Below are 277,559 nucleotides of genomic sequence, written 5' to 3'. Positions count from 1 at the left end.
CAAAGACTGGTGTATCTCCGACAATTGCGCAAAATTATTATAATTTATAAGGAAATTGCTGTATCTTATTTATTATTTAAATAAATATCGACGTGATATTTAGAATTAATTGTAATGATATTAAAACTTAACTTATTTTTTTTCATTTTATTGCCAAATATTGACTCTTATCATACGCTCTCCTGTATAAGAAATCAAGTGAAGAAAGATCAGGCGTAATCAAGACGACCTCCTTGGAAAAAGCCATTATTCATTTCAAAATTTGTTCAAAATCATTCCCATGCAAATGTGTTAGAAACTACTAACAAATTAATCGGTTCGTAAGAAATAGGAATACCTAACCGTTACAATTATTGTGCATTAAAGGGTAAAGTTGTTTTTTTAACCACAATCTGTTCATCACTGCTCAACCCACCATTATTTTCTTAAAATGTCCTTTACCAAGTTAGGAAAATGGTCATTGATATATTATAGTTCGTTTCTGTGTGTGTTACATTTTAATGTTGTGTTTCTGTTGTGTCGTAGTTCTCCTCTTATATTTGATGCGTTTCCCTCAGTTTTAGTTTGTAACCCGAATTTGTTTTTTTCTCAATCGATTTATGAATTTCGAACAGCGGTATACTACTGTTGCCTTTATTTATTTACATAATGTTAACGTATGACTAATGATATGAAACTTGATAAAATTTTGTGCGTCCGAAGCGCTTTTCTGGAATAACCTACATTAGGAACGCTCAAATATAAAATTGAGAATGGAAATGGGGAAACCAAGGATTTAAGATATGTAGGTTCGTTAGGAGCTATATGAAAAAAAAGGGATCTCAAACGAATAGCCAAATTCTAAAGTCAACTTTGCTTGAAGTCGTTCGAACCGTATTTTTTTCAGAATTTTATAAAAGACTGTTAAATCATGTTAGTACTCCGACTACAGTTAAGAAACGAATATAATATACAATGTAAATATTTATCTGTATTTAGCAAAATCTTTCGGAATTTTTGGTCCTCAATGCTTTTCAACTTCGTTCTTTATTTGACAATTTAACTTGTTTTATTCGAGCGTCAATTATGAGTCTTTTGTAGATGAAAAGCAAGCATGGCTTACAAAATTATAAGCTTGGTATCTTTTATGAGTTTATTTATAATTTCATTTATGTTTGTACTTCAAAGCAAAAATTAATACTTAGAGTATTACGTGATATTGCAATAATGCTGTATAACATTATTGTGTTTCCGTTTTTTTTTGCACCAGCTTGTTTTTACATATACCACTATTTATATTTCATGTCTATTTATATTTCATCTGTCAGTCAAATCATGAGTTCTGTAAAGTGTTTTTGAACTGGTTGATGTGATGTTTAGATATCTTTCACAAAGGTTTACATGTAGAACATGTCTGTGATTTAGGTACTTCTGTTTGCATGTACTTCGATATTATCTTCAAATTGAGGATAATGCAGCCATCGTTATCGTTGTGTTATTAGACAGTTTAAATGACAATGATTGCTACAAGCGGAGGAGATTCTGCTTTCTTTTCCTGGTATTGGTAAGTGCATGATGCTCAATCATTGTTATCAAGGTAAATGTTAGTGGTTTCAGCTAATCATTAATTAATCGTTGGCAGTAGAACCTTCTAAATGAATAACCGGAGAGACAGAGACTGTGACTAAAATTGGTGAGGTTCATATACCACTGGTATCAACTCATTTATCAACTTCTGCAATTATTTACAATGCAAGTGAATTGAAACCAGTGATATTTAAAAGAGTTTTTCTTCATATGTATACTAGCTGTAGAAAAAGAAACTGCATTTCTTTATATATTGTAAATATTCCAATCATTAACTTAATATCTTTGCAATTAAGACAATTTAGTTCATGTCTTAGAATGTTGGATGGTGTGCGAATCATCTTTTGAAATATTGGCATGGTCCATGAACACACGCTAGCGTACGCGTGCCGTGTTACGCCAAAATGCAACCGAAAGAACAGTTCAGGAGCATTTTATTCTCCAACAATTGTTTTGCTTTATAGAAAAGATTTATTGAATTTATGCGATATTGTTTTTGGTCGGACTTATCACCGGAAGAACATGATTTTACCTTCGGATGATAGTTTGGTGTCTGGATAATGTCTAAAGTACGCCATAACAATGAATCGATATTTGATGTAATAAACGTTAAAGAACACTTTATCACAAAGACACACTATTGTTTGGTTCTGCTTAGTTCATCAGCAAATTTCTGCGCACCACTTTATCATAAATCTTTTTGGCAAAGAGATGATTTTAGATAGTTTTGTATAATGTATAGTTTCTTTCCTCGCCCGCTAGTATAAATTTTATATTTACAACTTATGAACATCGATAAATCAATGTTTGATGTCTTCAACATACATGAATTGTTTTACATTTGTCATTTCGGGGCCTTTTATAGTGGACTTTGCGGTATAGATTGTACTCATTGTTGAATCCTGTGCGGTGACCTAAAATTGTTAACTTCTACGTCATTTAGTCTCTAGTGGAGAGTTGACTCATAGGCAATCATACAACATCTTGATATGTTTATAATGTATGCCTACAAACAAAATACAATATGTGTCGTTGTGGCAAGTGACATTTAATTAGTCAGTATTTAACCACGTAAATACTTCTCCAACAAATTTAAGAATACATCATAACAATCCATGCATTGCTAATTGTTTCATTTGGACTTTTTGTACTTTAGATTTACGTTTTAGTATGTCTTAAAATAAAATATAGGAATTTTAATTTTAAGTTTTTAGGTGATTTTGACATCTAATGCCCCTTTGGTACAATACATTGTTTAATGTTTTGTTTCCACTGAAGAATGAATGCAATCCAAGCATTAAAAATGCCTGTACCAAGTCAGGAATATGGCAGTTGTTTTTCACTTGTTTAGTATGTCTTAAAATAAAATATGGGAATTTTAATTTTAAGTTTTTATGTGATTTTGACAGCTAATGCCCCTTTGGTACAATACATTGTTTAATGTTTTGTTTCCACTGAAGAATGAATGCAATCCAAGCATTAAAAATGCCTGTACCAAGTCAGGAATATGGCAGTTGTTTTTCACTTGTTCCGTTTATTGATAGTGTTTGATTTTGTCAGTTTTTATGGATTTCTCCTTTTCAATTTTCCTTAGAGTTCGGTATTTTTGTTAAACTTTTTTGATTATTATTCCTGTTCAAGTAGTACAATAAATCATAAAATAATCATTCTTCCCCTTTAAAACTATCATTTATAAACCCATTCTGATTGTTACTATATATAGAATATGATAAATGGCAATATTGGTTCAAGTTTGTGATCTCTCAAGAAAAAATCAAAAATAAATCGACAGCGATACCATTTCAATCAAGACTCTTACCATTTATCATATTTGTCAGTGTGACAACCCATTCGTCGAATGTTGAATAACCCTCACTCAGATCAATTTGTTCCTGTTAATTTAAAATTATGGTTAAAAAGTTCTGTTAGTCAAGAAGCATCTTGAATTGTTAAAAAATATTTTAGTTGGTCATCAATTAATTCTTCTGTTATCTTCTTACTTAAAAAATGTCTTTGATTTAATCTTTTTGCTCCTTTTTAAATCCTCTGTTTAACCCATGCAACAAAGTTGAGGAGAATATAATATTTTTGAACTGTCCATTAGTCCCTACGTCATTACTAAGTTGTCACCAACTAAAACACCTCATTTTTGCTTTGATGAATCCTTTAATGTTGCATGAGCAGAATTTTTTCCCACATTTTTCATTTAAACAATGTATCTAACCTTTACCAAACTTAAGCTGGTAAAGCTCATACAATGACAAACACCCTTTTTAGTTTTGAAATGTTATCTTTTGAACCATTTATCCAACTTTCGTTAAACTTAGCGGAAGACTTCCAATTGGAAAGAAAAAGACCATATTTTTTAGCCACTATAAATAAACTGAAACTTTTGTTTTGGGACAATATATTTGAGCCAACGATCAGATATTTCTTTATCTTTTTTGGATAATGCAAATGGGGTGTAAAGGACCGTTTTTGATTTTTACGTCAAAAAAGTTATACCTTCTATTAGTTGACTAAATATCGGGCACTTCTTTTCCCGGCCATTTGATATAAGTTGTCACCAGTCTCTACAGTCTACATTGTACTCGACACACAATTCTGCTTCTTCTATGAATTAATAAAGATCGCAACCTGGCTTATACACCCATGATGGATAGTTTCATAAGGGAAACTATGTTTTCAGTCAGTAATAAAGAGTCAAGCCGAATCTGTTTAATAGGAACGGGTTGACGACAAGGACATCTTTTGTAAATGGGCGTTGAGTGAGATTGTAAAAAAAACCTTTAAAATTTCTATCAAGGTAAAGACGCCAATTAGAGACTATTAATATGGTGTTGAGCAGTTCAAATTGTTGGATTAAACTAGGATTTACTTCACAAAATTCCACGACAGCCACTTAATGTCATTTGACTATAAAATTCAGTTTAATTATCACTCATCTTTAAAAAAAACCCAATCAAAACTCTAGAAACTTCAAGAAAGAAAGAGAAGTTAATATGACACCCACTGTTTGACTATGTTTTATGTCACCTGGCCCGATGGGATCAAGTGAGCTATTCTATTGGCGTGCCGTCGTCTGTTAACTTTTAAAGAATCTTCTTTGAAACTACTTTGCCAATCTTATTAACCAAACTTGGCCATATTCATCTTTGGGTATTTAATTAAAAAAAAATGTGGCCGAAGATCCCGCCTTCCAACAAACATAACCGACAATGCTTAAAATAGAATATAAGGGTAAAATGCAAGTTTTTTCTTTTATCTTGAAAACCACTATAGTTCTGACAGGGGAAAACACGTTGAGATCACCAACGTTCTGTCTTTATACACCAAAACTGTAAGACGACTCCTTATAGGAAATATTGCTCCTAAATGACGATTTTAACCATAATCTTTTTATTTTGCCTATTGACTAAAGAAAGAATGAAACTTTGAATGGCAAAAAAAAAAAAAAATAAGCAAAGCAAAATCTGCAAATAAGTCAACATTGCCGATCAATTCATTAAAGGAGTTATAGCCCTTAAATAACGATTTTCATCGTTTTTTTATTTGACGTTTTGCGTTTTGGCTTCTTATTGTGATAACTATAAGAGAAAAAAAATGGAACTTTAAATTTGAAAAATGATCAACAGAACACGATCTCAAATTTGTTCTAATGACAGAAATCGTTCGTTATCTCATTATAGGAGTTATTGCTCCTAAATGATGATTTGTACAGTTTTGGCTTTTTTGGCAAAAAACATCGATAAAGAAAAACTGTTAACAGCAAAATTGATGAGCGGGATAGGATCTACAAATATGGCAACATGGCTGAAATCGTCGGTTATTGCTCCTAAAAGACGATTTTAACTAAGTTTGGCATTTTTAGACAAAAATATATTAAAGATAAAAAAAAAAACCTGTATATATATTCTCGATAAGCTTATGGTTCTTGAATCTATAGTGTAAAAACACATCCAAGATAGTGAAAACCGTTTCTATAAATTTGTTTAATATATGTTATAGAAAAAAAGGTACAATCCCACACTGTAGTTGTACTGTCTACAGAGCTATCTGAGGCACCGGATATAGTTTTTCTCAACTTATGTCACTGACGTTATACAACAAAATGAATATTCAAAACGATACTAAGCACATAATGCTCCTTGGACCAAATCATAGGCTTCCTTTGAGTAACATGGAAGTATTCATCTATTTCCTTTAAAACAAAATCTGTACCAATTTTTATATTTAACAATTCTAGAAAGAAATTAAAAATCATATAAAAACCTAGAATTCATTTATAATGGAGGGTACAATTTTTCCTCCTTTCGTAAAAACAATTTGTTAACTGTATTTTATTATACCGCTGCTTGTGGATTATCAGTCTCGAGGGTATCATCATCCCAGTAGTCAGTGCCTCAGTACTGACATGAATTATAACAAACCTTCCTAAAAGTGACTGTTTTATAAATTTAGAAATGAAAAAAAACTAAGGTTTCCACTCCCTAAGGCAAAGTTGATCATAGATGGATTTGGCTATTTTATGTCCTTTTTGGTCATATTACTCTTCATCTGTTATTGTTATTATGCATCCTTGGCTTTTAAATATTCGGCATGGTGCTTTCGTGACGAACATTGATTCAGAAAAGCGCTTGCGACTCATGAAATTTATAAAGTGTTGTTTTAATTTTTAAGTGAGCACTGGTTTATCTTAAATAATGTAAACAGTATATTTAAATAATGATGTTTTCTATAATTCCTATTTTGTTTCGACTGCGAGGACATGCACCGAATGTAAATCATAGGGATGCTAATCCAGCGTTAAACTCTTTTTTGTATAGCTATATATTTTAGAAGATTGAAGATCTTTGTAAACAGTTACCTTATCTTCTAAGTTTCCGTTTGTCATATGTCCATTATCCGTGATCTCATTTTCAAGGTGATTTGACTGCTTAAAAAACCTTTATATTTTATCACGTGAATTTCTCACTTATTATGAGTTATATGATTATTATATTTGGCATGAAAGGTCCTTGCAAGATCTACATGTCCTACATTGACATTATTAATTTAATCTTATTTAATGGATCAGTAATCAATGTTAAGTTTTCGTGGTCAAGTTCTCATCATGGATTTTATTATTATTATTCATATTTAGGTTAATTACATTTGTATCTTTAATCCAGTAATTCAAGCCGTATGATGGTGTTGTTCTCAGATACTGTTAAAAAAAATGTCAATCTAGTGTAAACAATGTTTTGTTAGGTGTACAAATCCGTCTTGCAGGGTTCATCTGACTTGATTACATTTTTGTGAGACATAAAACAACGTTAAGTTTTCGTGGTGAGGTTTGTATCTCAGATACCAAAAGGAATTAAGTTTACTATATTTGGTGTATGGAATGATTGTAAAATGCTCATGTCCTGCTGTCAGAGTTCAACTGACCTTACTAACTAATCTACACGGATCATTGTTTATGTGTCACTTGTAGTTAAAACCTTTATCTTACAGATTTATAACATAAATCTAATCATGACTAGCAAAGCAGTCGAGACATTTCAGCATGTGCGCACTTGAATCTACGTTTCTTTTATCTTTAGTTTTTTGTTTTTGTTTTTGTTTTTGTTTTTGTTTTTTGGGAGCGGGGGTTATTTCCCTTAAGATACACGGAGAACTAATTCTTAACATTCATATACCAGTCATTTTATACTGGAATTAGGCCAATAACTTTTTCTAAATCGTACAATTTGTTAAGACACCATAAGAACGTTCACCTTTTCGCTTTTAACGTCTTTAAATGATTTGAAAACCCGTTGACTATCCCCATCACGTGAGTGAACATTTTGATAATTAGTTCATAACCTCCTTTATATCTCAGTATTGACACCTAAAATAAACCTCTGTGAACTACTTCTTATTATTCTTTATTTCATGTTACACTGCTAAACAAGCTATTCTACAGTTTAAATAAAAATTACAGTTTTGTTTTACCTCTAAATTATAATATATTAAATACAGTTCATAAAAGCCAAGTATACACGCCTTTTTTTTAAACTTGGTTTTTATATTTAAACAAATAAAATACCTGATTCATTAGAATGTTATTATCTTTAATCTCTTTTGATTGAGAATTATAAAACCTTATTACTAAACTATTTTTCTGCATAAAGTTTTTTTCAGGTAATTAAAGACTCTAAGGTGTTTGATTTGCAAGCTAGACGCACGTTTCGGCTAAAAAAAGACTCTTCAAGTGCGTCGAAATAACACAGTAGGAATACCGAATCAATAACGAAGTTGAAGAGCATTGAAACCTGTACATTTCAGAAAGTTGTGCCAGATTATAACAGTTGATGAAAAGTAAACAAAGAAAATCAATATAGTTCATGTCATCATAGAAGTGCCAACTGACTGGGTTGATGATATCGCCGGGAACGAGTACATTCTGCATTAGTATTATCGACCAAGTTGTGCTTAAAAGTAACCAAAGAGACCAGGTTACTTATTTAGTATACCAGACGTCTATTTTGACTACAAGCTATAATGGAAAAAAAAGATAATTAAGAATATTGATTTATTTAACTGTCATTTCAAACATATTATAAATTTTCTCCCTCTGTTGACAATAATTTATAAACATTATCAATAATGAATATTAGTTTTACATATATGTGTATGTATAGATCACTCCAAACTTGCTCATTGTACAAAATATAATTTCTGAAAAGGTTTTATGACATGAAAAAGTTCCATAATAACGCGGCTTTATTTTTTCAAGACCATGGATTTTTGCTTCTATAATCACAAACAGAGACAATTGGAATTTGGTTTTCATCTGCATGAAGAACAGACAATTTGTCTGCTCTCCAAAACAAGGACTCAGCACCTCTATATGTATAACTGTAATATTGATTTTCCTTTGTTCTTTTTTCAATAGCTCCTAGATTTATCCTATATCGAAAGAAATGACGATGTCGATAACCCCGTTTTAAAGGAATCGGCTGACAAGCAATTCCATATTCATTAACAGCAGTGATGAAAACTCTAGTCGCCCTTTGTTCCGGATTTCTGATGCCGAGATATGAAATTTCCGTTGACACTGTGCGTCTGTTGTCCAAAAAGATTGTCTTCGTGTATACCATAGTAATTTAATCCATAAGAGGATATCTTAACTTGAGACAAACCAGATTTATCGTAGCTGCATGGCTTATGTTTGGAACGTGCTTTGGATTGTAAATTAGATGCAAAGGATAATTGCTGTCCAACAGAAAACACATCGGTATTATTCAGTTTACGTTCTTCTGAATTAACTTGATATGACGAATAAATTATATCACTATGTCGTAGATTGACAACTTCACTGGAACAAATACCCACAAATCTGTTCCTACTTTACAATCCAATCTAAAAGAGTTCTGTATTGGATTACCACCACATGCTTTCTGATGTTTTGGTATTTTCGATCCGTCAATAGAAGGCATTCTACGATGAAGCTGTTGAGTATTAAGGATAGAGTTAGACCCAAGTCTTCCAGGTATTCCTTTACGGCCATTTTGTCCATGTTGTCCTTTCATACTTCATCTGGTTCGAAGCCTAGGCGTGTCTGGTTAACGTCGGCTACATATTTTAAAGTTAATTAGCTTGCGATCAACAACCACTGAATGAAATTTTATTTGTCGATAAAACGTTATAGATCAGATGTGAAATAAATATGAAAAACGTGCATGCAAAACTTAGTTTAGTATATATGCATGCATTGGTTCAATAACTTTGATAACATTAAAATTTCAAGAAACTTGCTTCATATGACTTTCAGGTCAAAAATTTAAAAACAAAATTAGACAGTTTTGTATATAGTATAAATTCAATATTTACAACTTTTGGACATCGACAAAGAAATGTTGGTGGTCTTCAACATACATAATTTGTTTACATTTTTCATTTCGGGACTTTTGTAGCCTACTAAACTATATTATAAAATTTACGACAAAACAGTCGATTTTTCGTTCCCTATCGTTAATTTTCCTTTTTTGAACGATGATGTTCTTTTTGGCCCCTTCTTACGTCGTGTACATTTCATAACGTGTTCGCTATGTCCGTGTTTGCAGTCGTGTTTTAGATTTAATACTAATTAATTATATATCTTACTAAATTCTTTCATAGATACAAATATTTTGTAATGAAGTTTGGCTGTAAACATTCTTATTCAAAACGGGATATCACAGCCACAATTTTACGATGATGTTGTTTCTAGAGTCTGTCAATTTAGATACGATCCAAGCAAACTAATTGATCCTTACTTTTTAATGAAGGTTATCAATTTAACAGATCGTAGTAAAATCATTAAATATTGTTTTGACCGGTATTAACATTGATTTTGTTTTTGAAACATAACTATATATATATATATACAAGTCTAAATTGAAAACATATATATATATATATGTTTTCAATTTAGACTTGTATATATTGCCATATATGTACAGTTTTAAGCACTCATAAACCGACATCTTGTCAATGCTGTTTATTTAAATTTTAGCATTTTTGCATACGGTCATTCATTTTTGCAAACAAGTCAGAAGATAATAGTATCGAAGGTGTGCAGACGAACAAGAGCCTGTTAAATCTATTGCCTCACTTTGTATAATATATGAAACTATTTATCCATCGTCATTTTATTAATCTCAGGATGTCAATAATGACGTTGTTTATCATTTTATACTCATTTAGAAATATCCCATTGCTGACCCCGGGTACTTGGGTACCCCAAAATGCTTCTACTTGAATATAAAAAAAAATGTCTTTGTTTGAACATGACTCCAAACAATCAATTACAGGAATCTTTGAAAAGAAAAGATATTAGTTTCAAATCTCTTAATCAATGGGTCTAAGGTTTACCGAGAACTTATATTATTATTTCTTTTTTTGTAATTTCTACTCTTACTAAAATTGTAATTCTAGACTTGCAACTATGGAAATGGCATGATAGACATGTTAAATTGCAATTTTGTAGAAATTTTCATGCGAATCAAGTCACCAACTAAAGTTGACACACATTTAGCTAACTGTACCTCTAGACAAAACATCCAACTTTCTTACCAACTTTAATGCAACTATATCCAATAGTGCTACATCGAGTATTTCATGTTCACCAGAAATACCTTAGGTGAAAAGTATAAAAGTTTTAAACTATGAGTACAACTTTTCCAATTGATCTATTAGGGACTAGGATCACTTTGATTTTCATAATTATTAACTTAAATAAAAAGAAACCATGTTCTGTGTTTGATAATGATTTGAAATGGTTAAGTTCCCCGGCCTTTCCTTGATTGAAATCACTGTTCCATTTCCTAAACACAAAATTGAAAGACATAGATTTTAATAATAATAATATTTAAAGATCTAACTTATGCTTCGATGCATTTTTCTAGATAAAATGATTTGTTTTAAAATTGAAAATAAAAAAAATATTATCTATGTCATCGAACTCAACTCTTAATTGACTATCATTGTTAGTCATTTCCGAAGTCGGTTGTTCTTTCTGGACAATCCAGGCATCCTCCCCCAATAAAACTGGCCACAATGAAATAGCCAACAGTGTTGAAAGTGGAATCAAATACCAAATAATTATAAATCAATCTCATCGATGCAAAAAAAGTTCATTGTTCGAAAACATATACGGTTAAAAATGATTGTCTCGAAACTGCATAACGGTAAGCTGCGATTATTTCTTAACAAATGAAAATAAGAATATGTAGATTGGCAATGAGATAACTATCCACCAACGTTTAAATGAAGTGAATGTAAGCAATTATAGGCAGTCGTACGGCCTTCAACAATGAGAAAAACCCATACCGTATTGTCGGTTATAAAAGGCCCCGACATGAAAAATAATTCAAATGAGAAAAAAAAATGGGCTAATTTTTAACAAAAAAATTTACGAAAAACAATTATGATAATTATGAACCAACGACAACCACTGAACTACAGGCTCCAAACTTGGGATAGACATATAGAACGTAGCGAGGTTAATAGAAATAAGATTATGTGGTATGAGTGCCAATGAGACAACTTTCCATCCAAGTCACAATGGGTAAAAAGTAAACAATTATAGGTCAAAATACGGCCTTCAACACGGAGCCTTGGCTCACACCGAACAGCAAGCTATAAAAGGCCCATAATTGTTTGAAGGCGACAGCCCTCTTCCTAATCTGGGATAATGGTGTAACAGTACAACATAGGAAAAAACTATAAAAAACAGTTGAAAAAGGGCTGAACTCATCAGATCGATACAGTGCAGAAAAACGTCTAGCAAAAACACAGACCGGGCATGGGAGGATGCTCCGGAAGGGTACGCATTTCTGCTTTACATGTCTACCCTTCGTGTTGTTCATTTAAATATACATTTGTTGATAAGTTTAAATTAGTATGTCACAAATTAAGAGATTAATTCTTGTTAGTATGCATATCCTCAGTAAAAATGATAGAAAATTGTGTGCTTTTATATAATTGTTTACTTTTTTGTCTTGAAAAATTCCATTTTTTTTTGGCACTTTTGTCGGGTTGTTGTCTCTTTGACACATTCCCCGTTTCCATTCTCAATTTTATATACTTGTTTACTATAATAAAAAATAAAGAAACATTAAAACGCATAAGTCTAAATAGACTGACAAAGCCATGGAAAACAAAAGAAAAAGACCAAAAGACAAACAAGAGTATACAGAATGTAACATAGAAAACTAAGGACTGAGCAACACGAGCCTACCAAAAACGGGGGATGATCTCAGGTTCTCCGGATAATGAATAAAACTTGTGTAGTTTCAATGTTTGATGACAATCCAAATTTAAAATTTTATATTCATAAATCTTTGACTTTGAAAAAGGTTATTGAACGGTCTGGATCTGTAATTGCTCTGGTATATATTCTCGCTCAGCTAATATTACTCGAATTTAAAGTGTAAAAACTCATCTAAGATTGTGTAAATCGTTTACCATACCACACTGATAAATTTAATGTCTACAGAGCTTTCTGGGGCACCTGATAATTTTATTCGTAACTTATGGCACTGAAATTATACTATATTATATTTCTAATTTCTATATAGTGATACTTATGCTTATGGGACCAAATCTACAGCTTCCTTTGAGTAACATGGAAGTAATTTTTCCTTCCGTAATGACATGATTTATAACAAACCTTTCTAAAGTTTCCAGAGTACTCATAGTGACTGACAGCTAGTTCAAAACCAATAACAACTACTATAAAAATCATGTATCTCAGACTAAAATATCAATCAGTACACATCCAATGTATTTAGTGTAAATACGTCATTGGCAGTCAGAGAAAACATGACCTTGTGCAGTGCCTACATATAGTTATTGACAGACTTTAGAACAGTGAAAGGCATATGTGTATAACAGGTTTTAACTTGCCGATAACAAAATCAATATCAATTCCAATTAAAACAAAATTCAAAGATTTAATTACAGTGTTGAATTGGTACCTTTTAAGAATAAGTTTATTTGATGGATCGATAGGTTTATTCGGAAAGTATCTAAATTTCCGGTCTCGGTAGAATCATTACCGTAAAAATTATGATGTGTTATCCCGTTTGAAATAGGTTGAGTCAAACTTCCAAACCAAATATTGGTATCTATGGTGAAATTTAGTAAAGGGTTTAAGTTAACCTTTATCTTAAATACTTTTAACATAAATTCAATGATGACAAGCAAAGCAAGTGAGACATTTCATCATGTGCACAACTTTCAAACAATTATAATACTTAATGAATAGTAAACACAGATAATGACAACAGTTTATATATTTCATGTCATCACAAAGGTGCTGACTACTGAACATTAAACATAAATATGAGTTATGCATAGAACATCCCAAAACGTGCTCACTGTACAAAATATAATTTCTGAAAAAGTTTTAAACGAACGACATGAAAAAGTTCCATATCAACACGACTATATTTGTTTCAAGACCATGGAATTTTACTTCTATAATCACAAACAAATACAATCGGAATCTGGTTTTCATCTGGTTGAGGAACAGAAAATGTGTCTGCTTTCCAAACCAAGGACTCAGCACCTCTATATGTGTTACTGTGATACTTATGGCCCTTTGTTGTTATTTCAATAGCTCCTTGGTTTTTCCTATATCGCAAATGACGAGTTCGATAACCCCGCATCAAAATCATCGGTTGACAAGCAATTCCACATTCATCAACAGCAGTGATGAAAACCCTCGTCGCCCTTTGCTCTGGATTTCTGATGCCAAGATATGAAATTTCAGTGGAAACTGTGCGTCTGTTGTCCAAAAAGACTGTATCTTCGTAAATACCATAATAATTTAAGCCATAAGAGGATATTTTAACTTTAAACAAACCAGATTTGTCGTAGCTGCATGGCTTATGTTTGGAACGTGCTTTGGATTGTAAATTAGATGCAAATGATAATTGCTGGCCAACAGAAAACACATCGGTATTATTCAGTCTACGACCTTCTGAATTAACTGGATATGACGAATAAACTATATCACCATGTCGTAGATTTACAACTTTGATTGGAACAAATACCCATAAATCTGTTCCTTTTTTGCAATCCATTCTAAAAGAGTTCTGTATTGGATGTCCACAACATGGTTTCCTAAATTTTGGTATTTTCAATCCGTCAATAGACAGTTTTCTATGTTGAAGCTGTTGAGTAATAAGGATAGAGGGAGGACCAAGTCTTCCAGGTATTCCTGTACGGCCGTTTTGTCCAGTTCGCCCTGTCATCATACTACGTCTGATTCGAGGACTTGTTTTTGGAACAGTGAGAGGTAGCTTCTTCAATGATTTTAGTGTAGAGAAAAATTCATCAGCTGTAATCTTTCTACTTTTGCTTTTTGGCTGACTTGATAATTGACCAAACTGTGTGGCTGGCGGAGTTGTAGTAAATCGTTGAATAGTTGGAGATGTTTGATCTCGTGCGTTCTTTACTCTGAAAACATCTGAAGGGGTAACGCGGGGTAAGGCAGCTTCTGAGCCTTTAGAAACACATCTTTCTGTAAATATGTCACATTCAAGCCACTTTGATCCACATGCTGGTTTCTGGACCGTACACGATGGTTGAGGTGCACAAGAATAATAAGTTTCTGTCCAAAAGTTTTTATATCCATCAGCATTCGTAAGATTAACATTATTGAAAGGAGGTAGATTCACCATTAAGCTAGAGGATTGATGCGCTAGATTGTCCGATTTTGCACTTGGGTAGATTTCCGGGTTTTGGCCCCTTTGTTTCTCAAGAACTCTATAACGCTCCCATATACAATCAATAAATGCATGATGCATGTAAAAAATAGGATCAAAAGGAGCTTGATCTACATCTACCATAGTACCACCTATCCATACATGTGGGCCGTTATGATGCATTTCTAAAGTACTCATGAATTCTCGTTGGTCCTTACTCTTATTGATTAACAGACTCAATTCATTTTTCGTGATTAGCAACGATGTATCCTTGTGAAGGGATCGTTGTATTTTTCGTTCCCAATCTCCAAATGGTCCTGATGTAACATTTCCATACGCATTTCCTAGAAACTTATCCGTAAAAATTACAGTATCAGTCGGAGTGTCCATCGAACTATCTAAGGTGGAATCCCAGTATGGTAGCATGACGTTTGGGTTCTTTTCTTGCAAAGCAAGTTCATACCTAAATTTGATATAGAAACAGAATTTTTTTATAATTGAATTCAAATATATGACGATGTCTTTGCAGGAGCTCTAGTCTTTGCTGGAGCTTTATTCGAATAACAATACACAATTTAATAATAATAAAAAAAAAGATATCTTGTCTGATCCTTATGCAGATGATAAAACACTGATTTGATAGCGATACGTATACAGAAATAAGTAAAATAACAAAACATAACACCGAACTCCAAGGACAATTCATAACAGAAAGTCCCTTATCAAACTATTGATATGATTATGCGTTCAAGATTATTAATAGTTCATGTAGTATACTAAAGTATTTAATTGAACAAAGCCAAAGACTACTTCGAAACCAAAGTTTGCCGTAGAGGTCACATCCCATGATATTTGTCTGATTACTTTTCTTGAATATAGCTTTAACCTTTAAACTTCCTTAAATATCAACAAATTTCGGATAAAGGCATTTGTGCAAGATAGTTATGGTAGTAGGCTCGACTCGAGTACGGGATGTCGTTTGGTTTCGATCATCAGTAAGGTCAAACCAAAGACTTGAAAGTTAGTATGTGCTGCTTCTCCGCTAAGCATGCGCCATTCAAAAGAAGAGCAAAGACTGGTCGACGTCTTGGAGTCAGAATAGGGTGACATTTCTAGCACGTTAAAACATCCGGTTCAGTGTGTCGATCTTGAACAAAGTTGGGTCTATATTCATATCACATTACCAATTTTTCGTCCAGTTTATGCATTTGATTCGCCATTGGACACCCATCAATCCATATCTTAACAAAAACTGCTTTGTTGTTTAATACTTTTAGTGACTCAGATTTTATGAACATTTCATTATATACGATAATTTCAGTCCTTTACCTCTTTCCAGGAATTTTAAAATGTCTGAAAAAAAAAGTCAATATATGAAATGCCTGAATCTTTCAGCCGTTTTAATAAATGTATATTTTTTTCAGGCATTTAAAGTATGCCGTAATTTAAAGTTACATATGTAACATATTCAAATATAAGGGACGGCTTTGTTTTTAAGTAAATATATGTTCGGTATATAAAAAAAATATTTACAGAAATAGGTAATATCTGTGCCAACCGCCAAAAGCTACTCCACCATGAGCCGTCTCTGATGTTTTTTGGTGATGTTCAGCGAGAGCATCATATTTATTTGGCGATACACTCTGAAAAATTATATAGATCATCTGTTCATATCTGTTAAATAGATATCAGATTGACTTGAAGATTGAGTAAATATAAAAAATGCTGAAAAACTTATTTGATGCTTATATGTTATATTATATTTCTAATTCAATGTTATTCTAAATGAAAATTAAACCCTCTATAAAAAAAAACAGGTCAAACAAGAATGTTTCTAAGATGTATGTGTACCAGCAACAAAAATGTAACATATAGATTATAGATTGAAAATAAATAAAAAAACAGAGAAAGAACTAATTAAAACCACAACGACGAAAAGCATTAATTTACATTTCTGTTATTCTGTAATTGTCAAATGTTTGTGATTCGTTATTGCCATAATTATATCTTCGATGTAGGCTATCACTTCAGCCATATTGTTTGTTAGCATTTATGATGCTTCACAATTTTCCTTGTCAACAGCAGCTATTTAAAACCGCATTCAAAAAAGAAGGGTTTCAACTGGGATCTTAACCTATAATAAACGAAAGACCTCTTCTCATACAACAGGAAATGGTACATTTTAAAAGTTTTCTAGAGTTTTATGTAATTAGAGACACATATATATTTTGGATAAGTAAATGAACCGTCAGAAACTACTCTTTGATCAACCAGGCTATGCTATGTGATTTACATAAAAAAAAACAATAAGCGCTTAGGCGTTGTTAGCAAAATGGGTACCTATGTAGGATGTCCGTGAAAGTGACTAACAAATGAAAGATTTTCTATGTAATGGTTCTTGAATAAATTTATACCATTATTTGTAGTCGATATCAAGGGGAACGACAACAAACTTCTTATTCGGGGTTTTGTTTAAGATTATTTCTAATTTCTGTATCTCTAAATAAATTTTTTTTCTATGCTATATAAATCTGTACATATTTAGGTCCTTTAAATAGCTGCAAAGTGACTAGAAAATTAAAGGATCTACATAACTTTTGGTTCCTTTTTAGAGCAAAATAAATATTTTCGAATAAGTACTAAGATAATTTCTGACGGAATGTTATATGACGATCCAAAGGCTATAAAAGACATTGTAATAAATAACAATGAAATCGACAATAGTAAATACCTGTAGACTATTATTGACTTTATCAAGTGAATAGAGGATCTCATATTTAAGACTTCAAACTTAGAAATTCTGACTTGCAATTACACTGTTAGGAGTAACAAGACGTATGAGTGGAGCAGACAATGTTCGCCCACTAGTAGGTTTTTGTTGGGTTCGTGTTACTCAATCTTTAGTTTTCTAAATTCTGTGAACTGTCGTTTGTCTGTTCTTCTTTTTATTTTTAATTTAGCCATGCAAATTTTATATACAACCACTGAATCGATGCCACTGCTGATGAAAGTTTCCTACCCGGGGGTATCACCAGCCCAGTACACAGACCTTCTATGTTGACATGAATTATCATTGATATAATCATAATTATTAATTTACTCATTACAAAACATTCAGTTTTTCGAAATACTGATAATTTTTTACTCCATGGTATATTACCTTAGCTGTATTTGGCAAAACCTTACGGAATTTTGGTCCTCAATGCTCTTCAACTTCGAATCTTATATAATCTTTTAAATGTTTTGATTCGAGTGTCATTGGTGAGTCTTTTGTAGACGTAACACGTGTCTGGCGTTAAACTTTTGATGCCTTGTATATCTAATGGGCATATTTGCATTGTCTATCTTCCGTCAACTTGGTTTTTTTTGGTCTCCTTATTTTATAGTCGTTATTTTTGACGCATTTACAATTTTGGGTATTTAGCTGAATTTGTCGTGAATGAACCTAGATCTTCAAAGTTAACATACACATAAAAAATAATAACAAAACTGCATATGATTGCAGGCAATCAGAATGGATTATAACGTCATTGGGGGTCTCGGTGTACCTGAAATAAGTACTTCGTAAAGATTTGCAGAACTTTTATATGACTTTATGTGGAATTGGCTATTTGCTATAGGCTATTTTGCTCCCCAAATAATGTTTTATACGTTCTTGGCATTCAATTGTTTGGGTTTAGCGAGGGCAAATCCATAAAAAAAATTCCATACCCAGCATGAAGTGTCGCTTGGGATGTGGTGTAATACATTTACGAGAAATTAACTCTACCTATTTATATTGATTTTTATGTAATGCTTTAAATATGACTTTATCACAAAAATAGTTAAATTGTAGATTCTCCACTTATTTTGTATTTGTTGATTGACACTTACGAATTGTTTTTAAGCATTTTTTATATCTTACCTAGCATTGATGTACTGCGTTTTGCTCGCGTTATTCTATAACAAAGACAATGATTATAAAAATGAAGACATGGAGATATACAAAGAAAAGTCTTTGTTTTTTAAAATTTAAATTTGATGATAATTGAGAAGTCCGATTTGAGGTCTAATTTGCCCTACAAGGAAACATATCTCAAAAAAATTTCTCTGATTTTCAGAGTCTAACGTTGAAAATTGTATATATTTAAATACAATATTGCAGTTTTGGTTAAAAAGCATTTTCATTGGTTGTACAGCAAAACAATGACAGTCAATTAAGTAAAATGGCAAAATTACGCAATGTTTTTACTATTTGACTTGAACATGCTTAGAAATAATACAGTATTTACCCAACGGGTATAACAATGGACATAGACATATAAGAGCAGTATAAAAACAAACTAGCTGGTAAAAAGACAGAACATGAATGTGGTGTAGTTTAAGTTTAGTATGAAGTCCATTATCACTGAACTAGTATACATATTTGTTTAGGGGCCAGCTGAAGGACGTCTCCGGGTGCGGGGGTTTCTCGCTGCATTGAAGACCCATTGGTGGCCTTCGGCTGTTGTCTGCTCTATGGTCGGGTTGTAGTTTCTTTGACACATTCCCCATTTCCATTCTCAATTTTAATACAGATGTGCAATAATTGACTTTGCACATAAAAAAATTATCAAAGTAAAAGAATAAGGAATACTTCTATTTACTATCAATCTTGAATTTGATACTTACAGTGTCTCGCTTTAAGTCGTTAATGGCCTTATGATAATCATCCCTTTCCTGGTCAGTAAGCATTCTGTACTCTTTGCGCTGTCTTAATTGCGATCTTGTCGTTTGTGGTTGTGACGTTGTTGTTGACAATTGTGGTTGAGAGATTTTGGTTGATAAATGTGGTAGAGAGGTGGTCGTTGAAGTTTGTCGTTTTTTCATGTGTCTTTTGGTAGATGTTGTCGTTAAAGTTTCTTTAAGTGGCGTAGGTGTTGAAGTATTTGGTAGTGACATTATTGTCGTTTGTGGTTCAGATCTTGTAATTGAATGAACACTTGCATGTAAAGGTGTCAAGCTTACTCGCTGCTGTGATTTTTCAACAAGTGACGCAAGCCAATCAAATGTTAGTTTAGACACCTTGTCACATATTTGTCGATTCAACCACAGAAATTCTAACAAGCAAGTAGTGCTTATTTGTTCATCGGTCATAGGAAAGTATCGATCTCTTGTGTGTAAACATCGTCTTAGACTTGTTGGAATCGAAGCTCGTTTAACATCACAAATTACACAAACCAATAGTGAGATCAGAATGAAATATGTCTGAGAAAAGAAAAAAAAAAAAAGGAAAGAAAATATAACATAACATTACATATTTTAGATAACAATGCATACCATAAATCAATATTTAACTAATGGGTGTTTCTAGCGGAGCAAGAACCGCCAAATTTTCCTGCGGACTTTAGTTAATTCTCCTGTTTTATAGGATTCGTATGTATCTCGCACAATATTAAGCAGTCTTTGGAGTGATTTGTAAAGTTTTTATTTTTTTCTTTATTTTTTTTATTTTCGACTATTTTCATTTTTACCATATGCATGGTGTTATCTTTCAGCGATTAATGGTTTTTTATTAACCGTTTAGTATCGTCTTACTGTTGTTATAAATGTATGCTTACCAGCACTTGCAGCGTCGATTTTCATCGATATGATTTACAATTCCAAGGAGTTTAACCCCCATTAAGATAATAATGCCCAAGAATGGTCCATATTATTTCATTTCCAAGGGCCATAACTAAAACATTATCAATACAGATTTCAAATTCTTTTTGAGATTTTTCGGATTTAAAATTTTGACTTTAAAAAAAAAAAAGGATGAGAAAACCAGGTATGAGAGTGTTAATCACTGTTGCACTATAGTTCCATTTTCCTCCAGTCCAAAAAGAGTCCTGAAAACGAAAAAAACCAAACAAACAAAAATTAAAAAAAAAACTAAAACAAAAAAAGAGAAAAAAGATAACAAAGAAAACAAAACGATACGAAAGAACTCGCCCCTTCTTAAAAAAAGACACACAAAACAAACAATTACATAGGTGTTTTTTAGTAAAGGTTCAATTCTAATTTATTGGCATTATTTTGGAAAATAAATCGCCCTTTTTATCTCCTTGAAACTATGATGATTAAGTATAAATTGTCTATTTTTTCTTTTTTTAAGATACTAGTACTATCCATATGTATGGTTATGTAATATCGCAATATATTCAATATTTAAAGTTTTTATAAAGACTGCTGTGATATTAACCACATTGTTAGAAGAAACTGAGATGTATAGCCCCTTTTTACTTTATTTGATTGAATACAAAAATCTGAAAATTTCTGAATTTTAGTGGCATGAACTGAATATACATAATGATACAGTATCAAAGAATGTTCACAGTTACTTGAAGCAAGTTCGTAGTACTCAATCAGCAAATATGCCGAACTATAATTTTATATCAATGATTTTACTTCATAAAAGATTGCATGTGTCAACGTTATCAATAGTTCAGAAAGACACGATAATGGGTAATGCAAAAAAAAAAAAAATATTTCAATATAGAAAATCAAACATCATTTCAGTATACCTATACGGAAGCGAATTCAGCACCACCTACCCCCAACCTCTGAAAAAGTCGTAGGGGTTGAAAATTTACAATTTAGTTATAACTTTTTTTTAATAAGTCTATTAAAATAAAGCAACAAATAATTTAAAGGACGATCTTCTTGTAAGCTTTATATTTAATGTAATTGTAAACAGAAACGTGTTGAAAAACACATTTTTTTAAAATGCATGCAGGTGGAATCCAACGTTCAAAATAAATCTCTATATTTGTTATGAAATTCAGTTAAAGTTTTGACCAAATCTATGATATCTGTATTAAGTTTTGTGACAGCTTTCCATGGAAGACATGTTATTTTAACCATTGTGTAAGTCTTCGTTGTTTGTGCAACTTATTTTATTTCATATTTGAGGGTATTTCATTTTATATTTAAAGGCTAATTAAAAATAACGAACGACGACTTCGAAGACACAAGAAGGGTAGTGATTTCTATGAGTCTACATTGCTATGAAGGCAAACAATATTACATTACCTATAAAATTGAGAATGGAAATGGGGAATATGGCAAAGAGACAACAACCCGACCAAAGAGCAGACAACAGCCGAATACCACCAATGGGTCTTCAACGCAGCGAGAAAATCCCGCACCTGGAGGTGATCCTCAGGTGGCCCCTTAATAAAATTGTGTACTAGTTCAGTGAAAGTGGACGTCACACTAAACTCCAAAAGATATAAATGAATTTAAAATTTAAAAAACATACAAGACTAACAAAGGCCAGAGGCTCTTGACTTGGGACAGGCTCAAAAATGCGGCGGGGTTTGTGTATGTCACATAATGTTTTAAATATTAAAAGGAAAAGAAAAGCATAATAGTGTTGCCTTTAAAATCATAGCAAATTCCCCGAAGTAATGGAAAGAAATAAGATGAAATTTACATGTCTATCTTAATGAGGTAAGTATTACACTTTGAATTGATTTCTTTGCACCCAAAAAGGCTAAATGGACGCATATTTTACCATGTATGTATTGGTTTATAGTATCTTTTTATGTATGCAAAGTCGCTTGGAAAATGTTGTTAATATTAAGTATTATGTAAAAAAAAGGACTGGTTATATAACAACCGTCGCCGTACAGGGTTTCTGCACGATTAGTCAGGCGATAGCCAAGGACATTGACCTGACATCGAGTCTAGAAAAAACTATACGACGGGTTGTTACTAGCCGTTTCGTTTGTTACTGTTGTATTACATCTGACTTGTATGAGTTTTTTAATTAGAAAGTAGTATATTTTCCATTTTTTAAGACAATTTTATAATAACAAAGATTAGACACACAACAAAATGTCCATACTGGTTAATGTACAACAATGTTTGGGGATATTTAGTTTTTATTAGATGAGGGATTCTGTTCTTAAAGTTGTGTCCGTGACACCGAGTGAAACTATTGCTGATCTCTTAGTTACAAATCAGTGACGTCGGAGTAAACTGAAAATTGTGCGTGTGGGGGAGGAGGGGTTCGTATAGATACCAGCCTAACATAAAAGATGTGTGTTGCCTGTTGTTGTTATTTATTCATTTTCTGACGTAAAGGTAGGTGATATTGTATAGCTCAATGAATGTTAAATAAAAGAAACAACAGAGTTCAAGGTTTTGAAAGAGATATTTTATACACGTCATCATAACACCTACAAGTTGGTATTTTTTGGATGTATATGGATTATTCTTCGGAAAGAGATGTATCATCCACATTTAACCGTTGTGCAACTCTTTGTTTGTGCAAGTTTCTATATTTTATATTGAAGGGTGTTGATTTCTTTGTGTCGCCGTTGATACGAAGGCAAACAATATTACATCACCTATCCATACACAAATGTATGTCACAAAATGTTTTAAATATTGAAAGAAAAAGAAAAGCATAATTCTGTTACCTTTAAATTCATGGCTGACTCCCCCGAAGTAAAGGAAAGAAATAAGATGCAAATCACATTTATATCTTAATAAGGTAAGTATTATTCTCTCAACTAAACTTTTTGTATCATAAGTGTAAATGAATGCATATTTACCATTTATGTATTGATATATTGCATCTTTTTTATTTGATAAGGATGTTATGTATGCAAAGTCGCTTGGAAAATGATGTAAATATTAAGTATAAGATACAGAAAAAAGGTAACAAAAGAAAAGGCTGGTAACAACCGTTGCCGTATAGTTTTTCTGCACGAGTAGTCAGGTTAAGGTACGATGCGATAGCCGAGGACATTAACCTGACTACGAGTGCAGAAAAATAATACGGCAGGTTGTTACCAGTCCGTTTCGTTTGTTACTTTTTTTATATCCGACTTGTACGACGTTTTTAATTAGAAAGTAGTATATATTTTTTTTAAAGACAATTGCATTATTACCAAGATTAGAGACAAAAAAATGTCCATACTGGTTTATGTTCTACGATGTTTGGAGATAATTAGTTTTTAATGAATTAGGGATTTTGCGTTAACACTAGCGCTTCCCTGTTCTTTAAGCTGTATCCGAGTAAAATTATGGCTGATTACTTTGTTACATATAAATGACGTAGCAGTAGACTTTAAACTGTGTGTGTGCGTGGAAGAGGGGTCGTTTAGATGCCAGCCTATCGTGAAAAATGTGCGTTGCGTGCTGCTGTTATTTGTTCATTTTCTGAATTAAAGGTGGGTGATGTGTTATAGCCCAGTGAATTCTAAATAAAAGAGACAACAGAGGTCAAGGTTTGAAAAGAAATAAGTTATACACGTCGTCATAAAACCTGCAAGTTGGAAATCATTGGATGCCTTAGAATGATTCTTCGGAGAGAGATGTATCACCCAACATTAACTGTTAAGCAACTTTTTTTGCATGTGTAAGTGTCTTTATTTTATATTTACGGGTAGTTTATTTATATTTAAGGACTAATTAGAAATAATGGATGACCCCTCTAAAGACAGAAGAATGAAAGTGATTCCTATAAGTAGACATTGCCATGAAGCAAACAATATAACATTACCTATCCATACATGTGTATGGCACATAGTCTTTTTAAATATTAAAAGAAAAAGAAAAGCATAATATTGTTACCTTTATATTCATAGTTGATTCCCCGAAGTAATAGAAAGTAATAAGACGAAAGTTCAATTTATATCTAGATGGGGTAATTATTTTACTTAGAACTGAACTTTTGTATCAAAAGGCTAAATGAATGCATACTTTAATATTTATGTATCTTTTTTATATTGTAAGGATGTTATGTATGCAAAGTAGCGTGGAAAATGTAGTAAATATTAAAAGAACATGTGCAAATGTATATAGTTTATAATATTCAGTTAATACGTCCATAAGTCTTAATAAAATATCCTGTTAGTTTCTGAATTATTTATGATAGACAATGCAGTGTCTGGTTTTCTTTACACAAGGTACACAAGGTACATTGTACATTTTGAGATTTCTTTTATTTTGTGAATTTTACTTATTGCTGCTGATACTGAGGTCTGTAAATATATTGTCTTAGAAAATGCATAATGATGTAAACCTTAAAGGTTGCGTCATACATCTACTCGAAATGTACCTGCATTTATATAAAGTCAACGCCAATATACAATTTTTTGGTTTAACACTAACCGTTCTGTAATAACTCAAAAAGAAAATCGTCCAGTAGAAATGTTCATCGGTAAAGTTGTTTTGTAAATTGTGTATTTTTGTATACACGATAGAAACTTGTAATTTTTTGGCAAATATAAACTTCATTTACATTCGCTTCGACACAACTGTTCTGAACGATGTTACAAACCTACATGATGACTTAATTGACTAAGCTACAGTATTGTTATAATACTAATTCACTGGTATTTGTATATCACTATGTGTCTTTCAAATTAATGTTTTTTTCTGAAAAAACAAAATACATTGGGACGAAACTAAACGACTTCCTATTTCACTTAGGGTTATCCATAGTTTACATGGGTGTATGTCTTTTTGATTTTAGGCACAAGGGAGATAATGCTTAACACAAGAAGGTTTGAAAGTGACTGTGTAAATTGGTAAGGTTTATTGTCTTATGGATTTTTAAAAAAAACATTAAGCTTATCCTTGACACTTAGTAACATCGACATTGTTTTAATCTCTATTCCTATGTTAGTCATGACGTGTTTAGGTTTTCCTACGCCATGCACTCTATCAATTGGACGAATGCATAACGAATATTATACGCATTTACCTTTTTTTTTTGTTGTACATTCTCTCTGCAAGCAGAGAAATGTCAACAAAATACGTTTCATACAGAAACAAAGCTTACTTGAGAATCGGACTTATCAAACATACACAAAATGATTTGTTCAAGATGACGTGACTTGTATTACATTTAAGTTATTTGTTGGCTAAGATTTTTCTGTTTCATGAAAGATAACTCAAATGCCTAAACACATATGAAATGATTTAGTGCACAAAATACGGGTTTCTGGAGTAACCGTTGCTAGAGCCCAACAATTTTGAAAAGCCAAAAGATAAAAAAAAAAAAAAACGTTGGAAAGCAAAAACATCAAATGCGCTCAATAGAACATTGAAGACAGTCTACGGTTACCTTTGCCTGAGGGATTTGCATCAATTACACAATTTTTGGAACCGAAAAAATTTACATATAAAATATATGATTTGAATCGAAACATTTAAGCAAGATACTGTAGCTCGGAATTTGTATTATTAACAATGCCTAAATAGTTTTAAAATATTTTAATATCCTTACATAAATTCTAAGATGACGCATATGATATGAGATATTTATCAAAATAGTAGACAGAGCAATCAGTGATCAAAATCAAAGAATATTCATTTTTTAGAAAATTTTACAAACATGAATAAACACACTCCCGGAATCTTAACAAGCATTTTATATACCTGATCATCGACAACTAGGCTGATGACCACCTTGCATCGCTTTTATAATAACTTCCTGTTCTCAACTCATTAATAAAAAAATTATCCAAATTTCTAGACGTTTTAAATGGTTTAAATACGTATAAGCCCTTATCAGTGTTATCAAATTCTAAAGCATATTTTACTTAAATATATGCAATATAAACAATATTACGATAATAAAGATTATTACAGAGTAACAGATGTAGTAAACATGCACTTTGCCTCTCTTTATTCGTAGCAAAGACTGTTGAATCATCGATAATTGTGTAAAATTGGAATAATTCATAAGAGAAGTACAATATCTAATTCATTATGTAACTTAATATCAACATGGCATTTAGATGTGGTAAGATTGTCAGCAAGACAACTATCCAACAGAGTCGTAAGCAACTACAGGTCACTAAATAAACATAATTCATGTTCAATTATAAGGACAAGATTAATACTTTAGAGTAGTACATTCTAGAGATTGAAGTACTATGATATTTATTAAAATATACTTTTTCACTTTTTGGTCTTTTGGAAATATTGTTTGTGCAGTATTCAGACCCCTCTACTAAGAAATTTGTTTTGCATGCACACGTTTAAAAATTGCGGTTTTTATCCAACGCAATCATAGGTTTTAACGTTGTTTTCAATTTAGACTTGTTTATGATATAATTATACACACTTTGTGTATCCTCTTATCCACTGAGAAGGTGCTACCGACAACGATTGATTACACATTATTTGAAACCATATCAATCAATCGTACTAAAATAGATTGAGCTATATAAATCTTCCAATATCCGGGGTCGAACTCAGCCTGATCATCATCTACCCCGCCTTCCATATTAAATTTCCGGAAGAGAAAGCATATCCTGTCCCAATGGATTTAATATGTGCAAATGTACCTGAATGAACTTAGAATTAATGACATATATATATGTTTTCCGTGCATTTTTTTGTGAAGAAGTATTAACGGAAATACCGAACACCAAGGTAAATTCAAAAAAAGGAAGTTCATATTAACTGACAAAATCAAACATTAGACTTTATCAACCAAGGGAACGAGTGGGAGGAATGGACATATATCTGAACATTAAGCAAGTTCAATAACACTTTAAAGCACTTCTTTATGACAGCTGAGATATAAATGCAGATGAAATATAAATGGTGCTTTATGCAAACAGACCAGCTTGTGTATAAATAACGGAAACACAATAATGTTATATAGTAGAAAGGTCGATTGTAGGAAAACATTAATTTTGATGTTAAATATTTACCGAATTGTACTTATCACCGGGTTTGTACTTACATGAACAATACGACGGGTGTCACATGTGGAGCAGGATCTGCTTACCCTTCTGGAGCGCCTGAGATCACCCCTGGTTTTGGTGGGGTTCGTGTTGCTCAGTCTTTAGTTTTCTACGTTGTGCCAGTTTTGTATACTGTTGTTTGTCTTTTGATCTTTTTTTTTGCCATGGAGATGTCAGTTTATTTTTGACCAATGAGTTTGGATGTGCCTTCGGTATCTTTCGCCTCTCTTTTAAAGGAATAAACGACAGTATTATCAAGGACGTATATACTAGCGAAAGCAAGTATATATATTTGATTAGAATGTAAAATATACGTCCTTGGTATTATATTTACCCGTAATTTGAACCACCACCATGGCGTTAATAGAAATAAGAAGATGTGGTATGAGTGCCAATGAGACAACTCTCCATCCAAGTCACAATGTGTAAAAAGTAAACAATTATAGGTCAAAGTACGGCCTTCAGCACGGAGCCTTGGCTCACACCGAACAGTAAGCTATAGAGTTAAGTCTTTTTCTTCTTAATGTATAAAGTATTAGGGTAGCAAAGAAGTTTCAGTGCGAAGACGAATACAATTACACAGACAAAAATATATTCAGAGGAGAAATTTAACACTTAAAAAGTTTAGGAATAGCAAAAAGAATATTGCATTTTTATCCTCCCTCCGGATATTTTATTAAACAATGCATTGCGTCATATCCACACATTAAATATTTGGATAGTGCATCCATCAAATTTGCATTTTTAGAGACGATTACAAAAATCTATTGATAAAAGGACAGGTTAAATCATGTTACTTTCATGGAGTTTTTCCTCAGGGATCATTAGTTTACCAAACATGAGGAAATATTTTGTACTTTAAGATATATTGTACACAATATCTGAAAATGACCCAATTAAGGAATAATCAAGGTCAAGTATGCATTTGTTTCCCCATCATCATTTAATTTCAACATTCGTAGCCAGTATCATTAAAAATTTCAAGGAAATTAAGATGTTTTCTTTCGTTACGTTACTTTCATGTATAACAACTAATTCGGTTGTGTAATGTTAAAAATGAAACCCTAATTTGGTTGTACGGTAGGCATAAATGGTTAATAAACATGGAGTAACATACAGAGGTTGTACACTTTATTTGACTCCATTTGAAGCTCTGTTATTCCAATTCAAATCTATAGATATAAGGGAAGGTTCAATCATTTTACTATCATGGATGTTTTCCTCAGGCATCATTGATTTACCAAACACGTGCTTTAAGATCTATTATACATTATTTCCTGTATAACAGCTAATTATCATCTCCTCGGGTCCTTTTGTAGCCGACCATACGGTATGGGTTTTTTCTCATTGTTGATGGCCATACGGTTGCCTATAATTTCTTACATCCACTCCATTTTGAACTTTAGTGGATAGTTGTCTCACTGGCAATCATACCACATCTCCTTATTTTTATATTATAAGTTGAACGATGCACAGTCTTCGGACTGAATTCTTTTTTACTACCTGATTGGAAGATATTACTGACTCTTTCATAGTAAAAGTCTATTGATTGGTTGGGACAATTCGAAACCTAGTAAATGTCCTTTAACCCCGCATAGTGTCGGGTTTGAACTCTCTATTTTAGATATTAAAGTTGCATCGTGATCAATCATGCATATCGGTAAACCGGAACATTATACATTATTCTACATATAGCCGAAACTCCTGTAATTAGATATAAGAAGATGTGGTATGAATGCAAATGAGACAACTCTCCATCCAAGTTACAATTTGTAAAAGTAAACCATTATAGGTCAAAGTACGGCCTTCAACACGGAGCCTTGGCTCACACCGAACAGCAAGTTATAAAGGGCCCCAAAAATGACTAGTGTAAAACAATTCAAACAGGAAAACCAACGGTCTAATCTATATAAAAAACGAGAAACACTTATGAACCACGTCAACAAACGACAACCAATGAACATCAGGTTCCTGTATAAAAACGCACACGTGATCTTTCCACATTTCATCCAGTCGCTCTTTGTTATAGAGACATTATTATAGTTGAAACTTATATGATAACCTAGTGACACACCGCGCATGTATTTTTCCTCGGTTATACATATTGATTTTTAGTAAGATTATCCGAAGATAACAATTAAATTGAAAAACGGATGTAAACAAATCAATCATTTTCGATTAATATCAATATTGATACGGGAATAATTTAGAGGAGGGTTTGCGCTTGGCTAGACGATGCCTAGCTATCTTACCGTGGCAAGATAGCAGAATGTGAAGAACATAAGACGAGGGTATACTAATAAGAAGAAATCTAAGTACTAACGTGCTGTTTACTCGGATGAACCCAAGATCTGATGGCTTGCTAATAAATAAAAAAAAATGTTCTATCTCTATGTAGACTACTAGCAGTTGCCTTTTCAAGTCAAATATCAAGCATTTCATCCACATTTAAGAGGTTAACATACTAGTATTTAACATTAAAAATACTTGTCTAGGTTTTGTGGGGATAAAGGGTCGAAAGGGATAACAAAAAAAGTTAAATATGTTTTACACTGTCTGCAGACTGGATAATACATTTAATGGATGCATTTCGATTAGACGTGGTTGTGTTTAAAAACACACCCTACCCTAATACTGGAGAAGTTTAAGTGACTATATTTCTACACTCATGCGACTCTTGCTTGTGTAATCGGTTCGCTTTGGTTGCCCTTTTCCTTAAAACTTCACAGCGTAGACCTGTTTTGTTCTTAAATTGTTTTAGATATTTCTAATTAACTCAATTTTTCTAAATCATGCCATTACCCCAACAATGCATAACATATTGATGTAACCATGTTTATGATAGCTATTGGTTTATTTGTCTTGGTGAATTGTTCAAACAGAATATGTAAATCACAGAAGCATAATTATGTTGGTTCGCTTAGTTTAATCAGTAGTGGATCAAGAAACTATTAAAAATGGGGAGTGGTTACGTGTTCATAAGGGGAGGGGGTAGGAGCCAAACCTTCTATAATACTAAATACTTATATTTAATACTTGTATATGAATAAGGAGATAATTAGTTAAAAGTCAACGGGTCAGCAAGCAATCTTACATAAAGGATTAACATGCATAGACATCTATTGACTATTTACGATATTCAAAATTCAGTCTATTGGAATTTATCTTGGTTTATCTTAAGTCAGAAATTGAAATTAAGTGCCTGTTAAACATTAAGGGCGTTGGTTCAAGGGACAAAACTGACTTACTTCTATAATATTTTGACTATAGAAAAGTTTTTGTTTGCTTTCCACTTTTAGAATCACCCTCAACACAAACACACACACGCATACAAAACACATTTTCAGTCTATTCCGTATATTGAAATAGAAAACAGTTACATGTACCTATAACAGCGATCCCTACCACATATTATATAGAAAATGCCCCCTCCCCAGAGTATAGGCCTAGCATGTCAATGCTCGAAAACCTAAAACTGTTTTTGATGTTGAGAAGAGTGGGCTTTCTCTCTGTCAAAATACAAAAGAAACATTGCCCATGCAAGGTCAGCAAATGAAAGCATTAAGAAATGCATCTTTTTTACCACCCAAATGCATCATTGTCATTCTTAAATTGTATGCATGATAGTGACCATTCCTGAATGTGAGCGTTAAAATAGTTAGATCATGTTCCTGAAATGTTTTTACGTGCAACAATATGTGAGAAATTACTTAATGGATTAGCACTGATGAACGTGTATTATATATTTATACGATGATATGATAGTTTACACTTTTCGGGCATCATAATAATGTGATATGATCAGAATATAAACACTGCTTTGTACTGAACCGCCACACTAAACCTGCGGCTCTTTTCACAAAAAATCTTACGATTAAAATTGATCGTAAGTTATACTGAAATGTGTATGACTTACGAGTATTTTTACTCTTAAGATTTTTTGTGAAAAGAGCCGCTGATTCTTTACACGCACGGTTTTTTCCACAGGTAGACATGTCAGCCTACGCGGAGACATTATTCCGACTCTGAGTCGACCTGCATGTCTATGCTCTTACTCCTAAATGTCGCGTACCTATAGCGGAGAAGCAGCAAAGGCGTATTACCAAGTCTTTGGGTCGACCCGGCCGGGGTTTGAACCCTCAACTTCCCGCACTCGAGAGCACGCTACAAAAAAACCACGAGGCGGTCAATAAAGTTTTTAAAGCATGTGTTACCATTTGTTTTGTAACTATTTATAACGAACTTAATATCAACTAAAATATTTGAAATATTTTGAAAGTTCGTTTTGGTGACACACCCTGAAAAATTTCTTGATCCGTCCCTGCTGATCCTTACAAGCATGTGACAAACACATAATAAGTAAGAGGAAAGTGCTTTACTTCTGTTTTCTTCACATTTACTTGAAATAATTTTATTTATGTTATCAAACATTAGTTCTATAAAATGATATCATAAGCAAGCTATGTATTGGGCTCTGTGTATTGTGTATATCATATACTAATGAATAGATAATAATTATTTACAATCATGATTGAGATGAGAGTATATATTGTCTTCGTAGTTTTATCATTAAGAGTAACCCGAATACTGTCAGTCGTTAAATTCCGCCGATCTCCTACTGATTTCCGATTGCTATATTAACCTGGATATGCTGTAGGCTGCTAGAGGGCGCAGAATTATTTGAGTCTAACTAAGAGTAATTTCAGTGATAAATAAATTTCATTGAAACAAGTCGTGACATACTACAACTCTTGGAAACTGGATTTAAATTTAAAAACATATATAGGCTGATAATGATTACTTAAATATACGGACGCACACATAATAATGTCTTTGAAACAATTATTCTATAAGAACTATTGTACAAAATAAATGCATTCACTTTCATGTATTAATCCCATGTTAACCGTAATAGTTTGGCGTTAACAGTTACATGTAAGCTGATAAGAAGTGAAACCTGACCGGTCGATGCTATAACAGAACTAGTGATATAATTCAAAAGGCAGATAACTCTAAATTATTACGTCCGTCACATTGTTATACAAGGAACATGCATATGCATATAAATCTTAAAATTCATCCGCTTGCATTGTTGGTACTAAGATGACCCATGTTATCTAGGTACATGTTCGTTATTATGATAGTCATGATTTTTAATTGATATATATAAATTCTCAAGACTAAACATGTTGATTACAAATAAATGCATATTTTCATAAATTTTCATTGATAATATTAATAGATATACGAAGCGATAAAGAATTCCATTTTGCACTCGATAACGTCAGCGTATTTATCATGTTTAAACGCAGTAAAGCGTGGTTAAAAGCACACTCAGAAACTGCTATAGTATTACTTCGGATGACCTTGAGGAGGCCATCCGAGTAAAAACGACTCTCAGACTATTAAAGCAACTATTTGTGCATGTTACCATATTTTAATTTCTAAATATGATTTAAAGGAGATGTGAAGTATACATAAATAATTAAGACAGCAACCCAATTAATCGACACAAAAAAACTGCTTACTTCTAAAGTTCGAACAGCGCATGCCTCTTGCAAGTTATAAATTCTTCTACAATGGACATATTATGTCATTACAAAATGTTTTAGCCTTTAACCCTCCCAAGTCTAGCTTATATAGAATAATTGTGAAAAATGTTAAAAGAAATTATGGCAAAAAATGATGTATATATATATAACTGATAACAATGAACAGAGTCAAAAACAAACGTCTTGTACATGTTTTGGAGAATTATTGAATATTTATACTAAACATGCAAGACGAATACAAGAAAGAAAATTGATGTACATCTATAAAAGACAAAAATACTGTTGGCATTGGATTATTTGAAAATGGATGTTTTCCAGAGGCATTTAAAATCATGTATACAAACACTATGATAATAAAACAGATAGACATCTACATGTCAACATATAAACGCTCTTCCACAAAATTATAAGTTAATTCAGCATTTTTGACTTTGAACGGTGACTACGATAAAGGCCTTATTTTTCTCTCAATATCAAATCCATCATGCGAAAAAGTGAAATAGAAAGAATTTTGTTGAACGCTTCGAAAGTAACGTAGGAATGTATACCCAAAAAAGGCCTCAAAACAGACTTTGGTAAAATTTTCCTAATCTTATGGATTTCAACGAAATTTAGGCTTTGATGGTATAAAGCGCAGTATTCGACAAACTAACTTTTTTAGTCAGATATTTTATTTATTATAACATGTATTGTAAGCATAATGTTGCAAGATCTTTTTGTTGACCTGTACGCTAGCGCTGTTTCCAGTTCTGAAAACGAATGGAAATTCGCCTGCTCTCTTTGTGTTTGTTGGGAAATTGAAATTGATGCTAACTGTGTCGTCAAAGAATGATATCTAATCTAGTTACCGTTTAAAATAAATTTCATTGTTATAACAGCCATCAATCAAAATTTGAAATTAAAGCTCGATATACTAGTAATATTTTGGCCTAACTTGTCCAACTTACTCTTTTTCCTATAGCCTTAGAACGTTGATGAGTTGATTTATCGGGACTATCGTGACCAGGGACCAGTAAATTTACTTTATTAAGTCAATGCTTAAGCTAAGTTTTTCTAGATCTCAACACTTCTCGTTTTAATTAGTTTTGAATGACAAAAGGCAGATAAAAGATAGTTCAATATAAGTTTTACGGGTCATTTTGAAAAGATGTGAGAAATCTTTTGAAAGATGTTTTTGTGTTCTCTAATGTTTAAATTTTACTACGTTTCACACTCTATACACTTTTCGAGACCTACTATGAATGCAACAGATACAGGCAAAAGTGGCCATTGTTTTCTAACACAAAGAAATAAACAACTGATATAGGAAAAAGTTAATGAATAACGTATCTTTTTGAAAAAAAAAATCGATAAAAAGATACAAACGCAGACGATTGAGTAATTATCCCCCTTTTTTCGGTGTTTATACATTTTCCCACAGGCATTTATCTCAGAACAAAATGTCATATATACCTTAATGTTATATTGAGGTATATATGGAAAAAATCAGAGACAAATGCGTGTGAATCCTCCACCCCCCCCCCCCCCCCCAAAAAAAAGAAGAAATTGCAAAATCTCAAAATTAGTATTTGCCGTTTATTTTTTGTTATTCACTATAAAATGCTTTTCTGCATTGAAAAACATTTTAAATTTCATCGGCTAGCTTTTTAGAAAAGCTTTTACTTGTTAGGTTGTCAATATTGAAAATCAAATACTGATTTCGTTGTACGGTAGGCATTAGTAAATGTGGAGTAACATACAGATGTCGTACGCTTTATTTGACTCCATTTGAAGCTTTAATTCCAATTCAGATTATATTACATTATTATTATAGTTATATTCAATTATTAATCTGTGAAAACATCTTAAAATTATGCTTTACAAAACAAAGATATCCGCTTGATCAAATCATTAATCTGTATTTACAAATTAATATTCTGTTTTAGTAAGAACCTCTGTAATTTGCTCAGTAAACAATACTATTATGAACCTTCTTTTTTATTTATCGATTTTGTTTTTAAATCAGAATCTGTTTTTTTAATACGCTGTCATTAGTCTGTTGCTGTCTTAAACACAGTATCGAGTTCTTCGATTCAATTTTAAAATGTTTAACTTAGTGCATAATCAAGCATTTTAATTTTTGTTATGGAAGTGTTCGTTTTGATTTTTTAAAATGATTGTGTGTGTTTTGTTTTGTTGTCGTTGTTGTAGTTGTCATTTTTGACAATTAATACCTTGAACACTTTACTAAAAAGAAACTTCTGAAAAAAATCACAAATAATTTATATGTCAGGGGAAGCAACCTTAGCTAGTTTTTCAAGGCACATCATGATAAATAAAGAAAAATCTGTGCCCTATTATCAGGTGTCATATTTAAAATCGTCTTGATATATATGTTGAACATAAGTTTAAACCATTAGTTTTATCAATTACTCATCTTTTTATTGAAACCATGGTTTTTCGTTTCCATGAGTACAGTAAAATACAATTGGAATATGGTTTTCGTTTTGATAAGGTATTTTCTTGTTGTTCCAAACCAAGGCTTCTGCGCCGCGGTAGGTATTGCTGTGATACACTGGCCTTTTTAACGTAACCATGACAGCACCTGTAAACTTTCGATATAAAGGATACCTATGTTTATGTTGTTTTGCAATAATCATAGGCTGGCAAACTTTTCCACATTCATCTGACGCTATAATAAAAGTGTTTATTGGCTTGTAGCTTGGTCTTTTGACTGCTATATAAGTAACTGCTTTCGATACTGATGGTCTGTTATCAAGAAATACATGGTCTTCATACATTCCGTTATAAGTAATCCCAAAAGCTGCAATTTTTACTTTGGTTAGTCCTGATTTATCTTGATAGCACGGTTTTTCTGTTGAATTATACTTAGTTTGTAAACCTGGTGTAAAAGGAAGTTTTTTACCATAAGAAAATATGTCTTCATCATCAACTATATTTCCTTGTGCATTAACAGGATGAGAATCATAAATTATGTCCCCTTGTCGCAAATGAACAACCTGTACTGGTATGAATACCCATGATTCTGTATTTGCTCTACAGCCGCATAAAAATGTATTTTGTGTTGGTAATCCCGCGCATGGTTTCTGCTCTTCAGGTATGTAAAAATCATCCATGGTCATATTGGCCACCGATACTGGCTTTGTTTCAATAATTTCAAATGAGGCTTGCTTTACAGGGTGTCGCTTTTGTGAGGGTGTAAATTTGCTTGGACTGTTATTAATAAGTGCGCTCCGGGACGGAACACTGCTATCTGATAGCGATATCCTCTCAAGTACACGATAAAATGATTCCTTTGATACACTTTTAGCCCATTCCGTTACATCTTCAGATGATTCGGTTAGGTTTGTAGTTCCAACGGGTTCGGGTGATTTAGACGATACTGAAGCATCATGGGATAATCTTACAGTGCGACGTAAGTCTATTCTAGGTGCTGAAGATTGTGATGGTTCTGGTGCTACAATTTCTGCTACTCGAAAAAATCTCTCTGGTGTTATTTGTGGTTCTATAGCAACCGATCCTTTCGATACACATGTTTTCGACAAGAGATCACATCGTAGCCATTTCGACCCACAGTCAGGTTTTATATTACCACACCATGGAAGTGGGGCATAAGTGTAGTATTCATCTGTCCAGAAGTTTAAATATCCATCTCCATTCGTTAGAGACTGATTCCTAAGGAGTGGTAATTGCATAACTGTTTCCCTGTTGTGATAAGGTCTTTCAAACGCTCTAACTAAAGGGTATTCTTCCGGATCCTGAAAGCTTTTGCCTTGTCGACGTCGTTTATTCTGCAAATTTCGATATTGTTCCCATACACAATCAATGAAAGCATGATGCATGTAAAACATTGGATCACTTGGGGACCGTTCTATGCTCCTCATATTCCCGCCAACCCAGGAATGAACCCAGTTATGGGCTTGTTCAAGTTGTAAAACGAAATACCTGTAGCTTCTTCTGGTTCTTATAAGTCTATTCGTCGATCGTCTAACCATCAATCTTCCGGCACCTACTGATCGCGTTAGTGGACTATTATTGTACTCCCACCCAGCAAAAGGCCCAGTAACAACATTGCCTCTCCCATTGCCTGCAAATTCCCGTGTCCACAAAACTGAATCGGTTGAATCTGACATTGCTGAATCTAATGTTGAATCCCAATACGGTAACATTACATTTGGATTTTTTTCTTGCAAGGCCAACTCGTAACTGAAAAGGCCAAATAACATGTTACAGACAACCATTAAGTATAATTCTGAAAATTTATATTTTTTTCATTTAAAAAAAAATGACATCCTGATAATGATCATGATTTTCGATATCGCTACAAAATCGTTAGCAGTTTTATATATCCAATCAAAAAAACCCTATCGAGTGTGAGTAAAGAAATGTTCTACTTACTACAACTTAAAAACGCTTTGTTTGTTGAATTATTATTTGTAATTATACACTATTAAAAGTGAAGTTAGTTCTGTAATGGCATTAATTATTTGTTCTCCCATATGTCTTTTTTTTATTGCACGGATATATTTTCCATCTAATTTTTATTCGCTCACTTTGGAATTTTTTACATTGTTGTTTCTTGAAGCACATTATATATTTTTTTATAAAACTACTCAAAATTATCGGAAGTAACAAAATTTAAGCACAGATGGAAATAATACTTGACACTTTTTGAATTGAAGAAAAGTTACTTAAAACGGTTTTGTATCAAATGTTTAACGTGTTCACCAGCAGTAAAATTGTTAAACCGTGATTTTTAAAAGATGCTGATATAAATCATATTTAGTTTTTGTCACTTTTTATCTCGTAAATAAAGTAATTTGATTAATATTTACACTCTGAACGGAGTTATATGAATACACAACATTATATCATTTACAATATAAAAATAAGAAGATGTGGCATGATTGCCAATGAGACCAAATGACGTTAACAGCTCACCGTACGGCCTTCAATAATGAGCAAAACCCATACCACATAGTAAGCTATAAAAGGCCCGTATAGATACAAGACTCACAGAACCAAAAAGTAACGATGCCATGCCAGGAAAGCTGGTCCACCATGAGCTCCTATACTTGCGTTCTGGTGATATGTTACTAAGGCATCATATTTATTTGGAGTCAAAGACTGAAACGAAAATAGATTATACTACAACTGCTGACGTTTCTGTACTAACCAACAAAACATATTATCTCAATAGATATATTTCCTTATATGATACGAGGCAACTTCCCCTTAATGGATTTTCATGCTGTTCCTTTTGTCTGAAATTATTGATAGCTAAATGAATGTTAGCACCCATGACCTAAATATTTAACAAAAAAACTTCATTTTCAACAATAGTGTTTATAACGTCTTATACAAATTCAGTACGCACAATTCATGTTCGAACTAACAATGATCAGCTCATCCAGAAACCATAATTGGCGCATCAAAACCAAAATGTGCCGAGAGAAATTTTAATATCAAGATTTATGGTCTTTTAAAATACAATCTAAACATTCAAATCTAATTATGTCATACCTTGAATTTAGTTTGACCCTTGAAAATAGAGAGGTCTTAAGTAGCTATTGCATATGACCTCAAAGATAGAATGAAATATGCTATGATTTTTTTCCTCTGACGAAGATTCAAATTACATCTTGGACCCCAAAAAACTCTATTTGGATTACTTTGATATTTTAAATCAAACATGTGAACAATGGTTAGCCCAGAGCTTGGCATCCGATGTGAGGACTTGTCTACCGATGAAGACTTAGAGAATTTATGAAGTTTCACTACTGTTTCATTGAAGTTTACCTCACATCTCGATTTATTCATTTAAATACGAAATTGAAAGGAATCTTGAATGGCAGATCGAGGAGTACATTCTAGTTGTAAGTAGTAAAAAGCTGAGCCACACACACATTCCTTATACGTTCTCTAATTATCAAAATGAATGGAATTTACATAACATTTTCCTTCAAAGCAGAAGATTTAAGTTTATTTAAAAAATAACTATCTTGAAAGGTTTGACATAGTAATCAAAATCAATTGATATGCATAAAAAATATGGACGACGTCATTGAGACAGCAACCCAACGACACAGAAAACCACAAGAGATATTGTCAGCATACAGTGTCTATACAATACGTCATGATTTTAATCTCTTCGAGTCTAAAAAAAAAAAGTTGTCAAATAGATTAATCAGGTACTATTAAAGATCTTTCCTCAACATCAGATTTTCTGGCGATGTTAACATTTTGTTTCTTCATAATTTCAACCATCACGTGCACACTTTTATTCGCGTTTTTAAGGAAAATTCGCAAATTAACTGTAGGTCTCGATCGTTTCTTTTACAGCATTAAAACCAAAAGTTTCCAAATAGAAATGGACACGCTATGAATTCGAAACAAAAATTTGCGGGTTAAACCGACTTTCAGTCAACGGATATTTACCCTGTCATTCTTGAGTTGATTTATAGCATCGTGATATTCCTGTCGTTCGTTGTCACTTAACATCCTATATTCTTTTCTTTTTCTAGGAGTTCCACCAGTAGTTTGTCTCTTGTGTCTAGTAGAGTCCTTTCTTATTGAGCTCGAAGCGAACTTTCTAACCAAAGATGAAAGCCACACTACTGTTCCTGGTGAAACTACCTCACAATTTTCCTTTTGTAACCACATGAACTCTAACATACAGGATGTGCTTATGTCTTCTTCTCTTGCTGAAGGATCTTCAGCAAATCTGTCTTTTAGACATAATTTCAGTTGTTTTGGCAGTGGTCGTGGTTTAATATCACACTCTATTGTCGTGAGAAATAACAGGACAATCAGAAATAATATCTGTGAAAATAAAACAAAAATGCCAATTAATGGCATTTATAAAAATGTCCATACAGGATAGAAAATAACTAAATGCCAAGAACGTTAAAGATATAAAACCAAAATAACTGGAAAAAAAGACAATACAATTGGATAAAAGAAATGAAAATTTAAATCGATTTCCTAAACCTGTCAACGCTCCCGGTCTTTCCCAGGTTCGAGTTCATGCAACTCCCTGAGTCCCCCATCCCTCTTGGTCGGTACAATCCAAATAGAATTAAGAATTCAAACATCGTTAGAACACTGTAAACTGTTATTGGTACAAACACTTTCCAAGTGGTGTATTAAACCAGCTTTCTGTGCACGTTAAACATCATATGAATTTAATTTTCAAGTTAAATTATCTATTCCTTTCAGGCGAAACTAAAAACACTTACTTTTACACAATTTTGAAAACTTATCTTCATTCAAAATTATGTACAATATAAAAATAAGGAGATGTGGTATTTTTGCTAATGAGACAACTATTCACCAAAGTTCAAATGAAGTGGATGTAAGCAATTATAGGCAACTGTACGGCCTTCAACAATTAGAAAACCCCATAATGTATAGTCAGCTATAAAAGGCCTCGACATGAAAAATATGAAAAAATTCAACTAAGATAACTAACTGCCTAATATATAACAAAACAATTAACGAAAAACAAATATGACAGAGATGAATCAACGACAAGTACAGAACTACAGGCTAATAGTTTGGGACAGGCACATAAAGAATGTGGCGGGGTTAGACATGTTTACTGGCGCAAAACCATCCTCTAATTTGGGAAACAACATTAGAACAAACTTTAAAAATCAGTTGAAAAGGGCTGAACTCAACAAAACTCTTTGGGAAAAAGTTTCAAGTTTCTAAAATGATATTTCCAATTGAAAGTGTCTTATTTTAAGATAAATCCTTAAATTAGTCGTAAAGTTGGGACATCAAAATATATGTCTTAAAATTATCTCAGCTGGTTGGTCAATAATGTTCTTCTTTTAAAATTGTATCGATAACATATTTATTTTGCAACTCTCAGCCTTTTCATGCTTTAAAGGTGTTATTTTACTATAGTTATTCCTAAAATCTGTCATAAAACATCATGTCTTAGGAAATGTCTTACGATACTTTCGAAAACAAGTATTTAAGTATTGACATAGTCTTCCCGGAATTATAGGTTTCACAAAGAGTGAGAATTGGATATCGCTTGATATCAACTCGATTTAGTATATCCTCTTATAACAAAAATATATATTTACTCAATCACCGCGAGCGAGAGTGTTTTATTTGAAAACTTATTTTGTTCGGAATTGACACGAAACACATATCAAGTAATAGCTTTTCTAAAAAGCTTGCCGTTTTATAGCTTATTATATTGAAAATTGTTCTTTTTTAATTTGTAGTTTCATTCATTCAGAATATTCCTCTTCATATATATTGTATTGGGGTAAAAGAAGTAGAACATTTGAAAGGTCTATATAGTATTTTAAGGGTTACCATTTTCTTTTTGTGCGTGGCGATTTTTATCCTCTGGAAAGAGCTTAATTTTTTAAATCACTTGCGTTTTTTCCTATACTTATTTTGGTAAAAAATTTTTATGAATGAATTTTTCAGGCGACATGTCATTTATTTACTCTCTGTTTGATTGTTTGTGTTTGAGAAAAGTGTGATCAATATCTTTCATCAATTGTTCCGATGAACCAACTCACAAAAGTTATAGATCCCACTGAATCTTTATTATACCGGAACTAATTGCTCCTATATCTTACTTGAGCCGATTCCAGAACTGTATATGGCATGTTATGAAGTAAATTGAATACATGTGTGACTCATTAAGTCTGATGAGTCAACTCCTTTTCAACTGGTTTTTACAATTAGTTCTTACATAATAGAAAAGAAAGGATATGGGGTATCCATCCATGACAAAAAAAAATCAGTTCATGCACAGCAAAAACACAAAAAGCAAAGGAATAATGCTTTTATTGATGTATGTTGCGCTTTAACACCACTGCGCCAGGTTAGGGGTGGGTTGGGCGCCCGCAAACATGGTTAATCCCGCCAAGTTCGATGTGTGGCTGTACCAAAATCATGAGCCTGAATTTCATTGGTTGTCGTTTGTTGTTGTGTATTATATTTCCTTTTCGTTTATGATTGTTTTGTACATAAATCAATGACATGCCGTTGGTTTTGTCGTTTGAAATTGTTTATATTTAAATTTGTCATGTCGGATCCTTTTATAGCTTGCAATGTAATATGATTTTTTCTCATTGTTAAATGCCGTAGGTTGACGTTAATTTGCAATATCTACGTCATTTTGTCTGTGGTGGAAATTTACCTCATTGGTAATCATACCACATCTACTTATTTTCATGTTATAAAATATATTACTGGCTAATTTTCTGGACCATGGCATACATATTTACTAAAACTATGGTTTTGAACATTAGCCAGCACTATTCACATGCATTGATCAAAGTTCAACTATATACCATTTGTTGTCATAACATTATAATACAAACATGTACATGAAGCTGTGATTAGACTATTGTTTTCTCAGATGTTAGCAAACGGAGTTCGTTCCTGTTCATTGCCTTAAGGTCTCCTAAATTTGTGTATTTTAATTTTGCTATTTAAAGGATTTTGTGTTGATTGCATATTTTGGAAGTCTTTGTAAAATTATCCACAATTATCTATTTTTTTTAAATTTAGAGCTTGAAATATTGTAAAGACTTGTATCCATTGAAGAAAAGAGAGCTTTGACCTTGTTTAGCGTTGGCGTTAATTTGGTTGCGGTCTTATTTATAAAACCTTACATCTCCTTTTATTTACACAAATAAATCTGGCAACGCTTTAAATTATTTAAAAGGAAAATATGTTGGAATCTGAACCGCAATGGTACTCCGAACCGCGATGGTCACGCTGAAATGCGATGTTTTCACGCTGAAGTGCGATGGTAGAATTGTGACACTATCTTGTTGTTTGCTACGCCGAAGTACGATGGTGGTAACGCTGGGGTGCAATGGACTACATAATCTATATTTTTCATGTTTATATGCCAATGTAGATTTCAATTTGTTTGTCAAAAGTAGTTTTTCAATTTTTCTTTAAGGAAAACATAAAGGGTATCCCTGTTTAATTTAAAACAGTCATGGTAAATAGTCATTGCATTTCCAGTCCTAACTGTAACGTTGTAGTGAACTTAGTAAATAGATTAGACAAAAACAAAAACAGTCGTTCATACAATCATTCAGAAATTGACCACAATAGAAACTACATGAGGTTTTTTCCTTTACAATTAACCAGTACTAATTGCAATGACTGAAAAACGTGGAAGTTGTTTTAAGTACAAATACTTCTTGATTAGTAAGAACGAAACAAAATAAGCGAAACATCTATACGGCTGTTGTGAATGAGCATAAGAAATTAGATAGATCACTCGGTAGATGGTTTTTTTCTGCAACTGGAGAAAATATTGAATTTGTTATATTTATATATACTAACTATAAAAAAAAATTCAAACTCTCATAATAATTGGACATCTGTAGATCTTAAACTAGTAATCTCAGGTCTAATAGACCATCGCACATCAGCGAAAGGACCATCGCACTTCGGCGCAGACCATCGCAATTCAGTGTGACCATTGCAATTCAGCGTCCTACATATATGTCAGCAGCGTTTAAGAACATCAGTTGTTCGACCTGCTAGTCAAATGCGTTTTGTTAAAATATACTTTTTCACTCATTTGGTCTTTTGGAAAATGTTGTTTGTGCTGTATTTAGACACCTCTACCAAGAAATTTGTTTTGCATGCACAGTATAAAAATTGCGGTTTTTATCCAACGCAATCATAGGTTTGAACGTTGTTTTCAATTCAGACTTGTTTATATTTTTTCGTTTGGGCTTGTATTATATTTGCCTTCGGGTTTATATGATCCGTTCATGCTATTTTGACTCTTTCAAAATTTAAGAGTCTATCCTAAATTGAGGTAAATTATATGGCCTTCCAAATACCGTTTCGATTCCTAACATCACTGAGGAGACATTAATTGTCGAAATCCAACGCAATCATAGGTTTGAACGTTGTTTTCAATTCAGACTTGTTTATATTTTTTCGTTTGGGCTTGTATTATATTTGCCTTCGGGTTTATATGATCCGTTCATCCTATTTTGACTCTTTCAATATTTAAGAGTCTATCCTAAATTGAGGTAAATTATATGGCCTTCCAAATACCGTTTCGATTCCTAAAATCACTGAGGAGACATTAATTGTCGAAATCCAGATATTGTGTACAAATTTTTGCACCTCATGTTTGCGGTATACCATCTTTTCCGCAAGTTTATTGTTTTCTGTTTGGTAATAAATTAATAATAAGATCTATTTTGCTACATCTTGTGATACATTTATTTGGCAATCGCCAATGGCAGTCAGCAGGGTTTAAGAACATCAGTTGTTCGACCTGCTAGTCAAATGCGTTTTGTACAAATATACTTTTTCACTCATTTGGTCTTTTGGAAAATGTTGTTTGTGCTGTATTTAGACACCTCTACCAAGAAATTTGTTTTGCATGCACACGTATAAAAATTGCGGTTTTTATCCAACGCAATCATAGGTTTGAACGTTGTTTTCAATTTAGACTTGTATATATATATGTAGGACTCTAAAGTGCGATGGGGACGCTAAAGTACGATTGTCACGCTAAAGTGCGATGGTCTGCGCTTAAGTGCGATGCCTCCATACGCCCAAGTCCGATGGTCCGCGAAAGTATAGACGTAACAAACGTAGTTGGATTATGACATTAACATTCGTTTATACAAACCAAAAATGTACATGCCGGAAGATAAATTAAGAATATTTGATTAACAACTTTTAAACCAAATGTCCATGACTTAATTAATTTAAAACTAATCGTGCTTTGTGGACTAAAGCAAATGTGTTCTGTTTTTCGGGTGCTGGAAGAAGGACTTGTATCCTGCAGTCGACCATTTTACTATATAGAAACAAAATGGTATTCGAATAAGTATCCTATATCCTGCTTCTATTGGAAGCGAACTGATACATTAAAATCGTTTTTTTTTACATTGCAGTTTACTTTGCGGTCCCAGTTAAAATATTGTCGATTTTATTAAAAAGTAAGGTACATGTCTTCAAGCGTAAATTATCAATTGTCGGCTACAACATTAGTTTGTACATTGTATAAAAATAAAACATGTATTTGTATTCGCTATGAAAAAGGAGAAAGCTCGGCGAACATCGCCTTTCTCTCGCATCCAAATTAATTAAAAGCTTATACAAATAAATGTTACATATTCCGACAATGAACAAATTTTGTATTTGTAATTTACAATAACGACTGTAAGGGGAGATGTTCACATTAGTGATAGACTGTGTGAACAGTAAGCTACACCAAATATCCAAATATTTAATACGCCCGAATTGTTAAAAATTCATTTACAGGAAATATAGTATTTTGTGACACCTAAATTACCTTTTTAGCAATTATTACGTGGTCGGCCTACGTATGTTATACCTTAGCATACTAGCTTTTGCAAAAAAGACTATGTTTTAACATCCATGTACTTTAAAGTTTTAAGCCCTCTAACCTTACCCTTTTGGTCCATCGCACTTTAGCGTGATATACCATCGTACTTTAGCAAAACAAACAACCATCGCACTTTAGCGTGAGACACCATCGTACTTTAGCGTAGACCATCGCACTTTAGCATGACCATCGCACTTGAGACAACCATCGCACTTTAGAGTCCTACATATATATATATATATATAAACAAGTCTTAATTGAAAACAACGTTCAAACCTATGATTGCGTTGGATAAAAACCGCAATTTTTATACGTGTGCATGCAAAACAAACTTGTTAGACGGGTCTAAATACAGCACAAACAACATTTTCCAAAAGACCAAAAAAGTGAAAAAGTATATTTTAACAAAACGCATTTGACTAACAGGTCGAACAACAAATGTTCTTAAATCCTGCTGACTGCCATTGGTGATTGCCAAATAGACGGATCACCGATGTAATAAATGGATTTTAATTATAAACTTAATACTAAACAGAAAACAATAAACTTGCTGAACAGATGGTATACCGCAAACAAAAGGTGCAAAGGTTTGTGTACACCATATACGGATTTCGACAATTAATGTATCTTCAGTGATGTTAGGAATTGAAACGGTATTTGGAAAGCCATACAATTTACCTCAATTTAGGATAGACTCTTGAATTTTGTGGAGTCAATATAGGCTGAACGGATCATATAAACCCGAAGGCAAGTATAATACAAGCCCAAATGAAAAAATATAAACAAGTCTAAATTGAAAACAACGTTCAAACCTATGATTGCGTTGGATAAAAACCGCAATTTTTATGCGTGTGCATGCATAACAAAATTCTTGTTAGAGGGGTCTAAATACAGCATAAACAACATTTTCCAAAAGACCAAAAAGGTGAAAAAGTATATTTTAACAAAACGCATTTGACTAACAGGTCGAACAACAAATGTTCTTAAATCCTGCTGACTACCATTGGCGATTGCCAAATAAACGGATCACAAGATGTTGTTATTAAATCGTGTTGACAAATATTTCGGCTTAACAAATAGCCTTCTTCAGGGACACCGAAGAAGGCTATTTGTTAAGCCGAAATATTTGTCAACACGATTTAATAACAATATCTTCGTATAATACCATCTTATTAGTATCGTTGTGCAAATCTCTAGACTTATATAATTTTTTCCTAATTTGCACAGACGATCCGGTATACATAGTAAATTTGCTGGATGGTCCTTTTTATAGACTTATATATATATATATGTATATATATATATATATACAAGTCTAAATTGAAAACAACGTTCAAACCTATGATTGCGTTGGATAAAAACCGCAATTTTTATACGTGTGCATGTATAACAAATTTCTTTGTAGAGGGGTCTAAATACAGCACAAACAACATTTTCCAAAAGACCAAAAAAGTGAAACAACTGATGTTCTTAAACCCTGCTGACTGCCATTGGCGATTGCAAAAAAAAACGGATCACCAGATGTAACAAAATGGATCTTATAATAATTTATTACCAAACAGAAAACAATAAACTTGCGGAAAAGATGGTTTACCGCAAACATGAGGTGCAAAAATTTGTACATCATATCCGGATTTCGACAATTAATGTCTCTTCGGTGATGTTAGTGATCGAAACGGTATTTGGAAGGCCATATAATTTACCTCAATTTAGGATAGACTCTTGAATTTTAAAGAGTCGAAATAGGATGAACGGCTCATATAAACCCGAAGGAAAATATAATACAAGCCCAAACGAAAAAATATAAACAAGTCTAAATTAAAAACAACGTTCAAACCTATGATTGCGTTGGATAAAAACCGCTATTTTTATAAGTGTGCATGTAAAACAAATTTCTTGGTAGATGGGTCTGAATACAGCACAAACAACATTTTCCAAAAGACCAAAAAAGTGAAAAGTATATTTTAACAAATTGCATTTGACTAACAGGCCGAACAACTGATGTTCTTAAACCCTGCTGACTCCCATTGACGATTGCTAAATAAATTGATCACGAGATGTAACATGGATCTTAATTATTAATTTAATACCAAACAGAAAACAATAAACTTTCGGAAAAGATGGTTTACCGCAAACATGAGGTGCAAAAATTTGTACACTATATCCGGATTTCGACAATTAATGTCTCTTCAGTGATGGTAGGGATCGAAACGGTATATATATATATACCTGCTTTCAAAACACCTTACGAGACTGAGAAAACCAAGCCACTGGAACTGTACCGACGCCTATGTGTGTATAATATTCCTCCCTTCCCAAAAAAATTATCTGTATTAACCGTATCAAGTCTTATTATTTTCCCCTTTGAAAGATTACCTTATAAGTTGACCGTTTTGGCATCAGAACTTCACTGTACCGTGCTAGACGTTGGTGTGAAATGGAATTCGACGCATGTCTACATCACCCCATCCCTAGTCTATACTATCCTATAGCGCCGGGATAAAAGAAAATTAAAATTAATTGAAAATAAGTCATTTGAAGATACCTGTTTTCAGATTTTTTTATGCTTTTGAATTATATCAGTTAATAGGTACTTAGCTTTAATTTGTGTTAACTACATACAGATGCATACGCGATCCTTCATATATTTACATGTTTTTATTAACGTAACATTTATAAATGGCTCTGCACAATCACGACACTGGGTTACTAAACTGTATAGCGTAAATTAGTTAAATCACTACGTGCGCATTTCTATACACCCTAAAACGAAATCGCTGTTTCGGCTATTTATAGATAAGTGTGTAATATTATTATCCTGTATAACGATACACATGAGTGGTAACTGTAACTTAATTGATGATTTGTAAATCAGGAACTGATCTAAAATACACTAACAAATCAGTTATGAATATGAAAGGTAAACTAATATTTATATCTGATGCAAACAAAATTAAATTATAAAGACAGAGCAAAACTCAATTAACCTGAATCACTTTTGCGTTTGACCTTGCGTCATTAAAATATTGATTCAACACTTCACTATCAACTTGATTGAACACTTCACTATCATTTTCATGACCTACTATCTTGATTTTTTCCAGCCTCACTTACGGATACGCTCACATATAATAGATGCATCCTAATATTAACCAATCAGACGTTAAGAAAGCCTTAACATCATAACGGAACAAGCTAATATTTACCAATGAGAATCCATTAACAGATTTATCCCATTGTGACCTGAAGCGTATGACTAATTATACCGAGTCTCATGTGACTCGGTAATCATACCGCGGGCGGGAGTGTTTTATTTGAAAATTATTTTGTTTGGGTTGACACGAAACACATAATCATACCGCGGGCAAAAGTGTTTTATTAGAAAAGTTATTTTGTTGGGGTTAACACGCAACACATAATCATACCGCGGGCAAAAATGTTTTATTAGAAAATTTATTTTGTTGGGGTTGACACGAAACACATAATCATACCGCGGGCAAAAGTGTTTTATTAGAAAACTTATTTTGTTGGGGTTGACAGGAAACACATAATCATTCCGCGAGTGGAAGTGTTTTATTTGAAAACTTATCATTTGTTAGGGGTTGACACGAAACACATAATCATACTGCGGGCGGAAGTATTTTATTTGAAAACTTATTTTGTCAGGGGTTGACACGAAACACATAATTAACCGCGGGTGGAAGTGTTTTATTTGAAAACTTATTTTGTTAGGGGTTGACACGAAACACATAATCATACCGCGAGTGTTTTATTTGAAAACTTATTTTGTTAGAGTTTGACACGAAACACACAATCATACCGCGGGCGGAAGTATTTTATTTGAAAACTTAATCTGTTATAGGGGTTGACACGAAACACATAAACATACATATAAATTAGGCCTTTATCGCTGAACTGATGTTTTTGTTGCAAAATTGTTAACTTGACACCTTTGCTTTGTCGGACAATTGGGGGAAAAATAGAACGCACTTGTACCCGGACTTTGGTAGATGAAATCCGGACCTTTCCCGGAAGACAGACTGGAAAAAATTTGGAAAATAGCTGGTCAAGACTTGGCTGTTCCGAGACTAATATACCTTTTTATGCTTTTAAGATTACTGTCGGGATATACATATAAATCATAATGCTATTTTTGAAGGAGACAGGTTAAAAAAAAATTTAAAATGTTTTGTTTCTGTACATTCTTATTTAATTTTGATATACTGATAAACGAGCCGTCGGCGAGTTTATTATTACTATTTGCATTAGATAACGATTTCTCTTCTGAAGTTATACATTTTGGCTGAAATTCTTTTATGAATCCTCATAGGAGAAGAGCTCTTTTTGACAAATTTTATAAAAATTGAAGCGTTTGTCTAATCATTTGAAAACAATAATAGCTGGAAAGAGAAGTTTGGGTTCAATTCTTCAGGGATTATTATTATTTAGAAGGTCTTAAACTTTAGAATGACTCCTTATATGAGGTATTGCCCTTTTTGTCGATTTCAAGCAAATTTCAAAGTTTTTCCTTCATTAATTGAAATGATCCACTTGCCAAGCCTAATCATACACATACCTGTAATTGTCCTAGACTTGCTTTAAGGAAGTAATGCCCCATTTGACAAGTTTCTCAAGAATCTTTTTTGAGTGTTACATAACTCTATGGGGTGGGTGGTATTAGTCCCCTTTAAAGCCAGTTTAGTTAATGTAACATTATGTCTTTTGTTTATGTACCACCTTGGACATCTTCATGTATATTTTTTTTTAAACGGTGTCGCTATGTGAATCGCATGCATAAACAATTTTTACAGTTTTTTGTTGCTCCACATTGAAGGCCTCACTGTGACTTTGAGATGAAGAACAGCAATAAAAGCGCCCTTCCTTTGCTTGTAGTATGTTTTCTGCTGTGCATGTACTGAGTTTGTGTCATGGATGGATACCCTATATGCTTTGTGTTTCTATCAGCAATGCTACTGTCTATCTTTTCAGCCTTTATACCTTAGGCTACTTACCTTCATAAAACCCGATAAAAGCAAGATCAGAAATGCCATTGTACACTTTGCAGTAACATATTTACTATTCACAAGTTAGTATTCCTGTACTTCATAGTAAAAGCAAGAACCCTATCGATTTTTTTTTCCTCCTCAACAAAGTTTCCTTGCCTTTTCATTGAAAATATGCTGGTAAACGAGGCGTTGATTACCTATGTTTAAAGTCAAGGTCAAGGTCACAGCTGCACCTGAAAGGTAGGCTTTAATTACATTGTCCTTCAAAACCATGAATGTTGAACATAGATTTACCATTTTCTGTCCATTTTGTCTCTTAAGTTAAAGTCCATTTGTTAGTAAGTCTCCAGTTATCAATAAATATATGTATCAATTATTTTATAAACTTAACGTCTGAAAGAAACAACGTTTGTTTTTATCGTAGATGATAGAGTTAAGTTTTCTACACCAAGAATCTATAAAAAAAAGTTAATTTTGTTAACGAGCGTTGCTTGACTTCCAATGCCAGTATTTTTTTTTTTATTTCGACTATGACATGCTATTTTTATTTGTTTACTGTGAACATATGACTGTATTCTAAATAAAGTATTAAATAAGAAGACGTGGTATGAGTGCCAATGAGACAACTATCCATCCAAGTCACAATGTGTAATAAAAAGTAAACAATTTGTCTCTTAACCTCTGCACTTAAAGTTAAAATAAATAAGAAGTAGAAATTGTTAGAAGCAGTATTTAATTAACGAATTCAAAATGGTAATATCTTTTCTTATATCCTTACAATTTTATTAGTTTTACAAGTGTTACATCGGATGACCGTGAGGGCATTCCGGTGTTATGTTGCCACAGACATTTCTACCCATGTGACTTGCGTTTTTGACTGATAACCGAACGAATTTCGTATAATTACGCGGATATTATCGAGTGCAAAATAACATTCCTTATCGCTTGTTATACATTAATTTCATCAATAAATATTCATGAAAATAATGTTAAAGAACATAGATAAATGATATGAAAATGTTTTGTAGTGAGAAATATATATATCAATAACAAATCAAGAATACCGCAAATTTGTGTTAACGCATGCGGAAGAATATCTCAAGAACGTTTTGCAACAAACTCGGGAAAATATGAATGCCTACTCAAATCCAATCTATTAGAAAAACGAATTATTACAGAAGAGTGTCCACCATGCACTCGCACTGCACTATCATTAGAATAGTAGAATTGAATGATATACAAATGGATGAAAATTATATATAATAACTGTTATACAAATAATAATATAATATATAACAACAAACCAGTATACTGATAACAAATGATTATATCACGACAATATAATAGTTATTACGGTGAGGTTGAACTCCCTGTCATTTATTCATCATCCACACACGAACTTGTCTCAGAAAAAATATATCTATGTACCTTAACCTAACTTTCAGGTATAGAGATGTGATTTTTTTTCTGAGACAAGTGCTTGTGACCATCTACCAGAACTTGCGGTCATCCGATGTTCAGTACTTCAGTACTTTGATTATATATCGTGCCCAAAACTGTATTCAATAATTTCGCATGTTTTGTTTTGAAAATGAAAACAATATGAAAAAATAAATTTAAGACATCCTAAGATAAACAAAAGAATATTTTAAGCACTCAATTTTTTGCACCTTTTTTATAGATAGCAAATGTTTTATATTTTATTATATTTAAAGAAATAAAATCACAGCAAACATAGAAGTGCTCCTTACGGAAGCCGTAAGGGGTCTTAAGTTCCTTCGGAGACAAATGTTTACTATAGTTAGATAGATACAAAAGTCAGAATTGTAAATTAATTGATAAGAAAATATTAGGTAAATATTATCTGTGAAAGAGGACGGAGTCTACAGTAATAAGTAGGGTCAATATCCCCCGATTCATTTGACCACAGGGCCATTTGAATGTTTCAATCTTTTATCAAATTTAGAATATTAAAGTTACAAGTGAGTAGTTTGGGGATTTAACAATATTATTGTTTTTTTCTAATCAAATTACAGACGTCTGAAGATAAGCGAAAACCACAATTTTGGCAGATTTTGGTAAATTTTGAGTATTTATCTAAATATTCATTAAAAATGTATAACAAGGAAATTCTTTGTCAAAGCTTAAGTTATGTTGGAAGTAAAACTACATATTGTTTTTCGTAATGTGCTTTTTCTTTTGCGCCAAAAATATCGTTCATTTGCGCCCTGTGGCAGCGCCCAAACCATATTTCATTCGCGTCAAAATAATACATTTCATTTGCGCCAATAAAACAGGTAAATTGTATAAATAATATATCTATATCAAAAATAGACTTTTGATAATGATATTACAACATAGTTGTGCTAGCATAATCTAACATATTCATCATAAATCACATTCATCAATAAACGCTGAGATGGTACTTTATGCTGGTTGACTGTACAGAATCATTCAATGATTGATATTTTAATGGTTTTGCTGTCCACATCTGTTGTGATTATGGCTTTGCAACTATTTGGAGTTCATCTTTACGATTTGTTTCCTTTTTTCAATATATTAGATATCATAAATGTGAGTTCTAAAAAATGTACAAACGCATTTCACATACGAGCATCGTATTCAGGGTACAACTTATATTAAAACGTTTCCGTTATATCATTATTTGTAAATTGGCGCATATATGAAAAATTGGTGAAAAAATCAAGTACTAAATATATAGACTCTTCAATATTAAATCTCTAGAAGAATATTAATTTTTGTTTGTAAGTGAAACAAATCGGCCCTAAAATATATAGAGAATATTTCATTTCAGTATTTATGTCCTTAAAGTACGAAAATCTAGTGTTTTATTAATTCTGCATGAATAGATCTTATTTTTCCGTATGTCAATTTTCTTGCAATATATAAATATTCAAAATCTAAAACGTTAATACTGATTGTTTAATTATGACAACAACTTTTTTTATTTGCTATTTTGCATTTAAATAAAGTATCAAATAAAGCAATTACAAAAAAAATAAAATAAAAACTGTCAAAACTGTCAAAAACACTCACTTGAAAGAAGAAGGTTGATAACGTCAGGTAATCAGTATTAGTAATAGTATGAAAAATGTGAAAAATCATGCGAGACAGTATAATATCAACTTTTATTATCAAAAGGAAAATATTAATAAGAAATTATTTTATTTTATTTTATTACAACAACCAACTACATATAGGTAGGGATCGACTTGTGTTATCCAGCGGAAATTTGTCATAACTATTTAGGAAGAAAACGAGTTCAACAATGCTTTTAAACTTTTTGAATAAGAGAGTAAAACTTTTTAAAGTAAGAAAGCCTGATCACGAAACATTGGAAATGTAATACTTCGTGCGTTCAAGAATATTTTTTTTTGCCGATGTCGAAAATATTACTTAAGTATGTGGTTCGTTGGTATGTACGTGATGCATTGAGACTTCGGACGTTACATTTGATATCTACTTAAGTATATGGTTCGTTTGCAGGTGAATATATCATATATATCACCTACATTAAAAGCATTTACAACTACTTTAGCAAATAGTAAATCAGTTCATTCATTGTCAGTAAGATAGACAAATCCGGAGGAAAGTTCAGCACCAAGTGACTCCAAACTTAACATTGAAAGTATAAGTTCATTCGTGACAATACAATGTTGGAGACAATCGACAACTGTTTGTGTTTTCTTTAGAACCGTGCTGAAGTAGCCTTTGTTCATGTAGCATTGATTAAAAGTAGAACTAGCAGCTCTGCTAGTGACGGTAAAGCATTCGCAACAAAGTGTACTTATGATATCCAGTTTTAAAGAAATTAAAGAACAATGTAAAAGCCACCTTTATGAATTTTTAATATACTGTACCTTTACAATCATGGTTGATTCCAAGACTAAGCAATTTGTTAAAGGTCATTCCAGTAAATGCACCATATGGATAGTTTTATTTATGACAGTGAAGTGACGATAATATTAATGACAAATAATAAAAACAGGATTATACTAATTTGTCATTTGAAGCATAGCAAATTCATTCCTATTGATTCACATTAAAGACAAAAGTTCGATTTGATACTAGATTTTGTGGACCACTGCTGGGTAATAAAGATATCATGAACTTGAAAAAAGTTGACAGATGAATTATAAATTATGATCCTATTATTCTCAAAGTTCATGACATTTTCCTCAAATTCAAATGAAAAGGACTTAAAAATAGCGAAGTGTTGGAAGAAGCAAAACTATACGATACAAAACCCCCTTCCTTTTTATACTGTGATCGCTAATACAGTTTTATTCTTGTTTAAATCCCTTGATTTATTGTAATACACGTAATACATATTTTGTAACAAAACAATAAGGAAACATATGTTTGGAGTATCATGAAATTGAACGAATTTCTAGTATTCTAAACTATGCGGTGAATGATTTACTGTATAATATTCAGGATGTTATGATAATTGAAACAAGTAGTTATAATTGAATGTAATTTTTAATGACATTCGAATGGCTGATGAAGCTGTACCTAATGGGCAGCATTCTTATTTGTTGAAAAAAAGTTCTGGCAATAATTGTCGAGTTCGTATAACAATGGGGGTAAATACGGGATATAAATCAGCTACCACATAAGGCATTGAGATTTTTAATCATTTATATCAACGTTTACATTGTTGTTCCCCGCACAACGCGTTTCGGGGGACAATACAAATACAGGGCGTCCGTCCGTCCAGTCTTGTAAGCGCTTTTACATGCACAATACTTTCCAAAGTTTTATGAAATTTATATCAAAGGTTTATATCAGCAACGTCTATGACATATTCGAAAATCAGTTTAATAACAATTATTATTAAGGAGTTATGTACCTTGGAAATATACATTATATGGAAAGTTGCATTTCTTGTAGGATTGTTATCGAAGGTTTAAATTAGCAATTTCTGACCATGTTTGGGACGAGTTTGAAAATCAGCGCTGATAAATTATTTTTACAGGGTTCTGTCCCTTTTTTTTTGCTGCCGTATTTCTTTTTTTAGTTCTTATGTTTCAGATTTTAATTTTTCGTTCTCAAATTACCAACTGAAATGTTAGTTAGGTAAAATACACAAATACGTTATGAGCCAGTGATTGTAGTTGTCCATGAATGAAAGTATTTGACACGCCATTTAAAAAGCTTTGACATTCGTTTACAGATGTAAGGCCAATTTCCCTAATTTATTCCCACAACGGCCATTTCCTAAAAGTCCTTCGACCTCTATTTAATTTAGCTGTATCATAGATCCATACAGCAATTTTAACAGAACATATACATTCGAGAAACTATACGAAAAATGTATAGGAACGACATTCTAAAACAAAACTAAAATTCTATCAGAAGTGATTTATATCTTGTCTTTCGTTGTCAATTATATTTTCGTTGGTTAACTATGCATAATTTTTTACCACAACATGCAAAATTTGCAATATTGTATGTAACAATAATATGTAGATCGAAATAACTTTTCGATAGTGTGGAAATATATTTAAGTGGGTAATGTTTTGTTTTTGCTTTGTTTCAACCTTACTTTTCGTTTACATTTCTTTTCGGACATTTTAAACCCGCTGCATTTTTATGCACCTGTCCTAAGTCAGGAGCCTGTTGTTCAGTGGTTGTCGTTTGTTGGTGTGGTTCATAAGTGTTTCTCGTTTCTCGTTTTTTATATAGATTAGACCGTTGGTTTTCCTGTTTGAATTGTTTTACTCTAGTCTTTTTGGGACCCTTTATAGCTTGCTGTTCGGTGTGAGCTAAGGCTTCGTGTTGAAGGCCGTACTTTTACCTATAATGGTTTACTTTTACAATTTGTGACTTGGATGGAGAGTTGTCTGATTGGCACTCATACCACGTCTTCTTATATCTATGTGCTGTCTATCAAAAACCCGATTTAAATATTTAAAAATGCGTTTGATAAGTGACTGTAAATCTCTCTGCTAAAAGTTCAAATTGTTTGCATATTATTTGTGATTTTACTATATAGAAGTCAGATTATACAATAAAGTTGACATCTTGGAAAATATGCACTTATTCGTCCTTGATCTTTGATCTTGATTTGACGGAAATTGCACCGTACAATTTTTTTACGACCGGGCAAAACAGATAGTGCAGATGTTGATCTTTCGAATGTTATATAATTTAGCCATGTGTTAGGTGGGCGCACTAAACATTTAATTCTATGGTTAAAGTCACTCCACTAAATCACTCTATTATGTTGGCATTAATATCACATTTCACCGACAATGGTAATAAAAAAGTCAGGACACCTTCTATTTGATTACCTTAAGGTGATTTGGGCTTAGAAACATAGTAACATGGACTTCTCAACATTTGGTATTAAAACTCGATCGTGCTTTGAGGAGGAAAAGGGTGGGTCCAATTTGCAAATGCATAGCCAACTCTGGTCACGTTAAATTTTATCCTCTGTGTATGGATAGTAAAATGCTATCGAACCTGTGCAACAATCATCTGATCAATAAAATACATGAACATTTATATAGAAGAATAATTTCAATAAAATGTTTTGGGAAATGTGATTATTGGAATGTTAAAGAAACAAACTCGTGTTTGATAAGCATGAAATATCTACCACAGGACGTTAATTAAACACAAAGCAAATTGAATCATCGACGAAATACAGTAGGCTGATTTAGCTGCGACAAAACATAGCACTTTCATTTAAACAAAAAGTATTTGTTTCAACCATAGAGCTGGTTTATGAGAACAAATATTTAGATTTGTACTAACTTACGTTGACACATAAATGTTGTCCTTTTTTGCAAATATCCATTCAAACACTAATTTGGTGGCTCTTCTTCGATGAAGTAAAGAATCACATGTAAATTATGTTTCAAATTTTTATCATTTGCACTCCGACATAGTAATGTCTCATGAATGACATAAAACTATAATGAACTGTGTATTTTTTTAATGTGGATGAGGCGACAGGTTACTATAAAAGAAAGATATTGCATGAAATCTGCAAAACAAATTTAGTTTTGAGTTATCTTTCTTTGCGTAGTAATCTGTGTTACTTTAACAACCTCGATTTCCTTTGTCACGTGCTAACTCAAACAAAAGACTAAAGAATTGCTCCTTCTTCATCGTGTAATTTTCTAATATTTACCACTGGATGTTAAATGTCCAATCAATCAATCAATACTGATATTAGATTTTATTAATATATTATATATTGATAACAAAACATGACATAATGAAATAATACACATCAGTAAAATAATTTTTACCATCGATCATGTGTTTAGGATGTTATCATATTTATATATAAAAGTGAAGGCAGTCAGTATTGATTTCTATAACGTTCATAAAAAATATAGCGCCTGTTACATTTAAAACGTTTAAACCCGCTACATTTTTATGCACCTGTTCTAAGTCAGGAGCCTGTTGTTCAGTTGTTGTTTTACACTAGTCATTTTGGGGCCCTTTAAAGCTTGCTGTTCGGTATGAGTCAAGGCTCCGTGTTGAAGGCTGTACTTTGACCTATAATTGTTAACATTTTATAAATTGTGACTTGGATGGAGAGTTGTCTCATTGGCACTCATACCACATCTTCTTATTTATATATAACACACGGGACTAACCACTTAAGTGCTCTGAAAAGGCCAGGTCTGGTCATGGCCAAGAAGAAGATATATGGTTTTGGGGTAGACATGAAAATGTTCTTTAATTCAATTATTTGACCTTGAGGTTAAAGTTGAAGGTTCGATTTCATCTTTAGTGGTATGCCACACACTGCCAAATACACCATTTGAACATAATATATCTGTTTAAGTACACCAAATATCAATAAGAAGGTTAATTCAAATAATCGGAATCATGTTTGCGGTATACCATCTTTTCCGCAAGTTTATTGTTTTCTGTTTGGTATTAAATTAATAATTAAGATCCATTTTGTTACATCTGGTGATCCGTTTATTTTGCAATCGCCATGGCAGTCAGCAGGGTTTAAGAAAATCCGTTGTAAGACCTGCTAGTCAAATGCGATTTGTTAAAATATACTTTTCACTTTTTTGGTCTTTTGGAAAATGTTGTTTGTTCTGTATTTAGACCCCTCTACCAAGAAATTTGTTTTGCATGCACACATATAAAAATTGCGAATTTTATCCACCGCAATGACCGTTGTTTTCAATTAAGACTTCAGTTGTTTATATTATTTCGTTTGGGCTTGTATTGTATTTGCCCTCGGGTTTATATAATCCGTTCATCCTGTTTCGACTCTTCAAAATTCAAGAGTCAATCCTAAATTGAGGTAAATTATATGGCCTTCCAAATACCGTTTCGATTCCTAACATCACTGAAGAGACTTTAATTGTCGGAATCCGGATATATAGTGTACAAATATTTGCATGCACCTCATGTTTGCGGAATACAATCTTTTCCCCAAGTTTATTGTTTTCTGTTTGGTATTAAATTAATAATCAAGATCCATTTTGTTACATCTGGTAATCCGTTTATTTGGCAATCGCCATGGCAGTCAGCAGGGTTAAAGAACATCCGTTGTTCGACCTGCTAGTAAAATGCGTGTTGTTTAAGTATACTTTTTCACTTTTATGATCTTTTAGAAAATGTTGTTTGTGCTATATTTAGACCCTTCTACCAAGAAATTTGTTTTGCATGCACACGTATAAAAATTGCGGTTTTTATCCAACGCAATCATAGGTTTGAACGTTGTTTTCAATCTAGACTTGTTTATATTATTTCGTTTGGGCTTGTATTATATTTGCCTTCGGGTTTATATAATCCGTTCATCCTATTTCGACTCTTCAAAATTCAAGAGTCAATCCTAAATTGAGGTAAATTATATGGCCTTCCAAATACCTTTTCGATTCTTAACATCACTGAAGAGACATTAATTGTCGAAATCCTGATATGGTGTACAAATTTTTGCACCTCATGTTTGCGGTATACCATCTTTTCCCCAAGTTTATTGTCTTCTGTTTGGACTTGAACTGACTAATCGTGCAGAAAAACTAAACGGTTACGGTTGTTACCAGCCTGGTTTTTTTTTTATCTTTGTTCTATATCTAATACATATTCATAGAAATGTATATGAGGTAAGATAAAAAATAATATTTGGGTCTCATAGCACGAGCAGTAGGGGTGTGGCTATTTTGTTCAGAAACACTTTTTCTTTTGAAATGTTTGGGCAGAAAGTGGATCAAGGTGGGAACTACGCAATTCTAAATATAAAAATTTTCAATCAGAGAATGACAATAGCAGTAGTATATGGGCCCAATGATGACAAACAAGATTTTAAAGAAATGAACCAACGAGATACTGAAAATTTTGGTACCACTTCAGTAATAGCTGGGTTTGATTGCAATTTACCACAAAATTATAATATGGATACATGACGTGTACATTCACCCATATATATTCTCTCCTTATATAAATCCAGTTAGAATTTCACTAATCAAGTGACCAAGGACTTTTTTAATTCTGATTGCAATATATGTTGAAATTATTCTATAGTCTATAAAAGGGTTTTTCAAAGAAAAGAAATTAGTCCTGTGTACATTATTTATTAATATTTTCTTTGATGTATAAAGATTCTTTATATAACTTTTGCTCTGCACAAATTTAGCTTGATCAGCGACAATTTCGCCACTATCTAAAGTTAATTTCTGTATGACTTTTTCTGTTTAGTTTCTTTTCTCTTCATTGCAAAAATATTTTGCACTTCTCTCTCCCTCAATTTGCTATTTGCTTTTGCTCTCATTATTGTACCCTTTATTTTAGATTCCCTTAGCGTTCTTAACTGTAGTTCAATACAAGTAATATCCTCCCTTTTCATCAATGTTTTCACTACAGTTCAATTTGCTCAACTGAAGTTTTAATTCTCTGTCTTCCCTACTGCGCTTTTTCTTTCATCCTTTTCAAAGTTTCCAATATCATGTACAGTTGATCTGAAATGAAAAAGTTATATTTCTTCCATGTTTTCAGAGTCAACGCAGTCAGCTGTAGTCTTTGCTATATTCTATACTGTATCAGTATAGAAAGAAAGATAACACTGTTATATGATGGAACAATTTATGTAATTTATGCTTATCTCTGTGTACTGTGTTATGCAATATGCTGAGCTTCGGGTTAGATATACAATGATGTATCTTGAATGGTGTTTGTTTGTGTGCCCGTATTTGGTTTAATGTGAGTGTTCATTGTGATATACACTATAGACCAGCGGTAAAAACATAAAAAAAAATTAATTTAATGCACCCATAGAACACTCGGCTAAATTATTTATCATTGGAAAGAGAAAATCGTGAATTTTCAGATTAAGGATGCCGTAAGCCTCAGAAGTGGTAAGAATTTTGCATAATGAGGGTCAAAGGTTAACAACTATATATTTCCAAATGTTGTCTTAATTGAAAATTTGGTGTTTATTTCAAAAATTTTAAACATATTGATTTGTCGGAGAACAATATTTTATTCAACATTTATGAAGCTTGTAGGAGATATCAAATTTAAAAAAAAAAGAATAACGTTTGTATGCGTTAAAATTGACGTTTTTATTACTTAATAAAATTTGTTCATTTATGACTCCATTTTGTTTTTATACAAGTATAGCCTTGAACTTTGATTATACAAATTTACGAACAATTCAGGACAAGTATCCAGAGTGTTTTACAGGAGGTGGTAAATTGATCATTTCAGTTACAGATACCAATCGACCCAGATGTTGAACCCGTTATTCAGCCTATTGAGGAGAGAACCGGCCCCGGCGCCATAAAACTTTTATTTTCTGAGTAAAAAAATATTCTCAGAATGAATTATATTACTCAGCTAAGAATAAGAACTGTTTTCTCTGCCATAAAAAAATATTCTCAACTTTGAGAATATTCTTAGCTGAGAATTTTTTTCTCAGTGATGTAAGCGGTAAAATAGATGTTTGAAAACTAAAAAGTGTACCTAACTTCGCAAAAACGCAGGTTTTATCTCTTTAGCAACACTGTAAAACATAAAAAGAATCTATGATAGATAAAATGACAAGTAGCATTTTGTAAGCATCGGTAAATGGACAGAAGGTCACAGTTCTGACAAAAAAGTCACAGGATATAAAGTCACAAATAATTTGTGGACAATTGTTTGAAATTATAAGAGAAAGATCTTGAAATATTTGAGTTATTAACCCGTAGCTTGTTATAAATATATATATTACTTTTTATATTTCTCATACAACTTCTGTCTTAAGATACATGCATTAATGATTATGTTTTATAAATGGGGAAATCTTCGAAATGTAATCTCCTTCGAATGTAACCTTCGTTGACGTTTACGTGAAGAGTGCCTTTCACGTCCGCACTTCTATCGAGAATGGTATGCCAAATAAACATATTACGGATCAATGACATACATTATGTATTTAGACGACATAAGAAGACACCATGTGACAATTTTAAGCCAATTGTTTATTAAAGTGAAACAGAGCTGTTTTTTTCTCAGATCTACAAATAAACGAAAAAACAAAACATAACAAAAAAAACCCCAACAAACCGGATATTTTTATATCAATATGAATGCCAGTAAATAATTTTAATCTGTTTTTAATATTCAAGATATGTAACTTTTAAAATTAATGTAAATTTGATACAGAATTGAATACGATTTAACAATTATGCAACTAGTCATAAAAATTGCTCCTCATAATGAGTTTAATATATTGCACAGGAAGAGAAAATGAAAGTACGACGTCGTGTGAGAAGGCATGGCATATACCGGTATTGTCCATTACATTTATTAACAACACCTTGTTCAAATATTGTTTTCGAAAATAAAAACAGTTAAATAGAACAAACAAAACTATCCGTCACAATGATATATGAGGGTCTTGATAAGGGGAAAGGGGGAGTGGGGGGAGCGTGTTCTATTTTTCCATATTCTGTAATTCTATTGGCCATTTTTCTCTATCCAGTAAGAAATGTTTATTCTGTAAATGATTCTTGTTTTCTAATCGTGCATATGGAAATTTCCTTCTGTATCATGATTTTGACATGATAGATTTTTTTCTGTATCAAAGAAAAATGTATGACGACACTACCCAGTAATACAACCCATCCCCTCTTTCCCCTCCCCCGAATCTGTCACTGTACTGTACAAATGATACATTTATCAATTTCGACTAATATCTGTTTAAAACCAAACAGGGGGGAAATTATTTTACTTTCTTTGTAATAATTTGGATATCTGAGATAATAATCAGTAGATAGGGTGACATTACATGTATTTGGTTTGTAGATATGAGGTACCAGTACTGCAATCTAATTAAGGTAACTGTAGTAATTTGTTAAAAGTAGTTTTTTAAGAGAGATCTGAAAACTAATAGAAAAAAAATCGACCTCCTGAACTAGATTTTATCCTTGATAGACGAACTGTCCAACAAAATATAAGATATTGCCTATTTATCAACTCTTTTGGAGAATATTAAAATATATTTAACATTTATTGGTAGTGAACAAAAAATGCTATACCCCCCAAAAATTCAAAGACAATGTTATCCGTCCTCGAGTATCAGTCAAATAGCCCTTACCAAACAATTGAAGTTTTAAATTGCAATGAATTATGGATCTTACAAATCTGAAACCGAAGACGTAGTAAGCATGTTGCCAAGAAGTTAGATGAACTTTTAGATTTTGATATAATTGAACATTTATAAATTTTGAAAATATAAAGAAACTGAGATTTCAACTCCATCGGGCAAAGTTGGCCTTCGACTCATTGAATTGGCTATTATTTTAAAGTCCTTTTGGTCATATTTCTGATTTGTTGTTTTCAATTTGTTTTCCACTATTGCAGAGCTATTTGTTGTCAATGGTCATCTTGGTCTGACCTCTGTCACGAACTGTTTTATCAGTGTTGTAATGTGTAATCATTTCTGACACAATACATGAGAAGGATGCAAGGTTGACTTTGACTGCAATAGGGGACGAAATGATACGTCAAGATTTGTTAACTCCTCATGCAATTTGATTGGTTCTAAAAGATATTGGATGCTCTCATGATTATATTAAATAACTTTTGTAGTTGTTAGATTGTTTTGTTTAAAAAAAACACTATCATTTCTGTTTATAGCATATTTTAGAAAAGTGTCTACAGATAATGAAGAAAAATATTAAAATGGCATTTTCACCTTTGATAGATGCTGATGTAATTCTTTTAATTCTATATTGAATACCTCAGCATTTGGATGTTGGCTTCCAATTATTTTGAGATTCTGGTATTCCATCACATCATTATTTTTGCTCAAATATCCTATGCCCACTAAAATGTGGGTGATTTCATACAACAACAAAGGAGCAGTGAAGCTATTTCACACTAGATTCAAAAAGTCTTTCAATCTTTTCTAAAATTCATAGTATCACAGCACCGTATGTACTTTTTTATTGTTCTAACAATAGTATGATTGATTATTTTAAATAAATCAACAAATTATGAACCCTGGAAAAAGCCTGCAACCTCAATTTTTACAGTTTTTGACAAAATTGATATTGAGTATTTATCCTAAAAAAATATATGAAAAAACAACTTTAACCAAACAAAAAATGTTGGACTGAGTAAAGATGTGTAAGTTTGTAGTTTCTTAGGTCTTGTTAATTATAGTGCAAGATTTATTTATGACTTGGCTACTATTTCAGCACCGCAGCGTGCAATTACTCGTAAAAATGCCGTGTTTACATGTGGTACAGACGAACAAAACTCGTTCGATGAGCTAAAACGTCGTCTTCCCAATGCGGAAACTTTAGATTATTATGACAGGTCGGCACCGACAAAGGTAATCGCAGACGCTAGTCCAGTAGAACTTGCAGCCGTGCTCATACAAGAACAAAAAGGTGAGTTGCGCAATATTTCTTACGCAAGTAGGAGTTTGAGCGATACGGAACGAAGATATTCTCAGACCAAAAAGGAGGCTCTACCCTTGGTATTGGTGTGTGGAAGGTTTCGCGTTTATATTTATGGAAGCTATTTCGAGCTTTTGACGGACCATAAACCGCTTGAGTGTATTTACCCTACGAAGTTGAAAGTATGTGCTCGAATTGAGCGCTGGTTTCTCCGTAAGCAACCTTATACATATACAGTTAGGTATATTACAGGACCGAAAATATTGCCGACTCGCTATCACGTTTGATCAAAGAAAGAAAAAACAAGAGACAATAGGGAAAATGTAACCGAGGAAGAAGTTAAATTTGTAGCTCAAGAATCAACACCGATTGCGATGACAACACGCGGAATCGAAAGAGCTTCCGAAAATGACACTGAAATGAATGCTGTCCGAGCATGGCCACAGGCTAAATGGTGAAGTAGAGCGCCAAAATTGTACGATAATGAAGCGTGTCAAAATTGAGCAAGGCGAAGGTCGCGCCTGGAAATTCGAACTGAATAAATTTCTAATCATGTACCGTAGTACTGCTCATTCTACAACAGGAGTAGGTCCGTCATTTTTATTTTTTGGTCGAAAAAATCAGAACAAAAATGCCCCAGTTGATTGATTATAACATCAATGATTTTGAAGTACGTGACCGAGTCGCCGAACAAAAGGAAAAAGGAAAAATATATGACCATAAGCTTCGTGGTGCGTGCGAGAGTGATATTCGTGCTGATGATCAAGTTTTAGTCGGGGAAGACCGTGGAAATAAAATGTTCACACCCTTTGTACCATCCCCTTTTAAAGTGGTTGAGAAAACTGGTAGTAGTGTATTGTTGAATCTGATCAAGGTGTCAATACAGGAGAAATGTGACACATTTAAATAAATTCATTGAGAGAGAAAATAATGGTTTAACTTGCTCACAATTTGAAGCAAACAAAAATATAGTTAATACAGAGTCCGCAATTATTTTTAGTAACAAATATGATTATGAGAATTTAACTGAATATAGAAATTCTAATGAAAACAAGTGTTTGAGTTCTATTCAAGATGAAACTTATAGTATGAAAGATAGACCAGTTAGAATGAAATTAAAAGTTACCGACAAAGTTTGACGATTTTGTCTTGAAATAATTTGTACCATTATGAACAGTCATTGAATTATCAATTACATGATATATGCTATGAAGGTATTAATAACAGAATTAATAGTTGACATTTTATTGACAATGTTGTTAATTTGAATATTTTATGTTTAAAATAAATTGATATAGTGTAGCACAATTTGATTTGAAGTTTGATTTGATTTTTTATTAAATAAAAAACATGCGAAAATGTTTTCAAATCTAAAAAAGAAGGAAGAAATATAGTGTTCGCTATATATGCTATAGTGTATCAGTATTGAAAGAAAGATAACACTGTTATATGTTGAAACAATTTATGTAAACTGCTTATCTCACTTTGTACTGGTTATGCAATATGCTGAGCTTCCGGTTAAATAATAAATGATGTACCTTGAATGGTGTTTGTTTGTGTGCCAGTATTTGGTTTATTTCGAGTGTCTATTGTGACAGACACTATATCAGCAACATGTTCATTTGCCTTTTTCGTGGGTATTAAATTGAATGGACAGAGATGCAGTTGATTGATCAGACCTGTATGCAACACCAATATCACATGAGGTGATAAGTAGTTGAAAATCAGATGCTTTTTGTTACGTCCTTTCCACGAAAACTTTTTTTTTCTCCGGGTGTAATTCTATTTATACATCAGCCAAATCTATTTCTGCCATCATTTCATATACCCTTTTTTGATCTTTTTGACGTCCTATATATGACCTATTACAAAAGTAGATGAGGAAGATATTCCTGGCTTGCTTGTTTTATTAAATTTTCAAAAAGCTTTCGATTCTCTAAAGTGGGACTTTATATGCGAAACTAAAATGTCTAGGGTTTGGTGACGCAATAGTGAAATGGTTCACAACTCTATACTGTAACTCAAAAAGTTGTATTCAAAATAATGGCTTTCTATCTGATTTTTTTGTAATAGAGGAGGGTACGGCAAGGCGATCCGTTGTCTTCCATTCCTTTTTATTTTATGTTTGGAACTGCTTAGTGCATTTATAAATATGACAACAGCAGTAAGGGTATAAAAATTAATAATTCCGAATTTTTACTGTGTTAGTAAGCAGATGATTCTACTTTTATCCTGGATGGTAGTAAATCCCTTAATATTTCTTTGAATAAGATAGACTTGTTTTCCTTCTGCTCGGGGCTGAAAGCTAAAAAAAACCTAAGTTAAATGGATTGGGGCGAAAAGAGACTGTGGATAGGTGATTACATGTAACACAGATAAGAAGATACTATGGAACCATTCAGGAAATTTCAAACTCCTAGGCATTCAATACTGTTTGTAAAAAAATGATATATGTTTAGACAATTACTTAGAAAAAAATTCAAAAAGTAAGAAATCTTTAAAGTGATTAGTCCTGTAGAAATATTACTTTATACGGAAAAATTATAGTTGTGAAAACTCTTGCCCTATCAATTCTAATTCAACGTTTTACTGTTTTACCAGATCCATCCCCAGATATTTTGAGGGAGATACAAGCTATGCTATACATATTTGTGTTTGGCGATAAAGGAGACAAAATTAAAAGAATAATACTTTAGTTATCTTAAATTATGAGGATGGCAGTGAAAAGATGCAACATATAAAATCCTTTATAAAATCACTTAAGTTGTCCTGTGTAAAAACAAGTTTTAGATCCTTCAAATTATTCTTCATGGAAGTTGTTATTGGCAGATCCTTTTGAAATAATTGGAGAAGAAAATATTTGGTATTTATCAAAATCAGCACTCAACAAAATTAAAAATGAGTTTTGGCGAAATGTAATTGTATCATGATGCCTCAGTGTTTAAACATGTGTCCACAACCCCAAGTGATATCTTGTCTCAACCATTGGTTTTAAATTATAAAATTATGATTGGTGGAAAACAGCTTTTTATTATAGTTGAAAAAAAAATGTATTTTTTATAAATGATCTTACAAAGGAAAATGTAGAATTTTACAATTTTCAGGAATTAGTTAGAAATTCAAATATAGAAACAATTTTCCTAGGATTCTATGGAATAATTTGTGCACTTCCAAAGGAATGGAAAAAAAGTTATCCGTTCATAAGTCACTTTGAAACTAAATACAGTCTGTCACTAAAATGTATCCGTTATAAAAACAGTAGATAACGTATCAAAACATTTTTATAAATTTTTACTTAACAAAATAAAGGAAACCCCATCTCGTATACAAGAGAAATAGAAAACAAAACTGTGAATCGATAGCCTGGCTGAAGAATGGAGATTCTTTTTTAGTCTTCCTTTACTTATTATTAAAGGTCCCACATTTATGGCATTTCAATATAGATTACTCCATAGAATTCTAGGAACACATACTTTACTTATGAAATGTAATAAGTGAAACAGAATTGTGCATTTTTTTATACAGAAACGAAAGAAACATATATACCTCTGTTTTTTGGATATAGATATGTTCGAACTTTCTGGCTAATTAATTTTTTTAAGTTGGAAGAGGTATGTAATATAAGTTCACACCCAATTTTATCAAGTATAACCTTGGGGGTTAATTATCATGTATTTAAAAATATCCTTAATACATGTATTTTTATATTTGTAAAAGATAAAGAACATCTGCTTTAAAGTTAAGACTTTTTTATGCATTCTTATTTGAAATATTAGAATAGGAAAATTGCAAAATTACAAAATATTGATCAATCCACAAACAAATACATTGTATGGAAAAGGCAAATATGTTCAATGTATATTATCTTTATTCTCATACATTGTAAAATTCCAGAACTCTTTTTTCTTGAAAAAAATTATGAGCTCACCCGACACAATACCATCCCTATCATTAATATAATGAGATGTCGGGTAAGCAACTGAACAAAACAATAAAACAATTAAGTAGGGCCAATTACCCCTAAATTTGTTTCACTTATAGGGTCAAAATTTGAATGTTGCTAAAACCTACTGGTATTCAAATACCAATGTGCCTAAGCATATAAATTATCAACAATGTTAAATATTTCAATAAAATGAAAATTAGTAAAGGGTACCGCGGAACCCTGTGTCTCGCCTACGACTGCTGCTGTTCGTATAAAAGTGTATTGTTGATTGTAAAGAGTAAGTCCATTAATCAGTAAATACACATTTTTTTTAAAACACACTTTTTTCTTCAGATGCTTTTCTTGATATTGAAGATGACATGCATATTTCACTGAGGGTCTTATAATGGATTCAACTTTTTTCACATGTTTTGTACAGCCTTTTGGCTGTCAGCGGATAAATTCCAATATCTTTTTTTTTATCTTGTTATCAATATGTCTATCCAAGGATGAGTTGTCATAGACAGTTGCTTCTAGGTACTAGTATTTGCTGGCTTCAACAGTGATAGTGGATATTGATTAAGTTTGTTTGTTTTTCTTTTACGGGCGCCATCATGAGTTGATTGACTGTTATGGATTATCTGTGTCACAGCTGACAACGGATAGGTTTCAATTGTCATAGCCATTCTCACGCTCTCATTTTAACGGTTATAACATCACCGAATGGACTTAAGAACAAATGTATACTTACCATGAGCAACACAACATTGCTACACGTGGTACATGGTATCCTTACACTTCCGGAGCATCTGATATCACTTCCGGATTTTGTGGGGTTCGTGTTGCTCAGTTTTTATGCTTTTTTCTGTTGTATTTTGTAAACAGTTGTTTGTCTTTTCGCCGTTTTTGTTTTTTGTCTTGATTTTTTCGGCCTTTCTTAGAATTATGAGTGCTGATTTTCCCTTTTATATTTTCCGCCTCTTTTTTCATGATTCAGTATAACCGTTAGCATCAGATAAAGGGATTATCATATTCTTAAAATATTAGAATATTACAAAGTCTACAACCCTGAAATGACCTCTTCATTGGTTTTGAATAGATGCAGGAGATTCTAAAGGAACAAAAATACAAACATCAGTCTACAAAAAAGGGGGAAGAAAACCAAAGGGACATTCAAAACTCATAAGTTGAACTGAAACTGACAACGGCATAGTAAAACACTAGATACAAAACTAAAGGCTTAGCAACACGAACCCCTTCCAAAACGGTGATCAGCCCCAGAAAATGTCCCTGTTTGCAGTACCTTATTTGGCCTTTTAACGTTTTTCATTCGAGCGTTACTGATGAGTCTATTGCGGACGAAACCACCCCGACAGTATGTATTTTTGAAGCCCTGCTTTTATTACTTAAAATAGAAGTTCCGTGAAGCATTTGGAAATCAAGCAACATAACATTGTTTGATAGGACGCCTATGATATTTTGGTATCCAATACAGTGCAAGAAGATACAGTTATTCGTCTTTAGTTAAAATTCTTAAGGAACATAAAACAGAAGTTATTGTTGGGACTTTGTCTGTGGTGATACCAAGAATAGTATAAAGGAAAGAAAGATCCATAGCAAAATGTCTGTTTTGGAAGATAGATATAGTATGCGTGTTTATAGACCTTAAAAGACTTTTTTTGAATTTTGATTTGTATCAACGACCTCACAGCATTGACCCATTTACAAAGGGTATCTTCGTTTCCTTTTTCACGTTTTGCCCATTGTCCTGCATAATCCTAAAAAAAGGTTTTCATGGTCATTGTAATGTTTATATATAATAAATGCATGATTTTCTTATGCGTTTCAGTTATGTTATAGTCTTAGTGCTATAGGAAATTTCTTATGTATTCGAATATTTTTATTAATTTTGTTTGAGACATTAAATGACATAATTGTGCAATGAAAGGTTAGGAACTGATTTTATGATTCCATAATGAAAGTATGAAAATAAATAATGTTATCTTTGTGTGAGAAATTGGCTCTTTTATTTATCTACAGTTCAAAGTAATAAATGTACAAAATTTAGGTAACAACTATAGTTTATTGCACATCAAAAAATTAAATAATCTGTCATTTATGAAATTCAAAAGTAAATTTTTATTTATGCTTTAGTTGTATTTGAATATTTGAAATGAACATTTTTACCAAACTGCGAATCCAGTTATCCTTGTTAGGGTAAGCGTATCATCTAAATTTAAAGTTCGCATTTGATTAATGAGTATTTATGAGGTTTTTAAATTGATTTTATTGTTTAAATATTGTTGTCACTACCAATATTATGACTTTCATACGTAATGAGATTTTTTGTGATTATGTTAAGTTGTCCATTCTTTATCGTCATTTTGATTCATTAAAAAATAGCGGGAGTTATAGAACTTTGATCGTTTTGGTCAATTTTAGTATAATGACACCAATCTGAAGTCTAAGACCGAATGTCTGAATCATTTTATATTTAATAAAATTGTTTGTCATTATGTGTTATTCATGTGCGTATCTGCCAATTTAATTTAATTTTTCAGGGATTTCTGAGACCTTTGATTTTACTCATACTCAGCCATGAAATTGACTGACAGCATTGTCCTCACAACAGACCAATGGTTTGTTCCTTGAATCCGTTACAGAATGAACTTCACCAATTACCAAATAACTGAGTTTATTCATGATCTAACCGATGTGAATCTGATAATTGATGAAGTTCATCATGTAATGGATTGACATGGTTTGATAAAGGAACAAACCATTTGTCTCAACTGATATAAAATGTCAAATAAGAAAGCGCAATCATGCTTATAAGAGATATAAAACCCGAAAATTAGAACCAGACTTAACAAAATATAGGCAATTGTTAATTGATGTGATGGATTTACTTCGTGAAGCAAAGCTACATTGCCCAATCAAACTACATATCTCTTTATTCGGTGAATCAATCCCGTCCAGAAAGGGTGGTGAATAAATAAACTAGATCTAAAGGAGATAGAAGATAAGGCCAACGCATTGTTTATTTACAATTCAGATCATTGAGCTCCTGGTATAGTAAGTATATCAAATGTCTAATATATTGATCATCTGTTATTAAAATTTTACATGTTTTACAGTTTTTGATATTCTATTTAAAAAAAATGAGAAGAACATTAAATAAATGTCATGCGTCCAAAGCAATTTTCTGGATTTAGCTTCATCATGAACGTTAAAAATTAAACTGTATTGTTTAGAGTTATTGGTGTCTAAAATATTTTATAGTAGAATTGTACACGTTGTCCAGGTGCAAAAATTATTGTTCTTGTTATTAGTATGATGATCTGAATTTGTCGTATTTTAGGTATTTGTCATGTTTTGTATTACCAGGGATACCTGCTATTTCAGTCGACACAGTGTTCTTGATGACATCTGTTTCGAACCTTTTTATACTAGACGACGTCCGATCCAATATTCTATTTAATCTCCGTATTTTAATGCATTGTCTACTTTGCGGATGATAATATATTAAATATTCACCAACAGTGACATCGACCTACTGGATGTAAAAGAGAGGCGTAAGATACCAAAACTCGAAACTAAACTGAAAAAAGTAAAAAAGATAGATTGGTGTTAGACGTCATTATTTTACATTCTCCTCTTTTAATAACAGGTCTGTTAAGAAATTGTTATATATATTTAATCTTTTTAACTATATTCACCTTTATTGGAATATTTCATCACCTGGCCGAAGACAAATTTTACCCATAATTTGTAGAAACTATAACCATAGAGAGAGAGAGAAAGTGGAAATAACAAAAATGTTCAGTAAAATAAGTTCAATGGCAGAAATTGTCAACTGACTCCTTATAAGAGTTATTGCCCCTGAAGAAATATTTTTACACATTTTTGCTGAAACTTTGATAGACAAAGAGAAACCAAAAGGCGCTTAAAAGTTCAGCAAAATAAGATCTACAAATATCTCATAATGGCCAAAATTTTCAATTGACTCCTTATAAGAGTTCTTGCCCTTGCAAGATTATTTTTACCCATTTTTGCATTTTTACAGACAAAAAAAAAATACATAGAAAGAATTTGAAATAGCAAAGATGTTAAGGACAATAACATTTATAAATAAGTTAACATGTCCGGAATTTGACAACTGACTCCCTATGAAGTTATTGCCATTTGAAAGATGTTTTTACCCATTATTGCTTTACAGAAACCATAATAGATATACAGAAGTTGTAAGAGCAACAATGTTAGGCACAATAAAATCTACAAATACGCCAACATGCCAAAAATTGTCAACTGACTTCTGTGCGGAGTCATTGGCCCATTTAAAAAAATGTTTTTTTTTGCAGAAATTGAAAATTGATATATCAGATAATTGCTAAAATGTTCTGCAAATAACATCTACAAATAAATCAACATGGTGGAATTCTTCAATTGACCTGTAAGAAAAGTTATTGTCCTTGAAAGATGATTTTTATCCTTTTAAACTTTTTAGCAGAAAATAGATTAGGAAGAGATGAACAATTTTCAGCACAATAAGATCTACAAATAGGTCAGCATGGCCGTAATTGTCAACCGACTTCTTATAGGAGTTATTTACCCTGAATGATGAATTTTTGCCGATTTAGCTTTTTTTTATCAAAAACTGTAGTAGATAGAAAGAACCTTGAAAGTGCAAAGATGATGAGCAAAATACACAACGTGTGATAAATCATAATTTTGCAGATTATTTCTTAAACTTTAATACATTTGTAGGTAGGTTTATACTGTAAACAGTAGAACTGATTTTCAATACTAGATCTATGAAAATGCTACTAAATAATATTTACAAAATAACAAACATAACTGTTTGCAATTAAAAGTAAAACTAAATAACAAAATGACATATTGTTACCAGGTTTGCGATTCAAGCTCATGAGAGCCTCTTTTTTAAGGTTTATAATCTGAAATAATTATTGAAATTTATTACTTAACACCTGTTTATTTATTCTGTTTTATGTTACATAAAAGGTTAATAACACAAAACTATTTAGTAACATACATGTAGAATAAATAACAAACAAATAACAAACTTTGAAGAAAAAGTATATAATTTCTTTAACCTTTATTCGGATTACAGTCTTTCCATATCCATTCATTTGAATAATCACAGAAAAATTCCATGTAAATATTTGATTCTCTTTCTATTGGTGTGAACTTGCCATAGAACTGCCAGATCGATAAAACGGCATCACCAAAGTCGTTACCATACATAAGTGGACTCTGCGCTGTGACTTTAATTGCTCCAGTACAAGAGACATAGTACAGATTTCCATTCTCCCATTTTCGGCATGTAGGTTTACAGAGTCGCCCACAGGCATCAGAAGCAGTGATCATTACTTCTGTTGGTTTATCTGCCGTAGGTTTTTGAACAGCGATGTACCCGATATGAGAGGATATAGGAAGTCTGTTGTCAACAAACACATAATCTGTGTAAGTACCGAAGTAACTTAATCCAGTAGACTTAAGTCTTACTTTGAATGCACCAGATTCATCTTCTAGACAATCATTATATGTTGCTGGATTACCTGGGCGAACAAGATTTTTCAGATCTTTGTATTTGTGTTCGTCGTACATATCATACCTACTTGGATTTCCGTTAACGTCAGACTGTGATGAAAAGTGAGCCTCTTGAGGTCGAAGATGAACGACTTTAATCGGTATAAAGGCCCATTTTCGTACGTCACATGCGCAACCCGCTATAAAATTATTTTGTATAGGTTTTCCCATGCATGGTTCACGTTCTTGAGGAAGGTATATATTTGTTATTTGTTGAGAGTTAACTGTTATTTTATAACTGTGATGTATAGTTGTGTGGTGTACATGGGTATCTCTTTTTGTCCTTTTGTTTTGCTGGTTACGGAAATTCATCTGGACTCGTCCATTTCTTCTTGCATCAACTAATGGCTGCGTTCTTTTTCTAAAATTTTTATCTACAGCAGCACATTCTGCCCCGTTAGTTCCCATTCTACATTGCAGATCAGGAGACCCACAGTAAGTGTTCTGTCTTGAACAAGTAGGCGATAGTTGATAAAAACTTTTTCGTGCCAGCTGAACACCATAGCCATCACGATTTGTTGGAATACGTCCAAGAAATTGCACAACAGGCATATTTCTCATCACAACATCTGGTAACTGCTGAGGTACTCCTGTTTTATGAGGATACGCAGTATTATATTGATGACCGTATCTCCATACCTCCCACAAATAGTCTACAAAAGTGTGATGTAACCAAAAAATACAATCCCATGGTGCTAATTCGATAGGACCCATTGATCCGCCTACATAATTGTGGACATCGTCGTGATAAGATTCCATGGTGGGATAAGGAGATGGTTCAGTCAGACGGTTAATGTTTGGCATACGCATTACATCCCTAACTTCAGCTGACGTGAACAGAGAACCTGCATTACCAACATTTCTGATTACGGCATTGCCTCTAACGTCCTGAAATCCCCCACAAATACCAGTTCGAACAACTCCACTCATTTCACCAAGATATTCAGGTGTCCAGAGTATAGAATTGGCAGGAGTATCCATATTAGCATCGAGACCAGAGTTCCAATATGGCATGGTGACGGAAGGGTCGTAAGACTGTAAAACCAGTTCTAATCTGAAACCAATTGGTATGAAATATTAAAGTATATATAAAATATGCTATGGTTAAAGTTATACTAAAACACACATAACAAGTAAGTCTTATCTAAAAGATGGAAATAATTGATCAAAAATGCAAAATACCCGATGCAATTTGGTCCACTTATTACAGAGATAATTGCGTGTAAAGTTTAACTACCTTAGGAAAATCCAATCAACGCTAATTCCGGAAACAGCACTAAAAAAATCTACCGGAAGTGACGCACAATGGGTCACTTCTTCGGCTTATCTAAACGTTGATTATAATGAACTTTCTCCTGATCGTTTATTAAAAAACACTGCCAATGAATTTTGCTACCCCTTTAAAGCTCAATCTTTATTATGACCAATTTATCTAAAGGAAAAAAATATGTTTCAGAAGGAAGGGAAGTGTTTTAATAATGTGTTTCAATTGAAAAAGGGGGATGGGGTTGGAGTAATTCAACATTGAGTTTTCAACTAAAAACAATGTTCCTTATCGTAGGAAAGAGAAAAATTAACGGTCAATATATTATTATATTCAAGCTATTAATAATTTTTTTATTGAGTCGAGGATAAATATTGTTTATGTTTACATGTACGTGAAGTTGCATAACATCTGGACAAGATATGACGGTAGGGCTTCTTTTCCATGTAATAAAAATTGCAAGTTAAAAAACGGGTATTCACAATACCTTTTTAATAATGTTAATTATCAAACTATAAAGTTCATCAATTTATAACAACAGGTGGCATTTCTGCATATATATGTCTCTGCCTTGAGTAATGAAGAGTTGTCAAATTTTATGCATGCAAAGGATATATTTATTGGCACCATGAACATAAACAAAAATAATATGTATATATGTATATATGTCTCTGCTCAAGGTTTATGAACAATATCATAAACTGTAAAATGAATGTATGCAAAAAATAAAAATATTTCAAGAAATTTTCTTATGTATTCAAACAATAATAGCATAAACATAAACAAATTGTATGTGTAATTTTTTTGTCCTATCAAATTTGAGACTTTCTGTCCTGTGACTTTCAGTCCGTTTACCATTGAGACATATTATACAATTGTATATATAAAAGTTCTAGAAAAATACAAAAATGTTTTTGAAAAAAATGTTTCCTTATTCAAAAAAAGAATAGACTCAAAACTGAATTGCGAATTTTTATACTGTGACTTTCTGTCCTACATTCGTCCTTATGTAGGATTTTGCTGGGACCTGATGTAACATTAGTATATACCAATATTTTTACATTATGTCCAAGGTCTATGGAAAACCCGATGACAATCATATATACTTATACTGATTTCCATTGTAAAATTTTATTTTATTTTTTAATTTCTGTATAGGTTAATTACAAGTTTATCCAGTATTTCATTTTTAAGGAAATAGCTTGATGAATACATATTCAGGTTTCTAAACCAGTCAAGCAGATTACTGTGACTGACATTACGCAATTCTTCACATTATCTGGAGAATAAACTTATATAATTTTGAAATGCTGCTGTAACTAAAGTCCGTCGGTAAGTAAGTAAGAAAATTTAATGAAAGTAGAAATGTACATTATAGCAGAGAAATATCTACACATGTGTCTCTAATCAGATATATGTCTCTGTTCTAATTATCGCAATCACATGTCACGATATAACATGAGTTAAGCCTCAACCTTTTTAACCGGCTATATAAACTCAGCTTCATATCAGTCTTCTGAAAAGCGAACTTCTCATATAGCAGTTTTTTGTAGCCCAGAAAAACCCACATAGTTTAATTTAACAACAAATCAACAAGTTACGTCCTCCGTCGTCTTTTGGAAGCACGTGTTGGGAGTGTCCTATTTCAAAAGCCGTTTCTCCGCCATGGAATTTCACATGCACGGCTCTACTTCTGCTTCTACCATTACGCGGTCACTATCAATAAACTGATCAATAATTATTTTGCCACTTTTGGATGCACATGTTAATATTTTAAAGAAAAAAAGGTTAATTTGTGCTTTTGGAAGTTTTTCAATATTTTTCTAATTATAAACATTTGATTAAAATATTTGTGCGATTATCAAGCCTCGATAAATATATATCAATATTCTCAATGTAGATTCGGTTATTCGGTAATTGTCACCGATATATATCAAAACTGTTATTTTACTTTGCGAACTAATCTGTTTACATACGATATTAATACACGTATTTGATCAGGCTGACCCACTGTACATCACTTCTGTCAGGTAGAATCAGAGGGTGTTAGTGGCATGTTTTACTAAATCGTTCATGTGTGCAAATGACGAACAGACAGTATTTTGCAAATATTTTGATAATAACAAGATAAAATTTTATCGGATTTTTTGGCGTTTTTCAACGATTATTTCTAACTTTAAAATTATTAAAACATGTTTTTTGCGTTTTAGTACCTCTTTAATGAATGTCATTTTGATAATACGCGTGTAGTAAAGAATCTGGTTAAATTTGTTTTCTATTGATAAACATTTGTTTATGGAGGGCAAAACTTACAGATAACTTGATATATATGTATTGAATAAATGTTTCAATTTTATGATTCCATTTTATTAGGAGCAAATACTGTTTAAAAATTCCAGAGACATATATATGTCTCTGAAAATTCGAAGCAGCAAGTTTTCACTAAATTATTTTGTGATTGAAATAGCACAGTTCAGTTTTTTCGGTTCGGATTTGTAGATTACTATTCTGCAGCTACATATAAATTTTTATTTTTTTGTAACGTGTAGAAAAAACATATACCTCTGATTAAAAAAAAATGTATTTTTTTTCGATGAAATTAATGTTTGCGCTGAATTCAGCTCTTGCCTTAAAATACTACAAACTATATTAATAAAAAAACAAAACTGTATTATTTAAAAAATACCAATATAGCTACCTGTAAAAGAATGTATTGACAATTTGTACTTTTGCTATTTGTGAGAAAACAATGAGATGATCCAAACGGGGTTATAAAAAATTCAAAAGTCTGCCTAATATTTACATTATATAAATGTAAAGAAAACGATCGTTTTGAGTGATCTATTTTTCAAAAGATAAATATGTTTTCTCATAATTTTATGGGTGTGTCTGATAAAGATTAAATCGTGTACACCATTTCATCTTAATTATGTGCCCTGGTAACCCGGAATGTGAAATTAAAGTGATTGATTATGAGAACTGTAAATTGTGATATATAGAGTTTTTATCCATTTTTATGTTAATGTAATATGCACAAGGATACTTAACATTTAATAAATGTTTCTTCTTATCATACAATATTTACATCAAGATCAGAAATCTGTGATAACCAAGAAAGGCAGGTCCACTGTGAGCAGAGGTTCTGACTTGAGAGTTGTGAAATCTGGCAATCCAACCAAAATACTGAAAAGCAGACGAGAATATACAAAGACGTACTGTTATAAGTGTGTGCTATGACATTTCAATATTTGTAAAAGTTTTCAAAACAAATTTCACTACGCTGTTTATTATTTGTAATTCAATTCAGTAGTCCTCAAAATATATTGTAAAATATGTACAGCACATCCTAATTTGTACGATGATGTTGTTTACCGAGTCCCCAAATTAATAGCCAACTAAATATTATTGGTATACACATATGTACATTCACGGTCCTACAATCTGTCGATTCCTATATTTTGATGTTGCACAAGGGCACGTTTTTCTCTGACTGTTAATGACGTCTTTACACTTAATCCATTGGAAGTTGTACTGATATGTATTATAGTCTTATATACATGATTTTCGTATAAGTTTTTATTTGCTTTGGACTAGCTTTCAGTAACTGCGAGTACTATCAGATCTGTACCTTGTGTCTTTGTGTTTTTGTTAGTTGATTTTGTGCTTTGTATCGATCTGATGAATGAAGCCCTTTTCAAATGATTTTTATAGTCTGTTCTTATTTTGTGCTGTGACAACGTTGTCCCAAATTAGGGGATGGCTGGTACGCCCGCAAAAAAGTTTAACCCGCCCTATTCTGTATGTGCCTGTCTTATGTCTGTAATTCAGTAGTTGACGTTTGTCGCTGTATATCATATTTGTTTCTCGTTTATTGTAATGTTCGTAAATCAGGCCGTTAGTTTTCTCGTTTGAATTGTTTTACATTTGTCATTTCGGGGTCTTTTATAGCTTGCTATTTGGTATAGGATTTGCACATTGTTGAAAGCCGTACGGTGATCTATAGTTGTCTCATTGGCAATCATACCACATCTTCTTGCTTTTCTATAACACTTTATAAATTTGGTGCGTTCGCAGAACATTTCTTAATTTTCCCTCATTAGGAATAGAAAAAGCAGGAATGTGAAATTCAAGGATGTATGCATGCCCAAAAGTGATATAAAAATCATAGCCAAACTATCTGAGTGCAGCTTTGCCTGAGAGAGTAGTAGTTTTGTATGTTTTTAAACCGGTTTTGATCAGTTTGAAAATTCTTGAAAACCACAGGGTGATTAATGTTGTTTTGTGCATTTTTCTGCCATATTAATTCGGAAACAATGAACCCGAAATCTTCAATTAAATCATTTGAGAATGTATTATTCACTTTACCGCGTTGATTACAATATGCAACCACTTTCTGTAGTTCATTTTGAATTCGAATGGATGAATATCCCAATCAACGGGTTGGCGTGGTAAAATCTATATGTCTAATTCATTTCTAACTAAATCAACAATTGTACATGTATGTTATAAATCACTAACTACTGGGCTATTATACCCTTGGGGACTAACAGTTTACCAAGTGCATGATACTTGGTATACAGACGTATTTGCATGGGAATGTCTCATTACAACGGAGATTATTTCGCCTTGCGTCATCAGTCATGATATATTGTTGAAAATTTTGACTAGTTTACATGTTAAAGTTTGTGATTTGGTCGGTTTAAGGGGAACTACCAATGGTAAGTCAATGCTATTTGGCATGCAGTTGTATTCGGTCCAGCCAGCTCTGTCATAGATATTGACTCTCAAACTTTTGCAAAGTTTGGGTGTTAAAGGTTGTGATTAGTTCAATTTAAGATGAACCACTACTGGGAATAATGGTATGTCAAAAATATTTGTTATGCAGTTGCATTAACATTTGCACGTTTCATTTTCATAGAGATAAATTGGCCACGCTCCCTCAGTTATGATTCTTTGAAGGAGAAACGAATGCATAGCTTATATGTTAAAGTTTGTACTTATGTCAGTTTAAAGGAAACCACTTATGATAACTCAATGATATTTGGTATGCAGTTGTGTTAGCATTGGTATTTTCGTATTTGAACGGAGATTATTTGGTTCTGCATTTTCATTCATGGTTCATTAAGTTTTTGATTTGCATAGTTTACATGTCAAAGTACTTCCATTTCGATTTTTTTCATTCTACTATCAAAATTTAATACAGGTGAGACATTTATCTGTGTGAACAGTTTATGTTTAGTATTCTATGTCAGAGACGTCCAAAACCAAACATTTGAAAACCAAGGGTGTTAAAATTATACTTGATGACCAAAAGAGACATTAAAGCATTAAGTTCAACATTGTGTAAGAGAGTTGAAATCCATCTTCTTAGTAATTTCTAAATTTAAGATAATGCATGCAAGTGGTTTAAATACATGAGGTAAAAAGGGGTCCATTGCATGGCGACATGCGTGTCCCTATCCAATATGCCCTCGTTTTTACGACAAAATAGTGTTTGTCATTGTTAGATTTTTTTAAGAAATGAGGAAGCAACAATCGTTGATCCATAATCTCTTAAAGTTTAGATGAAGAAATAAGCTTTCTCATAAAATTTAGAACGGAAACAGGGAATATGTCAAAGAGACAACAACGACCAAAGAGCAGAAAACAGCCCAAGGCCACCAATGGGTCTTCAACACAGCGAGAAAATCCCGCACCCAGAGGCAGGCTTCAGCTGGCCCCTAAATAGAAATGTGTACTAGTTCAGTAAAAATGGACGTCACACTAAACTCCAATACATATAGATGAACCAACATTAAAAAAAACACACAAGACTAACAAAGGCCAGTATTGTTCTGTTACTCTTTTTTCATTTCTAGTAGTAAAAGCATAATAAATTCCGTCTTATCTCGTAAAAAAATTATCCATTGAAATGTTGTTTGTACGCAGAATATAGGTTTGACATTTATGATATCTAAGGTCCATTTTCGCCAATAAATATCAAGTAGTAGCGTTTGTTGCCACCCAAATCGAATAGGAGTGTTTTAACAATGATTAATTAAAAAAAAGCCGCTAAAATGATTTTGAATTTGATTCTTTTTAAACGATTCTATTCCAAAAGTCAGTCATAATAGAAACATAGAAACGTAGAATAGTTAATACACTATCACTTTTTTGAATACTGCCAAATAATCAAAAAATAATGTTGAGGCATTTACTTTCTACTTATGAACATATTACTAATGACCGACTCAAATTTAGATAAAAGAACTCTGAGGGACTAGAGTCGTCAATTATTATCAGATACAAAATAGCTTAGACAGCGTGATTCGTTGAGTCATTAAAATATTTAAGGTTCGTATTCTGTTTTACGTTCATCGATTGGGTAATATTTACAACTGGCACGTGACTTCTGTGGTATAAAAATTGTGTATTACAGGTTAATATTTTTACGCTAATTGAAGTAGCTATTTAAACATACAAACATTTATGTGTATACTAATTTAATTTTTAAATAAACAAAAACACAGAAAAGAAAAGTAAATACAGATTTTTGAATTTTTGAAAATGATTACTTGTGTTAAAAGCTAAAACAAAATACTATTTAAGTGTGTTATTTAAGCATGAAATAGACCCCATGAATTTTTTGAATGAATCACTCTCCCTATTTTGAAAAAAGCATTATTTTTTCGTTGCTTTTATTTAAAAGTTTCAACTTTTATAATCCTTAATTAGCATGTTTACTGTTTCCAAACGCAATTCACCGAATTGTTTTTTTTAATCATTTTAGTTTTCGCTGCCCTTTTAAATTCATTTGCATATGATTATTTTTATGGATAGTAATAAAGGTCAAAATTTAAAATTTTGAAATTATAAATTGTCCTCACCTTAGCAGCAATATACCAACTTCACCTGCGTAGGGAGAATACATTTCTCAACTAATACGATATTCAAAAACTTGCCACTGCTACTCAGACTTGGATGGAGAGTTGTCTCATTGGCACTCATACTACATCTTCTTATTTCTATTTGTAAAACATCATCAGTGTTTGAACAAAAAATAATGTGCCAGGGTTTTGTCAAAGAAATTCTCTTTCTTTTTCTCAAAAAGTAAATCAGAAAGTACCAAGACCTTATAGATAAATATTCAGTGTATCTTCACAAATAATACAAAATGGTCAGGTGTGTTCTGAGGTGCGATTCGGACGCAATTAGTTTTTACAGCGTTGTTTCCATTTTGTTTACCCTTGAATTTATATTTTACTTAACTTGTACTTTATCGAGAAAGTGTATACTATATACGGTAAGTACTATGAACTACAAAAACGTTTTTTTTTTCATCGGCGTCTTTGTCAACTTACTTTATTATACTTCATGTCAAAATGCCAGATTTTGATTGGTTAATACGAGGGAGATAATTTACTCTATCCCATGGCAAATACTCTATTACCCTTCACGAAGACGCTTGATCAAATGTGCGCTTTATTATATACGGATGGTTATTATGCACAAGACGTCATAGTTTATTTCTTTGAATTTGAAATTTAATAGACAGTAATAACAGAACATGAAGTATAATAAATTAAATAACACATATCTGCGTGGGTGATAGAGCAGATTGTTACCCCTCGAAAAGCCAATGTCAACCTTGGCTTCGCCTCAGTTGATAAAATTTTCTCGGGGTAACAATCTGCACTATCACCCTCTCAGCTATGTATTATTTATATAATCAGCTACAAACACATTTTTGTTGGCGTGAAATTTATTTGTATGTTTGTTTGAATTTTTAAGTCAGTTGTGTTGTATGTCTGAGATGTATGTATACACAGTTTTGGCTGCTTATCCCAATTATTGTCACATTAACCTATTATGTCTGTTTGGGTTGTTAACCAAATTTTGTCAATATAAGGGAATTATAAACAACAATCATACCATTGGGAGATTTAGCTAGCTATCAAACCAGGTTAAATCCACCATTTTCTGCCTGTACCAAGTCAGTAAAATGACGTTCAATTGGTTAATAACGTTTGATTGTCTCAGTTTGTATGGACTTCCCCTTTTTGAATTTACCTTGGAGTTCGGTATTTCAGTTATATTTTGTTGTCTAATTCTTTGGCAATTTAACCCTTTCTGAACCCATTGTATAAAAAAGTAATCAACGTGTGGTTGCCGATGATCTTAGAAGATGATTGGCTGAGTTTAAGGGTTATCACCTTTATCAGCTCACTGGATGAATCGAAATGTCCTAACAGGTGTTTGAGAAATTGACAACTTCTTGGAATGTGGAAGTCACTCGAAGGGGATTTTCGTTTATCAAAAATGAAAATCTATTTTATAATCATCTGTAATAAACAGATTCTTATATAGTTACTCGTGGATTATCGACGAGGCTCGGACTTTAAAATTCGATAATTTATCTATCTCGATTGGATAAATCCGATAATTCACTGGTATCAGTGTAAGAATCTATATTTAAACATCGATACACGACTGAGCAGTGAGATCGCATTAGAGAATACTACATGTATACATGTTTATAAATATGCTAACTATTTAGTCTAAAACAGACTTAAATGTAGGGAAATTTAGCTTAAATATCATCTAGTGTTTTTACAGTGCACTATGATATCGGTCAAATTCGGATGATAAAAATCTTTTAAATTTGTAAATTTTTTACACGTAAGTTGTAATATAGATACAATGAAATAGCATTGATTCTTGAAAAAGAAACCATGAGCCCGGAGGGCGAATGGTTTGTTTTTCATGAATCAACGCTTATCCATTGTATCTATAACTTAAACTATTGTGTTAATGTCTTTTCAAAATCAAAGCCTTTTCTTAATTAGAAGGTATTGTAAGTGAGTTTGAATAACCATGGTACCATGTTCAACGATGCATTACTAAAAATAAGATCACAACTAATTGGTTAGAAAAATAAAATACAAATATAACACAACACGTCTGCCTTTAAATTATCAGGCATCTGAATATAATCTGTGTTTACAAAATAAGACATATTCGAACTTATTTCTAATAAAATTGAGAATGGAAATGGGGAATGTGTCAAAGAGACAACAACCTGACCAAAGAGCATATATAAAAGTATATATAATAAGTATGTTACCGAAATTTCTAGCAAGAAGCCTAATTCTAGGCACATCACGATTTACTCGCATAGGAATTTGCGAATAAACATTTGTAAAATTATGTAGTAAAACAGATGAAATCTTACTATATTTATAAAACAAAAATGGACGAATTGAATGTAATCATATGTATATCATATGTTCATTTATATATATAAAATAGAAATGTAACCAATTAGTAGCCGAGAGGTTTTGTCGATATGTTGATGTCGGTCACACATAACAGATTTCAAGGACGGGTTCGATTCCCAGTGAAGGCATATAAAAATTACAAAAATTAAAGGTAAGTTGTTAAATTAATTCCATTAGTGAACAGAAATCAGTAAATTAGCTAATTCAAACTTAATGAAATTAGACACACAAAAGAAACAATTGAATATAATTAGGTGAATCAATTTCAACGACAGATTTAGTAAGCGTTGATTCTAGAAAAAGAATCCACGGTAAATGAATAGGCAGACGTCACGACAATGGTTTAATCTAGTATATTATGTGTTTGTGCTGTATTTCTGTCACGTAGTGTTGTCATTTGAGCGATATTTTTTAACATTGTCATAAAGCGGGAGGTTTGGCTAGCCATTAAACCAGGTTTAACCCACCATTTTTTCTTAAAATGTCCTGTACCAAGTCAGGAATATGGCAGTTGTTATCAAATAGTTCGTTCGTTGGCGTTTGTTTTTGTTGCACTTCAGTGTTCCTGTTGTTCCTTTGTTTTCCTCTTATAGTTGATGTGTTTCCCTCGGTTTTAGTTTGTAACCCGGATTTGTTTTCTCTCAATCGATTTATGACTTTTGAACACCGGTATACTACTGTTGCCTTTATCTAAATAGTTCTTATTAACCATGCTAGCGTGTTCGTTTAAAATGATTAGCAAGACTTACCGTTGCACCACTAGGAATAAATTGACAACCCAACATTACTCTTTAAATACATGTGTATTTTTCATTTGCCACAACTTTAAGAAATATTTTTCGAATCGTTATTTTTGGTGTAAAATTACAGTGAAAATCTGTAAAATAAACTATTATACTGTCAAAAAGAAACAGGAATGTCGACTAGTTTTGACCCTTCGGACCTATAATATTATGTATTTGACTTCAAAACTTAAACATTTAAACTTTCATATTTGTTCTTTTTATTCAGAATGGTTTATTTTTTTAGAAATTTCGCACTAAAGAGTTTAGATTAATAGACATATTTCATAGTACTTCAAACTACCAAACTACAACTTTCAGGTTTCAAGAAATAGAAAAACTTCAGAATCATATTTTTCATATCAACGTTGTAATAAACTTCAGAGCAATATGACAGATGGATTTAAACACAAAAACCCTTTTTTTCCGCGTTTTTGAAAAAAAAAATTTCATGGATATATAGTTATAACCGTAGTTTGGATACTGTCTCAGTGACGTATACCCAACATCTCCTTTAATTGATATTATGTAACCTTAAAATCTTAGAAACATTTCAAAATATTTATTGTTAATAGCAGTTTGTATTTACGTCATATTTCATTTTGTACGTAAAAGATCCGAGATACAAGGATGATATATAAGTATGATCCTTGAGTGTCCAACAAAATCGGAGTTTGAATTGTTTTTTTTCTGTTTTTTTTTTTTGTTGTATTACTACATGAATCAAATATTGCTCAATGCAAAAGTTATCGAGTCAAAATGAAGAATATGATATTTCTATCAAGGTTCGGATCTCTTATACAAAAAAAATCTACGACTGATATAACTGAAATGACTGAAATATTAAAGTATTTTTCCAAACTTGATGATATTGGTTCTGTGCACTCTTGATTCTTTAAAATGAAACTGTTGGATGTGAATATATAATTAATATTCAAAACAAATTCCTATAAACTTTTAAGAATTTTTTTTTTTATTTAATGAATGAAATGTTTATAAAGTGCGCACTGAAAGGTCCCTGGCATAATGCATTTGCGTAAAATAATTGATATTGATATCCAATGAGAACCACGATTCAGGTAATATCAACGACACATGGATACTCAGGTCTAAGCTGTTTTGCTATTCTTCTTTAAAGCTACAACAAATAATGTGTTTTGAAAAAAAAATGAGTCAGAGTTTATAAAGTATAGCTTTTCTATGTCTAGGACTTGATGAAAGTATATTCAGTGTATTCATATGTGCAAATGCTATATCATGCGATATAAATATCATAGAAGTCAATTCGGCACTGGCATGAAAATAGGAATATTGCACTATTTAAATTTGCTGTTTTAAAATTTCGAAATTATCTTAAACTCAGGAATGCAAAGCTCTAATTCCGGATTTGCCGTTACGTTTTGTCCTTTTCGTGTTTTTTTTTTTGAACTCTTCAACATTTGTTTTTCGTTTTGGACAAACATTTTGACCACGAGCATCAGTAAAGAGACAGTAATTGTCGAAATGCACATCTGGTACAATAACATTAGTACCGTTTATGTTGTTGACAGTATAATAAATTGCTTGAAACAGGTTGCACAGGTTATGGCAATGATTACTTTTAAATGTTCAAAATTTCTTATTTCGATTTCGACAAACTATATATGACAACAGAGTCATACTATAACCAACATTACTTGATCCAATATCAAATGAATCATTGTGTTCTTAATAAAGTTTGACGGAAATGTTTTCTTTCATATCCGTCAAAAGAAATAATGGATGAACAAAATACAACTTAACACTTTAACCTTGTATACATAAGAAGATTACAACACAGGTTGCAAAAACGAAAACAACAAAATAGAAATGTGTGTTTCTTTAAACGTCATGTAGCGACATATTCTGTGATACCTATATTAAACACAAACTGACATACGTCTTACTTAAAGAAGTGATGTAGTTTTGATAATTCCACTCATAAAGGTTCAATCGGTTGATTTACGCTAGACGTTTTAAATATAAGCTCGGTATCTTAATATGTTTTTACAACCACTGTATTGATGCCTCTGCTGGTGAACGTTTCATCCCCAATTTATCACATGCCCAGTAATCGGCACTTTGTGTTGATATGAGCCAGGTAACCTTGAAAAGTTTTTTCCCTTAAATTTATATAAGTATATTATCTATATCTTGATATATTTTAACAAGAAGAAATTGTACATAATAATAATTAATCGTCTGACTCAACAAGAATTGCAACCAGAGGGACGACTATAGATTATAATAGACATTACCAAGAGACAATTCAAAACAAATGCTCAAAGAAGTTTGTGTTTCAAAAAATTAAAAACTGTCTTTGATATTAAGATATTTCTAAACTGATTATAGCATTTCAATCGTTCTGATTTTCTTTTTTAAATGGTAATAACACTTTATAAATTTTATGCGCCTGGAGCTCTTTCCTAGATTAACCTTTTTCAGGAACGCTCAAAGTGGAATCTTTGAAAGCCAAGGATGTACAAGAACCGAAACAGGTGAAGAGATATATGACCAAAAGGGACCTAGAAATAACAGCTAAACCCATTTAAGGTCAACGTTGCCTGAGGGAGTTGAAACCGAGTTATTTTTATAATTTCTAAATTTATAAACAGACAATTTAAGAAAAGAATGTTATAAATCATGTCAGTAGCAAAATACTGATAACTGAGCTGATGATACCATCGAGGGCTGATAGTCCATTACCAGCTGTATCGACCCAGTGCTATAAAATTGAAAATAACGCTTATAAGTTTTATGCGTCCTGAAGCACTTTTTTGATTGATCTTCATCAGTATAGCTCAAAGCCGAATATTTGAAGCCATAGATTCAGGAGTACTTCCAAAAATTTGAAAGTTATTTGAATTTTAAATAAAGATAGCATAACAACATTCTTAAATATATTTGATCTAAAATCATTTCACATAAAAGAGAACATCTTTTTTTTCTATTAATTGGATTTTTAAACACGATGTTTTTTGCAGTCTTGAACTTTAAATACCAGAATAGTCATATACTTTACCGAATGTGTCCTGTTGCTATTAGAGACATTTTGAGTGAGTGTTGAAATGGATGGTGGGCGTTGCATGTATAGCGAAAGACGTTTATCCTGTCGGTTTTGTTTGTTTTTTGAACTTTATGCGACTCCCCATATCTTGATTGTTATCTTGATTTTTATCCTCTTAATTGCTTTATGAGTTTTAATAGCGGTTAAGTACTGTTGTTTAAATTAAACTCGTTTTCTTCACTTACAAATAAAAATTTTGAAAATAAAACTAAGCAATTTTCTTTTATCAATAATGAAGATTTAGACTTTTCAAAAGCAAACATTTAGAATATTTTTTCTTAAAATTTTACTGTCATGCATACATTTTAAGAGTTTTGTCTCGTCTGCGAATATGTTTATGTATGTATTAACGTTTCTTCACTTACAAATAAAAATTTTGAAAATAAAACTAAGCAATTTTTTTATTAATAATGACGATTTAGACTTTTCAAAAGCAAACATTTAGAATATATTTTCTTAAAATTTTACTGTCATGCATACATTTTAAGAGTTTTGTCTCGTCTGCGAATATGTTTATGTATGTATTAACGTTTCTATGAATTTGACAATGTTTAATGGTGGAGAAGTGATCAACAATATTCCAGACACGAATAATAATTGTTAGCATTTGTAATAAGATTGGTACGTATTAAGCCGTTATAGAAGGTTTTTTGGAGGATTATTTAAAATATGATTTTAATTGGTGTTAGCTTCAGAATTCCATACAATAATAATGAATGTATCATTTCACTTAAGTTTGTAAGAAATTGCCCCTTGACCGTTAACTGAGCTATTTCTAAAAAAAGAAATTAACTTAGGATTATTTGACAAATTGCTTGTTAATATGTAAATCAAATATATTATAAAGAACACACACCACTGTCCATGGTAAGTGAAGGTTGGCCGTTCACAAACTTGTTAAGCCCGCCATATTCTTTATGAACCTGTCCCAAGTCAAGATGCAATAATTCAGTAGTAGTCATTGGTTGCTGTACGTGTTTGTCGTATTTGTTTTTTCGTTAATTGTATTATCATGAAAAGGCCGTTCATCAATTCCATTTTAAAGACATTTTACGAGGCGGTCTCGATTTTTGAAATTATTTTAAATTAAGAAATATATCTTCATCATGCAAAGCTCTGATTCCTAGCTCTGCTTAGACTATACTTTTGTTGTTTTTGGTTTATAAGGTCTTCATCTTTATTTTAAGTTTAGGATTTTCAAATATTTTATCATCGAACATCACTGAAGAGACGTTTATTGTCAAAATGCACATACATAATACTGGTGTAGCAAAATTGGTACCGTTAATGTTATTGTAAAATATAGCAGTCCGTGTTCATTCTTTGGCCTGATAGCATTTTAAAACACTGGTCATATTTGTACGCTACATTGAACTATATATATTGGTATTATAAATCAGTAAACTCGGTAGCTCTGGACTGGTTGTATACAAAATATATCTCACTCTCAAATAGACTTTTTCAGTATATTGCACGTTCTCTACTTAGACGCAATCGACTTTTAATAACTTAAGAATAAAACGTTCCGATAGATAGTCATAATGAAAGCAAATACCGACTTATCATTTCATAGTATCATCATCTAATAAAGATACGAAAGTAGAGAAAACATCTGAATATATGGCTTACATTAAAATGAATGTATAATGGTGTTATGTGGATAAATCCGGAACGTATCAATATCAACATAAAAGAGGGACGAAAGATACCAGAGGGACATTCAAACTCATATATCGAAAACAATCTGACAACGCCATGGCCAAAATAAAAAGACAAACAGACAAATAATAGTACAGGTGACAGGACATAGAAAACTAAAGAATAAGCAACACGAACCCCACCAAAAACTGGGGGTGATCTGAGGTACTCCGGAAGGGTAAGCAGATCCTGCTCCACATGTGGCACCCGTCGTGTTGCTTATGTTATTACAAATCCGGTAAATAGTCTAATTCGGTAGGTCACATTCGTGAAAAGGGAAGGGTATTGTAGTTACGACATACGGAACATATCCGATATCATCTGTGAAACGGTTATTCCATAACGGTCAACCAACTCGTGATGGAGTCCGTAAAATTTACGAAGGGATGATTTCAACTTCACCATTTGGAACTCTTGGTTTAATAGCTTCCTCGTGAGCAGCAATCCTCTATCAAGGAAATCATGATAGGAAATACAAGCCCGGGAATATCGTATCAATTGGGAGATATATACTCCGTATTCAGGCGCTGCTAGAATGTTGCTACATAGAAATGGAAAGTTCACAATTGGGAAGCTGAAATCATCTCTTTTGTCGTAAAGTTTTGTTTTCAACCGACCCACATTGTCAATTTCTAGATGTAAGTCAAGATATGAGGCAGACTTAACTGTATCTGTAGTATCCTTTATCTCTAGTTCGATGGGATAGATTCGTTCAACATAGTCACCAAATTTTGTATTATTTAGTGAGAGAACATCATCTATATAGCGGAAAGTAAAGTTAAAGGATATTGCTAACTTCTTATCTTTCTTCCTAAGAAGTACCTGTATGAAGTCAGCCTCATAATAATAAAGGAACAAGTCGGCAAGAAGAAGGGCACAATTAGTTCCCATTGGAATTCCGACAGTCTGTTGAAAAACACGTCCTCCAAACGTAACAAATATGTTGTCAATCAAGAAATCAAGCATCTAGATAATGTCAGTTTCAGTAATTTTTTTGTTTGAATCAGAGTGATTCTTTACAAAGTAAGATTTATCCCTCCACAAGACAAGATACTTGTATCATAACTGACGTCTGGTTGTATATATATATATATGTAAAGATACATATCAATACTCTGCATATGGACAAAGCTGGACAAGACTCTTTTGGAAAACTAGCATCTAAGTTGACTGATTATTTTAAATCCTTAAAATAGTACTCATCATTGTAATTTATTTCTCATCTATTTTAAAAAAAAGATTAGATCAGACAAAATTTTGAATCGTTATCTTTATACATTTTGTACAGAGATAATATATTTAAAATAAAATTGAGAATGGAAATGGGGAATGTGTCAAAGAGACAACAACCCGACCACAGAACAGACAACAGCAGAAGGCCACCAACAGGTCTTCAATGCAGCGAGAAATTCCCGCACCCGGAGGCGTCCTTCAGCTGGCCCCTAAACAAATATATATACTAGTTCAGTGATAATGAACGCCATACTAAACTCCAAATTGTACACAAGAAACTAAAATTAAAAATAATACAAGACTAACAAAGGCTAGAGGCTCCTGACTTGGGACAGGCGCAAAAATGCCGCGGGGTTAAACATGTTTATGAGATCTCAACCCTCCCCCTATACCTCTAGCCAATGTAGAAAAGTAAACGCATAACAATACGCACATTAAAATTCAGTTCAAGAGAAGTCCGAGTCTGATGTCAGAAGATGTAACCAAAGAAAATAAACAAAATGACAATAATACATAAATAACAACAGACTACTAGCAGTTAACTGACATGCCAGCTCCAGACTTCAATTAAACTGATTGAAAGATTATGTCTTCATCATATGAATATCAGGCACAATCCTTCCCGTTAGGGGTTTAGTATCATACCATCATAACATATATGAGAAGAACATAACCCGTGTCATGCCAACAACTGGTTTTTAAATAAATGTGTTTAGTGCAGATGCAAAAACCCTATAAGTGAATCAATATCAACGCCAAAATATGCAATCTTTAATGACCTGACAACAGTATCGTAACTATATCCCTTCTTAATAAGTCTATTTAAAGGTTTTGTTAGTTTCAGAGGTGAATACTGACATTTTTGTGCTTTATAAAGAATATTTCCATAAAAAATTGGATGTGAAATACCTGAACGTATAAGAAGTCTGCATGTTGAGCTATATTTACGAATGATGTCCTTATACCGATGATAAAATTTAGTAAATGTTTTGACTAGTTTGTGATATCGAAAACCCTGGTGTAATAATTTTTCAGTAATACATACATTTCTCTCGTTAAAATCTAAAACATTGTTACATACACGAGCGAATCGTACAAGTTGAGATATATAAACACCGTAAGATGGTGACAAGGGAACGTCACCATCTAAAAATGGATAATTAACGATAGGAAAGGAAAAATCATCTCTTTTATCATATATTTTAGTATTAAGCTTTCCGTTAATGATATAGATATCAAGATCGAGGAAAGGGCAGTGGTCATTGTTAGTATTAGCTTTATTTAAAGTAAGTTCAACAGGATAAATTTCTTTAGTATACATACTGAAGTCGTCATTATTGAGAGCCAGAATATCATCCAAATATCTAAAAGTATTATTAAATTTGTGTATCAGATGTTGTTTCGATGGGTCTTTACTGATTTTTGTCATAAATTGTAACTCATAGCAATACAAAAAAAGGTCCGCAATAAGTGGTGCACAGTTAGTCCCCATTGGAATTCCGATAACCTGACGATATACGGAATCTCCAAAGCGAACAAAAATGTTATCTAGTAAAAATTCAAGGGCATATATAGTATCAAAGCATGTCCAATTGACATAGTTTTTTTGTTTATTGCTACTAAAAAATGACCTAAAAGAGTTTGAACATATATATTCACATTCTGACTTTTTAAATGCCCATTTAATTAGGTGTGTGAATTTTTTCTTAATGAGAATGTGAGGCAATGTGGTATATAGGGTAGAAAAATCAAAACTTTGAACAGATTCAAAATCACCAATATATGCATGCAATTTATCAAGTACTTCCAACGAGTTCTTGACACTCCAAAAGTAATTAATTCCACTATTTTCGAAGGCCTTATTTGAACAATTTATTATCAGGTTTTTGATTGTACCAAGTGTACTGGTAAGAAGAATAGACAATTTAGTAGTGGAACAATGGCTTGAAGACGAAATGAATCTATATTTGTAAGGTGTTTTGTGTAGCTTCGGAAGCCAATACATAGTTGGGACTTTCATTGTATTTGGTTCTGCTTGTAAAGCGGTAGCTAAAAGTTTATGTTTGTTACAGATGTCGTTTTCTGAAAATGGAGTCAGTTGGAATGTTGGTGAATTGGTGATTTCTTTTTTCAGAACCTCAATGTAAAATTTACGTCAAACAATAATAATATTATTAGCAGCTTTATCGGCCGGGACAAAAACAAATTCCTTGGCTAGTTCTTTTAGTTTATGTTTGATACGAGAAATAGGTTTATTGTTTACATATCAGGTACTCATGACAGAAAGAAGACCGGTCTGCTCGAAAAGTTAGTTGTTTAAAATTAATAGATTTCGGGGTTGGGGGCGTATATCATACTAAAGATTAACTGAAAATTGATTTTTTAAAGAAACTAAATATTTTAGAACACATTTGTCCAGATGCTGATCATGTTTGCCTTATTATATTCCTATCGAGCGCAAAACTAATACATTATACGCACTAGTGAGTAAGTTATTTAGTAATCCTATTTGATATTCAACTACATGCTTACATTTCAAATACAAATACTTTTTGAAATATTATCAATATTTGTACATGTGTAAAAACGCAAAAAAGTTAATTCCCAACAAGAAGACTTCCCGAAATGAATGTTTGATGTTGATTTAGTTATCTTTAAAATCAATTGACCAAATAGACAACAGAGTTTCTAAATTCCATGAGAATTTCATAAGATTTATGTTTTCGTTTACTGTAAAAAGAAAATGACTTTCCCGCAACAAGTGAATAAGACATTTACGAATAGATTAATCCTGACTGTTTATTTCTTTATTGAAAATGTTGGCTGGTATTTGTCTTTTTCTCTTTTTTTTCCGTTTTGGTCATGCTATTGGCCGTCCTTCTTAGATTATGTTTTTTATCACTTATTGTCCTCTAAACCTTTAAAGCAAGACATTAATATCAAGTAGGAAGTAAAATCCGATGTGAAAACGAACAACATTAATAATTTAGAAGGATCCTGTATTACGCAAACCAATTTGAAATGGCTACCGTTGTTTTATTCCTTAATGGTGTCAACTTATTCTAAATATTACACTCTTTGTTTTCAAATTTGACAGATAGTCTTGCATAACGAAGTAATTCTAAAATATAATCGCATTACGCATTACTAAAAAGAAAATTGACAATTTAGAATTGAAACTTCCTGTTTCTAAAACTTCCTGTTTTCTTTTCGTGAAAAAAAAACAAATGTATATATGTTCTGTTGTTTTTATTTTCAAATAACATTTCAAAAGTATACTTTTCAATAACATTAACGGTTCAATTTTATTGCACTAGATGCGTATTTCGACAACTAATGCCTCTTCAGTGATACTCGATGTCAAAATAGAGGCGAAAGATACCAAAGTGATAATCAAGCTCAAAAATCGAAAACAAACCGACAAAGTCAAGGCAAAAAAACGACCAAAAGAAAAACAACAGTATTCAAAAGGCAATATACAGAGTGACCACAGGTGTTCCGGAAGGGTCCGCAGATTCTGCTCCACGTGTAGCAATTATTTCAATAGTTCCTTAAATAATTGATTTTTTATTTGACTTTCAAGTACATTGATTAAGAAGAGTCAAACGTCTAAATTTAGCTTGTGAAGTCTGGGTGGACTTGTATTCTGTCAAAATATTTGATAAGTTTGTTGAAAGAGATTTTGTTGAACACATAGTAGACCCTTTATATAATATTGCTTATAAATGAAAAAAAAACCCACCATAAATCTTTTCTGGATTTAACTTCATGAGGAACACTCAAACCAACAACAGGAAAGTCAAAGATGTATAATAAACGCACTATACTTGATACTAGGCAGGGCAATGTTAGAAACCAGGAAATTGAATGGGAAACCATTGTCTGTATCACTAAAAGTTATATCAAAGGTAAACCCAACCAAGATGTGAATTGAATTATATGAGAATTTATCATATGAACTTTTATGTTTAACTATTTTATTAGGCACCCAACGTTTACTAGTAAACCAATTTTGATCTGAAACAGCTATTTTGATCTGAACAGCTCTTGAAAGACTGAACAATACATCATTAAGTCATGTCCAATCTTTCAGTTATTTTTCATACTTATTCCCTGTGGTAAATGCAGTAAAGACAATTCGCTTGCAGTCAATTTAGAACTTTTTATAAACGATAACAATATTATAACAACTGTACATTTTTTACATGCACAATATATACACATGTATTATGTTCTTCACATTAAATGGAAAAAGTGGCTATATGCTGCACCTCGATTCCCGGCAAAAATACTTGAACGCTTTTTTTAGTTTTCAAAGTTTTTTCCTCAAAGCGACTTGGACATTTTATCAATGAATGATTTTGCCCATATACTCATATGTTCTGGAAAGTTAATCACATTCTCGTTACGTTCATTATGACATTAAAACATTTATATCTTATAAATGCATTAAAAGAATGAATAGGAGCGGAAATATTCAACAATCACAAATATGAAAAGCACGTTTTCTTTCAACAGTAAAACTCACCTAAATGAAAGCTAATACACAATTTTATAGGAATATTAAGTCATAACGTTCTCAGACAAACCCCCTCTTTTCCTGGTCTCTATGATTTTAATTTACTTATACTTTCGAATGTCCAATATTTGGCTTCGTGAAATATCAACTTCTCCTAATATGTTTACGAAGTATACAATAAAATCCGGTGTCTTGTAATTAATGTAGTTGGCATTATTACTGATTACTTTGCAATATTTGAAACCTAGGGAGCACAATGAGGATTTGTCCGATCTACCTCTTAAAGTTATATTGTTCTATCGATATATATATAAATAAGAAGCTGTAGTAAAATTGTTGGTGAGACAACTCACCACTGGGGACCAAAATGACATAGATGTGAGCAACTATAGGTCACCGTACGGCGTTCACCAATGAGAATTCAATATTAACATATACTGCATAGCACTATAAAAGGTCCCGAAATGGAAAATTGATATGAATGACTGCTAGCGACCAGCGGCAAATATTCCAAGCATGTTCAGGCCGAGAGATATTCCACCATCACGCTTGGTCGGATTTTTATTTTTTTAACTATGAGGGTGACAGTTCACATCAGAAGAAAAACCACCTTACTCAAACATATTCTGACTTCGGCCGGACAGTATTTGCTCGTAACTCCTTCATAGTGCGTGCTTCGAGGAGCATATTCTAAATTTTAAGTCTTTAATTTTGGGCATCGTAAAGAGAAATCTTCAAAAAAGATGAAAACCCAGACAAACAGTATATAAATTATGCATACGAAAATATTTTATTATATAATATTTCACAGAATGTGTTTACTTCAATCAATACAAACTAAAACTATGTCAAGTTTATTTGATTTACAGTATGATGGGAGCGAGTCACTTCATATTTGGTTTTATAGAAGTTAGATTACTTAACCATGTTAAAGGGGCATTAGCTGTCAAATTCACGTTCACCGATTTTACTAAAATTCTCATATTTGATTTATAACATACTAAAACGTATATTCAAATTACAATAAGTCTGAAATGAACAGTTAACAATGCATTTACTCGATAATATATATCAACATTTCGTGTGTATTTTAGTCTAGACGCCATCTAATTAACCATCGAGATGACCTCCGAAGACTGCCGACGGTCACATAACCCGATATAAACATAAACATAAATATAAATAGATAGCGACCTCGTGCAATTGGACTTTTCTAGGTCTGTTTGATTTCATGTTATAGGTTAAAAAAATAAGTTAATCCTCGTTTTTACCGGTTTAAGAATGATTTTTTGTGGATCGAATCAGTCAACGAAATGATTCACCTTTGTTTCACTTTCAATGTTGACATTCTTTTCCTTTAAGTGGCTGAACACGACTAATACGTCCGTAACCAATCTCTTGCTAATGGGTTAAATTGAAGGTCACATGAATACGGATTCAATGAGGTCGAATTATTCACTTGCGAGTGAATAATTCATCAGCGATGTTTCTTTGCTTATTTTGACAAAATTGAACCAAATTGGCTGCTAAAAACGAATTATTATTTCATTATTTGAATTTTTACTTTTATTAATGATTGAACAAACAAAATCACATTATAATTCTTTTTTCATATCTCGTAGCTAATGCCCCTTTAATTAGCACACTTAATCTTCTTGTTGTTATCAATACTTTAATATTTTATCATTTAAATATTACATCGAATTTCTAAAACAAGACGGATACCTGTAAAACGAAACAATAGATGATACATTATCGGTTTCAAATATTTCACAGTATATCAAACAATCATGAAAGTAGGAAAGAAATAAAGTTTTGCATGTTTACCTCAGAAATAACGCAACTTTATATCTTTCAAATCATCAGACGAACGGTTATAAGAAACATAACATGTTATATTAAAAAGTCATTATTTCTTAAAAAACACATTAATTTTATATTCTCGTATAAAAATAAGATTACATATTATTGTATCTACACCTTGCCCCCTTTTCATTTCTTTTTTTATTCTGTTCTTTATAAAATTGTAATTTAAATAATTATGATTATGACCATTATATAACGTTTACAATATTGAAATCTCTACTTAAAATGTTTTATTTTCTATTCTCCTGTTTTCATTTATAAAAATTAGACAAACAACAGTACTCATATTTTTTTTTTTTTTGGCCAATTTAGAACATATTCACACCTTTGAGTGACATAACAAAATAAGACTTCCCCGTTGTTATAATCAAATCCTAATATGAGCTCACTTTAAGTGTTAACATGGTTAGTAAATGGAATGCAAATTATATTTAAAGGTCATTTCAACAGATGGAATGAAATAAAGTTAAATTATTCAAAAATGGAGATTTCTTCTGCTTCAGGTACAATTTTATACTTATATATCTAAAATTCCTTCATTTTGAAAAGCACATAATGTTATATAAATCAGCTTTTCTAAAATTGAATGATTTTTTTAATAATGACAAATCTTCATCAATAAATTTTAAAATTACAAACGTTTCAACATCAGATGCTTACTGTTTTCGCTTTTTTTTTCAAAACTTCCTTTGATTTTTTTTATCAACAGTCATTGTTTCTTTTAAAAAAAACCCATAATTGATTTTAAGGTCTCGTATACAAATTAGATTGAATATTATTTAACCTACACCTTTGCCCCCTTTTCAATCTTTTTTTTGGGGGGGAAGGGGGGGGGGGGTACCATATATATTCTTTTATAATGTTGAAATCTCAACTTAAAATGCTTTTATAGTTCTATTCTCTGTTTTCATTTATAATGATTAAACAAACAACAGTACTCATGATTTTTTTCTTTTGCTCTTTTCCTACGGGAATTGCCTTCAAGGATTGTATACTTTATTAGTGCAGTTTATAAGAGATCATTTTCATAATTAATCCACAATGAAAAGTCATTCATGTATTGCATTTTATAGTGCACGGAAAGCCATGTACTATGAAAAATAGAAGGGAAAATACTGATTTTCCTTTGGACGAGAATGGGTGAGTATGTTCTAAGTTACCTATTTTTTTTTTTTTCGTTATCTGAACAGTTTAAGATCTACCACAAATTAATTCGTTTTATCTTTATTGTCTTACCCCACTTCTATAAGCCTGACTCCATGCACTACGCAGTCGTTGTCTTTCTCCACTTGTTAACATTCTGATCTCTTTACGATATTTGCGTCCTGCTTGTCGCTTTTTTCGTTTGCCTGATATTGTAGGACATAGCAGTTTCCCAACAAATTCTGAAATGTCTGACATTGTTGCGTTGTCTTGAGGATGACCGCAGTTTCGTAAATTTGGTCCATTCATCCACATGTATCTTGTTACACATGTATTACACACAGCTTCACTCGTGGATTTAGTAACATCATTGTATTTAGTTTTCATGATTATACATTCTTTTAGATGTTGCGGTAGTTCTATTTCTTCTATCAAGCATGTTCCTATACTAATGTAAGACAGTATAAACAGGCAGGCGAATGCAAACTGCATTATGATACCTGAAAGGGAATGTAAATATATGAATGTAAGCTATAATTTATATAAATTAAATTCCAATTTTTGTTTTTAGGAATAAACTATGTTATTACCTTCGTTGGTCAACCTGTGTTTGTAAAAGCACTTAACTATAATCATGTTTTTATATTAAAGATTCGTAAAATCCCTACTTAAAATTTTTTTTCTCATTTAACTGAGTAACAGTTTGATCCTTCGCCAGATTTTACGGTGAATTGTTCCCTAATGTGCGGCATAATATGTTTTCTCCTCGTATTATAGATGGATAGATTGACAAAAAAAACTGTGAAATACCTAAAGAAAAGTGTGCATTATGTGCATTATAATAAGCTGTTTTCACCATAATGAGAATTATTCTGAATTTTGAATGTACGTAGACTTAATTGGATAATAAGTGTACATATTTACAATGGTAAAACATTATAGCTAAATGCAAGTATAGTTTGGTTAACAAATATAAGATGACGAGTAAAGAAGCAGTTTACGTCTTTAAAAATACACAATGATGCTTTCAACATGACGTCCAATCATAATTTTAGTCTAGGTAGAGGGTTTGAAGAGGACACACATATTTTTGGAATTGAATTGTGAAAGAGAATTGAATATACAACTTCAGAGTATAACATCATTTTCAAGTCGAAAGCTTATTCATTATGTAAGTGAAAATAAAAAGCCTTTTTCCTTTGCAAATCTGATCTATCTGCCCTTTATGTACTGATCAGCAATCTATGCCTTCGTTTCCTTGTATCTAAACGTTACACGCATTTAGAAGGGCATTAGCTGCCAAATTTAATGTCACCGAATTAACTCAAACACTTTAAGTCGAGTTATCACATACGAAAATGTTTACCAGAATTACAAAAGTTCCATAGGAAACAATAGACAATACATGAAATCGTAATAAAGTATCAGCATTTCGTGCGCATTAAAGAACCAAACTCCATCTAATTAACTATCGATATGACCTCCGAAGATTGACGTTGGTCATGTGACCCGATATAAACATAAACATTAAAAAAATATAAAGATTGCATGCATAAGAAGCAAAATTAAGCGAAACCAGTACAAAAATTATTTGTGTGCAACTGAAAAAAAAACGAAAAAAAAAAACAAATAGTCTCCAAAATTTTTTGAACGGCAACAAAAATAAAAACGTTTTATTAAGAACTTTAAACAATTTCCAAGTTGACGTAGATTGTTATTTCTTTTTTTCCCTTCTGAACATGAAATATTGGTAAGAATAAAAAAAAAATCTCTTCTTTCAATTGAAAAGATGCCTCGTTCGTGTGAGATAAAAGAAAATAACACTTTTTCAAATTTGGTGCGTCCTAAGAGCGAGCCTTTTTTATCCACCTTCATCAGGAGCTGTACGATTAAAGGGACCTAAAAAGAATGGCTAAATCCACCAACGGTCAATTTTGTATGTGGGAGTTGCATCCATAGTTAAATAGTTTCTATGTTTATCAACGGAGAAAGTAATGTTATAAATCATGTTAGTACAGAACCACTAACTACTGAGTTTATGATACCTTCGGGGACTAGCATTTCAACAGCAGTGGTATTGACCAAGTGCTAGAAAATGAATAAAACAGTATACATTTGGTGCGTTCGAATCGCTTTTCTAGATTTACTTTATCAGGAACGCTCAAAGCCAACGATGTAAATATACTTGAATACTCGAGGAGCAGTACGACTAAAAGGGATCTCAAAAGTAAAGGATCATTGCTCCTCTTGTTTTTGATTTTTTGTCAGATATTCGGAATCCTCTGGTTTTATTCATGTAGTGCCAATGAATATTTAGCCCGCTTACCCCTACTTTTCTTTTCGTAATTTTATTACATATAGTTTAAAAAGCCATATTTGAAAATTTTATAAAATCCTTGCTATTTTTTTTTTTTTGTTTGTTTTTGAATGAAAAAAGGTGCCAATATTAAATGTCTGAACAATCTAGAAAGAATCATTTCCCGACAATTTTTCAATGGCTTATATCTCGAAAACAAGGACACGGACCCTTCATTTTTTTCTGCTTTTTTAGTTCCGTTATTTAAATACTATCAATTTATAAGTCTTTTAAAAAGCTTGTTATTTTAAAACAGAGTAGCGAACATCCGTAATCTAAAATAATTTTTAATGATTATGTTGTCCCTTTTATTTAGCCATAACCATATGCTTGGCCTCTTTTTACCAAGAGTCTGATGCAATTTTCGATTTTATGTATATATATATCAAGTGGTATTCTATAATTTTGGAAGGGATGGTGCTAGTCTATTTTAAACATTTCACGAAATATACTTCTATCAGAAGACTTGGATATTTCTGACTGTATGCTGTAGAATGAAATGACTGAATGAACAATGGTTTGATGAGAATTTGAAGTCAGTCCGAACTTTACAAAATTTATCCATGTGTTTTGACGACTAATTTTAGTAAACGGAACTATAACGTTTTATAACAGAAAATGTACCCTTTCTGCCTCGATGTGTAAACAAAACAGGATAGGATTTTTTTTAAAACAATGGTGTTGCTATCGGGCTGAAACTTTTTGGTCAACATGTAATGTTCTGCAAATTAACTAGATGGTCAGACATTTTTACTGGATGGATTATGGAAGGTGTTTAAAGAAACTTTGCATACTTTGTCACTGTTATTGGTCGCCAATAGTTGACTGCCTTCGGTAAGCAATCGATCTTCGACGAGTAACTGACACAATGGAAAATAGGCAAGAAAAAGGAAACATATTTCATTTTTTTAAGGCCAGCGCAAGTATCAAATCTCTGGCTAAAGTGATTTCTACAACTACAATAATGTAGATGTTCACCATTTATGCTGACTACTCTTTTATTTTGTATGTTGGTCAGATTTATTTTTGGAGTTTTCCTTACCAAAACACGGACTTTGCCATTGCTTTACTTAGGAGGTACCCATTTTGTATACACAACTTCTCATAAACTCCTTATTACTATCAATTAAAACATTCATACAACCATAATCGTATAAATTATGCTTTCGTGAATCTCTCCTTTTGTTGCTGATTATAACCAGTTTTTGGGTTTTCCTTTATCAAAGCATGGAATTTTGCATTACTCTATTTGGGGGAAGGGGTGGTTATCCTCAACTCCTACGAAACTCCTTATTACAATTTATAGAAAATTTTCACAACCTTTATCATATAATACTATTGTGCACATCCTCTTTATTTACCAGAATTATTTTATGGGTTTCTCTTAGCAAATCATAGACTTTGCAAGGGGCGGGTATCATTTTGTGAGCTATGCTCAAAGTAACAGTACCTCTAGTTCATAAAGTATTCAGCTTCATTTCAGTTTCCAACAACACATTTAAAAGTGGCATCTTTTATTAGAAAACTAAATAACTTTGTGATATGTATAGTATTTTGTATATATTTTCTAATAACTGTTTATTGTATTATTTTTAAAATAAAATTGAGAATGGAAATGGGGAATGTGTCAAAACGACAACAACCCGACCAAAGAGCAAAAAAAAAAACAGCCGAAGCCCCCCAATGGGTCTTCAACACAGCGAGAAAATCCCGCACCCGGAGGCGGGCTTCAGCTGGCTCCCAAACAAAAATGTGTACTAGTTAAATGAAAATGGACATCATACTACACTCCAAAACATATAAATGAACTAAAATTAAAAAAACATACAAGATTAACAAAGGCCACAGACTCCTGACTTGGGAAAGGCGCAAAAATGCGGCGTGGATAAACATGTTTTGTGAGATCTCGACCCTCCCCCTATACCTCTAGCCAATGTAGATTAAAAAAACACACAGCAAAACGCACAGTAAAACTCAGTTTAAAAGAAGTCCGAGTCCGATGTCAGAATAGGTAACAAAAGAAACTAAGCAAAATGACAATGGTATAAATTGACAATGGACTACTAGCAGTTACTGACATGCCAGCTATGTCTTCATCATATGAAAATCTAGCACAATCCCTCCCGTTAGGGGTTTAGTATCATACCATCATAAAATATATGAGAAGAACAACACCCGTATCATGCCAACAACTGGTTTTAGAATAAATGTGTTATTTCCAAGACCCTATGAGTGAATCAATATTAATACCAAAATATGCCATCTTTAATGACCTGGCAACAGTATCGTAACTATATCCCTTCTGAATAAGTCTGTTTAAAGGTTTTGTTAGCTTTTCATGTGAATGCCGACATTTTTGTGCTTTGTAAAGAATATTACCATAAAAGATTGGATGTGAAATACCTGAACGTATAAGATGTCTGCATGTTGATTTATATTTACGAATGATGTCCTTGTACCGATGATAAAATTTAGTAAATGTTTTGACTAGTTTGTGATATCAAAACCCTGGTGTAATAATTTTTCAGTAATACAGATATTTCTTTCGTTAAAACGTTGTTACATACACGAGCGAATCGAACAAGTTGAGATATATAAACACCATAAGATGGTGACAAGGGAACGTCACCATCTGAACATGGATAATTAACAATAGGAAATAAAAAATCATCTCTTTTATCATAAATTTTGGTATTAAGCTTCCCGTTAAAGATATAGATATCAAGATCCAGGAAAGGGCAGTGTTCATTGTTAGTATTTAAAGCCAGTTCAGCAGGATAAATCTCTTTAGTGTACATACTGAAGTCGTCATTATTGAGAGCAATATATCATCAGAATATCTAAAAAAATTATTAAATTTTTGTATCAGATGTTGTTTCGATGGGTCTTTGCTGATTTTAGTCATAAATTGTAACTCATAACAATACAGAAACAGGTCCGCAATAAGTGATGCACAGTTAGTTCCCATTGGAATTCCGATAACTTGACGATATACGGAATCTCCATAGCGAACAAAAATGTTATCAAGTAAAAATTCAAGGGCAGTTATAGTATCAAAGCAGGTCCAATTGACATAGTTCTTTTGTTTATTGTTATTAAAAAATGACCTAAAAGAGTTTGAACATATATATTTGCATTTTGACTTTTTAAATGCTCATTTAATTAGGTGTGTGATTTTTTTCTTAACAAGATTATGAGGCAAAGTGGTATATAGGTAGAAAAATCAAAACTTTGAACAGATTCGAAATCACCAATATAAGCATGCAATCTATCAAGTACTTCCAAAGAATTTTTGACACTCCAAAAGTAATTAATTCCACTATTTTCAAAGGCCTTATTCGAACAATTTATTACGAAGTTTTTGATTGTACCAAATGTGCTAGTAAGTAGAATAGATAGTTAAGTAGTGGAACAATGGCTTGAAGACGAAATAAATCTATATTTGTAAGGTGTTTTGTGCAGCTTCGCAAGCCGGTACATAGTTGGAACTTTCATTGTATTTGGTTCTGCTTGAAAAGAGGTAGCTAAAAGTTTATGTTTGTTACAGATTGTATATTTACTTTATGTTACACATATGTATGTCTGAGCGTTGCTTAATAATAAAATATTGAAATCTTGAAATATTGTAACAATATTTCAAACGTTTGTGGCAGTTGTCGCCTAAAATGACAGTACACCTTTGTTTGCCATGGTTACCAACAAGTTTGCATTATTCATCTAATAATCGACAGTTTTTTGGTCGGTCAAAATGATGTTTAATAGTTTTAAGATGACTTTTTGTTTTTCATGTAGTTGGATTGTTGTCTCATTGATGTATAACTCGTCTGTCCTTTATAATGTGACCTACCGAATTAGACTATTTACCAGATTTGCAATAACATAAGCAACACGACGGGTGCTACATATGGAGCAGGATCTGCTTACCCTTCCGGAGCACCTGAGATCACCCCCAGTATTTGGTGGGTTCCGTGTTGCTTAGTCTTTAGTTTTCTATGTTGTGTCATCTGTACTATTATTTGTCTGTTTGTCTTTTTATTTTTGGCCATGGCGTTGTCAGTTTGTTTTCGATCTATGAGTTTGACTGTCCCTCTGGTATCTTTCGTCCCTCTTTTATACATATTCGTTATACGTTATATATATGTTTCCGTTTTATTTTGTGTTCCTATCACTATTTGTATCACTAAAAATAAAGTACCAGCTAAAATGAAACAATAATAAACGTTGTGAAGTCAGGTGTTGCGTTGAAGTAATGCAGTTTCCTCTCATATTTGGGCGTTTTATTGGCATCTCAATAACACCAGAATGCACCCAAGCAATGAAAACTCATTAAGACCTAAAGATGTGGCTTCTAACAAGGAACCAATTCTTATCTACCCAATTTGACCTTGTTTTACAGTTACAGTAAAATTGGCCTTATATAAAAAATTCTTATCAAACCATTTTCACAATGTTTTTACATATCGTTTTTTCTTGAATTTACTTGTAAAATATACCAAGGAAAACGATAAACAATTTTCTATGTTTACAAAGGAAATTTACATAAATGAATATTGATAGTTAATATTTTATCAGTATCAGACTGTAGATTAATATTTCCATATTTCTAACTTACAGTTGAAGAAAAGTTTGTATTGTAGATAAAATTGGCTTGAAAATGAGAAATTGATAATCTTTATTTTTCAACCAATAATAGAGTGTAAATGATTGTACCTATATATATATATGTCCTATAATTTTTAAGAAAACGCAATTGATAACATATTTATATATTGGGTCATTCTATTAAGTTTTCAATTATAATATATTACAAAACTGTAAAGGAGATAATAATGTCAATTGTTTCTGTCATTAAGATTGTGAGTAAAAAACATATGTAAAATTCGAGATATATGCAAAAAGATATTAAAATCTGCAAATTGACGATATCCCATTTTTTTAGTTTTGTGATTGTTTGATAGCTTACAAATACAAATTTATACAATCAGTCATACTTATTGCCTTCTGTCATAGATCCAAAGTATCCATTTTGATCCATCTGACATTGTTACGGATTTTGTCTTGCTCCCAGCTGTGACAACTGAATATGTGATGCATTCACTTTGTGACGCATATCAGATGACATTTTTATTTAAATTTGGACTTCGTGTGATACTTACATTTCACGGGTGGAGCAGGATTTGCGTACCTTTTCGGAGCACTGTAACCTTGACTTCTGATATATTAACTGATCATCTATCAATATGTATGAAACTTGTAAAAAAGTATTTCAAGGCTCATGCAGATCGATGTATGCGGAATTTGAAATTCTTTCAAAGATGATATTATAACTATGAAAACGGATATTGTGTTCATAGTCGACGACAAAATAGTTTTGCAGTCTATATAAATATATATCTTTCATGACACATATTTCCCTTGTTATATCTCATGCATGGGACAGGTTATGTCAATTTTTAACTGTCTTTCCTGCTATCCTACTGTACATGTTTATTTTGGAAGACGTATTCATTCGTATTACGAATAAAATAAAATTGTTCTGAAAGAATAATAACAGTTATATTTCTTAACCGGTAAATTTACTTGTTGAACCTATAATACATGGAAGTACGGCTTTTTTTTCGCTATAATTCTAAGAACTGAATCAATTTAAATCCTGAATTTTCAGCCAAGTAATTTTCTATATCCGCTTAGGGCGCATTTGTACTATGTTCCCTTTGGTGTGTTGACGACTTCCAATTCATTATGCATTAACACTAGTCTTTAATCGATTGCTTTTTGATCTTTTCTTTACATCCGATACATAAAAGTCTATTTCCAATTCCTAATCTAGACGTGTCGTCAAAAAAATAAGCCACGGAAAATATCCATGATCTAGAAGTAATTTTATTAATACTCACATTAAATAATATCCTACAAACGGTAACGAGTTAAGTATATTGTAAAACAGGAAACATTAAAAAATATGCCTCTCTTATCATCACCTTATTAAGGTTAAACTTATCGTAATGACAACAATAAAACTTTTTCAGTGATATTCCTGTTGGTTTTTGAAGCAGTAGTAGTTTAATTTTAATACCGTAATACGGTATTGCAGTTGAAATAAGTCTTGTGGAGGTGAAAGATGTTGAAATGTCAATACTGTACAAAGTAGGCGCCGGCATATAACTATCCTTAAAAAAGAAATTGATAATTATCATCACATTTCTAGTATATAATCAATTAATTATAGTACATAAGTCTTTTAGAAGACTTTTTGCAAGAAGAAATAGACAACTTTGGGTAATTACACTCATTCGTTGTCTAGTTAACTTTTCACTTCTGTTATAAATGAAATGTTGATTGTCCTTTCTAACGAACTTGAATTGATCTAAAACAAACCAAGCCGGTATAAGGAAAAGGCATTTAACTACAAATAACATTTGAGTTGTTCATATACTTGTTTCATGGTATTTATCCTTTTGTAAACAAATATTTTTTACTTTGAATTTCATAGATTTTTGAAAAGCGTTTGATACTATTTGAACTATGGTTTAATTTATAGAAAAGTAAGAAAAAGGAAAAACTGGACTATGGTTTAATTTATAGAAAAGGCAGAAAAGGGAAACTGTTTCCAGGCTATGTATTACATTTAAAAATAAGAAGATGTGGTATGATTGCCAATGAGACAACTCTCCACCAGAGACCAAATGACGTGTTTACTTATCAAAATCGTGTGTTCAATGCAAGAATACGAGTACAGAATTTTCCCCTGCATAATTGGAGTACGTCAGGGTGAAACTCTGCCCCCTGTTCTGTTTTTCATATTTCTAAATGACCTAGAGTAATTAACCTGTAGAATAAATTAAAGAAGATGTTATAATAAATTACATATATTTTTTAAAATATTTGTTTTGTTGTATGTCGATGACACTGTAACTTTTGGTGAAGGAATGCAAAATGCATTTTGGTTTTAAACAAAATCTCTCGAAATTTTAGATAACTTTACATACTTTGATCTTTTTTCCCTTTATTTTGAGGGTACTTTGAGTGTGCAAAGTAAAAACGTATGCCACAATCCTATAAAGCACTTTTTGCTGTATATACAAACATTTGTGAGTTCGAATCCCGCTCGTGCGGGTGCACTCGACTCCAATCTTAATTGACTAGGATTGTCAGTTTTCCTATCGAAGGTCGGTGGTTTCTCCGGTCACTCCGGCTTCCTCCACCAATAAAAACTGGCCGCCACGAAATAGTCCAAAAGCGGTGCTTAAAATTGGCGTTAAAACACCAAAAATCAAAATCAAATCGAATCCCGCACGTGGCAGGTGCGCTAGACTCCAATCTTAATTAACTAGGATTGTCCGTTTACCTACCGAAGGTCGGTGATTCTCTCCGGGCACTCTGGCTTCCTCCACAAATAAAAACTTACCACAACGTAATAGAACTGAAAGTAGCGTTAAACACCAATCAATCAATCAATTAATCTATTTTGCAAGATAACCTTAAACATGAGATTGAGTACTCCAAATTTTATATATGTATAAAAAGAAGGTTTCCACTCCAAAAGAAATTAAAGTAAAATTGAAAATGTTATCGTTTGAGAGTACAATGGATAAAAGTAAAAACAAGCTCAATAGTTCAATATGCACAGTGATAATATTTGTAAATTCAAATGGGCGTCATTTGTTAAATCTTTATTCGATAAATAAGGATGAGGTTTTATGTTTCCCAATCAATATATTGATTATTTAACTTATAAACCTTTTAAAAAACAGATTCCTTGAATCAATGTCTTCAAAAGTGGTTTAGTAATATGGAAAACTCTCGTTGCCAATATTACTAAAATCAGTAGTTTCGACTTTTTTTCCCGTTTTGGCAAGCATGTTTTTCTATTACAAAACCAACAAACTTGTCGTTTATTTACATCTTTAACATGGATAAGAGGATTTTTCTTGAAGTATAAGTTACGATTTTGTTCATCACGATATCGATTAAAATATTGTTCATGCACATTGTGTTAAAAATGCACATGTTTACGTGAGTTGTACATTTACTTGTAGTCAGAAGTGACAAAGAACGACGGACTTTACCATGGCTACAAAATATAGAGGCTCTAGAGAGCATGTGTCGCTCACCTAGGTCAATGTGCATCTTCAAATAACACTCACCAACATTTTGGACTAGATTTTAGTCTTAGTTGCATGCTCTTGCATCAGTTATTATTGGCTTTGAACTAGCGCTCAGTAACTGCGACTACTCTAAGATCTGTACTTAATGTCTTTTTGTAGTAGGGATGTATAAGTACCCTGCCACGTCCACTTTGTGTTTTTGTTATTTGTATCCATCTGATGAGTTAAGCCTTTTTCAACTGATTTTTATAGTTAGTTCTTATATTTTACTGTTACACCGCTGTCCCAGGTTAGGGGCGGGGTTAGTGCCTTCAAACTTGTTTAACCACGCCACATTCTGTATTTGCCTGTCCCAAGTCAGGAGCCTATAATTCAATGGTTGTCGTTTGCTGCTGTGTAACATATTTGTTATTCGTTCATTATTTTGTAAATTAGGCCGTTAGTTTTCTCGTTTGAATTGTTTTACATTTGTCATTGTCATTTGGTCTCAATTGTAGCTTGTAGAGAGTTGTCTCATTGGCAATTAAACCACAGCTTCTTATTTTTATAGAATAGAATTCATGACAAAAATCTCTTTTTGTTGATCTTGTATTGCTTATCATTTTTCTGTTTACAGTTTTTCTCTATCTTCTTTAGTTTTTGCCACAACACACAAAACAAGGTTAAAAAATCATCATTTAAGAGCAATCACTCTAATAAAGTGTCTACTAATGATTTAGGCAAAACTAAACTTTGACTCAATAGTTTCAGAGGAGAAGATTTTTGCAAAAGTAAACGGCCGACGACGGACGCCAAGTGATGACAAAAGCTCATTGGCCAAAAGGGCCAGGTGAGCTATAAACGAAAAGACACACACAACAGTTTATAAAACACTACACAGATAACTAATTATTGATCAACAAGATTCACACCAAAACTAGAGAGAAATCAAGTGCACCGGTAAAAATGAAGAACTGGTTTTTGTTTATTTTTTTTATAAATGAGGGCTTTGGATATCTCTTTTGAATTGTTTCATATTTTAATACTTAGTTTCCTTTTATAACTTGTTATATTGTATAGATTTTGTTCATCGTTGAAGGTCGTATGTTGTTCACATCCTTATTCTCTTTTCTTTGATGGATAGTTGTCTAATTGTCAAGCATACTACATCTCATTGTGTTTATCATTGGAAGCTATACATTTCAAAATTGTACCATAAAAAGAATAGCAAACCTTTATCCTATATTAGTTTCTATAAAATTTACAAGATTTATGAGTGAAAAATTCGTTATACGGTTCACTACTGTATATATTGTACCGAATTTACCGACGCACCGGCATGACCGGGTATCTCTCCCTTTTGAGTCCATGCGATTTCTTTATTTATATTGATTTGTATCTTCTTAATGGGTTCATGAAATTTGAATATCGGTGAACTACTGGTGACTCTAATCGATGTTAAATTTCTGATTTGACCTTTATCGGAAAACTCAGAACCAATAGTTAAGGTGGTACATAACACTACAGGGAAATAACTCTGTGAAAATCAGCTGAACGTTTTAATCACCTTCTATTGTTAAGAAAACATTAAGCTTCTCAATGATCAAAATTAATGTTTGTCAAACTGCTATATATCCAATGAAATTTTTCCGATTAAGTGTGTGGTTCAAGTTTTTTGAAATTTTTATATTTTTGTCAAAGGGTCAAAGTAAATATTTTGTCAAAATTTTATGAAAATTAAACGAGCCAAATTAATTTCAATCAAGGTGTTTGTACCACCTTAAGAGAGCTGAATATATTTAGATAAATCGAGTGCAATATCCCGGCTACAGAATATTTTGGAAGACCTATCCAACATTGAAATAGCAATATTGGAAACTTTGATGATTTGATAGTTCCCTTTACCTATTTGTACGCTGCATATGCCACAAAACTGTTTATAAAAACTTTAATCAGCTGTAAAGTTAACACGAAATATTTTAATCAAAATACACATTTGCGTTAACACTTCTGTAGACAATGCAGATAATTTGATTTTAAAACTGGGATTATTTCAAAATCTGTTTTTCTAGAATTGTTTTGTGTCTTTTGGGAATATTGTTGATTACACACGGACTATTTCATGCGCTTCATTTTGGAAAGAATGCGTAATAATTAATAATTTGCTATTGTTTGGTATTATGTAAACACTTTGAAATAATTCTTCAAAACAAAGTACTTAGTTGAAAATCTTATGAATTATTTTCAACTAAGTACATTTGTACTTACTTGAAAATCTAATAAAGTATTATTCGTGTTCACCATATGATTTTTTTTCCGAATTTGAACAATTTAAAAATTTCCCTTTGAGAAACTCCATGTACAATGACAGTATCATAAAAAAAAATTCGGGTGAGCTAAATGGATCGGAAAATATCCCATTTTTTTCTCAAGAGTAATGAGAGATACACACATACTATGAAGACACAAAACCCCGATTCTTTTGCTAAAATATTACATTAATCACTGTTTTATATCTTCTAAAAGCATTACATTTTTCTAAAGTTTACATTTAAGTACGCCAAAACCTGGATTAAAAAATATTTTTTTCAGAGTTAAAATTCCGCTGATTGATTGCAATACTGTGATGATCCGAAATATTGAACCGCCTCACAAAACAATTTCCTCCGCTCAAAAGTAATTCGTAGGTATACTGAGTAGGTGATATATCAGCCTCTTCGAACAGAAATTTAATATGAATGCCATACTTATGCATGATTATATTTATTTTCTCCGAAATAAAATCTAATAAAATTCCTCAACAATTTTGTTAATTGTAAAGCGATGGCGAGTAGTAGTCGTTCCCGTCAAGAAAAAAATCATATAACATTACTTATTTTGTCATCCAGTGAGCTGCTACGTAGAACTTGTTTCCTTTGTTTGTCTTTTCGTCGTTTTTCTTTTTTGGCATAGCATTTTCAGTTTGTCTTCGATTTTTGAGTTTGAATACCGCTTTGGTACCTTTAGCCTCTCTTGTATTTGGGTTCCATCAATTAGTAGCTCTCCCATATTTCATAAATGTAAACAATGAACCATTTTTATTCGGATTTATCTGATCATATTCTAAATACACAGCTTATGCAATATCTTTCCATTCCATGTGTTACCGTGTAAAGATATTTTTTTTATTTCACATGAATTTTGAAAGAACAAGTAAAGTCATCATAGATTCCAGAATTAACATTTTGTACGCCAGGCGCACTTTTCGTCTAAAAAAGACTCACCAGTGACGCTCAATTAAAAAAAAAAAGTTAAAAAGACCAAATAAAGCACAAAGTTGAAGAGCATTGAGGACCCAATGAAGGTATTATCAGCTCAGTAGTCGGTACTTTGGTACTGACATGTTTTATAATAAACCTTTCTAAAATTGTTTATAAATATTGCAATTATAAACAGACAAAGGTTATAAATGCCTCAAGCAAAGTTGACCTTAGATGGATTTGTCTATGTTTTGGGTACTTTTTTTATCATTTAGATCTTCAACTGTTTCGGTTTTATACATCCCTGTCTTTCAAATATTCGTCTTTCAGCGTTCCTGATGAAGGTAAAGCCAGAAAAACGCATCGGAAAGATCCCACAGGAAATTTGGTAGGGTCTGGTGCCCTTCTGCTGTTTCTTGACTCTTGACTCCCTGCTCCTTTTTGTGAATTTTTTTTAGCTCATCTTTAATTAAGAACATTTCGAGTTATTTTCCTGTCGACGAAATCAAAATTTTGATTTTTGGGTGCGTGGCTCAGTGGTCAAGACCGTTGCGTACAGTACTGAAAGTCCTGGGTTCAATCCTCACTTGGGGTGCTGGAAGTTTCAGTACATTCGAAGGGTAACTTTCACCCTGCCACACACATCTTTGGAAACCCAGACCAGAGTTTAAACTAGAATGGGTACTTTGGGGCGTCGATTGGTCAAAATGGCCCGGGCTTTGACCTGGAGATCAATCTGCAGATATCTCTTCGGTGTATCTGTTCCGCAGAGGAACCCAGTGGTTCTCTCTGAGTAATTCAGCTTCCTCCACCATAATAACAGACTTAACAGTATTCTTACTCTCCCTTGTTGGTGAGTTGTGGTCTTCTGTATTCTCCCTGGTGGTTGGTTGTATATAAGTTATCGTCACATCTCCATTAATCCTTAAAGGGAATGTACACGGATTTCCACCGTTCACTTGCAACTCCCGAGGGGTGCTTCGCATGACGGAGTAAATTACGCGTATTCATACAAAGGCCGACATTTTACGAATTTTGTGATTATGTTTGAAGATTTTTGAAGCGACCAAGTAAGATACGATTGATGAATGAATCTAATAGACAACAGTAACTTTGTACCTCTACGAATTGTAAAATGTTGACAATTAAATGGGGAACCAGGAGATCATTCAAATTATAATGTAACGATGCATGATGAACATTACGTAATCAATCAGCTATTAGTTTATATTTTCATTAAGTAGAATGACCACTTCAACTCCGTTGGTCGAGACTTCGGATTAGGTGCGACTCTACAACGGCTTTCTCAATATTGTTATCTAAATAAAATTAAAGTTTAGAGATTAGCTGATATAGTTTTGATTGCTTCTACAAAGCTTGACCAGCTTTTCGATTGTTATTCTCAGACCAATTACTTAGCAAAGGCGATAATAGACAACAAGGTTTCAATCGCAAAGAACAAACCACAGATTTAACGAGAAAAAAAGATGAATGGCCTTAAAAGTTTAATATGTTATGAGCTTCGACTGGTATAAACATGATCCAAAAGATGTTCGGCACTAATTATTTTGTGATACTATAAAGCAATGCATATGCTCTTAACCATGAAAAGATTGATACTTTCTCAACACATCCTTAGACACTCAGAAATCCAGTTACTGGAGTTATTGATTAAAATGAGGCAGTTGAAATTTCAAGATTCTGTTAGCAGAGTCATGATTTTATTACAAAAAGGAATTAATTTAGTAGCCTTATATACACAAGGATGCCCTATAAATGTAGTCCTTCACACCAAGGTACCCTTGAAGTGTAGCCAATCGCGCTTAGAGTGCCCTCTGAAAAAAAACCCTGTCCTTTTCCAAACTGCAGCAAACACTAAAAGAGGCAACAGAGCCTTCCCCTTAGTAGATAAAAATTGTAGACTATCACTTACATATGACAGTTTGACCCTGATGGTTGCATATCTGTCAATATCTATAGACTTTATTTCTATTTGGGAATCTGCTATACTTAATGTGATATTTTGTGACACTTGAACTACTGGAGTCAAACAACAACAAAACAACATTGTGGTGTCATATAATTTCTTATGTGATGTCCAGTAATAGCAGTGTTCTTACTTAGGATTTTTACATGTATTTAACACTTGGAACAGACTGCAATTTTTCTTACAAGAGACCAGTGTTAGTAAAATCAACCAAAACATTATTTCTGTATTCTGAGATTTCAATTTATTTCTATCAATTTCCTAAACACGACTTCAACTGATTGATAAACTATTCTTTCCTAGTTCGCAAACGCTCTATTCTGAGAAACGAAATGAAGCTTCCCGTAATGTGCCGGACCGTTGGAATAGTCTGTCATTTATACCATCAAGTAGTTTACTATATGAATATGGTAAAAAACTTATTCTATACTGTCAAAATTTAACTTTGTTGAAAGTTCCTAATTGGAAAAATTTAGCCTTTAATATAATGTATCATAACATATTAAATATGTATGCCCTGAAAAAAACAATTACATTTGTTGTAATTTGGCATTTCTTATTACACACACGTGTACAGTATTTAAATTGACCATCAAACTGGACATTTAATGAACTAGATATCATTGAGATGGGAACCATCTCTGTTGGCCCCGCTGTTAATAATGTGTGGTAAAAAAATTTGTATCTTTATCATTGGACATGGGGCTGTCAACTGAAACCAAAGTTTATGACCTTGACCTTTGACCTAAGAAGTTGTACATAAATTATGACACACCCTCTGGTGTTGGTTTATAAACATGTCAAGTATAAACTTTGAAATCATAACGGTTCTCAAGATATAGAGCGGACACGATCTTTACCATAGGGCATGGGGTTGTCAACTAAAACCAAAGTTTTTGACATTGACCTTTGACATAGGAAGTTGTACATACATTATGACACACCCTCTGGTGTTGGTTAATATACATGTCAAGTATAAACTTTGAAATCATAACGGTTCTCTAGATATAGAGCAGACACAATTTGTTACGGACGGACGGACGGACGGACAGACGGACGGACAGACTGATCACTAAGGGCGTCCGCCATTCGGCGGGGCCCTAATTAATGTTATTTTTATCAATGAAAAATGGTAATAAAGGTTCTATTTGCAAGTTCCCACTTTTTTTACAAAATTTACGTAGTACAGAGGGAAAAGGTGCATTCTTCAGAAATTAAAGAAACTATAGATTTTTTTTTAAATTACTAGTATTATTTTGAAAAGAAGCATTTAATACTGTTCATGCATGCCTATGCAAGTTTTAAAGCGTCAATGTCTTAACAAAAATTAACATTTTTCAATCTCATTATGCTGTTCACATTCCAATTTAACCCACCCGAAAGCAGTGAGTAAATGTAGTCAAAATATGACTGATCTGCCTACTTTTTAAACACAAATCTAAAACGTCAATTTGGTCATTTTTAAGAGGGGGGATTCGTCTACCACACTTAAATTTGCCAGGCACAAATATCTATCGACTATTTCCTACATTCGGGAAATTCCAAGACTTCAAACACCTGAAAAAGTGTACAAAAACAACTCCAATATTAAAAAAGGAAACAATAAATATAAGTATATATAACTATTTCGGATAACAGATATCGTTCATCAGTAAACATATATATTTGGTCCTTTGTGAACTGGAGTGAGTACAAACCATATCCAAGAAAGAAAAAAAAACTATAATCGACATTGTATTTAACACACAAAAAAATTGTTTCAATACAAAATATAAAGCATATTAATCGTTGAAAATTTTGACAAAAAGAAATAAAAGAAATACTTCTTGTATGTTTAACCAAAACAAATAACAAATAATAAAAAAAACCAATAATCACAAACAGTTGGTTTATTCAATGTAAGTTCTCAAAACCAAAAAGTAAACAACAGTCAACCCAGTGAATGAGCATTTTGAATTCCTTTCAAAACAACGACACTCAAAATTATTGCCTCTTCACCATGCATCAGTTTTCCTCTAAACTTTTACATTTGTGGTAAAGAATAATTAAAAAGGTTTAAACAAAAACTGAAACACAAAAATCATTCAGGATGTAAAGGTCAAACATACTTGAAGTCTCTTCAGACGATAATTCTGCAAACCTCGTAAACTGACAATTCAATACTGAGTCTACTTGTAGCCTACTTGTAACTCTTGAAAACAGTCTCATAATACTTTCTGTCATCGATAGGCATATACTTTAACATGTCTTTCAAATCTTTGACTTTTCCTTTGACAATAAGTTTGATTTGGTCAACATCTCAATTTTTGGCATGACAACAGATTTCTGTTTTTGTCTTGTATTGTGTACAACAATGGAAACCTCTTTGAAACTTTCATCAGAAAATGATACTTTATACAAAACTTATAACGGTTTCTCAACTTCTAACTTTATATGTTTTATCTTAGTAAAGGGTACAGAGTTATATTTAAATGTCCGACTAGCTGCCTGAAAATTTAAGAAGTGCTCAGGCTGCAATTGAACCACTTTCATTGATCTTTTACGAACTCTTGTCAGCATTCGCAAAAAACTGTCAGGACTAAAAATCTCGCTAAAATTCAATGCTTTCTCAATAGATGAGTGGCCTGGCTCAGAAAATTTGTATTCTACAGACTTGAGTGAATATGATGTGTCACTTCTCATAAAATGCTGCAATGCAGTAACGACTATAGAGTTACGATTCTGGGAGATGCAAGAGTCAGACCATAACGTTATGGTTTCTAAAGTAGAAAAATCTTTAAGAACTTTTTCTAAAATTTTGAGTAAGGTACTAGAAATTTCATTGGCACCTCTGCCTGCTATGTGTTCTGACCATACTGCGTTATATGCACATTTATTTAAGGACAAATAACCGGTTAAGTTAAACACATTCAGTTTTCTTTTGTAAAAAAAAATTGAAAAATATTTCCCCTTGGACAAGTTATAACATTTTCCATGTCAAAGCAAAGAACTGCCTTCTCAGAACTTCTGTCGTTATCTCTTTCCACCTTGGAATTAGATTTTCCAACTATGTGTAGTTCATACTTCATTTTTAAATCTTCACTAATTTGATTGATCAACTTATTGGATTTGTACTCCTCTCACAGATCACATCTGTCTTTCTTGGGAGTGTGGAAACCCAAATTAAATTCCAAATCAAATATGTTTTTATATGTATGATATTTTTTCTGGAATTACACCTGTAGCATTACAAGTTAAAACGTAAAGTTCATACATTTTTGCTACTGACAAACACAGATCAAGGTATTGTCTTTTTACAGAAGACCTACAATAATGGGAGTCAATTCGAGGAAATGAATTTATATGATTTCTGATTCTGTCTTTCGACTCTTCTGATATTTTCCTTTTAACATGTCTTCCTCTTTCGTCCTCAAACTGTGGAGACCTATCATCAAAAAACCACTGAATCCTACAGCCTCTTATATCTAGTGTTGTAAGAAAAACTATTTTCAAACACGAACTTTACCACACTCCTTAGGTATATGATACTTGTATGTAAATTGTTTCCTTGAAATTTCTTTGTTTGTTCGCTTCCTTTCCTTCTGTAACTTTTCAATGTTATTTCCATAAAATGCATTTTCTCGGAATCGCTATATGACCAAAAAGTTTTGAAAATCGCTTTCCTTTCAGTTTCTGTTATATTTTAACTACATTTAAATCTGCATCCACCATTAAAGTCCTTCGTTCCTATCTTAACTTCTCTCTTTCGCTGTGTATTATCCCTAGTATTCATATAATCCATACCAGACTGACGTCTTCTTTTCCTAAGATTTTGTTTCCATAATTCCGACTGTCTTTTCCTTTTTCTTCTTCCCATCGTTTCATCATCTGCATTTGTATCACAACTTGTTTCTTCATTTTGTTCTTCTGTTGTTTCTTCATTTTGTTCTTCTGTTGTTTCTTCATTTAGCTCTTCTTTTTTTTTCTTCATTTTGTTCTCCTGTTGTTTTGTTAACATTACCTTCACCTTGATGATTTGAGACTTCATCAATTTGTTCAATTGTATCAAAATCTTCCGCATTTCTTTAAACTATGGTTTTATTTTCATTAGGTAATGCTATTGCGGTATATATAATGTTATCAGCTGAATCACTTTGAAATTCATTAGAACATAAAGAACTGGTTGTGGGATTTAGAATCTGTATATTTGCATAAACATGTTCAGTGTTCTGTTCTTCATTTAAATCAAAACTTCTGTTAACATGTGTTTCAGATATATTGTTTACAACTGAATCTGTAAACTGAAAACTGTGATTTTCATCGACTATTATAATAGTGCAGTGTTCATCACTGTTTTGAATAATAGAAGCTAATTCTTGATCATTGGATACTGTGTAAATCTCTTCAGAATTATTGTTTTTAGAATCCATTGTTAATTATTAAATATTGGTTTATATATGCAATAGAAAAGGTCTGTGTAATTAAAGTGTATTGCCCTGTGTAAGTCCTCTTCATTCACAGATGAATCAAGACTAAGGTATTTAGACATAAGTGTCCAGTAACACTTAACAAGAATTGATGTCACTTCAAAAAAATTCAAAAATATACCACATATATCTAAAACTTCTAATTGTGGTGTACAAGAAACAATACCTTTAATGGTCTTTGGGTTTACTTTATTAAATGAGAGGTATAAGTTTTGAAATTTATGACAGTGCGATACTACATGAAAATCACAGTGATTCAGATTATCACACTCTGAAAGATCAAGAATTTCAAGATTTGGTAGGTACTGTAGAAAGCATGTGCTAGATATTGAAGTTCTAGTTAAATTTAACCAGTTGAGTTTTCTTGCACAGCTTAAATATGATATAAAATATATAATCTAACACAAACAGACGTCCTGTGTAAGTACAATATCCAATATTAAAAACTCTGAAGCTCTTTGAGTGTCTAAATATGTAAGGTAAGTCTTCCTCCTTTATTATTTGAGGCCAATAAAATTCAAATACCCTCCACAAGACAGGTGTTGATTTAATCAGGTGGTAAAATCTTTTACAAACTCTATTTACTACAAGAACGAGATCTTCTAGATCTAAGAAGAAAAATATCCTTATCAGAGGAACATCAGGTAGGTCTAAGATTGACAGCAAATGACAGTTATCTCTGTAAAATAATCCAAATGTATAATAAATTCTTAATTGGTGTTTTTGTAAAAATAAGATTATAATGATGTATCTCCAAATTAACTTATAAAAGGAAAGTTTTAAAATGTTGTATCTCCATATATCATGCTTTATACTTTAATCTATTTCTTTTTTTCCAGAAATATCTTTATATCACTTAGTTAATACACATTTAAACACCAGTATTTCATTATTAAATTGATTTTAAGGAAAAGAATTGAACTAAAAAGCTAAAATATAACTTTCTTTTCTGTCATGACTTCAAACTTGCTCCATTTGCTAGCTTATGTCATGTGACCCGAATCCAAACACTTTCATTGGATGACACATAGATCAGTATTCCTTTTTCAAATATTAAAGATTGGGAGATAGATCATTCTAATAGTACTTATATGGCATAAATGAAGCAAGATTCAGAGATGAAGATGTATATGGAGATAGATCATTTCACAAGGAAGCTAGTAGTACATGTACCCATAGGTAAATTTTTGTAAAAAATGGACATACATCACTATAATATTCACACGACGATATGTATATTACAAATCAAAAAGCTAATGAACAGTTTGGACAAATGCACATTTTTTTTTATATATCCAAAAATCAATCAATCGATATATTTTATGCATGTGAAGAATATTTTTACTACAACTTCCTTTATATTCTACATCTAATAGATTTGATGTACATGTCTATTTTGGTAACAATAAGTGTTTAATAAGTAAAGTTCTGGCCAATATTACACAGTATATCACGGGGTTGAGCTCTCTATCTAAGTGAAGCATTGAGCTCAGTTTATTGTTAAACACAAACATTCTGCATGGAATGATGATTTGAAAACAGACAACCCTTCTGTACATGTCATGATGATATTAATTGTAAGGTGAGATATGATTGAAACATTTTGCATAATCTCTTAATCTCTTAATCAAAATTAACAGTTGAGGGATATTTTTTAAAGCATTTTATTTCCATTTCAACTAAACATTCTTCTTCTGTCAGACAGCCAAATAAAAGATAGCTAAATTAAAAACACAAAAACTATTTGAAATATGATGCTTTTTGACACACATTTTAACTCCTTATACTGCCTACTGAAGAGCCACAAGTACAAATGGTTGATGAATTATGCATCGTATTCATGTAAAGAGACGAAACTCACAAAGCCTAACAGACTTTTAAAATTATATAACATTGTTGTACTTCGATCAATATTTGTAAAATCTAAATTTGTGGTAATAACAACACTGCTCTATTTTTATTTCATGGTGTAAAAATTAAACTGTACACTTTTTTATTAACACTTTCTATCAAAGTTCATTATTTATATCTTCCTCCGCAAACCAAAAAATTGAAACAAAATAATTTTTCAATACGCTATCAATTTCAAACTCAGTGAAAATACTATAGGGCTAGTCATTATAGTAAAGTACTATGTTTCATATTTCATATGAATGAAAATTAATTGAATTACAATTTTATCAAATTAATCATTAATTTGAAGAAAAAAATCTTTTATACAGATATAATTCTAACCTGGCCTTATGAGTCTAAGCGGAAAACATTTCCAGACACGTAATAAGAGTATACTTTCGGCACCTACATAAAGATGTAGATGTAGATGTATTAGCTCAACTAGCCGTTTTAAGGTACTGCACCAAGTTAGGTTTTTGGTGTGGATATGAAATTTATAATGACTGCAAGGGCTAAAAATGTATTCTGATTACCTGAAAAGATCATCTTAAGAATTTCTTTCATTATTATCAAGTCTCCCAAACAAACTTCGGAGACATTGTTTTTGCTCAGTTATTATGTCACCCCAAACAAATGTCGGGTGACATATTGCTTTTCCTCCGTTCTTTCTCATTATTATTATTTTTTTTTTTTTTTTTTATGTCACCTCGAACGAATGTCGGGTGATATTGGTCTTCCTCCGTTTCTTTGTTATTATTTATGTCACCCCGAACAAATGCCGGGTGACATATTTCATTTCCGCCGTTTCTTTATCATGTCACCCGGAACGTATGTCGGGTGATATTGGTTTCCCTCCGTTTCTTTGTTATCAATTATGTCACCCCGAACAAATTTCAGGTGACATATTTATTTCCCTCCATTTCTTTGTTATGTCACCTCGAACAGAGGTTGGATGACATATTGTTATTCTAATGTTTTCTTTCAGTCGCCCAGTTTGGAGACTTATTGTTTTGTCCCGGTTCTTATTATGTCTCCCCGAACGAATGTTGGAAAAGTAAAATAAACAAAAATACCGAACTTCAAAGAAATTCAAAATGGAAAGTCCTTTATTAAATGTCAAAACATAAAGCTCAAACACATCAAACAAATGGAAAACAACTGTCATATATCTGACTTGGTACAGGCATTTCCTTATGTAGAAAATGGTGGATTTGACTTAGTTTTAAAGCTAGCTTAACCTCACACTTGTATGACAGTCGCATAGAATTCCATTATATTGACAGCAATGTGTGAGCAAAACAAACAGACATAATAGGTAAAAATGTCAAAAATTGGGGTACAGCCGTCAACATTGTGTTATAATCTTAAACACTATAAAAACAAATAACTATTTCAACAAAGAAAAATAAAATGGCATATAGACACTCTTTAATAGACAAAGCACATGAGCAAAAATGAAAGACAAGAATACAAAAAATGACCATAGCACAATAACACAATGGCGGGATGTATAAATACCGAGCCACGAGAAAAGTATATAGCCAAAATTGGACCATCATGTATTATTTATGAAGTTGATACGGAATATTTATCAACAAGGTCTTAGTATCTTCCGATGAATTTTTTTAGAAAAAGGACGAGACGTTCTTTGGCATAATCCTTGTTCATCATTGCTCAGACACTGGTGACGTTTTATAAAGTCTGAGTAGCATATGCAAGCTCTTGAATACCGAATGAGTTGGGAAATGAATACCCCATATGCAGGTGAAGTTGATATATTCCAGTTAAGGTGGGGGAAATTTATAATTACAAAATTAAAATCGTCTCGTTTGTCATAGATTCTGGTACTGAAATGATCGCTTATGTCAATTCGAGGTATTAGTCTAAAAATGAGACCGAGGAAGCCGTTTCTGTTGTTTCTTTAATTTCTAGCTCTGAAGGATATATAAATGGAACCCAATCAGAAAAGTTTCAAATTGGATTGTTCATGGAAAGAACATCATCAATATATCTGAATGTAAATTTAATGATCTGGCTTCTTTGATCTTCTTGTTTTTGAGGAGATTCTGAAGGAACTCCGACTTATATGAAAAAAAGAGGTCGGCAAGGAGAGGCGCACAGTTTATGCTTTTCCTCCGATTCTTTTCCGCTACTATTATTATGATGTCACCCCGAACGAAGTCGGGTATCATATTGCTTTTCCTCCGTTTCTTTCCCGAACTAATGTCGGGTGACATATTGCTTTGCCTCCGTTTCTTTTTCCCTATTGTTATTATTATTATGGAACCCCGGGTGGAAATCGTGTGACATCTTGTATTACTATAAAAAAAAAATAAGGAGATGTGGTATGATTGCCAATGAGACTACTATCCATCAAAAATCAAATGACGTGGATATAAGCAATCATAGGTTACTGTGCGGTCTTCAACACAGAGAAAACCCCATACCGTATAGTCAGCTGTAAAAAGCACCGACATAAAAATGTTAACGAACGTAATCAATGCATCACTGGTAAATTATTAAGTCAGGGATTTCGTTACCATAAATTACGTAAAAATTTTACTAAATTCTTTCATAGATACAAAGATTTGATTAGTAAATTTGGCTGTACCTGTGGAAAACTGCTTAAAAACGGTATTTCACATCCTAAATTTTACGGTAATATTGCACTTAAAGCGCGGAAATCACTATGTGATCCGTGTAAACTCATCGAACCTTTAAACAAACTTATTAGTAAAGGTTATCTTACCAATGTTGTAATTAGATCCTTGAATATAGTTTTCATTGGCACTGATATCGATTTTTTCATCAGCAAATTAAAACATAACTAAATATGTATTCTTTTCAAACGGGATGTATAAAGACACTCCAACGTTCATTTTGAACAATAAAGAGGTTAACTCCTAACTCTCCTACTGCCTGTCGATTCATTTATTTTTGGCAATGAACAATTCATGTCTTCTTTGACTGTCCATGACGTTAAAATACTAAATCCCTGGGATGTGTTTTAGTTGATTTTAGTCTCTGATGCATGATTTTTTATTATTAATTGTTTTTGGCTTTTAACTAGCTGTCAGTAACTGCAAGTACTCTTAAATCGTACTTTCTTGTTTATTTGACCTGTTGATACTAATTGTAATGCTTTTTTGTTATTTAATGTTATTCAGGGTTATATCTGGTCTATATACCAGCTTTGATAAGTGTTTGGTATTACTATAAATTTTCACTTCTTCGTACTATGAACATCAAAATTATTTATTTTGTAAAAATATTTCCTTTCTCTATTTGAATTGTACATGTATACCTAACAACAAAATTATTTTCATTTACCTGTGTTTAAAGTAATTGCAAATGGCTGGTATTTTTGTTCAAGCATATTGTTTTTCTTAAATTGTTTAACATTTCACAGCGGTATAACATGATACTTTAATTATTCTTCCCTTAGTTTATTTATTTTGTATTTACATTGTATCATAGATCAAATTTATTTGTTCAGTGTATATTCACTGGTGTTAATGTGTCTTTTGATTGAGTAAAGCCATTTCAATTGATTTTTATAGTGTGTCTTTCTATGTTGTGATGTTACACTATTGTTTCAGATAAGGGTGAAGGTTTGATACCATTAAAACGTTTAAACCCTTTGCAATTGTTTGCACATGTCCTAAGTCAGGAATCTGATGCTCAGTAGTTGTCGTTTGTTGATGTGGTTCATAAGTGTTTCTCGTTTCTCGTTTTTTATATAGATTAGACCGTTGGTTTTTCACGTTTGAATGGTTTTACACTAGTAATTTTTGGGGCCCTTTATAGCTTGCTGTTCGGTGTGAGCCAAGGCTCCGTGTTGAAGACCGTACTTTGACCTATAATGGTTTACTTTTATAAATTTTTACTTGGATGGAGAGTTGTCTCATTGGCACTCATACCACATCTTCTTATTTTTATTTGCCATTTCAAACTTATGACCACAAATGTGTTTCAATGTAGTCATTCTCTTCTTTTCCTCGATTGTGCCATCACCAAATGAGGCGGATAACCAAATGTGTACTTACCGTTAACAAGACGACGGGTGCAACATTTGGAGCAGGATATGTATGCTCACAGGGCACCTATGATCCCCGGGTTTAGATGTGGTTTATGTTGCCAAGTCTTTAGTTTTTTAAGTAATGTTTTACTGACGGGTATTTTTGGGTTTTTTTTTTTTTTTTTTCGTTTTTCGTTTTTTTTGCATGATTCTGTCGAATCTTTCTCCCTTTGATGATCCATCCCTTTTGTGATGAACGTATCGGATAAAGTTTATTTCAATATCAAATATGTAGTTCTATTAAAAGTCCATTCATACATTTTCAAGTTTTTTGAAAATTTTAATGTTTTGGAATTGACTACAAAGAGAAATTACATCGAACAATAATATCATACTTGAGTGAAATATCCTGGCCTGAAAATCATTGTTACGCTGACGAGGTATTATTATCTAATGTATGATCTTTGGTTGTTTGTTTTTTTTTCAAAGGGAAAGCATGACAGTTTTCAAGATATACATTTTATAAAAGTAAGAGGTCTCTATTTGTACTTCAATTTATACAAAATATAAATTTATCACTAAGTCTTGCATAATGTAGTAGTAATGGTAAAATCTAATTAAACTTTCCAATATCTAAAAGAAATAACTATGTCCTATTCTCTTTAATTGTTGTTGTGTTTATTCCAACTGAACGACGTACAGGCTGACAAATGCAATTTGGAAAACAAGCAAATCAATCTTATTAAGATTATATTGCCGCACTCGCTCATATTTTTATTCTTTGTCGCTACGTGGGAGAAAGAATAAAAAAAATGAGCGAGTGCGGAGATTTGATTTTGATTAGATTGACAAGCAAATATTTTTTTGGAATTACAAGAAAGAATAAACAATTATACCGTTAACATATTCAGTGTATGATCACTCACTTGTAAATTTAAGTTCTCTTACATTTAACGTATTATCATTAAAATTGTATTAATTAAGCAGTTATTTATGACACGTTTTCCATATCCATTCATTTGAATAATCACAAAAGAATTCTATATAGATATTTGACTCCCTGTCTCTAGGTGTATATTGGCCATGGAATTGCCAAATTGATAATACTGCATCGCCAAAGTCGTTTCCATACATAAGTGGACTCTGTTTGGTTACTCTGATAGCTCCAGAACAAGGGACATAAAATACATTTTCCCCTTCTCGCTTGCGGCAGGTCGGTTTACACAGTCGTCCGCATGCGTCGGATGCAGTTACAAGAACTTCTGTCGGTTTATTGACTGTAGGTTTTTCGATAGCAATGTAGCCAATATGAGAAGAAACTGGAAGTCTGTTATCGACGAAAACGTAATCTGTATATATCCCAAAATAACTTAACCCAGAGGACTTCAATCTGACCTTAAATGCACCGGATTGGTCTTCAACACAATCTTGGTATGTCGCAGGATTGCCAGGATGGACGAGTTTTCTCAAATATCTGTATTTATGTTCGTCATACATATCATATCGGTGGCGTTGTCTATTAAGGTTCGTCTGTGATGCAAAGTGGACTTCTCTTGGACGGAGATGAACAACTTTAATTGGTATAAATGCCCAACGTCTAGAATCAGTTGAACAATCTGCAATAAAATTATTTTGGATTGGTCTCCCCATACAAGGTTCACGTTCCTGTGGAACATAAACGTTGGTAATTTGATCCGCTTTTATTGTTATACTATAACTATTTGCTACTGCTGTAGAATGATAATGAGTGTCTCTTTTCCCGCGTTTTTTATTTTGTTTTTGTTTATTATTGTATTTAATTTGAACTTTCCTATGTTTTTTTGCATCAACAAAAGGCTGTGTTTGTATTTTTAAAAATCTGTCTACAGATGCGCATTCTGTACCCGACGGCTTAATCTTACATTGCAGATCAGGCGAACCACAATCAGTATTGGCCTTTGAGCAAGTCGGTGAAAGTTGATAGTAACTCCGTTTTGCAAGCTGCACACTAGATCCATCACTATTCTTAGGAACACGTCCAAGAAATTTTACGTAAGGCATATTCTTAATTGTGACATCAGGATTTTGATCAGGATTTCCGGCTTTTGTTGGATAGGAAGTATTGTATTTGTGAGTATATCTCCATACCTCCCATAAATAATCTACATAGACGTGATGAAGCCAGAAAATACAATCCCAGGGTGCTATTTCAATCGGTGCCATTGATCCGCCTACATAATTGTGAACATCGTCATGGTAAGATTCGATAGTGTTATAAGGAGACGGTTCGACTAGTCTGTTGATGTTTGGCATATTCATCACATCCCTTGCTTCGGCGAAAGTAAATAATGATCCTGCATTTCCACCATTCCTTATTACTGGATTGCCGCTGTTATCCCTGGCACCCCCACAAAGACCTGTTTTAACTACTCCGTTAAACTCTCCAAGATATTCATCAGTCCAGAGTATAGAATTTTCCGATTTATCCATATTGGCGTCCAGACCTGAGTTCCAATACGGTAGCGTCACCGAAGGATCAAAATGCTGCAAAATTAATTCTAATCTGTAAAAAAAAACAGATTGTACTGTATTATAGGGAAATGTCTTAGTTGCGCTATATCATTTTAAAAGATATCTTGAATCAACTGCAATTACGATATCAGGTATATTTAAGGTAAGATGAAATGAAAAACGGATGATTGATTACTAGTAAAACATTTTACAAAATTTAATGAAAAACGTTTATATTTAAAAAAAAAAAGTCTACGTCAACATTGTTGTAACGGTGGTCTCATGGTAGCATGTTCGCCTCGAGCGCGGGATGTCAAGGGTTCAAATCCTGGCCATGTCAAAACAAAGACATTAAAGTTATTGGCTGCTTCTCTGCTGGACACGTGTCATTAAGGAGTAAGAGCAAAAAAGTGTCCTGGTAGGGTGACATGCCTTCCTGCGACTGTTACCTTTTGAATTAGCACGTTAAAAATCCGGTTCAGCGTGTCGGTCTAGTACAAAGCAGGGTGAATATTCACATTACAATAACATGTTCTCGTCCTGAATATGCATTTAATTTGCCGCTGCATAGACGTTAAACAGACATCCATCATCATCAACATGTTGCTTTATTAACGTATGCCTCACTTCTCCTTTTATTCGTATTATACGATAACCTATATTTAAATGGAAAAGGAAAATAGCAATCAAACTGAAAAATGATTTTTTTTTGTGAATATGTTTCGAATCAATTGATTTTTACGTGGCATATTTTATTCTTACTAAACTTAACCATTACTACATGTATCAACCGGAGCCGACAGCTTCTGCCTTGTGTTCAGCTACATTGCGTGAAGGATGTTACATTTAATATATTTTTTCCTAAAATAAATATACAAAAACTGCTAGAAATCAATACTTTCATGAAATTATATTTACATTAGTATCAGGAATCTATGATACCCCAGAAAAGCAGGTCCGTGATGAGCAGAAGTTCTCACTTGTTCGTTGTGAAATTTAGCAAGCCATGCATATAACTGAAAATTAAAGAAAATATAACTGTAAAGAGAGAAGTAGTTCCGATAGCTATAAAAAAGTATCTTTAGGCGATTTTTGAAACATGCACCTTTCTGTTGGTTTTAAGTGTACTTTCTAATAGATTTTATGGTCATAGTTTTTCTCAAAAGACTATTTTTATTTGCCTTTTTGTAATCAATTACATGTAGTTGATCCATCTGTTTGAATTGCTAATAGTAACCTTTAATTCTATCACAAAGTAATAATGGGCAATACTGGACAATATGATTTTTTAAGCTTATTTTTACACAGAATAGTAAAGACTTGTAGTTTCATAGTATTATAGCTAAATATATACATTTTATACAGATAACCATTGAGAGTCAATGGATTTAAAATTCAATTTCTCACTTTTCTTCACTAATTCTATGTAGGTAGAATACAAGCTTTGCACATTTTTAATAGAATACCTTGTTGATTTCCAAGCTTTGTTTGAATAATCCAAAAAAACTTTGAAAAATGCATTTTATTGCAGTGTTTAAGTGAATTGTAAATTTTAATTTTTATATAATCATATTGCTAAATAGACATCCTTAGGGACGTGTTATGAAAAGGCTAATTATTGTTATATAGACAAATCTGTGTTATACTCTGAATAATTACTTATCAAGTTCTGATGTACATATAATATGCTTTAACTTAGTCAACTTTTTTAACAATTAACAATAATCTTTTAAAAGTAATTTTCCTTGCATATAATTGTTAGTATTAGTTAATTATATTTTTACAAAAATGAATTCTTTGGTTTTGTGTTAACAGTTTGACCAATATAGACAGAATGGGGGGATTATAATTGAGAAAAGCTTTTCACGTTTGTCTTATATGTCTACATGTACAGTTGTCTTAGAGTTGCTGGAACAATACTTTCTCAGATTTATACACTTTATCATAAGAGTCTCAAACAAGTGAACTTATGAATTAAAATACTATGTTTTATTTTTATAAATATCTTTAATGTATTGCATTTGTGATTAATCACAAAATCCTCTTTAAAATTCAGGCAAGTATTTCATATTACCCAGTATTGCTCAGTATTACTCGGTAAAGATCAGTAAAACCCGGGTTTTCCCAGTATTTCCCACTGAGCTGGACGATAATAATAAAACACGGGTTTTTGCCAATCCTGTATGTAGCGGTTATCAGAGAAAAGCATATCCAGCGGTTTTAAAGAAAACATATGCAGCGATTATCAGAGAAAACATATGTATCGGTTATCTGGGAAAATCATATATTGCGATTATCAGAGAAAAACGTATGTAGCGGTTTTCGGGGGTTATCCTTCTTCGTTGAGGTTAGGAACCGTTTTTATCTTGTTGTAAGTTATGACTTCTTGATGTCACCTGTAAAGACCATGCATAGACTAAGAGTTTAAGTGATATCTGATTATGATTGATACAGCAATAACATCTATAGAAAACACATATTTATGCCATTATAATATACAATAAGCCTAGTTTTCATTTCATTGTCACTCATTTTTTAACGTTTAAGATTTGAAAGTGGAAATACTTGATCTTGCAAATCATAATGTATTACGAAAGGTCATTCGATCAAAGTCAACACTAAGTCTTTGTCAACAGCTTATACACTTCATTTTCATCTAACAGCCACGATTGTTTCCTGGAACCGTGCTAGGCATGAGTGAGAGAGCTCGTGTGTTGTTTGATCCCCATGGGGTCAAAGTAAAGACTTGGAAATTGCGTTTTGCTGCAACTCCGCTAAGAATATAAATAAAGAGATGTGATATGATTGCCAATGAGACATCTATCCAACAGAGTCCAAATGAAGCGGGTTTAAGCAACTATATGTCACCGTAAGGTCTTAACAATGAGCAATATCCATACCGCGTATTGTCAGCTTTGAAAGGCCTTCGCATGACAAAATATGAAATTATTCAAATGAAAATAAACCCAACTATTTGATTCATGACAAAACAATTTAAGAAAAACAATTATGGTAGATAGCAACCAACGACCACCACTGAATAACAGGCTACGGAGTCGAAACAGGCACAAGTAGAATGTGGCGTGGTTCAGCATGTTTATGAGCACTGAACCCTCCTCTAACCTGGTACAATGATGTAACAGCACAACTTTAGAACAAACTGTAAAAAACAGTTGAAATGAATGGGTTTGTGTTATAATTTTGTTTGTGTATTGTACCTTGTGTTTAGAGGTCTTACATAGACTTAGCCTATTGCCTAATCAATTCAATATATTTTGAATAAAATATTTTTGTTTAAACGTTACTATCACACTATATTTTTTGTCCTATATATGCATGTAATGTTTTTCATCGGCTATTAAACATTCTTTCATCCAATCAATATGGTCTCCAAGTGTGACTGAGGAGTAGAAATATGGTCACTTTGGTTTTCTTTGACCGAAAATTAAACCCTTGCTCAAGTAGGGTTTCCGTTTGGCTGTATGGGATGTACAAGTACACAACCACATCCTTTCAGAAATGGGACGTTAAATCCGATGCTTCGGGTAGAGAGAGTATCACGCTCTGTGCGCGTGAAGAACCCTTGCATCAACACTTTGGGGGTCCGTAGTTGGCCTATTGCAAAGCAACATTTCTGTCCCTATCCAATTTACCCTCTTTTCCCAGTGGCAGGCTAAATTACGCCTATTTTCATCCCGGCAGGCTTCTATTACAGGACTTACATATCGTCGCTAGGCTTCCAAAATGTCGTATATGAATTTTTTGGCTAAAATTACTTTTTCACACAAATCGTCTTGGCGGAAGGCAATCTTTGATATTACAAAATAGCATACAGTTAGACCAATCAAAACATTATAAATAAGGCATGTGACAAAATTGCCAATCTCAATTGCTTGTAAAGTTTGCTTCCAAAATGTTGTATGTAAACTTGAAAAGTGTTGTATAATGGCTTTGGGAATCAAATACTTGTGCATTTCTTTATTTCTGTTAAAGTAAGATTAGTTTGTATGTAATACACACACGTCATATGTTTTATTCCACTGCCATTTACAATAATGTTTAAGTTCATATACGACATTTTGGAAGCATGCATTTCAACCAAATTTTCAAAGCCTTTTTGTGAGATATTTTTTTGCTGAAAATTTTATAATTTACCACATTTTGGAAGCCCAGCGACGATATCGCATTTATTGTCATTTGTTCTCGTCCTGAACATACAAGAAATATTTTTGCGTCCTTTGCTACAAAATGTTGATAATACTGAATTATTGACTTAACTTGTATGTCAACGGCTATCGATAACAATGATTTTACGCTCACTAAATCTGTCGGAGGCCTTCCAGTGGGGTTTTGAATAATCAATTGTTACACATTTTGATACATAAAATGAAATGGTAAAAATGTAAAACTGCTGAAATATATTTTAAATAAATAATATAGATTCTTTTGAATTTCAAATTCCAGTAGGATTTGACTCATTTTCTTATTTTGATCCTGTGAGTGAAACAATTACAAGGAAATGAGTCCAAACTCTTGAACATTTATCATCTCTTTGTGTAAAAAAATGCATACCATAAAAGATAATATATGCCAAAAAACACTAGACTACTTTTACTCGTTAACTTTCTTCACTTTAGTGTCTACCGCTTTTCTCTTTTCAATGTCAGGTGATGTTAAGAGAATAATTGGCGAATGTCAGTTATTTACTCATAATTTTATCTATAACTTATATTATGGATTACATGTACGACCCGATCAATGTTAGTTTTGAATAATTCAATCATCTTTTTAACAATGATTTCTTACCCCACTTTTGTTAGCTTTGTCCCAAGCTTTCCGCAATCGTTGCCTTTCCATCTTTGTCAACATTCTTATTTCTTTACGGAATCGAGTTTTTCTGGTATCTCGCTTATTTCGATTTCCCGGAATTTCTTTGCAGAGAAGTTTTCCGAAGAAATTGGTAATATCCGTCATACTTGTATTACCTTTAACACTATAACACTTTTTTAAGTTTGGTCCTTTAACCCACATATATCGTGTTAAACAAGTATTGCAAACCGACTCACTGGGTGATTTGGTCACATTCTGATGCTGAGTTTTCATGACTATACATTCTTTCAAAAACGGTGGAAGTTCTAGTTCTTCTATAAGACATCTTCCAAGACTGACAAAAGTGAGTACCAAGGCATATAACAACATATTAGGCATAATTGCTGCTGCATGAGTTTTTCACTTCATACATGTATCTTCAATCATATATGCTACTTTATCAAGACTTACTGACACCAAATAAATTCCTTACATATGTGTGTCTTACTTAAAACTACTTGCATTAATCATGTTTTTGTCAATTACGTATTCATATAATTTCACGAAAGTTGGTATTGTAATCAACATCAGATTTTCTGGTAAAGTGCATGCATGCTAAATGAAGTATACACATTTTTCTGTTGTAATCTCTGTGCATATTGTTATTTCGTCAACAAAGCAATTATTCATTTATTGAATTTAGGGAACTATTGCTAATCTACTCTGTTTATTTTTTAAAAAGGAACTAATAAACTTGAAATGGGTGGAGACTACTTTGAAGATTTCAGATGCTATATGTCTTACACAATTTCTTTTAAGTAATTCATAGTTACGAAATCCCTGAATTTATAATGCACCAGCTATACATATATCAAGTTCATTGAACTCTTAAAATGTCACTACAGACACAGGCATATACGCGCACCAGTTTGAAAATAAACACAACGTAAATAATGACCAAATGAACAATACCATCAAAAAGTGGAAAATTAACTATAGGGAACAAGCAATACTCTCTTTTGTCGTATTCTTTTTAAAGAGTTTCCCATGTGAAACTTAAATATCAAAATCTAGAAAAGAACAAATATTGTGTTTTTAGTGTATGTATTTAAAGTCAGTTCCATTGGGTAAATTCCAGCAATATATAGAGAATTCTTGATTAGTAAAGGCTAAACTATAATCAAGGTAACGGAAAGTGTTACAACATTATCAATCAAGTTGAATTTACACCAATCTTCAAATACATATTGCAAACTGACTTACTGGGTGATTTGGTCACAGTCTGATGTTCAGTTTTCATGACTAAACATTCTTTTAAGAACGTGGGAAGTTCTAGTCCTTCTATAAGACAGGTTCCAAGACTAACATAAGTAAATACCAAAACATACATGTAGAACAACATAATAGGCATAGTTACAGCTGAAAGGAGTATTTCTCGTCATACATGTAACTTTAATCATACATGTACTTTATCAAGACTTATTGAGATCAAACAGTATCCCTTAAATATGTGCGTCTTAATTAAATTCTACTTTTCTTAATCATGTTTTTATTAATCGCTTTTTTGTAAAGTTTCATGAAAGTTTATATTCTAATTAATATAAGATTTTCTGGTAAAGTGCTTGCTAAACGAAGTATATAAATTCTTCTGTGGTAATCTTTGTGCACATGGTTATTTTGTCAATTTACCTATTGAATTAAGGGAACGTTTGCTAATCTACTCTTGTTTGTTTTGTAAAAACAAACCTAATAAACATGAAATTGGTGGAGACTACTATCATGATTTCCGATGCTATAAGTCTTACACAATTTAATATTACACATATTGCATTTCGATGAAAGAAGGAAACCTTTGTGTTAGCTCTTTTGATTAAAAGTTTTCATATATTAATAAATTAAAAACAATAGATGTATTTAGTAAAAGTTTTAAGTAATTTCTAATAACGAAAACCATGCCATTTTAGGTTACCAGTTATACATAGATAACGTTTATTGGACTCTTAACATGTCAATACAGACACAACCATAGCGAACGAGTTAGGATAATAAAAATAATGTAAACAGGAGCCAAACAAACATCACCATTCAACAACAGGAAAATTAACTATCAAGAACGAGCAATCTCTTTTTTCGAATTATTTTTAAGAGTTTCACTTGTGAAACTGAAAATTCCTAATCTATAAAAAGGGCAACTATTGCTGTTTTATGTATTTATTTTATGTCAGATCCATTGGGTATTTTCCCGAAATCTATAAGTAGAGCATTCTTGATTATTTAAAGCAAACATATCATCGATGTAATGGAAAGTGTTATAAAATTTAACAATTAATAGATATTAAACGAACCTTTACTGAGTCTGAACATTAATTCATGACAATACAGGATAAAGTCTGCTATTAAAGGGGGGCAATTGCTGCCCATTAGAATAATAAAATGTACACAGATGTCACCGAGGAGGATATTTACAACTTTGCATCTTTAATCGTCTCATTACAGTTCCAGTAAATATGATATCTAGCAAATTTACCTTTTTATTACAGAAACAGGCTTTAGATACATATTTTTACTAGTTGTTGTTGGCTTTGAACTAGCTGTCAGTAACTGCGAGTACTGTGAGATCTTTACTTGGTGTCTTTTTTATTGTGGGATATATAGATACGCTGTCACGTCCGGTCTTTGTTTTCGTTAGATGTTTTCTGCTTTGTATCGAGCTGATGAATTAAACCATTTTCAACTGATTTTTATTGTTTGTTCTTATGTTGTACTGTTACACCACTGTCCCAGGTTAGGAGGAGGGTTTGGCGACAGCAAACTAGTTTAACCCCGCCACATTCTGTATGTGCCTGTCCCAAGTCAGGTTCCTTTAGTGCAGTGGTAGTGTTGATTCATGTCTGTCATATTTGTTTTTTCGCAAATTGGTTTGTTATAAATTAGGCCGTTAGTTTCCTCAATTGAATGGTTTCATATTTTTCATGTAGAAGCTTTTTATAGCAGACTATACAGTATGGGGTTTTCTCGTTCTGAAAGGCCGTACGGTTGCCTATAATTGCTAACATCCACCTCAATTGAACTTTGGCGGAAAGCTGTCTCATTGGCAATCATACCCCATATTCTTATTTTTATATTGAAATGAATTGCAGGAAATAAATTGCAATTTGATTTTTTAATGGACCATGTAATTTACTTAGTAATAATAAAACTTTTATTTGATAAGACTGCGTGAAAGTGAAGTGTAGAAAGGTGAAAAGTCACAGTTGTCGTTTGAATTGAAAGGGCCATCAATAGCCCATAATTTACCTAAAACATCAAGAGTTTTTACACTCCGAGAATAATAAAATTCATTATTTTGATATGCCTATTTCAAATAATATTACAAAAGTTAATAAAAAAAAATTTAAAGGTAGTAAAAGAACTAGTTGAAAAGACAGAAAGACTAGTACATGTAGTAAAATTGAGAATGGAAATGGGGAATGTGTCAAAGAGACAACAACCCGACCATAGAGCAGACAACAGCCGAAGGCCACCAATGGGTCTTCAATGCAGCGAGAAACTCCCGCACCCGGAGGCGTCCTTCAGCTGGCCCCTTAACAAATAAGTACACTAGTACAGTGATAATGGACGTCATACTAAACTCCAGATTATACACAGGAAACTAAAATTAAAAATGATACAAGACTAACAAAGGCCAGAGGCTCCTGACTTGGGACAGGCGCAAAAATGCGGCGGGGTTAAACATGTTTTTTGAGATCTCAACCCTCCCCCTATACTTCTAGTCAATGTAGAAAAAACAAAAGCACAACAGTACGCACAGTAAAACTCAGTATAAGAGAAGTCCGAGTCCGATGTAAGAATAGGAAACAAAAGAAAATAAACAAAATGACAATAATACATAAATAACAACAGACTACTAGCAGTTACTGACATGCCAGCTCCAGACCTCAATTAACCTGAATGAAAGATTATGTCTTCATCATATGAATATCAGGCACAATCCCTCCTGTTAGGGGTTTAGTATTATACCGTCATGAAATATATGAGAAGAACATAACCCGTGTCATGCCAACAACTGGTTTTAGAATAAATGTGTTAATTCCGATGCAAAGACCCTATAAGTGAATCAATATTAAAGCCAAAATATGCAATCTTTAATGACCTGACAACAGTATCGTAACTATAACCCTTCGTAATAAGTCTGTTTAAAAGTTTTGTTAGCTTTTGAGGTGAATATTGACATTTTTGTGCTTTGTAAAGAATATTACCATAAAAGATTGGATGTGAAATACCCGAACGTATAAGATGTCTGCATGTTGAGTTATATTTACGAATGATGTCCTTATACCGATGATAAAATTTAGTAAATGTTTTGACTAGTTTATGATATCGAAAACCCTGGTGTAATAATTTTTCAGTAATACATAAATTTTCTCGCTAAAATCTAATACGTTGTTACATACACGAGCGAATCGTACAAGTTGAGATATATAAACACCATAAGATGGTGACAAGGGAACGTCACCATCTAAAAATGGATAATTAACAATAGGAAATGAAAAATCATCTCTTTTATCATAAATTTTTGTATTAAGCTTCCCGTTAATGATATAGATATCAAGATCGAGGAAAGGACAGTGGTCATTGGTAGTATTAGCTTTATTTAAAGTAAGTTCAACAGGATAAATTTCTTTAGTATTCACACTGAAGTCGTCATTATTGAGAGCCAATATATCATCCAAATATCTAAAAGTATTGTTAAATTTTTGTATAAGATGTTGTTTCGATGGGTCTTTGCTGATTTTAGTCATAAAGTGTAACTCATAACAATACAAAAATAGGTCCGCAATAAGTGGTGCACAGTTAGTCCCCATTGGAATTCCGATAACTTTACGATATACGGAATCTCCAAAGCGAACAAAAATGTTATCAAGCAAAAATGCAAGGGCAGAGATGCATTTTAAATCATTTTACTGTTATTTGAAAACTATCCTATGTTTAAATGCATTGGCTCGAATCTAATTTAAAAAAAAAAACCTTATTCTAATATGACGTGCTTCTTTCGCTTTGTAAACAACACCGTGATAAAATTCTCGATATATCTATACTTAGCGCAGACTCAGAGATATACCTAATAATGGATGTTACAATATACCTCCCTCGTAAATCCACATGTATTGGAACCTATTTGCAAACGCTTTGCCGATTTTATTGTTTTAAAAATTGCAATTGAAAAAAGACTACAGAACTTTAATTCTTATTCGGATGCATAACAAAAAGAATTAATGCACAAGAGCTCGGAAAAATCTACAAAATCAAAATAAAATAAAATTCCGCCAAAGTCCATTAATGCTATTGGCGCATTTAAGTCATTTCAAAACATGACGTCATACAAATGAAAACGCTAAAGCTGAAGGTTTTTCCGTTACGTGAACCATCGAAATTCGTATAATATTACATTTAAAAAATGGATTTTTTGCGGTAGGTGTTGTTTTATTTTCTATTTTATTGCATTATTCGCTTTTTTACTGATTTCAGCAAGTCAACATGGCGGCTCCTTAGTTACGAAATGTCAACTTTGGATTTGACGGTAGATTAAAAATGGCAAATGTTTGGTTTGAGAATTAAAAGAATAAAGCACATTTTTTCTAGCGGTTGTTTACGAAATAAATCATGCAAGCTACAGATTTATTAGAATGTTTTAGCTTTATCTAACAGGGAGTAAAAAAGAAAAGCCACACACACGACATACCCACCCTCGCTTCAGTTTTTTAATGACCGTATTTGTCCTATTAGAATCGAAATAATTCATGAAAGCCATAGATTTGTTGGAAATTTACATATGGCCTGGGCCGTGATATTCGCTAAGTAGTATATACCCAGTGCTATAGAATGAAAACAATGAATACTTTAAAATACAGTTGGTGTGTACGAAATAGTTAATTCTTAAACTAAAGCTTATGGGGGAAAACATAGTGAGAGAAATTTGCATGTTTCAAGTCAGAAACCACGTCAAGTCTTTGATCCATGAAGGAATCAGCATTTATCTGTCTTTTTTCTACAATTGATATATTTTTTAATCCGTAGGAAGCATTTACATAGAAGGATTAACCTAACTATAGATTTTAGAATTTAGCCCAAATGTCGACTTGCCAATGGCTCAGACGCAACGTATTGTTAGCCCAAATGTTACACCAATTAGGCCAAACGTGCATCTCCCTTTTAATTAATCTATCGTTAATGAAACAAAAGAAAATAATTTTAGTAGGTTTAATGTATTTCTACAATGATGAAAAGTTCAACTCTCTTCATTTGTTCGGTGATTCTCGAAAAAAGAGAAATAAATAAAAAGCTTGAACTTTGGTGAAAAGTTGTCTCAATGGCAATCATACCACATCTCCTTATTTTTTATATTAACTCCATTCTTTATGTCCCTCTTTCAAGTCAGGAGCCTGTTATTCATTGTTTGTCTTGGTTCGTTGCTGTCTCCTATATTTGTTTTTCGTTTGATTTGTCGTTAATTTTTTGGGATAAATCAGGTCGTTGATTTTTTTCCTTTTCAATTTTCATATTTATTATACGATATTAGTTCTGTTCATACTTGATGGCCGAACAGTGCCTTAAAAAAGGGAGATGTGGTATGATTTCCAATGAGACAACTATCCACCAGAGACCAAAATACTAGGATTAAAGCAACTATAATTCTCCCTACGGCCTGCAACTGTGTGCAAAACACACGTACATACCGTAAAGTAAGCAATAAAAGATCCGTTGTGACAAAATGTAAAACTGTTCAAAGTTGAAACGAGAAAAAAATATCATAGTTTATGATAGCGAAAATCAAATATTACAGGTATATAGAAACCAATGCCAACCATTAAATCATTACAGTAAAACCTGTTCTTGTATATATCCTCGTCGTATAGTCTATGGTGAATAGATGTCTTACTGACAATAATACAACATCTGGAGGTTAATATACAGTCCTTAAAGTTTACTACAAAAGCCGATATTTGTCTTAAGTCTAGTCTTGAAACGCAAATAAGTCCTGATGTTACTGACAATAATACAACATCTAGAGGGTAAAATACAGTCCTTAAAGTTTACTACAAAAGCCGATATTTGTCTTAAGTTTAGTCTTGAAACGCAAATAAGTCCTGATGTTACTGACAATAATACAACATCTAGAGGGTAAAATACAGTCCTTAAAGTTTACTACAAAAGCCGATTTTTGTCTTAAGTCTAGTCTTGAAACGCAAAAAAGTCCTGATGTGGAACCGCATCAAAGATACCAGTTTCATAATTTTATACCTAAGACGCGCGCTTCGTCTTCACAGCACTCATCAGTCGCGCTCGAATCAAAACCGCTTATAGGCTAAATAAATGAAGTTTAATAGCATTAAAACCTCCCCCCTAAAAAAAAATTGAGCCAAATCTGGCTAAGGCCGTCATTGTCTTGGGTTTCAAAAACCTTAGTATTCCGAATGATTTTTATGTCACCAGCGTGAGCTTTTCCCATCACTTGGCGTCTGTAGTCGTCGTGACCGTTCGTTAACTTTAGAAAAAAATAATGTGGGGTTACATCATGAAACTGGGGTTACCTTCAAAACATGGGAATGCAAAATCCCATAAAACTGGGATATGTGTAGAATCTATTTTGCTAATGTCATGACTCGTGAAAGCGCATTTTCTCGTGAATTGGCGGTAATTTTTGTTAACACAGGGTATATAAACTGGTAGATAACTTCTCACTCAGATGCCTACTTGAGACGAATGGACGAGTTACAAGCCGGAAGTAAGTACTTTTCATTTTTCAACATTTGAAAAGGAAGAAATAGTAAAAATCTAACACTGTTAAAGAAATTGAAGAGTTTGTCTGTTTTCATTCTCCATTGTTCGCCAGTTTGCCTTTGTTACATCGATGCACATGATCACATATTTGGCCAATTCAATGAACGTTGATCTTGCACATCGAATCGTTGTTACGGTAGCCGATTACTGTCATAATAATAATTGACTAAAACGCATTTTAAGCGAGTCATCTTCATTTTGAACAATAGATACGTGTGTAACATATATAGTTATTTTCTAAAAGACCTTGTTTGTATTCCAAATAACGATTTATTTTAATAAATTTACTAGTCACGGAAATAAAATATGCATGCTATTAAACATATTGGTTTCATTCCCGTTTTAAATGAAATAAGAATGATGGTTGAAAAATAAATGTCAATTCATTAGTATTACGATTAGATAGTTAAAATGTACGTCTAAATTTCATAAGGTATATAGACACTATATTTCCTTTGTATTTTTTACCCTAAAAATGTAGACTTACCGGTATTTTATCAGGATAAAATTCGAATCTTATACATTTGTGGTTAAAAAAATATAAACAGAACAAGTAATTTATGTCCTCACTTAGTTAATTTTAATAGTCGACATGGCATCACGGAAAAATACAGTTGAAAAAAACATGAAGACTACATTAAAAATGGTACCATCGGTAATATTGTTACGATTAATTCAAAGAAAATTAAGAAGGCAGTTCTAGACGCTCTGATTGAACGAGGGGACATCTTTTCTCATAGCATTTTTAAGACATTGATTGTCGAAATGCGCATCTGGTGCAGAAACATTGGTACGGTTTATCTTATTATTTTCCAGGGCTGTGTAAATTTTGCAGAACACAACTTTTTGGAAGAAGAATTGGTACCTTCAAAAAAGTTCGAGATCGATACATCTTACAGTCATGTCTGTACTAACATTGCTTGAACAGAATGAAGGTTCGTTTGAACAACAACAACAAACATTAGCCCATGTCATTTGGAAATGCCAGAACAAACTTATGTATGAGGACTCTCAAGAACATTGCTGCAAAGTTTAAAGACGACGAATACCTCGAGTCTTTCAACGTGACTGGTAAGTAATGAATACATTATAGTTATGCTATACCTCGTAGTAGTTGCTGGCTATTCATTAGATAAGAGAAAATACTTATTATGATTTTATGACAATTTTTTTTTTAGATTATGTGTCCAGCAGAAACTATGTTCTGAAAAACTTTCTAGACGGTACCCCATCTAAGCAAAACTCTGCTTTGGAAACCTCAAGATGTATTGACTATGTCTATTATATGAGGAACTCAATTTTCATATTTCCACTCAGCTTTATACAAAGTCTGCTAACATATTACATCACGGGAAGCAAAACTGCAGTAGTGTTGAATTCGGTTGGCCATCCATCTGGTAGTTATACCACAGTCACCAACTGGATCAAAGAGTATAGCAAAGAAGCGCTACAGTGTCAGAATGACATGGATGTTGTTACTTTCTTTAATAACAATCACAGACAGGTATCTATTCTAATAATAAGCATAAACATAAGCTGTGCAGTAACCTGCGTTTTGTTTCTGATGGATAGTTGTCTCATTGGCAATTATACCACATCATCTTATTTATACATACCTACCCGCGTGTTAGATACCTGCATAAAGAAATAAGGGGGAAAAGACATTACACGTCCGGAAAATATCAAAAGCACAAAAAAGTTTTTCTTCAGTATTTATTTTCTTTAGTATAAATTTATATATATATATAATAGAATGAATAATCTAAACTCTAATTAATTTCAGGTATTACAGAGAAAGTGGCGAGTTGTTTCAGCTTTCAAATCTGAAAACAGTGTCATAACAAAACTCATTCATGTTTTATCCAATCCAAAGAGTATGCTGCAATTGGACAACAAGTTTTCACCAACACATTGGTTCAAATACGATGACACATCAAAGGAAAAAGCAGTGTCTGATATTTTAAAATTGTTCCAACAAGAGGATGTTGCTGTTTTGCAAGTTTCGATAACTATAAGTTGATTATTTTTCATTTGTTATAAATTGATATATATATTTATATCATCTATAATTGTTAAATAATGATATAGAGGATACTAATGGGACAATCGGGAATCATAAATCCTATAAAAACAGACAAGACAAGGCAACACAACGGGATGGGGAAAAACGAACGGACTAACAATTATAACTAAGCATTTGCTAAACTAAAGACTTCAGTAAGGAAAGCAGTGTAGTTATGAATGATCTTAAAGGAACATTTAAAATATCGAATACAAAGCATTGCCATAGACTGTCCGGATGTCAAACATTGGTACTAGTATATAATCCCCCCTTTTTTCAATAAGTATATATTGAAGAATGGATATATTATCATATTCTTTTTTTTTCAGAAACCAGTTTATAGAAGATCAATTAAAGGTTGTCTGTGATCGATTTACAGCTGAAGATCGGAATGTTGGGGAAACTTCAGGTGCTGAACCTTGGGACCCACACGATAGGTAGATATGAAATATCATTTTCTAATTACTACAAAATCATTTGAGGTTTTTAAAAGATGCGGACGATACCAAACGAACAATTAAAATTCCCTCTATATATATTTGTATATATATTGTAGTGTGTGACATTCTATTTTTAAGGTACAACTTTGTAACAAGTGGACATCCGGCAGAGAAAATTAAAGTGGTGATGGGAGACCCGTGTTTTGAGAATCCTTGTTCTTTCGAATCTGTAGAAAAGGTAGTTATTTTGTTAGCTGAACTACTTCTTTCATCGCCAATTGAAAGAGGCTTTTTTTACAATCCTTATACTACCATTCACAATTATCATCGCTAATACTATAGCAGCATAATAAAAGAATTATGTGTAATTATGCTAATAGTTACAAGTTATTGACATACTAGACATGTAATAACTATATGACATCTACCATGTAATTTAGTAATTATTACAAAGATAGGCCAAACATGTTTATTACTACCAGAGGGATATAAAGAGTTTGATTCCTGTACCTTTGCCTTTTTATTTCATTTACTTTGTTTTTTAGGTATTTGATCACATAGAAGAGTTGACAAAGTCAAAAACAAAATGGACAGTACTTGGATGTGACGCTATTCCATACACAATAGGTAACAAAGTCATCGACAACCATATGATTTGCCTCGAGTGTAATATGGAATTTGAGGATGAAGCGAATTTTGAGGAACACAAAAATGACAGAGGGCACAGTGAAAATCCCACGATTGAAAACTGCAGAAGGTACAACAATATCTTATAAATTCCAGGCACGTTGATACAACTGTCTCGTAAATTTTCTTTAAAATTTCTTAAAAAGTTATGAAAGTTATTGAAGCCACATTAAGGTATTATGCAAATATATAAGAATATTGAAAAAAAGCAAATATAATAACTGTACGATAGTATAAAATTGATTCTGCACTGGCGCAATAAATATATATATGCATGTACGTTGACTATATATTATTTCTTTTTGTTTCAGTTACATGACAAAGATATTACGAAATAAATAATGTAAAAGCTTGTTCAAGCTGTTATTGGACGTTGGGCTAATATTGATCTGGCAAAGACGTTAGGGTTCTCATCCATAAAAGCTCTCCAGGCATGCTACCAGTATGTATTTTAAATGTTCAGTTAACATTTGTACCGGCTTAAAATGACACTTGTTGACAATGAAATAACACTTTTTAAATGTTGTACGAAGCCTTTTCTAGATTAATCTTCATCGGGAATGCTCCAAGACAAACATTTGAAAACTTAATATATGATTTTTATTTGGTAATTTGTCTTTGTTCGTCATTTCAATGTTTTTGGTTGATCATCACAAAAAAAGGACTGTTAGACGCTCAAAGTATTTATTACTTTTACAGATCATCACAAAAGCTGGTAGATACTACATATTTTTATGTTTGCCATGTCTCAGGAGCTCCTTAAGACTTATTTCAACGAGCAGATGACTAAGAAAGCTCCAGTGTCTGCTGTAAGATACTTCCAGTGGTTGTCGGGTGTCCAAAATCCAAACTATGGTTGTATGTCAGAAATTGTATTTATCTACTGTTTGGCACTCAATGTATTCAGGGCAGGGGTCATGCGAAATAATACCGCTGCTATTTAAACTGCAAAAGTAAAATTTTCGCCACTATTTTTCTGGCCTTAACATGTCTTTTTACATGGACACATTCGTAAGAGATTTATTTGTCAGAGTACAATGTCCGCTTGAAGTTCGTGCGTTCATTGAGGATAATGAATCTTTCAGTGTAAGTGGGAATGAGTCAAAGAGAGAAAGGGGTGATTTCATTCTTGAAAATTATAACCGAAAAAGCAAACAACTCATTCCCGTTGGATAACCCGACAACAACAAGTGGTTACAATCTGCAGGAACGTCGACAGGTAGGATAAGGCATGTAAAGAAAACAAAACGTGATAAGGGAAATTTATTCAGCCGGAGCAATATGCTCGGACAGAAAAACTTTATTTTAGATATTGGTGCTTTAGTTTTAATTCAACTGGCCCTCATTGCAAATTTTGCAATCATTCTTTTACAAAACTTTTTGTTGTCTGTGTTTCAGTCTCCTTTTTCAGAGGCTGTGTAATTCTCGTCAGGTCGTCAATTATACCTTCCGTTATTGGGAAACTATTTACATTTATGTTACTAGGTTCCTCCCCATCACAAAATCAGACAGTTTTGAAGGAATAGCTTGTAATACTGAAACCTCATTACTTTCCTAATGTCGACAAAAGAATAAACATTACAAAAAAACAAACGAAAGAAAAATTGCAAAAACAAATAAAACAAATTTAACAATGGGATCATTGGAACCTCATTATTTTCCTTATGTCGATAAAAGAATAAACATAACGAAATAAAACAAATGAAAGAAAAATAAAAAAAAAACCGAATAAAACAAAATTTGAGTAAGATAACATATGTATATGTTTGTCCACCTTTGCATGGTTTTGTTTCATTTAAAATATGATTTCATCAGTGGTTTTATTTTTTAATTTGTAACATATTCAGTTGTATCTCCTTGATATACAGTACATTTCAGTTGTTTGCCTTTTTTTATTTTGAGGTCATTCAAATTAAATATTGAAGGCCTAATAATGGTGGAGATGAAGAACAGCAATAAAAACGTGTTCTGTATTGTTTTGACCTATGCATTGGTCTTGAATATTTAATTTCAACACAGTTACTAGTTCATTTTTAATAATTACCATCTGTTGTGAAGTAAAAATTGATGGGATTGATGAAAAACCCTTTGATATGTACAAGTAGACTGATCCACATTCGGCCTTTATTGTGATGTTTACAGTGGCACCAGTCATAAGTTCTAATTCTTTAATCTGAATGATATTCGTTTAATTGAGCTACGGCAATTCATAATTCTATAGTAAAACACAATTAATAATTATTCTTTTATTGAACTTTAAAAAATTCCTGAAGGTATGGATATCTGGGTTCTTGTATGATACTTGATTTAAATATCCATTGTAATAGATGAGTCAAATTCGTGAAAATATGATTTGTTCCACTTTATCTGAATTTCAATTTATTGTTTTTTAAGGTTTTATTGCTCGCTGTCTAATTTGCTTGGACTGGCCTCCGTAGACGAGGAGTACATGTACGACTACAACATCAGTAAAGAAATTACAAACTTTCTGACCATAATCCAAAATTCAAAATTCATTGAACATCAAACTCTGAAATGAATAAGCGGGAAAGATTCAGACAAAGACTTCATCAACTTATCACAAAAAGCAAAAGAATATCGACAAAAACATTTCATATGGCTGAAAGACAAACCGCTAGTCAGTAAGCAAAACTATGAGCCGTTATTTGTATTGCCAACCGATAGAGAAAATTATGAAAATATTTCAAACAAGACAAAATCTGAAATTGGTAAAATTGTAGAGAAAGAAGTTGAAGCGATCGATTACCATACACTAGATGACAAATGGATAAAGATCAAGTGAAAGACAAAACCAGAAATGTTGACATTTTTAAAAGATATACAAGATAATGATACATAGTTTAAATTCTTTTTGGGGTTCTTTAATTAAAATTATGAATATACGGTGCCTTTTTTCTTTGATAGCAAAATAGTTTCTTTATACTTTTTCTACGAATTTGCCAATTTGATTCAACTTTCATAATTTTCTTAGGGCTCAGCAACTAATTTAATTTTAATTTCTTACAAATTTATTTAAACATGCATAGTCTTGTCAATATATACACAATCAGCTAATTAAGAGTACTACATCAGCAATATTTTTTTTAATATTTTTCGTATTATTTTTTTTTTAACGACATTATATATTTATTCACCAAATATGCTTGTTACATTGTTACTTCAAGAAACCAAGCTTTTCTTGATGTATCCTGTAATATTCCACTTATTACCCAGGTTAGTAATCAGCTGCTGGTATATATGTATGTACACATTTCTTGAAATACAATTGTACAACATTTTTATGCATTATGTTTTTATCTATTTAATCGTCTATACTTTTTTTAAGTGACTTCAGTAATGGATTAAATTTTATTGTTCTGTTTTCGTTATTTCTTTTTATGTATTCTTGAAAAAAAAAATTGTTAAACATTTACATTTGTCAATTTCTGATTAGATACATAATATGATTTGTATATAGAAAAACCTAAAATTGTTAGGAAATAATTCAGACCAAAATATTTTTTTGTCAAAAATTTGATACCCGAAGACTAATTGCTTTAACGATACTCTTAAATTTAAATTTGATTTGATCATTAACTCATGAATACTTTTCCAAAAATTTTCTAAAAATCAACAAGAAATAAAAAAGTGGTTATAATCTTCTTCTTCATTACATACATTACATATACCGTCATTCTTCTGTTTCCATTTAAACAATAAGTGTTGTGTTGGTAATATGAATTGTAAAAGTTTCCATCTATATATTTTTAACTTATTCTCTTCTAAATAATGAAACATGAAAAAGTATAGTTGGTTAATACTAAGGTTCTCATTAATTTGTAAAATACGCATCCATTTGCTAACACCAATTGAGGGTTCAGTTTTATCTTTACAAATTGACTTATATAATATGTTTGTTGAAAAGCTTAAAGCCTCAATGTAATTACCTTTCCAGATCAATTTCTGTCTAGGAATATTTACAATACTCTTAATAGAACTTTCAGACTTTAACATCTGAAGCCAGTCTTTTGGGATGGCTTTTTTTTTAAATATTTATTTCTGCTATCCAATTATTCTTGCAGTGTAATTTTTGCAAAATAAAATGTTGAGATATATTACCAGTGTCATCTATAATATCATTGACATATATGAAGTTACTCTTAATCCAATTTTCAAAAATAATGTTTTTTTTCGTATTATAAGGAATGGAACTACCTTATTAAAAATTGTATTTTTGCGTCTAGAAAAATACTTTTGTTGGTCTTTCCTGGATGGCAGTTCTCTAACCGGCTTCTTTCTCTTTGTTATCACCTTGACAGTTGACTATGTACGTCTAATTTTTTATGTTTTGTCCTGAAGGAGACCATATTATTTTTCAATAAATTGAACGATTTATATGTACATATAAATCTCCAAACCCCTTTTTTGGCGAAAATACAAAATACGTAAAGAATTATAAAAACTTTGAAGAAAAGAGGGAAGAAAAAACTTTGTTTTGTCTGTATTTAGAATTTGGTATTTACAATGCTTTTTTACATTTTTATAGTCTCCTATAATCATAACTCCTATGATTATATATATACTTTTTTTTTGTCATAAATATGAATGGACATCTATTACGATATCATGTAATTTATTGTACTTAGAAGAATGTGAATATGATTTGTATCTTGTCATTGTGTAGTTATTAATGCTAAACTGATTGATAAATTCAAATATTTGAAAAGAAATAGTAAATGATCAACAGTTTTCGATATTGTTCCGTTAATAATGCCCACCATAAGATTCAATGGTTCAAAAAATTAGTCGACCATAGAAAGCTTTATTTCATAGTGCACTTGCTTTGATGTTCAAGATGGAGTAAAGTCGACAAACCTAGCGAGAAAGAGAATTTGTCCAGAAAGTAAAGAAATAATATGATATTTTTGATAAATCATTTGATTTTTTCACTTCCGGTTATGAAGCCAATTTATCCTGAGATTTCCACAAAAGAATACTTCAAACATATTTTATTTCAAAAAAATCATGTACATGACATATACATATAAATGCAGTAAAATATAAATACTAAGGGATTCGGAAACAAGGTTTGCCTAATATTAATCCGTCTCCTTAATTGTCAAAAGAAAAAGGGAAATAACTGCTAATGTATAGTTGATTTTGTTTTCGTCAGAAAAAGTAACTTCCGGCAAGAACAAGTGTGAGCAGACGAAATATGGTGCATGGAATCCGAAGTGTTTTGATGTTTACATAGCGCATCGATAGGAAACAAATAGCTTGAACTATTATTAGACATCGTTCTTTTACCCTGACTTATTATTTTGGGGCATAACGAATGAAATCAAAGTTAAAATGGTGAGAAAAAAAAATCCTGGGTCATGTGGTACCAACATAGCCGCGGCCAATGGTTTTGATATCATACTGTCATCGTTTAAGAGTAAATGTAGTGACTTATTGGATAGTGATTCAAACTTTCAAACTTTCATGAATCAGTTACAGTAAATGAACACTTGCAAACAGAAAGCGCCGAAACGACCGGCATAACAGGGAAAGACAAAGTGGCCGTTAAGGTGATAACCTTAATGTTGTCATCCCTGGAGGTACTTATAACTACTAAACAGGACGATAGACTTAACAAGCATGGTGCAGCTATCAATACATTGCAGGCACAGGTGAGAAACGTTGTGTACGAACATGACTCTTTAAATCAGTACTCTAGACGAGTAAATTTACGCATTTCTAAGGTTCCAGAAGCCGATAGAGAAGACTTAACAAAGATTTTATTTGAAATTTCTGGTTCGGTAGGGGTAGTCATAAAGACATAGACATAGGATTGGTCCGAAGCGCGAGGGGAAAGCACGCCAAGAAATTGCTAGATTCGTCCGCCGTGGGCCTAGATTTCTGTTGTTGAAGAATCGTGCCGATCTGAGAAAAATTGAACGTTTTAAGAACATTTTTAAAGCAGAACATCTCACAAAGATGAAATTCAAGCTACACTTTTACATAAAAAAGGCAGACTAACGTAAAATTAGCAATTACAAAAGAGAGAAGGATCCAATGTACTCTAAGTGATGAATCAAAGGTTACAATTGATAGCCCTGATGACTTGTTTAAGATAGGAATGGACAATATTGATTACAAAGCCCTAGGATTGCCAGAACTTTAGGGACGCGAAGGAAGTCCAAATGATGTTTCTTATGAAAAGAAGTCGTGTGTAGAAATAAAATCAAATAATGATTCAATTGAAAAGGAGCGTTGTGTTGAAAAAAAAATCGAATAGTGAAAATCTGTCCATATCAAGTGATAGCGATTTAGTAAATAGTCAAAATTGTGAAATTAAAAATGTGAAAGCCCAGCTAAAAGTGCTGTCATTAAATGTGTGCGGGTTGGTTTCAAAAAGTAAAATCACAGATTTTGTGGAGTTTATTTCATCCTTTGATATTTTGTGCTTTACTGAATCCAAATTTAATGCATTTGATCATATTCATTTATCTAGTTTTGAATTACTAATACCTTGATACGTGAGAAATGTAAACATAAGTCTGGTGGTATAGCAGTATTTGTAAAAAGTTCTATTTACAAATATGTGAAAGTTATTGATATCTCTAGTCAATGTATATATTTGTTCTCTATTGTGAATTTATTATAGGATTAAACACATTTTTTCTAGAGGTTATTGATGTGTAAACTCGGGCGATTAACTCACAAACTTCACATAAAAGTCCGTTTATGATGTGTAAACTCGGGCGATTAACTCACAAACTGAATAAAAGTTCGAAGGACTTTTATGTGAAGTTTGTGAGTTAATCGCCCGAGTTTACACATCAATAACATCTAGAAAAAATGTGTTTAATCCTTATAATTCTTAATTCAAATTTAGATAGTTGTTGTTTGTAATATTTTTCTTTATATGTTTTTTTCCGTTTGTGGAGCACTAGCGTTCCATATATGGGCAATGCGCATGAATATATCAGAGTGGAATCGACACGCAAGGAAGCTAATGTAGGTCATCACTTATTCTCGTAAAAGACAAAAAAGTAAGAATTAACAACACATTCTGCTAAATAATTTTGTTTTAAAACACATAAAGAAACAATAATAGAACAACAAAAACGTGCAATGTTAATAACTGAATGTTTACAGTCAAGAGTCAAATAATCATGATTTTAAAGCAGCGCCATCAACGTGTACACACGCTACACAACTACACAGCTCGAAAGTGTTACATTTTAGCTGAAATTGAAACTACAGTTGTGAAATACAGAATTTGCTGCAAATCCAGACATTTTGTGGTTTTGAAGATTGGACTGACTGTTTACTAGAACGTTCTGATTTGGCATATCGAAAGAGCGGAGTGGGGTTCTTTCGGTAAGAACAGATTGTTCAGTTTCTCTGTCTGTGACAATGTTTGAAATTAGAGAAATGGCGGTAGAAGTAGTAGGGGCAACTGGTACAAGTGCTGCTGATGACGAAGAATTACCCGTTGCTACATTGTCTAACACCGAACTAATTTTGTACTTCTGAACGGTGCTTGGTCTTCTGCAATAGGATTTCAGACTTTCCTCACATTTATGGTCCGACATAAACATGATGCTCCTATCCGTTAAACCAGCATCACTCATGACTGTAATAGCTGTAGATCTGAGTGAGTGCCCTGTGTAACGTTTGACACCAGCATTTTTACATATGTCGGGCATGAAAGCCGAGAAGTTTTTAACTTTCACAGGCGTTACCATGTGTTGTACATTGATGGACAGCGTAAGGCTTCTCGGCAGCATTGGCTGAACAGTGATTTGGCAGCTGGATCACACTTGGATAGAAAGTGCTTAATCGTAGTAAGAGGACAGGACGGAGAATTGGGTACGGCATACATTCTCTTATCTTGCGTTTCTTCTGTTGCATCATCTAGTCCACCCTGGTGGTTTTTTTTTTGGTGTGTCTCGTGCGAAATTGACAGGAATTCAGATCCCCTTTCATCGTGTTCAAATTTGTGAAAGAATTTATATTCAACTGATGATGGAATTCTACCTACGGCTGACGAAATGAGTTCCTAAAAGGTACCATACTCTGAAACGGAGTGCAACAGGGTCCTCTTTTCTCATAAGTTAGGTGTTAATTTTCATCAATTCAGGAGTTGATATAGTAGGGTGGTGTTAGGTAGGTCTTGATGAACCATTGCGCAAATTAAATTTGAGCTTGGCACTCAACATAGAATTTGCTGATTTAAATTCTGTGTCACGGACAATGTCAATGCTACGGACAATATCTTTTAGATGTCTGTTTATAGCAGCACGTACATTTTTAATGAATTTTTGTGATATTCCTGTGCTTGCTTTTCTTCTGGCATTTTTAGAGCCCTTTTGGTTATGTTTTGAGGTTGAGCCTCAGCATAAAATTGCATCAAACTGCTGTTCAGACTGATAACAGACATAGTCTGAAAGTCCACAGTACTTGCGAGTCTTTCAGAACACCAAGCTGAAAAGTAATAATGTACAAATATAAGTTTGATTACCAAAAAGTTCATCTGCTTATGTTTATTTTTATCTAAGATATATATGCATATAAGAAGATCATGTTTTAGGTTACTTTTATTGTTTGGTTGCTGTCTTATTAACCTATAGGCTATACGCCCCATCTCCTCCCATTCATATTTTCTAAAATATATCTGTTTGTTTGGCTATTTCATTAATTAAGTCAAATAATTCATTGTGTACACCAATCTCAAGTTTTGGTTTTTTTTACCCATGGTCAATGGGCGTAAACAATGACATCGAAAACAATCAGTTCTTACTGTGGGGTAATAACATAAGCATTGTGATATTGTTAGAAAATGATGGGGAAAGAGCACAAATTAGAAAGTTGTCTATTTTTCTCTCTCTGTTTTATTTAGTCAGGTAATTAACATTGAAATGTATAAGTTTTATATTATTTTATGTTGTGTTATTTCATGTTTTATGTTTTATTTTAGCTTGTGTTATTTCAAGTCAAGATTTAGATGAATCCACTCCTTTCTGGTAAATGGTCAAGTTTTGATTTATATTGTCTGTCAAAACGGATCATTGCCATGGTAGGTTTGGTGGAAAAGCAACAGCAAATTCAATCACTGTGTTTCAAAAAGATTTTTTTTATAGAATCTTACCATTAAAGACTCTAACTCCCCACTTTGTGTTCTTTTTTGTTGAGGCACTGTACTGATTTTGCTCTATTTCAATCAGAGTGCTTTGTCTAGATTTTTAAAACGTTTGGAGTAAGATGTCTTTTCTGATTCCTGTATTAGTGCAGGTTCTTGGTGATGTTGTTGTACCTGGACATCAACTGTTTCAGCCGAAGTTGTGCTTGGTAGTGTTTCTATAAGTGTTTGGTCATTTTTGATGCTTGTTACAGCATGAAGCAGCATTTCGTCAAAGCCTTCAACTTCTTGGTGCATAATTTCGAAAAGGTCAACAATTTCATCAGCATTAATGTCTTCTGGCAGTTGTAATTCAAAAGTTATTGGAACATCTGGCTACGTAGATGTGTCAAAATCAGCATCAAGCTCCATTTTTACAGAATTGTAGCAGACGATGTTTTCAGATGAAAAGAAGGTCATGTGATTTCCGTATTTTTTACCAATTAAATAAATGATTTACAGCTATAATTATGAACTCCATTTTATTTGATTTTTACAACCACTAAAATATAAATTTATACAAGCCCGGTTATATTTACACGATTAGCGTTCGCGATTTAGAGCCGCCATATTGTTTACATTAGTTTTAAAAATAGTTCTATCGAAGTGTAAACCGAGAATAGAAAGTGGAATTGACCAATCACAGTTAACTATATGTAGATAGGCAAATCATTTAAGAATTATTGCCAAGTAATTTGTTGTTTGGGATAGTATATATCCCCCCTGAGAATAGTGTTTATGGTTCAGTTGATATATTTGATGAGATGTTAGAAAAATTAATTGATATCACTGTTAATAATCATTACCAAGTGTGCCTATGTAGGGACTTTAATGCCCATACAGGGCCTCATGATGACTTTATTATTGTAAATGATACAACCCTAGATAGCTTGCTGAAAGACGAGAATTCCAGAATATATTTGAACAGTATTAATGCTATGTATGAATTGTGTATCCCAATTAAGCGTTCTTCGAAGGACATTTCACATACAAATAATTATGGAAATAAATTATTGGAACCTTGTTAAAAATTTGATCTGTATATTGTTAATGGTAGAATTAGTAACGATCAATTTGTAGGGCTGTTACAACAAGTAAAAACACACTTATTGATTATGTCATCTATGTTATTTAAATGTAATTCATACTTCAATATTGCAAATGTTGATCCAATTTTGAGTGATATTCATTGTCCAGTTATCATAAATTTTGATAATTCTGTAATACTTGAACCTGTTGATACTCTGTCTAATGATGTCAATGTATCACATGATGATAATAGCCATGTTTAGAAAATTTGAATGATGAAAATATTCATGATTTAGTTGAAAAACTTGAAAATCTACATGTTAATTATATTAATGCTGAAACTGTCAACAATGTGGTAGTGAATTGTAATTCAATTATTAAAAATGCTGCTGATAAAGCTGATATGATTGTAGAATTCAAACCCAAGAACAGACCTGGTGTTAGGTAAAAAAATGCAAACCTTATTTTAATCAAGATTGTTATTTAAAACGCATTTTTGCATATCGTAAATATAAAAATCTCCACTGCAGATTACTGAACCAAAAGAAAATCTTATTGCTAGTAGTAGAGAGTATAAACGTACGCTTAACAAGCAGTTTAGAGAATATCAGAAGTCTGTTATAGACAAATTGAAAAACTTGCGTAAATCTGATTCGAAAGCGTACTGGTCTCTTTTGAACAAATGTGATACAAAGGGTAACAAAGCTGTAAATAAAATTGCTATGGATGTTTTATATGATCATTTTAAAAATCTTTATACTCTTGATGAGGATGATGATAACGATGTTGTATTATCTAATACTATTACTGGTTATAATATTGAATTAAACCAAGATATTACTAAAGACGAAGTATTATATGCTGTCAAATCATTAAAAAATAAAAAAACATGTGACGGTGATCTTATATTGAATGATTTTTTGAAATATGCTACAGTAAAGTTTAAGCCTGTTTTTTTTTTTTTGTAAGAATATTTAATATTGTATTTGTTTTTTTTTTTGTAAGAATATTTAATATTGTATTTCACAGTGGTATTATACCTGATAGTTGGTCAGAAGGTTATATATGTCCAATATCTAAGAATAAAGGTAATCCAAATGATGTGGATAATTATCGTGGTACTATTGTTTCAAGTTATTATGGTAAATTATATACATGCAAGGTTATAGTATGACAGATCATATTTTTAATTTGAAATGCTTGATTGATTTATACTTACATTAAGGTAGAAAATTGTATTGTGTATTTGTTGACTATCGAAAAGCTTAGGACTCTGTCAGAAGAGTATATGTATGGCAAAAACTGTTAAAATTTACTATTGATGGAAAAATGATTAAGATTATAAACAGTATGTATAACTACGCAAAGTCTTGTGTGAGACAAGGAAACTCTTGTTCAAACTTTTTTAAATCCAATGTTGGTGTACGCCAAAGTCTCCTATATTGTTTGCCATTTTCTTAAATGACTTGGTTGAATTTATGTCACATTCATATAATGGTTTAGTTGATATGAGTTCTGCAGCACGTCTTCTTGATACTGATATGAAGTCGCTGTATATTTTCGTTTATATTTGTTATTGTATGCAGAATCGACAGCAGAGTTACAAGCCTCATTAAATGAAATGTACGTATATTATCAGACCTGGAAAATGCGAGTAAATATATCTAAGACAAAAGTTGTAATATTTTCAAGATCTCGACATAACACAATATAATATGAACTTTAAATACAGTGGTGAAAGCCTAAATATTGTTACAAAATTTCAATACCTTGGTATCATATTTTTATGTAAGGGTAAATTCAATGATGCAAAAGCACATCTTGTACAGCATACAATAAAATATATGTTTATAGTCTTAAGAAAGGTTAGGAAGTTAAATTTACCAATTGATATGCAATTAGATCTAGTTGATACAATGGTTGTACCAATTTTGTTGTATGATGCAGAAGCATGGGGTTTTGAAAATTGTAATATTAAAGAAAGCTTGCATATGCAATTTTGTAAAACAATTTTGAAGGTTAAAAAAAGTACTGCTCATTGTATGATTTATGAATAATTGTACCATTACATATTCTTATTAAAGCTAGAATGGTTGGTTTCTGACAACGTATCATGTGTGGTAAAAGAGAAAAAAACAGTATTATCTATATTGTATCAGCTTAGTAAAAGGGGTTTCTACCACTTTAAATGGTTGTTAGAAATTAAAAATACTTTATATGCATGTGGATTTAATTTGATGTGGGATAATCAAATAATTGCTAAATCTGATAATATTAGTAAGAATGTTAAAAAATGTTTGAGTGATAAATTTATGCTGAACTGGAGTAATAACGTTATGAATTCTGCAAAATGTCTTAATTATAGAATACTAGTATACAAATCTGATTTTTGCTTTGAGAAATATTTACCAGTGTTACCATCTGATCTTAGAATGTATTTATGTAAATTCCGTTGCCTTAGTAATAAATTGCCCATTAAAACTGGCAGATTTTTTAATATTTATAGAACTGAAAGACATTGTAGTCTGTGTAATGCTTGTGAAATTGGTGACGAGTTTCATTACTTATTCAAATGTACCTTTTTCAACAATGGAAGAGCCAGATTTTTACCTCTAAATATGTGTAATGACCCAAATGTATTAAAAAATAAAGAACTGATGAATACATCAGATTTATTTACACTTACTGGAATAGCAAAATTTTGCAAAAGTGTGAATACATGTGCTTAATCATGTTACAATAGTTTATACTTCCTGTCACATATTAGTATTCATTATGTATACTAGTTTTGCACCATTGTTTACCATGTTGTTCTAATGTAAATATATTCACACTTTTGTTGTTTGTTAAAATGTTGTACTAATATACTCCATGTAGGGGCTTAAGTGAAATATTAAGGTGACGTCTAAGTGTAAACTTAGATGGGACTTCATCTGATATCTTCCGGAACAGCATTCCAAGATCGAATAACTGATGGAAGAAAAGATTTTTGATAAAATGCTGCTCTACAGTTTATATGTTGCGTGTCATTCGTTCGTCTTGTGTCATAGTAAAGAATATTAAACAATTGTTGGGGGATAATACCACTTGAATAATCAGGGGTTTTATTGTGAAACATTTCATGAAATTTTATAATTTATGTTTTGTGCGTCTTTCTGGTAGTAACTCTCACCCCGCTTCGTCGTACAATTTGTTTTTGGATGATAACTTGATAACACCAGTAACTATCCTAGCCGCTTCAACTTGCATATTTTCTAGTTTCGATATGTTAGGAATCAGTGCATAAATTTAACCAAAACAGCTTAATTTGATATCTTCCGGTATAGTATTCCAAGATCGAATAACTGATGGAAGAAAAGATTTCTGAAAAAATGCTGTTCTACAGTTTATATATTGCGTGTCATTCGTTCGTCTTGTGTCATAGTTATGAATATTAAACAACTTTTTGGGGGATATTACCACTTAAATAAGCCGCTTCAAATTGCATATTTTCTAGTTTCGATATGTTACGAATCAGTGCATAAATTTAATCAAAACAGCTGAACTTCTGGTTTTAATACTTAGATAGTCTGGAATATTGTCCCAAATAATATCTGTATATTCAAATAAAGGTCGGATAAAACTTAAACATATAGTTTGTAAATACTTTCTTTTCAATTCGAATTTTAATGCACACGAAATATGTTCAATCTGGGTGTTATCTTTTCAATTATTTTGTTGACATGGGAATGCAACGAACAATCCTCATGAAAATTCAAACCAAGGTGTTTATAGCTTTCTACTTCTGAAATTATATTGTCATTCATATAAAGATGTAGAATGCTGGGGTTTTACTGATTTTTATTAGAAACTGTCATAGCTTCAGTCTTTTTTGCATTGAAGTTCACTAGCCATTGGATTGACCAATTGTTGATAGTCTCTATGTCAGAATTCAGTTTGCTCGCTGCTTATATTCTATGTCGCATACAATGTCATTTATATATACTAAGAAAAGTAAGGGTCATATTATCGATCCGTGAAGGACGCAAGTATTTACACTAAAAGTATCTGAGGATTGACCTGAAATAACAACTTTTTGTTTCCGATTTGACAAATAGCTCATAAACCACTTTAATATGTTTCCTTTTATACAAATATTTCTAAGTTTATAAATAAGACTTTTCCTGAGTCAAGAGCTTACCAAATAAATCTGATATTTGTAAAAGTTGGTTAATTGTAGAATCTCCAGGCATGAAACCTGACATGGCACTTATTAGATTATGTTTTGTCAAATAAAGAAATGCTTAAAAACACAACGTTCCACACTCTTACCAATGATAGACAAAGGTGCTATTTGCCTAGTTTGACAACAGTTCCCTATCATCACTTTTGAATACTTGTATAACGCTCGCTAATTTCCAGTTTTCAGAATAAACAGCTTCCCGAAAAGCTGAGCCAGGGGCCTACTTAACTCCCGAGCAGCATACTTCAGTAAACTACCACTAATTTCATCAGGGCCCGTCGCTTTAGTGACATCTAGCGTAGACAAGTGATCAAAAACTACCTCTTCGGTTACTATGGTATTGTTTAAGATTGGTATATCATCAGACATGGGGTATTAGGAAAAGACGCTTCAGAATCATCCACAGTCGCTTGCTTACAAAATAAGAAATTAAATGCATTTGCTTTTTCATTATCGTCTTCTATATATATTCATTATTTACTAACAGAGGGGGGGGGGGGTAATTTGATGCTTTCGAAGGCTGCCCAGATATGTTGCACTAAAGCTTCCACAAATTCTTTACATTTGTTTCTGGATTCTCTAATATATTTACTTCAAGTTTTGTTGAAAAAGTGAAGCTGTTTTGATTAAATTTATTCACTGATTCCTAACATATCGAAATTGCCGCAAAAAATCAGCGGTATTCTTCTTTTTTGCCATTTTATGAAGTCTTTTTCGACGCCGAATTAGATTCTTTATTATGACCAGTTAGCCATGGCGGGTCTTGAGATTTAACTTTCACAAATTTACAAGGTATATGTTTTGCAGCTGTTTTTAATATAGTTTCTGTAATGTTTGTCACGGCAACATTTTCGTCATTATTGTCAATAGTATTATCCAAATTGAATTCACTTAGATCATTTTTGTAATCAGTCAAGTCTGCATGATCATAATCCCAAATCTTCCTACATAAAACTTTATTTGGTGTTTTTTAATGTTTATGATGCCACTTACAGGGCAGTGATATCTTACGTTAGGTTCCAAAATGTTATCTCCAACTTCAGTGTATAAAAGTATGTCAGGGTCATTTAATAAAATTAAATCCAGTAAAGATGAACTGGTTTCGCCAAAAAATGTGGGATTTCCATTGCTTGATTAAGACCGTTTTGCAAGATAATATTTGTAAGTTTTGTGTTACGAAAATTCAACAGATTTTCGTTGAAATCGCCCGTTACTACTATTTATCAATACCCGAATTGAAAGCATTTTCTATTGACAAATTCCATATTATCCCAGTATTGCGCATTAGAGTCAGGGGCGTGTAAAATACTCCAAACAGACATTTACATTTTTTGTGTAAATTTCTACCCAAAGACACACAAGATGTTGTTTTTCAAGATCATGACGTCGTTTACTTGGTATATTTTCTTTAACATAAAATGGGACCCCACAATCTATTTTTTCTCCATCCCGATCCTTTCGATACGGAGTCTTAAAATTAGATAATTTTAATTGGCTATCATGTTTCGGTAATTCAGATAAGGTCCCTGTCCCCCAGCTCAGCTCCAACTATTGATTTTTTTAGGGAGAAGACTTCGTATGTTTAAGCATGAAAAAGTCAAAAGATTTTTATAACGACAAAAAATCCAACATATCAATTGAACTATCATTATGCAAGCAGTTATCTGGTGAGTCGAATGTTGGGCCTGGATTTAGTTCGATATCACCTGCCGTATAAATGATAAGAAATATATATAAAGATAGTTGACAAATCACTTGGCAAGTGTCATAAATATATTCATATCTACCCAATAAAGGAATTGTTTTTATTTTGTTTTCTAAAAACCTCCTGGTACTTATTACATACGAATTCAAATTTGAGAGCAAACATGTAGAACAACTTCGATTTTCAAAATTTGTTTGTTATTAAAAGTATAAAAATATTGTAAGAGCCTTTGTGCCAATTTGAACAAGCAGATTAACTAATATAAGGTATCTAAGTCGATCGATTGAGACATTCGAGTAGACCTGACATAGTGTAGCCCAACACGTACCCTATATGTTTTTAGGTCACTTCCCATTGTTTACATTTCGTAAGGATAAATATGGTTCAAGACAGAACACATGTTGGGAGCACTACAATAATATTTTAATGGCAAACAAATTATAAGTTTAACACTGATTCACATAACCGATGCCGTGACAACAAAAAGAAAACAAATAAACTGTAAGTAACAAAAATGTAATTATATATACAAAGTTCAGAATTTTCTTTGGGAGTTCTACCCATGACAGGAAAATGAAGAATACGCAAATTATAATATGCAGGGTAAACAAATATAGGTGCACATTAATTCTAATTGGCCTTATCAAAAGGAAGAGTAAACCTTAATTTGTAATGACTGATTGACTAGTGATTATCGTTTAGAAACGACCATCTCAAACAGCCACTCCCAAAACCAACCACCCGCTCATCCACCTTTACACGCAAACACACACAACTCGTTCTCACAGAACCCCGCACTTAATATAAAATGAGAATAAGATTGATTTGATTTTGAAATATCTGATTAGTATTCCCATACGCCATTTTACAAAGGACTGTCGAAAATATTTCACAGTTTGGGGCTATTCCCACAATGTCTTCCTGGTTAATGCTATCTAGTAAAGCAATAACAAACAACTTAAGGTAAACACAAACCCATGTTCGATAAAACTTACCACAACAGCTGACATGATGCGTTTTTCCACAAATGCTTGAAAAACAATGAACGAAGTTTTATACCCGAGTTTTCCCTATTAACCCTGGAATCACCCCATGTTGTATGACATGAGCCGAACCTGTTGAATGCTTTTTCATATGTTTTAAGTCGAATTGAAATTATGAGACCTGGAACCTTACGTGAGGAGAAATTCTCACTATAGTAGGACATTTCCCAGATGAGGGGTCTGTAGAAGCTAAACTTATATTTGCTTGAGAGCAACAAAAACAGAGGCATGGGGATTTGACCCGAAGACAAAGGTACATCAGGTAGTACATGTAGGTATAAAATTGAAAGGAAAGGGGATTACCATTTGATTTTGGGGAGGAGGATTTTGAAAATGAATATCGTATTCACTGAATAAAATAAGCAACATTCAAAGGATGTAAGTGGTTGTCTTTAGTTGTGTTTAACGGTTTTATCCCTTAGAAAATTTAGCGTTTGTGGGAAATCTTTGATACTTTCTGTTAAAGTTATTCACCAACAATTCCAGAGTGTTCAATTTATAGATTGACATATTTTATAGACACTTCTCTGTTCGGAAGACTCTAGTTTTACGTCAGAATAGTTTTTGGTTTTTTTTTCTGTGTCAATGGGTTCTCGTTTTGAAAATAAGTACATGTATTTATTCAATAATTTGTCACATTTCAGAGGAGACTTTTTACGTATTTTATTACATCATTTTCTACGTAAACTGTGCTGTATAATGTCGACAATATTAGACGCCTTTATGTCATTGGAATGAAAACTTAAATAAGAATTATATCGAAATCAAATCCAGTGCAAGCTGGACATATTTCCTATTTCACTTAAAGTTTTATCGCGAGGTTGATGCCTCCACTGATTAACTGGTTCGTTTCATTAAAAGATTAGGTTAAAACTTTGTCAGTCATATTTTGATTTTAGATGATATTTGATTTTTATTTTAGGTTTTTTTTAATTTTTGATCCACGGAATGTTAAACTTCTCATGTGTCACTTATAATTATGGAACACAATCTGCTACCCTTCCGGAGCACATTGGATCAACATTGGTTTTTGTTGTTGTTGGTGTTGCTCGGCCTTAATTGTCTACGCAATGTTTTTTTGGACTTGAATGTCTTTTCGTCGTTCTTTACACGACGTTGTCAGTTTCTCTTTGACTTATAAATTTTGAATATACCCTTGGTGTCTTTCGCTTCTTTTTGCTCTTCTCAAGTATTGCAAAAACTTTGGCTATCCCTCTTTTTGACTGTAGACTTTCCGGATGAAGGTTTATCCAGATATTCGTACCAAACTCAGCTTAATTTGATGAGATGCAGTATATCTTTTACTTTTTACTGGCTATATCAACTGGCTGCCTGGAGTTCCCATTCCTCGAATACATTGTAACTATCTTAATGTAAAAACCGTGGTTTGCCATTAAAATAATTCTCGTTCGTCAGAGCGAAAGACTTCTTATACATTAAGCTTTGAGTAAGTGCTCCTGATCAATGATCGTTCTTCGTAAAGATCAGCTTTAAGTTTTCAGGCTACGCATTAAATTTTATACTTTGATTTTGTTTTATAAAGAAACACAGCAACTATAATGTTAAGGCTGAACAGTATGTCATGATCGTTAATAGCTTGTTTAAGGAAAGATAATAATCATAACTATTTATGTTGTATAAGTAGAGAATCGAAATAACAACAATAACAGATTGAAACTTTGTATTTCATAGACAATTAAAACACTTTTCACCCATCTATTAATGAATTTAGCTTCAATGTGAATTGCATTCTTTCCATATCCATTCATCTGAATAATCGCAGTAGAACTCTATAAAGATGTTTGATTCTCTTTCAACTGGAGTGAATTTGCCCTGAAATTGCCAGATCGATAATACAGCATCCCCAAAGTCGTTTCCATACATCAATGGACTATCTTTAGTTACTTTAATAGCTCCAGAGCAAGGAACATAGTAAGGTTGATTATCTATCCATTTACGGCATGTCGGTTTACACAATCGTCCGCATGCGTCAGAGGCAGTTATCAATGCTTCTGTTGGCTTATACGCCGTAGGTTTTTCAACAGCGATGTATCCGATATGAGAGGATACAGGAAGTCTGTTGTCAACAAATACATAATCAGTGTATACACCAAAGTAGTTTAGTCCTGAAGACTTCATTCTCACTTTGAACGCACCAGATTCGTCTTCTTGGCAATCATAGTATGTAGCTGGATTACCTGGATGCACAAAATTTTTCAGATTACTATATTTGTGTTCGTCATAAATATCATATTTGTTTCGATATCCGTTAACTTCAGTCTGTGAATTAAAATGAACCTCTTTTGGGCGTAGATGAACGACTTTAATTGGTATAAAGGCCCATCTTTTCACATCAGCTGATGAGCAACCTGCAATAAAGTTATTCTGTATTGGTTTCCCCATACATGGTTCCCGCTCTTGAGGAATGTAAATATTTGTTACCTCCGTTGACTTAACTGTAAAAGTATTAGAAATAGTTGTATGGTGACCACTAGTGTCTCTTTTGCCTCTGTTACCTCTCATTCCGTTATTCAAAGGAATCTGGACATCTCCACCATTAGCTGCAAGAATAAGAGGTTGTACTCTATTTCTAAATATTCTGTCAACAGCAGTACATCCAAACAACTGTCTGCCAAAACTTCGACATTGCAAATCAGGTGATCCACAATTAACGTGATGTTCCGAACAGGTAGGGGAAACCTGGTAAGAGCATTGGGATGCTAACTCATGACTATATCCATCATGGTTTGTGGGAACACGTCCAAGAAAATTTATAACTGGCATATTTGTCATTTGAACTTCTGCCTGTTGTCCTCCATGGTTAGGTTTATGAGGGTATGCAGTGTTATATCCATGCGCATATCTCCATAACTCCCAAACATAATCTATATAAGTATGATAGAACCAAAAGACACAATCCCATGGCGCTAATTCAAGTCCTAACATTGTTCCGCCGATATAAGCATGTACATTGTCATGGAGCGATTCCAAAGTGTCGAAGTTGGAGTTTTCAACTAAATCCTCAATTGTTGGTATATTTATAATGTAGGTTAAATTGGTTCCTGTGAATAATGACCCATCATTGCCACCATTTCTGATTATTCTATTGCCTCTAAGATCCCTAATTCCACCACAAATACCAGTGTCGACGAATCCATTCAGTTCACCAAGGTATTCATCAGTCCAGAGTATAGAATTTTCGGGCCTATCCATATTAGCTTCAAAAGTCGTGTCCCAATACGGGAGTGTTACTCCAGGTTCATATTTTTGTAAAACTAGTTCTAGTCTGGAAAGCAATTTTAAAGAAAAAAAAATATATGAATAATAATGACATGTGTGCAATTAAAATCATTGCAATTAAAAAAATTCAAGTAAAAATCGTAGGATTTGGAGGTAGATTTTCATACTATATTATGATATCAAAGTATTTTAATATCATTAAGACTGTTCTGCAATACAACTAACTTTATGTATTTTTTTACTGCACCAATTGCGCCTTTCGTCAATAAACGTCTCTTAGGTGATGATCTAGGTAGAAAGCACTTGAAAACCTAATACGAACTTTGAAGACCTGATAAAACCAAAATACATACTAAAGAAGGTAGTTAATTAAAAGGACTTATTTACTTATTCATGAATATGTAAATATACAAATGAGATAAAATAAAGGATTAGAAAGAAGTGTTATTTTTTTGGACGTATATAACGCCTGAAGTTAACAAAATACATACAACAACGAGACCTTGGTGTTGCTAGTTTGTTTAGAATAGAGAATTGAGACGGGAAATGTGTCAAAGAGACAACAACCCGAACAAAGAGCAGAAAACACCCAAGGCCACCAATGGGTCTTCAACGCAGCGAGGGAATCTTGCACCAAGAGGCGGCTTCAGTTGACCCCTTAACAATAATGTGTACTAGTTCAGCAAAATGGACGCCACACTAAACTCCGAAACATATGAATGAATCAAAATTTTAAAAACACAAAAGACTAACAATGGCTAGAGGTTCCTGACATGGGACAGGCACAAAAATGCGTCAGGGTTTAACATGTTTTGTGAGATCTTAGCCATCTCCCTATACCTCTAGCTAAAGTCGAATAAACACACACACAGCAAAACGCACAGTAAATTTGAGTTCAAAAGAAATCCGGATCTAGTGTGTATGTTTATTCTGAATTTATTCGACTGTAGTTCATATGCCATATGGTGAAGTTGTATATTGGAAAATTGAATCTGCTTTTTTATGTTTTCTACTGTTCTTATCAAAGTGTTAAAAGAAGAATTGTATACAATTTATGTTAAATTCCTTATTTATATTTGTGTACTTTATTTGCATTTATATATTTGTTTTTAAGTGTTTTTATATGTATATTTATGATGTCAAAATTAAACAGGTTGTTTTTTGTTGAACAAATATTTTCTTATACTGATAGTTTTTTTTCCATTGAAACTCGAAACAAAACATTTTCAACTAGGTCGGAATATATTTTCCGAGCATATGTAGGAGCTGAAAAATGCTGTTTTTATTTTTATAAATGGTTATCAACTTTTGCTTCCCGTCGAAATAAATACATAGTGCATCGAAATTAAGATTTAAACTGCTTGACTCCATGATCGTTTACCCTTAAACTGCGATTAAGATATTGTGCAATGCCAAATATTTTCAAAAAATGAAAGGGGTACATAAGATTCGACGACTCTTTTACAAATATAAAAGTTTTCAATATGCCACCTCAGAATGACTTATATGGATGCTTGTAAAGTGTATACACATCTTTGTGAAGAATGTCGCTTAAAATAGAAAGAAAACAAATATTTTTAAAATTATCATGTTAAGTGTATTCGTATATAGAAGCCATATGATAATTCAAATTTTGAAATAATCAATATGTTTTGAATACTTCAATGGCTATGTTTTACTATAAAACACGTGTACATTAACTTTCTTCAAGAAAATCCTTTATCCCATCAAAATCTTTAGAAATGTACTGCTACTGAATTATTGGCTTCCTGTACCCTAATCCGCCGATAGCTTTTTAATATGCAGTGACCTTAACCACGACACCTCTCGTTAGTACTTCTGCAACCGCAAAGCGCAAGTGCGAGGGAACATTAATGAAAGTTAGATAGGGTTAATTGATTATGAAACAAAAATCATTTAGCAGCTGTTATGACAAAGTTTCTTTAACACAAAACGAAACACATGTAAAAATTAAAGAAACAAAAATAAGCATGGCTCTATTGCATGTCTATCGTCTCACTTATTTTTCACGTGCTCCATGATTCTGTGTTGATTGTTTATTAGTGTCGTGTTCGGTAAACTTCGGCATTAAAACACGAAAGTTAAATAGCAGGCAAAGTGTTGACTGAACGATATTTTTTTTTCTCTCAATTATATGTTATGGATTCGTTATAAATGTAAAACATCGTGCATAGAGGACTTAGTTTAGTATATATACATGAGATTGTTTCAATATTCTCTTAACATTATAATTTCAATAAAATCGTTTAATATGACTTTAACTTTATTTTTGTTTTATGATATTTCACATCAAAAGGTTAACTTTATTTTTGTTTTGTTATTTTTCACAAAAAGAGGTTAAACATATTTCATTTAAAGTTTCGATACAATTTTTACTGCCAACGAATTGTGACAATTCAAAATACGATATGTGTCACCCGTAGCAAATAACAAATTTCACAATCTTGAATGATTTTATAATTATTTTGCGATTTTGCGATTTCAAAATATCTACCATTACTATAACAACTTTAACGGTACCAATTTTACCGCACATTTCGACAAGTTATGTCTATTTAGTGATGCGCGAGGCCAAAATATTTGAAAGTCGAAAACCTAATAAAATCGTTGAAGAACTGATCGAACCAAAAAGAACAAGGAATCCAATATGTCTTTAAAACATAATAACTTTATTTTCGTTTTATTCGTGACAAATAAGATGCAACAGTAATATACCATTTAGCTTAACTCGTAGTAGTTGGAATATGCCAAAAAAGAAAAGCAAAACACCTGAGTCAATCGCATAAACTCCAGACGGAACGACACCGAATGAGTTGATAAGGAAGGCGTCTCACCCAATACATGCATCACGCATTTTTGCGCCTGTCCCAAGTCAGGAGCCTCTGGCCTTTGTTAGTCTAGTATGTTTTTTAATTTTAGTTCATTTTTATGTTTTGGAGTTTAGTGTGACGTCTATTTTCACTGAACTAGCACACAATTTTATTTAGGGGCCAGCCTGAGGACCACCTCCGGGTGCGGGATTTTCTCGCTGCATTGAAGACCCATTGGTGGCCTTCGGCTGTAGTCTGCTCTTTGGTCGGGTTGTTGTCTCTTTGACATATTCCCCATTTCCATTCTCAATTTTATCACCGCCATACGAGTTGACAAAGAAGGCATGTCCTTCAGTGCATGCATCACCGCCATACGACTATAGATAAACGACGTGGAATGTGACACATTTGTTAAAATTTCTATTTTGGTGTGTTAAGAACTTACACCTCGAAAACATGTCTTGTGAGTTCAGACAGACACGTCGTATTGGTCAACCAATTTGTGATGCAACCATAAAGATTTTGTTGCGTCGATTGCAGTCGTTCTTTGCTTTGCAGCAGTTTTTATGTTAGAATCACAATCATGTGGATGAAATCCGTTCAATGTGATCATGGACGCGCATCACCTTCAAAGTCCGAAATATAGATGTGGATACTAAAAAATCCAGATATGTTTCTTCCCCAATGCAATAAAATGAAACATTCGACTTTTATGCCCTAAACACTAGTCATCCTTACCTTTAAGAAAGATTGAAAGAGTAAGTCCAACTCTGTTTAATGAAAAAAGGGTGGCCAAATATTCAAATATCTTGATTTAGGAAGGGATAAATCATACTTTGTATATCCCATTTTGATTCAAGCAAAACGTTCTCCGAAGCTGAACATTAAGATACTAGATTTTTTATTGATAACATGTTTGTTATGTCCCGATGGGCATTTTACACTAGTCATTTTTGGGCTCTTTATAGCTTGCTGTTCGGTGTGAGCCAAGGCTCTGTGTTGAAGGCCGTACTTTGACCTATAATGGTTTTTCTTTTACAAATTGTGACTAAGATAGAGAGTTGTCTCATTGTCACTCATACCACCTCTTCTAATATCTATTTATTCAACAAACAATCGGCATTAATATGGAAACAAAGTGTTCTCCTCTTCTTGCCGACTTGTTCCTTTATTCATATGATGCCTTATGCAAAGCTCTGATTTCTTGCCCGGCTTTGGCTATACTTTTTTGCCTCAAGATAAGGTAAGATGTATACCGAAGTATACCTAATCATATTCTCTCATTAAAGACAAAAAAAATGTGAAGCAAATTTTCCATGTACAATGAGTGTTGAAAATTTCAAACTTTCGGCAAACAGGAAGTGAATGCACTGCTGATGTAAAAGTTTGACACAAATTTTCCTTGTACAATGAGTGTTGTAAAATTTTAAACGATCGGCAAACAGGAAGTGGATGAACGACGGATGTAAAAATTGATTACTTGCTACAGCTCAACATTATCAAGCTGAAGACCATATATTAAATCATGCCCTTTCGTAGGTGCCAAGAAAACTTTGACGGACGGATGGACGGACTCGAGCAGTTAATGGACCTGTTTTTGGCTTCGGCAACGCAGGTAAAGAGCGATGATAGCTGTCATGTTTGGAAAGGGACATCCGTTAATATGTGAATAATTTCAACAGACAACTAAATATATAAAACCAACAAAAACATTTCAAAAACATTTCAAAAGCAAAAAATGTAAAGATATCAAAACGCACCAACGAAATTTCAGACTTGCAACATACAAACAAATTTATTATTATAAATATTTCGGTGCTTTGTGTCTATTGTATTTATGTTAGTTGTTTTTGTGCCTCGTACCGATCAAAATATATACATAAAACTTATCACTTATAAATAAATAAATAAATAATCATATTTACTTGTGTTTACCTTAATTTACCTTTGTACACCTGTAAAAATGAATGCAAATAACTTGATATTACACGAAAATGTAATGCACCGCAATTTGGTTGTAAAGAAATATTAGTATGTTATGATTACATAAGAAGCAGGAATCGATGATATCCAGGAAAAGCTGGTCCGTTGTGACTGGTAGTTCGGACGTTTTCGTTGTGAAATCTAGCGACCAATCCAAAATCCTGAAAATAAAAAATATACATCACTATTGAGAAAACTGTGGCGTTTATTAAATGTAGAAAGTGTACAATATCATTCTATTTGCATTTGAAACTGTTTGTTGTTTTTTTTTTTTCATATATATATATATATAAATCACACTAAACGTCATGTCCTTGTATCTACATTGCATTCGTTTTCAACCTTCGACAAATTACTAGCCGATGTCCCTTGTTCTTTCCATGCTTAATGTTGAGGAACATCATTTCAACTGCTATGAGGAGTCATAGTCATGTCCCGTTAAATAAAAATTCGAATTATATTCGAATTTAACTCACCTATTTTTTTTAATAAACTGCATTGCCGTTGCTTGAGATCAATAATTAAAGATACAAATTCACATTAAGGATGTAGTCATGTCAAGTTTAGGATTTTTTGTCAGATGTTCGGACTCCTTAGGTTTTTCCTACGATATAGGGTAAAATATTTTGTCCAATATCACCCACATTTCTTTTTATAAAAGACTTCAATAGCTCATAAAAGGTCATTACCAAAATTTAAGCAGATTCTAGATTTTTCTTTTTACGATTTGAGACCCGAATAATGCCAATGCTAAATATAAAGTAAAAATAAGAATAAGAGGATGTGGTATGAATGCCAATGAGACACTTCTCCACAAGAGACCAAATGACACAGAAATTAACAACTACATGTATAGGTCACCGTACGGCTTTCAACAATGAGTAAAACCTATACCGCATAGTAAGCTATAAAAGGCCCCGAAATGACAAATGTTAAACAATTCAAACGAAAAAACGAACGGCCTGATTTATGTACAAAATAATTAACGAAAAACAAATATGATATACAGCAACAAACGACAACCATTGAATTACAGGCTCCTGACTTGGGACAGGCACATACAGAATGTGGCGGGTTTAAACTAGTTAGAAGGCGCGCCAACCCACACCTCTTCCTAACATTGGAGTCTGAGTCATCCTTTTCCCGCCTTTTTTTAAAAATCAAATTTCTCGAAAAGGAGTTCCATAACCTATCAATATTTTTAACTTATTTTGTTCCTTAACTAATGCTCTTCTGATTTATAGTATCAATTCTAATTTCAGCTGACTACATCCTTAAGAACGAACAAAAACTAAACTAATCTTGACATGTTAGTGCAGAAACGTCAGTTGTGATGACACTGTGACACTAAATTGACTTATAATCAGTAAGAGCCGATGGAGATTCGTTTTAACAAAGTAGTCACAATATGATGTTTGCAGAACTCATATTTAATTACAAAATATAAACCAATACCCCATTCAATGCGCACATGTTACAAAATATAAACCAATACCCCATTCAATGCGCACATGTGTTTGGAACCAACTACATCGGATACTTTCGATTTAAAAAAGGCAAGATACCATTAACCAATGGGGCGTAAAAATATTCGATAAATAGTCTAAGGGAAAAGATAAAAAAGATTAACATTTGGTATCTGGTGGAAATTTGTCTTATTAGACATTTTCGAAAACCATATCGACACTGACGCTTACACCTATGCCTAGGACGACAGGTAACCTTTTAAAGTGGGGTCATCTCAAGGTGTACAATGAGCACAGGTATTTATAAAAAAAATATATATATAATTTACACTTTACATATTGTATAAAAAAATATTTTCAATGATTTGTTGATTTATTGGCTTTGGTTTGAAGCTGAGAATTGACCGATCTTCATATTATAATTTAAAAAAAGGGGGCTTGGCTTTGCGTAAATTAGTAGAACTTTCCTCAGAAAGTCAGGATTCTACTTCGTCAAAATCATCTCTCAATAACGCCGATTAATTTTTTCAATCGTGAAAATGGAAGCCATTGTAGGGATGACCCGCGCTGTCAACTTAGCTCTTGAAAACCGATAAATTTATCCACTTGGCATAATTACGATCCTTACATGACAGTTGTGTTTTTTTAAACAAATGTATCTACTAGCTATAAAGCATCTCATGTACTTTTAGGCCTTTTGTCAACTAAAAACTTTTGTCTGAATGGTTGTCAGGGGGAAATTTTGAAAGTTAATAAAAACATTAAAAATTCTATTTAAGTATTATGTGGAAGCAGGGACTTTCTATACTAACGGGACTGGTCACTTATAACGATGTCTATACAAATTATCAGACTGATCTCGGCCGTAGCTGATGTCACGTGACTTTATAGCAAATCATTTCACATTTACGAAGAGTTCTTCATAACTATATGTTCAAGTTAAACAAAAAATCGTTTTCATGAAATTTTATACATTTTTTCATTGCAAAATGCTGTTTTTTAAAAGATTTCTCGGATCGTTATTTAAATATTGATCTTTGAACTTTGAGGTATTTTTGTTTGTTGAATTTTCAGTAGCCGCCATCTTGTTTGATATGTAAACCATTGGTGTGTTCTTCAAAACGATACGTCTAAGTTTAATAATTCATCATTCTTTCAAAATCTGATATTTTTTGTCATCGTAAATGGCTATTAATCAGATTTTATATTAACAACTAATAATAATTAATTTATATAATTAAAATGTACTGTGAAATACGCAAATAACTACTAGCATCGTATATCAGAGATACGAAACTAAGTTAATTGTTGGGTGGTAGCTTTACACAGGCGGCTTAGTAATCAGTTAAAATCAATAGAGACGAGTCCCGTAAGTATAGAAAGTCCCTGGTGGAAGGGCAGACTAAACATTTGCAGAGGTTGCAGAATAATTAACCTAGATTACACACACAATTTGTTTTCCAGTTATGCATTTTTAAGATCCACTAATAAAGTCATGGACTTTTTGTATAAATCCAAGGAGGAGTTAGTGAACAACATTTGTCCCACTTTTTTTTATACATTTCATAAATAAAATATTTAATATGCCTAAATTTTTCACTAAAAAATGAGTGAACGAAAGTAAAACAAAATACAACTAAGAAATACACTTCCAGTTTAAACATTTGAAATAGTACAAAGCTTTTCTTATGTTATTCAAACACACCTATTCTGTTGTTATGACACATTAGAAAGGTAATTCACTTGACCCATATATTTCCCGTTTTGGTACTGTGAATGTGTAATGTTATTATATCAAAATGTAGCCTAAATATAAAAAACAATAATTCTTCTTATTTTTATACAAGTGAAAAATTTACGTAAAACTTACTCCTGCGTCGTAGGCCATTCTCCATGCTCTGCTTAATCGCTGCCTTTCTCCACGTGTTAACATTCTTATTTCTTTCCGAAATTGAACATTTCTAGCTTGCCTTTTTTTCCGTTTCTTTGATGTTTCTTCACATAACAGTTTTCCAAATAAGTTGCTGATATCCGATATGGTTATATTATCATTGGGGTGGTCACATTTTTGCAAGTTCGGTCCTGTCATCCACAAATATCTGGAAACACAAGTATTACAAACAGACTCGCTGGGCGATTTTGTAACATCTTGATATTTAGTTTTCATTCTCAAACAATCTCGTAAAGATGGCGGCAATTCAATCTCTTCTATTAAGCATCTCCCAACACTGGCATAATTCAATAACAACAAAATACATATACACAGCATGGCATTTACTGATGATAATTTTTTTTCTTGGTCCTGTTTTTTGTTTGCGTGTTTTCCTTGGACTTAAAACTTTTGATAAAGAAGCATACAGAAACTATTTTCAAAGACAAGAATAAAATAAAATGCTGTACCTTCCGAATGCCTTGATTTTCGCAGCCATCTGTAAGTTAACTATGCTTATATATCATAAATGTTCTCTTAATTACTTTTCATTTTTTTTAAATATTGTTCATTTGATTTTACGGACTGATTAAATAGATTAAGCACCTGTAATATTTTAATACATGTGTACGCATTTATATTTTGTCAAAACAATGGATTACAACTAATCTGAATTGTCTATTCATGAGAAAACATTACCGAGGTTTTCATGAGATATTTTTCAAGGTTTAAACTTCAAAATCTATCCATCCTTGCGATACAATCGAGAGAGAGGGAAACAGGTTGGCGTTTGAAGGAATATACCACTGAATTGGATGTTGTACTTGATTAAATGTCATGGAAAAATAGTATCACTTCCGAAGCAATTCCAAAACAGTACGTACGTCAAAACTGTAACATCTGACGATTCTGTAATAAGGTTACATACATGGATAATATTTCACACCTTTCTTCAACTCTTTTCAAATGCATTAACGAGTTCTTGCGCATTCTTAGCAAATGTTCATCTGCTTCAAAATATGACGAATGAATGATTTTGAGAAAACAAAAGAGTGGAAAAATATTGTTTTTCGTAGTTCAGTAACAATTGATCATGTTCTCGTATGGAAGTTTTTTTGAAGGTCTGTGAGATTACTTGCATTTTCTAGTATGAATAAACTTGCGAAATTTATAAGTAAAAAGAAAGTTGATATAGTATAGTTTTTCTATTTTGTAGTAAGTAAATGAGAAATATGCAGTATATTTTGAGAGACTATACAACAAAAATAATGTTAAGAGAAAAAATATCACTGTTGAAAGAATTTATACAACAAGCAAGTTATCATCAATATTTATCCAAGTCGTTTATTCCTAAAAAAGTATTATAAAAATATGTGCACGAACGTTTTTGTAACGAGGTCATCAAAGGTTTCTCAACGCCTGAAAACAAGTAAATCGAAAAAAAATACTACAGGCGTATTGATTAACATGATTTTGTCATTATCACCGACAATCGATAATCAAGTAATGAATGTGTAAGCAATAACCTTTTTCGGACTTTACAATTGTGGCTTTCTAAAATTTGTACTGGCTCTTCGTATCTTTTAACTTTTATCTTGTCTAAAAGTATTCATTTTTAGAACGAATGTATGATGACTTTAAATCGTGGTGCAATTAAAAAATTGAAAAAATATATTTTCGTACGGTCTTGTTCGTACTTGCACAATATAGGACAGTAAAAAAAGCTACATGTATTTGGAACCTAGCTTAATACAATTTGCATTTACTTTATGAAATAGTAATCTTTAAATAAAATATCTAAATATAATTAATTGTTGAATAAATTTATTTACTGGAAAGCTAGAATTAAAATTAGTTGGTCCAACGTTCTACTGACTCAGCATTCAGACTAGATTATTCTGATTAATACATTATAATTTGATGAATGGGAAACTGGAATCTTTGAAATGTGTGTGTGTGTTGGGGGGGGGGGGGGGGTTAGTTCGTTTCTTATGAACATACAGGAACAATATTTTTTATCTCAGTGTCGTATATCTTTTTATCCCTAATTCTAATTTGATATGAATTAGTTTTTTCACCTTTTTTTCCTGAATGATTGAGGATCGCTTAAAAAGTATGTATCCCTCCGAAACATAAATATGTTTAAACAGGACGGGTACACTATCATTCATTTGGATACTAACGTTCCCGCTATGGCATGGTATTGGTTGCAAAAATTTGAAATTTTTTATTTAAATGCAATATTTCTTATTTAATTGGTATATTTCCTCATTTAAATGCAATATTTTTTTATTTGAATGGTATATTTTTTCATTTAAATGCAATATTTTTTATTCAAATGGTATAATTTTTCATTCAAATGGTATAATTTTTCATTCAAATGGTATAATTTTCATTCAAATGCAATAGTTTTTATTCAATTGGTATAAAATGTCATTTGAATGCAATATTTTTTATTCAATTGGTATAGTAGTTTTTTTTATTTATATGCAATAGTTGCATCATGGGAAATTCTTTGACGTCATAAGGTCAAATTTGCAACAACGTTTGTGATTGGTCTGAAATTGTTTGGATTTCTCCCCTTTCTTTCTAAACATGGGTGACCAAGAATTAAAAAACGCGTCAGAATATCGACCCTCTAACTAAATCTAACGTTCGTGCGAGTCCTGCACTGGCTGTTAAAATCTTGTGGTCATAACTAGTATTTCTATTGCAAAATTTCGATGGTCAAAACGTTCGGTCCACTTTTCAAAAACCGTTTCATTGTATATGGATTTATATGCAAGTATATCGTTTTTTTTTAAATAGATTAGACACCGTTGGTTTTCCCATTTGAATGGTTTTAAACTACTATTTTTTGGGGGCCCTTTATAGTTTGCTGTTCGGTTTGAGCCAAGGCTCCGTGTTGAAAAGCGTACGTTGACCTATAATGGCCTTTACATTTACAAATTATGACTTGGATGGAGAGTTGTCTCATCGGCACTCATACCACATCTTCTTATATCTATATACAACGTAAACCAGACGTTTCTCAGACTGTTTTCTTTTTTTAATAAATCCTTTGCCGCGCGTTGTGTACTGATTGATAACTCAGTCTGGGAGAACAAGATTTATTTCAGTACCATGCAGTTGTAATTAGGTTTGAGCAAAATTCCAGTAATTGCAAATACTCTGATGTCGGTGCTTTGTGTCTATTGTCTTAATGTTAGTTTTTTTGTGTGTCTCGTACCGATCTTTTGAGTTAATTTGCTGATTTGTGCAGGTTGTTATTTTACTGTACTGTTACACCACTGTCCCAGCTTCGGGGTGGGTTGCTCACAAACATGTTGTTGTACTGTAACACCGCTGTCCCAGATAATGGGGGGATTTGGATCCCGCTAACGTGTTTAACCCCGCCACATTCTGTATGTGATGGTCCCAAGTCAGGAGCCTGTAATTCAGTGGTTGCCATTTGTTGCTTTGTTATACATATTTGTGTTTCGTTCATTTTTTTGTACATTAGTTCGGCCGTTAGTTTTCTCGATTGAATTGTTTTACATTTTTGATTTCGGGGCCTTTTATAGCTGACTATGCGGTGTAGGCTTTGCTTATTGTCGAAGGCCATACGGTGACTTATAGCTGTTGATTTCTGTGTCATTTGATCTCTTGTGGAAAGTTGTCTCATTTGCAATCATACCACATCTTCGTTTTTATATCCACCCTGCCACATTCTTTATTTGCCTGTCCCAGGGATGCAGCCTGTAGTTTAGTGGTTGTCGTTGGTTCCTGTCTCGACTCATATTTGATATTTTGTAAATTGTTTTGTTATGTATAATTAGGCTGTTAGTTTTTTCGTTTGAATTGTTCACACTTTTCATGTCGGGCCTTTTATAGACGACTTTACAGTATCAGGTTTTTGTCATTGTTGAAGGCCTTACGATTGCCTACAAAAAGCATTTGTATACATGACGGCAAAAAGCTCTACAGAGCTTATGTTTGTAGTATTTCATGTAACCCGACTTAAAATAAATTTTTCTTATCTTATCTTATCTTATCTTATCTATAATTGCTTACATCCACTTCATATTTGAACTCCGGTTGATAGTTGTCTTATTAGCAATCATATTCCATCTCTTAATTTTTATATTATATACGTGACTTCTAAACTCGTGTTTTCCTGAACAAGCATGAAATCATTTCCACTGGGCGTTAAAATTAGCAACAATCAATCAATTTAAACTTGTGTTAAATAAGAGGAAAACCATTTGATATTTGTTTATTTGTTGGGGTGGTGGACAGAAGGATTTCATATATGAATATGGTTGCCTGGTAAGAGCTGAAAAATAGGCATGATTAGCGACAGATTGAAATGAATAATAATGCCCTCTCTTCCCTTCCCCATTCTTCATCTATAAATTTAAACTGACCACCACGGAATAGCCCGATAGTGTTGAAAGTAGCGTTAAACACCAATCAATCAAAATCCCTTCCCAAATATATCAAATAACCGTCCCTTAACTGTTATTGTCCGTGTAGTTCTTATATTTATCCAGCTTATCGTCCTACAGGGATGTCCTACTAAGGCTTTCATACCATAGAAACGTTTATAAAACAGCTCACATTCTAATATATCTGCATTCATAAATTTATTAATTTCATTTAGACTAAACGACGCCATGTTTGTTATGTGCCTCTGTCGTCAACCTATCAAAAAAGAAGAGGTGGAAGAGAGCCAGAAGATCTTCCCATTGCAAAAAAAAAAAAAACAGAAATGGACTTCTTCTGGCTCACTTCCGAAGAACAAAAAAAAACGCGCCCCATTGATATGTTTTAAAAACGCCTTGCCCCTACCCTTTTTTCCAAAAAAATGGCATTATTAAATATATAAACATATATATAATCATCAAAATTAAAATGCTATTGTATTTTTATAAGACCTGCTTTATTACATGACCTGGGACTAATGACATATATCTATAAGTCCTAGCATACATTAATTATTATAATATGAATATGTTTCTTGTTTTAATAACCACATATGATGCTATGCATGAGTCACCATTTATCAGGACATGAATTGGGGTTACATAGAGAGGATAAGGGACGACATAAGAAAATCAATGAAGGATAAAAAACTTTATATAAATCAAAAAACTATATGAATTAAGTTATTTTTATCCTACATTGAACTTTTGATGTCGTCCCTAATGTGCAAAAAAATAGATAAGGGGCGGGACCAAACCTATAGATAACATAAAAAAGAAATGATGAAATATACAGAATACGTTGATTGACTTTTGGTTGCCTTATGTCCAGTGGCAAATATGTCACGCATGTTTAGGACAAATATAATAGACATCAAAGGATAAAGAATAGAGTGAAATGGTAAAAACTAAAAGATATAGAATTATAGAAACAATCTTTGAAACCCCTACCCTCACACACACACCATAACCATTACTGCCAATACTCGCATATATACATCTCTATACAAATATCTAAATTTGAACCTAATTTTTATACCTTTTCTTCATTTGTGTTTACATTTATGGTTAGGTACAAAATATAAATCGCCATGTTTTACATTTAATATATTTTTCTATAATTTAATGATATTAGCTCTGCTTATTTATTGTTATTTCAAGTGAAACTGTTGGGTGTGATGATAAAAAGAATGTTTAAAACAAATTCCTTTTAAATTTTGTTGAAAGAAAGTTTAATTTTATGTATCGAAATGTGAAATAAGTGCTTATTTAAATCACCACTGGAAGGCCTCTCACAGACTGAGTGAGCGTAAAATCATTGTTATCGATAGACGATGACAAACAAGTTAAAGGTAAATGATTCGGTATTATTAAAAACATAATCATTACGGTTGTCCACACTGTTATGGGACTACCTCTATATGATGTTCGAATGTTACAGATTTTTCTTTAAAACTTTGATATCGTCGGCAGATTCGTGTCAGTTGAATTCATTCATAGTTGGTACTGGGATACAATTAACCACTCTTTATTGACAACTAAATGTCTTTAAGTGTATTTATGTTATTGGGTTGCAGATTTTTATTTCTAACTCTATTTATGATCACTGGAATTTATTTTTTAACTAGAGATGGTTTATTACTCTAATATTCATACATCAATAATGTTTACCATACATTTCCTTGTAGTGATGGTCATACAAATAGCATGGAATCCGTACAGAATTTGCATAGAAATATATTCAGAAAATTAGTAGATTAATGTTTAACTTGATGAAGCTAGATCATGCACAACGGAACAAAACAAGGAATGAAGACAGTAATCATTGTTTCAATCCCAAACGACCTGACGGAAAGTGAACCGATACGGCGATACGATACTATGTGAGGTATACATGAATTCATGCATACAAACTGATAATGAGTGTTAAGAATATAAAATTTTGGTTTGATATTTGGGCTTTTTCTTTTGTAGGTATAAAATATAATCAATTACACCTAAAACCCGACTGATATGTTTACTTAAAATAAAAAAGTAAAAAATTAAAAAAAAGCTATGATTATATGTTTTTGTTGAACAATTAATGTAGCTCCCTTATTTGTCACTTATCTTAAATTTACGTTTGGAATATAAACGATGCTAAGTAATGTAGAGTCTGAGAAGTAAGCATGACAATGATATCTCAACCTATAGGCTTCATTACACAAGAACCAGATCAGAAACATCTCATTATGGCCGTGGGAGAAACAGTAGAACACAATAGAATACATGTTACAATTTCCTCGCTTGTTAAAGCTAGTTTCAGAGGTTTGTCAGGTATAATTAAAACGTTTCAAAAATATACCTTCCTGGAATAACAAAAGTGCACACGCTGAAATGTCTCACCTGCTTTACTGACAATTGATTTTATGTAGATAGTTCTAAATAAAAAGTTTTACTACAAGTATCACATTAGCATAAACATGATCCAAGAAAATGAGGACTAGGTCAGATAAACCAAGCCGGAAATACATGTACACCTTACAATCATTCCATACACCGAATATAGTTGACCTATTGCTTATAGTATCTAAGAAACAAACTTAACCAGGAAAACTTAACATTGACCAATGAACCCTGAAAATGAGGCCAAGGTCAGATGCTCCCTGCCAGACAGACATATACACCTTACAATTATCCAATACGCAAAATATAGTTGACCTATTGCTTGTAGTTTAAGAAAAACCGATCAAAACACAAAACTTAATATTGAGCAATGAACCGTGAAAATGAGGTCAAAGTCAAATAAAACCTGCCAGACTGACATGTACATCGTAAAATATTTCCATACACCAAATATAGACCAAAACACAAAAACTCTGCTTTTTTCCACTGAACCATGAAAATAAGGTCAAGATCAGATGACACCTGCCAGTTGGACATATACACTTTACAATCCTTCCATACACCAAATATAGTAGCTCTATTTCATATATAGTATCTGAGATATGGACTTGACCACGAAAACTTAACCTTGTTCACTTATCCATGAGATGAGGTCGAGGTCAAGTGAAAACTGTCCGACAGACACGAAGACCTTGCAAGGTACGCACATATTAAATATAGTTATCCTATTACTCATAATAAGAGAGAAATTAACATTACAAAATCTCTTAATTTTTTAGTCAAGCAGTCACTGAACCATGAAAATGAGGTCAAGGTAAATAGACTTATGACAGAGGAAACTTCATTTCATAAGGCATCTATATACAAAGTATGAAGCATCCAGGTCTTCTACCTTCGGACATATTAAGCTTTTAAGAAGTTAGTTAACGCCGCCGCCGGATCACTATCCCTTTGTCTCGCTTTCTGCGACAGAAGTCGCAGGCTCAACAAAAATAGTTGATCACTATCAATTATAAAATTTAATGAATTAGATTCAAAGCTTTGTAAATATTTGTATGTAGTACAAATGCCAATGAACTGACTGACCATTGTTTCAACAGATGTATAGTTTCGGTCCTGTAATAAAAAATGAAGCGATTTTTTCCCTAAAAAGTCTTTCTACCCATCGGTATATGACTGCAAAACAAAATTACTTTCCAAATATGCGACGGATTTTGTTTTTATAATCATGTAAATTACTTTTCAATGCCTTTGAAGTTTCCATTCTAAAGGTTTTCTTTTTGGTCTTAATTAATGGACAACATATTTGTTTGACGGAAAAGTAAGGACAATATACATAATCCTGACTAAGAATCCCTACACGCGCTTGGAGAAAAAACCCAGAATAAACAGTGCATGTGTTCCAACGATTAATGTTCATTCCGTTGGACGTTTATCGTATGGTCCTATTTGTAGGCTAATTTATGTTCGCAAATGAAGCAGAAGTTATACGCAACTTTTGAAAAACCAGAGACAAATTAAACGAATTACTTTTGCACTTTAATATATTGAGATTGAGAATGTACTTTAATTTTTATCATCTTGTATTTTAATGCAGTTTTATATGAATACATTTATATTTGAATTGATTTTTTTATATCAAAAAAAATTAAACAATTATCTATGACAAATGCAATGATTTAGATTTTTCCTAACTTCTTAAGACGTAACCTATCATCTGACTAAGCCTAAGTTGTTAACATAATTTATACCGTTTAATCGATATGTTAAGGAATGCTTTCATTATAGTTTATGGAGGAATACATGTGTATTCTTACTTCAACAGTTTCTCCAATTGAGGGACTTACGCCATCGCATATCGCAAATAGTACCTCGCCGTTGATAAATTTGGAAATATTAAGAGTGAAGGTTCCAACTCCCTTAGGCAAATTGTTTTTCTTTTCCTATTATAGGATCGATACCACTGTTGGTGCACTTTGAGTCCACGTGGGTATTGTCATCTCAAGTAGTACGGACATGATTTATAGCATATTTTTCTTAAATTTTTGGTCGATAAATTAAAAAATTACTATGAAACTATAAGGTTCCAACTCCCTCAGGCTCAGATAAAGTTGGCTATTCATTTTAGGGCCCTTTTGTTTAAACAGCTCATGTTTAGGTAAATTCAGAAAAAGCGCTTCGGACACACCAAATTCAAGTGTTATTTTCATTGTCCAACACGAAATGGTTGGTTGTTACGTGATATGACTCATCAATGTATTTTAACGACAGGTGTATCTAGCCGAGCAGGAAGTGATTATCCATCTGGAACACATGACTGCACCTCCGGTTATTTGGTGGGTTTCGTGTTGCTCTATCTTTTTGTGTGTACTATTCAGTTTTAGACTGTTGTTTGTAGTTTTGCGTTTTTCTTTTTTGTCTGAATGGTTTTGTTTCGACTAACGAATTGTTGTTTTATTGGATCTTTTAAGAGTCCAGGAGTCTCAACCTTCTAGAAAGATATCAACGCTAACATAGAGTCCATGTGTCCACAGTTGGCTACCTTACATTATTCGAAGTTTGGACATATTTGAGACTGCGACACTTTCTATTTCATACGAATTTGAGATCGACTGTCTAATGGTGCATACATATCAAGATATGCTTATCATGTCAACGCATCTGATGTTTAGAGATTATTTCATATTTGTTTGGTTGTGCTTCGACTTTTGCCCAGGTTTATTATGTATAAAATGTAATAAATATATAAAATAAAGTATTGGTTCTTTATTATGAAACAATGTTGAAATTTTAGTTTACAATGAGGAATACTGAGGAATGATGAAAAGGAAAGAAAAGTCAAATATGATTTTTGCTGTTTCATGAGAAGAGGGACTTAGAATTTATATACTCTACAGTATATCTGGAAAATTTTAGTATCCACATCTATATACCGCCCTTAGAGTATGCAGTTTCAAAGTACCATTGAATACCAGTTTTGATTGTTGATGAAATAGATAATGATTTGAAAAAAGGTGTCGTTTGGTATTTGGTAGACACTGCAATATGACGGTGTTTGTAATGAAACTTATTCATTACAGAGAAGGAAGATCAAGTTCCTCATTTTAAGCTGAACTGTCATGATATAATTATCTTAAATTGATTAGAAACAACCATGATAAATTGATCACCGTACAATGACCAATAATTGTTTTTATCTTTGTAATGTGGATAGTTGTCTTATTGGCAATCATACCACATCTCCATATTTTTATATTATTCAAATGTCGGTCATGTAAAAAAAATGGAAGCTATAAAAAAAAGACAATCTCCATTACTGTTATCAAATTTTATTTTATTATTAAGGTTCTGCGTTGTTTTTTTTCATATTTATACAATTAAAAAATTGTATAAAACCAACTACAAAACATTAACGTTTGTATGTTTTTGTTTGTTTCCACATCCATTCATTCGAATAATCGCAGAAAAATTCCATAAAGATATTTGATTCATTTTCGATCGGTGTAAAATCTTCATTAAATTCCCAAATCGATAATACACCATCCCCGAAGTCGTTTCCGTACATCAACGGGCTCTGTTGAGTGACTCTAATAGCTCCGGAACATGGAACATAATAAAGTTTATCTCCAACCCATTGGCGACATCTTGGCTTACAGAGTCGTCCACAGGCATCTGACGCAGTTATTAATGCTTCTGATGGCGTATAAGATGTAGGTTTTTCAACAGCGATGTACCCGATATGAGAGGATATAGGAAGTCTGTTGTCAACAAATACGTAATCAGTGTATGCACCGAAGTAACTTAATCCAGTAGACTTCAGTCTTACTTTGAATGCACCGGATTCGTCTTCTTGGCAATCATAGTATGTAGCTGGATTACCTGGGTGAACAAGATTTTTTAAATGATTATACTTGTGCTCATCATACATATCATACCTGTGCTTGTGTCCGTTTATTTCAGACTGTGAAGTAAAATGGGCCTCTTTTGGACGTAAATGAACAACTTTAATTGGTATAAAGGCCCATCTTTTCACGTCAGCTTTGGAACAACCTGCTACAAAGTTATTTTGTATTGGCTTACCCATACAAGGTTCATGTTCTTGAGGAAAGTAGATATTTGTTATTTCGGTTGATTGAATTACGATAGATACACTGTTTTTAATAGTAGTTTGATGGATATTAGTTGTGTCTCTTTTTGTCCTCCTTCCTTCTTGATGGTCATCTAAATTCAGCTTGACTTTTCCACCTTGTGCGGCTTTTAAATAAGGCGCTACACTACTTCTAAATATTCTATCGACAGCAGTACATCTAAAGGATCCATCTATGCGTCGGCATTGCAAATCATGTGATCCACAATAAAGATTATGTTGTGAACAAGTTGGTGACATTTGATATTGGGACATGGATGCAAGCTGCTGACCATATCCATCAAGGTTTGTCGGAATACGTCCAAGAAAATCTACATAAGGCATATTTTCCATTGGGACTTCTGCCTCCTGTACTCTTTTGTTAGGTTTAAAAGGATATGCAATATTGTACCCATGGGTATATCTCCACAATTCCCAAGTATAATCTATATAAGCATGTTGAAACCAGAAAACACAATCCCATGGTGCTAATTCCAGTAAGGACATTGTACCGCCTATATAATTGTGAACATTGCCATGAAGCGATTCCATAGTGTCGTAATTAGAATCTTCAACTAAATCGTCAATGGTTTGTTTATTCAATACATACGTTAAATTAGTACGTGTGAACAATGCGCCACCATTTCCACCATTTCTTATGATTTTATTACCCCTTAGATCCCTAAATCCACCACAAATACCAGTGTTGACGAATCCGTTAATTTCTCCAAGGTATTCATTATTCCAAAGTATAGAATTTTCAGGTTTATCCATATTAGACTCGACAGTAGTGTCCCAATACGGGAGTGAAACTTCTGGATCAAAACTCTGTAAAATTCGTTCTAATCTGAAAAAAGAAATTAAAAAAAAAGGTGCTTCATTGCAAAAGGTCGAATTTTCATGTGTTTATTGTTACAAATTCCAAAAATTACGCAAAATATTATTTAAGTCACTCTAGAATTCCTACTTTTCTCCATGATGATTTATACATCTTGATTTTATCCAGAATCTGTTCCTCTAGTATAATGCAAAAGGAGGCGGAAGAAACCGAATTTCAAAGAGAAGAGAAACTGACAACACCATGACATAAAACGAAAGATGGAAAAAGATAAACAAGTCCAATAAACACTTTATAGAACTTGAAGTTAAATCCTTAGCAGGAACCACACCAAAAACTTGGGTTGATCTCAAGTGATTCGGAAAGGTAAGCAAATACTGTGGATCAAATCTTAATTAAATAGCTATGTGGTTTAATTTAAGATATTGGACAAGAGGTGTAATTGCTATCAAATATTACACTTGTATATCTATGGATACAACATGTTGACCTCTATAGATGTCTTTGAATTTTTTCTTTGTTGATGGTTTGCTGTCTCATTGAGGTATTTCCAATATTTGCTTTATTAGTCAACGTAATAGTAAAAATAGAAAATAACAAATACATTGATATACAGTAGGGTACAAAATTCGAACCCTAAACCGCCAAAACAAAGCAAGTACTTCCCAAATCAGCTTATAGAACATGAAAATTACATTGCAGACACAAGTAGGAAGTAAAACACAGAACAAAACATAAAAACGATATATTCATAGTATTGCAGGTAATTAAATGTGTAAGGTAAAGCTAGTGTTTTACTTAAATGCGCTATCAGTCCAACTATCGAAAAACTAAGATTTGAAGACGCTTGGATTTGACCACGTGTACAGAAAATATAAATAAAATACGGGATTTTCTTTTTTGTCTTTGAACTTTGTTTGGTGGGTCTGTTCAACAAGTCTTTAAACTTACTCCTTAATGTCGCATGCTTAGAAAGATCTAGAAAGTATAGAATAATTTTAGACGAACATGATTACACCAAACCTTCAAGCGAATTATTTCACGAATGTAACATTGTGCCGATTACACAAAGAATACATTATCATAAATCATTACTAATGTATAAGGCAAAACATGGCTTAGCTCCAGAATATATGTCCAGTCTTATTGTATCAGCTTCTGCAAACCAAAAATACAATACGAGATTTTCGTCCTCAGATAATTTTATAATTCCAAAACCAAATACAGAGTTGTATAAGTCTAGTTTCTCGTACAATGGACCAAAAGTATGGAATGCTCTTCCTGATTCAATTAAAAAATCAAACACAGTATTAGAATTTAAACATAACTACAAATCTATGTACTTTTAACATTACCATGATATTTGTACTGTAATGCCATATATAATAATTGTTTATTGTATTTAAATTGTATTACATCTTTATTTATCATTATTATTGAATATGTATTGTTTATTTTTAATGTAATTATTATTGTATTAAGAGAGCCTTATTGAAAATTGGTGTAATCCAAATGAGTTACTCTCTCTAAATAAAGATATTATTATTATTATTATTATTATTATTATTATTATTATTATTATTATTAAAGTATGCAGCAGATACTAATTTTCAAGTCTTTGGTTTGGACCGGCCGGGTATTGAATCCTTGATCTCCCGAACAGATGCGGTGAAAAACCAAAAAATACATCTAGCTAGGCTGAAATATTATGACTGTAGAATACAAGAGGCTTGAGTGTTCTTTCCGTTTTTATATTCCTCATAATTTACTTATTAAGATACCGATACTAGTGCACGCGAAACGTTTATTTTGTACTTTTGTATACTTATAACGTTATATTCTTTTTACTTCTTTTCTTAATCTCGAGTTAAAAACTTAATTTTGTCGTATGACATTTTTTCATTTGCAGTACACTCCAAGATATACAGTTAAAAGCACAGTGTATATATCAATGAAAGCATTTGTCTTATGTTTCTTCTTACGCTTGATGACAGCTCTTACAGCATGTTTTCTTATATTTTCTCGAGCTCAAGCTCTTGCTTGAGAGTTGTAAGAGTTTTCATCAAGCGATCACAAAATGAAAAAAATTATCCTTATTTCAGATATCAACCAGGAAACATGAATGATGCTGCTGATAATTGTTTCAACAAGAATGTCTAAAAATAAAGAGCTATGCATATTTACATCAGTAATAAAAATCTGTAATAACCAGGAAAGGCAGGTCCGCTCTGTGCAGCATTTCTGCTGTTATCGTTGTGAAATCTAACAAGCCAACCAAAATACTGAAAATAAAAATTCGTACTTTTTATCTATTGTAAACGTGTCAGATGTATCAATATAGAAAACATAGAATTGTTTGCTTGATTATCCAAATCGTCAGGCACACACACTTCATTATTATTTTGGAAAGGCAAATCAACACAAGACTTGACAGGAAAGGTATCAAATAAAATGTCGGAAACCCGAATGATCAAAAACCAAACAGATTCCTATTCTAAATGATATTTGAAAATCTCTAAAATATACCAAGACTTTTTACTACTAGACTAAAGCAGTACATTGTCGAAAATATATTACTTTGACTGTTTCTCTAAACATAGACAATATAAAAAAAATATCTACTTAGTCAGAAAGACATTTTCATTGATTTTCCAAACATTTCAGCAGCATTCATGATAGTTTGTGCAATTCATGCAGCTCTGGTGCCTGTAAGAAGGACGTATTGTCCCTTTCCGACATCTTGTTTTTCTCTCATTTTACTCGGAACCTCTCTAATGCGTAACAAACGTTTAGTAGAAAGTATAAAATTGAGAATGGAAATGGGGAATGTGTCAAAGAGACAACAACCCGACCATAGAACAGACAACAGCAGAAGGTCACCAACAGGTCTTCAATGCAGCGAGAAATTCCCGCACCCGGAGGCGTCCTTCAGCTTGCCCCTAAACAAATATATATACTAGTTCAGTGATAATGAACGCCATACTAAACTCCAAATTGAACACAAGAAACTAAAATTAAAAATAATACAAGACTAACAAAGGCTAGAATGCTACATTGTATATCTGTCTAGATGCAATATTTTTATCTCATAGGAAATTCTCTACGTTTTATGTACATTTATAAGAAGACCATTAAAATATCGGCAAATATTGCATGTTTATCTTACAAAGAAATGTATATAAAATGTTTGATACTATATCATAAATATATATTTTCAAAGGTTAAATCTATAAAACGATTGAGGATTGGTTACCTCTTAATATCAACCAGAGTGGTTTTATTTAAATATGACAAACGAGCCTTTGGCGAGTTTGTTATTATTAGTATTAAAATTCAATTACGAGAATAGCAAGAACAATTACATGATAAATGTTGTCTATTACTTACCCCACTTTTGTAGGCTTTTGACCAGGCTCTTTGTAATCGTAGTCTTTCCCCACGTGTTAACATTCTAATTTCTTTACGAAAAAGAACACGCCCTGCTTGTCGCTTTTTTTGCTTTTCTGTTATTTCTTCATGAAGAAGTTTTCCGAAATAGTTACTTATATCCGATACAGTTATATTATCGTTTGGGTGGTCACATTTTTGCAAGTTCGGTCCTTCGTTCCACAAAAATCTCGTAATACAATTATTACAGACTGACTCACTGGGCGATTTAGTAACGTCTTGGTATTTACTCTTCATCATCAAACAATCTTTTAAAGATGGCGGAAGTTGTATTTCTTCTATTAAACATCTTCCTAAACCGGCAAAAGACAGTAGAAGCCAAATATGCAAACACAGCATGGTTAAACCTGAAAAATATAATGATGTAATATAACAGATCTAACTGATATTCTCGTCATCAAATTTCTAATAACGTACGAACAGTCTTGTGTAAAATTAAATACTAAAAATAAAAGAGAAGATAGTATCTTCCTAATTCCGTTATGCAATCCCGTTTGTTTGACTTCTATGACATAAGTCATCTGACTTAATCGTTGGTAAAAATATCTTTTTATTTTAAACTGACGTTTGCAGATTTACAAACAAAATCGATTTTATGTTCTTCGAATTCGCATGCAGCAAATTATAGGGAAAAAAAAACAACATTTTTAGCGAGCAGCTAATAATAATTTCGAATTTGCACTTTTCATTTTTGTCTTAAATCATAAAAATCATTCGCTGCTTTAAAATTTGAAATATAAATGATATTTTAGTTCTCCTTAATAGGAAAGTTTTGTCTTCTTTTTTTTTTTAATATCTTTCATAATTCGTTTTTCGTTTTGTCAAATATCAAATCAAAATTTCGCTTACACCACTTTTTATCTCCCCTACGTTCCAAAGAACTATGTTCGTGTTGACTATTGATATTTAAAGGAATGTGATCTTCGTGAAGCGCGTGTAATTTTTGTTCAATTCACTCATACTTATATGATTCAGACACCTATCCAAGTATGTTTTATTTTATAAGTAACAGTTGGATTTTTTCATTATATTATAATATATTATAAGGTGACTTCTCATTGTTATTAGGCGCTATATTATATTATGATGTAAGTTAAACGAAATCCATATTATTCACACAACAACGGAACCCCTTGAAAGTAATAAAGTATAATTAAGCTACTATAATGTAGGTGTTCATACATAAGAAAACATTAATGAGCCATTTCGCGTTGTTTTATTTTTTGCGTTTTCGACATTTCGTCTAAGCGACGGAAAAAACGCAAAAACGCGAAATGATTTCACTTCTCGTTTTCGCTCTTTCGACATCGCGTTTTCGGCTTTGCATTTTAGCTTTTTCAACTTCTTTCACCATACTTTCCTAATTGTGTGGCTAAAAAAATATTAGCTTGAAAGAGTTCTAAATGGGGAACACGTTACGTAGAGGAGAATAAAGCATATACGGAAGACCAGATTCCAAGTTGATAAAACTAATGTAGGGGTTTTCGAAACCCGGTTGGTGAAAATATTGCTATAGGATAGCGTCGGATACACTACTGGATAAGCGGTGATCGTCCAAATTGATACATTCTTCATTACGCAATTTCTTTGCTTCATCTGCATTATACACGATTCGTTTTATTTACATAATTTCCTATGTATGATGTTTTATAATATATTCATAGACAATATTACATAATATACGAAATGAGATATAAATGATGCATTTACTCAGTACAGAATGATATATATTTATTATTAATAAGGAATTTGTCAAAATATCTGATATATAATTTAGAAAACTACTGGCCTTGAACGTGTACATAAAAAGGCAAAAGAAACAAGCCACAAGTATATAGCGTCGACAATGCATGTTACCCGAAGAACACTGATAATTTAAAGAACCAATGTATGTATAACCTTCGCACTGTACTTTAGGTGACGATGAAGTCCAGGGTATCAATGGAATTCTACCTGAAACAATTGAATGCATTAATTAAAAGAAGGTTAAGGTATTTCAGACACAACAATGTCTCGTGTCAGTCTAATCAATGAGATTTGAATATAACCGCATTGGTCTGATGATTACATTTTGGTTTAAACTATTTTATTTTATGTATTCCTTTCACGGGCTCTAATTAGTGACCCTCAGAACGAATGGCGCTCATCTTTGCTCCATTAGCCTGTTGCCCGTAATGTCGCACTTTGTGTCATGTTACTCCTAATTATTTCACTGAAACAAAAATAAAAGCACACAAAAAGGACAAATAAAACCGAAAAATTCTTAAGAAATAAAATTGTTATTTTGTGTTGTGTGTTGAAATTTAAGTACATTTATAACTTATATATTATTAACTATGACATTTACAAATACAATTAATCTATGTAGTCTCAATGTTAACGGAGTTAGTTCTAGGGAAGATAGAAATAGGGTTATAGAATGGGTTACGGCTCAAAAAAGCGTTACAAGTTATTTTTACAAGGAACACATTTTGATGAGTACTAATCTTCCGTCACTATCAATAAATTTATTGATTAGTTCGTAGCTAAGTGATTTCTTAATAAAATAGCTACATCCCTACTAGCCGTAGTACCATGACTACAAACAGTATCAAATTTAAGCCAGGGGTAACAGAAAGGGGCCATGGGTATTGGAAAATAAATAATTCAGTTTTGCAAGATAAAGCTTAACAAGAACTGATCAATAATTTGATAGATAAATATGTTTTCGAAAAGGAAACATAAGATTGTAAAGGCGAAAGGAGCTCAAGTGAGATCTAGAGAAAATCGATAAGTAAGTTAAAGGGAGCTAATGGGGAAATAATTTCCGATCAAGAGAAACTTCTAAACAAAATAAAAGATTATTATGAAAATTTGTATAATAAAAAAAGTTTAAACAAAGATTAAACAGAAAAATATATCAGTGATACAAAATTAGAAAATAAAGTTGATGAAAGTGATAAACTTATATGCGATGGGAAAATTACAGTGGAGGAATGCACACAAGGCATCTATAAAATGAAATTAAATAAATCTCCATGTCTTGATGGACTTACGGTAGAATCTTATAGATTTTTTTGGAATAAACTTAAATTACTACTGGTAAACGTCTTAAATACCGGATTCGATAGAAACAGTCTTTCATATTCACAACTTACTAGTATTAACTTTGATATTCAACAAGAGGGACCCTTTACTTTTGGAAAACTATCGTCCAATATCTCTTCTAAATATAGATTTTAAAATTTTGTTCTTGCTCAACGTTTAAAACATGTACTTGCAAAAATTATAAATGAGGATCAAACCGGTTATGTTAAAAATAGATTAATCGGGTTTAATCTAAGACAAATTTAAGACGTTATAGACTACTCAGAAACCTATAAAATTGAGAGGGCAATTGTTTTTATAGATTTTACGAAAGCATTTGATTCGTAAGAATGGGATTTCATGCTTGGAACTTTTATCATTTTGGTTTAAATGAATCATTTATTAAATGGGTTAAAACTATGTATACAGACGTTTAAACATGTGTCATGAATAATGGGTGGGTATCAGAAAAATTCAAAAATTCACGGGGAATCCGACAAGGATGTCCTTTATCAGCTTTATTGTTTGTTTTGGCTGTTGAAATTATGGCTCTAAAATTGAGAAATAGCAACGAAGTAAAAGGAATCACTGTTAAATTAGATGGGAGAAGTCACAGCATTAAGATTTTGCAATAAGCAGATGACACAACATTAATTTGTAAAGATAGAAACGATGTAATATCTGCAATGAATGTGATAGAAATTTTTGGCTCGTTTTCAGGTTTATTGATAAATAGAAATAAAACGGAATGATTATGGATTTGGAAATTGAAATCATATAAAGATAAAATTGCCGGGATTAATTACAGAGATAATGAAACCTATCAAGCTTTAGGGGTGTTTTTTGGGCGTGATAAAGAGGAATGCAAAAAATTAAATTGGCATTATAGAATTGAAAAATGATAAAAATGTTCAAGACATGAGAAAAAAGAAATCTTTCAATTTTAGGGAAAATACTAATTATAAAAGCATTAATCTTGCTTTTATTTACATTCTTGGGAAGCGTTTGCTTAATTTCTGAAAGTTATCTTAAGAACGAGAAACACGAAATTTAAATATATTTGGGATGGGAAGCCTGACAAAGAAAAAAGAAACCTGATAATAAGTCCATATGAAATGGTCGATTTTAAAAGTTATTTTATGTCGCTAAAAGCATCATGGATATATAGACTTGTTAATGGTAAACTTGCCAACTAAAAGCTTATACCTTTTGAATATCTAAAGGTGTCTAATAATATTTTGTTTATATTCAACATAAATTTAGATGATATAAAACATTTCAAATATTTGAAATGTGTTCCAGAATTTACATAGAAGTAATAAAGTCCTGGATTTTAACGGGGGTGGGCAAACAAAACAACCAGTTACATTTGTTGATATAAGAAAACAAATAATAAGGGGGAATAAATTTATAACATTTCATAATAAACCAATTATCTTTGAAAACTGGATTAAGAGTGATATAATATACTTAAATGACATTCTGGATGGTACTATGTCATTATCAGAAAACTATATTTTAAACTAATTGAAGTGTAAGGTAAACTGGATTGCTGAATTTCATAGATTGAAACAATCTATTCCACAAGATTGGATTCACATAGTTAAAAAAGAAAATTCTGTTAAAAGTACAGTAAATGTCCAGATAAATAAGATCACATGGAAAGATCGTTATTTTGAGACTACGTGTTTTTCAAATAAAATGTTATATAATTATTCACTTGTGAGCAATAAAAAAGAATCGCCAATAGGGATAAACAGGTGGCTTAAAGTTCTACCAATGCAAGAAGCTCCAAATATGAATTCACTGTATAACTTTATTTTTAAATATTTAACTGAAAATAAATTAAAAATCTTCAGATGGAAATTATTACAGTTTCTTGTTCCAACAAAAAAGCTTTTATTACAATTTGCTTTAGTCTAGAATTTTAGTTTATTGAAAGACCTTTTGTCTGATTTTAAAAATATACCTTAAATACATTAGGGCACCGGCTATTAAAGAGAAAAAAGACGTTTAATTCATTGTAATTGTTATTGAATTTGTACTTCCCCGAAAAAAATATGAAGTCCGATATCGTAGTAAAATTGCCTAGATACTATAGATATTACACAAAACAGAATGACAGGCCAAAAGTATACATACAGAATGAATGTTGTTTTGTTATCACTGATAAAAAAAACCATTCAAAATGTAAAAATTATATTCATTCAGTGCATATCTTTGTGAAAAGGGAAAGTAAAAGAATTTTCCTCTGAAATTATTTTACGACAGTTCCACTTTAATAAAGTCTTTCTAATTTTACTAAAATTCACAGTATGACAGCTCCATTACGATGAGGTTCTTGTCCCACATCTCTCGTTGTCATATACATTGAAAACTGTATGTATTTATACACGGATCTTAAAGCTGTTATCCTAGTGCTAGCAAGTTAAATGTTTGGTTGGCTTGCTTGCTTTGTTTGTATAAATGTTTGCTCAAGCATTGATATTGAGATTGAAATCTGCAATCAATAGATAGGCGGGGCTTCAACTTGTATGCATTGCTTAACTTCCAATAACATTTATAAGTGTAATGTATACAAGCTGAAGCCCCGCCTATCTATTGATAGCAGATGTCAATCTTAATTACAATGCTTGAGCACACATTTATACAAACAAAGCAAGCAAGTCAATCAAACCTTTAACTTGCTAGCATTAGGATAACAGCTTTAAATGTTCATTTTACATGTAATCGTTTAAAAAACTTTAATTCAAACGGGTAATTTTAGCTTCAAGTTTTATCTGTCAAATTGCAGGTTGAAATTCTACAACAAACTAAATAAGTTTTTAAAATGAACGTGCAAATGACAGGGTGTGTTCATGTGAGAGCTCAAGTCTTGTATTACTATCAAATATCTCCCATCACCATCAACAGTACAAAAGCCTCTATCAAAACTATTTAGTAGTCAACCACAGACGAGGTTCCTGACTTGGAAAAACATTTGCACATGTCGATCGGTTTAATTTCGATTATAGTGGAAGCACATAGAAGGGTACACTCAGATTTAGTTTTATAATATCTATAATACCGTTATGATGGACAACAAAATCGCAGGTACAAGCAAAAGTATAAGAAAAATACCCAATCACAGAATTTTGCTGTTTACTAAAAGCAAGCTAAATGTCCTTAACCTTCTGATATAGCTCACGACACCCTACACTCTTATATCAACAGTTGACTTTGGAGTATATTTCATATATCGACGGTATGAACACTGCGGAAAGATAAGATCTAGTACAATGCCTAGGAGAATATACCAACGCAGAATATTTTTTTTCTCAAATTATATACATTTTATTCTTGATTGAAACTATAGATTAGATTGATGTTAATCCCCAGAATTCCAGACGCAATGGTTAAACAACAACAATATAATAATAAGCTGTATTAATAAGTTTATTAATTAAGGTACACGGACACATTTGATAGAAAAATTCCAAAACTTTTTTATTACTGATATCGGAGAGCTGGTTGAGAAATGCCACTTTTAATAATATTCCTTCAGTTGAAATATTACTTCTACAATATATTACAATGTTTTTTTTTCAAAATTTTGACAAGTTTTTGAAATATTATGCCATTTGATTACGTTAATTGAAATCGATGAAGTCATTCGTAGTAAACACATATCGAAAAGATGATAACTGTACAGGCCATAAGGGGAAGGACGCTGTTGGAACATCGCCATCATGCAAAGAAAACTTAAATTAATTGAATTGAAACAAACGTGATAACATCTGGTATGAACATTGTTATGTGATGGCCGAAAAGGGACGGCGATTACATAACGTTTAATTCAGTGTTATTATGTTGAGGTGAACAATACTGTATATGTATTGAGGATTGTTTACATAGAATATGACTGTTATCTAAATATCTGCATATATTTTTGAAGAAAAAAAAATTATCAAGCAGTTTTTCGATGTTTAATAAGGTTCGCCTTAAGCTGAGATTCAGAAACAGCAAATGAAAAAAAAAATTGTGACATCAATATTTCAAAACCCAATACAAAAGTTGAAGATCTGATAAAACAAAAAAAAGCTCAAAAAGTAATGCCAAACCTAGACAGGGAATCAGAGCTATGCATCAGGGAGATGCATTCCCTAATTTAAAATTATTTCCAAATTTTATAACAGAAAATTTAAATAACACAATATCCGTATTTTCGAGGAACTGGCTATTGGGCTAATAATACCCTCTGAAATAATTCACCAGCAGAGGCATCGACCAAGTGGTAGTAATAACATTAACCGTTCCAATATTACTGTAACAGGCAATTATAAATGTCTCTTCAGTGATTCTCGAGGTAAAAATATTTGAAAATCCAAAACCTAATACAAACATTGAAGATCTGATAGAACCAAAAACGGAAAAGAAAAATAAGTTGTACGTTTAAGTCCTAACAATTAATGTTTCATCTTTAACAGTTGACTGATGCATATTTTACACATCGAGTTTAAATAAACTGTTAAAATCAATTTTCTGGATTTACCTCCATCATGAACGCTCACAGCAGAATATTTGAAAGCCAAGGATGAATTAGAACCGGAACAGCTGATGAAATATATAACCAAAAAGGACCTGAAAAAATAGACAGATCCATCCAATGTCAACTTGGCCTGATGAAGTTGAAACCTTAGTTTCTTTACAATTTCAAAATTTATTAACGGACAATTTAAGAAAGGTTTGTTATAAATCATGTCGTACTGAAGTACTGACTACCGAGCTGACTACTTGATGCGTATTATATTGGCAATGATATACTCCTAGGATTGAAGCATGGCTTATTGACAGAAAGTATCAAATAACAACAAAAGGAAAAAGTAGCAATCGGCATTCTACAATAAACCGGTCTATAGTTGACTGGATGGCTTTTGTCAACTTTTTAAATAGTGCTGATACATTTCCTATTAACCAGTTTTGGGGTTTTCTTTGATTGATTTGGCGAAGACAAGATGTAAATATGATGAAATGGCTGATGCTGTTTCCATAAGAATTCTACAGGATATAGAAGGTTCATTTGCTGTTGCTGCATTTATTTCATTTTGATATCTTTATTATTCTGTTGATATTATCTTTATTTCTTGTATGTATGATTTTGCTGTCTCTTCTATATTTAAACAGTTGTCTATGTATTCCTTTGTGAAAACGGATTTGAGTTGTTCATTTGAAGCTTTAATTAACGTTTGCTGTCTTCATTTGGTCTGATTATTAAGAGAGGAGAACTATACCAAAGGGACATTACGTAGATACTCAGAATTTGTCCTTTTTCTTGTTTTGAAGTGTAAATAATCAGATTAAGTATTTGGTAAAGTAAAACTTAATGATTCTGACATAAACAAAAATATACAAGTGGATAGTTTGACAGTTTACAGGTTTGTTTGACAAACAATTTTTTGCGATTACAAATTCAGGGAAAAGAGAAAATACCTTACAATTATGGAAATCCTTAAATTAGGTACAGCAGGTGTTGATTTCCACTGAAGAAATTAAAACCATTTCTGTAGGATTTATGAATATCAATGTCATTTTGGATTTTATTAATGCATTTCAGAACTGTTACTGATTTTGGCTTTTGTCATTATTTTCACTTTGTTTAGGATGTAGCTCCCCTTGCTGATATCAGAGTATTTCATATATCCCAACTGACTGGCAATGTTAGTGGAGTTAACTGACTTACAACAATATCTAAAGCGATGGTTGTCCCGTCTAGATCTGTTAGCAAATCTTAAATAAGGAGATTAAGTTAAAGGAATTTTATCATTCCTCCGCTATTTATAGAATCAGGCGTCATTCGCGCGTGTTGCTCAGTCTTTAGTTTTCTATGTTGTGTTTTGTGTAATGTTGTTTTCCTTTTCGTCGTTTTTCGTTTGCCATGGCGTTGTCAGTTTGTTTTCGACTTAAAGCTTGTAAGTTTGAACGTCCCTTTGTCATCTTTCACCTTTCTCTTAAACTGACGGACTCTCGCGGCAAACATAAAGTAAAATACAAACAATTATTTTCAACAAAGAAATGAATAACTTCAGCATAAATGTCTCCTTTAGTTTACATAACATATAATTTTATCCCAAATTAAAACAAAACAATATATATCGATATAAAAACTCATCAATGATACCAGTGTTTCTGTTGTTCCGTTGTTTTCCTCTTATAGTTGATGTGTTTCCATCGGTTTTAGTTTGTTACCCGGATTTGTTTTTGCTTAATCGAAATATGACTATTGAACAGAGGTAAACTACTGTTGCCTTTATTTAACGTAGAAAAACCAACTGAAAACGATTCGCTAACATGTTGGAAAAAAGAGACCAAAAAAGATGAAATTCCAGTGTTCGATAACTTTTTCATTAGAACTTAAGAAATAATAAGAACTCAAGTCAAAGTTCAGATAAGTCATTGAAATGAATATACACAGGACACTTAAGTTGTTATCAAATAATCCGTTTCTATGTATGGTGACATTTGTTTTTGTTGCAGTTCAGTGTTTCTGTTGTGTCGTTGTTTTCCTCTTATAGTTGATGTGTTTCCCTCGGTTTTGGTTTGTGACCCGGATTTGTTTTTGCTTAATCGATTTATGACTATTGAACAGCGATATACTATTGTTGCCTTTATTTAGATAATTTAAAGGACGCTAAATGTCTTGTAGCAGGTGAAAAAACAAGAAGACAGAATATCACAGGGAATGTAGCTTGAATAAAAACAAAATCATAAAAATTACATTTATTCGACAATAGTATCTACTAACAAATGGACTTACCCATTGCCCACTAGTAGTAATACTCATAATAAATTAACTTGTATAGCAAACATACTTTTTTAATATATTGATATTTCAAATTAATGTATTAAGGATGCGCACTCGTACTGTTTTCTGGGAAATGTCTGTTGAACCAAAAATTCACTTTGACTCTTCAAGGCAGTAATGTTGTAACGTTGTTGAAATAAAACCTCAAAAGGACTATTCAAAATGTCATGGTTGTTAATTTTTTTTATCGAATTTACTGCAAAGACCGATCATCTGATTTATATACGTACTAGTATTCCAGAATCAAAAACATTAAGTGTACAGTATTGTATGTATTTTGTTTTTATCATACAAACTATATGTTCTTATTCAAATAACTAGACTGTAGAAACTACTGCTGATTAGCAAATTGACAAGCAGTTAGTAAAAACTGTAACTTCTACTAGATTGGTAAAAGTTTAGATTAGTAGAAGGTGAAATAGTACTATTGAATTAAAGCTCCTGCATCTTATCTAAATGTTAATTCCTAAACGAAGATTACGATTTCACAGCAACTCATTTACAGTCATAATTTGGGTGTTAAGTGAATAACCATCAAATGAATGTTAAATACACTATTCTTAAATTCACAACATATGAACACCAATTTTGTGCTAAGTATCCAATTTTATTACAATTACAAATACTTTGACATTTTATAAATGTAAAACAAACCTGCGTACATTATTTGCATGGTGAAACACACAGATTTTTCAAACTAATCTCCTTATAACAAATTGAGTTGGCAGGTCCAATGCATGGCCATTAGAAACATATGGTCTTTAATCTCAAGGCTTAAACTTTTATGTTCAACAGCATAGAAATAATACACAATTAGAGAATGTATTACCTGAATTAGCCTAATAATCTAGAAGGAAGTAAATAACAATGTTACCACCTCCCAAAATCCATTAAAATCAAAACAGCATGAAATAAAGTCAATTTCAAGTCCGTACTTAATTGGCCTTTTTTGTATTTTACGTCACTGATGAGTCTTTTGTAGATGAAACGCGCTTCTGGCGAACAAAATCATAAGCCTTTTTTTTTTTTTTTTTTTGTTATCCAAGGGCATTTTATAGCTTATCATACAGTATGGGTTTTGCCCGTTGTTGAAGGCCGTAAGGTGACCTTTAGTTGTATATAATTCTGTCCTGTCATTTTTTTTTTTGGATATTTGTCTCATTGGCAATTATACTACATCTGAATGATATCAAACATAATGAATTTCTATGTTCGAAGCGCTCTTTTATAAACCGTCATGAGGAATTTAAATCCAAAATTTGATTTTTTCAACGAAAGAGGGAGGGGAGATGTGAAGCAAGAGAAAATTTACGAATTTTAAAAAAGTAAGAAAATATTTGCCGTTAACAAAAAAAAATGTAAAAAAACAAAAACAAAAACAAAATCGAAACCAAAGGAAGGGGTGTCAGTCGATTTCATATTTTGACATCCACTATGGAGTATTTTTAGTTTTTTTTTACTGGCTTAAAAAACAGTTTTAGCCTTAAAATTTGGAGGACAAATCCTTATTCGAAAAATAGGGCGAAACTGTCTATATGGTATCTCCTATAAATAAAGAATTCACAAACGTCTAAGGTCAACTATTCCCATATGGAGATAAATTAAACATCGGTTAAAATTACAATAAAGAATATATCAAAATGCAATAAGTTATGGAAAATACCGAAATACTCAACACCAATATATATATACTGACGATTTATAGAGCTATTGATTTTCCAATTGACTTATGAATAATCGTTAATCTCATAATGATGTTCATAGATCATATATTTAGAAGGATAAACAAGGTCAATTGAATAGATGTCCAAATGCCAATAAGAAATACAGAAAGGATATGAACAAAGGTTTTTGTTTTTTGTTTTAGCCCTGGCTTTTCTGTCTTTTTTCGCTTGATAATTTTTAATTTGCCTAATTTGTATCTTCTTTTTTCAATCAGAAATAAATCTGGATTGCAATGAAAAGAACATTACACATTGATTTTCCTAACATTAAACACCAGTGAGTAAGATTATTTGAATAATGTACCACATCATGCTCAGTGAGATTAAAGTATCATTCTCCTACACATTCCGGCGCTATTTCCCTTGATTTTTACGACTTGGCTAATACAATGTACATTGTAATCTGTCATATTTTATTCTTATTCTAACTTGCACTTTTGAAACAACAAACAAAACGATTGTAAGAGGGAAACATGAGATCTTGCATTACATGCAGTTCCTCCCACCACAATTTATTGTAAAATGCACATTTCTTCTTTTTTATTTTCACAAGTGTCTTGTAAACCCTGTTGTGTGAGACTGGTAAAAACCAGTGTCCTAAATGCGTAACTAATTGAAGAAACTGTCCGTTTTAAAGTATGAACACGATGTTGTTTATTAGGTTGCGTTGCTAATCCCCCATTCAAAAACTTCATGGAACAGCGTTAAGTTGAAATTTCAATGTTTTCTTTAAAAAAATGTGAAACTCATTTACATCAGATATAGGTGACAGATAGATTTCTTCTAAAATATAAACATATAAACACATGTATGTGGGAACAAATTTTGTTGTCCAACCGATTTGTTAATTTCCTGACATCTGTTATGATGTACATTTTTGTCATATTCAACTCGTTTATTTGATGGTTTTGCAGGTTAAATGACTATCTATCAAATCTCATAATATATATCTATGAGGTTTTTATTCCAACTGCTCTAATGTGTGATTGGAATTTGAGGTAGACGATTATAACATTTTTATTCGTCATTACAATTATTTTAAACTGTAAGTTTAGATTTGGTTTGCAATGTTTTTTTTATTGCGACTTTGTATGCAGCCATTCCTAAAATCACAAAATTTTTCTTGCATTTCTGTTCATTTTCCAACAATCGCAATAATAGATGTATACAATAATTTCTGAATTTGCAGAATATTGTTATCATATAGATAATAGTTGATGAATGCAAATTAAGCTACAGACTCGTTTTTGTTATTCGATATATGCACAATCCAAAATACGCTCTAGTAGTTGCTTGGATTTTCTTAGGAAATAGTAAAAAAGAATCATGCATGTTTATGTTTATTATATATAGTATTAAAACATTGTTAACCACATTTTAACCAGTAAATATGAATTAAACGAAATGATTTTTTTAACAGTTTAGTATACAGAATTCAGAGAATAAAAACATAATTTCCAAGAAACAAAATTTAAAAAAAAACCACGACAAAACAAACGAACTAAAATTCAGGATCGATCTTTCGTTTACATGTTTACATTTGCTTCAAATTGTCAGCGCTTGAACTAAAAAAATATTTTGTGTTACTTGTCCTGTCTATACTTCATAATAAACCAAAGATTGATTTTATAAGTTTTATTGCTACTCTATATATTCTGTGTGTATAAATCATGACGAAATTGTTTTGCACACACTATTTCATGACATTTTACAGATGTAAAACAAATCTGACTGCGTCATTTATGAGATGAATGTCAATAAATTTGGATATTTATTTCCTTTTAGTTAATTAAATTTAGGAACAGATGTCTTTAATCTTTTTAATCCAACTACTTAATATGTATTCAGAGAGTAAAAAATAATAGCATGCTAAGTCTTTTTTTATCATATATGACATTTGAAAATTAAGTTGAATGTATTATATGCCATATCTTAAAACCGCTTCGGACGCATGCAATTTATAAAGTGTTGTTTTCATTTTTTACAGCACTGGGTCGATACCGCTGCTGGTGGACTGTCAGTCCCCCCACGGTATTATCAGCTCAGTAGTCAGTACTTCGACATTGACATGATTTATAACAAACCTTTCTTAATTGTCTGTTTAGAAATTAAGAAATTATTAAGACACTAAGGTTTCGACTCCCTATGGCAAAGTTGACCTTAGATGGATTTGGCTATTATTTTAAGGTCTTTTTTTATCATATCGCTCTTCAACTTTTTCGGTTCTCCTGACTTGGAACACCCACATACAGAATGTGGCGGGGTTAAACATGTTAGCGGGCGCACAACCCTCCCTCTTACCTGAGGTCTTTTTTGTTCGAATAGCTCCCCAACTGTTTCGGTTCTTATACATTCTTGGCTTTTAAATATTCGGCTTTGAGAGTTCCTGATGAAGATAAATCCAGGAATGTGTTTCGACCGCATGTAATTTATAAAATGTTGTTTTCATTTTTACAGCGTTAGGTCGATACCGCTGCAGGTGGACTACCAGTCTCCGATGGTATCATCACCTCATTAGTCAGTACTTCGGTACTGATATGATTTATAACAAAGTTTTCTTAAATTGTCCATTCATAAATTAAGAAATTATTAAGTAACTAAGATTTCAACTACCTTAGGCAAAATTGACCATAGATGGATCTGGCTATTGTTTCTATGTCCTTTTCGGTTCTTATAGATTCTTGGTTTTCAAATATTCGGCTTTGAGCGTTCCAGATGAAGGTAAATCCAGAAAAGTGCTTCGACGCATGAAGTTTATAAAGTGTTTTTTTTTCATGTTTTTTTTTTAACCAAAGGATATTTACAGTTGACAAAATGAAAACTAGTATTGGAAGGAATCGTGTAACGCAAAAAAAAACATACTAGTAGCCATTTTTAGGGAAATCATTACAGAAGCAAAAACAATGATGTGATTCTGCAGAACATTTCTTAAATGAACTGAAGAATGAATTGAGGCATACCGATAAGTAATGAAACATTAAAACTGTAATCATTAAAACCTGAGTAAATGCTTATATCATGACTAAGTCGCCAAACTTTCAAAACAATGACTTTGTACAACAATTTAATAATATTCCAGCAAATATTTAAAAGGCAATATCATACATTTATGCCCAAATGTCTGTAGCACTATTTTAGTTGAGACGACGGGAAAAATGTAATACACAACAATTGTTTCCGTTGTCTACATTTCATTGGTTATACATGTACGAGTAATTACGTATTTGTGCGATTTCCTAACTAAATATAATTGAAGAATTTGACCTTATGTTTTGCAATGACACCGATTAATACATAAGAGAAAGAAAAACGCCTACTTTACTTTATTTGATCAAAATTGATTTCCTATTGTTCGTCTGTGAACGATTTTTTGGTATGCATTGCTCTTGAATAAAAAGTTCAGAAACACCTGTAGTTCTGTCTGTGAAAGCTAACTTAGTGCACACGTATGTCCAAAGATTATTTAATGGACATGTGTTTCGAGTGCACAAGAGTGTCAATATTACAAGCGTGTAAAAAACTTATTCAGTGCACAATATTATTGAAAAAAATATAGTGCACAAGCGTATCGAAAGTTAATTCAGTGCATAAGCGTGTCAAAAGCTAATTTAGTACACAAGTGTGTCAAAAGGTCATACAATGCACAAGCATTTCGAAAGGTAACTGTTTAGGTTTTTATACATCATTGGCCTTCAAATATCTGGCTTTGCGCGTTCCCTGATGAAGTTAAATCCAGAGAAGCGCGTCGGAAGCATTCATTTATAAAGTGTTGTTTTCATTTTATAATACAGTATACAAGCGGTTCGAAAGCATAATTTAATTACTTTCTGAAAAGGTGTTGGTGTGTGCTGTTTTTATATTGGCATTAATTTAAGAATTGAATGCTTCTTTTTGTAGTTTTATTGGGTGTAACAGGGTTTATTGTTGCGCATTTTGTCCGGAAAATGTACTTACAGTCAACGAGATATGTACTTAAATTGGTTATACATGATTTTATTAATATATAGTTTTAGACTTTGATTTCGTTAAAAGCACAATACGATTATATTTTTGTCACGACTAATGGAGTATTTGATGTATATCAGTGACACCGTCAGGTTCCCCTTATGGTTGCCCCTAATTGAAACAACAAACAAATCTTTATTCTCTTGAATTACTTCCTTTTCTTAAGAATATACCCTTTTATGGATTAAATCTTGACCCTATCTAAATAGTGTTTATGTGATTAAGTCTTGTGTTCTTTTATGTAGGCTAAGTTCCAAATTAAATTTTAATAGCCCACCATATATAAATATAGGTGCGAATTTAATTATATCAGTCCTTGTTGTTTGACTTGTATGGTTTTGAAAATGGATCAACCAAATTAATTTGACTTCAGCTTAATAACCAATCAAATAAAATGTCGAAGAAGGAAACATGTTTCAGCAATTTGAACGCCACTTGAATAGCTGGGGAAGTCTAAAGGTTTTAAGGAAGGGTAAGCAGTTCTTACTTTTTCATGACTTAAAACTCTGGCCTGAAATCATTACCAAATTACAAAAAAAAAAACAACGTGATTTTGAGGACGAAAATTAAATCACTTGCTTATGATATGCATCTTATTTTTTTTTATTTCTTTTATTACTATTATTTTGTAGGTAGAAAAGATGCATATACCATGCCGCAAAGTAAGAGAAATAGTTGTGTAGAAGCTTTAGGATTGCAGAAGCAACAGTGTTCAAATGTTAATCACCACGAGCAACACAACAGGTGCCACCCCCGGTTTTTGATGGGGGTTCGTGTTGCTCAGTCTTTAGTTTTTCTATGTTGTGTTTTGTATGCTGTTGTTTGTCTTTTGGTCTATTTTTTCTTGTTTGCCATGGCGTTGTCAGTTTATTTTCGACTTTTATGTCCGTCAGATATGGTTCACCTTACCTTGACCTCATTTCATAGGCTAGTGAGAGACGTTGTAAGTTTTTTGTGGTAGTCTATTTCTACCCAAGGAATAGATTACCTTAGCTGTATTTGGCAACCCTTTCGGAAGTTAAGGTCTTCAATGCTCTTCAACTTCGTACTTTTTTTTGTCCTTTTTAACTATTTTGATTCAGGCGTCACTTATGAGTCTTTTGTGTACGAAACGCGCATATGCCGTCCAAATGTTAATCCTGGTATCTATGATGAGTTTATTCTCATATACTTTAAGAAATTAGTTAGTAATGTCCGTTGTACGGAATGATTGTAAGGTGTGCATGTCTGTCTGTCATTTGGCATTGGCCTCATTTTCATAGTTTATTGGTCAACGCTATGTTTGTGGTTAGTTCTGTTTCGCAGACACTATACGCAATAGGTAAACTATGTTTGAAGTATGAAATAGTTGAGAGGTGTACATTCCGTCTTGCAGAGTTCATCTGACCTTGACCTCATTTCTATGAATCATTGACAATGTTAAGTTTATGTGATATCTGTAGTTAAAAAACATTTAACATATAACTCAATCATGGCCAGTAAAGCAGACATTTCAGCTTGTGCACCTTTGTTAAGAATTAATCCAAGAAGTAACAAATCATGAAAATATATCTTGGCAATTTCATCCAGTATTATCAAAGAGCAATAGTTAGGCTATTCAAAAGGGATGAAAAGAAACCATTTGTGGAAAAATGATTAAACAGATACATTGTCAAAAGAAAACGGTAAAAAGGTAAACAATGGTACGCACAATTAATCAACACTATTTTTCATCGACATTGTTCTGTACTTTGTGCAACCGATTATCCTTTTAAAAAGCGAAAAATTTATTATTTTGAAAAAATTAGTTGAAAATATCGTATCTTGAATCATGGATATTTGATATAAATTTGTAACAAAAATTAGTATCCTATCATATGATCGTCACTTGCTTTCATTTATCCGTTATTTCAAACAAAAAAACAGCATACAATTTTATGATACATTCGAAAAGTTGTATCAAATAAAATATCTAACATAAAAATGTCAATATATGCCACCATTTTTTTCACATTTTTTACACCAAAATATTAAAATGTAGGTATATGTTGAATAAACATAAGCTAAGTAATCTGACTGAATAAAAACCAAAATATTTCCCTGTACATTACCTTTCTCGCGGAAAACATTCCAAATAAAAATGTGGCTTTTGCAGTAAAAGAAGGACGGAAAATTGAATTAGCTTTTATTACAACTCTCCCAAGGCCACGAATCCGAATAATCACAATAAAATATCATAAAGATACCATTCTCCTTGCTTACAGGAACCATGGGATCAGAGAAGTCCCAAATGTCTCCTGCAGCATCCCCATACGTCTCTCCATACATCAAAGGTGATTGGGCTGTAGCATTAATCACTCCATCACATGAAACATATGTCGGCTTCGAACCTGATCCTCTTTTCAAGCACTTAGGTTTACACATCCGACCACATGTATCTGAAGCTGAAATAAATGCTGTAACTGGTTCTGTATCGTTTGGACCAGGCTTTTTGAATGCAATATACCCGACATGTGACGAGATAGGTAAGCGATTGTCTACCATAACATAGTCTTCATACCAACCATTGTAACTAAGTCCACGTGATACGAGATTGATCCTAAAAGCGCCAGAATTGTCTTCCATACAAGTATCATACATGGCGGGAGAACCGGGTTTTATATGCGTTTTTAAGCTTCTGTAGTTACTCTCGTTATACATGTCTGTATCTTGTATTTTGCCATTTTCAATTATATGAGCTGACATTTTGACTTCTTGAGGTCTTAAATGGATTACCTTGATAGCCATAAAAGCCCATGCTCTTATATCTTGAACGCAATCTATTTCAAATGCATTTTGTATTGGGGAACCCAAAGCAACCTCCTTTGGAACGTTAAGTTTGACTTTCTCATAACTCTTTTGACTTTGTTCAGGAGATTCCTGTTCGCCAAGCTTACCTAATAAAACCTTATATGTGTCTCGTTTACCTCTTTTTAAGTAGAAATCCCATGGATTAAAAGAGTTAAAAGTTGGATATTGAAAAGACAATGCTTGATTACTTTTTGAAACACAAATTTTCCTTCTTGTGTCACATTCTAGCCATTTTGAGCCACAGTCTAAAGTTGGGAAACTACATGTTGGAGGAGGGTCATAAAAGTAAAATTTATCTGTCCAATAAGAGAGATAACCATCCTTATTCCTTAGTTTTCCAAATCCTGGTATTGGTGGAAGACTGTCCATTGGTCTATCTGGGTGCTGTAAGAGATCTCCGGTGGTGGGGTAGTCTTTACTGGGATCTATCTTATATCCAATTTGTTGTTTCCTGAATATTTCCCACAGACAGTCAATAAAGGCGTGGTGCATAAAGAAAATTGGATCCATTGGTGACGTGGCTATATCAAACATTTTACCACCAATCCACATGTGAACCTGATCATGTAATCCTTCCAAACTATGCAGCACATTCTGCGAAGGTTCACATATTTGGTGATTATAACGTTTTGACAGGATATTCAAGACAGTACGTTTTGTCAATAATTGACCAGTACTACCAATATTTCTCATAAGGGGACTACCGTCAATATTCATCCAACGCCTGAATGGACCAGTTTGTACTTGTCCATCCCCATTGCCCATAAAGTGCTTGCTCCATATGATGGAATTTTCAGGCATTGTTGACATGGCGGAATCTAAAGTAGAGTCCCAATATGGCAGACAAACACCAGGTACTAATTTTCGTAACGAATATTCATACCTGAAAAATAAAGTACATTTATTTTATTTGAAGTATTAATAGAAACTAAACTGGAAATTTTAAGAACTATGTAAGCTCCAACACAAAATCAATCAGCAAAGTTAACTTTAAACCTGTTAATAAATATAAAAAGTAGATATACAAAGTAAACAAATGTCTGTTTGTATCGAATGATTTTAAAAATCAACATGCGTATGAAGAGATGCATATTTAGGCAACGATTTGACACTTTTAACATAGAAAGATTATTTTTCATTTGTTATCCTTTCTTTTGAAATATGAATCTTAAAGTGAACGTGTTTTACTGCCTCTTTAAGTCTTACGCGGTATACACATTTTTGCAACTTTTTGTTGTTGTATTGAAGCAATGATAACAAATAGACAAATGACAGAAAGTACCAATCTCAAAGAGAGGCAAAAGATACCAAATGGACATTCAAACTCATGAGTCGAAAATAAACTAACAACGCCATGGCTAAAAAAGAAAAAGATAAACATACAAACAACATATACAACTAAAGACTGAGCAACACGAATCCCACCAAAAACTAGGGGTGACCTCAGGTGCTCCGGACGAGTAGGCAGATCTAAGAGTACTCGCAGTTATTGAAAGCTAATTCAAAGCCAAATTCGCAAATAAATAAAGCATGTTCCCAAAACCAAAATATGATTTAGTATACCTCCATGGAATCTGATTTAAGATGTCATAAGTAGTCTGAGAAATGCTTGACCTTTTGCAATGCCAATATATAAGTATTGACAATGTGTACGACCCCAAGTGTTGATAACTGAATAGCAAAGTTGACCTTAAGTTAATTTTAGTTAAGAGTTTTCCGCATCAAACTGAAATAGCCAAATCAAGAAAAGGTCAATTACTGCTGTTCATATTAGATTTATTAAAAGTAAGTTTCCCGTCGTCCAATTAAATAACTTTTTGTTATTATCATCAAGGTAAAGTAAGTGCTATTTTTTTTAAATATTAAATGGAATTTATATGGATCTTAACTGAGTTCGGCCATAAACTGTGATTCATAACAATACTGTAACAAGTTTGCAATCAAAGGACACAACCGGTGTCCATAGAAATACTTACAAGCTTTCGATAAACTTTATTTGCGAAACGTACCTAAATGTTCTCAACCACCTCATCACAGTTCCAGCAAATATATGTAGCACATTTATCATTAACACCACAACAGAGGCTCTATATGAGATTCAGCAAATGAATTTATTTTCAAGCCCGTCGGACGGACCACTTAAGTAAACCAGAAAACCGCTGGCCGACAAGGCAATGCGGAAGTGTAGTACAGAGCGCCGAAATGCCAGAACCGTCAACCAAATCCAAAAAACCACCAAAAGCACGCAATTGACCAAAAGCATGCAAAACCATAGAGTCTCTTACACAGTATATTGGCATGTACCTATTTCTTTTTGTTTTTGTGTCGTTGCGTTTATGTCTCATCTACAAATTATACCCCGATGGTTTTTATTTAGGCACACTTACATATACAAAATGCGGCAAAATAAGGGGATAAAGACTGGAAGCTATCCATATCAAATTTTTAGTTTATTCTTTTAAAACTTGTTGAAGAATCTAAATAATGAAATATATTTTCCTTTTTTGCAACACAATATTTCGACGAATACAACATTGTCTTGCTTGTCAAGGATTTTGATGAACATGCAATATTTTTATACATTTCTTCATAAGGAAATGCCTGTACCAAGTCAGGAATATGACAGTTGTTTTCCATTCGTGTGATGTTTTGAACTTTTGATTTTGTAATTTGATAAGAGATTTTCCGTTTTGAATTTTAATTGGAGTTCGGTGTTATTGTTATTTTTTTTTAACCAACATATATATTCAGATCTACTATAACATTGTTAGATTGATTTTCTAGCCACTTTATAAATATTCTAACGCCTGGTATTTCTAAATAATAAGAAATCCGATCTACAAGGTATAATTTACAGTTGTCACTACGCATAGGCAGACATATCTCATTATAAATTCATAGTTTGCTTCTAAAAATAGAATAGCATCCTGTTATCATACTGAAGAGATGAGTATATGATCATTCCTGTACACTTGGAAATACTTCGTGTATTGCAATTAGATGTCCTTGTTTAATACCAATAAGGGTAACACCTCCCGAAACGAAAGATGATTTGTATCAGCTGTAGTTAGAGAAGGGGATAAGGCGTCCGCGCAATGCTTAGGCGGTGTTGTCGTAGAAGTGAGAATTGAAAAGTACAGGTTCCAGCCCGCTCAGGGAGGAAGTACAGAATCAGATCTACTTTAACATTGTTAGGTTGACTTTCTAGGCAATTTATATATGTATAAATATAATTCGTCAACATCAGCCCAACAACGTTAGATTTGTAAATTTGCTTTCGCAAATTTTTTGTTCTTCCCTCGCCGGGATTCGAACTCATGCATGAGTTCGAATCCCGGCGAGGGAAGAACAAAATTTATATATATTCATGCATGAGTTCGAATCCCGGCGAGGGAAGAACAAAAAATTTGCGAAAGCAAATTTACAGATCTAACATTGTTGGGCTGATGTTTAGACGAATTATATATATATATATATATATATATACATAACATGTTTTTACTCACTTTTAACACAAGTTGTTGCCCATTGTCCAGACTGGTTCTTAACCGGACAAAATGGACTGCTGTCCATGCAAATTATGATAAGTTGAAAATGATTTTTAGGGTTTTAACTATTCTTAATGAAAGCATAACTATTGATATCAAAGGTTAACAAACGATCAAATGCAATTTAAAGGTTTGAAAACTTAAAGATAATATACATTACGCACATATATATGTGCTTATAGCGATGGCTCTTCGTTGTCGAGGACAATTTATGTCCCATTCAAGGGAAACTAATCATACAAATGGATCTCTAATTACAGGGTCAAGTACAGAATTGGCAAATAGACTATTCTTGATACCGACTATAAAACTTCTTAAGTGTGAATATCTATATAGTTTGATTTTTATTATAAGCCTGTTGTTTGTAAACAGTTTCGCTACGTCAGGGAAATTATGATATTAATGTCATATGAAAGTTCAAATTTAAGAAAAAAAGTTGAATATGTTTAATATACTTGAATGGCTATGTTTTACTATTAAATACGTGTACGTGAATTTCCTTGTAAAAGAAAATCCTTTATCTTATCAAAATCCTCATAAATGTACTGCTATTGTGTGTTCCCGTAATCAAACAGCCGATATTTTCCCGTATCCAGTGACCTTAACTATCAGACCTTTCGTGAGAACTTTGGCCCCCGCACAGCGCAAGTGCGAGCGGAAAACTTGATGAAAGAATGTAAACAAACGTGCAGTGGAAGGTAATTAGTAATAACTGATTCTAAAAGAACATATTAAATACATCAATAAAATTGAGAATGGAAATGGGGAATGTGTCAAAGAGACAACACCCCGATTAAAGAGCAGAAAACAGCCGAAGGCCACCAATGGGTCTTCAACACAGCAAGAAAATCCCGAACCCGGAGGCGGGCTTCAGCTGGCCCCTAAACATAAATGTGTACTAGTTCAAATCTTTTAACAACTGTTAAGGAAAAATTTAATTATAAAAAAAAAAATCATGGCGCTATCTATTAACTCATTTTTCACGTTGCTCTGCGTTAATTGTTTATCAATGTCTGGACCCGGTAAACTTCGGCAACACACTCGCAAGTTAATTAGCTTGTGATCAAATATCACTGAATAAAATATAATCTGTCGATAATACGTTATAGATTCGTAATAAATGTAAAAAGAACGTGCATACAGGACTTAGTTTGGTATATATGCATGCATTGGTTCAATAATTTCGATAACATTATGATTACAAGAAACACGTTTCATATGACTAGCATCATGAGTAGCAATCTGACTGTAAATTATAAAGCACCTCACATATACGCGAAATAGGTTATCTGGAAATTAAAATCATCACATTTGTCATATCACAAATAAATACAAGAGAATGTATTGGCTTATGGGGTGCTTTTATATATAATTGTTTTGATGTTTACTTTTTTAGGTGTATCATTAGAATTATCTTATTTAATGTTGAAACAACAAATGATGGTAAACACTCTTCTTTTTTTAGACATCTATTCACAAATATTTTAATAAATGATTTTTCTTATCAGTTTGAAGTAAAATATTTTTTTGAAATACTCACATGATCAATAAAATTCTATGCCATCCATAAAAGTTAGGTCCTCTGTGAGCAGATTTACCTGACATTCCGCTGTGGAAGATCACAAATCCATCGTAGCGATTCGGCCATATACTCTGGAAACAGACATAAGAAGGTAGAATTTATTCAAATTTGAGAAACTGTAACCGTTTTTGCTGTCACCATAAAAATATTTAAATGTATTTAAGAAAAGGAAAACAATTTAAGCAGTATTATGATTTTAGTTTTTTAACAGAAAAAACAAATATAAGAGCATATCAAATTTCAAAAAAAAGAGAAATATGAAGATTTTACACTTGCAGTATTCATTGAGAATTGCACGGGTAAAAAAGAACAAATCTATAGACGCAGCAGCTATGATCAATAGCATTAAAAAGTAAATCTGCTGGATTCAATACTACAAACATACATAATTATGTTAAAATTTTTGTGATTAATAATGCTATATCAGTTATCTACAAAATGATCAGAATTCTATGTAATGCTTATTAAATTTTCAAATCATTCTGTATTTTTTTTAAAAGAAGATAAAAACAGTAGTATTTCAAATATTGCCAGAAAGGCGCTTCGGACGCATAGAATTTATAATGTGTTGTTTTCATTTTTTACAGCACTTGGCCGATACCTTTGCTGGTGGACTTTCAGTCCCCAAGGGTATCATCAGCTTAGTAGTCAGTACTTTGGTACTGACATGATTTATAACAAACCTTTCTAAAATTGTGAGTTTACAAATTTTAGAATAGTAAAAAAACTAAGGTTTCAACTCCCTCAGACAAAGTTGATATTAGATGGATTTGACTATTTTTAGGTACTTTTTAGTCATATAGCTCTTCAACTGTTTCCGTTCTTATACATCTTTGCCTTTCAAATATTCGGCTTTGAGCGTTCATGATGAAGGTAAATCCAGAATAGCGCTTTGGACGCATAAAATTTATAACGTGTTGCTTCAATTTTTGCAGCATTTGATATTTGCTTTTATGGTGCCTTGAATGACTCTGACACAACATGAGCATACAAAGCCTTCTTAATTCTTATTTTGGGAAATCACCTTCGACCCTTTTCAAAATAAATCTACGACAAAAAATGATTCTATGTTATATGGAAATATTCATGACTTACAAGTATAATTTCTCGTAAGATTTTTTGTGAAATGCATCTCTACTGCTTACAGATGTGTAAAAGAGGTATGGATGTATAAATTGGTATTTAACATCAAGTGGCAAATGTTTCATGCATTTTAAGATGAGGACATTTTGATGTGATATGAATATGAACCCTGCATTTGTACTAGATCGACACGCTGAGCTGGTTTCTTAACTTAAAAATTGACAAAGTAGTAGTCCACAGAAGGTCATGTAACCTATCGGTAAAGAAGAAAATACCGATTTTAACGTCATTCAAAATTGGCTCGATTCGGTCGAGGATTGAACACATAACATTTGCAGTCACGGTGAGCATGCTACGGTTCAATCATTAGAAAAATGTTTGAGGACACTTGAACATTTTATAGCACGATGTAGGGAGGATAATAAAATATGTTCGACAAAGTGAAAAGATTAAACTATCCCATTATAAGACAATGAATAAATAATGTATCAAGTCGAATTGCTGAAAAATTTGCTGAATACTACCTTTACCCCTTTAACCTTTATCCGTGACGAATTTGCAAGCTGAAACTTTAATTAATTTTCCATTGTTAATCCTAAATTTGCTCAAGAAAAAATGAAAATGAAAATAACAAATTAAGAAAAGAAGTTTAAAAACACTTTCAAATCAAATCTCGCTGATACAACAATGTAAAAGTGTTTTGAATCTTTTCCGCCAGCTGTTGTAGTAATATTAACTGTTATTTTATACACATAAATGAGCTTAAAGAATTGATTTTATTTTGTAAATCTTCCTATTGTGCATTCAAAAACAAATATTTCAGAGAGAGAAAAAACATTGTGTATTTTAAGAAAGAAGTACTAGTTACAGTATGATATGTGATTGCGTCAACGTTGTTCCACCGTATTTAATTGTTTTCAAAACGATTATCACCGAATTTGAATGAGTTGAATTATAATTTTTAAAAATCTAGTACTTTCCTAGTATGTTGTTGAACTCTATAAAATTGTTGGTAATACGAAAATAAATTCGTAAAGATATAGGTAATAATACTGATTTTTCATTTTTTCTTTGTTTTACATTTCATTTTTCTCCAGTAGGACCCATCTCAAAACTTTATACTGACCACCTAAAATAAGATTTTACACGAAAAATATATGTTGCAGAATATCAACATTGAATAATTCAGGTTACACCTTTAAGATTGTGCCTGTGCAAGTTGCCCATTCATATATAATGTTATCGTCTAAAAGCTTGTGACATATACATTGTCAACAACACTTCTCTACGAAATATATTTAACATAGGGCTTATAGCGCGAGTTTAAATCATTAAAATTGGAAACACAACTTTAAAATTCATGATTCTTTGAAATATTATGCAAGACAATGGGCATAATGTAAAAGAATAAAATCAAGATACTTTCCAATGAATGAAATATGTGTTTTGTATTCAACCCTCTTACACTATTGAAAATAGAAAATTAGGAATCCTTAATACATTGTGTTTGTACGAAGATTAAATTTTGGCTGATAGTTCAGAGAGTTCAGTATTTGCTCCAAGGGTGAACAAATTGTCTAAGTTAACTTTTGGAATACGGGAAATCTTCCACCAAAGATTTACGAAGTTGACCAAAATATAAATCTAAAGAACTACATACTTAATTCAACTCATCGGAATCCGGTCAGTGGTTTCCAATATATCTATGACTTTGTTAATTAATTAAAGATATTTTTATTTATTATTTAGTTAATTTATTTATTTCAGATGTGTATTCATCTCTCAGGATAGTAACTCGTGAGGAGTTAGTGTAGTTGATAGTGCTTCGATCTTTTGAGGAACTCTGATAATTTCTTATTATCATTTATATTGATTAATTTATAAGTGTTTAACGCAACTTTCAGCACTATTGTGCTATTTCGCGACGGCTAGTTTTTATTGGTGGAGGAAGCCGGAGTGTCGGGAGAGAACCAGAGACCTACGGTAGGAAAACAATCCTAGTCAATTAAAATTGGAGTCGACTGTAGCTAACACGTGCGGGATTCGAACTCACAACCTCAGTGTTGACAAGCTAGTGATACAATTGTTCGACTACTTAGACCACTCGGCCACCGAGGCTCCCTTTGTTAACTATAACTTGTCTTGATTTTGTTATAAAATGAAGACTAACCACACCTTATTTTATTAATTTTTCATTTATTATTGATATATTATACACAGATATATGTATCATTTTTCAATATTACGTGATGAAAGCGCAATAAATGCATTGTTATAATTCTTAATTTATTTCATTTTGGTTATTTCGTTTATGTCATTTAATGGGATTAAAGTCATATAAAACGAGTTACGAGTGATTATGATGTAACGGTAATTATTGAACCAATGCATGCATATGTACTGAACTAAGTCTTAGGTGCACGTTTTATTTCTCGTTTATTACGAAACCATAACGTCGTTTAATCGACACAAAATATTTCATTAAATTATTTGGTGTATTACAATGTTTCTTTCAAAATCGGTTAATATTATCTTCATTCCACATTTGTTCCCTTTGCACTTGCGCTGTGTGATTGTTGAATTTTTAAAGGCTGTGTCATAGTTAAAATCACTGCATACGGAAAAACTGTCGGCGAAAAAGTGTACGGGAAACAATATTTCAATAGCAGTACATTTTGGAAGATTTGTATAAAACAAAGGATTTCCTTTTAAAAGAAAGTACACGTGTTTATAGTAAAATTTAGCCATTCAAGTGTACAAAACATATTCATCTTTTTTAACTGCCGAAAACAAAATATAAATATAACTTTGCATATGTTATACTTTTATCATATATACACAACGACAAAGAATCTTAATATGCATTTATGCAGTATGAAAATATTAGGAAAGAAGATGAAAAGAAGTTTCGTTAAAATGCGTATGATTCCTATAACTTTAATCATACCGTTTACTAGTCAGTAGAGGTGGAACATACTTTTTGAGTAATAACTAGACTCTGAAGAAGAAACAGATAGAAGATACAAAAAGTAGAAGATACCAAGGAGCAATTAAAAAAAAACTATAATTCAAAAAAGACAAAACATAAAACAAAAAACAAAAAAGACTGACAAATCTATAAAACGCTACGCTGACAATCACAGATAAAGAAACATGAATCTTACAAAAAAAAACGGCTGATAAACACATGTGCTAGGAGAGGAAGCAATCACAACTCCATTAGTGGTACCTGTCTGGTTTGTCATGACAAGTAATGCTCATTTGTTAATGTCACAAACACAGGGAAGGGACCAGTGTTTTGTCGCATCCACAAATGCAACATATCCGTGGTCAGCTCTGTCACATTCATGTACCATATTGGTAGACCAAATCATGATTGCGTCCGTAAAATTTTAGAAATGATGACTCTAACTAATGCAGTAAAAATCCTTGGATCAGTAGTTTCCCTAAGACTGGCAATCCTCTTATAAGGACATTGTTATATGAAACCAAACCTTGAATATAGAATCAATTGCGCAGGTGATGCATGAATGCAGCAACATGAAACAAAAATGTTTCACATTGTAGTCCTCATTTTTGTCACAATGTTTAGTTCTCAATCGACTTTCATTGTCAATTTCTAGATTTAAAAAAAAATAATCAAATATACCAGACTTATTACTTAGTACACGGCAGACGCGTGTTCCGTCTACATAAGACTCATCAGTGGGGCTCAGATCAGAACAATAATATTTAATAACGATTTTTAAGAGCACTGAAGACTCTAAATGTGTACCTAATATGTAAGTCAAGATATGAGGTAGACCTTACTGTATCTCTGGTATTCGTAATGTCAAATTCAAAGAGATATATGCGATCAACAAAGTCAACAATTTCAATGAAGAAAAATCAAATCAGCTTCAAACGAACAAATAAAGAAGCCTGCGAGAAAAGGAACACATTTTGTTCCCATGGAAATGTCCATCAAACATAAGGATTATGTTGTCAGTTGTTTTAAAAAAAAACAAGCATTTTGATTATATTAGTGTCAGAGAAATTTTTGTTTGAATACAGCATAGTGTTGATACAAAATATGATTAGTTCCTCCCTAAAACAAAATATAAGTTCTTATATCTACACTTACCACATTTAAAGAGGGAACCGTACCTAATTGTGTACAGGATGGGGTGAGTAATGTACTTATATGAGGATTAGTGATTTGGAACGATGTTTTGTGGTGCTGCATTATGCAGACACGTCAGTAGAACGTTTGTAAGGACAATTTTTTTGTCGGGTGGAGGGGGATAACCCAGTGAAGGATGTTCAAGTTCTGTTTGACTGAAATTCATAAGGAATATAAAACACAAGGTGGACCTTTGAATGCCCTTCTGTTGTGAGTGCATCTGGAGTACTCCCAAGTTATAGAGTAATTGAAAATGGCAATATTCGGGCACCTAACATAACAGAAATTGAATGGTCGTAACTTTATAATCTAAAGGCAAAAACATCCCCCTTTTAGATTAATAAAAAACAGACGTTGTTTATCGATGTCAAAAACTCACAAATCCGTTTGGAATATACATACTAATAGTATTGCAACCAATGTTCACTTTTTAAAACTTTAATGTACCGGAAGAACACACACCTATATTGCATTTCGATGGAAAGAGGAAAACGTGTACAATAAGAAAAGTTTGGTCGTAACAACCCAGAGTGGTCACATTTTTGCGAAATTGAGTTCAAAGTTCAAACCTCAAATATATCACAAATTCAAACATGAAGAAAAAAGAAGGAATTTTCTGAGATATAATCAGTAGAATTCTACAATAACGATTTAATAACAAGCATATACTGCAAAGGATGACAAAACGACAAGTTTAGCTATTTGTATGAACAGCTGCCATTACAAAATGCCGTCAATGATGAATCTTCTGATTTTTTTTCACTTATGACAAAGAAAATGTAGATGTGGCCTTGACCTTTTTACATCTATTTACTTTTACATTGCTGATCATTTTTCACCGCAGTATATAACAGAATTATTTTCTAAATTGTAAAACAGCAGTTTCTCGAAATGTTTCAGTTATATTTCATCATTTAAAAAAAAACTAAATTCAAACACTGAAACCGTGTTTTTTTTCCATTTTTCATACACAGGGTGTGTATTTTGGAAAATTAGTATGCGAAAATAGATTCACAGATATCATGTACTTAAAGTCGAAAGATCAGTTATAACCAAAAGAAAAACAATATTTTCAACCGAGGCGAAAGCGAGGTTTAAACAAAGGTACAACTTGCTATGTTGGTTCAGTGTGGAAAAAAAATTAGTTTTATTCCATGAACATTCTCTTTGTGGGATTATCCTGGTAAAAAAGTGTAATCTCATTATTTTTTTTAGCAAAGTGATTGATTACAATGTTAATTTGCTAATGTTGTATTTTGACAATTGGCCAAGACCCTTATATAACTTGTCTTTGAATGGCTACAATCATTAGTTCTGGTCTTCATCAAATAGGGGTAAACAGTAAAAAAATTATTCCCACTGGGAAATTATATATAAAAATCTTAGTGTCACGTCAATCTCTTCGTCATTGTTTGCGAATCCGGTAAGTGAATTAGCACGCATCACTGCCTTGACATTGTTCGGTGCAGAACAGATTTACAGGTTCAAAGTAAATCTTGCAAGTTATCTGAAGACATTGCAGGGAGGACTATATTTATTGCTGGTTATTGTCCCAGTTTGAATAAACTCATCAAAGTTTAAAATTCTGTACGTCAGACGTGCGTTTTGTTAACAAAAAACTCGTTAGTGATGCTCGAATAAAAAAAGATTTAAAAGACATAATAAAGAACGAAGTTGAAGAGCATTGAGGACCAAATATTCTGATAGTTTTTCCCAAATACAGCTAGGGTAATCTATGAGTTTTCCTAAATACAGCTAAGGTAATCTATGAAACTACAGTTCCTGGCTGTTTTGCATTGACGAGAATTCGATTAAATGCACACAAAGAATGGAACATCTGTAACTGGAGACTTTTTACCTATTCGACCCTTCTTGTTTTTCCTTCCAACCTCTTTGTCACCAAACATGACATGCAGGATCATTCGGTATTTGCCTCTTCCTGGACGTCAGTTACCTTTGCTGAAGAGAACTTCTTCACAACAATCGGGTCAACAAAATTACCCACTAGAAAGAGTTTAAGCTTATGCGAAGTCAACCCAGGGGACTGGGCATGCTGAAGCTCAAAAGAATTTTCCAGTCTGGTATGGATCGACCATCTATTACCTAAATAACATTTTGGTTTAAATTTTTACATTAGTTCGTTGGTCTCCTTTGACCGATTTACTAGTAATAGAAAGTTGGATGTTTGATCTATCAAAGACAACAACAATTGTACAAGCATCAGAAATGCATGATATCTGATTTTGAATGAAATGTAGAGCCAAGTACCCGAAAGTGTTAAATATTGATATCTTAACATTTAACAATTGTACTAAGGCCATTTCGTTCCTTATAAGTACGATAGCGGATCGATCACACGGTGCCAACTGATGCTGAGATGCAACTTTTGCTTCTATTTTATGACAAAGATCGGCCTTACATGTTTCAGCATGGTACCATTCTCGTGGAAAAGAGAGGTAGGAATAGATCCGTTTGAGAGTGATAACCCTTCTCCCTTGCAATGTCTTCATGACACCAGCAATAACTAGAGCACGACGTATTATCTGTTCTGGACTAATATGTACATTTAGTATCTCTCCTGGTCTACACTTGAATTTATACTTTTTCGTTAAGTCTTCGAAGGTTTTGATTTTTGATCTAGGCATTGGGCCATAGAAGTCACAGTTATCACCTTCTTCCAACGCACCATTGACAACGATTTGGCAATTTGTATACCATCATCAAATGCTTTTGTCATTGAGGATCCAATTTCTTTAGGCGCGTGCATTCCAGTTGAGATGTTGATCAGTGACTTGAGATGAGGCTTTACATCAAAAGAATTTGTCAGTCGTTGGTGAGCATGGTCTATATTAAGTTTTACATACTCTTCATCGGGTCGTAAGGCAGTTGGTCTAATTTCATTATGAGAGGATTTTTCTGGAGCAGTAATTTAAGTTTTAATCTCATTTCTGCATTAAACTCGGCGAACATCCATGCTTCAATAATATTTTTCCCCGACCGCTCGCATGCATATTAATTGCTCTTGTGACAAACATTGACACACAATGCATTTTTCCAACTCAACCTCATTCGTTCTCCTTTTTGGAATAGTAGGAGTAAACTTTACAGGACTATCAAAACTGGCCATTATTCGGAAACAATTCTTATCCAAAGGATTCGGTTAACTATTATAAAGAGTCAATATGTAAGCATCAACATATAACTAATTTACAGAAAAAGAACAACAATATGTGATCAAAGCACACCAAAATAACTCATACATATCTAATGATTCATGAAATTTCCGTAGTAAAAAAAAGGTAAAAGTGATGTTTTTATTTCTTGATTTTTAACAAAACTATTTGCAGTTTGTCCATCAAAATTTTCTAGCAGTATCTCAATAATATATTCTTTCCACTCAAATATAAAACAATGTTTTTGAATCATATGTTTTCTCAACAAAAGAAAACTGCATTAAATTTCCAGCTAAAAACCTGCCAACTTTAAGTTTTGAACTTTTATTCGAGAATGGTTAATTAATTATGTTTTCATCTTTCCGATGACCCTTGCTGATATGTGCATCGAAAATATTTACGAACAGAGTATAAAATTGTATAAAACATTATTTTTTTTAATTTCAGTGACTACCCAAAACCATAAATTGAGGGATACCCCCATAAACAGGCTAAAATACAAAATTGTGACCAAAGAAAATTTTAACGACCAAACGAAAATTTAAATATAGATATTATTCTATCATTCAAAACAATTTTCAGCCGTGTGTTATTCCGGTACATTAAACTCGTTAATTAAGCGTCTTTTTCGAGGTCTGTAGCAGTACTATAAGAGAATTCACATGAAGGAAAGGCATGAACGCCAATCATTGTCTTATCCATTTGTTCCTTTGTTAAAGAATGCAATACTTTACTCGGTTTGTGATAAACAGTAAATAAAAGAGCAGATGTATCAGTGAAATCTAAATAATGTTTACTTGTAGAAATTGATGTTATAATATTGATGTTCTGATTTTTACAGAAAATGTCAAAAATTCTATTATTATACTGCACATCCTTGATAAAATTGCCTCTGAACAGCAAGCAAACAAGCAAATAATCAATCATTGCAAGTAAGCGAAAAAGCTACAAAAATGTCATTTGACATCTTCGAAGGACATATACAAATGCATGGCAAGTGTATTTAAATCCTAAAACTATATGTGGGCAGTGAGATATAATTATCCAAATTAAATATCTTTTAAAATCATTTCCGATTCTATAGTAAGAGGTTCATATATAAATAGCCATAGTAAACAGTCTTATTTTGGGGATTTTTATTTGTGTTAAAAATCAATTCTTTTGGGTTCTCTGTCTTTGGGCGCAGGGTTAACGCATATTTTCTGCAGCATTGATACAAATCAACAGTAAAATAAATTTCCTACAGAAATTCTACCGATTGCTCTTATGTGTGATCCATATTTAACTAATGCTGGAATTTATGACACCGATATTGCTCGGAAACGAATACATATGTGTTTGCAAGAATCAAAGTAACATTCTTGTGCATTTTATTTTACCAGAAATATCAATTAACTCATCATAGATACTAGGAATAAAAATGTGTACAGTAGACGCGCGTTTTGTCTACAAAAGTTAAAAAGACCAAATAAAGTACGAAGTTGAAGAGCATTGAGGACATAAAATTCCGAGTGGTATTTGAATGTTAATGTAAATTCTAATAAAATCAGAATGTTACAGAAAATAAATAATATACTTTATTTTGTTTTCAACATTTTGCAAACATCCCATAAATCGATCATTCTTAACTGGTAATGCTTATGCAGACAATTTCAATTTTTGGTTGACGTTTCTTAACGAGGGCATCACCATCCAAGTAGTCAACACTTCTGGGCTGACATAAAATATCACTGATACGGAAATTTCTGTTAGTTTACAGCTCGAAAAATATTAAGATTATTCGAAACACTTCTAGGTATAGAAATGCCTGTACCAAGTCAGGAATATGACAGTTGATTTCCATTCGTTAGATGTGTTTGAGCTTTTGATTTTGCCATTTTATAAAGGACTTTCCGTGTTGAATTTCCTTTGGAGTTTGGTATTTTGTTATTTTACCTTTTAACAAGGCGGCATAACATTATGGATTTTTTGTTTGCTTTCAATACTCATTAATCTCTATTCATTGAGCCGTGCACTGGTTTTGATTCGAGTGCCACTGATGTGTCTTTTGAAAACGAAACGCGCGTCTGGTATTTTGTATTTGATTTTTAGAAAAATTGATATTTGTCAACATGACAGTATAAAGGTTTACATTTCTTCAAAAAGTTCGATTGAATTTTCATATTAGTTTGAAAAGTCCTTTCTATATATTAAAGATAAATACTCAAACATTTCTAAAATTGATTACAATTACATTTTAGACGTTGATGAACATTTGTCATTTTATCTAAATTTTATTTAAAAGATGTTACTGTTATCAGAACTAAATGGTCTAAAGATCTTGTTTTAAACATCCTACCAGGGAAATGAACACAAGGGAAATTGTGCTGCATTTCAAATAATACACATCAACTATCTTTCAGCCAATTTATTGCAAATATCACAGATCTACTAGTAAGTGTTTATCAACCTTTCTCTAATTCTTCGTCAATTTATCCCTTTCTGGACCCATTGTCTAAAAAAATTTAATCAACGTGTAGTTCGTTTGATCTCAGTTCTTCGTTGGTTAGAATCCGATTATGACGTCGAATTTTCTTGCTTTCCTCTGAATTTCCTATTGTGACGGCATGAAAAAAGGCGACAATGCCTGATGACGTCACATAGAAAGAACACATCTTTTTGCAGATCATTCGAATAGAAGGAATAAATTTGCCTGCGTATTATTTGAAAATCATTAGAGAAACAGATTCCACCACCAAATCTCGTGTAATACGATATTTATCCACTCTCGACAGTTAAATTTTAAATATTTAAAACGCTCGGCGAGCCTCGCGTTTTAAATTTGATAAATATCGTATCACACTCGATGCAGTGGTAGAATCTATATTTATCATATCAAATCTTAACACAGAAATTATTATTTATTCGCAAAATTCGCCGTCCTTAATTAATACAAAAGACATGATGTTTTATTTCGGGTTGATTTTTCAACATGTGGAAAGTGATGGTTATAAAAGAGAGGCGAATAATACCAAAGGGATATTCAAACTCAAAAGTTGAAAACAAACTGACAATGCCATGGCAACAAACGAAAAACGATAAAATAATTAAGATTTGTAAAGATATGATAAATACGTATCAATAATACTGGGCTTACAACTTAGTATCAAAAGAACTCTGTAAACAAAAAAATGCAAAAAGTAGTATCATTGAAATCAAATTAACAGGGTACAAAACATGCAGTGAAACTACATCAAATATGTGTTACGTTTTAAATATTTTAAGACCGGAGACAACAATATAATAGTGTTGCCTTTAGTTTTATTTGAAAACATTAGTTCTCTCGTCTATTATCGGCAACTAAAATGTGACCTCGGACATTTAGCCATGTAGTTTTATCATATTGTTATCCTACCGTATCTTTCTTCATTAGATTTACAGCACGATGGTAATCTTCTCTTTCATCGTCTGTCAACATTCGGTATTCTTTCCTTCGACATCGTCTTGGAGCACTTCGTTTAGTTCTAGTTGAAGCAGGATGAAGTTCTGTCAATAATTCAGCAACCCATTTTACATCATGCTCTGTTTTATTGAAGCAATGAACGTGTTTTCCCTGTTTCCATAGATAGTCTGTTATACATGTTATACAGATATCTTCACTTGGAACCTCTTTAACATTACTATGTTTAGTCTTCATTTCGAAACATTTTTTCAGACCGTCTGGTAAGTCTCCAGGACTAATTAGACCTCTAACTAGTGACAGAATACACCCAACTCCAAAAACCAAAATTACGGTGTTGCGTTTCATGCTGAAAAATAGTGTACTTGTTCTTTCAAAGAGTATAAACACCCAAGACAGCAAATACATACATATATTTTGATAATTATCTCTATGATTTACATATAATGGCCATTTCTTTGATTAAAAGGGTTTATACAGCTTAGTTGTTAGCTAAATTTTCAAAGCTAAAAAACAACAAACATTGGAGATTGAGAAAAAACACATTTAAATCTCATTATTGAAAGACAGATTGTCAATGAATTTAGGAATGGCCGTTTATTTGGTTTCCTTCTCTCTGATAAGTTTTGTTGTTGTTTTTTGTATATTTCAGTTTGACTATTCTTAAGGACGGGTACATGTATCCTTGTGGCTGTTATATTTTTTTACTTAAATCACAAAAATCCGAAAATTGTCTAATCCTTAAGAAACTTGGTTGATTGCAATGTCAATCAGGTCAATATGATCTTATATATAAACATATATTTCAAACGTACAGTACAACAAAAAAATCTGTCATACTTCACAATAATGGGCAATCCAGATTAATCGTACCTTTTGTGAGTTTTTATTGGCGTACTGAAAAATACAGAAACGTCGAATAAATATGAAGGTAAATTCTACTAAAATTAGACAAAACAGAACATTATCTAATCCTTAAGAATTTGTGTTAACTTTATTGTCAAATAGGTTAATATGAATCATATAAACGCATATGTCAAACGTACGACACAATGCAAAAATATCATACTCCACAGAATTAGATAATTCAGATTAACCGAATAGACGGAGTGAACAATACAATAACGTCAAAATAGATATGGAGGAATACGTAAACTTTGTCATTTCTCAATTGAAAATAACATTATCAATAGCTTCTCTTCTAACAATGAACATTTGATGCACAATAGCGTATAACTAACTGTTCTAACATCAAGAAGATGAAAAATATATGATCTGTAATGTATTGGCTTAGTTGTTTTTTACTTTTATGGAGAATTGATGTTTTCGCTGGTTCTACCATTCTTACGGTTAATATTACATAGAAGTGAAGTTTATTTGTTTTCTGCTTAATTGCTATGAAACTTTAAAAAAAAGATAGAAACTGAGACTTTTTAGGTTTATACTTTGTGTTTTGCTGATTTATTATATGACAATAAATGAATTCGTTTGACAAATTGTCTTGTAATAAATTTCAGGAGTTAATGGTGATAACATCATTTGTTGCAAAAACACTCAGGTTGGATTTTGTTTATGTCAAACTTACCTTTTAAGCTAAAATCACAGCTGATAAAACTAATCCTTAAGTAAAGTGCACTATTTGTTAGAATAAAGATTCTACAAATTTCAACTAAATTATTTTAATATAAAAGTACAAAACTATATTGCTGTGTTCAATGAAAACTTCGTTTCTAGGTTTTTGTCTTTTTATTTCTCATAGATATTCATTTTCCATTAAGCCAAAGTATGCAAACACGGTAATACTCTTGTAAAACAACAGGTTTAAACACAGAAATGAACCAATTACATCATTATTCTTAAATTTCGAAAACAACATGAAAGAGTCACCTAATCCGTTCAAAATGAAGGTTCAAACAGCGAAGAAACGTCTTTTTGTTGTAAGTTCACGTGTGCGTCTTTGTTACGTACATAATTCTTGTTGCAAATGGACGAATAGGGATAAAATTTGAGCAATAAAACAAACTTAAGTTTAACAGCCGATTAATACAGTATAAAAGACTTAAGTCTTATTTATTTGCATTTCTCCTATAAGAAAATATACATTCCAGACTAGAGTTTTGAATAATTAGACTTGTCAATGTCATCCTTCAAGATTGATAGAAAATATTGATATTTTGATGTTTAGTGTTTCAATTTCAGATAGAAAAAGCAACATACAAAAATGGACGGAAACAACAATAGATCCTTGAATTTTCTTAAGCCATTTTAAGAAAAAAACATATGATAGTGAGTTCAAAGCCATATGTCAACAAAGGACTTAAATATTGTGGTCGCAAACAAGTGTCATAATGATTTACAATATAAATTAAGTGGAAAATGAATGTGAAAACAAGTTCATAAAATATACAACAGATGATTGTCGAGCCTTTATGTGCATAGTTTGACCATAGCAACATATATTTTGACCTTTGTCACTAGGTTTATTATGTATATAATTACAAATTCTTATTAATACGAAAAATCCGCTTTGTCAAACGATCAATTTTTGTTTTTATTAATTCAGTATCTGAAAATTCTAAGAAGGATAAATGCCACATCTACCAAGTGTTCGATAGAATGGGATTTCCTGAGTATCATTATTTCTTATCTTCGTAAAGATAACTCTAATAGAAAAGAAAGAAAATGGGGTATCCATCCATGACACAAAATTAGTACATGCACAACAAAACACACAAAAAATGTGCTTTCATCACTTACCTTGGATTGTCGGATTGGTCTGTTAGGTTAAGGTCTTGTTTGCTTTAATGATATATTAAGATTTATGTAGTTGGCTTTCCTCATTTACCTCCCACATGCTAAGTGGATTTAAGTCGGACTGGTCAGTTAGGTTAAGGTCTTGTTGGCTTTGATGTTCTCTAAAAATTAATGTATTTGGCTTTCCTCATTTACCTCCCACATGCTAAGTGGATTTAAGTCGGATTAGTCTGTTAGGTTAAAGCCTTGTTGGCTTTAATGATCTCTTTAAGATTTATGTACTTGGCTTTCCTAATTTACCTCCCACTGGCTAAGTGGATGTAAGTCGGATTGGTCTGTTAGGTTCTAGCCTTGTTGGCTTTGATGATCTCTTTAAGATTTATGTACTTGGCTTTTTAATCAATATAAGAAATTATCTTCTTAATGTGTAAGAGAGTTACTTCACGTCATAATTATGTGTATGTGTAACCTGGGACATTTTCAAATCTTTTTCACCGGGAATATGTTTGGTTAAATTTTGCTTTAAGATCACTGTTATAATTTTAGTGATAAATTGAAATATCTAACCTTTTTTCCAAAATATGTATATGCTTGAAGCTGTCTGGTTACGAATTTTATTTATATCATTATTGTCATTATCATAAATATTAGAAGACGTCGGCAAAATCGCAGCTATTTTCATTGTTAATTAATTAGATAACTGTGTTTCTTTTCAACATTCGCATTGTCACATCAGTAATAAACATGTTGTAATTGCAATCATTTCAAGAAGTTAGTGACTTTAATGGATATAGAGTTATGGTATAGCTTATAGGGACTTTCGGATCCACTGCAGTTACGTTTGCTTAAATACAGAGACACCAACCTAATGACAAAAACAACCAAATGACATCGTAATGTCAACAATAATGAGAATATATAGCATGTTTATTTTGTTAGTTACAGTGTCCCTAAAAAGGAATTTTGTAACAAAACAAACAACACCGTTTTTTCAGCGATCTTCAACTTTTAATTGATTTGGTTTCCTAATGTTTTGATTCGATTGAAACTGACAATTGCATTAATGGCATACCAAATTATAAGCCTAGTATTTTGTTGTTGAGTTAAAATCCAATGTATATTTTCATATAAGTCGGAGTTCTTTCACTTATAAAAAGCAGCCAGATCAAGGAAGCTAGATCATTTATTTCACATACAGGTATATTGATGATGTTCGTTCTCTCCATTAACATTCCAAACTTTTCTAATTAGGTCCCTTTAATATGTCCGCCTGAACTAGAAATCAAAGTAACCACAGACTCAGCTTCATCCGCCTCATTTTAGACATAAACCTCGAATTTGACTCCGATGGTCAAATCAGTACCAGAGTTTATGGCAAACGAGACGATTTCAATTTTGAAATTATAAATTTTCTTTACCTTAGAAGCAACATACCAACTGCACCCGCATATGGAGTATGTATTTCTCATCTCATACGATAGTCAAGAGCTTGCAGCTGCTACTCAGACTTTTCGTAAAACGTCATCGGTGTCTGAGTAAAAAATTAATGAGCCAAGGTTTTTCATTTCGTCCTTTTTCTTAAAACATTTATAGGAATGTTCCAAGCCCTAATAAATGAATATTCAGTGTCAACTTCCCAAATAATACAAGATGGTCTTGAGTTGTAGATAATAGGTCCGTGTTAAACATTGTGTATCTTTTATTCACTTGAAGGTTTTTTTCCTTTATTTGTCTTCGTACTATTGACGTTCTTTTTTGTAATACGACTCTTGACGTGGATTGTTATTTGTGCATTAACCTTCGGGTTTTTGTCTTTGAGCGTTCCTGATGCGGATGGGTCCAGAGACGCGATTGGGACGCATGAGTTTTTATATAGTGTTAGTTTCATTTTGTATACCCTTGTATTTATATTTTAATTTGTACTTTATTGGGAAAGTGAATTGTCATTTTACTGTATTATCAACTACAAAATCTTTTTTTTATTGCGTCTTTGTCAGATTTGTAAGTATATTTGTTTGGACTTTTTTTAAGTCATTTGAGTGTGAATATCTATGATGTATGTTTACACAATTTTTGCTGCTGGATCCCAATTATTGTCATTAACCAATTATGTCTGTTTGGATTGCTCACACAATTTTGTCAATACAAATAAAATATAAACAACTGTCATAAAAGTGGAAGGTTTAATAAGCTATAAAACCAGGTTTAACCCACCATTTTCTTCGGAAAATTCCTGTATCAAGCCAAGAATATGACGGTTGTTTCCCATTAAATCCATTAGTTGATATAGTCGAGCATTTTGTTTTGACTAGTTTTATGGACTCCCCCCTTTTTTAATTTAGATTGGAGTTCGGTATTTTATTGGTAATTTTTTTCTAAAAGGTCTAAAAGAAAGGCAAAAAATACATAAAGGACAGTCAAACTCGATAGTCGAACACAATTGACAATGCTAAGGCAAAAAACTAAACAGACGAAAAGACAAAAAAAAAATATACAAAACACAACACGAACCCTACTAAAAACTGGGGGTGGTCTAAAGATCTCATAAATCTTTTACCACCATTTTGACACCGTTGCAGTGATATGAACACTTTTAATTTTTCTACGCTTTATTCGAACCAATAGTAATGTAAGATATAATATTATCCCCGGCTTAGTATATTTCTAGGATTTTGATTGGATAACGCACGTCGTTACAAAACCCATAGCCCCTGGGTGTTGCTAACCCATATACCCGGACGTTGCTATCCATTACTCCGGGGGACGTCACGCGCGTTTTCCTTAGTTCCATGGTTGTTCCTTGTGAAATATAGAATTCTGTAGATTATTCATGATGTCTGTAATTAAATATGTAATCCACTAACGATGTTATCTTATTTTGTCGATCATTTGCACTCATTTTAGTAAATGCATCACTTGGCTGCCACATTGTCTATGAATGGGACTACTGACCTAGCTATGCAAATGACCCACGTTGACGTCACACCGTCTATGATGTAACTCTCACAACATTGAGCGCCAAATTCGACCCACTCCAGTTTCTCTGTCTCCGTATTAAAAACGTCTTATATTTGACTACCAAAGGTAGTACCCTACACCCCGTAAAAGATATGTCAAATTCCCAAATTTCAATAAAAGATTTTTAGAAAATGAAAAAAACGTTGCTTTCACGTTACACTTTGTGGTCGAATTTTTCTAAAAATCGACAGATTTGGACTAAGACCGGGATAAATTCGTTATCTACGTTCATATCTGTAGATATGCATATTTTAACACCCTTCAGTACCCTGTACACCCTTCGGCTTCGCCTCAGGGTGTACTTCGATACTTCAGGGTATTAAAATATCCATATCTACGGATATGAACGTAGATAACTTATAATGTTACCATTAATAATGAAAGATGTAATAATGTAACAAATAATAATATATAATAGACAATAGTGGATATACGTGGTTGTTATGATACAATATAATTATAACTAGAGATTTCAGAATTTAACACACTGTTTGATTAACTATTCTGCTATGGTTTCCGTAGAATTTTCAAAGTGTAGTCGTCTGATATGTTACTTAACCGATTGTGACCTTTTCCCGATTGTGAATTTGCATTACGGATGCTGCAAGCATAGCTGGAGACGCTTATCCTGTCGTTGCATCCGGTCTCCTCCGTTAGGATATCATGCGATTCCCTCAGTTTTTTACAACCTTGATTTGTCTCCTTTTAATCGATTTACAAGATTTGAACATCGATAAACTTCTGTCGCCTTAATATACACTACAATTCCCTATGCTCAATTCAACGATCGTTTACATAGTCTCAAAAAACAGAGCTTTTTTTCTGGAAAAAAATTTGAATCGTAAATAAAATTTTCTTGTTTCAGGTCATCAAAAATTTGACTTTGTGTTAAAATACACCTGTAACGTAAATCTTTTGTTCAAACTCTCCATTATTTTTCAGGAATGGAGAGTTATTTTCTATTGTTCGTCTTCATTCATCCGGACGTTTTGTGGTATACCGCAAACATGAGGTGCAAAAATTTGTACACCATATCCAGATTTCGACAATTAATGGCTCTTCAGAGATGTTAGGAATCGAAACGGTATTTGGAAGGCCATATAATTTATCTCAATTTAGGATAGACTCTTGAATTTTAAAGAGTCGAAATAGGATGAACGGATCATATAAACCCGAGGCAAATATAATACAAGCCCAAACGAACAAATATAAATAAGTCTAAATTGAAAACAACGTTCAATCTATGATTGCGTTGGATAAAAACCGCAATTTTTATACGTGTGCATGAAAAACAAATTTCTTGGTAGAGGGGTCTAAATATAGCACAAACAACATTTTCCAAAAGACCAAAAAAGTGAAAAAGTATATTTAAACAAAACGCATTTGACTAACAGGTCGAAGAACGGATGTTCTTAAACCCTGCTGACTGCCATTGTCGATTTAAGAAATAATTCATGGCAGCCGTAGATTTTTTTTCATTTAACCATGGGTTGGGCATTTATATTCGATTATTTTACCCTGAGCGTTAGCGAGGGAAAAATACGAATATAAATGCCAAACCCATGGTTAAATAAAAACAAATCTACGGCTGCCATGAATTATTTCGATTCTATTAGGACAGATTCGGTTATTTTGTTAACCGTGAAAGCCCTATACATACGATACTGTTTTGGCTGTTCCGTTTTACCCAATTTTGATAATATTAGTAATATTATATAATTCAATGATTATTTTGTTTTAATCGCATTTTTCACTTATATATTTTCTTCCAATGTAATTTTATTCGTTCTGAGGCGTACAAGAAGCCTTAAAACGCCCGGTATTTACATTTAATTTTTTGTTTACGGAAACATATTTGTGACGTCACCTTGTTTCGTTGCCATGTCAAGACAATAACATCATTTCCCGGAATTTTATTTTAATGAAATTTTACCATGAAAAATAAATTGAAATGGACTGATTTGTTTATTTTGCTGTAGAATAGAGATAAATATATTGTATCTGAAGCTTGGCCTTCGTAAACTGGGGATTTTGATGTCGAAAATTGAGAATATCTGGCAGTATAAATAAGTTGGTCGAAACGCGGAACAGCCGTTTATGTGTATTACTGCTTTTGCGCTAAAGGTAGATATATTGTGATTATACTGGTTGACGATAATAGGTCGTCATATTAGAATGCCAAATAAACGGATCACAAGATGTAACAAAATGGATCTTTATTTAATTTATAAATTTAATACCAAATACAAAACAATAAACTTGCGGAAAAGATGGTATACCGCAAACATGAGGTGCAAAAATTTGTACACCATATCCGGATTTCGACAATTAATGTCTCTTCAGTGATGTTAGGGATCGAAACGGTATTTGGAAGGCCATATAATTTACCTCAATTTAGGATAGACTCTTGAATTTTAAAAAGTCGAAATAGGATGAACGGATCATATAAACCCGAAGGAAAATATAATACAAGCCCAAACGAAAAAATATATAAAGGTCTAAATTGAAAACAACGTTCAAACTAAGATTGCGTTGGATAAAAACCGCAATTTTTATACGTGTGCATGTAAAACAAATTTCTTGGAAGGGGGTCTAAATACAGCACAAACAACAATTTCCAAAAGACCAAAAAAAGTGAAAAAGTCTATTTTAACAAAACGAGTTTGGCTAACAGGTCGAACAACTGTTTAAGAACAGTTTTTATACAATTTTCAACAGAAACGCGTAACATAATCGAGTTTATTCACTTTTGTTATATGTCCAGTGAATCATCTAACAGTGATATCGGCAGTGCAAATAAACGGTGTTAATCTTGAAATAATTGTTTAAATGAAATGAAAAGGTAGTTGTCCACTTAAGTAAAATACATACAAAGCGGAATCCAGAAATGCTTTTAATCATGCGGATTTTTGTTTCTAAAACTTGTTTGCTTCCTTTCTGATAATAGGGAAGAATGAAAAATACTTTCAGTTTGCTTGTAATGTTATTTCTAATCAAATGTTCGTTGTACTTAGCAAAGGGAAAGACAAAATGTTGGGTCGTGCATGAAATACTGTTTTCTTGTTTCATTTTATTCCATCGAATAAAATTGTTTGAAATATAGAATCACATTTTGTTTTTGATATGACTTGAAATCAAGCACACCGTTATTAGTTAAATAACCTATACTAGAGTGTTACATACCTGGAAATTCATTCTAGTTTGTACCATTTCACTTTTCTCAGATGATTCTAATCCAATATTTATCAAACTTAAAACACACATAATCCATGAACATATATGCATAAATACTAGTTTTGTTTACTCTCCCGAAATACCACTTAAAGACATAAATAAATATCCTTTAAAACCCACTACCAGAAAAACGTGCGTATCCAATGACTTTAAACATAAATCTGAATGAACTTTATTCAAGATCTGTTTATAGTACTTATTCTACTGTTCATAAATACTTCGTTAAGTGAGTAGATGGTCAGCTTGATCTTAAATTTTACCTGCGGATTCTTGGGTACACGCGGAAAATGAAAAGAAAACCATTACAAAATTAAATAAAATTCTTTAAAATGTTATTATCTGAAGATTCGTTTTTAATATTTAAGGTGTACCTTAAGTTAGCGAAAGTCCAAATAACTGTCCATTCTTGGGAAATAATGGGCGTCGGACCTCCGCTCCATTATTTCCCAGGAATGGACAGTTATTTGGACTTTCTCTATAACAAGAACCACATTTAATCCAACTACGAAAACACCGAAGATGATATCAACCAAATGGTGACTAGATAAGTTTGTTAGATTGATATTTCAGCAGACAGTCGGTATTCAAAAGGGTAACAATTTTGCACTCCTACTCGCCGACTTGTTTTTAGACTCAAAAACAAAATTCTCAAAAACAAAACTAAAAAAATCTTGAAAGTTCTTTATTTAATTCGTAGATTGAGGTCGTGACACTCAATAACCACATTTCAGTGTTTGCTTGCATCTCATATGTCCCAGTGAACTCAAGGTCAAAGATACTACCAAAACTAGAAGGTACCTTTATCTTTTCTCCTATATTGACATAGATTGACGACTTTAAACAAGAATATATGACAAACGTGTAAATTTAACTTCCCATTTCTTAGAAATAACATCCCTCTGTCCCATCACATATTGTTTACTATCTCAATCTAATTCGTAAGTTCGTGCATGGTTCACACTTTACGGACTTTTTAGCAGGAATGTGATCCATACTCCAAAACTGCTCCAACAGAGTTATGAAAAAGAACGTCTGAAATAAACACGACCCAAGCTTTACTATCACCATTGCGTTTTCCGTTTGTGACATTTTGACTGAGTTTGGATTCACATGGCGGGTGATGCATGCAGAGCATGAGACGCTTACCCTGTCGACGCATCCGGTCTCGCTTCTTTTGAAGTTCTTGTGATTCCCTCATCTTTTGTTTTACTATGATTTTATCTTTTTAAGCGATTAATGAGATTATAACATGGGTAAACTACTGTTGCCTCAATTTAACTCGAACGGCACTTATGTTTCAACCGACTACCTACATACATATTATATATTCGCATGATTGCATGGTCGTAAGATTTAATGGTGAGCGAATCGTAATATATAATTCATCGATTGTAAGGTGATAGATCTGTCTATTACAGTTTGGAGGTTCTTTACCAATTCAACAAATATTTATGAATAAGCAAGCCTACTACATGAATATCGAAAAATAAATCTACAATAGTTGTATTATTTTGAAATGTGAATTGAATTTAAGTCGACTGGACACAGTTGATTCTTAAGAACTTAGGAAGAATATTTCGACTGTAGTAACAATCGTATCTGGTCGAAAAATATCAAAAAAAATATCAGTAAATCAATGATAGACATCGCCAGCAAGTTTGTGTAAATGACCTTAACAAGCTCAAACACATGCAATAATAAAGGCTGTGATGTAAAAGGGAAAATTTGTATTAGGTATCCCTACAGTGAGGCATCTGTAAGTATTCTAATAGAAAAGAAAGGATATGGGGTATCCATCCGACAAAAAAATCCGTATGTGCACAGAAAAAAACACAAAAAGAAAAAAAACATCGCTTCTATTGCTGTTCTTCATCTCAAAAGCACAGTGAGGCCTTCAATATGGAGCAAAAAAAATCTCACCTCACTACAAGTTTGAGACGGTCTACAGCACCGGTTTGAGAGGAATTCTTTGCAAACTGCCGATCACGGAACAACTATGAATTGAAGAACAAAGCCGTGGAGTAATATCAATGAAAAAAGCTTCTTATGGGAACTTTTTAAAATACTTGTATGAGACATCTTCCAAATAACATAAGATACTTTCCCTGAGCAGCCAGGTTTACCCTCGTTAAATTGATGATTCATGTTGATTGGTCTTAAGTATTGGGGTTTGTTTTTGTTGTATTGTCGGATATTCCTGGGCTTGAGGGTTTTTTAAATTTTAAGTCTAAAGTGTTCATCTTTAAATTGTACATTCCCGACCACTCAAAATATGCATGGGGTTGATTTTCTTATAGTATAATCATTTTCATGAATATATAAGTATTATTTTCAATTAAAAATATTGAAAAAACTCAAATGAAATGAGTAGCAGTATGCCTAGGAAAAGGAAATATTTATAGGAAAAAGAAGCCAATGCAAGTTTTCCTAGCAACAGTATCGAACAGATATGTCATGTTCCGGAGGGGTATTTGCAAAAAATACTAATCGAGAGAGCGTAAAACTTTCTGAGCCGCTAGACCAAGGAAATCCCCTCGTATGACTAGTATTTACGCAAGTATCCCTCCTGATCATGTAATATCTGTTATTGCCATAGCGTTATCAGTTTATTTTCGACTAATGAGTTTGAAGAAATAAGTTAAATAACAAAAATACCGAACTCCAAGGAAAATTCAAAACGGGAAGTCAAATGGCAAAATCAAAAGCTCAAACACATCAAACGAATGGAAAACATCTGTCATATTCCTGACTTGATACAGGTATTTCCTTATGTAAAAAATGGTGGATTAAACCTGGTTCATAGATACCTTAACCTCTCACTTGACAATAGAGATGTCTAAGTTTGACAGAGGATGTAAAAGGGTAGATCATTGTGTATATATCCCGGCAATAATGAAATATGAACAAAACGCATCTTTTATAGAAAATACATGAAAAATACACCAGCTATTAACCAATGAAATTCCAGGATACTTATATAAGGTGTAATTATGAACAAAAAAAGTCCGGTAAAACTGATATTGCAAAAAAAAAATGAACAATACTATCTATCAATATATTATGCATTCTTGAATTCTAAAGCATGACCACGTATTATCTTGGAATGAAAATTTTCCCTTTTTCATCCTGCATGTCATAACCCTTTCATTTTAGTTACTTTCAAAATTCACCATTTTACATAATCATTTGAGATTCATAAATACATACAATAGCAAACTAATGGCCTAGGGAGGACCCAGTTTGGTAGATTGTGTTCCACGTTTCGTATACAAGGGCGGATCGTGGTTATTATCTGTATTTCAAAACAGATTGATTTCCTTGTTTTGTTGGACATTGACGCCGTTTCATATAATTGAACAGCTGTGTTATAAACCCTAGTTTAATTATAATGTACTTAATCATGTCTTCTGTTTTCTATCCTTTCAATAAAAAATAAAAACAACATTTATTCATAACATTAAGTAAAACGTTAATATAAAGAGATACCTTTAACCCTAATTACAATTTGTTATGTAAATTCCAAGAACAATTGATATCACTATGAACTATGCGGTACGCAAAGTCAAAAATCAATTGAACTACAATAATAAGCTTTTTACATAGGTTTGCACCATAACTGCACGTATTTATCCTTAAAAAGCTGAAGTGTATTGATTAGATTTCCATGAAACATTTGAAATGTGTGAGGATTGGAGGTAAAAACAAATGAACGAAACTCATAGCATTGTCTTTTTTCAAGAACAACACAGTTTAGAAAAAAAAGTTTACAAAAAGTATATATCATCACCTAAGGTCAATCGTATATTTATTGAATTTGGAGGCTGATATTGTTTTAATCGTATATTTATTGAATTTGGAGGTTGTTATTGTTTTAAACAAAAGTTCGGTACTAGGACAATTTAGTAGTTTTTTTTTTAATTCAATATCTGGGGGGTAGGACCTTTATCGGGACTACGGAATCGGGTGTTTTTAAGCTCGGGATTTCGGGATTGATCCTTTCGGGATCCGGGAATTCTTTTTTCGAATTTCGGCATGTCGGGATTTAATTTTTTTTAAATTCGGGACCTCGGGATTCCATGTTTTTAAGCCCGGGATTTCGGGATCAGGACCCCTCCTACACCCCCTCATATCTTGACAGTTTGACAGTACTTTTGACGAATTGGTTCATTGAAACTGATAGGATATCAAAAGTTTTTTTTAATACAACGTGTAAAATCTATCTAAACGTCTCCTTTATAATGGTTTTGTTATCTACTGTATGTGATATGTTTTGTTTTGTTTTTGTTTGTTTTATGGTTGTTTTTTTTTGGGGGGGGGGGGGGGGGGTTCGAGAGATGATATTTGCATGGTTCCCAGTCTGGTCTGATTTATACTTAATTTTACAAAAACACAGACGGATTATTAACAATATGATTAAAAAATTTGGCAGTATAAAGCACAAAACATAAAAGACTACTTATCGCTGCCCTTCCGTAGCACCTGAGATCGCTCCCAGTTTTTGCCATGGCAAAATGTATCGAAGTGTCTCTAGTTCGTGTCATAAAAAAGGATGAAGTCCGGGTCCTTAAATAGTCTGTATAGAAACAACGAACACCGAAAAATCTAGAGTGTTGGCCCATTAGAACTCACATCAAGTCTGGGAGTAAGATCAGGTCTCAGGTTCAATTGTCAAAGCGGGTAATAAGACAAATTTGGTTTTATTGGGGATCAAAACAGATCTGCAATCGTGGCACACACATCTGACAACAATCGAATGAATCGGATAGCGCCCATAAAACTGTTGATATTAGATTGTGATGATTATTACATAGAGAGTGCAGTGTATATGGAAGTGATCATTGGTTTCCCTAAACATTACTATGTCTTGAACAAAATGATAACGTGTGTATAGGGGGAGATACTATTTATGGCCTGGGCTTCCACATTTTCTACATTTTTTTTTTTTTTTGCTATAACCACACAATTTGGATAAATTCTGCTGCGTAATAGTGCAAAAATAAAAGTGAACATTTTCATTCAATGGACAGTTGGAAAATCTGTCAATCCATTTAAAACAAAATGTTATTCAATAAAAACTTCGCCTTTATTGTTGATGTCTATTGACAAATTCTTTTTCGATTTAAAGCTCCGGTATTATTTGTGAAGTCCTTTCATGAAAGATTTTCGGCTGCATTTCGATCGTTCGTAATATTGTGCCATTGTCTCGAACACTAGAGACATGGTCATGTTCATAATTCCCATTTACAAATATCAACCAACTGAATTTAAAATCTTTATTGTCGTGTTTTAGTCAGTGACAGTTGTTATCGGATATGAGAGTATAAATTTGGAACCGTCTACATGATGAAAATGGTTACCAGTCGATTTTTCCTTGCAGCCGAGTCTAGTCTCGCGAGGTTTGAATTTAATGCCTTTCTATTGTTGTTTTAATCCTTTACTCACGATATTTAGACTTACTCCAGGATAGCCTCCGTTAATGGATTCGTATTGTCAATATCTCCAAATTACGATCAATTACGGCTAATGTTGGTTTATACGTTCAATTACAGATTTTTTTTCAAAACAATTAAGGATTAAAATAAAGTTTAAGAAAGGTGTTACAATGCACCAACTCTATCCCAGTTTACAAATATTGCATAGAATATTTGATAACATGATTTTGCCTTTCCAGTTTTCTTAAGCAGCCTTACTTTTTGCAATGATATCATAAAAAGAGCTTTGATAAGGGCACTTTTTGGGCCCCCTAAATTCGATATTCAGAGTAATATAGAAACAAACATTAATTTACGAAGTTTGATGAATCTTATTATTCGCATCCTTATTTTCACGGCGATGTTGTCTATGGAGCCGTGAATTAAAATACGATCCATGTAAATTCATTGATCCTTTGAATAAACTTATTGTTAAAGGTCGGCAATTTAACACAGTAGTAATATCTTTAAAGATTGTTTTGTCTGTACTAACATTGATTTGGTAACTAAATATATATATTGCTATGTGTGTACAGTTATGATAACTCAAGATCCTACATCCTGTCGATACTATTTACTTATATCTTGGCATTGCACAAGTTCATGCACTTCTCAGACTGTTTGTAAAATCTTTACACTAAATCCGTTGGATGTGAACTAATTGTTTCTTTAGTCTGGGAGCCCATGATTTATATTAGTTGCAATTTGTTTTGAACTAGCTTCAAGTACCTGCAAGTTCTATTAAGACGTTTTGTTTTCTTTGAAACTAAATGACATTTGTTTCTGTATGTTGAGTGCCTGAACAGCAAATTTGGCAATTTTCCATTTACAAAAACAGTGAAAGTGATGCCACCCAATTTTGAACTTGATCGGTGTTTGTTTGTAATAAGCATTATGTTTCAGAACATTTGTTGTGGCAAAGTAGAGTAAGATTTCGAAAAACGGCAAATTCAGCAATTTTTCCATTTATGTAGGGACAAATCTCGAGAAATATGACAATGAAGACACCTAAATTCGAACTTGATCTGTGTTTGGTGAAAATAAGCATTGTGTATAAGTATTATAACATTTTGTTGAGGCGACACTAAAGTTAGAGAAAGGAAACCAATGTAGAGATGTACATAAAGATGGACATACAGACTGACAAGGGTAAACCTTAATGCCCCCTTTGCCCAGGGGTGGGGACATAACAAAATATTTTGGATCTGAATTACACCAACAGCATTCATAGAAAAGTAAACTGCAGGACTCATCCTTCAAGTGCATATACCTCCTTGGCTTTCAATTTTTGGGGTTTGTACATCCTGATTAAGGTAAATCCAGAAAAGTGCTTCTGAAGCACCAACGTTTATCAAATGTTATTTTGATTTTCTAGCACTCGGTCGATACATCTCCTAGTGGACTGCTAGTCCCTGAGTGTATCTCTACACTACTGATATAATTAATAACATACGTTCTTAAGTCTGATATCCATGATATCTTTGATAAGTTTTTTTCTTAAATTCTCTTTTGGTAAATTTAGAAATTATTAAGAAACTAAGTTCCAACTCCATCTGACAAAGTTAACTTTCAATAGATTAAAATATTTAAGTTCCTTTCTGTCATATAGCTCTTCATGTATTCAAACACTATACATCCATGCCTTTAAAATTTCATCAAATTTATTTCGGATTTATTTAATGATATCATGATGTTCATTTACAAATATCAATAAAAATACATATGTGACTCTTTTTATACAGATTAGTGTATCTTACTTGTAAGCCGCATACAAACCAAACTAATAAATTAAAAACAAAATTAGTTATTTTTATAAAAACTACCTGATTATCATGAATTACTGATAATGTTTAAATAATATTATGTTAATCTTAAAACTAAATTCCATATTTCCTAACATAAAGTATCCTGGATATATCATACTTCCCTATAATACAGGTAAACCTTTTTTAAAAAAAATGTGACAAGACATTAATTGTGATTTCAGGCATAAAAGATTCACTCTTATCCTGATAAAAATAACAAGCATTGTGTTCATGTACTGTGTCACAACTCACTGCTATTCTTACAGGAACTCAATTCTGAACTAAATACTTCCCTTTTAGGTATGAGTTCTTGTTGGTAAGAATTGACATAATAAATAATAACATTTCATAATCAATATACAGTATTTTACTAATTATCATATATCACACTTAAAAAATCAATATTTACAATGCTGAGTTTTCTTCCAAAAATTTCTTATACAAAAACAAAAATTGTCATGTAGTGCCATGCTCATTTGGAAAATATTCTGTTAAAAGAAATATATTCAAAAATGCAATCAACAACCTGAGTTCACTGTTCTCAATAAATGATGAAAGTATAAGAAAATCTCTTGTTTATTGCTACAAGGATTTAATCTCTGTACCATCTGTTGTTTCAAGGAAACTTTCTCTTTTACACTCACATTTCTGTCTACACAGCTTAATTATAGATCAATATTTATTACAGGGATAAAGATCCATTTACTCATATGCTAATGAGTTTTTGTTATCACAGATATCTTAATTGGTTTGAATTAGGTGTAATCCTGTCATGGCTGATATATTTTACTTAAATCTTCATATTCTATACCTTCTATTAATCTGCCTTTTAATGGACCCTGAAATATAGGAATAAGCATTTCAGTTTAACTTAAAATTGTAATAGACGGGATACACTGTGGATGTATTGTAAATTCAGAATTATGGCAATGTTTTTATTTTTGCAAAAACTATGATTGATTAGGTTTAACAAAGATAAAAACACTGTGAAACAAATTTTTCTTACTGACTATCTCAATATAGGGAATTAAGATGTAGTTTTAAAAAATTATTATTATTTTCAGTTGTTGTTAGAGCAATATTTGGTGCCTGGTGGACTATTACATAAAATTTTGAATAAAATAATTGCTTTCAGAAATAAGCTGCTTCATCTATGCTTACATATACACATGTCACAGTGATCAAGTCTCAATATTAAGAACATACTTTTTCTCATTGTTGAAGGCCATATGGTTGCCTATAATTGCTTACATCCACTTAATTTGAACTTTGGTGGATAGTGGGTCTCATTGGCAATCAAACCATATATCCTTATTTTTATGTTGCACAGATTTATACAAAAACAAATGCAACAAGAACAATTAAATATCAAATAAACCATGGTTCATTACATGTCCTAAATCAAAAATACAGAAATTGCAATGTAGTGCCATGGTCATTTGGAATATACTCAGTTAAAAGAAATATATATTCAAAATTGCAATGAACACACTGAGGCCACTGTTCTGCAATTTGTCTTATCAAATCAAACTGTTAAACTAGAAAGAAATTTTAACCAACAGGACATGTAATGAACTATGTTTTTCTGACTGTTAATGACTTCTTTACACTAAATCAAAAACATGGTTCACTACATGTAAAGGTTATTTGATATTGGTTTTTGAACATGTAATAAACCATGTTTTTCTCTGACTGTAAATGACATCTTTCACTAAATCCATTGGATGTTGGATGTGTACTGATTGATATTTTAGTCTAAGATACATGATTTTTTTATTAGTTGTTATTATTGACTTTGAACTAACTGTCAGTAACTGCGAGTACTCTCATATCTGTACTTTGTGTCTGTTTAGTTTTTAAGGATACGTCTGCCACGTCTGGTCTATGTTTCTGTTACTGTGAAAGTACTTTTATTCATAGGTATCAATTTCTGTGGTTTGAACAATAGATTATGAGTTCTTAAATTTGTGGCATTTTGTTTTCTAAAAAAAAAGGAGTTGTGAATTTGAAGCCATCAGAAACGAAGATTCTCGAAAATAATCATATATTGTTTTATAATGATTTGTTGGACATTGCAAAGTAAGGTGTTAAGTTTCAATTACTTGTTCGTCTTTCTTTATTGACAAAATTCATCAAATGTTTAATAAAATAATTGCTTTCAGAAATAAGCTGATTCATCTATGCTTACATATATGTATGCTCTTCTGTATTTTTAAAGTTATGGTGTATTTATTCTTGAGATGACTTCTCTTATGTGTGTCACATCATTCTCTCAATTTTAGGCCAGTTTGTGTACTAAAATTTTAACAAAATGCACACAACCTCCTTCCCTCATTATTATCCATGTTTTTACTTGCAAACATTTTATGGGGGCAGGATCAGTATACCGTTTTCATACATCAGACCATACTGGTTACCCCAACTATAGATACAAAAAAATCAGGTACTTCATATCTGAGAAACAGGCAATATATGCCCTCAATTTTAGAATTCAGTCATACCTTTTTGTATTATTAAAAATTATCAGTCAATATGAGTTCTACTAGGATCACCAGTCCTTCACCTTTTATTTGATACCTTAATAACTTAAATATATTCTACAAAGTTTTATATTTACACCTATGCGTAGGAACTTTTTTGTTTTAAATATGTACTACTTTCCAGTATGTTCTTTTTTGACCAGACGGGATTTGGTGGTGATACATCTTACAAAGTCTATCCATATCATTTTGAAAAGAATTCCACTCAAACCGGTGCTAGGGGCCGTCTTTAACTTGCAGTGAGGTGAGATTTTTTTTTTTGCTTCTTGTGGAAGGCCTCACTGTGACTTTGAGATGAAGAACAGCAATAAAAGCACTGTTCCTTTGCTTTTTGTGTGTTTTTACTGTGCATGTACTGACTTTGTATCATGAAAGGATAACCCATATTCCTTGTTTGTCTCAATTAAAGGAAATTGCAATGTAAGCATTTTAATTGTTGCATACATGTATGACATCAGAAGTGATGACACTAATTAACCAGAGTTCGAATGATCAAAAGATTAATGATCATTAAAGGTGTTAATTGGGCCAGAAACATGTCACTTAAAGAAAATGGTTACACAAAAAATGCTACAAATGTACTTTGAATTGCAGAATCAATTCTTAAGAAATAAAAAAGTAAGCCAAAAATGATTTTTTTTTTTTCAACTGAGAATTATGAGGAGATAAAATGAACACTTCATCATCGCATATCATCACGGGAAGTCTGACTTTCATTGATATAACAATTTTTCATGAGAATTAAAAGGTTAAAAGTCGTACAGTTTAGGATTTTTAAAGATTTAATGGGTAAAATCCTGTCTGAACTTGTATATATAGTTTATAGTGCGATTGCTGATATTCGATATACATGTATTCTCTAGATTATATGCATATATATTAGGGATGTCAACGAGTACTCCAGTATTCGAGTATTGCTCAGTAGATAATTGGTTTCCTGTTAGAATATTGCTGTTTTCTTTATATAAAATTGATCTTCTTGAGATCCTCTTACGGAAAATTAAATAGGCATCACTGATTAATCATACTAGTAAATTAAATACATTTAGTTTCGAATGCTTGTGCTAAATTGTCATTTAAAATGCCTCTGAAAATATGTGGGCTAAACCTAGGCTAACACTCTAAACTAAACATGTCTTAGCCATTCCGTCACATCAGTACCGTCAGAGCAAATATTTTCGTCTGCAAGACTGTAATTTACAAAGTTGCAAAACCGACTGTCCCCAATAATTGTTGACAAGAACGTGTTTCCAAATAAAATAAATTCAATGCATCCTCTGATGACCCTCAGTGAATAGTTAATCATTACGCCTTTGTAAACATTAAATGTGTTTTCTTAACGATTACCAAATACTATTGTTTGATATGGTTTTTCCTTGTTATAATTTTTAAATAGGTGTTCATTAAATTATGTTGATTAGATCATTGCTTTTACTTAATTAGTACTTGTAGGTAATGAGCTATTAATTATGGTGTGTAATTCCTTGTCCCAGATACTTGTGTAGATGGTTTTTCGTCCGTTGAACGACAAACCATAGAATATAAAGTACGTATTTTTGTGTTTCCTTGTTGAATATATATTCCCGAGCGAGTACTTGAGTATCGCTAGATACTACCAACGAATACTCGATTAGTATTTGTTCATCGAGTTGAAATCCCTAATATATATATATATATTAGGGATGTCAACGAGTACTAAAGTACTGGAGTATCGCTCAGTAGTACCGAGTATCGATTACTAAAATGATACTCGACTAATCGGTTTCCTGTAAGAATGTTGTTGCTTTCTTGCTTTCTTAAGCTAAAACAACAACAACAAATTTTTTTGAGAGCAACTCCCGGGAAATTAAATATTAATCAAAATTAATTAAACTTAAAATTCGATTCGAATGTTTGTGTTTAAATGTCATTTAAAATTCCTCCACACAGAGGTAAGATATATGAACAAGAGCATGTTTCCAAGGCTTACACCTTTGGCTGATCTTAATTATTCCTCCACTTCTCTACCGTAAGAGTATATATTTTCTTCAGCAGGACTGTTAGTTACCTAACAAAGATGAGAAATAGCCTTGTCCCAGAAAAAGTATACAAGATGATATTTTTCAATAAGAACAAATTCGTTGCACTCTGTGTTGACCCTCAGAAAAGGATTAAGTTCTAATCATCACCCCTTTGGTGATCATTAAATATGTTTTTTACGGTTACTGTTGTTTGAGTAATCATTTTTCTATAGATATTAATTAATTACTTGATTAGACTATTGTCAGCTTACATAATCAGTTCATGTAGTAAATGAACTATTAATTATGATATAAAACTCCTTGGACTATTATTTAGTCCTAAGTAATAATGTTGAGGGTTTAACGTTTATAATGCAACGACCCACAATACATAAAATGGATATAATTTTGTGTTTCCATTTTGTAGATATAAAATGCTTGACCGAGCGAGTACTCGAGTATTGCTCGGTAAATCCTACGAGTACTCAATTAGTTTATCTTCACCGAGTTGACATCCCTAATATATATATATATATCCATGAAGTCAAACCTACATGGGGATCTTTCCATGTCTTGATTTTGACAACAGCTGTTATATTTCGTTGGACACTTTAATTAGTGGACAAAGCCTATCAATGAATCTACTGTGAAAGTATTTTTATTCGTGGGCCACAAATAAAAGTACTTTTACAGAAGATATTTTTCTGCTTTGTATCAATCTGATGAATTAAGCCCTTTTCACCTGATTTTTGTAGTTTGTTCTTTTGTTGCACTGTTACACTGTCCCAGGTTAGGAGGAGGATTGGCACCTTCAAACATGTTTAACTCTGCCACATTCTAATGTGCCTGTCCCAAGTCAGGAGCCTGTAGTTCAGTGGTTGTAGTTTGTTCATGTCTGTCATATATGTTTTTCGTAAATTGTTTTGTTATAAATTAGGCCTCTAATTTTCTCAGTTGAATTTTTCATAATTTTCATGTCTGGGCCTTTTATAGCCGACTATACAGTATGGGTTTTTCTCATTGTTAAAAGCCGTGCAGCTGCCTATAATTGCTTACATCCAATTCATTTGAACTTTGGTGGATAGTCGTGTCATTGGTAATCATACCACATCTCCTTATTTTTATATTGATATCACAATTTTAACTAAACGTTAAACAAAACTTTCAATTATTCAGGGTCTCTAACAAAATTTTTGTCTAAAAACTTAAAAATTCATAATTATGTATGTTTATTTGAGAACAACACAGGTTTTTCTTTTAAAGGAATGTAACTCTACTTCTAACTCCTACTAACCGTGTATTTAAAATAGTACATGCGCACTAACTGTGTATTAAATATACACTGATTCAACAATGTTCGTTTTAACCAATGATATTCCTAGAAGTTTATAGGAAGCAAAATAAAATACAATTTCTGTCCCAGAGTAATTTCTTTGAGTATTTTGAAATATAAAATGAGCTTTTTTTCCTAACCCCGAAATTAATATCTACATCAATTGTTATTTTTAAGAAGCATTGTAATAATAATGTTTACCTTTCCATCACATGGTTAATTGAATTTTTTTTAAATTTAAATAACAAATTCCGTTGAATACTTATCAATCAATCACAAGAAATATAATTTGTTCCATTGTGGGAATTTACAAACTTTGGTGTCAATTAATATAGCTTATATTTAAGGTTGAACTGATATGCTTCCCTTACATTGTATTCTGATTTTATATAATATGGTCAGTGGTTCCCCTTTTCTTCTTCTATATCTTCAATATGAATTTGAAATCAAAATATTCTGCACAGCAAACATAATCAAAAGACACATAAGGCACCAGCAGTATTCAAATTGTAAATCCAACTATATGAAGAGAGCATTTAGTCATATATGTCATACTTATGTGGGGTTTGTGTTGCTCAGTCTTTAGTTTTCTATGTTGTGTTTTGTATACTGTTGTTTGTCTTTTAGTCTTTTTCTTTTATTGCCATGACGTTGTCAGTTTATATTCGACTTATAAGTTTGAATGTCCTTTTGGTATCTTTCACCACTGGTCACCTCTCTTTTAGACTATTGTAGAACGACCATTAAAATACAATACAAATGCCTTACCAATATGAATGACATTTGAAAAGCTATTTGAAATGTACAAACATGTGAACCATACTAGCTCAGATTTTTCTCTGGTTAAATTCTTATTTTACAAATACTGACACGAATAGAATTAATAAGAATACCGGTATGTATGACTTGAAACCCTTTGAAATAGAACCTTTTTGTCGATCTTATGGCTTTAACAAAAGTTTTATTTATCAAAAACAAATACAAAAAACATTGATCATATACGTTAAAACCAATTTCTATCATATTAATTTTATCAGAGAATCTCTTCTACTGTTTTTTGGTTGTGCATCATCAATCAGTAAGTCAGCAATGAAAGGATATGAACATCACCAACAACTAACATTTTCAGGTTTTAACTTTTTAAATCTTCAAAGGAGATCACTTTCTCCTATAAAAATTCATAGTGAACTGCAGTGTGTTGTTATCTTGGATATAGTTTACTCCAAATCACTGTAGTATTGTGATGTTTTCATAACTATAGCCTTGCAATGTTTAGTTATTCAAATCAAAACTTACTGTTGCTATGCTGACAGAACAAGAAAATTTCTTCTCATCAATTGTTTCAAGAATTGCACCTTCTCCTCTATATGCTCCATTTACTATGAGAACTTTTTTACCTGAAAGACATTAGTGAATTATTATCTATTAAGTATACTAGGGGAGACTATCTGCAGTTTATTTCAGATTTTTTTGTAGCAGCAGAAAGATTGTTTCAATATATTTGATAAATTTTCAATCACTATTATAGCATTTAAATTAGAAGGAATTTTATAGGGTTCAAGTCTGGAAACATGTATCTGCTCAAATTTTACTTGTGCAAACACACTACTGTTGAATTCTATAGTGACGTTTAGATCTATGCTCTAGTCATCCGCAAAATGTCAGTCATAGTCATCTGCAAAATGTCAAGACAAGACACTTCACAAGCTATCCCAGGCCATAATCTTGCCGGCGAAATGACGATTTAAGTCGCCAAAGAATTTTGAAAATCGCTAAATCTCGCCGGCCGACTGACTTCATAGCGAAGTCAAATCGCTATCAAAATCGGTAAAAGGGAGACAACTTGTGATTGACAAGTCTCACAGTTAAAAAAAATGGCGGCTGACAAGGAAAATCGAGATTTTCGAAACGACCCAGGACTAATACTGTAAACGATCAAATTAAATAAATACAACGGCGACTTTGAACATCCTCGGATATAACTTTCAAAACTGTTGAAACGGAAAACTGACCGTCTGTTTAAGTTATCTTTTTACGATGATTTTCATCTGAGGATGTTGCGTAATCACTCAGCTGATTTGTTTTATTTTTATTACCTACACGAGTCGATCAATTTTGCTATTCGGTAGGTAAAGGGTGGGAATTAACGGTAGATTTATTATATTCATTGAATAAAAATTGAAATATAAAAGGTAGAAAGACAGCTGATAGATAATGTGATTGCAAACGTACGACACTCGACCAGATTGTGATCAGCAGTGGATTTTTTCTCATGACCACTTCGTTGATATGGATGATATTTTTAAAAAATGATAGAAATTAGCTCTTTATCGGACAATTAACTTGAGATTGAAAGATATATTCATTTATAGACTTACAATCTTTAACGATAATCTCAATTTACTACAACTAACATAAATGTCCTGGAAATTCAATAATGTTTTACAAAACAATGACAAGTGGTGTTATAAATTAAATTCCCAGTCATGTGAAATTCATCATATTTTTCTGGAGTTTTAAAAATAAATTGAGGCAGATGCTTAAAAATAAATTGAGGCAGATGCACATGAATTCAATGCATCATAATCTTGATAATATTACTAGGCTACTCCCTCATGTCCCAATCAACAAATTTTATTTAGAACACATTATGGTATCAATAAATAAATAACAACTATGTATTGTCTAAACCTTTTTATTAAGAACTTTCTATATAAACATTGTGTACAATACCATATGAAAAAACTGCAAGTACATCTTTTATTGAATATAAAACAATTTCCTTAGTGATAAGCTTGAAAACACGATGCAACCGAAACGGTAATGGAATCTCACTTCTCCAAGAAGTTGACCACTTCTCCCTTCTCTCTCATGGAAGGAGAAGTCACTTCTCCCTCTTCAAAATCCTAGATTAGGCCCTGCTATCCTCTACCGATATTAAACCAGTATATTGCATAAAAAAAATTACATGAACAGGATTATCAACGCTAAATTATTTCTCCATCAAGAAAATTTTCGGATGGAGAAATCATAACATTAAGATAACATTAACAGCTCTATTTTGAAGGAGAAAATATATATGAAGTCTATTTTGGTTTACTTGCATTCTTTTTGGTGACTGTTTAAATGAAGTTTACAGTATTATTTCTTTTATTCTAACATATGAATATTTTACTATAATACAAACCTTGCGCAGGTATGACGGTCTCTAGATGTGATTGGTCAACTTTCATTTTATCTCCACTGTCAATTAACTTAATAACTGCTCTATATAAATCAACTACTTCCTGAAAATTGTTAGAAAATGCTTTTTATAAACTCTTGTTGTATATTTCCCCAAAAAAATCAAATGTCAAATGTATAAAACACTTCTGAAACATGGACTATTTGTTTGTATTTTTTAAACTTTCTGAACTGTTCAATGTTATGACCACTTAAATTACTTCTTACAATGCTGACAGAACAAGAAAATTGATAAAGCAGTTTCAAAGAGGATTTTGTAGAAGGTAAAAATAGTTATAAATTGATTTTAAAACCTAAAGCTGGACATGTTTGCAAGGTGATCCTAAAATGAAAAAGACAACTAAATATAAACAATTACCTTGACTACAGCTTTCTTCTTGTAATACTTCTCTCCAAGTTTTTTAGTAACAATTTTTACCATTATTCCTTCATGTAACCAGTAGTCTTTCCTGTTTAATTTTTCTTTCTTCTTTTCTTCAAACTTTAATATATATGCATAAACATTTACATATTGTTGTACTATTGCTAAATTGGTTTCTATAGATCAGTGATAAAAATGCTGCTCCTTTGGTACATTGTCACATCCAATGAGACTTGATCATTTAAATATTAACTTACATTTGACAAATGTAAAATAGAATATGGTAACAGTTTAAATTTATAAAGACAGTTTTATAATGATGATGATTATGATGGATTGGTGTCTAAATTGTCCATTGGCAAATATTACATGCATATCAGGATGAGAACATGTATATGACCCAAGCTTTGTACTAGACAAACAGGTTGAGCAAGATTTGAAAGGTGCTTATTCATAAGGTAATTGACCACATTAAGACATGTCACCCTACATAAACACTTTATTCTTATTCCAAGTCTGTTTTATCTCAAATAACCACAGTCACTAAATTACAACATGTATACATGGAAATTGTAATGTAGCTAAATGTCATATAATTAGAAAATGAATACAGAGGAACCAAATTGTACATATTATTACCAGCTCATATAAATTACAAGCCAATTGAGATACTGCTTATTATAATTTGACACTGCAAATGAAAATATCTGGCCTATTGCTAGAGGTTAAGACCATTAGTTGTAACACTGTTGGCATCACACATTAGTTTAATGGCAATTTAAAAAAAAAACTGGTGTAGTGCTTTCAACAGCAACCAATAGAAAAATCAACTCAATCAATCACAGATATTGATGGTCCATTTTCTATCCAAATAGAATTCTATTAAAGTCTGATTCAGCAGTATTAGAAGTGTTTAAATGCCAGAAGGACAGCTAATGATTTTTGACCACATGTTCTGAAAGTTTAATTTCAGGGTAATGCTTACTTCCATTATTTCATCTAATGCTGATTTTCTTTTCTGTCCAGCTTTCTCTGTCTTCTTACTTGTTACTCCAGAACCAGATGGCTTTTTGAAAGGATTTTCTATTGAGGAAACTGGTGGCTTCTTTAGTGGATTGTCTTTACTTGAACTAAAAATTAGACAAGTGTTCGATTTGAAAAGAGTATTGTTCCCTTAAAAATCTACATCTTTTCATTGTTCAATCCAATCTTATTAATGTGACTATAAAAACAGAGGTTTTTCTGTGACTTACAAAACACTTATATAGCATCAACTTCATTTTTTCTAGACCACCAACTTTACCATAAAGAACAATCATTTTGTACAACTCTTTTTCTTTAAACTTTACTTTGATGAACCATAATTTATCTTCAACAAATAAGTCAGATATAAACTGGTGAAAATTCTTACAAAATCATTATTTAATTGTGTATTATAGTATCACAGAATTATAGTTTATTGATTGTTCTTCCAATAAGAGGAGTTTCCCAGCTACAATCTCGTCAAAGGGTGAAAGCTCTGAGATGTGATGTAGCCAAGAAATATACTGGAAAGACAGCTGATAATCAGTTTACCGCTATTTCCCTAGGCAATGTCAATGACATAGAGTTATGACCTCAGATATCATCTTTCCACATGACTAAGAAAAACTCTTTGCCATATCACTTGAGTAGCGCGAGTTGGTGGAAAATTATAATACAAAAAGATCAAAGGAAAATTTAAGAAAATAGTGATAAATATTTTCATCTCATTATAAATTCAGCTTTGAACCAAAACCATCAGGGATGCAAAAGCTGATATATAATTGTTCAAAAAATATAATGATACCTTTAACAGGTAAACTGAATAATCAACTAAACATAAACAAATTGTTGACTACCTGGCAACTGTGTCTGTTTCTTTCTTTTTACTTAGTCCTCCCAGACTAATGGTCACTGTACAAATAAATGACATAAAAGAGTTTGAATTCATTTGCAGTAATATTTTGTATGAATAAAAGGATCATTGTAATCACAGCAATTTTCAGCACTATTGCATTATCATGTCATTGCTTCACAGCAAGAAAGGTGAATAAATCGATTATGGTGTGCTTACGACACCTTGGGATAAAGCTGTATATCAATGAGACAGCAAACTAACACAAAAACAGTAAACATATAGTTCACCATATTGCCTTTGTTGTTCTTTTTGATGGTGTACATGTCCTAAATCTTACTGTGATAATTAGTTCAGAAAAGGTCAGATAACACATGAGTTAGCTATATCAACCATTTTCTATTATTAAGTCATATAAAAAATTACACTCACATCAGCTGAATTTAAAATTTTTCAAGCACTCATCAATTTTCCTAAGAAAATAATCATTAACAATCATGCTTGTTCTTTCATTTGTTCAAAGGTTTTCCTTTTTATCTTTCCCCAATTTATGTGTTGTGTGCATCAAAATGAGTTCATGCTCAAGACAAGTTTTAAAAAACCCATTTTAAGTGTCCTGTAATTGGAGATCACTTAAACAATAGACTAATTTGATGACAAATAAAAGGCCATTAAGAATGTTCATGTATGACCAAAACTTTTTTACTATAATATAGCACTGCTATTTCTTTTACTTAATTCACTGTACAAAAATTGTGTCACCTTTTTCGTCTTCATTCTCCCTCTTCAGGTCTGTAAATTCTGTTTGTTTAACTTCCTGACCCTGTGCTGATGCCCTTTCTATCTGATCACGTATAAACTTGGCAGCTCTCTCCTCATCATCAAGCTCCATCTTTTCTTTGGCTTTAATCTGTTCTTGTTTCTTTATTGCCTCTGGATCTCTATCAATATACTGTACAAACCAACCTTTCTCTGTTTCATCAACCACACAATGTCCTGTCATAAAATATGTTATTCTAAAACTATCATTCAAAATCTAATTGACAATGACAACCTTATTCAATAAGACAAACAGGTACATGTAATCTACAAATTACAATAATTAATGGAAAAGAAAGGATATGGTTATCAATTAATGACACAAAATCACTACATGTACATAAAAAACGAAAATAAAAGGTTTCATCTCAAAGTCACAGCTAGGTCTTCCACATGGAACAAAAACTGTCATCTTACTGCACAGTCAAAATTAGTCATGTTTATCATTATATTACATACCTGTCAACTGACCTGTATCCTGTGGGTCACACCCGAGAATTTCACCCCATACCCGGGATTTTTAAAATACCCGACAAGTCTTTAAATAACCAGTGAATTCAGAAAATGACCTGTTTTCACCTGGATTCTTGAGCCTTTAGACTGATCTAATAAGTGATTTTCCTTTGAATTACCGGCAAATTTGTAATTCTTCCTGGACAGGAAGTTCAAATAGCTGTGTTAACTGTTAAATTAACTGACCCATTAAGTGCATGGCTTCATTTGACAGCTTTGGTGTCAAACACACTGTTAATTAACACCAATTACCTTAGCTTAAGGTCATAAATAATTTGTCTATTTCAAAGTTGTTTGACACTAAATTTGAGTTACTTCCCCTTTTTTGTCATCTTTCACAATATACTCCTTAATTTTATGTTTTTTTTGGTAAAAAGATCAAATCTAAAACAAATTGAATGCAAATACATATCAGAATATCACTTTCTTTTATTTTTCTACCTTAGAACAATTAAAAAATTATACATTTTAAATTGATTCAATATGCAATGTTAAAAAGACAATGAGGTAAAAAAAAGTAGTTTACAAAGAGCTTCTTTTTGGCTGGATGCTAGTTTACATAATCCAATATTGTTAACTGACAGAGATACGACCTTGAACATCAAACTGAAAGGAGGTCCATGAAGAGCGAAAATGTATGTCATAATGATCTATACTCCAGGATGTATCCATTCAAAAGTTTATATGATCAAATTATGTATAGTGACTGAAAATAGAACTGAGACATAATAATTTTTTTTTATCAAAAGCAGCAAGACAAAAAAAATTAGGAAACAAAGAGCTTCTTTTGTCTGGATGCTAACCTACACTCAACGAAGTATTCATTTGATTGATTTTGCATTTCCACTGTTTTGGTTAGAGTACCACTGATGACATTTTTGTTGCGGAAATGTATGTCTGGCATACTTAATTATAAGCCTAGTATCGTTGATGAGTTTTACATAAATCCTACTTTGTGTAATATGATTAAAAGGAGTTGTGGGTAATAAGTCCCTGAGACAGTAACCTAGTGACTTGAAAACCCAAAAACACAGACCAACAATATTAAGCAAGTGTCTATTCTTGTGATAGCAAAAAACTTTGCGAAACAGTAAGTCTAGTACTGGTTTGAATACTTACATAATATTGGTAATAACAGTTTTAATTTGTTTCTTTTATGTATTGTTGTTATTATAGTGTGCTTGAAAGATCTGTGTAAACACATGAATGAAAGATCTGTGTAAACACATGAATGAAAGATCTGTGTAAACACATGAATGAAAGATCTGTGTAAACTCATGAATGAAAGATCTGTGTAAATACATGAATGAAAGATCTGTGTAAACACATGAATGAAAGATCTGTGTAAACACATGAATGAAAGAAGATATGTGGTATACTTCAATATATGAGAAAAATAAACATGCAAACTTCTAATTTCTCATCCCAACCATTTGACAATATCTGTTAAATTTTGTGTTAGCTGTTCATTTCCAATATATCAAAGTTACATTCTCATTCAAAGTACATTTTAAAAAGTGTGTGCATGCTTATTCTTCTATGTGACTTGTATGTACATGTACTTGTGTGCATGTTATGTGTAAACTTTACCTTCTCGTCCAAGCCATTTGACAAATTCTGTTAGTGTTTCCCACTGTGTACTGTTCATATGTGTATGTTCTTTGAATGCTATATACTCTTGATATACAATATTACAATTTACTCTCTTTTTACCAAATCGTCTCTTCAATAACTCCACATAGTCATTTAGAAAGTCTCTATAATAGAAAATAAATATTCTCTTTTCTTTTCTTACGTGCAATGAAAAATTCTGCATTCATACATGTATAGAAGTTTTAACTGGAAAGTGTCTGTGGAATTTGAAAACAATAATTCTCATGTCCATCCATTTGCTACATATTGATACTTTAAAGTACATGTAATACTGGGCTAAAATCTTCCAAATATTTAATGAAGTACTGGATGTTCAAAGGTTGGAATGGTGACATATATATATGGAATAGCTGTGTTGTGAACTTGACTTATGAATTCTGACCTTAAACTAAAATAGAATTCTCCAAATGAATGATGCTCGATGATGGACTTTTCTCATTGTCGAAGGCCATATGGTGACCTATAATTGCTTATATCTTTAACATTTGAACTCTCGTGGATAGTTGTCTCATTGGCAATCATACCATATCTCATTTTCATATGGAGCTCAGTGAGCCCTATGATATTTTGATCCATGAGGTAGTATCTTTACTATGCTTTTGAACTTTATGGTCAAATTAAGGAACAAACTTGGTTGGTAAAGTCAATCCTCATCTAAAGCCTTGGGATAACTGATATAACTCCTAACAACAGGAAATTCCCCCACATCTGACTCCTAACTAAATCTCATCTCATATTTAAAATCCATCATTATTAGTAATACTAAAATAAATAAAGAATATGTCTGAGGACTAGAATGCCCCGCTCACGCTTTGCAATTTTCCATGTTAAAAAGGGGCATAACTCTAGAACGTTAAATGACTCACTGCCCAAATTTCATCTCTATCTGTGTGCTGTGGTTTTTAGCATTGTGTATGAGTTTCAAAAAATTTGGATGAGGCAAACTTAAGTAAGTGTGCGGAAACAAAGAAATTTATAATTTTCCAAGTTATAAAGGGGCATAACTCTACAACGGTAAGTGACTCACTGCCCAAATTTGAACTCTGTCTGTGAGTTTGGGTTATTAGCATTGTGTATGAGTTTCATCAAATTTGCGTGAGGCAAACTTAAATTAGAGTGCGGAAATGAAAATGGGAGACAGACAGACGGAAGGATGGACAGTTGACGGACAGTCAAGGGTAACATTTAATGCCACGCTGCCTACTTCGGGGCATATAAACAATGAATGGTGTGCTATAAACACATTCATTGGTTTCAGAGCAGACTGCAAATTGAATTCACATTTTTACTTTTGTAGCGATACAATAAAATCCCAATTTTTTTTCTTATCTTATTCACTTGGTGAGCAAGTGGTCTAAGTAGTCAAACTACTGTATCACTAGCCTGTCAACACTGAGGTTGTGAGTTCAAATCTGGCACGTGGCATGTGTGCTCAATTCCAATCTTAATTGACTAGGATTGTCAGTTTTTCTACCATAGGCAGGTGGTTGTCTCAGGGCACTCCAGATTCCTCCACCAATAAAAACTGACTGCCACAAAATAGCACAATAGTACTGAAAGTGGCATTAAACACCAATCAATCAATCTATCAATAATCCTATTCCAATGTCAAAATAAAAACACAAAATTGCAGAAATCAAACTCATGACACACAAAATATGCTGAATAGAGATATGGTAACATGCCAAACTTGATACCTCACTCAATTGCTACAAGGGTTATAACAATGTCAGATGGACATGTCACCATAACATGTACACCTTACAAACATTTTATACACCCAATATAGTTGATAGTTATAGAAGAAGCCAAAATCTCAAATCATAAGGCACTGTATACCTCATATGGATAACCCAGCTCTTCTCCCTTCAGAAATATGAAGCTTTAAAAGAGCTCACGCCACCCCTAGCTAAGCATTCCTGTGTCTTGCATGGAGACAAAAAAATATCCAGATTTCATACTTCTTTTGACTAAATTTGGTCCTGTTATTTTGTATCTTAGTACAATTACCAGTATGATTTAATTATTTTTATTATAAAACATACACTGATGTCATAACTTACTCTGAAAATGAATCTATATATTTATCTGGACTTTCAGCAAATAACAGCAACTGACGCTGGTGTGATTCAGACATTGTGTGACACTTGAACCCATTCTGTAATATTAATAATTCAATATAAATCCAACAGTATCTAAGACATTTATTATAGTTACGGTCAATCAATTCATAAGTTAGAGTTTTAATGACCATTCTGTGTAAAAACTACTTATCTCCTAAGAAATATTGAAGGACTTTAGGAGATTGATTCAAGAAAATATTTTCTGATTCTACAGAATAAATTCTGCAGTTTATTAATAAAGTCTACAGTTAATTATTTTTTGGTCAACATTAATATATATAATATAAAAAATATAAGCAAAGCCATTTTATTGTCATGATTGTAAAATGAAAGTTGTAGCAAAAATAATAATATTGTGCTGTTTTGAATTGTAAGCTTCATTAGAATGTTATAAATTTCCTTCCAATTGCCTCTAAATCATTTTCCTTTTGACAGTCAATGACAGTAGTATTTTAAATTCTAATGTGAAATTAAACATACATGTATGATAATTTGTGTGCAATTGTTGACTTCGTACTTCATGCACTTAACTCCTTAAATATTGTCTCCAAAATCTGTTGACTTCTTTTAACTAATTGATTTATTGCTCAACTTGTTGTCAGAATATGTGTATTATTGTACATGTACATCTGCAATACTATCTGCTAGATATTGTCAAAGAAACAATAAATATTGTTTTTAAGATTTAACTGTTACTCACAGTAGAAGAAACAGTAAAGTGTACACTCTGCATTGTAAATTTCATGAAAAACAAGAGTTTCATTTGTATAGATAATTTTTTTTTAAACTATTAAATTGAAATTTAAAGAAAATAGAAGTTTGAGATGAACATGATGAAATGATGTCTTTTGGTTATTTTGTCCATGGGTTGCTGTCTCATTGACTTATACACCACATCTCCTCTTATCCAAACATATACTTGATTTTTGCATTAAAACAAACTTTTTGAAAGACTTTTTAATTAACATCTTTCTTTAAAGGTATTTAATTTAATTTACATGTTCCCTAGAACTTTCCCCTTTCTTTAAATTTTACCTCATCTCTACACTGTTTCTGACACATCTGGCAGTACCATCTTAATTTCTGTAAACCTTTTGATTTTATTCGGTTAGCAATTGCCTTTGGTGACAGGAATCCTCCCTTTTCTTTTCCCATATTTGAAGTCTTTTTTTAGATTAAACAAATAACCCTAAAATACAAATGTACAAACAGTAAAACACAAAAAAAATGAAAACAGTTTAACTGCAATTTGAACATGTGTCAAATAAAGCACAGATCAACCACTATTTATGGGACTTCAATATATATTGTAGGATCATTATTGACTTATTTTATACATCCTGGTTGGGTCATACTGATCAGAATTGCTCAAGTCTGGTATAGAGTCTGAAGGCTTAAAATTGGTTTATATAAGCTAATAGTAATAAGATATAGTTTATAATGTATAAAGTATATGAATCTTTTTAAGTCAATTAATAATTGTTAAGTTTGTTTTTGATGCATATATTCACTGAACATAGGACTTACCTATCTCCGGTAATGACGACCCTGGGTAACCTACATTTATTTTTTTGTATTTTTACTTATAAAGATCTTTACTTGTCAACCCCTGAAGTGAAAAATCAGACCTCAAGAAAATTGGGTCATATTAATGAAGATCCTTTATCATCCTATTTATTTAGGAACGAAAAAAGGTCCACAGCAAAATCCAGCATGACTTGGCCCAGGAAGGCATCAAACCAAAAACTTGAAATACATTGTAGCCTTCCAAGACATCATAATTATTTGGACTAAATCCCTTTTAAGATTCTGAGTCAGGTCCAATTTTCTGATTTGGTCCCCTCTTAGGCGGCCAAATCAGAAAGGCACTGGCTACCATTACTTTTTACATACATGACATAGGGGGTCTATTAAAACAACTTTAAATTTGGAAACAGTTACCAAGCATACATCAGTATGTTGATAGTTTTCTGTAACCATGGTACATGTAACTGAAGAAGAAGAACTCACTGAGTATTGATTCGAATGAGCAAGATGTCCAATTGGTGGTCAATGAGAAGTTTATATCTTTTCAAAATTTAAAAATGATAAACTTCAACGATTCAAAGTTGCAATTTTTTTGCATTAGTATAGAAGAAGTTCTTGTAAAATACCGTCCAAAGCAACAACAAAAAAAAGAGATCAGAATTACCGTAATGAGATAATTTATTCTAAATTGAAATAAACATGCGTTCATAAATTTGTTCAAACACGAAGACAGTACAAAGTATCCTGATGCTAAACACAAAAAAAGAAATAATTTGCAAATGTAAAATTTTGCGGGTAACAATAACTGCAGGTTTATTGTTACATGTACCTGCAATTTCCGTATGAAATCGGGTCTCTGTCCGGAAATACAATTCAGCAATTAGTCTCAGAAGTAAGAATAATTATTTCTTATTGTTACTTTTTGCGGGTAACCATAGCCAGTACCAATTAGAAATTCCCTCCTGACTCAAGGGATTAAGGTTCATGTGGACCCTTTGGCTAAAATGGCTGCGTTTATACCTCAAAATTTACTCTGAGTACAGACAAACTTGTGCATCTGGAAAAGTTTTAAGGCATAGCATGCCCTAGATAAATAAAATTCAAAGATATTTTATGTTTTAGAAAATTAAAAACTTAACCGGATTTTGCAGTGCACTTTTTTCATTCCTCCAGAAGGTACCAAAATAAACTAAGTTGGGAAAGAGGTTTGAGAACTTCCCCACAGGTAATAATTGAAGTGAACTGTTTTGATTGACATGGACAATAGATGGACAATAGATACCTGACAATAATTGGTGATTTAAACTGTGTACCTGAGTGGACCATATCAAGTGAAACTCAACTGTTTGTTAATTTTATCATCTTCTGCAGGGACGAAAAAAAGTGCACTGCTAAATCCAGTTAAGTTTTAAATTTTCTAAAACATACAATGCATTAGAAGTTTATTTATCTAGGGCATGCTATGCCTTAAAACTTTTCCAGATGCGCAGGTTTGTCTGTACTCAGAGTAAATTTTGAGGTGAAAATGCAGCCATTTTAGCCAAAGGGTCCACATGAACCTTAATTCTAAGTAATCAAGGGCATGCCATGCCTTAAAAATTTCTGGATACAACAGTTTGTCTGCATTCGGAGTAAATTTTGATGTGTAAACACAGCCATTTTAGCTTAAAGGTTCGAACTTATATCTGTTGATATCGGACATATCACTTATCAGAACAATGGCCAAATTATGCAGAAGGGTAAAATGGGTCCATTTCTCCTTTGTAATGCGTGGATTCACGGCACACTGAAATAAACAATATGCTTCAAATGATAAGAACTTTAAAATATTACCCTTTTATAAACTTTTGACTGGAAATTGTGCTTAATATGAAGAAAGAAGCGATGACAATAAATACTTGGAAAATGTTGATCTACAAACCGGAAACACCTTATTGTGAGTACTTCACCAAATCAAGCTATGGATACGGACACGACTAAATCCGGACCAGGAAGTTTTGATTGCTTAACGTGCAAAATACAGACCTAACGTTCATTACGAGAACAAATTAAACAATAAATAAATATATGCAATGTTGGTAGACCGGGCTGACGGACATGGTGATAGGGTTAGCCTTTGATTTTTTCACAACGGCATGGGTCAAAAAGTTGTTCAATCTTAATAATAAACTTCACAGTAATATACAAGTGTGAGGAGAGCAAAATATAAAATACTTAAAATAACTTAAAGGCAAAATTAAGATGGGACCTGTCAAAATTTTAGTATTTATAAAAAGGCAGAAATTAAGTAGGACGTGACCTGAACCCAAACCAAACTTTTCAGACGGATCACTGATCATCACTTTGCAGGGAGTAAAAATATGATCAAATATGTTTTGGGCTTCAGTCAAGTTAAGAATTATATTCATGCTGGTTCTACATATCATTTAACAAACTATTATAAATCTTATGAGAAATCAAAATCCATAAGACATCAAGTTGTTCTCACGTTACCGGTCACCATGGTCACTGAGCTCTGAATATTTTACGCTGAATACTATTATGAGTTTTGCTACTAGAACTGACGATAGAACGCTCGTATTCATCCCCGTTAAATTATGGGTTCCAGTTCATGGTGTTGCTCATCTGAAGTTTTCTGTGACTTGTTTTGTGGACTGTTGTTAAATCGTTTAGTCCTCAGTGCAGTCTTTTTTCAGTAGCCATGGTGTTATACATTGTACCTTAAAATTAATTGTATATATATATATTCTCTTAGTTTTTTTTTAATTTTATTTTAAAGAATGATAGCAAAAAAGTTTGTTGTATGTAGATCTTCGACAATTGAGAAACAAATAAAAAAAAATTGATTTATTAAAAGCCTTGTATGACCACATGCAGTGCTGTTTTGGACCAGGACGTCTCTGTTATGCATGTAGTCGACGTAATTACTTTGCGAGCCTTTGATATATAAAAATAAGAGAGATTTACGGCTACATGTATGAATGAATGCCAATTAGACAATTATCCACCAGAGACCAAACGACGAGGAGGTAAACAAGGTCATTGTATGGCCTTCAACATTGACTCGGCAAAATCCACATCGTATATATACTAAGCTATAAAAGCTTATGTCTGTCCATTTTATGATAGTTTCATTTTAGTGCATATATATCCCCCGGCGTTGCTATATTGTAACATGTGTCTGTACTTTTATAATACTATTTACATATTTCATCACATCTATGTTTCGTATACCTGCCTTCTTAATTTCACAAGTAACTGTATCTTCATAAGATATGTTATACTTCAGTTGCAAAAAATGTTATCTATCTAGGCTAAGCACACACATACGTATCCATATCCTGTAAAGATTTAGTGATTTAGTAAAGCCTAAATAGTAAACAACATGAAATTTCAGAATTCGTTGTTCAATTTGTTAAAATGTCGCACGAGACTTTTCAGACAAGCAAAGACAGGAATCAGCTGGTGTTCTGGTCGCAAATTACCTGACAGAACATTTTCTACAAAATCAGATGGTAAACAGGTAATCTTGACGAGTTTATATCAATTATATAGGTATATTATATACACACATATACTACAAATGTACTATGTAATATATACATTTCTTTTATTAGATAAATTTAATGTTTATGTTCAATGTTGTTTCCACTGCTGTTATTTAGGAATGTCTCACGGTTTCACAAAAAAAATCATACGACTAAAATTGATCGTAGGTCTTACACAATTCAGTTATATTTGTAGTAATTTCAGCATCAAGCCTCAAGGAACCCTTAAACTGAACATGCTGAAGAACCATAGCTGTTGCGGGCTGCCCAACTGTTACGATCTTTTGCTGGTACTGCTTTTATATATGCGTCCCATATCATAAAGCAACGTTGAGAGACCATAACAGCACATGATGCACTATGATTACAAACAGAAAGTCAACAAGTAGGTCGCTATAGGCTTTCTGTCTCATCGGACTAATATAGTTGGTTTGGGATGGAGAAAGCTCTTCTCATATTGATGTAGAGTCTGGAGTTTACCCAAGGATCATAACTTGAGCGCGTATACATTATTTCTGTTCTACATCAACAACAGGCCCGATGGGATTTTATAAATGAACTGTCATTTTCAGACGATACAATAGCGTAGCTCACATTAGCATCAGACAAAGATTCATATGATTCACAGAAAGATCTGGACAGACATGGTATGAAGGAAACGAAATGGAAAATGTCCTTCCATCGAGACAAATGGAATGTGTTAACCATCAACAAGAAAAACGACACATTTGCAACTTCATGCAACCTACATGATCACACTCTTGAAACAGTCAACAGCGCAAAATACATCGGCTACTCATCAAATGATTTACATCAGAACTCCGATGGAATGACCATGTCACTGTAAACAACATATGTAACAAAGCAAATAGAGAAATTGCTTCCTTAAAACATATTTAGATATACACAAAATGTAGGACCAGCCACAGTAAAGGAGAATGCCTACACAAAACTAGTACGACAAATTGTAGAATACGCCATTCAATTATGGGATCCACTCTTTAAATCAGATACTGACCGAATGAAGATGTTATAAAGAAGAATACCACGTTATGTATCTTATAAACCTCATAACAAATCAAGTGTTAGGACGAAATTCCAACACCTATCATGGACATCCCTAGAACAATGTTGAAAAGAAGCGAAACTCATCATGCTCTAAAAAAAACCAAAGTAAAGCCATTTCAAAGGTGTCTAACGCCATCGAACGACTGCCGAGAAATATGCATGGTAATATTAATAACTAAACTGTTTACAAAACTTTAAATTGTTTGAAATATTAAGGATTTTCTTCCCCACGATCAGATTACCATACTTGTATTTGGCAAAACCTTCCGAAATTTTTGGTTCTCAATGCTCTCCAACTTCGTACTTTATTCGGCGTTTTAACTTTTTTGATTCGTGCGTCACTGATGAGTCTTTTGTAGGCGACACGCGTGTCTGATGTGCAAAATTACAAGCATGGTTACAAACATGGTATCTTTTCATGATTTTGACCCAGTTACATCGAACCATCGGCATCTTGTAATTACGACAAATACTCATTCTTCCCAAAACACCCGGGATTGGAACGATCTTCCTCCTGGAGTTGTAGCATCACTGTCAGTTGAAGCTTTTAAAGCCTCGATGACAAAGCCGAATTTAATTCAATTTTTTTTTTTGGGGGGGGGGGGGTGTCAGATTCATGGAGTTTTTTTTTATTGTAACCATTATTTGACAAAAGCAGAGACAGAAGCAAAAGCTATAGTTTCCAGATATATGGAGAAAAATCCGCCAGTCTCGGAAACAGTTTTTCCTTGAACATGTCTTGAAGTGTTTCCCGAGGATATCCGCTGCTTAATCTAAGGGAGGACCATTTGATATCACGGGGAAGGACCGAGAGGGTTTTTCGCGAATATGATAATAAATTATAACATCAACTGTTAGGCGGGTCTATCTGTTTCGCAAGGCTTTGCTATTTCCTGCAATTTGAGGGGCAGAATACACATTTTCATCCTGTCTTGGGCAATGGTATTTATTTTCATTTCTTTCCAGGCCAATATCTCTTCATAATGATCTGTTGTAAAATGATAGAACATATAGTATCTAGTATCATCAGCAAACATCCTCAGACAAATGACACGTTATACCCTTTTCAATATGGATTCAGGAGTAAAACATCACGACTGTTTTTGTGAAACGAAGATCTTTGGATGTATTATTGGTATCAGGAACAGCTTGACAAACGGAAAACAAAACTATACCAGTATAGGATCAGAAAACTCATATAACTGCCATAAACTCCAAGAAGACCAGGACAAACTGACAAAAATAGGAAACGCTTGGAAAAGAGACTTCCACTCTGAAAAATGCATGGTCCTCACAGTCATCTGGCCTACACAATCGCAAGTGATTTAGATAGAAAAAACATATAAACTACCACACAGGTAAAGCCACCCGAAGCCCTCAATGGTTTCCTACAACGAAACCATATAGGGAAAATGTCACCACAGTATAGGACCCCTATAAGGAAAATAGGAAAAGCGCCAAAGGCGAGCTGCAGGCTATGTTATCAGCAGACATATAACTAGTTCATTTGGAAGCAAAATGATACGTGAACTAGGATGGAAAATTCTACAAACGTGGCGTCAAAAAGAACGATTTATAATGTGTTGCAAAATATAAAATGACCCAGTAGCTATAGACAAGGACAATAACACGCAATCGCTAATAAGAAGCTACAGCTGTACAGGAGATCGTACCTACCTACATCGGCTAGTCATAAAAGATTTTGGGAGGTGGGATTTCTAAGTTAACACCTTAAATGACTGGAACAAACTGTCTTCGCCACAGCTACGTCTTTTGAGATATTCAAATCTCAAGTGACCAACACCACTTAATGAACATATTAATAATATTATTTTTAACCAGTTTTAATCATGGTCAACTCGTCAGAATATTCAACATATCGTATATGGTCATGCTAATAACTGAACGAAACCCAAATTTGTAACAAAAAAAGATGATCTCGATCGCTTTTTTTGCTGTTTGTATAAAAAGTGGGAGAATCCAAAAATGGACACAAATAAGTAATGACTCTTGACAGCCTTTAAAAATAGGGAGAGTTGTGGTGTTTTTTGTAACACCCTTAATGCTGCTTCTCGTTCTTTCGAAATCCTAAAAGAATGTGGTATTGATCATGCATGGAAAGCGGAACTCTCCAAACGCTACACAAGGTTTCAAACATAATTTCTGTTTTATAAACCAATGTGTTGGGAAATTGTAGTAATCTTGTAAAAGATTCCATTTCTATGTCTATAAATAATCTTGAACTCAGGTTAAATTCAAACTGAAATCATGGTGGAATGTTCCGTAGGAAAAAATGAATCACATTTCAATGAAATACAAGCATTAAAATGAATAGAGTAGAATAGTGAACAAGAAATGCAAAGTCATTTTATAAGACTTTAATGCAGAACTTTTATGATGTGGTAATAACGTAAGTTGTAGATCAAGTATTAAATCAAAATTGTATATATGAGAACTTTAGATGACTCGAACGACTTGAACATTAAGACTCAACGGATCACCAACCCTGTGCTTATGTATAATGATTGGCATGCATATTATTTTATTTTTTTAACACTGGTAACGGTAAATGCTTAATACTAGTATAAGAAAAAGACGAGGCGAGGAATAATTTCATTTTGGAACAGTGTGTTACAGTTAAAAATTGCACATGACCTTTTTATGTTAAAATGCCACATGAATTAACAATAATTTTCAACTTCCATGTACTAGAATTTGTTTTACCATGTTATATTTTCATCGTATAATCAATATTTGTAGCCAAACATAATATTAATGGGATGTCCTGGTTCCGGTAAAACTACAGTAGGAAGAATCCTGGGGAAACGTCTTGGTTTGCCAGTGGCTGACATTGATGATCATCACTTAGAACCATATTGGGGAATGTCCGTGGCAGATAAGGTAACTTTATTTTTACTGGTCATGTTTGCTTGATATATCACAATTAACCGCCGTATTATTTCTTTCTGTCGATATTTATCTGTCTTCACCTCTGAAACTAACAAAACCTTTAAATAGACTTATTAAGAAGGGATATAGTTACGATACTGTTGTCAGGTCATTAAAGATTGCATATTTTGGCGTTAATATTGATTCACTTATAGGGTCTTTGCATCGGCACTAAACACATTTATTTAAAAACCAGTTGTTGGCATGACACGGGTTATGTTCTTCTCATATATGTTATGATGGTATGATACTAAACCCCTAACGGGAAGGATTGTGCCTGATATTCATATGATGAAGACATAATCTTTCAATCAGTTTAATTGAAGTCTGGAGCTGGCATGTCAGTTAACTGCTAGTAGTCTGTTGTTATTTATGTATTATTGTCATTTTGTTTATTTTCTTTGGTTACATCTTCTGACATCAGACTCGGACTTCTCTTGAACTGAATTTTAATGTGCGTATTGTTATGCGTTTACTTTTCTACATTGGCTAGAGGTATAGGGGGAGGGTTGAGATCTCATAAACATGTTTAACCCCGCCGCATTTTTGCGCCTGTCCCAAGTCAGGAGCCTCTAGCCTTTGTTAGTCTTGTATTATTTTTAATTTTAGTTTCTTGTGTACAATTTGGAGTTTAGTATGGCGTTCATTATCACTGAACTAGTATATATATTTGTTTAGGGGCCAGCTGAAGGACGCCTCCGGGTGCGGGAATTTCTCGCTGCATTGAAGACCTGTTGGTGGCCTTCTGCTGTTGTCTGATCTGTGGTCGGGTTTTTGTCTCTTTGACACATTCCCCATTTCCATTCTCAATTTTATTTACATACAAACTGGACATATATTAATTGTAAAGTTGAAGTTATCTCATCCCTTTTGGTCATCATAATGACTTTATTTGACCGTAGCAGGACGTCTGTATCAAAGATGTCCATCGATATTTCTTATTTCTTGTACTCCCAATCCCATATTCCTTTCTTCGTTATTTACGTATCCTCAAATACAACTCATCCACTGATATTAGCTTGTCATGAGCAAAAGGGCAGATGCTGCAGATGGAGTAAAAACTGCTTACATTTCTGGGAGTACCTGGTTCACACCGCGGGATTTTAATGTAATTTGTGTTGCACAGCCTTCATTGTACTGCATAATGTTTTTGCTACTGTGTTTTATGTCCTTTGATTTCTGATATTTTATTACTTTTTTGATATTGACTTCTTTATGAAATTTTGTCCACAGAAAATCACTATCTTAATTGAAATACCCTATAGGTGGTTCTATTTGAAATAAACATACTTTTAAGAATTTTTGTAATTTTCCATTAACAAGTAACATGATACAAGAGGTAAATGTATAAATTTTGTTTATTATGTGTATAAAGATAATCTTACCGAATTCTTTCAGTTATCTGAGGTTGGATCTGATCGTTTTGTGGAAGAAGAAGGAAAGGCGTTACTTCACTTTGATCGCAATGGACACGTGGTATCATTATCTGGATCAAATCCAATGTATTCAGCCGCTATGAACCACATCTCCAAAACTGGAATTGTAGTTTTCTTGGACGCTAGAAATGACGACATCGTTGATCGACTAGAAAAAATGAAAGTTAGTCGTATTGTAGGACAAAGCCCTGATGTACCGATGATAGAAATACTAAAATATAGACAATCGTTTTACGAAAAGGCATATGACATTCGAGTCATTTGCGAAGAAAATGAAACTCAAGATTCGATAGCGGGAAAGATTGTCGCAGAGCTTAAACGTTATCAGAATTCATCGGGTTACGTCTCAACGAGAGACCTTTCTAAACAGCCGCATGAAATAAAATTTTCCGAAGCAATCCTTCAAGGCTTAGCCCCAGATGGTGGATTATTTGTCCCGAACAGCACCATTGCAAAATTTTCGGAAAAACAGTTAGACAGATTAGTTGACCTATCATACCAAGATAGAGCTCTCAGAATCTTAGAGAAATGGATCCACCCGGACGATCTCCATCCAGCATTACTTCAAAATTTCATTAACATGGCTTACAGTGAAGGGAGTTTTGAAAGTAAAGAGATATTTCCGGTTCGACAACTAGAAAAAAATCAGTATTTACTCGAACTTTTCCACGGACCAACATCATCATTCAAAGACGCTGCGCTACAGCTATTGCCACAATTCTTTGTTCACGCTTTACAAGTTTTAGGCAGAACATCAACAAGGTAAAATCCCTTTATAAAATTTACAAAACATTTTTAAATAAAAGTCAATTATTCAACATACATTTTTTGAACCAATCACCAGCGATAGAAATAGTTTATTATCACTGCTTTAGTCTTGCATCCATTTAACTACAAAGTGGTATTATTTCTTCTGAGATACATGCTTGTTACGAATGCCATAATAAGAAAAACTCACGCCATGTTTCACGCAGCATTTTGAATAAATTTCTACCACAGGGAAGCAAGGATACACAATTACGGCTAGTAATTTTATGGAACATCGAGTCCCTAAAGTCACCCGTTTGGCACGGTCACACTATATTAGTTCCTGCCATGAAATGACAAGAAATATGTGTAAACGAAACTTGCATAAACAAAAACCAATGGCTTCTGATTAGCTGTTTTTGTCAAAACATTTTGGAATTTTTGGTCTTCAATGCTCTTCAACTTCGTACTTTATTTTACCTTTTAATTTCTTAATTCACTGATGGGTCTTTTGTAGACGAAACGTGCGTCTGGTGAATACAACTAAAAGTCTGGTGTCTTTGATGACCTTTTTTTAGATACACAAATAATGCATTTTATTGCTACTGTGGTGATTTTGGCTTCTTGTTAATGAACACCGAAGCCAAATAGTTTATATCTTACCATTTTCAGCATAAAGCCTGACTCCTTCCGTACTCAAGTATTTTCAATTTTTTGAATTTGATAGTTCATGGTGAAGGTACAAAATCACGTCAGATGCACGGAATCGTTATTTTCATTTTCAAATCGATACCGCTGCTGAGGGACTGCTAGTCCTCAAAGATATCATTGTTTCAGTAGTCAATGCTTCGGTACTTATATGAATTATAACATCCCTTTCTAAATTTCTCCGTTGATAAATTTAGAAATTATTAAAGAAATAAGATTTAAACTCCCTCAGGCCAATATAACCTAAGGTGGTTTCGGCTATTCTTTTTTGTCCCTTTTGGTCGCATAGCTCCTAGCGTATTCAGGTATTTGTGCTTCTTTTGCTCATATATTTTATGTTGGAGCATTCTTGATGAATGTAGATCGGACGCACCAAATTAATAAAGTTTTATTTTCATTAAGTAGCATCATAATGTTTACATGCTTTTCGAAAATGTGTGTCTTTCATTCAAAGATGACATAGGTTAAAGAGCATTATTTGAAGAACAAAAATTCCGAAATTGATCAAATACACTACAGCTAAGGTAAGGTAATCTATTCCTGGAGTCGAAAATATTAGTATGTCGAATAATTCAAAGTTTTACAGTTAATTTATTTATATTACCATATCAATGATAGTTCATGTCAACAAATAAGTGCTGACTACTGGGCTAGTGATACCCTCTTGGAGGAAACATCCACCAGCAGTGGCATCGACCCAGTGGTAGTAAAATAAACTTGAAATATTTCAAATCTGCAAGATGTGATTTTGAATATGCATAAATACGATATCCATTCTTGTAGATATTTAATACTAGTTGCCACATCAGGAGACACCGGTGGTGCCGTGTTGGATGGATTTTCTAAATATACGGGTAAATCACGAAATATGATGTTAAAGTATATGACATATATGAATGTATTATGCAATATTGATAAGGTACAACGAAACTATAGAATATTAAAAACAAATGCCTCGGGAAAATATACCATGAGTATAGCAATTGTCATGCAAAGTACTGACAGATTGTTAAAAGAGAGGCGTAAGATACTAATGGGATATTTAAACTCATAAGTTGATGACACTGACAACGCCATGGCAAAACACGAAAACAATCAGCAGTATACAAACACAGCATAGAAAACTAAAGACTGAGCAATATTATCTTTACCAAAACCCGGTGCTGAATATATAAAAGACAGTTCTGATCACTAGACTATTTACATAATGAAAGATTCCATTTATCCAATGCACAGTTCGACGATTACTGACTCATCAGTGTAGTAATGCTTGGTACGAAATAAGTGGAAGATTAAAAAAAAAAAATTCAAGTGCAGGTATCGTATCAAAGCAGTTCCAGTTGACATATTCTTTTGTTTGTTTTTTACTAAAAATGACCTAAAAGAGTTTGAACATAAATATTCGCATTCTGACTTTTTAAATGCTAATTTGATTAGGTATGTGAATTTTTCCTTAATGAGATTATGAGGCAAAATGGTATATAGGGTAGAAAAATTAAAACTGAACAGATTCGAAATCACCAATATATATGAGCATGAAATTTATCAAGTACTTCCAACGGATTTTTGACACTCAAAAAGTAATTAATTCCACTATTTTCAAAGGCCTTATTTGAACAATTTATTAATAGGTTTTTGATTGTACCAAGTGTACTAGTAAGTAGAATTGATAGTTTACATTGGTTCTGCTCCTGCAAATGGTTTGAAGTCAAAAAGTTTTAGAGCTGATAAAAAATCAAATGTCAGAAAGAGGAAAGCCACAGAAGTCCTAGGGATCATCCAAGTAATTTTACTATTTGAAAATGAAAAAAAAAATGTTTGCACAAAAACTTAAAACAAAATATGTTTTCTGTCCTAGGGTAAAATAAATTGGCTAGGGTAACAAATCCCTGCCCTCCCCAGATTATCAAATGGTTGCTCACTTAGATCCCCGTACAGCATCTTGCTCTAGTAGAATATCAATAAAAGTTGTTCAGTATATTTTAGAATGTGATTTTAATATACTCTGTTTCAGGTCATTCGGGCGTTGGAGTTCTGGTGTTGTTCCCTGAAAATGGAATCAGTGATGTTCAAAAGAAACAAATGACGTCTATAAAATCAAACAACGTCCACGTTGTAGGTATGGTATATTTGTGATTAACTTTGATCAACTTTAGAACCGACAAGCCCTATTGTCTTGCATTTGATCAAATTTATTTCTATTTACTAGTCCCCTTATGAATATACAACTATGGCAAATGCTTAGGCATTTTTACTCTCACCTAAATCGTTGATAAGTTTCTTTAGTTTCTTTTTACAATAAGGTGAACAAAAAACTAGAATTACAGGCATAATTCAATATTTCAGGAGTAAATGGTGATTTTGATGACTGCCAGTCATATGTCAAAATGGCTTTCCAAGACCCACTACTAGCCAACATGCTTTTACAGGAAAATAACTGTAAATTAAGGTAATGTCATGTTAATCGCTTAATAAAAGAATGCAACACTTAAAAATAACAATTTAAAACCTATAGCTACGATCAAATTGTTGGAAGCAGTAATACACATTTGTAGAGAGTACAAGAAACATCCCTTTCACCAATGCATTAATGTTGTATTTATTGTTTTTGTTTGTTGTTGGTTTATTTTTATTTGGCAAAGTGATTTTCTATGAAAGTTTGTTTTCATAATCGAAAAATAACAGATAAAAAAATTATCTAGTTTTCACTTTTGTTTTGAGATATTTTTGTAAGTGCTGATGGAGCACATATTAAAAAATAAAAAAAGCGGCTGTCCATTGCATATTAAAGATTTGATTTGTGCCCAACTGGCCGATAAATTGGTCAGAATCGCATCTATGAAAATTTAAATTTAGAAACGTGATTGGAAACACGCGTCACGAAACCTTCAAAATATTTCTAAATAAATTCATCAAAGACACCAAGCTTGTAATTTTGTACGCCAAACGCGCTTTCGTCTACAAAATACTCATCAGTGACGCTCAAATAAAAAAAGTAATAAGACCAAATAAAGTACGAAGTTGAAGAGCATTAAGGACCAAAAATTCCGAAACGTTTTACCGAATACAGTTTAGGTAATATATTCCCGGGGTAGAAAATATTAGTATGTCGAATAATTCAGTTTTGTAAACAGTTAATTTATTTATATTTCCATATCAATGATTTTTCATGTCAGCGCAAATAAGTGCTGACTACTTGCCTAGTGATACCCTCGAGGAGGATACCTTCACCAATAGTGGCATCGACCCAGTGGTTGTAAAATAAACTCAACAACGACACCATGTTTATATTTTTGTATGCCAGACTCGCGTTTCGTCTACTAAAGACTCACCAGTGACGCTCGAATCAAAAAAGTTAATGCATTGATTTATACTATTTTTATGATAATTTTCTGTGTAATTAATTTAAATTACAACTGTTGTTAACTTTAAGTCTTAGGAAATCATGATTGGTTATAACGTTTTTATTTAAGCATTTATTTTATAGTCGAATATCATTATATATGAAAGTGTCAATCTAGTTAACTATTTTGTAGTGCCGCCAACTCTATAAACTGGGGTAGACTTTTGCCACAAATCGTTTACCACGCTTCAGCATATCTAGATTTGGTAAAAGATAGAGTTATTGCTGTTGGTGATGAGATAGACGTCTGCATACCTACTGGTAATTTTGGTAATATATTAGCGGCGTACTATGCAAAGGTATTCATTACTTCATTCATTTGATTGATTATTTTTGTCAATTTCAATTCGATAAATTTGGTATTCTTACATTGTACTATTCGTCTTAATTTTATTAAATAAAAAAGCACAGAGTTCAGAAAGCTTTTAAATTTGTCGTAGCATAACTTAATGAATTAGGCTTCCTAAAGTTTATCTCCGTTCAGTGGGAATGTCAAAATTTTATTGATTATTGGTCATATATCTCTAATTAGCTGCTGAAGATTTTGAATCCTGTTTACTATCTAAACACCTGGTAGCTTATTTTGAGATGGCATAGTTTTCCTTTTATATTTTCCTGCACAATCATTGTCTGGATTATATGCCTGGTATCTTTGATATGCTTTTAAAACCACTGGGTCTTTGCCACTACTGGTGGACGTTTCGACTCCGAGGATATCACCAGCTCAGTAATCAACACTTATTAGTGACATGAAATATAATTTATATGTTCATTTTCTATAAATGATCTGTTTATAAAAAGTTGAATTATCCGTAGCACTAAGGTTTTTCTGCTCACAGACATAGGTTTCCTTAGCCTTTTTTTTGTACAGCTTTTCGGAATTTCCAGTTTTTAATGCTCTTCAACTTCTTATTTGATATGGCCTTCCAATTGTTTTGATTCGAGCGCCACTGAAGAGTCTTGAATATCCGAAACTGGCACCTGACGAACCAAAGTATAAGCATGGTATCTTTGATGAATTTAAATTTGATTAAGTTGACCATGGAGGATGTTAACAACTACAGGGCACTGTTTGAACTTCAACAATGAGCAAAACCCATGCAACTTTTTTTCGGCATCTTTGTTAGATTTATTTGTATGTCTGTTTCAATTTTTTAGTCAGCTGTGTTGTATGTCTGTGATGGATGTTTAAACGGTTTTCGCTGCTTGATCCCCAATTATTGTCTAGTTAACCTATTATGTCTGTTTGGGTTGCTAACCAATTTTGTCAATACAACGGAACTATATACAACTGTCATACAAGTGGGAGGTTTAGCTAGCTATACAACCAGGTTTAACTCAACATTTTCTTCGGTAAATGCCTGTAACAAGTCAGGAATATAACAGTTGTTTTTTCACTTGTTCCTTTAGTTGATAACGTTTGATTATGTCAGTGTTTATGGACTTCACCTTTTTCAATATACCTTGGAGTTCGATAATTTTGTGAGATTTTTTTTTCTAGGAAACAAAAAAGTTTCAACATATATAAAAAGTGTTCTGTTCTTCTTGTTTTACAGGAAATGGGAATACCCATTAAACGTTTTATATGTGCTTCAAATGCGAACAACGTTTTAACGGAATTTATTAACACTGGTCGCTATGATATCCAAAGACGACGTCTTGTAAAGACAATTTCACCAGCCATCGACATCCTAGTATCATCAAATCTTGAACGATACCTTTATCACTTGTCAAATGAGAACTCATACTTGGTGAATTCATGTTTTGGTTCACTTAATGCCCAAAGGTGTTTTGAGGTACCACCAGATGTAAGTATGATGAAATATGTATTCGTGAGGAAAAGGCCGAAACACTATATATATATATACTTATATTTACGGTGAATTAGAAAATTAGTTGAACTGCGTCATCTTATTAATGAAAAAGAATGTATGATGCATTCATACTGCCAGATATACAATCAATTCAAATTATGAAGTATATCTTGCAAAATATATATAGAATTTAAGTAAAGAGCACTGAAAAATGCATTTGTTTCACTTAAACTTGCGATTTCTCGAAATTCCGTTTACACCTTTTTTTGTTAAAAAAAAATGAAAACTTACCTCCTAATTTAAGATTTTGACATAAGTACTTAGAATTATTGTAGAAAAATAATGTGGATCAAATTCTTTTACTAACAATTAAGCAAGCAATACGTAATGAACTTTAAGGCTATGTTTTGATATGTATAGATCTATCTAGTCTTGTTTTGTTTCATGTTCCTGTATAGATAATGAAGAAAATCAAAAGTATGTTCACTGCTGATTGGTGCAGCGAACAAAAATGTCATTCAACAATTAAAGACACTCTTAAAAGGACAGGTATTTAAACTTCAAGTTGAAAGCTTTTTAGTTGAATTGCTGTAAAAAGATGATATTAAGACTATAGTAATTAATCAAAAATGTATTCGGCAAGTATAACGGAATTGTAGTTTCTATGATGAGCTTATTTACAACCACTGGGTTGATACCTCAGCTGCTGGAGTTTTTCTCCCCGAGGGTATCACCAGCCCAGTAGTCAGCACTTCTGTGTTGACATGAATTATCATTGATATGGTCATAATTATAAATTTACTGTTAATAAAACTTTGAATTTTCGAAATACTAAGGCTTTTCTACCGCAGGAATAGACTACCTTAGCTTGTATGGCAAAACTTTTATGAATATTGGTCGTCAATGCTCTTCAACTTTGTCCCTTATTTGGCCTTTTTAAAAAACAATTTATTCAAGCGACACTGATGAGTCTTTTGTAGACGAAACGCGCTTCTGGCGTACAAAATTTTAATCCTGGTATCTATGATGAGTTTATTAAGTAAGACTAAACCATAAGTGGTTCGTTTCACTTCTGATGGAAACTATGTTAAAGTAACAGAAAGTAAGATGTTAACGCCCATATGCCTGGTATCTATGACGAGTTTATTTAAAGTCACTTTCTTATTAGTATTACATGTATGATTTGGATGTGTATTTAGTTAGGGTTTTTTTTTTATTGAATTCTGGAAATTCTGCCAAGCTGTTCAAAAGTTAACATTTCTTGCAATTTGATACAACCAATCAAGCTTTCCCTGGTCTAACAATAAGATCAGTAAAATTAGCTATTCTAATCAGCACATTGTAGAAATGTACAGGATTATAAAGATTTGTAGATTTTTATGGACATTTTTTAGTATTTAACTGTACATAAAAGTCGATAAGACCCATATTTAAAGAATTGGTGTAAACCTATTGTTAATTGGAAGAGTTAGCTAGTAATCATTGCATGCTGGACAGCAAATACAATTATCTTCAACATGGGAGAGTCAAAAGTATGACATTGGTTTTTGTGATTTGAATTTTAATGAGGCGTTTGATATAAGATAAGATAAGATAATAATATGTTAATCATGTTAGAGAAAGCTCTTGAAGCAAAATGAACAATATAAATCCAATATTCAAAATCAAGACATTAATTTTCTCAATACTATATCATTGATACACAAAACCCTTTCCTTTAATGTATTAATGTTCTTGTGTTCAAAAATTAAAAAAAATATAGTTACAATTGACTGCCAATTGGTAAAAGACAATACATAGGAAAAGAGGCTAGAGTACAGTATGTGCCTGTAAGCTTATACATGAGTACATAGTTATTATGAATTAAAAAAACATTTGCTATTGTAAATCCGTTATTATGTTTATTTCTCTTATTGTTTTAGATTTACACTATACGTTTAAATATATTTCAGGGTATATGTTAGATCCGCATACTGCAGTAGCAAAGGCAGTCGGTGATAGGTTTAACAATGGTAAAAGACCTATGATAATAGCCTCAACAGCCCATTGTGATAAATTTGCACCAGAAATTATGTCTTTTATTGGAAAAACTGAGAGTACAGACGACTTGGCGTCCATGTTCAGAACATTACAGGACATGAGGTCATATCCACGACCTCATCATTTGTTGGAAAAATACATGCATCATGAGCGCGTTCACAATACTGTCGTAAACGCTGATTACAAAGAGGTTGTTAATCAAGTTATTTTATTTTCCAGAAATTTAAGAAATTTGTAATATCAGACTTCTCATTATATTCCAGAAACAGCATTTTATTTGAATAAAGATCGCTTCCTCATATTCAGAAAATTTATTTTATATGATTTTTCTATCCATCCTTATATATCTCGTTTGGTATGTTTTTATATACTTTTCTGTATTTGGTTAAAGGGTGTATTGCAAAGGGGTAATTCGAAAACTGCTTAATAACATTAACGGTATCATAATTTTTTGGTACCAGATGTGCATTTCGACAATAAATGTCTCTTCGGTGATGCTCGAGGCCAAAATGTTTGAAAATCCAAAACTTATTAATAAATTGAAGAGCTTTAACCAAAGGGACAAAAAGTATAGCCAAAGCCGGGAAAGGAATCAGAGATTTGCATGCGGGAGACATATTCCTTAATTTAAAACAATTTCCTAAATTTTGTAACAGCACATTTTAATAACACAATATCCGTATTAATCAACTGATAAGAGATGGGTACAAATATTATTAAAATCAGCTTTTACCTAAATACAATAACAAATATTTCAAATTGAAACAGTACAACACGCATCTATAGTGTATATATAACACTTATCAATGAAGCTTACAGCATAGTTGTTTAAAATTAAGTATTAAATATATTATTACCATTTTGAAATTCATGCTTTACACAAAAATGTGAAACTCGAAAGCAATTAAACTCCAAATTGAAAACAAATGACATTAAGGTTTCACCTCCCTCGTGCAAGGTTACCTTTAGATTGATTTGGTATTTTTAGGTCTTTTTTGGTCATATAGCTCCAACTGTTTCGATTCTTATACATCCTTGGCTTTCAAATATTATGGGCGTTCCTAACGAAGGTAAATCCAGAAAAAAATTCGCTTCAGATGCATGCAATTATGAAGTGTTTATTTTTTAAGAAAAAAAAACACAGAAGTACTTATCGAGTAAATTAAAAGCACGAATTTGTACATGGCCATGACAAGTTTTTAGTTACTACACGCAGAACAGCAATATTCTGAGTCATTCCGTGATTTGCCACAATTCACGAGAGACATGTTTTCGAGGTCCTAAATTTCAAGACACCAGAATATTCGTCCGATCTTTAAATTTACCGATGGTGTCCTATTCCCTAATGTGTGACACCTTTACCGAGGAGTCTGAAATTCCATGGCGTGTGTGTATGCATATGAGTTGACGCTTATCCTGTCGACGCACATTGCCTTGCTTTGTTAGTTCATGCAACTAATTCTCTCTCGGCTTTTTTATTGATATCTTCGTATTCACAATGTATAACGAAGTTTTGAACATTGGTGAAATATCGTTGCCTCATATCTATTACCTCCGTTCGAATCTATACTGGTGGACAATTTTGTTCCTGCGAATTTAACTATCCGGTAGCTAAACAGAAAGCCAAAGAGTAAAAGTAAAAAGATTCTGGACGAAACGTTGCCAGTCATCAAAAGTTGGGTTTTGTTTTCGATGTTGTGAAGGACACGGCTCTGAAAATTATAGGTGTCCACAGGATTATCTTAAGAGATGTAATGGAAACGTCTTTAAAAGATTTCCCATTGTAGTAATGCAATTATATTGTTTCCTGCACTGTAAGACTGTTGGATATATCATCCCATCGATTTGAAAGGAAACCACAGATACAGTCAAATCGTGTTCATATCTTGACTTACATCTAGAAATTGACAATAAGGCTCGGTCGAGAACACAAATTAACGACAAAAGTGATGATTTCAGCTTCGCAGTTATGAACTTTCCATTTCTAAGTAGCATAATTCCAGCAGCGCCTGCATATGGAGTATTTATCTCCCGGTTGAAATGATATTCCAGAGCTTCCGTTTAAATTCATGATTTACTAGAAAGTACTACTTACAAACCAAGGGTTCCATAGATAAAGCAAATTAAGTCATACCTTCGTAAAAAGGACGCCATCACAAGCTAATAGACCGTTATGGAATATCCGTTTCAAAGATGACGATGGATGTGTTCCAATTGTCGATATCACAATCCCGAACTCTTTTCCCCAAACGTGACATCACCGAATGACATACTTAACCCAATTTGTACTTAAACGAGTAACACGACGGGTGCCATGTTTGAAGCAGGATCTGTAACTTTCCGGATCACCTGAGATCAACCCCTATTTTTTTTATTTTTTTTGGAGGGGTTGTATTTTGTAGACTGTATTTTTATCTTTTCTCTTTCTCATTTATCATTTTGTTGTCTGTATGTCTTCTACTTGTGAGTTTGAACATCCCTCTCGTATCTTCCGCCTCTGTTTGACATTTCAGCGACCACATATAACATTTTTATCTGTGTAAAAATGTAAAACATTTTATATTCTTATTTCCTGTTTTCAAAGAAATGACTTCCAAATATTAAAACCCTTGCAGTCACAAGGATCTAGAATGTTCTGCTTTCAATATAGTTTAAGGCATTGAAGGTACTGTTTGTATGTCGGTGAAACACGATAAAAGACTAAATAAAAGAATGAATAATCACCGATTTAATGTTAAAGATTCAAACAGCAAAAGAACTATCTCCTTATTAGCTCACCTGGCCCGAAGGGCCAAGTGAGCTTTTCTCATCACTTGGCGTCCGTCGTCCGTCGTCGGCGTTAACTTTTTAAATTTTGAACTTCTCCTAGAGAACCACTGAATGGAATGAAACCAAACATGGCATGAATGTTCCTTATGAGGTGCTGACCAAGTGTTGTTACTTTGTAGCGGATCCATCATCCAAGATGGCCGCCAGCGGGGGACTTAGTTTAACATAGGACCCTATGGGAAATACATACAAATGTCTTCTTTTAGAGAACCACTGAATGGAATGAAACCAAACATGGCATGAATGTTTCTTATGAGGTGCTGACCGAGTGTTGTTACTTTGTAGCCGATCCATAATCCAAGATGGCCGCCAGCGGGGGACTTAGTTTAACA

At 32.5% G+C, this 277,559-nt stretch overlaps 9 protein-coding genes across 9 annotated transcripts; 1 reads left to right on the top strand and 8 right to left on the bottom strand.

Annotated features, from left to right (window-relative positions):
* Positions 1–13,385: 13,385 nt before the first annotated feature.
* Positions 13,386–20,008, bottom strand: LOC127704917 (uncharacterized). Its single transcript, XM_052209152.1, has 3 exons — positions 19,437–20,008; positions 16,320–16,429; positions 13,386–15,249 (listed from the first exon to the last, which is right to left on the bottom strand). The coding sequence occupies exons 1-3, from the start codon at positions 19,899–19,901 to the stop codon at positions 13,533–13,535; spliced, it is 2,292 nt and encodes a 763-aa protein (XP_052065112.1). The 5' UTR covers positions 19,902–20,008; the 3' UTR covers positions 13,386–13,532.
* A 15,466-nt stretch (positions 20,009–35,474) lies between these two features.
* On the bottom strand, positions 35,475–50,048 carry LOC127724550 (uncharacterized). The gene is made up of 4 exons (XM_052231568.1): positions 50,007–50,048; positions 39,493–39,876; positions 38,072–38,181; positions 35,475–37,260 (listed from the first exon to the last, which is right to left on the bottom strand). The coding sequence occupies exons 1-4, from the start codon at positions 50,046–50,048 to the stop codon at positions 35,475–35,477; spliced, it is 2,322 nt and encodes a 773-aa protein (XP_052087528.1).
* A 23,306-nt stretch (positions 50,049–73,354) lies between these two features.
* Positions 73,355–99,206, bottom strand: LOC127704951 (uncharacterized). The gene is made up of 3 exons (XM_052209199.1): positions 98,804–99,206; positions 78,213–78,310; positions 73,355–74,917 (listed from the first exon to the last, which is right to left on the bottom strand). Exons 1-3 carry the CDS (start codon positions 99,200–99,202, stop codon positions 73,363–73,365), a joined length of 2,052 nt encoding a protein of 683 aa, XP_052065159.1. The 5' UTR covers positions 99,203–99,206; the 3' UTR covers positions 73,355–73,362.
* Positions 99,207–124,916: 25,710 nt separating this feature from the next.
* LOC127704945 (uncharacterized) lies at positions 124,917–132,570 on the bottom strand. Its single transcript, XM_052209187.1, has 3 exons — positions 132,053–132,570; positions 128,165–128,262; positions 124,917–127,298 (listed from the first exon to the last, which is right to left on the bottom strand). The coding sequence occupies exons 1-3, from the start codon at positions 132,452–132,454 to the stop codon at positions 125,744–125,746; spliced, it is 2,055 nt and encodes a 684-aa protein (XP_052065147.1). The 5' UTR covers positions 132,455–132,570; the 3' UTR covers positions 124,917–125,743.
* A 29,418-nt stretch (positions 132,571–161,988) lies between these two features.
* LOC127724467 (uncharacterized) lies at positions 161,989–172,043 on the bottom strand. Its single transcript, XM_052231474.1, has 3 exons — positions 171,645–172,043; positions 168,372–168,469; positions 161,989–163,540 (listed from the first exon to the last, which is right to left on the bottom strand). The coding sequence occupies exons 1-3, from the start codon at positions 172,041–172,043 to the stop codon at positions 161,989–161,991; spliced, it is 2,049 nt and encodes a 682-aa protein (XP_052087434.1).
* Positions 172,044–181,881: 9,838 nt separating this feature from the next.
* LOC127704934 (uncharacterized) lies at positions 181,882–187,943 on the bottom strand. Its single transcript, XM_052209177.1, has 4 exons — positions 187,813–187,943; positions 186,904–187,310; positions 185,701–185,798; positions 181,882–183,525 (listed from the first exon to the last, which is right to left on the bottom strand). The coding sequence occupies exons 2-4, from the start codon at positions 187,300–187,302 to the stop codon at positions 181,962–181,964; spliced, it is 2,061 nt and encodes a 686-aa protein (XP_052065137.1). The 5' UTR covers positions 187,303–187,310; positions 187,813–187,943; the 3' UTR covers positions 181,882–181,961.
* A 16,813-nt stretch (positions 187,944–204,756) lies between these two features.
* On the bottom strand, positions 204,757–224,123 carry LOC127724381 (tyrosinase-like protein 2). The gene is made up of 4 exons (XM_052231363.1): positions 224,001–224,123; positions 222,371–222,764; positions 222,113–222,132; positions 204,757–206,311 (listed from the first exon to the last, which is right to left on the bottom strand). The coding sequence occupies exons 2-4, from the start codon at positions 222,761–222,763 to the stop codon at positions 204,757–204,759; spliced, it is 1,968 nt and encodes a 655-aa protein (XP_052087323.1). The 5' UTR covers position 222,764; positions 224,001–224,123.
* A 14,557-nt stretch (positions 224,124–238,680) lies between these two features.
* LOC127705097 (DNA/RNA-binding protein KIN17-like) lies at positions 238,681–258,616 on the bottom strand. The gene is made up of 11 exons (XM_052209368.1): positions 258,519–258,616; positions 256,194–256,347; positions 255,099–255,193; positions 252,973–253,139; positions 250,813–251,046; positions 250,055–250,109; positions 249,160–249,304; positions 248,172–248,294; positions 247,758–247,857; positions 245,867–245,967; positions 238,681–239,536 (listed from the first exon to the last, which is right to left on the bottom strand). The coding sequence occupies exons 2-11, from the start codon at positions 256,311–256,313 to the stop codon at positions 239,468–239,470; spliced, it is 1,209 nt and encodes a 402-aa protein (XP_052065328.1). The 5' UTR covers positions 256,314–256,347; positions 258,519–258,616; the 3' UTR covers positions 238,681–239,467.
* Positions 258,617–260,057: 1,441 nt separating this feature from the next.
* LOC127704927 (threonine synthase-like 1) lies at positions 260,058–274,699 on the top strand. Its single transcript, XM_052209165.1, has 10 exons — positions 260,058–260,208; positions 264,062–264,202; positions 265,649–266,448; positions 267,925–267,995; positions 269,156–269,260; positions 269,488–269,590; positions 270,678–270,843; positions 272,101–272,352; positions 272,817–272,907; positions 274,311–274,699. Exons 1-10 carry the CDS (start codon positions 260,071–260,073, stop codon positions 274,634–274,636), a joined length of 2,193 nt encoding a protein of 730 aa, XP_052065125.1. The 5' UTR covers positions 260,058–260,070; the 3' UTR covers positions 274,637–274,699.
* The last annotated feature ends 2,860 nt before the right edge of the window (positions 274,700–277,559 follow it).

This window comes from Mytilus californianus, unplaced genomic scaffold (assembly GCF_021869535.1).
Source record: "Mytilus californianus isolate M0D057914Y unplaced genomic scaffold, xbMytCali1.0.p SCAF_1, whole genome shotgun sequence".
In the NCBI taxonomy this organism is placed as follows: domain Eukaryota; kingdom Metazoa; phylum Mollusca; class Bivalvia; order Mytilida; family Mytilidae; genus Mytilus; species Mytilus californianus.
The sequence above is the reverse complement of the archived record's forward strand: the minus strand, read 5'-3'. Positions and strand labels throughout refer to the sequence as shown.

What these genes read in the sequence shown, in the direction of transcription:
- LOC127705097 (XM_052209368.1), bottom strand. Translation starts at nt 256,313, where the DNA reads ATGGGAAAAGAAAAGGGAGGATTCCTGTCACCAAAGGCAATTGCTAAC. An exon ending in CAAATGGCTTGGACGAGAAG is followed by an intron (nt 251,047 to 252,972) that starts GTAAAGTTTACA and finishes ATTTTATGACAG; the next exon opens with GACATTGTGTGGTTGATGAA. An exon ending in CATTAGATGAAATAATGGAA is followed by an intron (nt 248,295 to 249,159) that starts GTAAGCATTACC and finishes TATATATTAAAG; the next exon opens with TTTGAAGAAAAGAAGAAAGA.
- LOC127724381 (XM_052231363.1), bottom strand. Translation starts at nt 222,763, where the DNA reads ATGAAACGCAACACCGTAATTTTGGTTTTTGGAGTTGGGTGTATTCTG. An exon ending in ATCTAATGAAGAAAGATACG is followed by an intron (nt 222,133 to 222,370) that starts GTAGGATAACAA and finishes TTTTGTTTACAG; the next exon opens with AGTTCTTTTGATACTAAGTT. An exon ending in AGTTCTTTTGATACTAAGTT is followed by an intron (nt 206,312 to 222,112) that starts GTAAGCCCAGTA and finishes TTTATTTTTCAG; the next exon opens with GTATGAATATTCGTTACGAA.
- LOC127704927 (XM_052209165.1), top strand. Translation starts at nt 260,071, where the DNA reads ATGAAATTTCAGAATTCGTTGTTCAATTTGTTAAAATGTCGCACGAGA. An exon ending in TTAGGCAGAACATCAACAAG is followed by an intron (nt 266,449 to 267,924) that starts GTAAAATCCCTT and finishes CCATTCTTGTAG; the next exon opens with ATATTTAATACTAGTTGCCA. An exon ending in GTTTTGAGGTACCACCAGAT is followed by an intron (nt 272,353 to 272,816) that starts GTAAGTATGATG and finishes GTTCCTGTATAG; the next exon opens with ATAATGAAGAAAATCAAAAG.
- LOC127704934 (XM_052209177.1), bottom strand. Translation starts at nt 187,302, where the DNA reads ATGCTGTGTTTGCATATTTGGCTTCTACTGTCTTTTGCCGGTTTAGGA. An exon ending in CAAAAGCCTACAAAAGTGGG is followed by an intron (nt 185,799 to 186,903) that starts GTAAGTAATAGA and finishes TTTTATTTTCAG; the next exon opens with TATTTTGGTTGGCTTGTTAG. An exon ending in TACAGATTTTTATTACTGAT is followed by an intron (nt 183,526 to 185,700) that starts GTAAATATGCAT and finishes TTCTTTTTTCAG; the next exon opens with ATTAGAACGAATTTTACAGA.
- LOC127704945 (XM_052209187.1), bottom strand. Translation starts at nt 132,454, where the DNA reads ATGCCTAATATGTTGTTATATGCCTTGGTACTCACTTTTGTCAGTCTT. An exon ending in ACAAAGCTAACAAAAGTGGG is followed by an intron (nt 128,263 to 132,052) that starts GTAAGAAATCAT and finishes TTTAATTTTCAG; the next exon opens with TTATATGCATGGCTTGCTAA. An exon ending in CATAGATTCCTGATACTAAT is followed by an intron (nt 127,299 to 128,164) that starts GTAAATATAATT and finishes TTTTTTTTACAG; the next exon opens with ATTAGAATTAATTTTGCAGC.
- LOC127724467 (XM_052231474.1), bottom strand. Translation starts at nt 172,043, where the DNA reads ATGCTGTGTATATGTATTTTGTTGTTATTGAATTATGCCAGTGTTGGG. An exon ending in GAATGGCCTACGACGCAGGA is followed by an intron (nt 168,470 to 171,644) that starts GTAAGTTTTACG and finishes TTTTATTTTCAG; the next exon opens with GATTTTGGATTGGTCGCTAG. An exon ending in CATCGATTCCTGCTTCTTAT is followed by an intron (nt 163,541 to 168,371) that starts GTAATCATAACA and finishes ATTGCTTTCCAG; the next exon opens with ACTAGAACTAGTTTTACAAA.
- LOC127724550 (XM_052231568.1), bottom strand. Translation starts at nt 50,048, where the DNA reads ATGGGGCATTACTTCCTTAAAGCAAGTCTAGGACAATTACAG. An exon ending in CAAGTCTAGGACAATTACAG is followed by an intron (nt 39,877 to 50,006) that starts GTATGTGTATGA and finishes TTATTTTCACAG; the next exon opens with ATATTATTTCTGATTGTCCT. An exon ending in ATCAACTCAAGAATGACAGG is followed by an intron (nt 38,182 to 39,492) that starts GTAAATATCCGT and finishes TTTTCGTTTCAG; the next exon opens with TCTTTGACTCCAAATAAATA.
- LOC127704917 (XM_052209152.1), bottom strand. Translation starts at nt 19,901, where the DNA reads ATGACCGATGAACAAATAAGCACTACTTGCTTGTTAGAATTTCTGTGG. An exon ending in ACGACTTAAAGCGAGACACT is followed by an intron (nt 16,430 to 19,436) that starts GTAAGTATCAAA and finishes ATAATTTTTCAG; the next exon opens with AGTGTATCGCCAAATAAATA. An exon ending in CACAGATATTACCTATTTCT is followed by an intron (nt 15,250 to 16,319) that starts GTAAATATTTTT and finishes TATCAAATTTAG; the next exon opens with GTATGAACTTGCTTTGCAAG.
- LOC127704951 (XM_052209199.1), bottom strand. Translation starts at nt 99,202, where the DNA reads ATGCAGTTTGCATTCGCCTGCCTGTTTATACTGTCTTACATTAGTATA. An exon ending in GTCAGGCTTATAGAAGTGGG is followed by an intron (nt 78,311 to 98,803) that starts GTAAGACAATAA and finishes TCTGCTTTTCAG; the next exon opens with TATTTTGGTTGGATTGCCAG. An exon ending in CACAGATTTCTGATCTTGAT is followed by an intron (nt 74,918 to 78,212) that starts GTAAATATTGTA and finishes AATTGGTTTCAG; the next exon opens with ATTAGAACTGGTTTTACAGT.